General features: G+C 57.8%; 9 protein-coding genes, 1 long non-coding RNA gene and 2 other non-coding genes across 46 annotated transcripts in view; 4 read left to right on the forward strand and 8 right to left on the reverse strand.

Moving 5' to 3' along the window:
* Positions 1-2,813, reverse strand: part of TBXA2R (thromboxane A2 receptor) — a 10,593-nt gene extending 7,780 nt beyond the window's left edge. For both annotated transcript variants that reach the window (XM_067734307.1, XM_067734306.1), the window contains exon 1: positions 2,264-2,813. The gene's annotated coding sequence lies outside the window, so the exon portion shown is untranslated. The remainder of the gene's footprint in view (positions 1-2,263) is intronic.
* Positions 2,814-7,566: 4,753 nt separating this feature from the next.
* On the reverse strand, positions 7,567-20,514 carry CACTIN (cactin, spliceosome C complex subunit). Its single transcript, XM_067734308.1, has 10 exons — positions 20,272-20,514; positions 17,452-17,938; positions 14,742-14,837; positions 14,138-14,283; positions 13,202-13,364; positions 13,001-13,115; positions 9,700-9,892; positions 9,065-9,187; positions 8,694-8,974; positions 7,567-8,193 (listed from the first exon to the last, which is right to left on the reverse strand). The coding sequence occupies exons 1-10, from the start codon at positions 20,442-20,444 to the stop codon at positions 7,703-7,705; spliced, it is 2,268 nt and encodes a 755-aa protein (XP_067590409.1). The 5' UTR covers positions 20,445-20,514; the 3' UTR covers positions 7,567-7,702.
* Positions 20,515-22,077: 1,563 nt separating this feature from the next.
* PIP5K1C (phosphatidylinositol-4-phosphate 5-kinase type 1 gamma) lies at positions 22,078-82,251 on the reverse strand. 7 transcript variants are annotated; one of them, XM_067734313.1, is made up of 19 exons: positions 82,045-82,250; positions 53,445-53,476; positions 51,927-52,019; positions 49,942-50,072; positions 48,990-49,107; positions 43,699-43,851; positions 42,097-42,396; positions 41,152-41,357; positions 39,362-39,445; positions 38,076-38,124; positions 36,117-36,201; positions 34,300-34,461; positions 33,358-33,496; positions 33,235-33,267; positions 31,976-32,080; positions 29,373-29,472; positions 27,876-27,953; positions 25,239-25,322; positions 22,078-24,943 (listed from the first exon to the last, which is right to left on the reverse strand). In XM_067734313.1, the coding sequence occupies exons 1-19, from the start codon at positions 82,136-82,138 to the stop codon at positions 24,941-24,943; spliced, it is 2,049 nt and encodes a 682-aa protein (XP_067590414.1). In that variant the 5' UTR covers positions 82,139-82,250; the 3' UTR covers positions 22,078-24,940. The 7 variants fall into 7 exon arrangements, with proteins under 7 accessions (XP_067590414.1, XP_067590415.1, XP_067590416.1 ...); XM_067734314.1 differs by lacking the exon at positions 27,876-27,953; XM_067734315.1 differs by lacking the exons at positions 25,239-25,322; positions 27,876-27,953.
* Positions 82,252-86,166: 3,915 nt separating this feature from the next.
* Positions 86,167-115,604, forward strand: TJP3 (tight junction protein 3). Its single transcript, XM_067734317.1, has 21 exons — positions 86,167-86,356; positions 98,625-98,681; positions 98,798-98,907; positions 99,640-99,742; positions 99,975-100,323; positions 102,024-102,127; positions 103,183-103,342; positions 103,620-103,728; positions 106,148-106,206; positions 106,443-106,509; positions 106,658-106,814; positions 107,652-107,760; positions 107,904-108,141; positions 108,734-108,945; positions 110,068-110,163; positions 112,474-112,544; positions 112,965-113,175; positions 113,263-113,363; positions 113,701-113,988; positions 114,951-114,997; positions 115,376-115,604. Exons 2-21 carry the CDS (start codon positions 98,634-98,636, stop codon positions 115,476-115,478), a joined length of 2,742 nt encoding a protein of 913 aa, XP_067590418.1. The 5' UTR covers positions 86,167-86,356; positions 98,625-98,633; the 3' UTR covers positions 115,479-115,604.
* TRNAG-UCC (transfer RNA glycine (anticodon UCC)) lies at positions 114,281-114,353 on the reverse strand. Its single transcript has one exon. It is a non-coding gene; the product is annotated as a tRNA-Gly (tRNA).
* Positions 115,605-115,692: 88 nt separating the features above from the next.
* Positions 115,693-122,939, reverse strand: APBA3 (amyloid beta precursor protein binding family A member 3). 5 transcript variants are annotated; one of them, XM_067734318.1, is made up of 11 exons: positions 122,780-122,939; positions 121,525-122,127; positions 121,397-121,436; positions 118,355-118,500; positions 118,137-118,223; positions 117,879-118,040; positions 117,343-117,522; positions 117,011-117,223; positions 116,238-116,357; positions 116,004-116,144; positions 115,693-115,915 (listed from the first exon to the last, which is right to left on the reverse strand). In XM_067734318.1, exons 2-11 carry the CDS (start codon positions 122,098-122,100, stop codon positions 115,844-115,846), a joined length of 1,737 nt encoding a protein of 578 aa, XP_067590419.1. In that variant the 5' UTR covers positions 122,101-122,127; positions 122,780-122,939; the 3' UTR covers positions 115,693-115,843. The 5 variants fall into 5 exon arrangements, 4 of the variants coding, with proteins under 4 accessions (XP_067590419.1, XP_067590420.1, XP_067590421.1 ...); XM_067734319.1 differs by having other exon boundaries at positions 122,753-122,899; XM_067734320.1 differs by lacking the exon at positions 118,137-118,223.
* Positions 122,940-123,687: 748 nt separating this feature from the next.
* On the forward strand, positions 123,688-126,707 carry MRPL54 (mitochondrial ribosomal protein L54). 2 transcript variants are annotated; one of them, XR_010942557.1, is made up of 4 exons: positions 123,688-123,849; positions 124,494-124,650; positions 125,231-125,414; positions 126,158-126,707. XR_010942557.1 is itself a non-coding variant. In XM_067734329.1 (3 exons), exons 1-3 carry the CDS (start codon positions 123,732-123,734, stop codon positions 125,361-125,363), a joined length of 408 nt encoding a protein of 135 aa, XP_067590430.1. In that variant the 5' UTR covers positions 123,689-123,731; the 3' UTR covers positions 125,364-125,587. The 2 variants fall into 2 exon arrangements, 1 of the variants encoding a protein (XP_067590430.1); XM_067734329.1 differs by lacking the exon at positions 126,158-126,707 and having other exon boundaries at positions 123,689-123,849; positions 125,231-125,587.
* Positions 126,708-129,314: 2,607 nt separating this feature from the next.
* On the reverse strand, positions 129,315-140,680 carry MBD3 (methyl-CpG binding domain protein 3). 5 transcript variants are annotated; one of them, XM_067734324.1, is made up of 6 exons: positions 140,359-140,670; positions 134,502-134,661; positions 133,809-133,907; positions 132,854-132,944; positions 132,217-132,394; positions 129,315-131,073 (listed from the first exon to the last, which is right to left on the reverse strand). In XM_067734324.1, the coding sequence occupies exons 1-6, from the start codon at positions 140,466-140,468 to the stop codon at positions 130,881-130,883; spliced, it is 831 nt and encodes a 276-aa protein (XP_067590425.1). In that variant the 5' UTR covers positions 140,469-140,670; the 3' UTR covers positions 129,315-130,880. The 5 variants fall into 5 exon arrangements, with proteins under 5 accessions (XP_067590425.1, XP_067590424.1, XP_067590426.1 ...); XM_067734323.1 differs by having other exon boundaries at positions 133,809-133,946; positions 140,359-140,664; XM_067734325.1 differs by having other exon boundaries at positions 133,809-133,946; positions 140,455-140,661.
* Positions 140,681-148,573: 7,893 nt separating this feature from the next.
* On the reverse strand, positions 148,574-152,478 carry UQCR11 (ubiquinol-cytochrome c reductase, complex III subunit XI). The gene is made up of 3 exons (XM_067734349.1): positions 152,321-152,478; positions 149,232-149,380; positions 148,574-148,732 (listed from the first exon to the last, which is right to left on the reverse strand). Exons 1-2 carry the CDS (start codon positions 152,368-152,370, stop codon positions 149,260-149,262), a joined length of 171 nt encoding a protein of 56 aa, XP_067590450.1. The 5' UTR covers positions 152,371-152,478; the 3' UTR covers positions 148,574-148,732; positions 149,232-149,259.
* Positions 152,479-152,614: 136 nt separating this feature from the next.
* Positions 152,615-170,231, forward strand: LOC137222702 (uncharacterized). Of its 3 annotated transcripts, none has more exons than XR_010942559.1 (3): positions 152,615-152,738; positions 169,598-169,790; positions 170,048-170,231. It is a non-coding gene; the product is annotated as an uncharacterized lncRNA (long non-coding RNA). The 3 variants fall into 3 exon arrangements; XR_010942560.1 differs by having other exon boundaries at positions 169,598-169,784; XR_010942558.1 differs by having other exon boundaries at positions 169,598-169,775.
* On the reverse strand, positions 157,232-193,068 carry TCF3 (transcription factor 3). 17 transcript variants are annotated; one of them, XM_067734331.1, is made up of 19 exons: positions 192,793-193,068; positions 190,741-190,872; positions 187,481-187,553; positions 174,159-174,232; positions 173,921-173,999; positions 171,134-171,201; positions 169,745-169,874; positions 169,024-169,073; positions 167,706-167,808; positions 167,454-167,623; positions 167,231-167,363; positions 166,763-166,821; positions 166,583-166,661; positions 165,730-165,803; positions 165,212-165,373; positions 165,035-165,137; positions 162,337-162,466; positions 161,917-162,152; positions 157,232-159,636 (listed from the first exon to the last, which is right to left on the reverse strand). In XM_067734331.1, the coding sequence occupies exons 2-19, from the start codon at positions 190,810-190,812 to the stop codon at positions 159,494-159,496; spliced, it is 1,938 nt and encodes a 645-aa protein (XP_067590432.1). In that variant the 5' UTR covers positions 190,813-190,872; positions 192,793-193,068; the 3' UTR covers positions 157,232-159,493. The 17 variants fall into 17 exon arrangements, with proteins under 17 accessions (XP_067590432.1, XP_067590434.1, XP_067590431.1 ...); XM_067734333.1 differs by lacking the exon at positions 192,793-193,068 and adding an exon at positions 192,403-192,520; XM_067734330.1 differs by lacking the exon at positions 192,793-193,068 and adding an exon at positions 192,403-192,417 and having other exon boundaries at positions 190,741-192,154.
* An 18,397-nt stretch (positions 193,069-211,465) lies between these two features.
* LOC137222911 (U6 spliceosomal RNA) lies at positions 211,466-211,572 on the forward strand. The gene has a single exon (XR_010942676.1). It is a non-coding gene; the product is annotated as a U6 spliceosomal RNA (small nuclear RNA).
* The last annotated feature ends 59,468 nt before the right edge of the window (positions 211,573-271,040 follow it).

The following is a 271,040-nucleotide window of genomic DNA, read 5'->3' on the forward strand; positions in this document are numbered from 1 at the left end:
CCTGCACTTGGATTCCCCCTGGGGCGGGGCGCTTGCTCCCTCCCTCCCTGGAGAGCTGGCAATGCGCTGTTTCTAAACATTCCTGGGGACTCAGGGCTGTGCCTGCAGTCACTGCCCCTGCCTCAGCCCTGAGTGACCGCCAGCTCCTCCCAGGTCTCATGGTCTCCTGGTTCCCCACCCTTGCGCGGGAGCTTATGCACCGGGGACACACACCCCGTGTCTGCCTCGTCTCCCATGTCTGGGAACAAGCCTGTGGCCCAGGGCCTTTGGCCTGGGGGAGGCTGGAAACTGGCACCACTCCCTCTGGCCCCAGCCGGCGGTTTCCAGTCCCCCCGAGGGGTTCAGGTGAGAGCGGGCAGCTCAAGTTCCCCAGGCAAGCGGGCCAGAGGGGCACCTGGCGAGGCCTCCCTTCCCCTCCCACATTGGCCGGGAGGGCTGGCAGGGCCCCCACCCTGCAGGGGACCGTGCTCTTCTCAGTCCGAGGGCCATAAGCACCACGGTGTGGCCCTTGGGGGAAGTGCTCTCCCTCTCTGTGCCTCAAAAGAAACATGGACCCCAGATTTGCTGGACAAACCCAGGATTCCATGGCCCGAGAGTGGGGAGGTTTGGACTTTGAAGGTCCCGGGTTCTGGAATTCTAACGAGTTCCCAGTTCTGGAAGCTGAAGGCCCCAAGAATCTAGAATTTCAAGGGGCTGAGGTTCCAGAACTTTGACGGGAATTTGGTTGGGTCCTGGGTTCCAGAAATCTCTCTCGGGTCCTGGCTCCTCTCTGGAGGATGGACTTTCAGTGCTCCCTCAGCCTCCCTCGGTGAGGCTGGGAGGGATCCATCCACCGCTGTCCCACAGGCCTGTGCGCTGGGTTGGGCTCGGGCACCAGGCTGGTCCTCCCTCCGCCCACCATGGTGGCCCCGATGGAATGTGGTCTTTGGTTCCCAAGGGCCAGGCCCCTCCTCTGCCTGAAGGTCCGTCATCACCTCTGCCTCATTCTTCTCCTGCTTCTGTGATCCATCCGTCTTTCAACAAGTCCCTCTTCCTCTTGACACACCACCACCTGGCCTGCCCGGCCTGCCTGTCCTCACGCCATGGACCCACCCAGCCTCCCCCAAGGGTGACGGTGACCTCAGACAAACTCGGACTGGAGCCCGCAATCTGCCACTGCCCAGCTGGGGGCTCGACCTTGCTGAGTCTCAGTTTCCCCCTCTGTGAAATGGGGATAACAAGGACACCGACTCGCCTGCTGGCATTCTGGCTGGTCTTCCCAGGCCTGACCTGCTCCTGCCACTGAGACTTTGCCCCCTCTGTGCCCCCCATCCCCACCCCGCCTGGTGCACCCTTCCTGCTTCCTGGCTGTGCTCACAGCTCATCTCCTGGCTGCGTGCATGGGGCAGCCAGGTGGGAGCCCTGATGCTCTGTGTGACCTTGGCCCACTTCCACGTTTCCTAAGTCCTTTAATGCTGCCCAGGTGACAAACGACGATGTCCTCTGGCATGAAAGTGCAGGGACCAGGCCAATCTCTGCATCAGTTCCTGCCCTTACCCGATGCAGACCTGCACGCCTGAGGGTGTGGACGCCCTCCACGCCCTTGTGCAGCCACAGACGCCCACACAGACACAAACGCTTACATGCAGGGCCACTGTCAGTCCCCAGGCCCACCCCTGCCTTCCCCCACCACAAGACTCAATTTCCGGGAACTTTTCCTGTTTGTGACAGCAGCCAAGCCCCCACCCCAGAGGCATCACAGTCAGCCTGCCTGGGTTGGAGCTGAGCCTTGGCCCGGACTCACACGGTCCCTCCCTGTGAGCCTCAGTTTCCTTATCTGTCCAGTGGGTGTCCCCAAGCACCAGCGGGGGACGGATGGGTGATGAAGGGACAGGACCCAAGCCAGGCGGCCAGTGGTTAATGATGGGCACAACTCCGAGTGTGCACACAGACACACAACCAACCAGACGTGTGCTCACACTCACAGCCACAGCCAGCACCCTGGCTCCCTCCCCGGCTGTAGTGGCACCACAGGACACGGAATGGCCGGGCACAGACCCAGGGAAACCCACACACAAAGTACATCCTCCGCCACACTGGCCACAGAGGCACACACAGGTGCCCAGGGCCGGTAGCACTCCAGGCACGGGACCCAAGCTCACCAATGCCCCGGAACACCCAGCACCTGGCAATTGTCACCGCCCACGGTGAAACACCCACAGCAGGGCGGGTCACCGCAGGATACACCCAAGGCACACCTGCCCACTCACGCCCCGCCCCTAACCTGATGACCAATTGTCCTCAGCAGGCGATGGTCGATGGGGCGTACAGGGGTAGCCAGCCGCGCAGCCGCGTCCCGGCGGACCTGCGGGTGCCGGGCTGGAGGGGGGCGTGCGGAAGCGGAAGCAGGGCGGCTTCCGGGGCCCCTGAGGAAACTGAGTCACAGCGGGAGAACCACGCCGAGGACCCCGGCACTGCCACGTCGCGGCGGGACACAGATAGAGGGTGGGGCGGGGCGGGGTCCCGAGCCGCGGGAGGGGCGGCGAGGTCCCCTCCCGGCCTGGAGGGGGTTCGGCGGGGACTAAAAATAGCCCGGGGCTGGGGCTCCGTTCTGCGGCCGGCGCCCGTCTCTGCTAGTGTCTGTCTCCCATCAGCCCCTCCAGTCCCGCGCTGGCCACGCCCCTCCCGCCCGGGCCTGGCTGATGAGGGTCAGTGGGCGCGCCCTAGCCCAGCGGGGAAACCGCGAGGCCTCCTGGGGGAGGGGGCGCCCATGGGACCCCAGGGCCGTAGGGGCAGGGGCGGTGGCCGGGGTGGCCGGCGCCCTCTCCGGAGCCTCCGCCCGCTCCCCTCCCCCAAGCCCGCCCCAGCCAGGTCCCCTCCCGGCGCTCCGGCCGCCAAGCCCAGTGTTATTCACCGTCCGGGCTGCACCCGAGGATGAGAGGGGGCGGGGCGGGGGCGGGCCCGGCGGGCCCCGCTCCCCAGGGCGCCAGACCCCGACCCAGGGACCCAGGGCTCAGAGCTGGTGAACCCGGTGGGGTAGGGCCTGGAACACAGTAGGTGCCTCATCAATGTAGGGTCTGTCTGAGGCCCCTGCCCGGGCTGGGGGTAGAGGTGCAGGGACGTTTAGAGGGGAGAGGCGAGCACACTCTCCACCCAGGAGCTTCGTGGGCAGCCTGCTGAGACAGGCTTCTCGAGCAGGTGATCTGGGAGGGCTGTGGGTGGTGGCATTCTAGGGGGAGGGTCCTGTGAGGACACAGGCTGGCATTGGGGCCAGAGGAGGCAAAGCCCCCTGCAGAGCCGCCTGCGGTCCGGGTGGGGAGGTGTGCTTTCCCTCAGCCCCCGCAGTGCAGGGTGGGGAAGGATGCCCAGAGCCCGGCACTGCAGGCGTGATTGAGGATGAGCAGCGGGCTGGAAGCAGGGCTGGGGAATGTCTCCCCAGGAAGGATTGGCTTCCTTGGAAGCCCCCAGACTCACTCAGGGCTGTGGGCCAGGGTCTGATCAGCCCAAAGCCATGAAAGCAGAGGATGACCACCTGGGTACGGCTAGAGCAAAGGCATGGAGGCTGGACCGTGATGCAGGAAAGTGAGAAGCTCCTTAAAGGTCCTTCCTGCCCACAGTCCTTGGGCCTCAGGTGGGTGAAGGGGGTCCACGGGCCTGGGGCTGGCCTTCGAAGATGTGTGGAGGGCAGGGCTTGGGCATGGAGGGGTGGCCTTGGGCCTCCTTGGCGCTCAGTTAAGGCCTGGAGTGAGCCGGGGCTCTCTGGCTTGGCCTTGACCTCACCCTACCCAGTCCTCGGGGGCCTGGGAGGGGCACAGAGTATAGGCTCTGAGTGAGAAAGATGGACTCCTGCCCTGGCCCTGCTCTCCCCTCCATTGGGTCTACCCACTATCCTTCCGGCCTCTGCATCCCTCCAGATGGCACCTCCTCTGTTCCATCCCACTTAACCGTAACTTCTCTTCCTTGACAAGGAATCTCCCCAACTCCTATGCATCTGGCAGAGCCCTGGCTCCGAGGCCCTCTCCTCTGTAAAGCCTAGTTGTTCCAGGCAGTCTTGCCTCCCCCACCCCCTCCTTAAGGGCAACTCTGTGGCAGCCCATGTGGTAGAACAGGTAGACTAAACCTGACCTGCCCTCAAAGATCCCCCAGGCTGGAGAGAGAGAAAGCTGGATACAGACAGTCCCACTCTCCTGCGCTCAGGGCTGGGCCCAAGGAAGTGACAGGGCTTAGGTAGGAGCCCAGGAGGTGAGCCAGGAAGGCATCCTGGGGTGGGGGTAAGGGAGAAGGGACTGAGAACTGGGGCTTTGTGGAATGCGTAGGAGTTCCACAGGTCCAAGAGACGTGGCAGAAATTACACGTGCAAAACTTTGGAGGCAAGAGAGAACATGAGGCTTCGGGGAACTGTAAGGAGGGCAGACTTGGTGGGAAGAGGATGTGGGGCTGGGACTTCAGATGGAGTGGTGGGTGAGATGAAAGGGGACTGTTCCGGTCTCACTTCCTCTGGCCTGAGATAAGAAGGACAGTGCTCCTTCTGGAAAGTAGCCAGGGCAGGGGTCAGAGAAGCGCGCTTGACCTGCAATTAGCCTGGGTCTCACCACGACCCTGCAAGGCGGGGGGTAAAAATGCTCATTTTATAGATGGGGAAACTGAGGCCTGGAGGGCAGATAGGACGTGTCAAAGGCCACGTGTGGGTGGGATCTGAATATGAGTACTGGGCTTCCCCCACCTCCTGGGCTGGTGGCTGGGGGTCTCCTGGCCTCCGTTTCCCACCCCCCCCCACCCCCCACCCTGCTCATAGGGCACACGGGAGTCGTGGGAGGGGTTGAGATGGCCTGGGGCTCCAGATGGTGGGAACAGAGACCAGGTTCAGGACGTGCCCCCCCACCCCCCCCACCCCGGGCCATGGCTGTGGTTTCCTGTGGGAGCCAGGCAGAGAGCATCTATTCTTAGCTTCACTCACAGCCCAGGGCAGGAAGAGGCTGGGGTGGGGGTTGGGGACAATCTGAGGGACACTGGGTGGATGCTGGGCTGGGGCTGTGTCATGGGGCAGCTGGGTGGGGTGATGTGCCTCCAGTCTGCCTGAGGGGTCTTCCTGACACTCAACTTGTGCCCTGCCCAGCTTACTCACCCTCTATGGCTCCCCAGTGCCCTGGGAAAGAGTACAGCAGCTGGACTTGCATTCGGCCCTGCCCTGGGCGCACCTGTTGCCTTTTCCTCTGCAAGGCAGGCCCCACCCTCCTTCTCTGCCCGGCAGCCCCGTCCTCCCAGGCCCAGAACGGGCATCCCTCCCCTCCTCCAGGGAGCCTTCAGTGTCCCTTCTGGGGCCCCCCAGACTCAGTGCCTCCCCTGCCCTACCCTGACTCCTTGCCTGGAGGGCGACTGAGCCCAGCTCTCCTCCCTCTGGGCGGGGGCTCCTGGCTAAACACGTGCCCAGCGAGTCGGGGTCACAGCCACCTTGTTCCCCCTGCTCAGAGCCACCACCTCCCTTGGGTAGACTCCCTGCCTGGATTGCAGGAGGGGCGTAAGGAGGAACCAGGATGCTGGGGCTGGGAGGACTCCTCGGGGGGCAGGTGGGGAAACAGGCTGGGAATGGGAGGTTGGAGAAACTCGGGTTCTAACCCTGACTGCTGCTTTCTAGGCTTGAAAACATGTGCCTCTGTGAGCCTGTTTCCTCAAATGGACACAAGCGCTGTCATGCAGGGCTGGCGTGAGGTCCACAAAACACAGGCTAAAGGCCAGGCTATTGCAGCCACACAGAGCCTGTGCTCTGAGAACAGAACAAGGCCCGACCCATCTGGTGACCAAGCACCCTGCTAGGCGCGAAAGTGCCTCCCGGCTCTGCCCCCGACTCAACCCTGCTCCCTGCTCCCGGGGCCTGTCCCACACTTGATGACAGTGGAGCAGGCCAGGGATTAATTGGTAGCGGCTGCCCAGAGGATTCTAAGAGTGCTCTGGCAATCAGCAATTGATTACTAATGTCTGTGGAGGGTTCCAAAGGGGATGGATATGGTCTGTGTTCTGCTCTAAAGGGTAGTCTTCATTCTGGACCAGGCTGGCTGGGTGGGACAGGGTCTGCAGTGGGGATTGGGCGTCCCATGACCAGATGCACTTCCCTGCCGAGTCCCCAAGCCCTGCTGTCTAGAACATGTTTACGGATGTATGAGCATGTGTGGGGTGGGGCAGGGCAGTGGAGGCCAGAGCTGAGCCAGAGGCTCCTGGGACATTGTTAAGTCGGGGTTGGTAGATGACCAGTGGCCTGGGGAGTGTCAGCCTCAGCGCTGGGGACACAGGGGCAGATTACTCTCTGTGGGGGGCCATCGTGGGCCCTGTGAGGTGTGGAACAGCATCCCTGGCCCCCACGCCGCGATGTCAGGAGCCCCCCAGATCATGACCAGCACAGATGTCCCCAGACGCCAATGAGCATTGTCCCCTGGCCTAGGTGAGCAGCTGCGCACCTCCTGGAGCGTTCAGAAGTACAGTCTCCTTCTGGGAGCTGAGGCCGGGGGTGGGGGACAAAGCGGGAGGAAGCCCTCAGACTGCGAGGGGCTCCCTGAGGAACTGTCACTGACTATCTTTAGGTGTGGTGGTGGTTTTCAAAAGGTCTTCTTGGCTGTTTAGTGCCTTAGTTGTGACAGATGTGCTGTGGTTACGTAAGGCGTTAACAATGGGGACAGCTGAGTGTGGGGTGCGGGAACACTAGACTATCTCTGCGGCATTTCTGAAAACCTAAACTTATTCCAAAATAAAATGTTTATTGAAAAGAAACATGCAATCTCACAAGTAGACCAATTAAATGAAAATAAACAAGATTCCCCCCCACCCCCCCACCTAAAAAAATCATTTTAGAGAAACAGCCTGAAACAGAAATGTTTCCAGATGAAATAGGGTATTTGGGCGAGGCTGTCTGAGGAGCTGGCAGCGGCCCTTCAGGCTTCTGACCACTTGAGGTTGGAAATGTCTCCGTAAGAAAATGCTAAAAGCAATCTGTTTCTGGGGTGGGCCCGCCTGGGGCACCGTTGACAGTCTATGACTGGGTGAGATATCGTACCTGCCAGGCCCTTGACTGCCCGTGTCTGAGACTTGCCAACAAGGAGGGCAGCCCTGTGGTGGCTGGGAAGTGGCTCTAGGAGCGCAGCCTTGAGGGACGCGCAGAGGCCCAGAGGCCCGATGGGGCGCCACGGCCGCACCCTGGGGGCTCCTGTGCTCGGTGGCTGTGGAAGGATGTTCCCAGACCTGATGGCGGGCGGTGACGCATCCTCCGTGCCCACTGGGCGGAGGCTGACCCCAGCCAGCACCAGGGGCGAGCTGGGGGACCACAGACGTCCCCGGATGGCCTCTCCGGGAACATGCACTCAAGGGCCTGGAGCCTGGGTCCTGAAGCCGCTGGCCATGTCCAGGGGCTGAGCAACGCCCTGCAAGCCCCCCAGAGCCCCGGTGATGCAGGGCCTGTTTCTTGGGTGGGGCTCAGCGTCAATCCAAGGACTGAGGTCTGGAGACGCCTGCTTGGTTCCCTGGGCTCTGAAAATCCCATCAGCAGCCCCTCCTGTGCGTCAATGCCCCAGGCCCGCCTGGTGGTGGGTCTCCTCAGCTCTCTGAGGCAGGCTCCGCAGCGACTCCTGTTCACACCAGGAGGTGAGGCCCCGCAAGGAGGAGGCCCAGCCAGGGGAGGCTGCTGGCTTCCCACACCCCTGGTCAGTTCGCAGGGGTCCGGGAGGGGGCCCGCCGGTCACCGGCGGTAGCGGTAGCGCTTGAAGTGGAACCAGAGCTGGAAGATGCCGTTGGCGAACTGGCAGCGGAAGCCGTGGCGGTGCGAGTACTCCCACTCGCGGTTGACGATCTTGAAGGCGATGTCCTCGTAGGGCGGCCCGGCGTGGAAGCGGAGCGTGGCGAAATCCTTGTTGTCGGCGCAGGCCTCCAGGAAGTACTCGGGCGTGGAGCGCTTGTCGATGAGGTCGGGGTAGAAGATGTTGAACTTGTAGCCCTGCACGATCTTGGGCGGCGGGTTGTCGAAGTCGTAGTGCGTCTGGTTGTACTTGTTCCACTCGAAGCCCGTGTGCACGCGGTTGAAGAAGCGCGGCTTGCGCGGCCGGTACTTGTCCGCCCACAGGTAGGCCTTGCCCGTCAGCGGCATCTCCACGCTGAACTGCGCCTCGTCCTGGCCCATGCCCTCCTTAGCGCGTCGGAAGAAGATGTCCTCCGCGCTCTCGGTGGCGTCGCCTGCGGGCGGGGCGCGTTAACCGGGACCCCGGCACCGCAGCCTCCCTTTCCCGGTCACATGCCCCGACCCGGGCCCGCCTGCCCGGTGCCCCCCGCCCTCCCGGGTGGGCACCAAACACCACGTGTCCCCTGCCGGGTTGGCCGAAGAGCCTGGTGGTCAGAAGCCCGCAGTGGGACCCCCGGACCGGGGCCTTTCCGAGGCCGTTTCTCCACTGTTCCGGGACGATGGCTGCCCAGGAAGGCCAAGGCCCGGGCAAGCAGGCAGTATAAGGAGCTCAGAGCAGAGCTGGGCACGGGAAGTAAAGACCACCACCCCTGTGTCCTTGGGACCAGCCAGCCGGTCACGCCCAGAACGAACAAACGAGCGAGCGAGCAGGTGAATGAACGGACACTCTCAAGAGAGTAGGCGGCGGAGCGCGGAGCAGGATCGAGAGCGGGTTCACCACCAACACCCCCTTCACCAAGGGGAGGCTCCGCCCCCTGCTGGCCCCGCCCCGCACCTGTGACCTGGAGCTGCTGCCTGGACAGCTGCAGGCGCTGCAGGTCCTCGTCCGGCTCCAGCACGTGGGCGTCCAGCGGCAGCTCGTGGGCCGTGAGCAGCCGCGGGCTGTACTTGCCGGCGTCGTAGTCGTCCAGGCTCTGTTGGATCAGATCCTCCTCCATGAGCACCGCCTCCCCGTCCGCCTCGCCCTCCGCCGGTGCGGCGGCTTCCGCCTCGGGCTCAGTAGCGCCACCCTCCGAGGGCCCGGGCGGGGTGGGGGCCGGGTCCTCAGTCTCCAGGCTGCGAGAGAGGGCTGGACTGAGCGGGGCGGGCAGTGGGCGGGGCTTCTAGTCCCGCCGCCCGGCAGGGGACGTCCAGAGCCAGGCCTACCTGTGGCCCGGAGACTGCGGCTCCTGCTTGAGGATGGGGAACAGGGGCTCGCTCTCCACCCCCTGCTCCTGCTTCAGCTTGTACAGCTTCTGCCGCAGCACGTCCTGGTGCCGCTCGCGGAGCCTGGAACGCAGGCCGGGTGGTCACCCTGACACTCCAAGGGGGAAGGCCCCCCCCCAAGGACTTCTCATGACCCCCCCATTTTGCTGCAAGGACCCGGAGTTTGAGGGCAGCAAGTGGCCACGACACAGGCGGACACCGGGAGGGGGCAGGTCCCTGTACTGGGGTGTTCACATGCAGGCGTGACCTAAGGGCCAAGCTGGGCTGGAAAAGGATGGGGGACAGGCGAGGAAGAGGATAAATTTAGAAGTGACTGCACTTAGCGGCAGACAGGGGCCGTGTTTACATGACAGCGCCAAGCACGAGGAGAATTCATACACAGAGGGTATGGGGCCTGTGGAAGGCGGGGGACAGCAGCCTTGAGGGCTTCCTGGGATGTCCGCTGACCCGGGGAAAACAAAGACCAGGTGCTAAGTAGAGGCCGGAAGGAAGGCGGGCAGGCTGCTGGGGGCTGGGCGGGGGCCTTCCAGCTGGGGCCCCAGCTTGTGGCTCCCAGGGAGGCCCCACCAGCTCACCTGGCACGGGCCATGTGGGCACGCAGCTGCTGCAGCAGGCTCTCCCAGTAGCCCATGTCTAGGTTGGGGCCCCCGGCCCGTATCTTGCCCTCGATGCCCTGGAAGATGACCTGCAGCTGGCTGTACGTCTTCCCCTTGAAGACCGACTGCACGTCGGAACTGACCGAGGCGTTGACCCCCTCTCGCCGCTCACCTGCAGTGGGGTGAGGGCTGCTCGGCATGGGGCTGGGCCCAGGTCCTAACCCTCTAGACTGAGAGGCCCCTGAGGGTGAGGCCAATGCTGCCTGACGCCAGCTCTCCCTCACAATGGCTGGCTTCCTTGTTTGTGGCTCATCAGACAGCACGCTGTGCCCTTCCGACCCCTGCCCTGCCCCAAGGCCCCTGCACATGCGGTGGGTGCTTCCCACCAGCAATAAGTTCTTCCACATCGAGTCCGCCTCCTAGATCCCAGCCATCCTCAGTCCTCAGCAAGAGCATCCTTTCTACTGGGAAGCCTGCGTCAACTACCAGACTGCTCCCTTGGCCTGGATGCCTGATTCCCGGCTTTCCAAGGGCAGGGAGCTCCGTACGCAGCTGCTGGGTGAACGTGGGGGCAGGCAACCGGCTCGTGTTCCCTGCTCCAAAGCCGGCTTCTCCAAGCCCAGATGATCAGACAGGGTCAAGAACCCGAGTCCCCTCCAGCCAACCAACCTGGGACCCTGGAATCAGCACCTGGGCTCCCAAGCAGCCCTGGCCTCAGCGGCAGACCCACAGGGCCGGCAGCCCGGCCTCGGTCTGTAGCAGGTGCAGACACATCACGGGACCAAAACCCAATTCGGCGACACCCTTCACACCTGGCGAAGCAGAACTGCATCCTGCACAGACCTCAAACAGAAGCCAGGCCTCTGCTCGCTCAGACAGACGGAGCCACCGGTGCTAACTTACAACCCAAACAGACAGCCCCAGTGGGCGCCACTCCCACAGAAGCCCCGGGTGCTGAGCCACTGCTTAAAGGAAGCCAGGTCCTGGGTTTGGATGCCACCCAAGGGTCCACCAACAGGCCTGGCTGGAGAGTGCCGGCTGAGTGCCCTCTGGGACACCATTTCAGGAGGGGGGGTGGCACCGTTTGGGTGGAGGGAAGGCTTCTCCTCAGAGATGCTCCCTGGGAGGACCCACAGGGATTGTAAGGGGACCCACTTCCTACTGCACGCTCTATTGTACAGTTAGGATTTCCCAGCTGCAAAGAGAAGAAAAGGAGGGGGGGGGAAAAAAAGAAAGAAAAGGGGAAAAGCGAAAGGAAAGGGAAGGGCCAACTTAATTTAAAATGAAGGCCGCCTCTGAGGGGCTCCAGGAGTGGTGGAGACAAGAAGTTCCCCCTCTTTTCTCAGAAATCAGGCCAAAAGAAGACAAACACAAACACTCTCTTTGAGGACACCTGGGACCCTAACCGTAACACGCGAGAAGGGAAAGGGGACAGAGGGGTGACTGACGTGGCAGGGAGGGGGAGAGGGAAGGGAAGTGCCACAGGAGGGACCGTGGGCAAGGCATGCGGGGGGCCCTGGAAACGGAAGGGACCCAGCACAACGTCCCCCTGCCCCGCGGCCACCAGCCAAGGGGAGAGAAGACATTTCCTGACACGTGGGACGCCAACAATTTCCTGCCTCTCTCTACAAGTTACTGGAGGATGCGAGGGCACAAACCACAGGAAAGAGAGATGTGGGGTCCCAGAAAGGGGCTCCTCCTCTGGGGCGAGTGCAGGAAGCTGCAGGAGGGTGGCAGCAGACAACCCACCCGCGGTGGAAGAGGGAGTGGGGAGAAAGGGCCCAGGGGCGGGGCAGGGGGCCTGGTGGGAGCCTCCCAGGTGTCCGACCCCCTGGGGAAGGTGGGGTCGGTGGTGCAGAATCCCCCACCCACGGTCCTTGCGCTGAGGCGCTGGCATCCTAAGAGCGGGCGCTGTTTTGAATGCTTGACGGCCATGTACTCACTCCTCTTCACGCAATCCTCCCGGAGGTGTTTTCTCAACCCCGTGCGGTGCAAGGAACAACCAAGCTCTGGGGAGGTCACCGATCGGCCCCAGGTGGCCAAGCTGCTGGGAGGCCCGGGTGTGCACCCAGAGCCACACCTGTAACTGTCATTCTGTCCAAGGGCCCTGCAGCACCCTCCCAACCAGCACCACTGCCACCAAAGCAGATGTTTCTGGACATGCATTTATTTTTCGTCATTGTCGTTGTTGTTTTTGGCCGTGCCACGTGGCTTGCGGGATCTTAGTTCCCGACCAGGGATTGAACCTGGGCCCTCGGCAGTGAAAACACAGAGTCCTAACCACTGGACTTCCAGGGAATTCCCCTGGACACCCATTTCTGATAGCAAAGAGTCCTTTCCTTTCTCTGGAAATTACTACAAGATGTGCCCCGCTACGGGAGAAATAAAACTCCACTTACAAAGATAAAGGATGCTCCTCCTCTTCCTAAGAGGAAGGAAACCTCCCCGACCACCCCCAACTGAGCAGAGAACAGCACTTACACAGGCTCAGGAAAGGGAGGGCATTCGTCCTCAGCCACCATGGGTGGGCACTGACATGGAGCTGAGCTTAGTGACACAGGCTCAAGGCCCCCAGGAGCTAGATGTCATTAAAGCCGGTGGCTTCGGGGGGCGGGAGGGGTGGGACTGCAGTGGTTGCCAACGAGCTTTTAGAACAGTGCCTCTCAACTGGAGTTGAATCTGCCTCCCGCCAGGGGACACTGGGCCATGTCAGGGGACATCTGTGGTTGTCACAACCAGGGGCTCCTGCCACTGAGTGGGTGGGGCAGGGAGGCTGCTCCACACCCCACAGGGCCCAGGACGGCCCCACAGAGAACGGTCTGGGCCCAAATGTCAGCAGTGTTGGGGGGAGAAACCCTGCTTTAAAGCTTGTCTCCCTTGCAATTATGTGCAGGCAATCATTCTGAGGAAAAGAAAAGTTGATTAAAGAAGCACGCCACGCTGCACGGGTTCCCGCCAAGTGCAGTCAGGTCCTGTTCTCAAACGGACAACGCCGCTCCCGGGGGAAGCCCAGTGCTAAGCAGCTGTTTAAAGGAAGCCACTGGTGCTGCTTGGATGAGCCCACACGCCAGCGGGAGAGCGCCTCGCTCAGGACCCGCTGCCCCCGCTGCCCAGTGCTGCCCCCTGGTGGCTCGCAGACAGGCCCTGGCAGGGAGACCCCCAGAGAGGAAGCCGAGGCCTCTTCTGTGGAGCCACCCGGCCCAAGCAGCTCCCACCAGACCCAGAGGTGCCTCCCCGAGGGCACAGCCCGGTGTGTCTCCGGTGGCCCGGCCCGCATTACCTGGCCCCTTGCCCGAGGCCTCCAGCTTGCGAAGCTTGGCGATCTCATCCTCCGTGATGATGGTCATGTCCCGCCAGAAGTCCGCGTTCTTGCCCTGCTCGAGCTCCATGTACACCTGGAGGCGGAGGTGCAGATGGTGGGTGAAGGCACGCCCGGGGCTGGGGTGGCAGCAGCAGTGCCAGGCGCACAGCAGGGCCGTACCTGGATGTCCTCCAGCAGGTCTTCCATGTCGGCCACCGTGAGGCCGTTGAGGAAGGTGTAGGGCTCGTGCATCTCCACAGCCAGGTCGTCGTCCTCAGCGCTGATGTACTTGGCCAGGAGGTCGATGGGCTTGGCCCGCCCGTCCCGGATGCGGATCTTGGAGCTGCCGGGGAGCGGGGGGCAGTGTCAAAGCTGGGGCTGTGTCCACCCTCCTAAAGACCTCGCCCGCGGGGGTTGACTGGAGCCAGGGGAGGAGCCCGTGTGGGTGGTGGTCAGGGAAGGCTTCCTGGAAGAGGAGGCGTCAGGCAGAGGAGCAAGACAGGTCAGCTGGAAGGCACAGGCCCTGAAAGGGGCAGAGACGGGAGCAAGGGGTCTGAAGAGCAGCGGGCGGGCGGGGACACAGGGTCAGAGAGGCCCACCCGGGGTGAAAGATCTGGAGCCTCAGTGCTGTGTGTGGGAAAACGCATCAGAGGCTGACCCTGGTCCAACCCCAGGGAGCCCTGGGACCAGGCAGGTCTGAGCCCCTGGGGGCTGGCGCGGCTGGTGAGCAGCAAGGTGAGAAGGGGCCGGGCCTGGAGCTCACACACCCCGTGTGAGCTCGGGCAACTCTCGACACCCCAGGAGCCTCACTTTTCTTGACTCTAGACGAGGCTGCTGAGTGAACCACCCTGTGGCCTGGGGATGGCGGGGCACCCGGCACCCTCTGCTCAGCAGCACATTCGTGTGACCCCTTGGCACCCGGCCCCTGGGGAGACAGGCGCGATGAAGGAAGCGACGGGAAGCAGCGCCCGAAAGAGGGTCAGGAGGGACCCCGAGGAGGAGGAGGAGGTGGAAAGCCGAGGGCCCAGGGGCAACACGGGGGGGTGGCGAGGCGCGCTCCCTGCACCCGGGGGCGGGGGCGGGCGGAGGGCGGCGGGCGGAGGGTGGCGCACGCACCGCAGCTTCGCCTGCTGCAGGTGGAAGTGGTCCTCCTGCTCCTCCCACGTCTTGAAGTGCTCCGCCTCCTTCTCGCGCTGCAGCAGCTCCAGCTCCTGCTCCCGCATGGCCTTCTCCCGCTCGCGCTCCAGCCGCAGCTGCTTTACCTGTGGGCACACGAGGACATGAGCGGCCAGCGTACGATGGGGGTCTTGTGGGTCTGCCTTCATCCTGTCAGGCTGGGGGGCTCCCTAGGGACGGGTGGGACCACACCCATGGCCTGGCCCCGGACACAGGAATCGGTCCGGGGACGCCTGAAACGCTGGACACACCCTGCGGCAGAAGGAGCCCTCCTTTTGCTAGAGACACAGCAGCCTTCAGCAGCCAGGGCCACTTTGGCCACCCAGCAGGGAGCGTCTTAGAATAGATCCCAGAGGCCAGCAGAGCCGAGCTGGAGGGAAACAGCTCTCTGGAGTCACTGCCCGAGCCCCTGGATCCAGCCGTGCCTGAAGCCAATGTCCCCTGGACTCTCCACGTAAGCCAATCAGGTCCCCCTTGACGTAAGCCAGGGTGAGCCAGCCTGGGAGCCCTCAGGAGGGAAGGAGGGTGGCCCGGGGCGCCCCACCTTCTGCAGCTCCAGCCGATTGTCCTCCTGGATCCTCTTGTTCCGCTCCTTCAGCTCCTTCTCCTCCAGGTGGCTGATCCCCTTCTTCTCCAGGGCCTGGAAGGGCCAACGACACGCCCGCTGAGCAGCGATGCCCCCTCCTGCCACCCGTCCCAGGACCCCCTGCTGCTCTACGAGGCGGGCATCCACCAGACCGAAGCACCCGCTCTGCTGATGAGGAGCACGAGTCTGAGGGAGAAGTGACCTGCCCGCGGCCACACCCCGACTTCCAGCGGAAGAATCGGTTCAGTACACTCCAGCATCGTGGGGCGCCCTCTGCCCCGAGCCGTGTGCTGAGACACAGGGAGAGGCAGCCCCGCCCCTGCAGAACGCGACCAGGTCACACACGGGACAGTCTTACTTGGGGCTGCTGACTCTTGTTTTACACGCAAGCCTGGCTGCACCGGCTGGGTGGTGTCTGGCTCTCAGCAGCTCAGACCCCCAGCAGCCACGCGGAGGGGCAGAACCAGTGGCTGAGCAAGAGGGGGACTCTGAAAGCACACTCGCCGGGGTCCTGGCTCACGGACCCCTCGGGGCACCCCGAGCACGGAGAGCGGCTCCTCCCTGTCTGTGCCCTCACCTGATGGAGGGGCCCGGGCACAGGCTCCCGGAGACTCCCCGCCCCTCCCAAGTCATCTCACAACTGTTGTGGGTGGCACGTGCCAAGACCCGTGCCTCCTGTCACCTCCGCCGGCTCCGAGGGTCGTTCCAGGAGCCCCTGTGCACAGAAAAGCGTGCCCCCAGGGTGACATGGCGTGGCCCGGCCCGGGGCCACCGCCACACAGTGACAATGACCGCACTTCGTCTCTACGGCCACACACAACAGCCGCAGAGGGCCCGGACGGGGAGAGCCCGCACTCAGACACTGAGCCCTCGACCAATGCCCAGCCCGGAGAGGCATGTTCGTGGCCAACACCATGCCTGCCCACTCTGCCAGCCCAGCGCCCCGAGGACACCGGGACAAGATGCGTGACACCGCTCACACAGTTGGGCCGTCTAGTGCCCTCCCCCGACTACAGAGGCCTCAGAGGCTGGGCCGGGGCTTCTCAGACGCCCCGAGGCCCGCTCACCCATTCGACATTTACTGAGGGCCGACTGCGTGCCAGTGCCTGGGACAGAGCCTGCCCCGTTGAGCTCACAGTCCACAGGAATTACACGCCATAAAGTGGGACATGTGTTTAGATGTCACCTTTGCAACGAGACCTCTCTGGACCCGTGCGTTTCAACTGCAGCCTCCTCGCCCACCCCTGCCTGCCTTCGTTCCTTCCTCTGCGGACTCAGCTAAATGAGTTATTTACAGCCAGCCTCCCCTGAGACTGATGGCCGCACAAGGACAGGCGTCTCTCTCTGTCGCTCACTGACGCATGTGCAGGGCCCACCCGGTACCCAGCACCCGGCAGGCGCATGATTCACGTCTGCTAGTAAAGCACTAGGAAGGGAGAAGCAGTGCCTTGATAAAGGACGCAGGGGACCTGGGGGACCAAGGGGGCCAGGGAGGCCTCTCAGAAGAGGGACACATCAGCTGAGATCTGAAGGTTGAGGAAGAAACAGCCATGGGGAGGGCTCGGGAGTGCTCCAGGTAGAGGAATGGTGAGTGCAAAGGCCCTGAGGTGCTGTGAGCTCAGAGTGCATGTAGACAGCGGTAGATACGGTGGCTTCCGCCTGTGTCCACCGGCTCTCACCCTCCCCACAGCTGTGTCGGGTCGAATTTGTCCTCCACATAGGTATGTCCACGTCCCAACCCGGGAATCCGGGAACATGACCTTATTTGGAAACAGGGTCTCTGCGGATGTGATTAGTTGATGTCGTGCCGGACTAGGCTGGGCCTTAGTCCAGTGACTGGTGTCCTTATAAGATGAGGGAACTTGGGACTCAGAGACACAGAGAGGAGAACATCACGTGAGGACACAGACACTGAGGGAAGACAGCCACGTGACGACAGAAGCAGAGACTGGAGTGATGCAGCTACAAGCCAAGGGTGGCGAGCAGCCACCAGAAGCTGGAAGAGGCGAGAAAGGATCCTCCCCTAGAACCTCCAGAGGGAACGTGGCTCTGCTGACACCTTGACTTTGTACTTCTGGCCTCCAGGACTGCGAGGGAAATTGTGTTGCTTGACTCCAAGTGCCCAAGGCCCCGGCCGGTGGGTAAGGGATTGGTGTGTAGTTTTGTGGGGTTTTTTAGTCTTTTATTTATCTGTTTTGGCCGCACCGCGCAGAATGCGGGATCTTAGTTCCCAGACCAGAGGTCAAACCCACGCCCCCTGCAGTGGAAGCACAGAGTCTTAACCACTGGACCGCAGGAGAAGTCCTGGTGTGTAGTGTTCATCTCAAGGATGAGGTGACAGCTCTGAGGTGAAATCCCACCCTGGGCATGTGACGCTGAGAAGCTGTCTTGAGGTTAGGCTGGTTCTGTGGGCAGAGTGCCTGAGACTGTACACCGCACGAGACAGCGTGGGAAAAGCTGGCGGAGCCAGTGTGTGCACACGTGTGGGTAAAAATACATTCTCGATGGCCAGGTACGACCTGGGCACATGTGCTGAGAATGCTAAGCAACGTCTTTGAAAATAAGTTGTAAACAGTTCATGAAGCAAAAAGCGGCAGGAGGACAGGAAGACCTGGCGAGCAACACAAGCAGAAGTAAGGGCTGTGGCCGGTGGCCACCTCGGGCTCACCTTGTTCCAGATGAAGGTGCCCAGCAGGTTGTTGTCCCCGAAGGGGTTGTCGGTGTTGGTGTAGCCCATGTACTCCTCGCCCCAGCCCATCTTCTCGCGCTGCTTCCTCTCCTTGGCCTCCTTCTTGGCCAGCCGCCGCGCCCGCTTCTCCTCGGGCGTCTCGAAGGCCTTCATCAACTCCTCCTGCTGCTTCCGCTCCTCGCGCAGGCGCAGCCGCTCCTGCAGGCTCTGCCGCTGGCTCAGGACCGCCGCCGCCACCCGAGGGCTCTGGGAGTGGCCCGGGGACGCGGAGCTGGATGCGGAGGAGCTGGGGGACCAGCAGTGTGGCCGCTGCTGCCACTGGCGGGCCCATCGGCCCCGCTGCCGCTGCCGCTCGTCACCCGAGTCGGACTGAGAGGAGCGGTCCTGGGAGCGCCGGTGGGCTGGCGGGGGGCTCCGGCTCTGCCTGCCTCGCCGCTGCTGCCACTGCTTCTCATCCGAATCCAACCTGCGGAGGGAACCCGTGAAGCTCTGCTCGCTGCCTGCTGGCCAGCCATCTATCCCACCGCCCTTTACTGGGCGCCTGCTGGGTGCCAGGAGCTGTTCTAGGTTCTGGGGACACGGCAGTGACCAAAACATTGATGGCCCCTGCCTGCACATCAACAAACACACAGTGTGACACTAGATGGTACCATGAGCTACCAAGACAGTGATGCAGCATTGGGTGTGGAGAGGTCAGAGAGGATCTCTCTGAGGAAGTAACGCTGGAGCAAGTGGGGGAGGGAGCTAGGCGGACATCTGGAGAAACAGTGATCCAGGGAGAGGGCACAGCAAGAGCAAAGGCCCTGGGGCAGGAATTTACTTGGCTTATTCAAGAAGCAGCAGGCAGGCCTGTGTGTCTGGAGCAGAGTGAGTGAGAGGGAGAGAGGGAGGAGGGGAAGGCAGGGAGGCAGGCTTGGGGCCAGATGGTGCAGGAGCTACAAGCGCTGTCCAAGGTGTCCAGGGAGGGCTTACAGGAGAAGATGGTGTTTATCTGGTCCTATAGGACGGGCAGTAGTGAACTGGAGTAAGACTGTAGGGAATACAGAGCCTTGGAAGGGCACTACGAGCAGGGAAGGCAACATACGAATCCTGGGGATAGATTCTTTAATGTTGGGGGCCTCTGAGCAACTAAATCTGTCTTTAGTTTGCCAAATGCTCCACTTACTAAGTTCACATCAAAGAATCTACACCATGAAAATCAATTATTTGATTTTCAAGTACGTAAATACAGACTGCAAATCTAATCAAATCTTCATAAATGACATTGACTCTAATTACATTTCTAGGGTGGCTGATTCTTGTGAATAACTAAAATCTTAGAAACCCCTAGCTGATAATAACAAGATTCACAACTACATGTGAACCAATGCTAAAACATCAAGGCCAGGAGCTGAAACCAGAGTTAGCAAACTTTTTCTGTTAAGAGCCAGAGCGTCTATGGCACAACTACTCAACCCTGCAGTCACAGTGCAAAAGCAGCCACAGACAGTACATGAATAAATAGGCATACATTTGTTCAATAAAATTTTACTTCTGGACACCAAAACCTGAATTTCATATACTGGGTTGGCCAAAAAGTTTGTTTGGGTTTTTCTGTAACATCTTGTGGAAAAACCCGAATGAACTTTTCGGCCAACCCAAATAATCTTCACGTGTCATGAAATACTATTCTTTTGGTTTTTTTTTTCTCCTCACCGTTTAAGCACGTAAAAACTATGCTTGGTCCACAGGCTGTAATTTGCCAAGCCCTGGTTTAAACCATCTCTTTACTATTCCCTCTGCTTATATCTTCCTGGAATTCCTAGGTGACAATGATCTTATGAGACTCAAAAGGAAAAGCCACCTTCTCAAACCTAGAAGGTGATCAGCTATGTCTGACAACAGTCACTCTGGCTGTGGTGTGGAAAACAGGCTGGAGGGATGGGAGACAGCGCACGCCTGGAGAAGCCCCGTGGAGATCCTGAGGGCACAGATGAGGAAATCTGGGGGACAGTGGGGCAGGTACTGGCCTGAGTGTCACAGTCAGTTATGGGCTGAGCCAGCACTAGGACGCAGGTCTGCGAGTCAGTCCCTATCACGGTGCTGGTTCCTTTGTGCTGGAGCAGACTCAAGCCAAGTCTGGCCAGGTGCCCCATCTCCAGAAGAAAAGGGCTGCGGGCTGAGGGGTGGCTGAGCACCAAGTCTCAGGAGTCAGTTGAGTCCTGCCACCTTCCATCAACAGTTCTTCCCTCTCACACCCCACCTCCACTGGCAAGTGCTGTCACCTCTACTTCGGAAATCCCTCTCAAATCTCCCCATTTTCCCACTGTACCTCCCCACAGCCTCCCTCTCCTGAAGGCCATCATCATCTGTTGCCTGGACAGCTGCACTATCTTCCTCCTCCCTGGTGTCACTCCTGCCGACACGCTCAGTCCCTTCTCCACGCGAAAACCAGCAGGAGTTCTGCAAAGTAATCCAGACCACATCGCTCCCTGGTTCAAAATCCTCCACAGCTCCCTACTCCCCTCCAAATAACAGTCAAACCCTTCACCACGGTACACAAGACCGCACGATCTGGTCTCCCGCTTCCTCTCCGACCTCATCGACTCCCCTCCGCCTCGCTCACGGCGCCTCCTGCTGTACTTCCAACCAGCAGGCGCCCTGCCTGGAACGCCTCTCGCTTTCCTTTCGCTGCCTGGTTAACCCCGACGTGCTCAGACGTCCCCTTCTTCCGGAAGCCCTCCCTGACTAACTCGGGGGTCTCCCAGCTCCCCGAGGGCTGGAGCCGGACCCCCAGCGCGGCTCACACAGCGACCCTACCTGCGCTCCCGGCTCCTCCGCCTGCGCCGCCTCTCGTCGTCTCGGCGACGTCGGTTTCGCCGCCCATGGCTCCCGCTACAACTTCGGCTCCGACTCCGACTCCCACTCCGCCTCCGCTGCCTTCGGCCCCTGCGACCAGCCGACCGCGAGCGAGAGCGTGTATCGCGACCCATCGGCTGGGACGGTGGCGTCGGCGCGGACACAAATATCCGGGACCTGCGCCGGGGGCCTTCCTCGATCGCGGCGCGTGCCTGGCTGCCCCACCCACGCCTGAGCAGGGAGATAGGAACCCATCTCGCGGCTCATCCTTCGGGGATTCCTACCCTCCCATAACCTCCCCACCGTCCTCAAACGTGGCCTGCGTAATGAACTCCTGCCGGACTGTTGTCGCTGGGGCTGGGGATTCGTTCTTCAGGCAGTACTGGGGGCAGGCCCAGGTGGGTCCTCGAGCCTTAGGGAGCCAGGGGAGCAGTGGGCGGAGCAAGGACGAACCAGGAACTGTGAGGGGGCGGAGCTTGGGAGGCGGGACCAAGAAGCAGGTCCAGAGAGGAACTGGAGCCGGCGTGGGCGGGGCCTAGGAGGCGGGATCAAGAGAAGGCGGGGTCTCGGGGCGTAGCCAAGGGAGGCGTGTCCGCGAGACCTCGCCCCCTGTGGAGGCGGGGAAGCCTCACCGTAGGTGAGAGTTCAGGTTGCCCAAGGAGGTGAGGGGTGGGAGCTGGGACGGAGATGGAAAAGCCTTAGATGCTGGGCTGACTCTCTGTGAGAATCACCATCATGCTTCACCACCCGCCAATAATACCTATGTGTTTCAGGGGTTAAGGTAAAAAAACAAAACATAACTTGGATAACTCAAGTTCCCCATTAACCCATTTTATAGGGGGGGAAACTGAGGCTCAGAGAGTGAAAGTCACTGTAACACTCCCGCTCTCAATGAGGCAGTGCAGAGCTGGGATTTGAACTTGGTGGTCCAGCTTTGTCCTCTGGGTGCTGGCGAACCGTAAGAGGGCTTTGAGCAGGGAGGGATGAAAGGGGTCGTTAGGTGGGGTCCCTTCAGGGCAGGCAGGCAGGGGCAAGACTGGAGGGGCAAGAATGGAAGCCCGGAGATCTGAAGGACCCCGAAGTCCCGAAGTCCTGCCCTGAGCTCTCCCAGCCCACCCCAGAGAATGGCACTTAATACTTTAAATGTTTATCCTATAACACAACTTCCTAACACCACCCTAGATGCTAGCTTTGTATGCTCTGCTTGGTGCCGAGGTGGCGGTGGTGGCGCAAAGGGAACCCTTGATGACTGCCTGTCATGGGATGTGGGTTGTCCTGGTGATTTTCCCGATGCAGATGCATCCTTGAGCTTATCTGGATACTCATCTCTGAATGTAAGGTGAGCACATTCTCGATCGCCTAGTCTTGTGTATAAACAAGCCGAGCCGTCTGCGTCTGGGATTAAAACTGGGTTTTCCAAGGGCTTGTTTACAGACAGGATCTTATTTTCAATGCAGTGTTTCTCAAATTGGGAGTCCGGGAGAAATATTTTCCCCTTAAAAGGGGTCCACGCATTACTCAACTTGAGAGACTCTGGCAGAACAAATACAAACTCCGGGGAGTGTTTGTTCCTTCCAGCTGGGTTGCACTGATGTGAGCTTTTAAGTTTATCCGAGCTGAACTGGAACTCACTACTATTAAGGCATTCGGGTCCGTTGTTATTTAATTATTTTGATTCTTACTAAGGTTTCTTTGTGCTCTCCTTCAAAGTCAGTCCTTAAACTCCCCCTCAGACCATCGGAACGCACAGAGAGACAAAGAGGTGGCTAATGCTTATTACCCGATTTATTAGAGAGATCTCTTCCAAGTAAAAAGGGGGGGGGGATGGCGGGGCTGGGGGGTGGGGTCCCGGGGCTGCATATGAGTGTTACAGGGCCAGCAGTGGCTGCGGTTACAGAGGCGCCCATGGCTCTGGGTTTGAGCGGGATGGCGTCCTGTGCCCGAGGAGGCTGTGCCCCGGATTGTCACACACCAGACCATGGGGGCTGAGCACACGGAACCCCCGGTGAGAATTAAGACACACAAGGTTTGCAGTTTCGTTGTGTTTGGAAATCAGTTCGGCCATAAAAACGGGGTTGGGATGGGGACAGGCGATGCAACTGAACCACCAGAGAAGGTGGCCAAGGGTGCTCGTCCCGGAGTGGGGACCGAGGGGCTGCAGCGACAGTACCATGGCAGGGGGCCCCAGTGGGACGGGAGTATTGCACTGAGCCAGGTGGTGGAGGGAGAGGGCGAGAGGAGGCAGAGGCCAGAGGCCAGCAGGGGACACACCGGAGGTTCCACCTTGTCAGTCTCAGAACACGCCTTTCATTTGTACACTCGTGCCCACGTTCGCAGTGACAGCAGCCGTCAGGGACGAGCTGCGACAGAACCAGGACATCGCCACAAAGGAGTCGACAGACTTCCATCCTGGGGCGGGGTGAGGGCGACAGCTGGCTGGGTCCAGGGCCCTCCTTGCTGGGGGTCTGGGGAAGGCCGCGAGTTCACTACACGTGATAAATAAGGTCCTGCCTTCCTACCCTTGCCCTGACCATAAGCACATGCCTCCCATCGGCCCAGTCCGCAGACCACTTTGTATCCGTGTGACAGTTCTCTGAAAAAGGGACAAAGAATGCAACTAACACAAAGGGGGTCTTCAAAGGGGTGTTCATGACTTAGCACAAAAATGAAAACGTCTTGATCACCAGAAGGTTTGCAAATTTCTCCAAGTCAGCATCGGACTGATGCATTTGTTCCGTGGTTCACTCAGGAAAGCCTGAGGGGCCCAGCTCCTGCAGCTCGAGGTGGCTAAGGGCACCCTGGACGTGGGGCCCGATGCTCTGGTGGTCCCCACGGGACACAGTGTCTCTGTGTGCGGCCTCTGGGGGCCTGGGCGGGGACTCCGGTCAGCTTTTGGGCGACTCAGCAGTCCCTGTTCGTCCCCTTCAGACCTCTGCCCACTCAGCCCGCCTCCCCCTGGGCAGGACGGGGCAGGCACTGAAGAGGGCGCCCGTGTGAAGTCCAGGCGAGGACGTTCTGGAGTCTGGACACACCTTCCGTGGACAGGAGGGGAGGACGCTGTTTTGCTTCTAGTCCAGGACACTGCAGGCTTGTTCGGACAGGTCCTCTTCCCAGAGCTGCTTCGTGCTGAAGTGTCCCTGGCGGCCCTGCGCGGGGAGAGCCCCCAGGGCGCAGCCCGGTTCTCCAGGGAGGAGAGGTGCAGCTAGACACCAGGTTCTGGCCAGGCGCACGAAGCAGGCTGTGCCGGGGAGGCGAGGAGGGGGCCCGCCGAGCACGAAGACAGCAGTGTACGCAGTTTGCAATGGACTCAAAAAATCAAATTCCTGGGTCGGTGGGTTCTCCAGCTGTCTCAAGGCTCCACCAGGGAGGCAAAGGTGGGGAGAAATTTTCCCAGAAGGTGCAACTTCCACTCCACGCTAGCTCCCAGCTCCTCCCATGCAGGGCAGGGCGGGCCAGGGGAAACCATCCCTGTTGTGTCCCTCTCCAGAGGCGGGAGAGACCCTGCAAAGCTGCCAGCTCCAGCAGCCTGCTGTGGACACAGCAGGGGCCCCTGGCGGCTGACCTGTGGGGCTCTGGGCCCAGCAGTGGTTGCCCTGCTGAAGATGACCATCCAAAAAAAAAAAAAATTTGTTTTTCACCAAGAATTTCTTCTCCTGTCCTTCAATCGGCACAGGTGCCCCCACCATTAAAAAGAAAGAGGATGCCCACGTCAGTCCTCTTACTCAAGGGGGTCTGGTCCTCTAGGCCGGGCACCTGACTGTGGGGCTCTGCTCCAGGACACGGCTCTCGGGAAGTCCCGTGGGCTGAGGGCCCGGCCGCCTCCTCCCAGCTTGGTCCGTCTTCTGGAGGAGAGGTAAGCCCACGGCCCTGAGTTCCATTGAGAGGGGGCGGCCGTGCGTCCACATGGAGGTTCTAATCACGCCTGGTGATTCCTGCTCAAGGTCACCGGGGAGGTGGGAAACAGATGCTGAGAGATGGCAGGGGTGACAGGGTGGAGAGCGCCCCCAGCCACCGCCCGGCCACCCTCAAGGACTGTGTCCGGCTCTTGGCCCAAAACCCTGAGCCAAGAGCACCTGGCAGGCGCGATGGGAGGCCTCCAGAGGCACCCTGGGGACCCGGCGGCCCTTCCATCCCAGGGGCCCGTCCATCCTGGCCAGGACTTGGAATGGATTCCACTGGGGTACAGGTCCCCAGAGCCTAGGGCCTGGTTCCCTCAGCAAGACACATGCAAGCACAGCAAAGAACCAGAAGTGCAGTGGAATGGAGTTTTTTCTTTTCCATTGTGTGGTGGTTTTGTGTTTTTTTTGGCCTTTTTCTTTTTCTAAAAAAACACACATGTGTGCTGCCATGTCTGTGCAAAGAATAAGGGCCCCAAATAAATACATGATCGGAAACTCAGGAGGGTTCACAGTATCAGGCATAGGGAGCTGACAGGGAGCCGGGGCCAGGTGAGTCGCCTGGATTGGGATCGCTGCAGCCCGAGCGTCCGCGCCGTCGAGGGGAGGGCGAGGGTGAGGGCCGGCGGCCAGGCGGGCGTCTCCCGAGCTCTGGGCTGAGCAGGTGGGCAGCACCTCCAGGGAGCAGCCGGGGCAGCAGCAGACACTCGGCTCCATCAGTGCCTGCATAGGAATTACTGAAGAGGCAGGGGGCGGGTGAGGCCATGTTGGGCCGGGGCCAGACCCACACCCGCCGGGCCTCCCCTGGCCGGGTCGGGCCCCACAGCTGATGCCGAGGGCCAGGGACCCCAGGAGCCATGAGGGCTGGACACAGGCCCCCGCACGGTAGAGCCCGGCTGCTCCTCCCACCCTGGGCCTCAGTTTCCCTGTCAGTCCCGGGGTGCCTGGAGGCCAGGCTCTCAGGCCCTCCTTGGCCAAGGCCACAGGCCTGAGCCCCGAGTGGGCCCGGCTGGCCAGCCGCGGCGCACTTACTGTGTCGCTCTCGCCGTCGGAGGCGGGGTGGGCCTGCGTGCTATAGTGAAGCGGGGAGTACACCCAGCTCCTCTCATCGGTGGGCTGGAGGGCAGGCGGGCAGCACGTGCGGGAAGGGCGCAGAAGAAGAGCAAGGTGCGAGGAGGTGCGACAGAGGCGACAGGAAGGAAGGAAGAAACAGAAATAAAAGAGGGGGCCCCCGAGGCGGCACGGGTGGGCGGCTCAGCCCCCGCTGCCCTCTCCCTGACGGGGACCTGCCCCAACCCGGATGGCCCTCGGGCTCGGCGGGGCGGGGGGCCGGGCCTCTGGGGCTGAGTGGCCAGAGCGCGGTGGGGCGGGCAGCAGGAAGCGGTGAGTGGTGGGGGGGTGTCAAGGCAGGGCCGGCACAGCAGGAGGCGGGGAGGGTGGGCGGGGCTTGGTTTGCTCTGCTGTCCACCCCCACCCCCCCACCCCCCGCCATGGCACCCTGACCTCCAGCCTAGCCCGGCAGCACCCTGGAGACCCTCTGCTGGGGGCCCTGAGTGGTGGCGACGGGGGCGGCCCACTTCCTGACCCGGGAAGCCTTTCAGCACCGGCACACACAGGTTTGCTCAGGAGAGACCCAGGCAGGCGCCACCCAGAGAGCAAGCAGCAGAGGCCTCCCTGCCCCGCTCCAAGAGCCCGGGGTCACCTTCCTGGGGAGGGGGCGCAGCGGAGCCCAAGTTCCGGCCTGGGGACAGGCAGAGCGGGGACTGGCCGCCGAGGGGCCACAGGATGGTCTTCCTCCAGCTGCGTCTGGGGTGGGGTCCCAGTCCGGGTCCCACTGCGGGGAGGACATACATTCCTCCGGCCCCCTCGTCCCTCCCAGGTCTGCTCTCACCACCAGAACATTCTTGGGGCTCCCGCGGCCGCCTTCTGTTCTCTCTTCCTTCAACGTCCCCCACAGCCTGTGACCTCCACCCCTGCCGCCAGAGAACACACCTGTCCTGGCCGCGTCCCCCTGGGCGTCCCACGGCCCCTAAGCCCACGATGGCACCCCAAGACACACCCCTCCTCGGCGGGGTTGGGGCACCACCAGCAACCAGCTTCTGCCCTGCTGCCCTCGGGGCCCGCCGGCCGCCTCTCCACCCCACCACCCCACCATCCCCGCAGCTCACAGGCCGTCCCGGTACCCGTGTGGGCCCAGGCCGTGCACCCACGAGAACCGTGTCCACCTATGGAGGGGTTCGCACAAAGCATCTGGGGCAGCAGGGCGAGACCCCAGCTCGGGCCCCACTCATTCCTTCAGGGGGTCACAAAGCAATAACCCCCCTGGCCCCCTGCCCACCTGGGAGCCCCGGGGCGGGGCCGGGCCCGTCTGGGGCCACAGCAGGTCCTGACACTGGGGTGGCTGCCCTGCTGGGCTCAGAGTGGGGTGACACAGGGGTCCCGCAGGGAACCCCGTGAAGAGCCGGCCCTGGGTGACCCACGGAAGTTGGGCCAAGGGCACGCCTGCCCCGCACGGCGGGTCTCGGGGTCCAGCCTTCCTCTTGCCGCTTCCTCTCTTCCCGTCGGCCTCCAGGCTCCTGCCTCTTCGGTGCTCCAGCCAAGACCGCCCTTCCTCTTCTGCCTCCCCACACCCTACGCGCTTCTCAAAAGTCTGTGTCAACCCCCCTCCAGGCAGCCTCTGCCACAGCACCCCACCCCATGGCCCTTGCACGCCACGTGTCCCCGACTCTGGGACTATCTCTGGGGAGCGGCATCCCTGGCTGGACCGAGCATGGTGGGAGGGCTGTGGAAGCAGTCTCCCTTTTTCAGGCTCGCCCGGCAGCGCCCGACACCCAGTGACGCTCAGAGGGGCTGCTGACGGGGCTGGAGTGTGGTCTCCAAGAGGCCTCATCTTGAGAACACAAAGTCTCGCTTTAGGCCTTTGCCTTGTCCTGCCCGTTTGAGTGCTGTGTGCCTCTAGGAGGTTACTTGGCCTCTCTGGGCCCCCATTTATTGCTCACAATGACAATAACAAGTACTAACGATGCCACCGCTACACAATATCCCCATAGCATTCCAGGCACGCTGGGTGGATAAGCGTTTATTAGACACACAGGTGCCTGAAGCTTGGGATCCAGATTGTGTCTACCCTGTACTCTCAGGGGCTCCCTGGAGAGCCAGGGACTCGGTGTCTCCATCTGTGAAATGGGTATGGAGGCACCAGCTCCTTTCTCCTGCAATTAAGGGCTTGGCTTTGCAGTCCCGCTGCTGACTCATGACGCTACCCCCTTCAGGGGACAGACACCCCGTGGGAGCCGTCAGCAGCGAGGTCTGAACAAGTGGGAGCAGGGCACCTGGCACGTCCCTGACCCGGGAGGGTGGGAAAAGGGGCAAGGGCGGCCAGGGGATGGGGGTCAGATGCAGACCCTGCCACAGCCAGGCCAGCCCCTGGAGCCCCAGCTGTGTGCCCGCAGGCCCAGTGATGCCCACCTCAGAGGGGAGTAAGCAACGTCCCCATGGGATGCCTGCAGCACAGAGCCCCACACGGGCCAGCGCGGCTGACCTCAGCCACAGTGACATTTTCCCCAAGTCCCTTCTCAGAGGAAGAGGAACAGCCAGGACCTGTGGCTCCCTGTTGCCCACGGCGCGGGGCGGGGCTGGGCTCCCTGGAGGCCTGCCACGGTCACTTACAGTCCCTGAGGAGCTCAGCGTCACGGCCCGCAGTCGGCGATGCCGGGGAGAGTAAATCCAGTACCTCCCATCGGTGAACTGGGCGGGCCGGGCGGGCGGGGGAGGAAGCAAACAGAGGACAGGATGAAGTGACAGGATGAGGCCACAGGGATCTGGCAGGTGGTCAGGCAGGGAGGGCGCCGGGAGGGGCAGGTGAGCCGCTGGCCAAGCAGGAGGTGCGGGCAGGGGTCCCACTGGCTTCCTTCTCTGCTGCGCGGGGCCCGGCCGCCCACTCGGGGATTTCGGAACCCTGACGCACACGACAGGACACGGCCCCAGGGGCCACCTCCCCCAGATCCAGAGAGCGGGAAGCAACCAGCCCCGGCGGGAGCTGACGGCAGGTGGGGGGACACACAGGGTGCACTTGGTACCCTCCAGGCCAGGCAGGGCCGTGCCCTGGCAGCACTGGCTCGGGGAGCGAGAGCAGGGAGGCCGGTGTTAGTTACGAAGCAGCGATGCCAGCGGAAGGGCCAAGCTCACCCAAACAGGCCCCAAGGCCCAGCGCCGGGCAGGGGGCAGGCCCCGGCTCATTTTCCTGGGGCAGGGTCAGGGGTCAGAAGTGAAAATGAAGGTCCGGGAAGAGGATGGGCGGCTGGGCGCGTGTCTGGCCCTCTCTTTTGTAACTGGGACCATGTGATCCCTGAGCAGGGCCACCCAAGGGAGATGGCTCCAGGACCCACTATCGGGGGCTCCCTGGCCCCCGGGCACCCACTTCACCCAGGCTCCTGGTTCAGTTCCCTGCCCGCCCATGGGAGGTGTGTGGGGAAGGAGACCCCCAGCTCTGGAGAGAGGTCCCGGGTCCCCGGGGCAGGGCCCCTTCCTACTCTGACGGACGCCACCTCGTCCAGGAGCAGCTGTGCATCCTCATCCTGTGAAGTCGGCAGTGTGGAGCCCACCTGCCCCTCTCGGCAGGGCCCTGGCCTCCCTGAGCACAGAGCCCACCCTCCGCACCCACCACCCAGAGAGAGAAGGTGCGCGTCATGCCAGCCCACCACGGCCAGCCTGGGCTGCCCCGGGACCCAGGGCCTGGGCCTCCCCTCAGGCCAGCGGGGCCGAGCACTTGAGGACTCCAGATGTTTCCCGGGGCACCGCTGAAGACAGGGCCTTGGCTCGTGACCAGATGTGGTCATGAGGCCTGGGCCGGAGGGCCTGGGCTGGATGGTGAGGGACGGGGGTGCTCCCCAACACCTGAGTGTGAGCGTGCTGGCTGGGCACGTGGCCCTGAGTGTTGAAAGGTGAGCACACACGTGTGCCTGAGTGTGAGTGCACGTGCAGGTGGGCACAGGCGCCTTGAGTGTGCGACGTGTCAGCACGAGCCTGTGAGGGAGCAGTGTGCGCGTGTGTGAACGGGTGTGGGTGTAAGCACACGTGGGTTCGTACAGGCACGTGCGTGTGTGTGCACGTGTGAGCACAAGTGGTGGAGGGTCCGGCGACGGGAGGGATCCCGGGAGGACTTACAAAGTAGATGTCTGTGGCGGGCGCGTCCTCCTCGTCTGAGGCCTGGCTGGCAGTTTCCACTTCGACGGCAGCAGAGGCACAGGCCGGGGATGACCCCTCCCTGGGGACACGGGGAAGACACGGGAGTCCTGGCTGGGGGTGCTCTGGACAGCCCGCGCCTTCTCCAGCCCACACCCCAGGACCCTCCCTGCTCCGCACCATCCTTGACGCAGGGAGTCCAACTGCAGGGATGCATCCTGTCTGACACGTTCTAGTTCCCGCACAAAACAAACAGAACACCCCCAAGCACTGCTGCAGCCCAGGGAACAATGTGCCCACCCCCGAGCAGGCGGGCCCTTCCCCCTCTATTTGCTCAGCTTCACGCCTGTGGGCAGATCCCCGCCTCACCACTCACTTGCTGGGCAGCCATGAGGACCACGTTCTTTCTCGGAACCTCAGTTTCCTCATCTGTAAAGTGGGGACACATGGCACCTACCCCCGAGGGGCCAGAACCTCTTTCTCCTCTTTTCTGAGCACTTACTAGGTGCCAGGCCTGTCTGAGGGCCTTGTGTGAATGAACCCACCAAACTTCCACTCGGGAAGGGGGGATGCTGCTGCTGTCCTGTGTTACAGATGAGGAAACTGAGGCTCAGAGTGAAGGTGAGGAACATGCCCGAGGCCTTGGCTGGCGGCCATGTGACTGGTGACTAAATTTCACCTCCTGGATGAAATGACGAGTTCTGAGAAGAAAGAGCACCTGTAACCGTGCAGAACTGGTTCTCCAGTCACGTTTGAGGGCAACTTGTTTTGTAGGGCAAAGACTGAATGACATTTCCCACCGCGACACTTCAGTTAATGGCAAAAAAGCTGACAGTGGCAGGAACTGGTGCGTGTGTGTGAAATAATAGCGAAGTGCACCTGGGAACGTGTGCTGGGAGTGCTAAGTAAAGTCTCTAGAAATAGAACAGAAATTCTAAAAAGTATATAAAGCAAAAATTATGGGAAAGGCAAGAAGAACTGGATAAGGCAATTATAGAATTAAACAGCCCAAGCAGATAAGAGGCAAGTAAGGACATAAAGGAACCGATGACACCAATCAAGACACTGGACAGAAAAGGCTTGTAGAGAACTTTCCATCTTTTCACAGAGAAGACACTTTTCTCCCAAGTGTCCACGGACACTTAAAAAGGGAATTTTGGGGACTTCCCTGGTGGTGCAGTGGTGAAGAATCTGCCTGCCAATGCAGGGGACACGGGTTCGAGCCCTAGTCCAGGAATATTCCACATGCCGTGGAGCAACTAAGCCCGTACGCCGCAACTACTAGGCCTGCTCTCTACAGCCCGAGAGCCACAACTACTGAGCCCGCCTGCCACAACTACTGAAGCCTGCATGCCTAGAGCCCGTGCTCCGCAACAAAGAGAAGCCACTGCAATGAGAAGCCCGCACACCACAACGAAGAGTAGCCCCCGCTCACTGCAATTAGAGACAGCCCGCGCTCAGCAACAAAGACCCAACCCAGCCAAAAAAAAAAAAAAAAAAATAGCGTAATTTTTTGGCTGCATTGAGCGGCATGCGGGATCTCAGTTCCCCGACCAGGGATCGAACCCCTGCCCCCTGTAGTGGAAGCGCAGAGTCTTAACCACCGGGGAATTCCCCAAAGCGTAGACTTTTTTAGGCCATTTTCTTCAGCTTGAAACCTAATAAAGTTAGAAGTACCAAAAAGGTAAACAAAAAATCTTAAACACTTGAGAGACACCCCTAAAAAGCCTTAGTCCAGGGTCTCCCCCTCAGCACTGCTGACATCGGGCAGGTCATTCTCTGCTGGGGGCCATCCTGGGCGCTGTGGGGTGTGGAGCAGCGTCCCTGGCTCCCACCATGATGCTAAGAGTACCCCCGGTCATGACCACCAAAGATGTTCCCAGACACTGCCCACTCTCCCCTGAGGGCAAAATCACTCTCAAGTGGTTGAAAGCCACTATCTTAATTCAAAGAGGAAATAAGAAAAAAATCACTAACCATGCACATGTGAGTCAGTATAAAAGAACTGCTTCACGTCAAAACCCACGGGACACCGCAAAAGCAGTACTCAGAGAAAACTACATAGCCTTAAGGGCCTCATTATTAAAGAAAAAAAGGAATTTAAGCACTGGAAGAAAGAAACAAGTGAGAAAACAAACCAGAAGCAGCTAGAAAGAAGTCATTACTAGTGAGTTACAGTGAATGAAATAAAAACAAAACACAACAGGGGAAAAGGTAACTAAGTCCCCAACTGGTTCTTTGACAAGTTTGTAAGTTGCTGTCTCGCAAGCCCCAGCAAAGCTAAGAGGGCGAAGAGAGGAAGGGTGGGAGGGAAAGTAACCTCAGATGACAGGGCGGCTCTGAGCCCTGGAGGAGGCGACCCTTCCCTAAGTGCAAGACCCCCGCTGCTCCCGGCTTCACGCGCTCCCTTCCTCCCCATGCCCCACGCCCCGGAAGCCCCATTCCCGCCCCCAGCTTGCGGACTACTTTTCCCAGCCTGCCCAGCGGACAGCTGGCCACGTGACCACGCTCGACCAATGGGGCCAGAGCAGAACTGGAATGCAGGAACCAGGTAACGGGACCGCAGGGACTCGAGGGCCACTCACCCCGCATCTTCCTCTTTGGGGACCACGATTTCCACGCTGCACGGGGGCTCCACCTGCACCGTGATCTGCTGCAGGTCCTCCTCCACATGCGCCTCCTCCTGGGGCCTGGAGGCAATGGGAAGCCGCGCCTCAGTTTCCCTCCTCACCCCCCCCCACACCCCCAGGAGCACCAGCCGAGCTCCAGGCCGGTGCCAATTCCCAGTCCCGGTAACAAGCTGGTAGCCTCCACGAAGTGCTGTCTCCACGCACCATCAGACCAGGGCCCTGAGCCAGCCCAGCTCGCACCTGGTCCCTCTGGCTGTCATGCCCACCTGGGGGCTGCAAGAGTCCACCTGGGGCTATCCTGTGACTCTGGCACCAGCAGAGGCATAATGAGTGAATGGTGGCCTGCATCCCGCCCACCCCCTGGGGGCAGCTAGGCACCTGCCTGGGGCCTGGACTAGGGGGTGAGGTAGTTCTGGGGTTCCAGGCTGAGACCCGTGGTGCAGGTGGGTCAGAACATTGCAGCATCCAGACGTGCAGAATCTCTGGATGGCAACACCAGGGAGCAAAATGGTGGCTGGCATCAGAGCAGGTAGCTGGACAGAGGGGGATGCACTTTGCACCAAAGATGTTTTGTACCATGACTTTTTTTTCAACTGGCAGGAATTATCCCAAAAAAACTAATTACAGAAATGCCCTCTTCACTGCAGTCCTGTTACAAGATGAAACAACTGGGAACAACCCAAGTGTCCATGGCCCATTAGAGGGACGGCAACCAGCACATGCTCCACCTGCTCAGACAGGTGACCTTCTGCTGGTAGGTGACAGAGTAAGGGGCAGTGTGCCGCCCAGAGTGCACGCTGGTCAAAATGTGAGGAGAGACAGGCCCGAACGTGTGTCTGCTTGTATATTCACAAATATCTCCGGAAAGAGACAAAAACTCCGTCCGGGGGTTGCTCCCAGAAAGGGGAGCAGGCATGGGGCAGGGGGAAACATCTTAACTATTTTCCTTTTTGTATCTCTTAGAATAAAAATATTAATAAAAAGAGAAAGAAGAACCAACAGGCACGTGTGGGAGCAGGGTCCTCTGGGCAGCCAGGTGGGAGACAGACACAGAATCACCTGAGATATCATGCGGTCTAGAGCCTGACTTGAATCTGTGCCCGGAAAGCAGTGGTCACAGACGAAGGGCTCCGGGTGGGGAAAGCGGGGGATGGACTGGGGCGGGCGGGCGGGCGGGGGAGAGAAAGAGGGAGAGGGCTGGGGTCTCAGCTCACCGGCCATCCTGTCCGGAGGACTGCGTGCGCCGCCTGCAGAGAGACCACAAGGAGGTGGGAGAAGTGGGGCGAGGCCCTGCCCACGCACAGCCCCCCGCGGAGGGACACGTTTGGTCTGCTCACCTGTACCGTGGCTGCTCTGATGTCTCCGAGGGGGACCGCTCTGGGATGGAGAGGGACGTGGAGGACAGGGTCGTGGCGATGGAGGCGGTGGTGGCCTCCTCGAAAGAAGGCGGTGTGCAGGGCAGGAGGTCTGGCCGGCCTGTGGCGAGGAGTGGGTGGGCACTTGCGGGGGCCTGGGAGGCCTCTGGGCTCCACCTACAACTCGGCTCACCCTCTACCACCCATGCCCCCTACTCCCACCTGCCACCCCACACTGTCGTCCCTGCCAGCTTTAAGCGGGCAGATGTGCTCCAATTTCCCCCTGGCATAAGACCTTCCAGTAGCTTCCCACTGCTCTCAAACTGAAATCCGAACCCCTCCCTTCGGCCCCCAGGGGGTCCTGCTCCACAGGCCTCACCTGCCCTCTCCCCCCTCCCGCTCTGCTCCAGACATACAGGCTCCTTGCTGTGCCTCCCACACAACAGGCTAGGCCAGGTCACACCCCAGGGCCTCTTGCACAGGCAGCTTCTCCCTTCCTTGATGCTCTTCCACCAGCCCCTCCCTGCCTGGAATCTCTGACCCAGGGGACGGGAGGGACCTTCCAGAACATCAGGCCCAACCCCATCAAGTACTTCATCCCTCCAGGTCTCTGTGCACCTCTGATGTGAAGGGAGCCTGTCACCTCTGGGGCGTGGGTTGCGGGGGGTGGGGGTGGGGGTGGGCGGGGAGGCAAAGTCTATGCTCAACCTTCACTGTGGCTCTTCCGGGGGCCCCGTCCCAGCTGCTCCCCACTTCCCAGCTGGGTTCCAGTCACCGCCCCTTCCCATCCAGGCTAGGCCCAGCTGCAGGGGCTGCTTCCTCCTGTTGGACTGCTGCTGTTGCTCCCTGAACCCCTCCCTTCCCAGCCCCCCAGGGACGACGCCTTGGCCCAGGGGCCCCCTTATCTCCCAACCGCCTGCTCACCTTCATCCTCCAGCGTGGGGTAGCTGCGGGCCCCCCGCAGGTCGTACTGCGCGTCCTCCCGCTCGCTGGGGATCTGGCTGGCCGAGAAGGCGGCAGTGGGCCCCAGGGGCTTGACGGCCAGCAAGGCACCGCGGCCCTTCTTGGACGGCGAGGACTTGAGGGCTGCAGAGGAAGGGCGGTTGGTGCTTGGGTGGCAGCACCGAGGCCGGGCCCTGCAGCCCCCTGTGCCTCCGTTGTACAAAAGCCTGGCTGCCACCCCCCCACCCCGCCCCACCTCCAGCCTGTCCCCCAGTGCTCTTCACTCTTGGTGGAGAAAGCCTGCCCTGCTTTCCACCCGGCTTGCCTCGGGAGGTGCCAGGAGCCCCAGGTACCTGTCCTGCCCGTCAAGAGAGATGGGACGAGCCCCCGGGGATCCAGCACTCCCACCCCGGCCCCCAGAAACAGCAGCAGACCAGCAGCTACCAACATCTGCCACGCACTCTGGGGCCTCACCCACTGTGTCGCAGCCCACCCGGCCACGGCCCCGCCGCTGACATGGAAGTCAAGGCCTGGGACAGTGGGGCTCAGCACCAAGGGTCTGGCTCCCATGCAGGCTGCAATGGCCTGGGGAACGCAGCTCAGCTCTCGGGGCCCCCAAGTCCTTGTCTGCAACATCAGGGTCAGGGGAGGCGGGTAAACCCCGAGACGCCCTCTGCGCCCCGTCAGGACCTGTCACCACCCTCTCCCAGCGGGCCCTGTGACCTCTGCCCCCAGCATGGCAAGCTTAGCTCCCGCATACAGTAGGCGCTCGGTTTGCCTTAGGTACAGCCATCCAGTCCCTGGAGGCCGGCACTCCCTGGACCACAGCACCCTGAGAAGGTTCCAGGAAGAGATGTACTGGTAAAGGTTAACAACCGGCTCTCTGGGGACAGAGGCTGGGTTTGTGGTATTTGCCGATTTCCATGGTGTAAACGGTCCCTCCACAGTCAACCTCAGCGTACAACTAGATGTCACAGAACGTGGAGCTGTGCCAAGAGCCAGCTGCAGGTGACCGGCACTGGCTCATGGCCCGCACACATCTGGCCCAGGCAGTGAGAGCAGCCCCCCAGCTGAGAGCCAGACACTGGGCCTGCCCCTTCCCACTGCCTGCGTGGAGCCCCCATGGAGTGCAAGGCCTAGACAGTAAGGCGCACACCAAGACCACCCCCACGCCCACAGACGCTTACTGAGCACCTACTGTGTGCCAGGCCCCGAGCTGGACGCTGGGGACGTGGAGTGACCAGAGTGAACAAGCACCCTGCCTTTTGGGGGTAAGTGAGGGGTTGGGGGGGGCCGACGACAGACACGTAGGGAGAAAGACCCCTTCAGGCCCCATGTGGGGTCCGGCCTGGGGTGCACCAGGGTCTGTGACTCTGGAGGCCCAGCACGGACATGGGACCTCCAGAGGCCACCATGGGCCATGGCCACCACGATTGCCCTGCGCCCTCCCCGACGACGCCCAGTTGGGCTGATGACTGGCCGGCTTCCGTGTGGCAAGGTCCCGTTTCCTTGGCAACGGTGCTTCCCCACTGATCGCGTGCGTAAACAAACCTCCCCCTCCTGGCTCTGTACAGATGGGGAAACTGAGGTGCGGAGGGGGCATCACTTGCTCAAGGCTGCGCGGGAAGGAGAGGACTGGGACTGGGCGGGCGCCACTCCCACTGCCCTGTGCCCTGGACCAGGTCCCCGCCTGAGGCCCAAGGCTGGCTGAACACAGGACCAGCGCTCCAGGTTTACCCTGCCCTTGATCTTCCGCCCTCTTCCCTCCACGCCCCCACCCAGAGGGCCTGGGCACTCACAGGAGTTCTTCCGGAAGACCGTGTTGCTCATGAACTTGAAGAAGCGCTCGGCGTAGAAGCTGGGTCGGTGCACAGAGATGGTGTCCTGGGAAGGGAAGTAGGGGCCCGAGGGCAGGCAGGTGTGAGCGCTGTGGCCCCATGGAGGCTCCCGTGTCAGGGGCGGGATGTAGCCTCTGTGGGGAGGGGACCCAAGGAGCAGGTAGGGACAGGGAAGCAGGAAGGTGGTTTCCTAATAATCGCATCTGTAATTTTAACTTTTTGAACCATGTTTCAAAGAGGTAAACAGGTAAGTATCAAAATCAAGAAACCGGAAAGAATCTCTAAAGCAAGGGTAGGGGAGAGCACGGCCCGTGCCTGCTTCGAAAGCTGGGTTGCAGGCCTGTCCCTGTGGCTGAGGGAGGCTGGTGTCCTCGGGGCAGGCAGGCCCGGCGTCCTGCACTCAGGTGGGGGCGGCCCTGGCCACGCACTGCTCCTCATCTGTGCCACGCGGAGACTGGAGGCTGCCGGCCTCGTCAGGATGTAGGGACGTGAGGCAGGGAGCCCGGCACACGGTCGGGGCGCGATACGGGCTGGGCCCCTGGACGGACACCCTTGCTGTCCTTGGGATCCAGTCTCCTCACCCGCTATGGCACGGTCTCCCTAGCACTGCTGACAGCAGGCCGGTCGTTCTCTGGGGGCCGTCCTGGGCACTATGGGGTGTGGAGCAGCATCCCCGGTCCCCACCCACTCGATGCCAGGAGCCCCCCAGTGTGACCGCCACAGATGTCCCCTGACACCGCCCGGTGTCCTCCCCCGGCTGTAACATAACAGAACCCATTTGGACATGTGGCCTCCCACAATGAACGCTGCACTCTATCCTTGCCTGCGTGGAGGCGTGGCCACATGGCCACATGACCACGTTCTGGCCGATGGCTGGCGAGCTGAGATGAGCTGAGATAACGGAAGAGTCTCTCCGCCCTGAGAGGAAGGGCGCCCCTCCCTCCGGCTGGGGCCAGGGGCTGAGGACAACGCCTGGGGGTGTGCAGCAACACACAGGAAGAACCTGGCCCCCAACACTGAGGGCCATCCTACTGGCCCCAGGATGCTCACACCTGGACGGTTACTTCCATCAACATTTGAGGCTCCTGGGGAGTCGACCCAAATCCTCTGATGGGGGTTGCGGCCGCCCAGCTGTAACCTGGACCTTCTCAGCGCTTATTCCGGAAGGTCCCCCAGACCCTCCAAACGCTGAGTGGTGGGCGGGCTAGTTAGGAGGCTGGATTTTACAGACTGCAGGCACACACACAGCCCTTAGCACTGAGTGAGAGCTGGCCTGCGGGGGGCGGGGGGGCCCATGGGAGGAGAGGCCTCCGCCTGAGGGTCCACAGCTGGACCAGGGGTGCGCAGGCTGCCTCGGGCCCACAGGCAGGCTCTGTTTAGCCCCAACTCTTGGTCCTCACAGTCTTTTACATTCTGAAGTAATTCACTGCAAGTGTTCACGGGTTGGCTGCGCTCACAGGAAAACATGAATTTCAAGCTTTTCTCAAATAACTGAGCCGGTCCATCTAAGCAGGCCCCACCCCCATGGGGCAGCAGGGGTCAGAGTTGTGCAGTATTGCCCCCAGGGTGCAGCTGGGGCCCAAGACGCCCTCCACATCACACGTTCCCAGAATGCTCTCTGCCTGGCCGGCCCCTGACTCTCCGGGTCAGCCTGTCCTTGGGAATCCTTCCCACTCAGCTCGGGGCCCCCCGACCCGCTCCAGGAAGCCTTCGTGTACCACTCACGGATGGCTCGGACCCCTCGTTGAGGATCCTGCAGCTGCCTTGCTTCCTCATCTCAGCCCTGACCCCTTGGCCCATGACTGTGGCTCCAGAAAGGGGGACGCATCTCTCAGCTCTTTAGCACCTGTGCCTGGCCCAGGGAGACGGTCAGTGCGTTTGTGGACGGATGGACGGAATGAACGAACAAATGATGCTCACCCCATCATGGACGAGAGCCTTCCAGGTGTGTTCCAGCTTCTTGATGAACCTGCAGAGAAGAAAACGCCCAGAACGTCAGCCAAACCTTCAGGTCCAGGGGTTCTCTTCTGGGCAAGCCCATTCCAGTGGACACTGTTGATATCTAGGGACGTTTGTGGTTAGCACGGGTGGGAGTGTTCCTGGCATCAAGGGGGTAGAGGAGTCCTGGTCTAGAGCAATGAGGCCACCTGTTGCATCAGCCAGAGGCCACCTCCCCTTTCCTGCCCCCTTGACCGCCCCCCCCCCCACCTGCTGGCTGCTCCCACCACATTCTCTGGGGGTGGCAGTGGAAAGGTCGTGGTACATAGCCCCCCGTGCGGGACAGAGCCCACCCTTCCTCTCTCCCACGGGCCAGGCTGAGCCCGGCCCCTCGCTGCTGGAGTGAGCGCCCTGCACCATGACCCCCAGCTAGGCCCCGCCTGACACCGGGGCTGGGGAGAATGTTGCCTCCTCCAGGCAGCCTTCCTGGACACCTCTAGGCTGCAGGGGGAAGGAGCCCCTCCCTTGGCACACACCTCCGCCTCAGGGTGAGCTCCCCTCGCCCCACCCGGGGCCTCTGCAGAAACCCTGGAGCTGCCTGCTCCTGCTCCAAACGGGAGGGAGACGCCTGCAGGGGGTGGGGTCAGCCCTCAGGAGAGGAAACAGGCTGCAAACATCAGCCGTCTGATGGGCAAGAGGTGACCAGCAGGCAGAGGAGTCACCCAACGCCAAGTGGAGTTCCCGGCATGGGGTGGGGTGTGGACGGGAAAGGGGGACCGCCACGGCCACAACCTGCCTGTCACGCCTGGACTGTGTGTAACTCCTTTGATAAAAAACTAACAAGAGACGCTCACTGCTGTAAGCGTGCAAAGCACAAGGCACGGGTAACGGAGCTGCCCGTCACCCAAGAGCATCTGGTTCCTTCGGCTACACCACGCTCGTGTCCACACTCGAGACCACACAGCACACGGCATCGGCTGTGAGCATTTATTTCTGGAAGTGTAGGAACCTTCCAGAGATGTTGCGCTTCCCAGCCACAGGGTGTTTCCGTCTTGCTCTGTTCCGCCCAGCACTTGGCACACGGCAGGGCCCACAGTCAGTCAGCTGGCGACACCTCACCCACCACCCAGCCCTGCACTGGCCCTGACCGGGCTCTCACTGGGGAGTGGGGAGACAGGGTGGGGGCAGGCACCCACCCGTGGGACCGCAGGCTGGAGGGGGCACGGGCTCCCACCTGGAGGACCACAGGATGGGGGGCGGGCACCCACCTGTAGGACTGCAGGATGTCGATGATACCAATGTGTAGCAGAAGCCGCTCCCCGCGGCCGTTCACAGCGGGGATCCCGCCCATCCTGGGGAAAGGGGTCGAGAGTATCAGCACCTGCAGAGCTGCCTCAGGGGCAGGCCTGCCTGTCAGGGGCACAGGTTGGAGGTGGCCTGGAGCCCCGAGCCTGGGGCCCTGGGCCTGGTCTGGGACTTGCAGGGACAGAGATGGAGGGAGACGCAGGCAGGACTGATGGGGCCTGGGGCTTGAGGATCCACACGCTCCCTGTAGATGGCAGCCTGGCTGGACCCTCAGAGGGGGTCCAGGCACCTGGGAACCCCACCCTGGTGAGGGGTCGAGCAGCTCTTCTGGCCAGCTCACCAAGTCAAAGCTGGAGGCCACAGGGTGCAGAGGAGTCCCGGCCATGAGACCCAGATGTGCGCACACCCACACGTGCACATGCGGAACTTGCACACACACGTAGGCACACGCACACATGCCCGCATGTGCACGTGCAGGCTCCCGGGCAGGACCAGGCTTCCAGGTACAACCTGGAGAGTTAATGGCCTCATGCAGCCCCAGGCTGAGCCTGCCCCGCGCACTTAGCGAGGTTGCACGATGCAGCAGCTGTCCTGCAGTCATTAGGGCCCCAGAGGCTCTGCCAGCCACACTCCACACCCGAGCTCACCTGCACGCCCTGCCATCTCGCCTGGCCTGGCACCAACCCTACGAACGCCACACGGCTGAGCTCCGGGCCAGCTCGTGTCCTCCCAGCCTCAGCCCAGTCAGGGCCCTTCAGCTGGCGGCCCAGTGTGGTGGCCAGGCCGGGGTCAAGCCTCGGCCCGTCCCCCAGCTGGCTGTTGCACCCTGACGGCTAGCCCCACCTCTGAGCCTCCTTTTCCCAGCTGAAGACATGGGGATGCCACCCTCCTCCTCCAGGGCCCCCTACCCCCCAAGGACTGAACAGGGTCCGGAAATGGAGGGTGCCGCCAGTTCCCGGCATGGTCAATGCCTGGTGATGAGGGGACAATCGTGACACCTGTCCACAGCAGCCGTTTCCATCTGGGGCGACTCTGTCCTCAGGGGACAGTGATGCTGTCTGGGGACATGTGTGGTTGTCACGACTGGAGGGCAGGGATGCTGCTCCACCCACCACAGTGCTCAGGACGCCCCAGAGAAAGTGACCCGACCCTGAACGTGAGAAGCACAGGGTGGGTGGTAGGGATACTCTGTGAGTATGTCAGCGACCGCGCCCAAGCCCCCAGGGCAGGACCAGGTCGGCCAGGTGGTGGGTGGGGTCAGGGGACGCACTCCTCTCTGGACCCGGTCACCCCTCACTGCCGCCTGGCATCGCCAGGGAAGGACCGTTCTCAGCCCTGCCCCCGGTGGGTCCCGGGTTTGGTATCTTCCACCTTCTCCGGGGCCGTCTTTCAACACTTTTCCAGCTTTGCTGCCTACGGTGGCGCTTTAACCCACCCTGGGGCCCAGCGGGAGGGAAGGGGATCTGTGCTTCCCACAGGGATGGCCAATGACCTCCATCTACTGACTGACTGATCTGGACGCCCTGGTCAGAACACCTGGCCGCAGCTGTGTGTCTGCCGTCCACCCCTCGGGGCACGGGGGGCTGGGGGATGGGTAGGCGCTGCTGTCCGCTTGACAAACCAGGAACAGGCCAGACCCTGGACTCGGTCGTATCCCTCTCACCTTCCTCACGACTCCCCCCGCCCGCTTCTCGCCTGGCAAGGGGGCCGGGGCAGAGATGAGAACGGGAAGCCCCCGAGCCCCGCCACCTACGTGTCGTCCGTCTCGATGGCCTCCCCGCGCGCGGCCCCGCCCTGGATGGACTCCATGGCCGTGGAGTAGAGCGCCTTCTGGCCCAGCGGCCGCTTCTCGTCAGCGGTGCTCTGGGCGCCCTCGGCCTGCCGCTCACGCTCCTGCTGGTCGATGTTGTGCACGCCCAGGAGCAGGCTGTAGTCCATGATCTTGAAGCTCTCCAGCACCTGTGGGGCCGGGGGTCAGGGGGAGGCGCCAGCTGCCCCCCAACCCCCACACCCCACCCCCATCTGGGTCTGTGTCCACTCAGTCCCCACAGCCAGGTGGGAGGCCCCATCCTCATCCCACTGGGGACCCCAGCGGTGGGCCTGGGGCACAGCTTCTGACTCGAGGCCAGGCCGCCCTGGCCCTGGTTCAGGAGCCCGGTTCTCTGGTCACCACTCCTGCTGCAGGCCCCAAGATGCAGCCCAGGACGGGGACACCCAGGCCCTGGGGGTGGGCTCTTGAAAGCCGTGGGGCCCTGAGGTGTCTGGTGGTTTTCTGGGGAGGGGTCTGGGAGCCAGGGTGCAGAGGGGACCCTGGAGGACCCAGGCCTGGCCTGAGCCCTGCCAGGCCTCCGTATCCTCGCCTCTGAGGCCGAAGGGGGCGCGGGCAGACTGCAGTTGCAAGGCCTGCTAAGGGCCTGGCGGGTTTTCTTTTTTCCTAAGAAGCACCTGCCCATGGAGGGCAGCTTGGAGCCCGCACAAGCCTGATCTGAGGTGCGCTGTAAGGTGAGGGCCCTCCCTGAAAACACCAGGCTGCTCCTGGGGCTTTGTTTCGGCAGCAGGAACGCAGCCTGAGGTGGGGCTGGGGCAGGGAGGGAGCGCGTATCTCGAGCTCACACTGCGTCCCCACTTTACAGGTGGGAAAACCGGGTCTCAGAGATGGAGGCCCCGTAATCACGGCCCCGGCCAGGCCCCTCCTCACCAGGCAGTCGCGCTGCAGCGTCTTGACGAGCGCGGAGAAGGTGTCGGCGTCGAGCATGAGCCCCTCAGGCATGTCCTGGATGAAGTCCAGGTCTTTGTAGGTGGGGATGCTCTTTTCCTTCTCCTTCTTGCTGGCCCGCCGCTTGTACGTGGAGCCCTTGAGGTCGAACTTGAGGTGCATCCTGACCACGCGCGGCAGCACGTTGTTCATCACCACCACGCGTATGTTCTTCCCGCCCGACTGCACACAGTACAGTCCGTAGAACTTGGGCAGCAGCGTCCGTGGGTTCTGGTTGAGGTTCTGGGGAGGAGAGGGTCACTGGAGATGACGCCGGGAGCTGTGCCCGCAGCCTGCACGGCACCCTGTCTGCCCCACAGATCTCAGGCCAGAGGCCACCTCCTCAGGAAGCCCACCCTGACCACCTCTCCCAGGCTCGTCCCTCTCTCCACGCCCCCAGCACCCTGACTGTACAGCCAGCCAGATGAGTTCGCCATCACCCCACCTGGAAGAGCCAGGAGGATCTGTTTCTACAGAGTCAGGCCCAGCGAGAGACAGCCTTTCCATAAAGGGCCCCAGGGGATGCTGCCGAGGTGTCTGGGCCTGGCTTCCCACCAGGTCAGACCCAGGTGTCCCACCTCCCCAGCCCAAACTGGGGGGATGGCGGGCATGGCCTCCAGGCGTGTCCAGGGCAGGGGTCAGCAAACTCCGGCCCGAGGGCCAAATCCAGGCCACTTGTCTTTGTACAGTCGGGAGCTAAGAATGGTTTTACATTGTTAAAAAAATAAAAGAAAAACAGCGTCCTGTGACATGTGAACATTACGTAAAGTGCTCACGTCAGTGTCCAGAAGAGAAGCTTTACTGGCACTCGGCCATGGCTACTGGCTCTCGCCTCGTCTGTGGCAGCTCTCTCGCTGCCACGGCAGAGCTGAGCCGTGGAGACAGAGGCTGTCACTCACAAAGCTGAAAATGTTTACTGTCTGGCCCTTTATAGAAGAAGTTTGCTGACCCCGTGAGCTAGGGGAGCCGGGGGTCTCACCCAAGATCATGCACGGCTGGGGTGGGTGGTGCACCCCACAGGGAGAGATGGGTCACGACCTGTGCAGAGCTGCCCGGGGCCTCTGCCCCTGCCCACATCTGTGTGTGTATCAGGACCCCCGCTACTGCAGGCCAGCAAGTCTGAGGCTCCTGCTCCCACCCCCGCCCAGCGGCCCAAATGCCAGCTGGCAGCCAGGCCCACCTCCCCAGCGCCTCTCTGAGTCACCGGCTGTTGAGACACGAGGCGCGAAGCCATGATTTCTAGGACCCGTGACTCAGGGCAGTGGGCTGGGGGGATGGCCAACAGGGCCCAGATGGCTGTTCCTGCCTGCCACGTGAGGGGGTCCTGCGGGTGGGGCTCAGTGACCCAGGACGGCCTGCCTGGAGGGGATGGTGCCCAGGGTGGGTGGTGCCGGGGTGTGTGTGCGGGGGGGAGGGAGATGCCGGTGCCCGGGGGTGGGGGGTAGTGCTGGTGTGGGGGGACTAGTGCCCACGGCTCCTCGGGCAGAGGGAGGAGGAGGGTGTGAGGTCGGGGGCGCTGGGGCTGGAGGGGCACGGCGCTCCCACCATGTAGTAGCCGGGCAGCAGCTTCTGCAGGAACTCGGCCTCCTTGTGCATCACCGTCTTGATGATGAACTCATCGTCGCTGGTGACGTAGAACAGGGAGCCGCTGGCACCAGGGTTGGACAGCTCGATGAGCGGCTCATTACACAACGAGTACTGAAAAGGGGGGCAGCGAGTGGGCGAGGTGCTCACCAATCCCCACCCCCCCAGGGGCCCAGGGGCTGGCAGGCAACCCCGAAACTGGTCACCGTCAGCTCCATTTTACAGACAAGGCCACTGAGGCTTGGAGAGGGGGACGGTCTCGCCCAAGGCCACACAGCAAGGATTTGAGCCCGGGCTAAGCCTGCAGCCTCAGTGCTGACCCACTAGAGTGTGTTCCCTCTCCTGTGAGGGACAGACACCTGGCCATATGGGGAGCCGACACACCTGGCCACGACTTGCCTCCCAGCCTCCCTGCAGCTACGACGGTCAGCTCTGACCCGTGAGCCGTAAGCACAGGCTGCCGCGTGGGACTTGGGAGAGGCTCTCTAAACGGGTGGCAGGAGCTGGCGCACCTCCTGTCTGAACCCCTCTCTCCTCCCCACCTGGAACCCCGCAGCCGCACTGGACCACGTGGTGACCTTGGGGGTGGAAGCCCAGCACCGGGAACGGCAAAAACAGAAGCTGCGTGCCTGGTGAGCAGCCCCACCCCGGCCCCCCGGACACCCTGGCCCCTCCCACCTCTCTTCCCCACCTCCTAGTCCCTGACACCCACGTTCCACCTCCGCGATCACTGCCCATCGTCCCCGCGCACCCCCTCCGCACCATTAGATGGTAAGTTCTAGGGAGACAAGGATATCTACATGATTTGTTCACATAACAAAAGGGGTTCCCAGCACATACTTCAGTGCCTGGCACAGAGTAGATGCTCACTTGTTAAGCAAATGAATGAAAAGCAAGGCCTGCAGGCCTTTTCAGCTGAGTCAATGAAGTACTTTTTAGAGTTGAGGCTGTCTGGGTCAGGTTTTCTGTCTCTTGCACCCCCCAAATCCTAACTGAGTACCGCTGGTATACACAGCGTGGAGGACGGGCCCCCTTTCCTATCCACAGAGAAAAGCAGGGAGACAGACACAGGACCCCACTGCCCTAGGCCCAGCTCCTGGATACAACTACACCTGACGCCACAGCTGCCCCTGGATGTTCAGGCCCCTAAGCCAAAGGCTACCCTGTGTCCACAAGCACTAGGTGTGGGGGTGCTCACAGTCGGAGCCCACTGACAGTCAACCCTGGATCCCACCCGCCATCACCCCTTCCGAGCACGGAGCAGGACTGCACTGCCTGGCTTCTCTGGGGTGGGGTGACGCTGTCTGACAAGCACTGGCCAGTGAGCTGTGAGCACAAGTGGTGGGTCATCCCCAGGTTGGAAGATGTAAATGCTGCTGTGTGCCTTCCAGAACTCTCCCTCTGCCTCGGAGGCCAGACGTTTGGGGTGGGAGCTGCTTCATCAGCCTAGTGTGCCAGTGATGAGCACAGCCCCTAGTCAACCCAGGGCGGACACAGAGTGTGAGCAAAAAACACACCACTGTCATTTTAGGCCACACGGATGCAGGGGTCTGTTTCTTACCCGGCATAATCTGCTCCGTGCTGACTGATACATGCTGTTCCCAGTGCTCCTGTTTCTCACGTATTACTGACTCTCAGGAGCACCAGCAGAGGCAGACTCAGGTCCAAAGGAGGAGAGGGGCCTTCCTCAGTCCCTTGACCAAAAGCCAACTGCCACTTTCTCAGTACTACCTGACACCCAAGCATATTTCCATGCACCCCCTGGTCTGCTGGTGCCTGACCTCAGCCTTGAGGGGTAGGAGCCGGCAGTTTTATTGCCCCCACTCAGTGTGATGGAGGCAGAAGCCAGCTCATACGGCAGTCAGCACAGTCAGGATATGCCAGCTAACAAGCAGCCCCCAGACAGCACTCACAGTGCATCTGCTGTGGGTCAGCTGGGGCTGTGTTCTTCGCTGTCACTCAGGGGCCCAGGCGGGGGCCACCCCAAGTGAGGCACTAACACTTCCGGCATCTCTCCTGGAGTGGTGGGGGGACAGTCAGTCCAGCCCAGTCTTAGCACCGGGGACACAGCAGTAAACAAAACAGTCCAAATCCTTGGCTCCTGGAGCTGACATTCTTTTTTTTTTTTTTAATTTATTTTATTTTTAGTTTTGGCTGTGTTGGGTCTTCATTGCTGTGCACGGGCTTTCTCTAGTTGTGGTGAGCGGGGGCTACTCTTCACCGTGGTGCGCGGGCTTCTCATTGCGGTGGCTTCTCTTGTTGTGGAGCAGGGGCTCTAGGCTCGCGGGCTCAGTAATTGTGGCGTGTGGGCTTCAGTACTTGTGGCTCACAGGCTCTAGAGCACAGGCTCAGTAGTTGTGGCACACGGGCTTAGTTGCTCTGCAGCATGTGGGATCTTCCTGGCCCAGGGCTCTAACCCGTGTCCCCTGCATTGGCAGGCGGGTTCTTAACCACTGTGCCACCAGGGAAGCCCTGGAGCTGACATTCTAGTTGAAGCCAGACAGATAAATAAAGTAATACACAGTGTGTCAGATGGTGACAAAGGGCACAGAGAAACATCCCTCGGTTGAAAGGCAGACGTGCTGGAGGCAGTTACGGTGATCAGGTGGCCAGGAAAGGTGTGTCCCCTGAGGAGCCAACATCGAGCAAAAGAATGTGACTGAGCCTGTGCAAAGGCCCTGAGCGCGTGCAGATGGTGGAGGACAGCATAGGGAGGAGGCCGGGTGGCCAAGGGGATGGTGCAGCGGAGTTCGGTTGGGAAGGGAACCAAGGAGGCCAACCTTTATTCCGAGTGCGGGGACAGCTAGGGAGTGACATGGTGTGATCTGTGCCTTAAGAGGCCCCTCTGGACTTTGGGGGTGCGAGCCCGACGGGGTGCCCAGGTGGGCGGGGCGGGGGCTGGCCAGGGGCATCGGTGGAGGACGAGGAGTGGCCAGATTCCGATGCATCCGACAGCAGGGCTGGCCGTGGGAGCAAGAGCAGCTCAGGGAAGGCTCGGACGGGGGCAAGGGGCGTGCAGCTGCGGCCACAGCCATTGTCCATCCCCGCTCCGCCTGTAGCCACTAGCCACAAACATCCACAGCACAGAGGCCCCGCCCAGGTGCCCCGCCCTCCTTGCGCTCCGCCAGGCATGGGCCCGCAGCCACCGCCGGGCACCTCTGGGCACAGACTACAGTGAAGCACCCTGCAGGAGAGCAGGGACATCGAGCGGAAAAACCCAGCAGAAGGGAGTGTCCAGTTCTGTACAGGATAGATCTACGGGAGGAGAAAGTTCGGGAACCAGATGGCTGACAGCAGCTGCCCTGGTGAGCAGCTTGGTCGGGGCCGTCGGTCTTGGGCCTCACTAGGCGCCACTGCCGAGGGGCAGGCGGGTGACAAGCAGGGGCTCCTGAGCCAGGTAACCCACCATCAGGACGGGGTCATGGGCAGACGACCCCCGATTCAGGAAACAGCCCGCCACCCCACCCCACCCCCATGCCCTGCTGTCCTGAGCTGAGATTAAATGACATTTAACCCCAGGAGAGCACAGGGGTCTCACAAGGGGTGAGAGTGACTATGCACAAAAAAACTCGGGCCTGGTGCCTGCAGCTGGGGCGGGGGGCGGCAGCCAGGGGCCGAGGCCATGACCGTGGAGGAGAGGGGAACCCCGGGGGAGGCAGAGCCGGCGAGGGAGGCGGGGACAGTCCGGGCGCCCGGTCCATCCCTGCCCCGCCGCGCGGGCTTCACTCCTGCAGCTCGGAGCAACCCGGCCCACAGGCTGAGGGGCTCCACTTGCCCTCCGCACGGCACCCACTTCCTTGCCGTGTTTCCCAGCTTGCTCCCCGACGGCCGACCCCAGCAGGCTCCCCGAGGCCCTGTCTGCAGCACCCCCAACCCCTCAGGCCCAGGATGGACACGCCTTAGGTCTGAACCTTCCAGCGAGTTTCCAGCCCGCCAGGGCCCCGTGGCCCAGAACACCCAGGCCATCTCCGCCCTCCTGCTGCCATTCCAGGCTCACGCTCCCATTCCAGGCTCCCGCTCCCTCCGTGGCCTATGTTGGAGGCCGCAGGGCTGCTGCCTGCCTGTCCCTGGCGGTGTTGGTGCGAGTGGAGGTTAGGGAGAAACGAGAACACTCCCCGTCTGGGAGGAGCAGGGAGAATGAAGTTGAAGGTCGCCAAGGTGGGGCTGGGTGACCTCAGACGTCTGAGGTCCCTACACTTTACTTATCAAGTTCGAGATCAGGCCCCAGCCATCTCCGTGGCCCACCTCTGTGGACGTGGCAGTTCCACTGTCCACTCCCTGCTAATGGACACCGAGGCCATTTCTCCCCAACTGTGAACAAGGCCATAGGTCTCCCCTCCCGGTGACATGACAACACAGAGTCTGGGTAACCGGCGTCCTTTCTGCTGTAGAACCGCCAGGCTGCACACGAAATGCTCCTCCGCGCGCCGCGGGGCTCGCAGACGAGGGAAGCTCTTCCCAGGGCTGGGATGGGGGAGGTCGCGTGGGACTCGGTGACTTCTGGGCACTGACCGGGCAGAGCTGGGGAGCCCCAGGTCACACGTGTCCCCGGCCGGAGCAAACGCTGGGCCTCCAGAAGGACGTGGCCCCGGCTCAGGGCACAGCCTTCCCACAGATTAAGACCCGAACAGGAGCAATCGGAACACGGTCAAGGCCCCCCAAACCCACGGATCGGGCCTCCCCGGAGACGGCAGGTGCCAGGAGGTCAGACGTGGGCGTCTTTGCAGACGCCAAGGCCTCCACGTGCAAAGTCACAACGTGTGACCAGGCGGGCCTGGAACAGACCAGCCGGACCTTCTGAAGTGGAGACTCTGGCCGATGACCCAGACGCTGCTGCCGTGAAGCCCCATCTGGACGTGACCTTCAGGAGTCCTGACAGGGATGCGAGGTCAGAGGGTCTGGCCTAGGTTTTGTTTTTTCTAACTTGAGAGACTAAAACCACAGCGGAGCTGGGAGGACAGAGTCCAGGCTGGTGGCCAGGAGCACAAGCATGGCCGGTGACGGGACAGTCCCTCCAGGATGAGTGCACAGAAGACTGTAATGTCTGGAAGGAACAGACGGCCCGGCCAACAGCCAGCGAGAACCAAGTCCGGCCCGCCCCGACTACAAACTGAGCAGGGAGCCCGGCGACGCTGCACCCACGTTCCTGCCCCACAGAGACCAAGAGGCAACAAACAGGTGGTGATCTGAGCCGGCGAGCCTGGGCTGGAGCCGGGGGCTGGCGACGCAGCAGCAGCCGAGGACACACTCACCAAGTAGTCATCCGGCCGGATCCCAAAGAGCTCCCGGAAGTAGCGGAAGGCGACAGGCGCGTAGGTCTTGAACCTGAAGTCCTGGAAGTGATGGGCGGGGGTGAGGTTGCTGCCTTCACTGCAGAGGAAGCAGGGGGGAGGTCTGTGAGGGACCTGCCTGCCCAGGCCCAGGCTCAGCCCCAAGGTCCCCAAAGAGCCAATCCAAAAAGCAACACGGGGCTCCCGATGGGACAAAGGGCCATGGCCAGCCTCGGGCTGTCCCCCAACAACCACCCTCCCTTCATCAGCAACAGAGCCCAAAGCATTGGGTGTACACATGGCTGCCCAGAATAAGACCACTGCCAGCCTCTCCCACAGCCTGGTGTGGTCAGGGAGCTGTGCTCAGCCAATCCCCTGTGAGTGGAGGAGAAATGATGTGGGTCCTTTCCTGGTCATGCCCTTAAAGGGCAAGGGCATGTGCTCTCCTTCTCCTCCTTCCTGCTATTGGAATGTAGGTGTGATGGCAGGAGCCTAGGCAGCCCCCGGGGGCCACTGGTAAGTAAAGCAGCATATTGAAGATGCTGGAGAAACCAGAAGGAGTCCGGGCCCCCCAACATCACGGAGCCACCTGACCAGCCCTAGACTATCAGTGTGTGAGTGTGTCGCGCGCAAGCGCGCGCACACACAGGCACACACACACACACACACACACACACACACGAGAAGCAACAAACTTCTGTCTTTCCCTATTTTTAAAAGTCACCATTACATTGCGTCCCTGTGATTCAGCAGCAAACTAACATCCTGACACAGGGCTGGACCTCAAAACCAGGAGACCCCAGGAGGGACCAGTGCTATTTTTGGCAGAGAAAGGAGCTGAGAGAACGGGAAGACTATTTCCTAGCACCGCTGTCTGCGAGCAGGGCGAGCTGCTGAAGGCACGGGAGCTGCCCCAGCAGGCCGGGCCAGGTACCTGGGGAAGAAAATGCTCTCCACCACGTAGAAGTCCTGCATGAGCACGTCGCGCTCCGGCTTGGAGCTCAGGTTGCCCACGGTGTAGCCAATGCCCAGCTGGATGGCCCCCTTCAGGGTGGAGGACGTGGTCTGCGGAGAAACCCAGCCACATCAAGACCCCCGGGGCCGGTCCCTGGCCCAGCCCTCGGCCGCCAGGGTGAGAAGCAAGGTGGGAGGCCCCCTTGGGACAGGGGGGCGGCATCTGGCCTGTCGCTCAGCCTGCACAACCACACAGCAAGGAAGTGGCCTGGCTGAGACGCCAACACCACCTGGCGTGGCCCCAAGGCCTGTTTTCTATCCAGCTTCTAGAAGGTTCCTACATCTCAAAACTGCCCCAACACAGCAAGGGTCTTTGGGGGATTTTGCCAGGGTTTCCTTTGCGGGGAGGGCACAATACACAGCAGTGCCCAGGCTGCACTTCCGAGACCAGGGTTCCATCTGTCCACCTTCGAGGGGCTCTGCCTCTCTATTCCTCGGTCCCCACCCTGGTCGAGGATGGAGGTGACAGCGTCAGCCCTCCCGGGGCCACCCTCATGCCCGCCCACACTGGAGAAGCACCAGCTGCCTGTCCATCTGTCAGCACCGCCGCTCATGTTACTGTCACTGTGAGCCCTAAGCAACGTGCCCACCACTGAGGAAAGACACCTCGGCCCCCAAGCCACTGACTCTGGTCCCCAGCACCCCCACTGCAGGAGCAAGCCCTTCCCCAGCACCCGCCTCTCTTCCTGACACCCCCCGCGAGCCACTCCCTCAAGATGCTACTGACTGAACACAGTTCTCCAGAGAAGATATGCAGACAGTCCACAAGCACAGGAGAAGGTGCTGAACACCACCAGCCACCAGGAAGATGCAAATCAGGACACAGTGAGACGCGCTTCCCACGTGCTGGGAGGGACAGAACCAGATAGACAGACAACAAGCACCATGGAGGCCCAGAGAGTGGAATCCTTGTGCTCGGCTGCTGAGAATGGAAAAAAGGGCAGCCGCTGTGGACAGTCTGGCAGCTCCTCCACTGGGTTACATATGGCTCTCATGGGACTCAGCGGTTCCACTCCCAGGTGTGCAGCCCAGAGAGAGAAGCACAGTCCACACGAAAGTACACAAACCTTCACAGCAGCACTACTCACAACAGCCGAAAAGTGGAAACAACCCAAGTGTCCATCGATGGATGGTAGATACACAAAATGCTTCCCCCTCCACACACGCGATGAATGCTTCCCCCTTCATCACTCGGCCATGAAGAGGGGGGAAGCCCCGACACTCGCTACAGCGTGGACGGACCCTGAGAACACGATGCTCAGTGAGAGCAGCAGACGCAGAAGGACACACAGGGTGTGATTCCACTGACAGGAAACGTCCAGAACAGGCAGATCCACAGGGACAGAGAGTGGGTTCCTCATTGTCAGGGGCTGGGGAGGGGGTGGAGGAGGCGAAGGGGTACGGGGCTTCTCTTGGAGGTTAACAGAAATGTTTTACAGTTGACCGTGGCAATTGCTGTACAGCTCTGAATACTCTAGAAACCACCTAACTGAACACTTCAGAAGGGTGACTCATAGGCTGCATGCACTGGCTCCCAGCAAAGCTGGTATTTTAGGAGGCGCAGCAAGGCGGGGGGAGGGCGGGGACCAGAGGCAGCGGGGCCCAGGGTTGCCTCTCACATCCCTGGCCCGACCCCTCCTCTCCTCAGCCCCACTTTCAGAGGGAAGGGAGGGAGCTGTGATTTCCTCTTGCCCAACGTCACACCCAAGGCCACAGATGACTCAAGGAGCCCGGCAGGTGGTACAGCCTCAGAGCACCTGCCGGCAACCAGCAACCGAGAGCAACTGTCTCCAGCCACCTAGTCTCCAGCCACCTACGGCCGCGGCCCACACCCGACCTTCAGGGCCCGGTGCACCCACGAGGATCCCTCGTCCCACCCCCGCCGATGGAGGGCAGAGCAGGAACCTTCTTGTAGGTGGTTTCGCCGGATGCGTCCACACCCCGATGACCCAGCTTCTTCCCGTGGCCAGGGCCCGGCTGTCCAGTCATCAATGGGGCCTGGAGAAGAGGAAGCAGGAAGTGTTTAGAACTGGCAACGAGGTACTGCTGCAGGGGCCAGAGTGCTCTAGAAATCCTGCCGAGAAGGGGCTTCGTCGCCGCCCGGCCGGAGCCCAGGGCGGGGGCCGCTGGGGGCGGGATGCAGGGCACTCGGGCTCCACGCCCGGGGGGCCACCCCCAGACCAGGACTGCCGGCTCCTCTAGAAAGCAGGAAGGTCGGCAGCCCCGGCCCTCTGCAGGCGGGGGGAGAAGAGCCCCAATTTCAGGGTCTCCCCCAACCTGGCACTGCTGACTTGGGGCTGGTCACTCTGAAGGGGGCGTCCTGGGCGCTGTGGGGTGTGGAGCAGCATCCCTGGCCCCCCCCACTCGCTGCCAGGAGCCCCCCAGTTGTGACAACCACAGACGCCCCCAGACATGGCCAGGTGAGACCCTCTGGGCTGGAATGACTGCAAACAGCATCTCCTCCCTGAGGGAAGAAGTCCTGCTGGCCTGGGAGCAGGCTGGCTCCTGCCAGCTCCAGGGGACACATGTGGCATCCCAGCAAAGTCGTGTGGGAGCCGCTGGCCCCCGTGTGTGACATCACAGGGGGAGGATGGTGGATGGGGCAGTGGGGCCTGGAGGGACACAGGTGCCAGCTCAGGGCCGGGGCTCCACGAGTCACAGACATTTAAGAAGCACCTGCCGCCACCTGAAGGGCTCAGACCAGCCTGTTCTGCTGACCGCCAGGGGCCAGGCTCCGCTCAGGGAACGTTAGTTGCCAGCCCTGCTCCGCACCCATCTCTGGCTCCCCACTGCCTGCGGCCTGGACGCCCTCCGGGACCCCAGCAGGTGGACAAAGCTCACCTAAGAAGGACCTGAGTGCCCAGCTGCGTCCTGGGAGAGGAGCCTGGCTGGGAGGGAAGGCAGACACCCGGGCAGGGCGGGGGCTCCTGTGCACCTGGGTTGCCTCTAACCCGCTGTCTGCGGCTCCTTGGACAACAGGGCTCACAGACGCCCCTCGCAGGCGGCCTCCGGGAGTGACCGGAAACTGACCAGGGACTGGGCGCCAGGGGCTCACGCGAGCGGACAGGACTGGAGGGACCCGGACAGGTATGTGGGGCTGCTGGGGCGCCGTCCTGGAGGCGCGGCTGGCGGGCGATGGCACCACCCTCTCCAGGTCCCTTCCGCCTCCCCGCTCCCTGGACAGCCCAGGGTAGAATCCTCGGGGCCCTCCCGCCCGCCCCACGCCTCCCTGAAACTCAAGACGCTGGCGGGACAGACAGGTTTTCACCATCTGACGACAGTTGCTTATTTGCTTGGCCAGCATCTGGGGCCCAGAGAGGTGCAGGGAGATGCCCGAGGCCACGGAGCAGGATGCGGGCTGGGCCGGGCACTTCCGGTCCACCTTCGGGAGGCAGGCCAGGGTGGGGCCCATGGGACACTCACCTCCACTGGGGTCGTCTTCTTCGGGGCCGAACCTGAGGGGGAGAAGGGAGACTTCAGTCTGGTCATGGAGGTGCCACCATACACACACCCTGCGCCCCTGGCAAGGCTGTGAGGACCCCACATGGCCAACGGCCTGGGGACGTGATGCAGACGGGCTGGACGAGGGGCCCCGAGGTGGGAAAAGCTGCGGGAGCGACCACCACAACGTGGCCGCACAGACGGGGGGTGGGAGAGGGGAAACGGCACAGCCCACCGCCAGGAGGGCCCTGGGCGAGGGCAGGTGGTCGTCGCAGGGATGGGGCAGCAGCAGTAGGTGGCTGGGGCCCAGGCTGGAGTGACGGCGTGGCTCCCGAGGCAGCCGGGCCAGCCAAGGATGCTGCCTGGCTCCCAGCTGGGGTCTGGGGGGCCCAGGAGGCTCACGTGGGGAGGCCTCAGGCCCATCACTGACCCCTCTGACCTCGGTGTCCTCACCCAGAAAGCAGGCTTCTGCTGAGGATTATCTGTTCAGTGAGTGTGATCAGCAGATATCTGTCGCCCCAAGGATGTCCACATTCTGATCCCAGAATGGGCTTTAAAGGTGGGGTTAAGTTGAGGCCCCTGAGACGGGGATGACCCTGGATTCCCTGGGGGGCCCAGCGTCATCACAGAGTCCTTATAAGAGGGAGGCAGGAGGGTCAGAGGCAGAGAGAGACGGGAGATGCTGCGCTGCTGGCTGTGAGGATGCAGGAGGGGCCACGAGCCAGGGATGCGGCGCCTCTAGAAGCTGGAAAGGCGGGAACCGATGCTGCCCTGGAGCCTCTGGAGGAACCAGCCCTGCCCACGCCTGGATTTAGCCCCGTGAGGCCCGAGTCAGACTCCTGATCTCCAGGACTGTCAGAGAACCAATCTGTCTGGTTTCAGATCAAGTTTGTGGTGATTTGTCACAGCTGCAACAGGAAACTCAGACACTGGTATCTACCAGGTGTCAGCTTGGAGAGGGGAGGCAAGTGGTGACCAGGACAGTCCCGTCCCCCGCCTTCAAGGGCTCACAGCCCAGGGGGAGCAGAGAAGGGCCTGGACAGTGCAGCGAGTGCCAGCAGGATGACTTGGGGTGACAGGTGGGGGGTCAGATCAGCAAGGGAGGACTTGGGCTTTTACCCCAGGGAGGTGGGAGTCCTGCAGGACCGGGGGTGGGAAACACACCGGACCTGACTCAGGTGCCCTCTGGTGGCCGTGGGAGGACAGACAGGGTGAGGACAGAGCCGGGGACCAGTGGGGAGGGGACCGCGCTGGTCCAGGTGGGAGATGATGGGGTGGACCAGGGTGGCTGCTGTGGAGGGGTGAGTGAGAAGTGGGAGGATTCTGGTTAGCTCTGAAGTCAGGATAGACAGGCTGTGTGCACTGGGGGCGGAGTGAAGAAAAGTGAGGAGTCGGGAATGACTCAGGATCTTGGAGCGACTCACAGAAGGAGAGAGCTGCCTCGACCAAGATGGGGGACCCAGCAGGAGCAGGTTTGGGGGGTGGTTGGGTGCAGGGCGGCCATGCTGAGTGCGAGAGCCCTGTGAACCCCCTGCGTGAAGACATCAAGGGGCAGCTGGACCCTGAGTCAGGAGCTCAGGGAGGCCCAGGCTGGAGACAGGGCTGTAGGCAGCTGTCCGGGGGTAGATGGGGTTCGAGCCCCAGGAGCAGACAAGGCCATCCGGGGAAGGTAGGGTGGGGGAGGAGAGACGCCCACGGAGGGGGGTGGGGGGAACAAGGGCAGCCGGGGAGCAGCAGGCCCAGGTCAGGGGTCAGAACACCCACTCTACCCACCCGGCTTGGGCCAGGGCTGGGGGCTGGGGACTGACAGCGAACGGGCATTCGGCTTCCTCTGGGAGGACGAGAATGTTCTGGGATCAGTGGTAACGGCTGCACAACACTGTGCAAGAAACACTGAATTGTACACTTAATAGGGAATTTTATGGTATCTATGCATTATCTCTCAATGAAGAACATAAACCCAAGATGACACGGCCGTGGTACAGCCAGGCTGGACAGGGTAGGGACTCCCCGGAGTGCCCATCTCTGTGCGCGACCCCCAGAAGACAGGAAACTGAGGCCAGGTGGGCAGCCAGCTGGGCGCTTCGTGGCAGCATGGCCCACAGAAGGGAACCCCCACCCACACAGGACAAAGCCCACGGGCCCTGGAAGGCGCATACCACCACCACAACGGGAAACGCCAGCCACATGTGGGTCACAACAGTCACGCCCGCCGGCAACACGCGGGCCTCCCAGCCCGGGCTCCCTGGCCACAGGGACGAACCTGGGCTCAGCCCCTCCCGAGGCCCGGGGGGGTGGCGGAAGGTGCTGGAAAGCCGACATAATATTTTCGTTGGCTGTCCAACAGCAGAACAATGCATGGTTTTGTGTCTGGGGTGTGGGGGAAGGAAGAGAGAACAAGGCAGGAAGCGGCAGTGGACCACGCAGAACATTCCAGACTTCGTCTGACCCCAGGCAGCCCCTTCTCGGCCCACCTGGGGCACCTGAGCCCACAGCCCAACCCCTGTGCCCACCCGATCCTCTGCAGCTCCCGGCCCCTCATCCCGGGGTCCAGCTGGTCCAACACGGTGGTCCCGATTCCCCCCCAAGCCCCAGCCCACCACCGAGGCCTCTGCAGTCTCAGGCCTGTGGGAGCGGCCTGGCCAACCCCAGCATCGGACGCAAAGTCCCAGCCGGGTCCGCCCTGCCTGGGGACACTTGAGGGACTGACCTCAGGGTCTCCCCGCTTTGTGCCTGGATCTCACCCCCAGGCCCCCCTGCTTCTCCTGGCTGCTGAAGGGGGAGACCCACCCCACCCGGAATACCCCCAGGCGTGAGGCCAGGAGGGGCAGCAGGCAGGCTCCACGCTGGCCCAGGTCACAGGGCAGGGACAGAGCGAGGGGAGGACAGAGAATGGATGGAACACCGGGGACGGCGCCGCGCCCTCTGCCCGGACACTCTCCCCAACGTCCCCTCGGAGGGGCCTCCTCATGGCCTCCCCGGGTCCCGCCATCCACACGCTCTCACTCACTCTCTGCAATTCCCTTTTGGAACCTCGTCTGTCAGTCGCCCTCCTGACCAGGTGACCCTGTTGCCGGGGGCCATGCGGTTCCTGCACCCACTTCCACCAGCCAGGCCAGGGGCGGCAGGGACCAGCCAAGATGTCGAACTCCTCCCAGCCCAAGATGTAACCAATTATCTTTTGAATGAGCCACCCTGTTTTCAAGGAAATTAAGTTTTAAAAATAGCCGGGGGGAGGAGGAGAGTGTGAGGCGCTGCAGAGCTGAGACCTGGGGGAATCTGGGGGCATAGCTGTGCCTCGGGCCGGGCTCCCCGCAGACACCTCTGAAGCCCGCTGACGAGGGACCCACCCCCTCCTCAGCACACACAGGACTGCTTCTCTACATCTGATGTGGAAAATGAGGCAGAGAAAGCTCCCCAAGGACCCTGGGAGGGGCCTTAACATCTGTCCTTCAGCAAAACCACTAGGTTTCTTCTACCTTGACGTCTACCCAGAGTCCACCACTGTCCCCGGCTCCTCTCAGCCCCCATCCTCTCCCACCTGGACCAGCTCAGTCCCCTCCCCTCTGGTCTCCAGCTCCCACCCTCCCTCCAGCCTGTCCTCCCCACAGCAGCCACCAGGGGGCACCTGTGAGCACCTGAGTCAGGCCCCACCCCTCCTCTGCCCACAGCCCTCCAGGGTCCCACCTCCCTGGAGGTAAAAGCCCAAGTCCTCCCTGTGGCCCACAGGGACCTGCACAACCTGCCCCATCCCATCCCTGCCCTCCCCCCTCCCTCTCTCCCCCTCGCTGACTCTGCTCCAGACATACAGGCCTCCTTGCTGTTCCTCCAACATGCCAGGCCTGGTCCTGCCCCAGGGCCTTTGCACGGGCTATTCCCGCCACCTGAAATGACCTTCCCAAGACCCCTACAAGGTTTGCTCCCTTGCTTCATCCAAGACCTGGCTCAGACATCACCCCCTCAGAAAAGCCGTCCCCTGACCACCTCGCCCCAAACTGCCCCTCTGAGGCCACTCTCCCCACCTCTCGGCTTTCTCTCTTCCCACCACTTGGCACCACCTGGTGCTTGTGTGTTGCATCTTCCCCCAACTACAGGGGACCAGGTCTGCTTTGTCACCTGCCAACAGGCACCTGCAGAGCTCTCTGAGTGCTGAGAGGGAGAGGTCCCTCCAGAAAGGGGTGGCAGGGGACATGAGGCCTGTGGGGTCACTGCAGGGGCTGTGCCCCGAGCACTGCCCACCTGGTGCCCAGGAGAGGGCTGGCTCCCCGTGACTCAGCAAACAAGAAAGCACAAGGCCCAAGAAAGCAGGAAGCGGTGCCAGGGCCAGCACTCACTCACTTCCCCTATTAGCTGGAAAGGTCTGGCCACAGAAGCAGAGTCCTGCAGGGAGGCCGCGGGGAAGCCGGGCATCCCATGGGCATGGCAGGAAGCTGGGGCCCCCGGTCAGGCTGGGCTGCCCACAAGCCACACCGGGAAATCTGCTTGTAACCCATAAGGACGGACGGCTCTGTGGCCAGCAGCCGTGTGACTCACCCCGAGCTACAGAATTCGACAGAAGGGACTGTGTGATGTGAGGAAGGTGGGCAGCTTCTGGTTCCACCCTCGGGGTCCCTGCTGGGGCCCTGGGGGAGACCCCCGGGGGGGGCAGGCAGCCCCCTCCCCTGAGGCCTGTGAGCGCGGGAGCCTCCTAGACTTCATGCCGCCCGCTGAACCCAACCCAGATGGCAGAAGTGCAGGTAAGCGTGTGCAGTTTGCAGCCACGCAGTTCCAAGGTGGCTGTTACACATTAGTAGCTGACTGACGCAGGTACCACACCTCCACACCGAGAGCACTTCCGAGAGGAATATAAGGATCCAGTTCCAGGGACTCCTTTGGGAGAGGGATAAAGGACAGAGCACTTTACCTCCTCTGCCCAACTTGCATTCCTCACGCTCACAAAAGCGTTAAACGTGCCACACGACAGATCACTCATCCTTAAAAAGGCATGAAGCACTGATATTCGCTGCAACGTGGATAGACCCTGAGAACACGATGGTCAGCGAGAGAAGACAGACGCAGAAGGACACATAGTGGGTGATTCCATTCCATTGATGGGAAACGTGCAGGGCAGGCAGATCCACAGAGACAGAGAGTGGGTTCCTGACTGTCAGGGGCTGGGGGGAGGGGATGGGGACTGACTGCTCATGGGGACTGGTTTCTTTCTGGGGGGATGGAACGTTCTGGAATTATATTTTGGTGGTGGTGGCACAACAAATCGAACATAATAAAGACAACTGAATTGTGTATTTTAAAAGGGTGAATTTTATGGTATGTGAACTCTATCTCAAAAAAATTTTTTTTTTAAGGAATGAATCCCTTTAGTTGCACAAACACCACCCAGTGATGTGCGGCACCAGAGCCTTCTCCAGACCCTGCCCCTCTAGCAGTGATGCTGCAAAGCAAGAGTATGCAGGCCTCAGTCTCCCCACCTCTGACACAGGGTCATGCAACCAGATGGAGGTGTCTGAGCTCAGGAAGGGCAGCCTACCCTCCAGGCCACCGCACCCCCAACCTCCGGTGGAGAAGGACCAGTCTTTCCTTCTATTTCCAACCCATCCTGGGGCCAGACATCCATAAAACACAGTGAGAATCAGCTACTGGAGAAGTGAAGCAAAGACACGCAAGATCAGGCCCGAGGTTTTGCTCCTGATTCTGCGCGCACACAACTGCAGTCAAACCAGACAGAAGTCACTGCTGCGGACCCCCACCTCCTGCTCTCACCTCGTGGAGGACCCACTGTCGTGTCAGCTGTGACACTCTGTGCAGCCCGGCCTCGGCCTCTCCTCTCCCCTCTGCGGACAGTGTTGGGGGCTCCGGGTGCCCCCAAAGCCCACTCGCTGACCCAGCCCGCCCCCCAGCACTGCAGACACGAGGGCCGGGTCGCTCTCTGTGGAGCCGTCCTGGGCGCTGTGGGATGTGAAGCTGCAACCCTGCCCCCACACTGGATGCCAGGGGCCGCCCAGTCATGACAACTACAGGGGACAGGGTCGCCCAGGTGAGACCATCTGTCCTAGTCCCTGTGGTCGAAAGCCCTCGGACAAGACGTTTACCACGGCAGTGACAGCCAGCGTCACGCCCTGCCGCTGTGCGGGCCCTGTCCCACAGATCACCCGCCCCGCCCCACCACTCATCCCTAACGCCACACTGACTGGGTGACATGGGTACTGGCCTCCCCAGTCTGCATGGGGACCTGAGGCCAACGGTCCCCATGGGAAAGCCACAGGCAGAGGTGTGAACCCAGGCACCCCTGACTCCACAGTCCCGTGCTCGGCGAGTATATCCCTCGGTTACACCATCAGAAACCCCCTACCTGGGCTTTCTTTCTGGACGTACAGCGTTGATGTGAGTTGAGTCAACTTTCAAAATCACAATGTTTTGGAGATAAACCTGGGTTTCTTGAAAAGCGAGCAGATCTACATAGACAAGGCCAACATCCTCACTTGCCTGGATCGTTCCTGCCCTTCGTGGTCTGTTCCCTCCACGGTGGCCAGAGGACGCCGGTGAGTACCTGAGCCAGACACCACCTGATTTAATGACCACATTTCATTACCACCATTTTACAGAAGGGGATGCACGGGTTTGGAGAAATTTAGGAAGTTATCCCAAGTCAAAGGTGAAAAACCTTACGATCACACCTCAGAATAAGCCATGTCCAAAAAACTATTAAGAAACTACAGGAAAGGGGAAAAAAAAAAAAGCGGGGGTGGGTCGTGAGGCAGGAACAACCTTTACTTAAAAATAAGTAGGGGGCTTCCCTGGTGGCGCACAGTGGTTGAGAGTCCGCCTGCCAATGCAGTGGACACGGGTTCGTGCCCCGGTCCGGGAAGATCCCACATGCCGTGGAGCGGCTGGGCCTGTGAGCCATGGCCGCTGAGCCTGTGCGTCCGGAGCCTGTGCTCCTCAATGGGAGAGGCCACAACAGTGAGAGGCCCACATACCAAAAAAACAAAACAAAACAAAACAAAACAACAACAAAAAAATAAGTAGGGTGGGCTTCCCTGGTGGTGCAGTGGTTAAGAATCCGCCTGCTGGGCTTCCCTGGTGGCGCAGTGGTTAAGAATCTACCTGCCAATGCAGGGGACACGGGTTCCAGTCCTGGTCCGAGAAGATCCCACATGCCGCGGAGCAATTAAGCCCGTGCACCACAACTACTGAGCCTGCGCTCTAGAGCCCGTGAGCCACAACTACTGAGCCCACGCACAACTACTGAAGCCCATGAGCCTAGAGCCCATGCTCTGCAACAAGAAAAGCCACCGCGACGAGAAGCCCACACACCACAGTGAAGAGTAGCCCCCACTCGCCACAACTAGAGAAAGCCCACGTGCAGCAATAAAGACCCAACGCAGCCAAAAATAAATAAATAAAATAAATAAACTTATTAAAAAAAATAATAAACAAGTAGGGGAATTCCCTGGCAGTCTAGTGGTTAGGACTCTGCGCCTCCACTGCAGGGGGCACGGGTTCGATCCCTGGTTGCGGAACTAAGATCACACATGCCGAGCAGTATGGCCAAAACAAAAACAAAACAAACAAAAAAAACTACAAAGCAAACACAGTAAACATATTAATATCAACAACAAGACAAGGAGTTCAGCTGTGAGGGTTACCACTCCAGTGGGGGCACTGGCCAATGCAGTGAAAGGAATGAGTATTGAAAAGAAAAAAGACAAAATTTTAGAAAATCTAAGAGAACCAACTGACCAATCATTGAATTAAATGGAGCAGAGCAAGGTGGCCAGACAGATACCAGTGACTCACCTGAGGTCATATTGCAGACATGTCAGGAAGAAGTGGGATCTGGGAGTTTCTGCCCTTTGCACCCACCATCTGCTCTTATATGTCTGCCTATCCATGGTTTCACACTTGGGTTAATTTTAATCTGTCAAATGTAGACGACCTCTCTGATTAAAAGACATTAACAGGGCAGCTGCTAATCCTTCCTTCACCAAGGTCACACCTGGTGTGACACTGAATAGATGTGAATCTGTGGTCAACACCACACAGTGACAGAAATAAAGAACTTTCATATTTTTATATTACCTCAGACTTTTACCGCCAGCATTAATGACAGGGAAGGCTAAGAAGTCTAGAGTTAATAACTGATCAGAGTAGTTAACATCCCAAAGAACATGTTGAAAAATATCAAACTCTAGTTAGTGATACACATACGTAAGTGTTTCAGGTGGAGTGTGCTGATGTCTGCAACTCTGAAATGCATCCGTAAAATTAGATGGAGAGAAGGATGGAGGAGTGATGGGCAGGTGGATGGAGGGATGAAGTAAATACAGCAAAATGTTAATTGTAGGATCCAAGCGGTAATCAGTCAGTGTCCACTGTCCAATTCTTTCACCTTTTCAGTACGGTTGAAGATTTCCTTAATAAAATCTTTTTCCTCCGGATTAAAGGTGAATTTTCACCTTTGATGTCAGGTGTTTTTGAACTTTGGAGAAACACATTTTTGAGCAGATTCTGCCCAAAGAATGTGAGTGATCACAGGGGCAGTAGCGGACACTACTGAGCACCAGCGTGCCAAGCCCGAGGCACGGCGTAACAGGCGTTGCTCATCACACACTGGAGAAGGCACGTGCCTACCTCAGGGCCTTTGCACTTGCTGTGCCCTCTGCCTGGGACGCGCTATCCCTACACCTCCTCGTGGCTGGCTCCTGTCCTCCGCGCTCGGGTCTCAGCATGAATGTCTCGTCCTAGAGACCTTCCCCAACCACGCCGGCCCTTTCCCACCCCCAACCCCTTGCACCCTCTACCGCGCCCGTTTATTTCATGATACACATCACTGTCTGAAGCTAACTTCTTGATCGCCTTGCTCCTTCCTGGGAGAGCAGAGACCGGAGTGTCTCGTTCACAGCCTCTTCCCCAGACCTAGCCCGCCTGCTGCCACACAGTAGGAGCATAGTAACTACAGGTCCAATGAGCTGGGGCAGGGGAGGCTAGGATGGAGAGAAAGGGATGGACGGATCAGGGGGCAATCTCAGAGGAGGACGGCCAGGATGAGGAGACCCCGTCATGGGAGGAAGTGGGGCTGGGACCCCTATCACTGAGACAGGGGCCCGGGAGGGACATCCTGGAGGTGGCTGGACACGCAGGGCTGGGGACACGCGGGAGACGGCCTGTGGAGGTGACAGCTGATGCCTAGAGCAGCGCTCAGCGCACAGCAGGTGCTCGCTGAGTCAGCAAATGAATGGATGAAGACACGGACGCTGGGAAGCCCCGCCCGGCCCACAGCGGGGCTTGGCTGGGCCCACTGGAGGAATCCACACCCGAGGTCTGATTCCCTGTCACAGCCAGGTGGCTCCGAGTCCACAGCCACCAACCAGCTGGGGCTGTGGCGTAACGCGTGGGGCCTCACCGCGGGAGGACTCGGGCCATGGTCTGGAACTTCAGAACAGATGGCAGGTCTCCAAAAAATGTGTGGGGATTATTAATACAAGCTATTTCCTTCCTCTTGCATATGTTTTCTCTTATGATTTTGCATTTATCACTTTGCACCCCGGAACGGTGAATGGAACCAGGTGAGGAATGAAAAATTTTCCCCAGTAAGCGACTTCCCAGATGATATCCTGTCTGTTCACTCATTCCTTCATTCCTTCATTCCTTCACTCGTAACAACCTCAGTGAGCATCCCTTAGGTATAGGGTCCTGTTTTACAGATAAAATACTCCAGAGGAAACTGGTTCCTTGCCTAATGTTTAATAAGAAGAGAGTTTAAACACCCAGAAAAGCACACAATAAAATAAAAGACAACAATGTGTTACTATGCAGGTTAAATGAATCTTTTTTTGTTTATCCCTTAAGTCAGGGGTCAGCAAGCAGTTTCCGTGCAGAGTCAGAGGAGACCCAGCAGAGGCCACCCAGGCGTCCCGGTGAGGGGAGTGACCTAAAGGTGGTTCTCATCCATGGTGGCCTGCTCCCACGGGACACTGCACAATGTCTGAGGACATCTGTGGTCGTCACCACTAGGGGGCTCCTGGCATCCAGTGGGTGGTGGCAGGGATGCTGCTCCACAACCCACAGCTCCCAGGATACCCCCAGGGAATGACCCAGCCTGACATCAGCAGTGCCGGGGGGAGACCCGGAGCAAATATAAAGATGTGTGGTACGGGGGGGCAGAGCCTGTACATGGGGGTTCATTATACTATTCTCTGGGTGTTTAAAATATTTCATGATAAAAATATACTTACTCCTACTATCCTGTCTGCCTTGCATTCTGTTTGAGGTGCCCCGTAATAAAAGGCTATGGCACACACACAGCCCTCCCTGTACTGGGCTGGCGCCCCACTAGCTGAGTCTCCAACCCTCTCAACACCCCTGGGAGGTAATCACCGTTGGACCCACTTCATAGCCAGGGAGGCTGAGGTCCAGAGGTCCAGCGAGTTCAAAGGCTGCAACGTCACCATTCGCTGTACCAAGAGTCACATCACAGGCCTGAGGGGGAGGAAGGCTCTGGTGCCGTTTCCAGGTAAACCAGGGGTTGGAGCCACGGAGCTTGACCAAGGCTGCATGGCCAGCAAGCCCCGGGGCCTGAGTGGGGTTCTCAGCCTCTGAGATCGACCAGGCTCCAGGGCAAGCCCCTTCCCCACCCCGGGCTGCCCATCCAGCAGCTGGCGGAGAGATGCAGAGACCCACACAAGTGCACTGTGTGCAAACACACTCCAGGAGGCCAGGCCTTTGGAGAGCCAGCTGTGCTGCCACACAGCTCTGGGCCCGTTTACCCAACAGCGCGGGACTGGGGGCAGGGGGACAAATGGGGGCAGGGCCCCCTCTTAGCAAAGGTATCTCATCAACTCAAGCCGTCAAGACACACGAGGTCCTGGCACCAGGAAATAAGGCCTCTTTTCTCACCATGAAGCAGTTGCCAGTCCCATTTCCCTCCTCACTCTGGCTCCTAGAGAGCTCAGAGTCAGACTGGCAGCCTCGCCCCCCAGCTCCCTGTCCTTAGAGGCAGGACAGCACCAGCTCGCAAGGTGACACGGGGAACTCCCCTCCTAGCCTGGCAGTTCAGGGGCAAGTCCCAACCTCCTGAGCCTCAGTTTACCCCCTGCCAAACAGGTAAGAACAGTGCTGAGCTCCCAGGGTGTGGAGAGGAGTCTGAGGCACATAGAAAGCCGCCCCCAAACGCACCTTATTAGTTTTCCCATTGTCACCCTCCCCCACTTTCTTCCATTCATCACGCATGTTCACTTGGTGAGTCTGGTGGGGACGGTCATGGGGGCGCAGCCAGGACACGGTGGAAGCAGCACTGGACAGCTGGCACCACACGCTCCCCTGCTGACCCAGGTGTGCAGCCATGCGAGGTCTGAGCTCCCCCTAAGCGAACATGGCCCACTTCACACCCTCCCATCTGGTTCCTGGCCTCGTGTCCCTTCACACCAACATCTCCAGGGAGCCACACAACCCTCGCCCTTGGAATAACATCCCTGCATGCCTGGGTTCCTTTCCGGAGTCCTCTGTGTGGGGAGGGAGTTGTGGTTGCCCTCCAGGGCCACGGCCACCTCCCCTTCTCAGCAGACTCGATGGTTGCGGGGAGCCAGCTGGGCGGCCTGAGCCCCGGGCAGGGCAGGCATCAGGGGAGCCGACAGCAGCCTCCCGCCAGACAGTATATGCCAGGGCGCTGCAGGTCTGCTGGGGAATGTCCACCTGACACCCAGACAACCAGTTGCTGGGGACCCCTGCCTCACACCATACACAGAAATCAACCCTGGACAGGGAAAGACTTAAAAGCAAAAGATAAAAAAACTTTAAAAGGAAATCAAGGAGAAAGTCTTTCTGTTCTGGGGTGGGTGGGGATTAATGTCTCCCGTGCAAAGTGTGAGCTAAGTGGAGCTCCAGGGGGTCCCCAGGGCCCCGTGTGCAGCTGGGTCCCTGCAGACTCACTGAGCCCCCGAGGGCAACTCTCGGAGGTGCTCAGGCCACCAGGCCAAGCTGGGTTGGCCCGTCTGCACAGCAGCAACCAGAAGCTTCCTCCCGAACCCTTTCTGGGGCTTTCCCTGACCCTCCGGGTAGAGCTGTGCTGCCAACTGTGTCCTGAACCTGGCCTGGGGCCCTGCGGCCATCTGGTCACCTGTCCCCGCCTCCACTGGGCTCAAGGACAGAGTCGCTGCCAGGGCCGGCACCAGCCTGGCACGGAGCGCAAGCTCACCTCACGCTGGATGACCGACTTTCGCTCTGCCCCGGGGCACAGATGTGCCTGGCCGTGCGCAGCCTTCCACCGGGCCCACACTATCACCGCACCTCCTCCTCTGCGGATTTGGGTGCTGGGGTGAGGGAAGCCGCATCTGGTTCACACCCAGGTGGAGCTCGCCTTCCCCATGCCCGTCCTAGGACCTCGGCAGTCCCGGCTCTACCCTCTCCTGGAGGCCTGGGTCTCTCCCTCTGGCACGACACACTGTGACCCCACCTTTGGTGCTCTCCTGACTCCACTGAGAGCTCCACGGCGCAGGCTTCCCCTCTCCAGCCCCCTCAGTGTACCCGCACCAGCCCAGAGCTGGGCATGGAGTAGACCTCAGTGAGTATCGGCTGAGCGAGAAACCCTGGATGGCTGCATGGAGGAGGCTGAGGAAAAGCACCACCAAGAGCCTCAGAGATGAGCAGTGGGGACGCAGCCCTCACGAGTCTCAGACACGTTCCCTCAAGCTGGACATCAGACAAAGGGCTGAAGGCCCAGAATGGCCACGGCCCGTGGTGCTTCCGGCCCAGCCTGTCCTGAGTGATGCCCTACTCGTCTCTCCTATTAAGTGGGGGAAACTGGGCTCAGAGAAGGGGTATTTGGGTGTTTTGAGTCGAGACAGAAACCCAATTCACGCTGCTTGGAGAAAAAAGATGTGTGAGGGGGGGAATATTTGTTAATGTAAGTCAAGGGCCGGCAAACTGCCCTGGGGACTCAACCCCCACTGCAATTGTTATAAATAAAGTTTTATTGGCACACGGCCCCACCCACTCATTCACAATCATGGCAGCATCAGCTCCCACAGAGACCATCCAACCCCTCACAGAGAAAGCTTGCAACCTACCAAGACCAAGGAGGCTGGGCGATGGGCTTCAAGCCTCACTGGGCTGGGGGCCCCGAGGACTCAGTCTCCCCATCTCAGCTCTGCTGCTGCCCCCCCCGGTAGGCACGTGGGTGTGGGGTGGACCAGCCCCTCCATCCTCTTGTCCCACATGAAGTCCCAGAGCAGTGAGGCTCTGATGCAGCCAGGCCTGGTCCCACTCACCCAGGGCCGAGGCGCCCTGCCTGTGGGTTGGACAGGGGCTCCCCAGGGGAAACCAGGTCGCCAGCGTCAGTGCTCGGGAAGGGGCCGGCAGACAGGAGCCAGGTCGGAGGACAGTGGCCAGAGCGCGGTGGGGACAGTGCTTCCCCCACCCTGAAGGTGCCTGGCAGAGGGTCACGCGCTATCTCAGGACTGATGCTCGAGGTTTCTTGGCCCAGTTTGCCTCCCAGATGTATTTTATTCTCCAGCAGCCCAGGCTGGGTGGCACACACCGCACTGGATTCCAGCAGACCGAGGGCACTGAGGGAGGCGGGGCTGTGGCCGGAGGCCCCCTGGTTGCTCACGGGGTGGTACTGCCGGTTGCGGGGTGCTGCTCTCACAGTCCAGTTCTGGGCCCCATTTCCCAGGGGCCCCCAGACCCTAGGCCAGACCAGGAGCCAGGCCCCTGACGGTCAGCTGGGCCCTGGGGGTGTCACAGGGGCTCCTGCACTTCGAGGCCCCTCTGAGCCAGGCATGGTGGAGCTGACTGCCCAGCTGCACCCAGTAAGACAAGGGCTACAAGTGCCCCATTTTACAGATGAGAAAACAGAGGCTCCAAGGCCAAACAAGCTGCCTGATCCCACAGCCACAGCAGGGGCCCATCCTGGGGGCGGCTCCTCCAGCCTAGCCCACAGCCTCACTGCAACCTCGTGAGAGATGGAGCCGCGAGGTTTGGGGCTAAGCCACCCTAAGATTCCTGACCCACAGAAAGTGTGAGATGATAAATGTTTATTACTATTTTAAGCCACGAAGTTCTGGGGTAATTTGTTACAAGGCAATAACTAACCGATGCTACCTGGGTCTCAACATGGCCCCTGAGGCACAAACGAGAAGAGTGGATGGAGATGGGAGAGCTGTCCAGATGGAGGGCCCTCCCGGCCCGCACCTCCTCCTCCTCCCCCCCCCCACTGTGTTCCCCCTATGTGGCCCCCTCACTGCTCCTCACACACGCCAGGCACAGTCCTGCCCCAGGGCCTTTGCACGTGTTTCTCCTCTGCGTGAACGCTCTTCCCCAGCTCACCATTCAGGCCTGGATCAAACGCCACCCTCTCAGAGAGACCCTCCCTGACCACCGGCTGCAGCTGGCTCCCAACCCCACTCTCCGCCACTTATAAGTCTGCTTGGTTTAAACCTTCTTTTTTATAGTTTTGCTCCTCCGGTGGCTGCTCCCTTAGTAGCCATGAGCCCCGTGCGGGCAGCAATCACAGCCTCCTGCACATCAACAGCCCAGGGTGCCTGGCACTTGGCAGGATCGTGGGCACTAGCACCCACCCCCTTCTCCCTGGTGATGGCCCCAGGAGTCATGACGAGGTCCGGGGCCAGGGAGCCAGGGCTTGGCTCAGAGGGCACACAGGGGGCAGGAGCCCCAGGGCACAGGCTGCTTTGTGCGAGCCACCAGCTCCAACCCTCCAGTCACTCCAGGGACCAGCCAGGGCAGCAGGGACAAAGAGTTAACGCTGACCGAGTCTGTACCATGAGGGCAGGGCTGTTAATTTGTTTAATCTGCCCAACGGACCTGTAAGGCAGGTATTACGATTACCTCCACGTGACAGATGTGGAAGTTGAGGCTCAGAGAGACCAGGTCACTCGCCTGAGGTCACCCAGGATCGAGAGGGGATGGATGGACTTGATTCCAGACGGCAGGCTTCGGCCTGAGCAACGACTGTATCCAGGAAAGGAGACAGGAAAGAGCCAGCTGAGAGCCAGCACAGCCTCCTAGGCAGTGGGAAGAGCCGGTGCAAAGGTCCTGGGGCAGGACCGTGCCTGCAGAGCTGGAGGGGGGGCAGGGGGTGGGGGGCAGTCGGCAAGAGGCTGTGATGCCAGAGCAGAGTCAGTGACAAGAGGTGAGGGCAGGGAGGGGACAGGCCTGACACCACTGTCACCACTGGACCCACGTGTGGCTGGTGATTACGGTCCATCTCGCGCTTCCCAGACTGGGGGCTTCCTTGGAGGCAGGGCCAGGGTCTGTCTTGGCCCCCGCTATGACCAGAGGCCAGGCCACAAGGGCACCCAGACAACTGGACGGGGGAAACACTGGGGTCCCGCCCACAGCAACACAAGTAACTCAAAACGCACCACAAACCTACACGAACGCAAGAGCTGAGACCATAAAACCCTTAGAAGAAAACAGGTAAATCCTCACGACCTTGGGTCAGGTAGGAATTTCTTCACTACAACAACCAAGGCACAGCAGCCAAAGAAAAAAAAAAAACAGAAGCTGGTCAAAACTGACACCACTGGGCTTCCCTGGTGGCGCAGTGGTTGAGAGTCCGCCTGCCGATGCAGGGGACATGGGTTCGTGCCCTGGTCTGGGAAGATCCCACATGCCGCGGAGCGGCTGGGTCCGTGAGCCATGGCCGCTGAGCCGGCGCGTCCGGAGCCTGTGCTCCTCAACGGGAGAGGCCACAAGAGTGAGAGGCCGCGTACTGCAAAAAAACCAAAAAACAAAAAACTGACACCACTAAGAAGATGAAAAGACAACCCACAGAATGGGAGGGAATACTGTGGATCATCCACCAGAAGAGGGGCTCGTGTCTAGAACACAGAAAGAACGCCTACAATTCAGTAATGAAAGGAAAACTAACCCAACTGGAAAACGAGCAAAGGACTTAATAGACGTTTCTCCAAAGAGGCCACACAAACGTCCAACACGCACACGAAGCGATGCTCACCATCACTAACCGTCAGGGAAATGCACACCAAAACCACGGTGAGCCCCCCACCCCCTGGTGAGGAAGGGGGAGGGGAAGGGGCACAGCCGCCGTGGGAGCGGAGCAGCAGCTCCTCAGAAGGTTAAATGGAGTTTCCATCTGACGCAGCATCACCACAGCGGGGTGTCCACCCAAGAGAAATGAGGACACGTGTCCACACAAAGGTTGTACATGAATGTTCTCAGCAGCACGAGTCACAGCAGCCATAAGGTGCAAACACCCCAAATGTCCATTGACGGACGATGGATAAACACACGTGTCCTTCCACACACGGGAGCATCACTCAGCCATGAAAAGGGGTGAAGCCCCGACACTCGCTACAACGTGGATGGACCCCGAGAACACGACGCTCAGTGAGAGAAGCCAGGCACAGAAGGACCCACAGGGTGTGATTCCATTGATGGGAAACGTCCAGAACAGGCAGATCCACAGACACAGGCAGTGGATTCGTGGTTGTCAGGGGCTGAGGAGGGGGATGGGGGTGACTGCTCAAGAGGACGGGGCTTCCTTTTGGAGTGATGAGAATGTTCTAAAATCGATTGTGGTGATGGTCACATAACTCTGTGAATATAGTTGCACACTTTAAATAGGTAAAACCATGTGGCATGTGAATTATCTCTCAACAAAGCTGTTACTCAAAAAAAGCGTTTAGAGGGCTTCCCTCGTGGCGCAGTGGTTGAGAGTCTGCCTGCCGATGCAAGGGACACGGGTTCGTGCCCTGGTCTGGGAAGATCCCACACGCCGCGGAGCGGCTGGGCCCGTGAGCCATGGCCGCTGAGCCTGCGCGTCCGGAGCCTGTGCTCTGCAACGGGAGAGGCCACAACAGTGAGAGGCCCGCGTAACGCCAAAAAAAAAAAAAAAAGTGTTTAGAAAAAAGTCTAAGAGTAGAATGAGGTCTGCAGGCCAACCTCGCTTTACTGCACTGAGCAGATACTGAGTTTTTGACAAAATGAAGGTCTGTGGAAGTCTATCGGCGCCATTTTCCCAACAGCATTTGCTCCCTTCGTGTCTCTGAGTCACACTGTGTTATATCTCACAACATTTCAAACTCTGTCTCTATTATTACGTTGTTATGCTGATCTGTGGTCAGTGATATTTTATGTTACTATCAAAAAAAAGATTACTACTTTCTGAAGGCTCAGGTGACCGTTAGCGTTTTTTTAGCAATAAAGTCTTTTTAAATTAAGGTATGTGCATTGTTTTTTAGACATAATGCTACTGTACACTTAATAATACTACAGTATAGTGTAAAGATAACTTTTTTTTCTGGTCGTACGCGGCTTGTGGGATCTTAGTTCCCCAACCAGGGATCAAACTTGTGCCCCCGGCACTGGAAGCGCAGAGTCCTAACCACTGGGCCACCAGGGAATTCCCAAAGATAACTTTTATATCTGCTGGGAAACCAAAAATTCATGTGACCTGCCTTACTAAGGTATTTGCTTTATCTCAGGCGTCTGGAACCAAACCTGCAGCGTCCCCGAGGCCTGCTTGCATTTTACAAACACAACGGTAGGGGGTGTGTGACCAGGGCAGGCGTGCACAGCGAGTGCCTCCCAAGGGGCTGGCAACAGAGGTGCCTCAGGTGGGTATGAGGGTGGGGCCAGGCCTGTATTTCGTGCCAGAAACACACGGCAGCTTTCCAAAGGAGGGAAAAGAAAAATCCCGAGAAAGCTGAATTCTGGGGGGGGGGGGGCACATGCAAAGGCCCTGTGGTGACAGGACATTCTCCAGGAACAGCAAAGAAAGGGTCTGTTGTGGCTGGAGGGGAGGGTGCAGCTGGGGGCCAAGCCCTGACCAGCAGCCCATACTGCCCCCCCACCATTTCACTGCACAGAGCAAGTGTTTCCACAGTGGTAAACAGGAAACCTTGCAAAGGACAGGGCCAGGGGTGGGGGTGGGGGGCAAGGTGTTAATCCAGAACTCACAGGCCCTAAGAGAAAGAAGGTTCCAGAACCTTCACAACTCATGCCACAGACACAGCCTAACACCTGTCTGGGCTGAGCACCGGCCTGCCGCCAAAGTTCAGAGCCCGAGGCTCTGGGCAGAGACGGCCCTCAGGTCAGCAGACAATCACCACATGGAAGATCTAAGGGGGGCGGACTCAGTCATGGAAATCGGGTGGGCTTCCTGGAGGAGCAGGCAGAGGACGGACTGTACAGTGGGGAGGAGGAACGAGGCAAGGAGGGTAGCTCCGGGGGTCACCAGGCACATTCTCAGTGGCTCCGCAGGTGGAAGGGTTCAGGCGGCTGGGTCAGGGTCACAGAGGGACTGTCAGCCCAGGAAGGAGGCTTGTCCAGTCTCGGGCCCTTGGAGGGCCCCGCCGATCTCACGTCTCCAAATGCCATGTGGATCCTGGACTGAATCCGGGAGAGGGAAAAAAAGTTACCATAAGGGAAGGTTTGGGTTAATTCACAAAACTGTGAATCCTGACTGCGGGCTGCGCCGATGTTCCATTTCCTCCACGTGACCCCTGCACTCAGCTCAGAGAGCGTCTTTGTTTATCGGATGTACAGCCCGTCCTCCGTCCTCCTTACTTACAGATTCCACGTCTGCAAGTCCACCTACCGGCTGGAATTTATCTGTAACCCACACGCAGGGGGCTGCCACGCTCGTTCTCAGGCACACGCAGGGCAGCGAGGTCTCGGGTGTCCCACACACGTGCCCAGCGAGCCCGAGCCAGGTGACGCCCTGCCTGCTCGGTTCAGCTCTCAGACCACAGACAAGTGTACTTTCCGTAGTCTCTTTAGTGCCATGTTTTCTGCATTTTTGTGTTTTTGGTGAGTGATTCTGCATCTAAAACGGCCCTCCAGCGTAGAGCTGAAGTGCTTGCTGGCCGGTGTCCCACGTGCAGGAGGACGGTGACGTGCTCATGGGGACAGTACGTGTGTCAGATGAGCTTAGTTCAGGCAAGGGTTACATCCCCGCCGTGAATGAATCAACAACTGATATCAGACAAGGCGTCTTTAAACAGAAACGTACATCACACGAGGCTGCTGCATGGGGATCAGTTGTGATGATGGGGTGACAGAGGTGGAGCCTGGCCCCGCGTGTCCTCCCTCCCTTGGCAGAGGGCGTGTGGGTGTCGCCAGAGTGTCCCTGCAACTTTCCACAGGCTTCAAAATAAAACGTTAAAAAAAAATAATATATATGGAGACAGGTAAACATCCGGAATAACGGTCATTACCTCCGTAGAAACGGAGGGTCAAGACAAATAAATGCTCACTTTCCACTGACTGCAGGTCTGGGCTGCTGCTTTTTTCCAGTAAGCATGTTATTATTTGTAGCTGAAGGCGTGCCTTTTGCACGAAGACAGAGGCAGACAAGGGGAACCGAACAGAAAGCCCAGAAATAGACCAGCTACACGCAAGAATCTGGTCTGTAATCAAGGTGGCACCTGAAATCCGTGAGGAAAGCAGATTACCCAGGAAGCGGGGGTGGGCTGACCCTTGAGCCACCTGGGAAGACTTGGCTCAATTAAACCCTTGTACATCTCATGCCAGGATAAATGCCAAATAAAGCAAGAATTTAAATGTAAAGAAAAAATAAGTAAAATTATAGAAGTACTAGAAGAATTTAACTGTAACCTCGGAACAGAGGACACATTTCCATCATGACGCCAAACTGGGAAACCATAAAAAGAGACTGATAGGGACTTCCCTGGTGGTGCAGTGGTTAAGAATCCACCTGCTGGGCTTCCCTGGTGGCGCAGTGGTTGAGAGTCCACCTGCTGATGCAGGGGACATGGGTTCGTGCCCTGGTCTGGGAAGATCCCACATGCCACGGAGCGGCTGGGCCCGTGAGCCATGGCCGCTGAGCCTGCGCGTCCGGAGCCTGTGCTCCGCATTGGGAGAGGCCACAACGGTGAGAGGCCCGCGTACCGCAAAAAAAAAAAAAAAAAGAATCCACCTGCCGAAGCAAGGGACCCAGGTTCGAGCCTTGGTCCAGGAAGATCCCACATGCCGCGGAGCAGCTAAGCCCATGTGCCATAACTACTGAGCCTGTGCTCTAGAGCCCGAGAGCCACAACTACTGAGCCCACGCACCACAACTACTGAAGCCCACGTGCCTAGAGTGCGTGCTCTGCAACAAGAGATGCCACTATAATGAGAAGCCTGCACACCACAACGAAGAGTAGCCCCCGTTTGCTACAACTAGAGAAAGCCCACACATAGCAATGAAGACCCAACACAGCCAAAAATAAATAAATAAATAGAAGATACTATCTAAAAAAAAAAAGAGAGAGAGGCTGATAAATGGGACCACATGAAAACAAAAACACCGGCCTGACACTGATAATCATCTTCAGAGAAGATGGGGAAAAGCCACTTAAACTTACTTGTATCATGGATTTAAAAAAAAAAAAAATCTTCCATAATATATAAAGAGCTCCCACAGATCAATAAGAAAAAGACTGGTAAATAATTTGAAAATGGGAAAGATACAATCAGTATACAGTTCCCAGAAAATGAATAAGAGTCCTGAGATGTGTACGATTAAATGCAGGAGTGGGGTGAGTGGTGAAAAGGGGTCTGTGAGTGTGGAATCAAGACAAGACAGAGTGGAGACATGAATGCTTGTGGGGGCAAAGGCACCAAGGACTCCCTGGTGGCCGATGCTCCATTTTCCAGCTCTGACAAAGTGCAGGATGCTGTCAAGGTGAGGCAGTCCAGTGCCACTGGACTGCCGTGTGACCTGGGCGGGCAAGTCTCTGCTCCCTTTGCTGGGATACATTTTTAATAAAACAAAGATGAAACATTAAAAGGAAAAAATACGTGAAGACATTTCCTTCTGATTCACATTTCCCTCTGATTCACGTTTCCCTCTGATTCACGTTATGATAAATACCCAGACCTCCCTTTGTGCCATAAGTTTGGCAAAGATGGAAGAAATGGGCGAGGCACGGAGCTCTCACCCTTGCTGGAGGGAACTTGGAACGGTTCACCTTGGGTTCATCACGTGCATCTTATGATGCTCTGACATCTCGGGGACCTTGCAGACCTGGGGACTGTCCCTCCTGGAGTCAGCCAGCCCCTAGATCACAAACCATCTGCCTGTGAGCACATCTCTGCTGTGCCAACCAAGCCACTATGGGCCACACCCTCAGCACTCCTCATCCTGCTCACACGCAAGCCCAGGGGCACCGCCTCAACCGCCCCCAGCCAGAGCCCATGCCAGCCCACAGCCGCCGCCATCGAACGAGCCAATCCCAAGCTGGCTCAGGGTGCCAACGCTGCCCGTCCCTCCCATCCTGCAGAAACCCCAGTAAGGACCCGTGCTTTCTCCGCGTCCGAACTGGCTTGCAGAGACAGGGCCTCCATTTCCCACAAGCTGGGCCCCGTCCTGGACGGTTCGCATGCGCTGGCTCATCTAATCCTCATGGGATCCCCGAGAGGAAGGCGTGCCTGGATGCTGCTTCACCAATGAGCTTCCCGTGGCTGCTGGGACCCTACATCCTGACTCTTCTCCACCTGTGCTCGGCCCCTCGGTCACCTCCCCTCGTCACACGCTGTAAAGGCCATGTCCTGCCAGGGGCTCTACGACGTGTCCCCCACAGACACATCAGCTGCCCAGTCATCGCTCTGCACGAGGAGGCCCTTTCCCTGCCTCGTCCCCACCTCCTCGCCCCATGGCCGTCTGCCCAAAAACCCCCTGGGCTCCAAACTTGGTCCTCTGCCCCCCACGTCTCCATGTCTCATATTCACACTGCGCCCGACCGTCCCCCATCTCAGCTGAGGCAGCTTGCCCTTCCAGGGGCTCAGATCCCAACCTGGGAGTCACCCTCTACTCCTCTCCCCTCCCCCGCCACACTCACCCCTTCAGTAAGTTCGGTCAACTCGGCTTCTAAAATCTGCTCTGCATCACTCCTTCCTCCTGCCTCCACCCAAGCCCAAGTCCCAGCATCACCACCTGGACCAGCACAGTCCCCTCCACCGTGGTCCCGGGCTCCCACACTCCCTCCCCACAGTCTTTCCCCCACAGTGGCCAGAAGTAGCCCGTGAGCACCTAAGTCAGGCCCCGCCCCTAATCTGCCCACAGCCCTCCAGGGATCCCTCCTCCCTGGGGGTAAAAGCCCAAGTCCTCCCCGTGGCCCACAAGGTCCTGCCCAACCTGCCCCGTCCCCTCCCTGTCCTCCCCTCCTCCCTCTCTCCCCCTCACTCACTCTGCTCCATCCACATGGGCCTCCTTACTGTTCCTGCAACAACCCAGGCACAGTCCTGCCCCAGGGCCTTTGCACGGGCTGTGCCCTCTGCCTGGGAGCCTCTCCCCACACCCCCTCAGTGCACATCCCCTCCTTCCTGTATATCTCTGCTCAGATGTTGCCCGTCGCCCCTGCTGAGTACCTGGCCTCCATCACTCCCCCCACGCCCGTTTTTCTCTCCCCTTCTCCGCTCTGCTCTTCCCCACGGCACTCGCTTCCCCTGCCGTGTTACACCTCTCTCTCCTTGCGTCACTTACTGTTTGCACACACCCCACCCGCACCCCCGGCACGCACACAAGGACCGTGCCCGTCTCATTCGGGCCTCCCCAGCACCCGGCCCAAGCAGTCTTCAGCAGCATCTGCTCACGAACACCTGACCTGCACCCCACAGCCCCAAACCTTCAACGGCAACCCCATGCCCCCAGGATAACGGCCCATGTGTGTGCATGACACGTGCATGATCGAGAGAGAATAGCAACTGGGGCAGATGCTGGGGTCTCTTTCCTTGGTCAGAGCCAGAGGCCAGGTCTCCAAATGCCTTCCCACTGGCTCAGGCACTTGAGGCCCCTCAGGCTGGACCCCTAACCCCTCCATGGGGCCTGGTGGCACCTAGTACAGGGGCGCCAAGGCTAATCCCCAGGTCAGTAATCCCCCCACGTGCGCAGTCCCCACTGTCCAGCTGGCAGCAGTCAGAAAATCCCCAGCGGGATCCCGACCTGCCCTGTCACACGTGGTGCCACGCAGCTCAGTGTGGGCAGCGGGAACAGGAGGGCCCGGGGCCTGGTCACCAGGCTGGTAAATGCCCGGGCCACACGGCTGTCACTTAACGAGCACCGCCAGGGGTGCGGGGCTCACCTCTCCATGCCCCGCCGAATCCCTGGGACCCCTGCCCTCATTCTGAGAGGTGGAGGCAGGCACACTGTCCTCAGCCCAGGCAGGGCTGAGCCCAGTCAAGCCCCAGGCCACGCTGCCCAGGATCCCGTGGGAATCCACCAGCCTTGGGGGCCCCGAGCAGCCCCCCAGACCTGCTCCTCATCCATCAGCACAAGCCTGCCAGGGCCTGGACCCCCAGACCTGCTCCTCCTTGGGCCCTCACCAACCGCCCTCCCCCCACCAACTCCAGGGTGCAGGCCTCCCTACCCACCCTCCCTGCCACAAGACCACGGTCCAGGCCCCCAGCCCCACTCACCTGGATGCCCACCCCCGCAGCCCCTCCCCACCAGGCAGGCAGAGGGCTCTCGCTCTGTAAAACATGACTCTCTGCCCTGCTTAAACCCACCAGCACCACCGACTGGACTCAGACCAGAACTCGAGCAGGGCCAGGCCCCCCACCCCTTCCCTTCTGAGGAACAAATCACGCTCATTCCTGCCTCAGGCCCTTTGCACTGCTGATCCCTCTGCCTGAATGCTCAACCGCAGCTGCTTGGGTCACCTGCTCCCCTGACCACCTGGTAGCAGCAGGCCCTGGTCACCCCCTGGGGCCACGGCGCCCATTTCACTGCTCTGGCAGCTCCCCATGGGCTGGCGTGGTCTGACTCAGGTCAACAAGCGTTCTCCGTAGAGGACCAGCGAGTGAGTGTCTCCAACTTTGCAGGCCACGGGTCTCTGTCTCAACTCTCAGCTCTGCCGCTGTAGCTAGACAGCCCCGTGGACCACAGGCGAATGACAGGGCGTGGCGAAGCGTCAGGAAGACGTGACAGACAAAAACCGGTGGGCGGGATGGACCCAGGGCCCCAGTCTGCAACCGCGGGCCTCACCTGTTTACTAGCTCGCCATCGCATCCTAACCCCTACCAATCTGAAGGTGAGGGAGCCCAGGTGCCGGACCCCTGCCCCCCCAGCAGGTGCTCCATAATGTCCAACAGGCCCTGCCCAAGGGCAAAGCAAGAGGTGACCGCACGTCCCCGTGAGCCGAGTCAGACGGCGGCCCCGCCCACCCAGGCTCTGGGGGAAGCGGTCCCTCGAGCTGGCACCCACGTGGGGCCAGCCAGGGCAGCACCCTTCCAGGGCTCTACAAGCCAATCGACCTGATCCAGCTCCACGAGAAAGGCACAGTCATCACGCCCATTTCACAGATGGAGACACCGAGGCAGAGGACCCCCTGGCTGGCAAAGGCGGTCCGGCTCCTGAGGGCTCTCCACGGAGAGGACCAGGCTGCCGGGCCAAGCGCCGGACACGGCCTCACTAGAAAGTGGCCAGGGCGGGATTAGAACCGGGAGCCTTCTGCCTCCAAAGGCCATTGTTGACTACCAATGAGCAGAGGAGGGACGCTGCTGCCGGCGGTTACAATCCGCCCACAGCTACAGAGGAGGCCCCTGGTGATGAGGCCCCACCCCCAGCCATGCTGGCCGGACGCTGCTTTTCGAGCACATGAGGCCTTTTGCTTGGGCCCTGCTGGCTTCCTGCGCCTCCTTCAGGCCTCCCTCAAATGTCACGGGAAGCCTCGTTGAGAGGACACAGTAGAGCAAAAACTTGAAAGAACTAAGGAAGCAAATGACAGGGATATGGAGGATGAGCATGCCAGGCAGAGGGCACAGTGGGGCAGCACCAGGCCTGGCGAGCTGGAGGAACCGCGAGGAGGCCCGTGTGTCTGGAGCAGAGTGAGCGAGGGGTAGAGAGGGAGGAGGGGAGGGCAGGGAGGGGACGGGGCAGGTCGTGCAGGGCCTTGTGGGCCGCAGGGAGGACTTGGGCAGACCCCTTTTCACCACTCACCCCATTCCTGCATTTAATCCTACACATCTCAGGACTCTTATTCATTTTCTGGGAACTGTATACTGATTGTATCTTTCCCATTTTCAAATTATTTACCAGTCTTTTTCTTATTGATCTGTGGGAGCTCTTTATATATTATGGAAGATTTTTTTTTTAAATCCATGATACAAGTAAGTTTAAGTAGCTTTTCCCATCTTCTCTTAAGATGATTATCAATGCCAGGCAGGTGTTTTTGTTTTCATGTGGTCCCATTTATCAGCCTCTCTCTCTTTTTTTTTTTAGATAGTATCTGCTATTTATTTATTTATTTTATTTATTTTTGGCTGTGTTGGGTCTTCGTTGCTATGTGCGGGCTTTCTCTAGTTGTAGCGAACGGGGGCTACTCTTCGTTGTGGTGCGCAGGTCCCAGGGAGGTGGGACCCTGGAGGGCTGTGGGCAGAGGAGGGGCGGGGCCTGAGTCAGCTTTTAGTGGGAGCCTTCTGGAGTGAGCGGGAGGGAGCACAGGAAGAGACAGGGGGGCAGGCCAGCCATGGATGATGGGGCTGAATTCACATGGATGAACCAGGTGGTGGCAGGGAGTGGGGGGCAAATGGGTGGATTTTCGGTCCACTTTGAAGACAAAGCCGACATAATTTGCCACCAGGTTAGACGTGGGAGGGGCCAGGGGTCAGAGGGGAACACAGCTGACTATTCTGAGACATCACGGAAACAGGAAGGACAGGAGGGAAACTGCTCAGAAACACCAGGCCACAGCTCAGGCCAAAGCCCACAGGCAGCTCGTGGACACCCACAGGAGCCCCGTGAATGTGCCCAAGAGCCCAGCCTTCCTGAGATCCTCCACAGAACCAGGCACTCCACAGAGTCCCCAAAAGCCAGCAGAGAACACCATCGGGTCTTCCCTGGTCCGGGCCTCGGGAGCCCAGGAGTTTAAAGTAACCGGATTCTAAAACACCACCGATACATTTCACCTCCCATCAGATTGGCCAAAATGGCCGAGGCCGATAACATCCGGAGCTGGCAATGCTGCGAGGAGATAGTCTCTCTTGGCTCCTGCCGGACCTTTCCAGAAAGCCAGCGGGCATCAATCTGGTTGCGCCTGACCCAGCCGTTCCAAGGCGGGGACTCCAACCACTAGAACTGAAAGTACCACGGCTACAAGCCCACGTTCAAAGATGTCTACTGCAGCATCGCTTGTGACAGCAAAAGGCGGCTCCAGAAACCACTGGATCGTCCCTCAGCAGGAAGCTCATGCCTAAAGGGGGTGGGCTGTCACTAAAGTTCACCAAGCGCCCTCCACCTGCTGATGCACTAACTCAGGTAAAGCTGGCAGTGTGGCCCCATTTTACAGATGGGGACACTGAGGCTCAGAGAGATCAAGGCCCTGTGAGGTCACAGAGAAATTGAGTGGAACCCAGGCAGGATAAGGGGTTTCCACCTTCTCAATCACAGCACCATATTCTCTCTCTCTGAAGAAAAGAATTGATACCAACGTGGGGAAAAAATGCCGTATTATGGATAAAAAGCAAGCAAGTTACAGAATGATGGGTGAAGGTGAAGTACGGCAGCCCTCACCCCGGATGACTGTGTCTTCAGGGGACACTGGGCGATGTCCAGGGACACCTGTGGTTGTCAGGACTGGGGGGGCTCCTGGCATCAAGTGAGTGGGGGCAGGGATGCTGCTGGACCCCACAGTGCCCAGGACGGCACCCACAACAAAGAACTTTCCAGCCCCAAACTAGCGCAGAGGCATCGAGACTCTGGCATCGTACGAACCCCCTGGTGAGCAAACAGACCCATCTGTGTGTTTATGCATCTGTTCGAGCAGCAGGAAAGGCATGGACAGTTGTTCCCCAAACTTAAGAGAAACGGGTTCGGCGGAGGACAGACAGCTATTAACCCTAAAGTGAGTGAAGTAAGTGATCAGCTGTGGGAACCGGATTTCTGCGGGTTTGGGGACAGGAGCGGGGACGGCCCCTTATGGGCCAGGTCCCTGTGCTCAGACCCAACCACAGCCGGGGCCTGGGACTTTATCTGCCCCCATCAGATCACCTAGCCCCTGATAAGACAAATATATGCTGTGTGGCTTTCCTGTGGGCACTGCATCCTAGTCTATTGTGTCTCTGCCCAGCACAGGGCAGAGGGCTGCTGGCGAAGGTCAGGGGGCTGACAAAGGACTTCAGCCGGGTCCCTCTGCCATGTCTGGGGCTGGCCAGGCAGGGCATCGCCGCCAGCAAAGAACGGGAGCCAGAGGGCCGGATTGTTGGAGCTGAACCAGGGTAACCCACCAAGCAGCTCCAGATGGCAGCAGGAAAGGAAGCGGTGGGAGTCCTCTGGAGCCCGGGGGAGCTCGCTCGCTCTGGCTCCTTCTCCAGACATTTCTCCCAACTCCCAGGCAGCAGAGCATCTCCCTGCCTGCCAAGGAAGCTTCGGGAGGCCCGGGGGAGAAGGAGGATGGATGCCCCTGTGGGTGTCTACAGGGGACTCGCCAGAGAGGGCTGCCTGGAACAGAGAACTCTGCGGATCCAGAAACTTCCTATTTGGGAGCCTGCAACCTTGACCAAGAAGGAACCAGGCAGTGGCTGGGCTCTGCACACCGCCCCAGGGAAAGGCAGACCGCGGGCCCACAGGGCAGGGCGAGGCTGCCTCCTTCCCCAAACCTGCTCTGCTAGAGGGCCAGGGAGGCATGCCAAGGAGAGGGGCTCAAGAAAGCACTGCCCCAACAGAGCTACGGCAGCCCCCCAACATCCAGGGAAAAGGCTGCAGGGGGCCTTCTCCTCCCCCACCTGCTGGCAAGCCCTGGCACTGAAGGTGCCTGGAGATGTCATCCCCCTACCTACCTCCGGTTATAGGAGGTAAACTGAGACCCAGAAAGGGAAGGAATGGCCAGTGGACTAGAAACCAGGTCTGGTGAATTCCACAAAAATGAGGTAGTCAGGAGGCTGACCCATCTGGCCTCCGAGACCCCCCACTTCCGCCACAGCAGCCCCTGCCCTTAACGACCAGTAAGATGTGCCCACAGGGTGACGACTTGCAGGGAAACGGGTGAGGCCCGGAAGCTGATACCAGCAAAGTGGGCGGCCCCGAGTAGTGGGTCCAGACGGTCGGGGCGGGGGGAAACATGTGGGACAGCGTCACCCCTTGGAGGCAAGGTCCCCCATCGGAACGGGGGTACTCCACTATCCCACATGCAGAGCAGCCCCCTGACAACACTGGGTGGGACGTCGTTCCCAAGCGCCCTCAGCAGGAGGCAGTGCACCCACCCACCACGCGTCCTAAATAGAGGTCGCACCCCTCCCAGAGGTGAGGACCCATCTTCCCCGCATGTCTCCAACGGGGTCTGCTCCACCCACAGCCTCCCAGAATGGGGCCCTGCGCCAACCCCCGCTCCCAGACAGCCGGCTCCCCCAAGAACCCCGGGAATGGGCGGCGCCACCCCGACCCCCAGGGCGGGGCGTCTCGGGCCCCGCGGCGCGTCCCCCAGCCCCGGAGTGGGGCGTTCCGTCCCCCCCGCGAGCGCCCCCGAGTGGAACGTCCCGGCCTCCCCGCTGCGGGTCCCGACGCCCCTCCGGCGCTCGGACGGGTCCACTGGGCCCCGGCAGGGGGGGCAGGGCGGGTCCATTCGGGGAGCGGGGAGAGAAGGAGGAAGGTCCGGAACCGTTACCTGCTGCCGCACTGCTCTCTGCCGCCCAGGCCGCCTCTGAGGTCACGGCCCCCGCCTCGGCGCTCTCCGCCTCGTCCGGCACCTCCAGCTCCATGGCCGCGCGCGGACCTGCCGGCGGGCGGGCGGCCGGCCGGCCGGAGGCTGCGACCCGAGATGCGGCCGCAGCCGCCGCTGAACAACAACCGCCACCGGCTGGAGAGCTGAGGGAAGGGGCCGGGCTCAGGGAGTGAGGGGCGGGCCAGGGGCGGGGCCAGGCGCTGCGCCATCGCGCACCGCGCGCACCGCCAATCGGGGCTCGGAGGCGGGGCCTGCGTGCGCCCCGGGCCCCAGGAGCGGCGCGAGCGCCCTCACGTGCCCAGGGGTGGAAGGGCAGCGCCATTCCTGTCAATATTACTGTAGTACGTAAGAGCGTTATTATACATAACGAGCATAAATAATAATTACAATTAAAAATTATCACCATATTAAAAATAAAATTTATATTACATGTGCTTATGTTTGATATAACTAATAGTTACGTAATAATAAGAAACAGATTTTTATCATTATGCACAATATACAAATTGTATGTCATATTGTCATGATACATTAACGTGACTATTAAACAAACAGTAATATGGTATTATAATAAGTAATGTTAATATGTAACGTAAAAATATTATTTATGATATATAACGTAGTAAAATTTAGTTATATGTAACAATAACATCCTTAAATGCCAAGCTTAGTGCTAAAGCCTTTATATGCAATATCTCCATAAGTTAGGGACCTGCTTTTTGTTTCCTTTTTTTTTAACTACTACCATATTCCCAATACCTAACACAGAACATTACACCTAGAAGACAATTTGATCAACCAGATGAGAACTATTATCATCCCCATTTTACACATGACAAAACAGGAGCCCAGAGAGCTGAAGCCACATATTTGGAATCACACAAAGAACCGTGTTGTGAAGCATCCCCTTTACTTATTGTATTAAGAATAATAATATTATTTAAGTCTAATGGTGAACTCACCAACGATATGGTTAGGCAGTCATTCATTCTGAGGTCATGGTTTGGGGAGTAATAAATGTTGCTATTAGTAGTTTTATTCATTATTAATGATTTCTGCTGGGAGGCAGGTGGGGGAGTCCAGACACTCTGCTGGTGTGGGTGAAGCTGGGCTGTTTTCACCCAGGCCTGTCCGACTCCAGACACGTGATCCCTCTTCATTGTCAGGGTGCTGGTGAGGTCAGCGGGAGGCCGACAAGGTTGGGCTTAGGGGTGCTTGGTGATGGGACAATGGGGAATCAGCAAGAGGGAGCAGGCCTCGGTCCGACCCAGGGCTTAGAAAGATGGTCCTGAAATGTTCTCCATCAAAACAAGGAGACAAATCAAGAAAAAGGAAGACACAGAGAACAGGACCCAGGATGAGGTGGAGGGATCCTCTAGGTTAGCTGTGTGCTGTTAGAATTGAGCCTACCCAGAGAGGAGGAGTCAAACAGCTCCAGGGAATCAACAGATGATGGATAAACACAATGTGGTCCATTCATACAATGGGATATGATCCCGCCTTAAAAAGAAGGGAATTCTGACACACGCTGCAACGTACGTGAACCTGGAGGACGTGATGCTCAGTGAGAGAATCCAGACACAGAAGGACAAGTACTGTCTGATCCCACTCACATGAGGTCCCTAGAGGACTCAAATCCATAGAGACAGGAAGTAGATGGTGGGGACCACGGGGTGGGGGAGGGGCTGGAGAGTCTGTTTCCTGGGGACGGAGCTTCAGTTTGGGAAGATGAGAAAGTTCTGGAGATGGGTGGAGAGGATAGATGCACGACAATGAGAATGTGCTTAATGCCACTGAGCTGTGCACTTAAATACGGTTAAGACGGTAAATTTTATGTTATGTGTATTTTGCCACCGTTTTTTAAAAAGGCTCCAGAAGTTCTCTGGACACGCGCCATGGATAGAACTCCTGATTCATTTTGAATCTGTCTCCAGAGAAGATCTACATCAGTGATCCTCAAAGCGAGGTGCCTGGACTTGCCCCCATCAGCATCAACCAGGAGCTTGTTAGAAATGTAGGTTCTCGGGCCCCAGCCCAGCCCTCCTGCATCAGAAACTCTGGGGGCGGGGACCCACAGTCTGTCTTTCAATGAGCCTCCCAAGGCAATTCGGATGCCTGATAGAGTTTGAGAACCACTGGCTCAGACAACTGGGAATGGAGAGGAGGGGCCGGGATCCCGTGGGGCAGCGGCTTTTGCGCCTCTTGCTTCATCCCCCCAAGTGCCTGCTCAATATTCCCATTTTGCAGGATGGAAAACTGAGGCTGCCCAGCTGGGGTTGGTTGCCTGGTTTCGGGCGCCCCCTCGTGGCTATTGCTGTCAGCACTGGGTCCTGCAGGTAAGAGGACCTTACCTGCAGGTCCTCTTCCACCCCCTCCCCATATTCCATTAATTCATTCCACAAATATTTATTGGGCACCTACTGTATACCAGACACTGTTCTAGGCCAGGAGGATACACGAATAAGCAGGACCAAATCCCCGACCTCAGTGAAGAAACATCTAGGGAATTCCCTGGTGATCCCGTGGTTAGGACTCCACGTTCTCACTGCCGAGGGCCCGATCCCTGGTTGGGAACTAAAATCCCACAAGCTGGGCTTCCCTGGTGGCGCAGTGGTTGAGAGTCCGGCTGCCGATGCAGGGGACGCGGGTTCGTGCTCCAGTCTGGGAAGATCCTATATGCCGCAGAGCGGCTGGGCCCGTGAGCCATGGCCGCTGAGCCTGCGCGTCTGGAGCCTGCGCTCCGCAACGGGAGAGGCCACAACAGTGAAAGGCCCGCGTACCGCAAAATAAATAAATAAATAAAATAAAATAAAATCCCACAAGCTGCATGGCGTGGCCAAAAAAAAAGAGAGAGAGAGAGACATCTAGAAGACAAATAAACAAGCAAACAAGACACAAGGCGTTTCAGCTGCTAACAAATACTTTGAAACTAATACAGATGTGATACAATGGCAACAGAATGTGACTGCAAAAGGCTCCACAGCTAATACGTATTAAGCTCCTATTCCAGTGTTTTCTGCTAGAACTACAAGGCAAGCCCATTTCAGTTTAACTTTTTAAATGTCATTTAAAATTTTCTAGCAACCACATTTGAAAAAATTAAAAAACCAAAAGCAGGCGAGATAACTTGTAACACTATATTTCATTGAACGCAATACATTCAAAACTATTATCATTTCTACAGGGAATCGATAGGTAAAACCAATGAGCTATTTTACATGCTTTTCTGCACAGCTGCTCTTCCAAATCCGATGTGTATTTTACCTGCATGTCATTCATTCAGACCAGCCACCTGTGGGTCGCAGCTGGAAGGTGCAACTCTACTGTGTGCCCAGCAGAGTTCTCAGCACTTTCTGGACAGACATTCATTCACTTTACTCTAGGAAACAACCCTAGGAGCAGATGCCAGTGTTGTTCCCGTTTTTAAATTTTATTTTAGTTTTCATTTTATTATTATTATTATTTTCATATATTTTTTGGGCCACGCCGCACAGCATGTGGAATCTTAGTTCCCCAACCAGGGATCGAACCTGTGACCCCAACACTGGAAGCGAGGAGTCTTAACCACCGGACCGCCAGGGACGTCCCCGTTGTTCCCATTTTTTTAGGTAAGGAAACTGGGGGGCCGGTGACTTGCCCAAAGCTGCCCAGCTGGGAAGTGATAGAAAATTCTCAGTGTAGGAATCCGGCCGGTCACTTGGTGGCACAGAAGCAGAATTTGAGCTCAGATCTGTGGGGATGGAAGGAGCAGCCCTGCCACAAGTGGTGGGATGCTGTGCCAGCTGGAAGGCAAGGGGAGCAGTGAGGGGATGGGGGGGCAGGAATGCGCCATTCATTCATTCATCCTTGAATTTTTCCACAAATGTCTCCCAAGGACCTGCCACATGAGCCAGTCCCTTGCTGATGCCAAGGGCTCAGCGGTGGCCAGTGCAAGCAGGGCGGGACTGGGCGTCCCTGGCCTCTGGGCCGGCAGGGGTTAAGGTCAGCTGCTCCCACGTGAGAGCACCTTGCAACAGAGCCACACACCCAACCAGGTCTCTCTCACTCTCGCTGGTTTGCCTGCGCCTGTCGCCCTGCTGGTTCCACCTGGCACGGGACCGGCTAGCCTGTGGCCACCACAGGGAGGCAAAGTTGGGCAAACAGGTGGGAAGACCAGAGCTCAAGCCTCGGGTCCCCTCCCCGCCCCTGATGCCAGGCGGAAGCCCAGGCCCTAGCTCCTGTCGCCTGCCCAGAGGCCACCCAGCCTCCTAGACAGGTGAGTCCACCACCCCGATCTGCCCACCATCCCGAAGCAACTGTCCAGACTGGGTTCCCCACTGTGGGGTCCTGGGCCCCCTGTCACCTCCCCCCCACCACCACCAGGCTCCCCGGAAAGCAGGAAACTGACACTGCTGTGTGGGCATTTGACATAGTTTCTAAGGGATTATCTGGCCGGCAGTTACTGCCCCTGGCAGCCTGCCCAGGATGCCATAGCCACAGACTTCAGAGGGTCATTGTTGGCCCCGGCTGTTGCAGGGGGGCTGAGGGGGCGCAGACTGGTCTCTGATCCCCCAAACTGAGGAGGGGAGGCTGGCGGGGAGATGGCAGGTGAGGCAGCCTGGCACCTGCTTGGTATCTGGGCCTCCTGGTACTTCTTAAGAGGCCCCCAAGTTTTCAGACAATTGCATCTCATCTCCGTCCCCTCTCCAGGTGCTGGAGCGGGAGGAACGGGGTGTTCTGGGGAGGTTTATCTTGCTTATCTTGATTTCTTCTCTGGGTGAAATCTCCCAGCGGAGAAGTGCAGGAAGGGGCAGACGGATGGTTGTCACAACAGTCTGCAGAGCTGACTGCGGGCAAGGAGCCAGGATGGTCTCCGGGCAAAGGAAGCTTAGACCCAGGAGAAGACAGGGATCCAGTGGCAAGAGCTTTTTCTGGGTCATTTGCTCCCAAAAAGTGCAGGACAAAGAGAACTTCCCAGCCAGCCAAGTGTCTGATTGCACCTCAAGGCCTCAAGGCTCTTTGTCTGAGCCCAAGAGGGCCCTCTGGGGCTCCGGAGGCATGAGCGTCCCAGTTGCAGGGTATAGAGCCGGCCTGGCATTTGGGGTCACTCCCGGGAAGCAGAGCTGCTTAAGATCTGGGTTCTGTGGGGTTGGGAGGGGGGACATCTCGACTGTCAGATCCCACCCTGCCTGGGTTTGGAGAGAAAGACCCATGGAGTCAAATAGAGCTGGCTTCAGTTTTCCACTCTGTAAACTGGGTATAATGAGTCACCACGTCGCAGGGCTGCTGAGAACAGCATATGATAGAGCAAGTAATAGATTCCCAGTCATGCAGGGGTCAAGGTAAACTGTCCCACCCCAAATCAGAACTCAGAATGCCAAGCCAGTGGCAATGTCCCATCGCCTTCCTGTTTTGCGGAGGTTGAACCCGGGCTCAGAGAGGGGTAGCCACTTGCCCTGGGCTGCAGAGTAAAGTAGGGCTGTCAGCCTGATAGGAGTCAAATTGCAGAGAGTGGGGAGGTCTGCCCCCAGCCAATACCCCAGTTTCAGCACCTGTAAGAGTCCTGCCTCCCCGGCTCAGGGCTTCTGTGTGGCCCCAGTTCTGGGGAAAGTCCACCTCGGGAGTCTGGGTTCCTGTTCTTCCACCTCAAGTCTGGCCTGGCGCCAGGGGAGCTGTGTTTGCTCAGGGTGGAGCCTGACACCCTTTGGAATGGGCTGAGGTTAGTGGGCAACATGACTGGGGGGGGCGGGGGTGCCCAGGGAATGAACCTGCATTTATGAAGCACCTACTGTGTGCCGAGTGCTGTTCTGGGGCTTGAGGATTCAGGGGTGATCAAGAGAAACAAAGATCCCTGCTCTTGTGGGGCTTGTGGTTTGGTGGAGGAAGGCAGGCAAGAAACAAGAGACACAATAAGGAAGTAAATTGTATCCTAAATTGTATCCTGGGTTAGAGGATGGTCAGCCTTACAGGAAAAAAAAAAGTGAAAGACGTACAGGGATAGGAGTAAAACAGGCAGGGGGGTGTTTTACAGTCTTAAGTAGAAAGATTAGGGGAGAATTCATTGAGAAGGCGACATCTGAACAAAGACTTGAAAGAAGTGAGTAGCTGGGGGAGGGGCATTGCAGGCAGAGCACACAGCCCGTGCAAAGGCCCTGGGGCAGTACCATGCCTGGCGAGCTGGAGGAACCGCTAAGAGGCCTGTGTGTCTGGAGCAGAGTGAGTGCGGGGGAGAGAGGGAGGAGGCGAGGGCAGGGAGGGGACGGGGCAGGTCGTGCAGTCTGGAGGGCTGTGGGCAGAGGGGCCTGACTCAGGTGCTCACAGGCGTCCTCTGGTGGCTGCTTCGGGGAGGACAGACTGTGGGCGATGAGGGCGTAACCAGGGACCTGGATGGAGGGGACTGAGCTGGTCCAGGTGGGAGAGGATGCGGTGGACCAGGTGGGGGCTCAGAAGTGAGGAGAAGTGGGCGGATTCTGGACAGATTTGGGGAGAACCAACAGCTTTTGCTGACTACGAAAGACAGAGTTCAGGTTGATTAGGAAGAAAAGTGGAAAGAATGCTCTGGGACTTGAAGATGGTAACAGGTAAGATGGAGTAGTTGGGAATCTCCTCAGGGAGGAGCCTTGGATGCTAGAGTGAAGGCTTTAGGTGTAATGGAGTTAAGGGATCTTTTTTTTTTTTTCAAAAATGTAAAGCATGACTCTATACCAATATAAAACAAACAGGTGCTTTATGAGTTTACTTAACTCATTAATTAATATGAGAACCAGCAAGATTTTACAGATTGTTTAAAGGAGAGAATATTGGGACTTCCCTGGTGGCGCAGCGGTTAAGAATCCGCTTGCCAATGCAGGGGACACAGGTTCGAGCTCTGGTCCCTGGCCCGAGAAGATCCCAAATGCCGCGGAGCAACTAAGCCCGTGCGCCACAACTACTGAGCCCAAGTGCCACAACTACTGAAGCACGCGCGCCTAGAGCCCGTGCTCCGCAGCAAGAGAAGCCACCGCAATGAGAAGCCCTCACACCGCAACAAAGAGTAACCCCCGCTCGCCGCAACTAGAGAAAGCCCACGCTCAGCAACGAGGACCCAACGCAGCGAAAAATAAATAAATAAATTTTTTTAAAAAGGAGAGAATATTAAGAAAGAACACACACACAGGCAATCAATGCTGAAATGAATTTACAAATAGTTGTAAAGGTGGTCAATAGCCACAGAGAAATAATCAGTGGTCTCCACGGGACAAAATTCATTTGTATTTCTATGGACAAGAATCCTTTGAGATACCACCAGTTTCTTATCATTTACAGAGTTGTAAAATAGTTCGAAGACCATAAGAAGCACGGATAACTAAAGAGGATACCCAGAGCCTGGCATTGATCAGATGCTCAATAAATATCCTTGACCGAATGCTAGGGAGCTATGGAGTGTTCTTGAGCTAAGACCACAGCTTGTTAACTACGCGCCCATTGCTGAGACTGTTTACGTTTTGGTTTTGGGATCTTATTCCCTGACCAGGAATGGAAGCCACGCCCCCTGCCGTGGAAGCGCGGAGTCTTAACCACTGGACCGCCGGGAAAGTCCCGACTTGTTTGTTGAATGTCTGCTCTCCAAGCTGGTCTGTGAGCTCTACCTCTCCAGTGACCTAGGCTCCCAGAACAGTGCCTGGTATGCAGTTGGCACTCCATAAATGAATTAATAGCTCATGGGGAACCACCTAAGATTCTGAACAGAATAGAAAGACCAGTGCTGTGTGCTTTGGCAGGACAGATTCCCGCTGTGGCAGGCCCAGCCTCAAGGCAGGTAAGGGTGGGGTCTCAGGGGACCTTTCATGGGGTGTGGTGGGGGGAGCTGGTGTGGGTACAGGTGCAGAGGCCAGACTGAAACCAGGGATGGTGAGGAAGGTGTCAGGGGCCTGGGTTCTTCCCCCAGCCATTGCATACAACGATGGAAGCTCGAAATAGACAATTTTGCAGGCGGTCCCCATTCAGCTCTGAAGAACACCATAACTCCCTTTCATTTTTTCCCAGTGGGGGCTTGTCTCCCTCCTTCTGGCCTGAGTGGAGGAACTTCAAGGCACCCAGGCAAACCTTTCTGTGCACCTGCTACGTGCCAGCTGCTTTAATTTGTGAACCTTCGTGATCGTAGCGCTCAGAGTCAGAACTAGTTCCCATTATACAGATGAGGAAACTGAGGCAGGAAGCAGAGGGGCTGGGATTCTCACCAGGCACTGCTCTGCCCCCTGCCGTGGAGCTTCCTTCTAGGGCTTCCTCCCACCTAGGGGGTGGGGGGGTGGGTGACACCCTCTGTGAGCCCCCTCCAGCCGCCCCCAGAAGGGTCTTCCCCCCTCCTCGCTTTCCCCTCCCTCCAACATCAAAGTACTCGCCCTAAGGTGCCCCGGGACCCGCATGGTGCCTACCGCTGGGCCATTCCTCAGTGCTGTGCTCATCAGCAAGCCCACCCCACCCAGAAACTGCCCTTCCTCCTGCGCCCTCTGGCTGAACCCATAACTCCAGTCCAGGCATGAGGAAGGCATCAGACAAACCCCAAACGAGGGGCATCGTAGAAAATCCCTGACCCGTCTCCTCCAGACGGAAAAGGTCAGGGAACCGGGGGAGCGGAGCCCGAGAAGACGTGATCACACAGACGTGAACACACTGTGGGATACTGGATGGGCTCCTGGCGCAGATTTCACACTAGTAAAACCTGAATACAGCGTGGAGTTTAGTTTATAGTGAGGATGTTTAGTTAATAGCGAGGGTGTGGCTTCTTAGTTTTGGCAAATATACCGTGGTGGTCACGTAAGACGTTAATGTTGAGAGAAACTGTGTGAGAAACATAGGCGGACTCTCTAAATTATGTCTACCACTTATCTGTCAATTTAAAACTAGTCCAAAATAAAATGTTTCTTTTGTTTTTTGGCCACGCTGTGTGGCTTGTGGGATCTAAGTTCCCCGACCACGAATTGAACCTGGGCCCCCTGCAGTGGAAGTTCAGAGTCCTAACCACTGGACCGCCAGGGAAGTCCTCAAAATAAAATGTTTATTTAAAACATTTTTTTTTTCAGGGCCTCTGGGTTTGGAGTCTCTGCTCCCCCAGCTCCCGCCTACAGCCCCCAGTCTGTCCTCTCGACAGTGGCCACCAGAGTGCGCCTGTGAGCACCGAGTCAGGCCCCGCCCCTCCTCTGCCCACAGCCCTCCAGGGTCCGGCCTCCCTGGAGGTAAAAACCCAAGTCCTCCCGGCAGCCCACAGGGACCTGCACGACCTGCCCCGTCCCCTCCCTGCCCTCCCCTCCTCCCTCTCTCCCCCTCGCTCACTCTGCTCCAGACACACGGGCCTCCTCGTTGTTCCTCCTACACGCCAGGCATGGTCCTGCCCCAGGACCTTTGCACCAGCTCTCCCATGGCGCCTCCCTTACCTCCTTCAGGTCTAGCTGTTACTTCTGCCCAGATACCTCTCACTTAGGTCACTCCTATTAATCTCAGTACCACCTCCTCAGAGAAGCCCTCCCAGAGCCCCCAGCCCAGGTTGTGCCTCTGTACCTATGCTCTCAGAAATCTAGGTCGGACTTGTTTTTTCTGTTACGTGATGATCTGATTATTGTCTATCTCCCCGGAGGACCCTTGGCTTCCTTTAGGGCAGGGACTGGGTCTGCATCAGTGCTGGGTATACACAGTAGGCGATCAGTAAACCTCGAGTGAATGAGCCAGCGCCCAGCCAGGCTGCAGAGCTGCTTCATTCTTGGGCTCTGGTCAGACCTGTTAGGCCACAGATAAGACCTCAGCCGCCTGCAGCCCCGCAAAGCAGCCTACCCCAGGGAGACCCCAAGCTCCCAGCGTGAACGAACCCCCCAGGCTCCCACCCCTCCTGGCGGCCACGACCCACACTGGGAGACCTCAACCCAGTCCCTACCCCCTTTGGGCCTCAGTTTCCCTGTAGGTGCTCAGAGGGGGCAGAGGAGGATCATCCCACAGGTTTCTCTGAATCCTCCCTTCCCCCACCCCTTCCGGCCATGCGCACACTGCTCCCTCCTGGTTGTAGTTGGCACTGCAATTTCAGACGGGAATTCCGTCCCCCATCACTTCTCCTTTCTGTACTTGGCGCATAGCAGGGGCTTGCAATATTTTTGTTGAGTGAATGACTGAATAGGTGGGAAAATGAATGCATGAATGACACCGCCTCTGGCCTGTGAGGCAGCAGTGGACGCACCCTTCTCCAAAGCCCTGCATTTGAGCACAGCGTCATCCGATGGGTACTAGGGAGACACTGAGTGTTCTTTTTTTGAAATTTATTTATTTACTTATTTTTGGCCGCGTTGGGTCTTCGTTGCTGCCCGGGGGCTTTCTCTAGTTGCAGTGAACGGGGGCTTCTCTTGCTGTGGAGCACGTGCTCTAGGCGTGCAGGCTTCAGTAGTTGAAGCACGCAGGCTTCAGTAGTTGTGGCTCCCTGGCTCTAGAGCGCAGGCTCAGTAGTTGTGGCACTCGGGCTTAGTTGCTCCGAGGCATGTGGGATCTTCCTGGTCCAGGGATCAAACCCATGTCCCCTGCATTAGCAGGAGGATTCTTAACCACTGTGACACCAGGGAAGTCCCAGTGAGTGTTCCTGAGCAGGGCATGAATATGTGAGGTGGCTGGAGGAAGACCATGTGTCTTGTGGTGGTTGACCCCCTTCTTAGAGGGGTTTAAAGTGGGGTTTCTCTACCTCAGCACTATTGGCTTTTGGGGCCCAACCGTTCCCTGGGGTGTCAGGCTGGGGGATGGGGGGCAAATTACGCTACAGTGAGAAGCACGGGTATAGACTGAGCGGTGTGGGGTCAAAGAGAGCCAAGTCCAGGGCCAAATCCAGCTCTCCTAGTTGGGCTTGCCACTCGACCCATCTGGCCTCAGTTTTCTCAGCTGCAAAATGGTCACGTGGATATCCGTGTAACAGTGGCTGGAGCAAAGCAAATACTCTATAAGCATGAGCCAACTTATTTTGCCAGACCTACATCCAATCAGTAACTCCTCCCCAGTCCTCCCCAGTAATCGCAGCCACGAACCCCTGCATGCACGTGGCAGTGGGGAACCTATTTATGTTTTGTCCTATGAGTCAGTAAAGCAAATACACATCTATTTAGAAAATATTTGACTTTCTTCTACCTAAAATCATGTTGTGTGCCACCTGCTGGTGACCCAAGGTCATGTCGGGAAAGACTGAGCTTTCCCCTTTAGCCATGAGGTTCCAAGCAGGTCCTTAGAAGGGGACTTCTGCAAATATTTATTGCCTTGGGGGCCTTTGGGGACTCTTGAGGGGTTGATTCTGGCTAACTGGGGTCTCCAGACTAGGTTTTGGGGGATAACTGCAGTGGGGAGTGGTGAGAAATCAACTTTGGGGGCCTCAAAGGTTTTGATTATATTCTCTGTCTTGTACACTTGGCAAACTCTTATCCAACCCTAAAAACCCTAGTGGCAATACCCCCTCCTCCAGGAACACTTCCCTGATCCTCCATTTTCCCCTCTGCCTCCCCCCTTCCCACAGTCTGGAGTTCCTCTCTGCCCAGTCTTGACTGGATGAGGCTGGGAAGTGGTGTCTATGCCCAGATTTGCCCCTTCAACCTTGGCCTGAGATGGGGCACAGGAACAGCTGGGCCTCAAGGTCTATTTTTTTTAAGCACAAAGGAATGTGTGGGTGGGGCCGATGGTGGCTCCACCCATCCAGGTGACTTCCTCCCTCCCTCACCCCCAGGTAGAGGGTTTCCTGCTCTCGTCCTGTAGTTCCTAGATGGCTCCTGAGGGTGAGGCTGGGTGGGGAGAAAGAAGCCTGACCTTAACTCAGAGGAACCTAAAGAATTTCCTCCGCCCTCGCCGCCCCGCCCTCCCCAGCTGGGGACCCAGCCAGGTGCTAGGTGTGAAGACAGGCGGGTACCACTGGATTCGGGGCAGGCCCAGAGGCGGCCGCTGTGCGCCTTCAGAGAGTCCATGCCCCTGGCCTCCCTGGGCCTCCGTTTTCTCTCTCTAAAATAGGGTAAACCTCCCGAAGATGGGGGTGACCCGAGAAAGACCAGCCCTATGCTCCTGAGGTCTCTGACCCTTGACTAGCTCCTAATCCAAGAGATCTCCCTACTGAATTTCAACATGTAGAGTTTTTCTCGGATGTTAAACTTTCCGAAGCGCAGGCTCCGTTCCGAACGCGGCTGTAATCCCTTCCGGGTCTTCCTTGCAGCCTTGCCTGGCTGGTCTCCAGCCCCGCCGCTGGCTAGTGCTCAGCTGGGCGGAAAACCCAGCCTGGAATTCCCACCCCTGGGCCTGGATCCTGTACTGGGAGGGGAAGGGGGACGAAGGCTGCCTCGGCGGCGTCCCGAAGGCGTGTCGGGGCGGGGGCGGAGCCGGTAGGGGCCACGGAGGAGGAAGAGGTGCAGGTGCAGCCCCAGCGGCGGAGCGGGCTGGAGGAGGGCGAGAGCCGGGGACCTGCTTCGTCGCGACCCTCCCCAGCCTCCTCCCTCACGCCAGGGTGGGGGCCCATTGTTTCTAGGACCCCCTGGGGCAGAGGCACTGGACGGCCCCCGGGTGGACTATGGCGGTGAGATTCCAGGCGAGTAGCCCGCCGAGGGCGGGAGGGAGAGGGGACCGAGCTGGGGTCAGGGCTGGGACCTGGATCCAGGACCCCAGATCACCCTCTGCCTAGGTAACAGATGGGGAAACTGAGGCCCAGAGGAATGTGGTGGCTAGCCCGAGGCTGCACGGGCAGAGGCGTCCGCGCCCACTGGCCTCCAGAGCGGCCTCCGGGAGCTTCCTCTGTCCTGGGTCTGCCTTCGCAGGTAGACCTGAGTTCAAATCCCATTTTTTTCTCCGTAACTTTGGGCCGCTGAATCCATACGTCTCCGAACCTCATCTATAAAGTGGACGGTGGTCACTTTATAGAAGGGTGTAGGAAGGATTCCAGGACAAAAGTGTGTTGCAAAGCGCCTGGCACGTAGTAGGTGCCCGGTTTCCCGGGAGATCAGCGGAGTTAAGCTTGAGCACTAAGGGCGGAACCGTGGGCAGGGACTTCATATGTGGGCGGGAGCGGCTTTGGCGAATGCGGCTAGGCTGCGGACGAGGGGATCCCCATTTATTGGGTGCCTACTGTATACAGAGCCGTTCACTTGGGCGACCTGGTAGACATGGGCGTCGAGAGCCCCGTTTTGCACCGAGCAAGCCGACCGGGGCTGCAAGAGGGAATCCCTGTGGCTCTGTCTTGGGGGACTTCGCTCTCCAGGGCTGAAACTTGAATCGACTTTGTCACACCCACCCCGCTCGGTCTCAGGTCGGGCCCCAGAGGGGTAAACAGGCCTAGGCTGTTTACCTGGCTCGCCCCGGGCCGGACCGCCCGAGGCTCTAGGGCCGGGCAGTTCTGGTTCCCGCCGCCTCCTTCCCGGCAGCAAGGAACCGCTCCCAGAATCCAGTCCCCAGCTCGAGTATTTGTGACCCCCCCTTCCCCTCCCCCTCCCCACCCCCGCCGTTGTTCCCAGAGGTTGGAGTGGGGAGGGGGAGAGCGGACTGCAGCCTGGTAGCCAAGTGCCCGGGGCGGTGTGCCTTGGTAAGACCTGTCCCTCTGGAGGCGTCTCCTCTCCGGTGTTTCTGTCCCGCGCGTGGCAGGGGGCGAGGACGAAGGCCCGGGCCCCGCCCCCTCGGAGCGCACCTCGACGGAGGAGGGGCTGAGGAGGCTAGGAACTCAGGACGTACCTGGTTGAGTTCCTGGCGGAATCAGCCTTTTATTCCACCATTCACGCATTCCTCAAACTCCCGCGTGCCTGGCCTTGTGGGGACAATGCTGGGGTCCCAGGGCCCCCAGCCCTGCCCACTAGGAATCCCCTGACTAGAGGGATGTAGGGGAGACAGGTGGACTGGGACATCCCAGGCCCCAGTAATCAGAGACATAAAATGTGTGTGGGGGGCGGGGGGCTTTGAGGACTCATTTCCTGGAGGAAGAGACAATGGCACTGGGGCTGTGAAGGATGAATAAGAGTTTGCCAGGGAGCGCAGCATGTGCAAAAGCCTGGAAAGGAGCTGATTGGAGGGCCCATCACCAACGTACCCAGAGAGACAGCCCTGCCCAACCTTCACAGACCAAGAGGAAAGACCAGAAACTCACTAACTGATGATTAAACAGGATAATTTAAGATGGTTTTGGATATCATGAATAAAACCTCATAAATTAAGTAGGGAGGGGTGGTAGGGTGCCAGGGAAGATTGGCTAGTCTAGTAGGGTCCCCTGGGGAGGTTGCGTTTGAGCTGAGACCTGAGTGTCCGGGGCAGCTGTGTGCATCCTGGGAGGGTAACCAGGCACAGGGCACTGCCAGGGAAATGTTTGGAACTAAGTTGAGGTGGGATGTGACGTTAGGCGTGACCCCATGGGTCATGGAGAGTCCTGCAGTATCCATGGAGGCAAATCTACACAAGCTGGGACAAGCCCCAGCCACCTGTGCCTGCCCCCTTAGGGGCCCTGACTCCCTGTGGGCTGTTTCTTAAAATAAGGCCAAGAAATCAAAATTCTGGGAGGCCGTTTAATGACACTAAGCATAAAATCAGAGCAAGTGAAAAGATTCTGTTCTGAAAAATAAGTTCAGAAAGAAAAAAAAAAAAAACAGAAGGATACTGTAGCCTGGTGGTTAAGTTTAAAGGTATGGGATGGGCTGCCAAGGTTTGCGGCGCGCTGTGTGAGCTCCAGCAAGTTACTGAACCTCTCTGGGCTTCCCTTTCCTTCCCTGTAAGGCAGGAAGGCAGGAATAGGAGAAGTGCCATTTCTGAGGTCACTCAGGAGTAAATGAATGGGTACATGCAATGCGCTCGCTGGCAGCGCACGGAATAGTGTTGCTTAGTAGTATTATGCAGAGGAAGAAGGTCATTATTATTACTTCTCACAACAGCACTGTCATCTCTCCTAGAGGCTCCTTCTGCTATTCGTGCATGACTCCACGCCCGCTTCCCACACCTCAGCGCTGAAAGACGGGGCGGTGGGGGTGAGGGAGGTACCCATTTCACAGATGGGGAAGATGAGGCTGGGAGAGGCACCACCACAGCCAGCAAAGGGCAGACTGCAGAATTTGAGGCTCAGTTGAGAGAGCAGACCTGGCTCCCAGGGGTGTCCGTGAGGCCCTGCCCTTGTCTTTGTTTCCCTCTTCTCTGCCCCCTTCCTACCTCGGGGGAGCTTGGAATGCTGCTCTCCCGGGAACCTCTAAGAAAAGGCACCAGAACACATCACACCAGCGGAGGGCTCACAGGGAGTCCCCCGCCCTTGCAGTGCTGAGCTGGGCAACCAGGCTGGGGAGGGAGGGAGCATCATTTCTACAAGGCCCCCAGGTAGTGGGACAGCCCGGCGGAAGGTAAGGGATGGGTGGGGGCTGGCTTCCCGGAGGGTTCCACATCCCCCGCTTCTGCCAGCATCTCCCGGCTGAGTGACCTCTACTCCCCGAGCCTGTGATCTCATCTGTACCTTGGGCTTGAAAATAACAGAATTCACGCCCCACAGCCCCACCCTCCAGCCCCACCCTCAACTGCTCTGTTGTCTTGGCAAGTGACTTCCCCTCTCTGTGCCTGGCTTTCCTCTTCTGTGACGGGGCATCATAGAATGCCCCTTAGTGAGCAGATTAAATGAGATCTTACCTGTGAAGTGCTTGGCGCAAAGGAAGCACTTCATTCATTCATTCATTTCTTAGATAGTTAGAATCTCTCCTATGATCCAGGCACTCAGGATCAGCTTTGAATGAGGCAGATAAAAATCTCTGACCTCTGAAGCCAATATTCTAGAGGCAGAAGGGCAGTGACCAGATTTTAAAAACCTAGAGAGTGTCAAGGGATCACAAGTTCTGTGAACCAGGAATCAGGGAAAGGAGGATAAACTGGTCTGTTGTGGGATGGCAAGCATTCCAGTTCCAGACAGGGTGGTTGGGAGAAGGAGGTGAGGGAGCGGGCCAGGTGCAGATCTGGGGGAAGAGAGATCCAAGCAGAGGAGATGGCTCGTGCAAAGGTCCTGGGGCAGGACCAGGCTTGGTGTGTGGGAGGAACATCGAGGAGCCCTGAGTGTCTGGAGCAGAGTGAGACCCTTGTGTCTGCAGGCCTTGCTAGATCCCCACCACCACCACCACAGGGACTGAGCCAGACCTTCCAGAGGGACAGTGACAAGGACTAACATTTCCTCTGCTCCCACCACAGTATGGCACTATTAACATTTGGAGATGGGTCATTGTTTGTGGTGGGGTCTGACTGTGCACTACATGTAGGGGTTTGAGCAGCACCCCTGGCCCCCACCCCCTCGATGCCAGGAGCACCCCCCAATCATAACAACCACAGATGTCCCCAGATACCACCCAGTGCCCTCTGGGAGAGGGGGTAGAATGGTCCTGGATTGAGAACCACTGATTTAAGTCCATTTTGCAGATGAGAAAACTGAGATCTCAGGAGAGGTAGCAACTAACTCACAGACTTGGGCCATGAGAGTGTCAGAGCCAGGCTCCACACCCACCCAGGTATGGGGAGCCCTGATTGCTCTGATAGACCTCATGTCCACCTTCCCTGTCACCTCCCACCAGGTGCTGGACATGGAGGAGCTGACCATCTGGGAACAGCACACAGTCACGATCAGCAAGGTGAGGCCTCCCTCCCTCCGCGTGGGTGCTGATGGGAATGGTGGGTTGGTTCCTGCAGGACAGCCTTTGTCCCAGTGAGAAGCAAAATCACGTTCTGTCTCTCATCCCCCCCTCAGGACCCCCGCCGAGGCTTCGGCATTGCAATATCTGGTGGCCGAGACCGGCCCGGTGGATCAGTGGTTGTGTCCGATGTGGTGCCCGGAGGACCAGCTGAGGGCCGGCTACAGTGAGTGTCAAGGCAGCTGGGTTCCGGCGGGTGTGGGGGTGGGGGGGACACATCAAGAGGAGGGAACTGTGTGGGCCCAAACCAGGAGGCTGGAAAGTGCCTGGCGCCTTCCAGCTCTGTCAGTACAGGACTTGGGGCTGGCAGAAGGACAGACAGTGACTAGCCCCCACTCTCCTCAAGGCACTGGTCCTCTGATGAGTTCTGGGGGTCATAGTGGCCCCAGGATGCTCCCAGAGCAAATATCCTGGAAACCTCTTTTTGGCTGGAGGGAGAGAGACCCAGTGTCCTGAGCTCTTGGGGATAGAAGGCTCCTGAGAGTTATGTTGGGAAAATGGTTCTGGGACCCAAGAGGCTGACGGGTGATATGGCTCAGCTCAGAATCAGCGACCAGCTTCAGAGAGAGAGAGTACAAAACGGACAGGGAGAGAAGGGGAGAAAAGCAGGAAGAGAGGGCCCGAGAGAAAGAAGTGAGGGGGTACAGGGACACCAGGTGTAATTGCAGCTTATGTTCGATGATTGCATTTCACTATGTGGGTTCTGCGATCAGCCCCATTTTACAGATGAGGAAACTGAGGCCCAGAAGGATAAATGTCTTCATGAGACTGGGGACACCAGTAAATCAGAAGCAGGCTTTGTACACATGGGGGTACCTTCCAGGGGCCCTCAGGGCAGGCCTGGGGAGAGAGGCTTCTGGGTGATGTCTCCTCCCTGAGATCCGGCCTCCTCCCTCAGGACAGGGGACCACATCGTCATGGTGAATGGGGTCTCCATGGAGAGTGTCACCTCCACCTTCGCCATTCAGATACTCAAGACCTGCACAAAAGTGGCCAACATTGTGAGTGGGGGCTCGGTGGGAGAGGCAGCCCCTGGCTGACCCCACTTCTCCTGGTCTTGTTGCCCATGGGCAGTATGAGTATAAGCTTCCCCAAGCAAGTGGAATCTTGTTTCCATTCACAGCTTGGATGTTAAGGCCCAGAGAGACCAGAGTCCCCCAGGGTCCGCCATGGGATGGGGCAAAGCCTTGAGCTGCCCCCTGCCACCCCGACCATTTCTGCCTGCCCTAACAGACAGTGAAGCGTCCCCGGAAAGTCCAGCTGCCCGCCACCAAGGCCACCTCTGGCCTGGGACACCAGGACTCAGATGAGGAAGATGGGCCGCGGCGCCTGGACGAGGCTGACCACGGCCAGGGCTATGAGGGTGACACGTCCAGCGGCTCTGGCCACTCCTGGGGCGAGCGCTCCCGCCGGCCAAGGACAGGTCGCCGGAGCCAGGCCAGCAGCCATGGGCGCAGGAGCCCGAGCGGCGGCTCCGAGGCCAACGGGCTGGCCCTGGTGTCTGGCTTCAAGCGGCTGCCGCGGCAGGACATGCGCATGCGGCCCGTGAAGTCCGTGCTGGTGCGGAGGAGAGACAGCGACGGTGAGCGTGGGGGCCACGTTGTCGGCAGTGGGGCTTGGCATCCCCGGGAACAGGCAGCACTGCTGCCCCAAAATCTGATCACATGTGGTGTGTGGTCAGCAGAATAATGGCCTCCAAAGATACCCACATCCCGGTCCCAGGACCTGCAGATGTGTCACCTCATAGGGCAGAGGGGACTTTGCAGGTGGGGTTAAATTAAGGCGCCTGAGATGGGGGTGACCCTGCATTCCCCCGGGGCTCCTAGTGTCATCACAGGGTCCTTATAAGAGGGAGGCGGCAGGGTCAGAGGCAGAGAGAGACGGGAGATGCTGCGCTGCTGGCTGTGAGGATGCAGGAGGGGCCGCGAGCCAGGGATGCGGCGCCTCTAGAAGCTGGAAAAGGCAGGAACCGATGCTGCCCTGGAGCCTCCGGAAGGACCAGCCCTGCCCACGCCTGGATTCAGCCCCGTGAGGCCCATTTCAGACTATTCGATAAATTCGTGTTCTATTATAGCCATTACGTTTGTGGCGGTTTGGTACAGCAACGGGAAACTCACACATCATGACATCAGTAGACTGTCGAGGGATTAGTAGGTATAGAACAGTAGGGACGTGATCTCTCATTCCTGTCTTGAGTCAATGGCAGTATTGTGACCTTGGAATTTTGGTCATGATGTGACAAATGACACTGGGATATCTACCCCACATTGTAATTTTAATAATCCTGAAAACGCTCATCGTGATGTCACTGAGTATTGGGGTTGTGACCCCTAAGCCGCTTTGGTGATGTCATCAGGGTGTTGGGAAGGGACAACCTGGGCTCTGCTCCGTCTCAGGTGCCTGCTGCTGACTGCTGCGCAATGATATCAGAATCCCTGCCCCAGGGCCTTTGCACGGGCTGTTCCCACCACCTGAAATGACCTTCCCAAGACTCCTGCAGGGTTTGCTCCCTTGCTTCATCCAAGACCCAGCTCAGACGTCACCCCCTGAGAGAGGCCATCCCCCAACACCTGTCCCCAAACTGCCCCTCCGTGGCCACTCTCCCCACCCCTGGCTTACGCTCTCTCTCTTTTTTTCTTTTAATACTTTTTATTTTTTAATTATTTATTTATTTATTTAAAAATTTTATTTATTTATTTTTGGCTGCGTTGGGTCTTCATTACTGTGCGTGGGCTTTCTCTAGTTGAGGCGAGTAGGGGCTACTCTTCCGTGTGGTGCACGGGCTTCTCATTGCAGTGGCTTCTCTTGTTGCAGAGCACAGGCTCTAGGTGCGTGGGCTTCAGTAGTTGTGGCTCGCGGGCTCTAGAGCGCAGGCTCAGTAGTTGTGGCACACGGGCTTAGTTGCCCCGCAGCATGTGGGATCTTCCCAGACCAGGGTTCGAACTTGTGTCCCCTGCATTGGCAGGTAGATTCTTAACCACTGCACCACCAGGGAAGTCTCCCAGCTTTCTCTCTTCCCAGCGCTCAGCATCACCGGGTGCTTGTGTGTTCCACCTCCCCCAACTACAGGGGACCAGGTCTGCTTTGTCACCCGCCGACAGGCACCTTCAGGGGGAGAGTGCCCGCTGGAAAGGGGCAGCAGGCTGAAGCCTGCCCCCTCCCTGCACGACAGCAGCCTGGAAGGTGGGATGGTTGAGGGCAGGCGAGAAGGCTGAGGTCTGAGAGCCCCTGGCAGCCCAGAACCCAGGCCCTGCCTCAGTTTTCCTCCTCTTCCACCCACAGATTTCGGGGTCAAACTGGGCAGTCAGATCTTCATCAAGCACATCACAGAATCGGGCCTGGCTGCCCAGAACAGCAGGCTCCAGGAAGGAGACCTCATCCTACAGGTGAGCCCCTTCTTCCTGTCAGGGGGCAGGGAGACCGGGGCCAGAGGGTAACAGTGTTACCAAGGCATATGGCACAGTCAGCAAAGCTGGTTCTGAACCACTTGCCTCCTGCATTGTGGCCTGTTTCACAAAGGTTGGAGATGGCTACGCAGGATTTTCCCCCCTTCCCCGCATCTGCTGCAAATCCATTGCCAAATGTCGGTTTCTAGCACCCCCTTTGGGTTGTCTGTTTCTAGTATCCCCAGAATCACATGACGTGCTGGCTACAGCACTGATTCACGGGCCTGCCTTAGGTGCCTGGATGCTAATGGTCCAGAGACCAGGCTTTGAGGAGCAGCTCTGCCTTAAGAGCTTGGTTTCCTTCTAGACTCCTCCCCTGAAAATCTGTTTTTAGTGATTCCTAGTGTTTGATATACAAATCATTTCTGGTTGATTGTTTCTAGAGCTTCCTCAGAGTAATCTGTTTCTAGTGACCCTGAAGAATTGTCTGTTTCTAGTAGTTTGGGGCTGACACTTGAAACAGAGCTTGGAGGTGGGGCTGGGGGCTAGAAGGGTTACTGAAAACAGACATTCCCAAGAGAAAATGTTAGCAATGGATTCCTGGTGAGCGGAGATGACACTAAATCCCTCCTAGGAATTGTATGTTTCTAATCAACTTCTAGATGTCTGTTTCCAGACCTCCCAGAAATTGTCTGTTTCTGGTATCCACATATTTACTCCCTCTCCCCCAATTAGAGTTGTTTCTAATATCTGTTCCCAGTGTCTCCTGAGAAATTTCCCCCTCTGGGGAAATGAGAGTCAATCCATTTTTAATTTTTCCCTAGCGCCCCTCCACCCCTCTTAGAAAATTGTCTGTTTCTAGAAATCTTCTGGAGGTCAGTTATTGGCATAGTCTCCTCTCACAGCAGGAATGCAATTCTATCATTTTCTGTTGAGAATGTCTGTTTTTAGTAACCCCTGAGGGTTGTGTGTTTCTAGTCCCCCTCACCAAGGTATCTGTTTCTAGTATCCCCTATCTCTCATGAACTTGCTTCCTCCTTCCTGATCCCTTTTAGATCAACGGGGTGTCCAGTGAGAATCTGTCACTGAGTGACACACGGCAACTGATCGAGAAGTCGGAAGGGAAACTGACTCTGCTGGTGCTCAGGGACCGAGGCCAGTTCCTGGTGAATATCCCTCCAGCCGTCAGCGACAGCGACAGCTCCCTTCTGGAGGGTGAGGGGCCAAAAGGCCAGCCCTGGGAGGTTCAAATGGAGGGCCAGGGAGGCAGGCTGTGCCAGGCAGGACCAAGCAGGAGTTGGGAAGCCTGGTCCTGAGAGGCTCAGAGAGGGACAGAAACTTGCCCAAGGCCACACAGCAAGTTAGGGCTGGAGGCCCTCAGCTGAGCCTGACTCTGGTCTGGGCCCCTTTGCTTAGAGGGGCCTGATGTGCCCCTCTGTGAAATGGCAGCCTGGAAGGCGTGCCCATGGCTGAGACACGCTTTCCCCCGCAGACATCTCAGACCTCGGGTCAGAACTGTCTCAGGCGCCACCATCCCATGTACCACCACCACCCCAGCATGGGCAGCGGAGTCCGGACGCCAGCCGAACCAGCTCCCCCATGTATGTAACCTCATCGGCTAGAATGGCCAAGTGGGATGGGAACATGGGCCTATCTTTTCCAACATGGGGTAGCCTTGAGGGTGCAGTCATGGCGGCCTGCCTGGAAGAGGCCTCTCCTTCCACACACAGTCCTTCTTGCCTCCTTATTGTGGCTCAGGGTTCCCGGTCCTGGGAGAACCAGATATGGACGGACTTAAAGAAGAAGGGATAACAGAATTTTACAACAAGCCCTAGAAGACTTCAAAATGCATAAGCCCTGTCACCGAGCAAGGCTTTTAGAGAGTTCTCTTGGGAGTGAAATAGCCACAGCTCTGTGCAGGGATTAGAGGATGCTTATTCGTTATGATGATGTTTATAAAAGGGACAGAGTGGCAGTTACTTTGTTAGTCTCCTGGGGCTGCAGTAACCAAGTGCCACAAACTGGTCGGCTTAGAACCACAGAAATTTATGGTCTCAAAGCCCTGGAGACTGAAGACTCAAGTCACGGTGTCAGGGCCACACTGCCTCTCAAGGCTCTTAGGGGGAAATCTGTTCCAGGCCTTTCTCCTAGCTTCTGGTAGCCTCCGGCATTCCTTGGCTTCCAGGTGGCCGTCTCCCCGCTGTGTGTCTTCACGTCATCTTCCCCCATGTATGTGTCTCTGTGTCCAGATGTCCCCTTTTTATAAGGACACCAGTCAGACTGGATTAGCCACCGCCCCCACCCCAGTCTGACCTCAAGTTCACTAATCACATCGTGATGACCCTGTTCCCAAATGAGGTCCCATTCTGAGATCCTGGGGGTTAGGACTACAACAGGTGAATTTTGAGGGTACACAATTCAATGCCTTAAAAAACATGATTGCACAACACTTGGGGATTAGGTAACAGGCACCTCATTTAAGCCTGCAGTTCCCTGTGAAGTAGGGAGTTGTATCTGTTATCTACAGCCGCATAACAAATGACCCCCAAACCTGGCCGCTTGAGACAATGGTAAACATGTATTACCTCACTGTTGCTGAGAGTCAGGAATTGGGGACAGCTTAGCTGGGTGGTTCTGGTTCATGGTCTCATGAGATTACAATCAAAACGTAGTGTAGGGCTGTGGGCTTTTGGGAGTGGATGATCCCCTTCTAAGCTCCCTCACATGGCTGTTAGCGGGAGGACCAGGAGGTGGGGGTCATTGTGGTCCATTTTAGAGGCCAGAGGAGGGCCCACGCCAAGGCCCCAGATCTTACTCCACCACTAATTAGGGCACTAACTAGCGGTGACACAAGGAGACGGTGTGTGTGTGCTTGACCCGTAGTGAATGCTCTTTGTTACGATCGTTATAATATAATCCTTGCTTGGGAATATTAGACAGCCATGAAACAGGATGTCTCCGAGAGTATATTGAAAAGGCCTTGGGAAAACGCACTTGGCATTGTGTATGGTGAATGAACCGGATTGCAGAGTGACACAGGGCAGCATCTCAAAGGGTTTGGGGGACTCTTGTGTGATCTTCCCAGGGATTCCATGGGCACACAGAAGGATCTGTGGACAGACGGCTCCAAGTAACTTGATGTGTTTCTCCGATGCAGACCCTGTACTCTTTGAACCTGCCCCGTGAGACCTGGGCTGGGGGTACATCATTCTCAAGTGTCTTTCCCCACCCCCAGTCACTCAGCACTGGGGGTTCACAGGCTGTATGTCGGAAATGCCAACATATGGCCTGATCTTGATTTTCTTTCAGAAGTATATATTTCCTCACCGTTTCTTTGAAAGCATCTGAAAGATCTGGAAAGTAACTCTTCTGTGCTAACAGTGGGTTGATTTTTCAGGGAACTTTCTTTCCGTCCTGTGGTTTAACTGTGTGTTAGTCTGCTCAGGCTGTTAACAAAACACCATAGGCGGGAAGCCGGAAGTCCATGGCCAGGGTGCTGGCATGGCCGGTTCCTAGTGAACGCTTCTTCCTGGCCCATGGACGGCCTCCTTCCTGCTGTGTGTTCCCACGGTGGAGAGAGTGATCTCTGGTGTCTTTTATAAGGACACTAATCCCGTCATGGGGGCCCCACCCTCATGACCTCATTTAAACCTGGTCACTTCCAAAGGCCCGCCTCCTAAGACCATCCCACTGGGGGGTTAGGACTTCAGCATATGAATTTGGGGGGACACAGACATTGGGTCAAGAGCACCTTCTATAACTTTTCACTAATATTAAAACAGTAAACATGACTGTTTGTCACAGGCTCATGTCATTTTGAGGCTTTGACTCGACTCAGCCATCCCAGGGCTCGGAGGAGGAAACGGGCTCAGAGAGGGGAAGCAGAGGGCCGGAGGTCACACAGCTGCAGAGGGGCAGGACCAGGATTAGAACCTGAGTGCCAATAAATCAAAATTCTTCTAAAAATTGCTGCTCAACATCCCCCTACCCCCACCTCACCCCAAATCTGTTCCCCACCAGGGAGAGCCCCCAGCTTCGGCAGGAAGGTTCAGTGGATTCTAGGACTGCGTCAGAACCAGGTGAGCAGAGGGTGGTGACTCTGAGCACCCCTCCTCTGATTTTTCTGATCGCAGCCAATGAGGCTCTACCGAGCAGAGTGGGGAAGGCGGGCACAGACCTAAGAGGCCAGGGACAGTTCCCTGGGAAGAAGCGCGGGGCTGGGGGCTGCATTCCAAGGGGCAGGGACACCCCCCAGCAAAGGTTTGGCGGCTGGACCAATCAGTGTGCTCGGGAAAAACTGGCTGTTCCCTTTCAGACTCCCCGAGGCAAAGGAGCTGTGACATGCACAGCGTGCCTAGTGGTCAGAGCGTGGAGGACCATGGGTATGTGCTCCAGGACAGAGCCCCCCAGCTGAGAACCCGCACACCCGGGCTGCCTCCTGCTTCCCATCACCTGCCTTCTCGCACCAGCATGGGGGTGGGGCTCTCCCATCCTCGGCCTGATGCCGACTGTCTCTGCCTCACTGCTCAGGTACAGCCCCGCCTCGCGGGTGGTCCGCTTCCTCAAGGGCGCAAACATTGGGCTGCGGCTCGCCGGAGGCAATGACGTGGGCATCTTCGTGTCCGGGGTGCAGGCGGGCAGCCCGGCAGATGGGCAGGGCATCCAGGAGGGAGATGAGATTCTGCAGGTGAGCGGGGGAAGCTGGGGGTGGGCCTGCTGGGTGGTACCCGAGTCTGTAACTGCTTGTGTGTCCACCCCCGGGGACCCCCTGGGGACCGGCAAGACCCCCAGAGACATTCAAACATTTTAAGGGCTTCCCAGCCTGGGGCATGACCTTGATGATTGGGTCATGACCTTGTGCATGTCACATCCTTGTTGTCAATGTCATGACCTCGATGTCCAGCTCACGACCTTTCCCAGGTCACTGCCTCGTTATCAATGTCACAGTCTCCTTGTTTGTGTCACTGAGTTGACCGTGTCCTGACCATGTTGCCTGGGCCACACCCTTGATCCCTGCGTCCATCCACAGTCCCTTTCTGTGCCACCTCCAGTCTCCCGTGTCCGGGTCGTGGCCTTATCCAGGTCGCGCCTTCATTGTGTGTCTTTACCTCCATGATAATCAGTGTCTGTGACCTGCTGTCCGGGTCTGTATATTGTGTCCCTGTCACGACTGCATGTCTGTCTTGACTCTTTCAAGTATCACAAAATTCTCACCAGTGTCCTGGTCCTGTCACAGCTGTGGCCCCTCGTTCTCATGTCTCGATGTTGACAACACGCAGAGCCTCGGTTATGCCTGTACCGATTGCATTCCCTGTATCCTGGTTTCTGGGCCAGACCTTCACGTGTGTGTGTGTGTGTGTGTGATGCCCAGGCTGCCACAGGGCAGTGCCCCTTTCAGAAAGCCGTCCCCCAATCTCTGGGGCTCTTGACAGCAGCTCTGGAAGGAGCTGGGTGGAGGGCTTTGTCTGGAGGAAGAGCTGGGATCTTGTGCCCTTGTCCCACCCCTGCACCCACTTCCCGGCAGGTGAATGATACTCCATTCCGGAACCTGACCCGGGAGGAGGCTGTGCAGTTCCTGCTGGAGCTGCCCCCGGGCGAGGAGGTGGAACTGGTGACGCAGAGGAAGCAGGACAGTGAGTGTGTGTGAGTGTATGTGCGTGAGTGTGTGAGAGCGCGTGTGTATGTGAGCGTGGAGCTGGGATCCACGGCCAGGCCCTGGGGAGGGGTCGGGTCTGGGCTGTGGCCCTGCTAGCTCAGGAAGCCTCCCTGTCCACAGTCTTCCGGAAGATGGTGCAGTCCGGCGTGGGCGACTCCTTCTACATCCGCATGCACTTTGAGATGGAGCCCAGCCCGCCGTCTGGCCTGGGCTTCACCCGCGGAGACGTCTTCCACGTGCTGGACACACTGTACCCCGGCCCTGGACAGAGCCACGCCCGCGGAGGCCACTGGCTGGCGGTGCGCATGGGGCGTGACCTCCGGGAAAAAGAGCGGGGCATCATCCCTAGCCAGAGCAGGTGCGGACCGCCCACTGGGACAGGGCACAGCATCACTACTTAGCATCCTTGGTGATTCCCTCCGGGGAGCCATGCAGAAGGCTCAGGGCTGACCAGTCAGCGCTTGTATGAGTTTCCTGCAGGTGCTGTAACAAATTACCACAAACCTAGGGGCTTCGAACAACACACTTTTATCCTCTCATGTTCTAGGGTCAGAAATGAGTCTGATGGGGCTACATTCAGGCGTGGGCAGGGCTGGTTCCTCCAGAGGCTCCAGGGCAGCATTGGTTCCCGCCTTTTCCAGCTTCTAGAGGCGCCGCACCCCTGGCTTGCGTCCCCTTCTGCATCCTCACAGCCAGCAGTGCAGCATCTCCCGTCTCTCTCTGCCTCTGACCCTCCCGCCTCCCTCTTATAAGGACCCTGTGATGACACTAGGACCCCCGGGAAATCCAGGGTCATCCCCATCTCAGGGGCCTTAACCCCACCTGCAAAGTCCCCTTTGCCGTGAGAGGTGACATAGTCACAGTTCCCGGGATTCGGCCTTGGACATCTTTGGGGCTGTGATCCTGGACCCCGGACCCCGGTGCTCACTCATCTCCTCTCTTCTCTCCAGGGCAGAGCAGCTGGCCAGTCTGGAGGCTGCCCAGAGGGCCGTGGGGGTCGGGCCTGGAGCCTCGGCGGGCTCCAGCACACGGGCCGAGTTCTGGCGGCTGAGGGGTCTTCGTCGGGGAGCCAAGAAGACCACCCATCGGAGTCGTGAGGATCTGTCGGCTCTGACCAGAGAGGGTCATTACCCGCCATATGAACGCGTGGTGCTGCGAGAAGGTGGGCCAGGGTGGGAGGGGCCGAGGGGGGCCCTCAAGTAAGAGTGTTCAGAAGCCACAATCCTCACCTCTCTCCTTCCACCCAAAATACCCCCTTTTGGTTACTTTAGGATGAAAATACACACGCACAAAACCAGCACATAGATCCTTTCCCTACCCGAGAACCAGGGGTAAAAATACACCTCATTCAGATTTCAGGAAGGGAAGAGATTAAGCGCTTGCCCACAGCCTCAGGGCAGAAGGATTAAAACCAGGTGCTGAGGCTTTTTAAAGAAAATGGCGGGAGGGTGGAAATAGCAGGTGAACCAGGACGGGAAAGGGCTGAGCAGCTGCTGGTCCATCGTCCAGACAAAAAAGACTCAAACATAAAAGGCTACGTACTTAATTTCTACCCCCAGCCAACGAAAGTTTAGAAATCTGAACATATCAAGTTTTTAAGAGCAAGAGAGAAGGAGAGGAGAAAAAGAGAAGGGTCAGGTGTAAAGAGTGGTCTGCTTACTCGCTTTTCTCTGGCCAAGATGCCTTCTGCACCCACTTCCTCACTGGTAAAAGGGAGTATTGGTGAGGCCAGGGGTCAAACAAGCTCTTCCTGCAAAGGGCGAGACAGTATTTTAGGCTTTACAGGCCAGATGGTTTCTGTCCAAATGACTCAACTCTGCAGGAAGGCAGGAGAGAGGGGACATGCTGGATGTGGCTTTGTGCCAATAAAACTTTATTTACAAAAACAGGCAGTGGATCAGATGTGGCCTGAGGGTTGTAATGGTGGTTGCCAATCACTGAGTTAGCTGGGTTCAGCTGCTCTGACAGACCCCAAACTGTATAAACAAGAAGTTTCCTTTTCAAGTAACAGTCCCAGTATAAGAAGGCCAAGAGGTCTCACACCTTCCCTTGAAGGATACAACCCAGATTTCACACATCATTCTGCTTGCATCCCATTGGCCGGGATGTAGTCACATGGCCATCCTTAGCTTCAAGGGAGGCTGGGAGTTGTAGTCTTTAGCTGGGCAGCTGTGGGCCTGGCTAGATCTACTATGGAGAAAGTGGAGAGGCAGTTGCACAAGAAGCTAGCAGCCTTTGCCCCACATGGGATCCTGATTCTTGTCATTGATTCTCTGCCCTGCAGCCAGTTTCAAGCGCCCGGTGGTGATCCTGGGACCTGTGGCTGACATTGCTATGCAGAAGTTGACTGCTGAGATGCCTGATGAGTTTGAAATTGCAGGTGAGAAACCAGGTCCCATAGCAACCTTATTGGTGAATCATTTCATAACCCTTTCCCAGGTTGAGGCAGCTTGATAAGGGGGCTGCTAATGATGCTGTTTGGGGGACAGAGTAAGAACAACCATGCCAACCATGAGGCAGATCAGCCGCCAGCAGCCCCTCCAACCCCTGGGCCAGACATCCTCAAACAATCTTGCCACCCTTTACCTGGATAGAGCCTCAGAATCCTTCTTAACGCAGTTCACCAAGCAGCCATTGCCAATGGAGCCAATTGGACAATTGCCAGTTGTCTGTTTGTTCAAGAAATTTGTCTATTGAGCTATAGACACAGCATCGAACGAATACACAGGGTCTCCTGAGGAGACCAAAAATGAACAACTGCAGGAACAATTAAGCTAGAGTAGGGAATCAACAAATTACAGCTCTCCTGGGCCAAATATGGCTGTTTTTATTCAGCCTGCTAATTAAGAATGGTATTCAGAGACTTCCCTGGTGGTGCAGTGGTTAAGAATCCACCTGCCAATGCAGGGGACACGGGTTCGAGCCCTGGTCTGGGAAGTCCCACATGCCACGGAGCAACTAAGCCTGTGCGCCACAACTACTGAGCCTGAGCTCTAGTGCCCGCGAGCCTCAGCTACTGAGCCCACGTGCTGCAACTACTGAAGCCCGTGCGCCTAGAGCCTGTGCTCTGCAACAAGAGAAGCCACCACAATGAGAGAAGCACATGCACCGCAATGGAGAGTAGCCCCCCGCTCACCGCAACTAGAGAAAGCCCGTGTGCCACAACGAAGACCCAATGGCAGCCAACAATAAATAAATTAAGAAAAAAAAGAATGGCATTGATATATATTTTTATTTTATTTTATTTTTGAAATAGGTGTGGCTCTTTTATTTATTTATTGTTGGCTGCATTGGGTCTTCGTTGCTGCGCGTGGGCTTTTCTCTAGTCGCGGTGAGTGGGGGCTACTCTTTGTTGAGGTGCGTGGGCTTCTCAGTCCAGTGGCTTCTCTTCTTGTGGAGCATGGGCTCTAGGCGCACAGGCTTCAGTAGTTGTGGCACACGGGCTCAGTAGTTGTGGCGCACGGGCTTAGTTGCTTCGTGGCGTGTGGGATCTTCCTGGACTAGGGCTCGAACCCGTGTCTCCTGCATTGGCAGGCGGATTCTTAACCACTGCACCAGCAGGGAAGCCCAAGAATGGTACTGATATATTTTAAATGGTTAAAAAGAAGTTAAAACTTTTTTTTGTGACATGTGAAAAGAACTGAAAGCTGCAACTTGAACAGATACTTGTACATGAAGATTCATCATGATTCACGGCAGCCAAAAGATGGACACAACCCAAGTGTCCATCGACAGGTGATGGATAAATAAAACGTGCTCCATGCACACCGTGGAATATTATTCAGCCTTAAGAAAGGAAGGAAATTCTGACACTCACTACAACATGGATGAACATTGAAGACATGGTGCTCAGTGAAATAAGTCAGATACAAAAAGACAAACACTGTCTGATTCCACTCACAGGAGGTCCCTAGAGGGGTCACATCCACAGAGACAGGAAGTAGATGGTGGGGGCCAGGGGGATGGGGAGTCAGTGTTTCATGGGGACAGAGTTTCAGTTTGGGAAGATGAGAAAGTTCTGGAGACAGATGGTGGGGATGGTTGCACCACAGTGTGAATGCACTTAATGCCACTGATCCGTGCGCTTAAAAATGGTTAAGGTGGTTGGTACATGTTATGTTACACACGTTTTACCACAACAAAGAGAAAAAAGGCAAGTATGCGTCCCCCTCCTTTTAGGCCCCAGCGTGCCTTCTCCCTCAGCTGCCATGCTATCTAGGAGGGCTTCCTAGAGGAAGCAGTACTCCATCTCATGTCCTAGAGGACACATAGGGGATGGGAGAGTAGCTTCTTTCGGGTCACAGCCCAAGCAAAGGCCCAGAGTCGGGACCGAGCCTGAGAAAGTGAGTGTGTGGAGCACAGACCATGCATCCGTCTCCCCATCATGCCAGTCGTTGGCTCAGTGACTCTGAGCTGGTGACCGTATGTCCCTGGCTCAGTTTCCCCATCTGCCAGTAACAGCCACTCCTGTTCAGGAGGAGGAGGTGAGGGTCGTGGTCAGGAGGGGACCCAGTGTGGTGTCAGGAGCGGGGCCAGCAGGAGCTGCTGCTGCTGCTGCTGGCGTTAGGATTTCTCTCAAGGGCCATGGGGAGCCGTGGTGGGTTCTTGAGCAGGGGAGGGGCAGGGAGACGAATTTGAAGGGCCAGTGGACTGCCCTCCCGAAGCTGCCAGTCGCCTCTCCCCTCCACAGAGAGCATGTCAAGGACCGACAGCCCCTCCAAGATCATCAAACTGGACACCGTGCGGGTGATTGCAGAGAAAGTAAGCAAGGCTCTGCTGTGGGTCCCATTTCACGGATGGGGAAACCGAGGCCCAGGTCTCCAATCTGTTCTGGCCCCACACCCCGCAAGTGTGGTTTTCCCCCTCTTGGAGGCTTTGTGATGTGGGGGACTTGAGGGAGACAGAGCCTGCCCAGAGTCACACAGCAGCAAGTCCTGGGAAGAGGCAGAGACTCGAACTGGGGCTCTGGTGCTCAAGACACTGTGGCCTGGGCTATCACCAAGCCCCACCCCAACATGCTGGCCTGCAGATGTGAGAGGCTGGGGTCCACTCTGACCTCAGACTCTTCATCTCTGTCTCTCTGATTCTTCACCTGTCTCTGATGCTCTGTCTCTGGGTGTTTTTCCCTCCACTGTCTCTCTGTCTCCCTCCCCCACGGCCCCCAACATTGGCCCGGCCCAGGACAAACACGCACTCCTGGACGTGACACCCTCAGCCATTGAGCGCCTTAACTACGTGCAGTACTACCCAATCGTGGTCTTCTGTGTCCCCGAGAGCCGGACAGCCCTCAAGGCACTGCGCCAGTGGCTGGCCCCCGCCTCCCGCCGCAGCTCCCGCCGCCTCTACGTTCAGGCCCAGAAGCTGAGGAAGCACAGTGACCACCTCTTCACAGGTGGGGTGGGAGCTTAGGGTCTGGGGTGGGCGGTGGGTCCTGGCCTGAGTCTCCAGCCATGCTGATGCCCCTCCCCACCACCCGCAGCCACCATCCCCCTGCAGGGCACAAGCGACTCCTGGTACAAAGAGCTCAAGGCTGTCATCCGCGAGCAGCAGACGCGGCCCATCTGGACGGCCGAGGACCAGGTACCTGTGAGGGTTTGGGAACAGTCGCAGTTAGGGCTGGGTTAGGGGCCATGGCCAAGGCCCAGATTTGACCTGAGCTAGGATCTGGACCTGGTTCCTGGGGTGAGATGGGATTGGGGTCTTCTCCTGACGCTGGAGTCAGGGTTGGGGCTCAGCTCAGATTTGGGGTCTCAGTCTGGACCAAGGTCAATGGTCAGAACTCACCTTGGGGTCAAGGGTTAAGGCTCAATTTGAGGTTGAGGACTGGAGTTTGGAAGGTGGTGTCCCGGGTCCGGGGTTTTCTCTTAAGATCAGGGAGGGCCGGGGCTCGGCTCAGCCAGGCCATGTGCACCCGCAGCTGGACAGTTCCTCAGAGGACAACCTGGACCTCCCTTACCGCAGCCTGGCTGACAGCTCCGCGGATCTGAGCTGCGACAGCCGGCTCAACAGCGACTATGAGACAGACGGCGAGGGCGGCGTCTACACGGACGGCGAGGGCTACACGGATGGCGAGGGTGGGCCCCACATGGACGTGGACGAGGGGCCCCCGGCGCCAGCCCTGGCCCGGTCCTCGGAGCCCGTGCTGGAGGATGAGCCTCGGATCCTGCAAGATCACGGGAGATCCTCGGGTCACCAGGGGACCCAGGTGAGCAGAGCACCAGGCTGGCCCCAGCAAGGGTCTTGGGATGGGGCTGAGACACCTAGGGAGCCTATTTTCTGCCAGGATGTCGAGGAACAGATACTTCCCCGACCAGATCAGTAGCTTGGACCTTGATCTAGGGTACTTGAACCACTGAGTCACTTAAAGCAAATATTTAACCTCTGCATGAGTTTCCTTATCTGAGATACAGGGATTGATGGTAAAGTCTTGACGTCACAAGCTTGTTATTTTGTTGTTGTTGTTTTGTTTTTTGGCCACGCAGCTTGTGGGATCTTAGTTTCCTGACCAGGGATCGAACCTGGGCCCCCTGAAGTGGAAGCTCAGAGTCCTAACCACTGGACCACCAGGGAATTCCCACAAGCTTGTTGTTTAAACAGAATACACTTAGTCCAAGTCGCGGCCCATGGGAGTCGGGTGTTTAACAATAACAAATATTGACTTAGCACTTATTCTCTGTGCGGCTGCCTCAGCCTCCAAGGTGCCTTTCTGTGAATTTGACAAATTCCTCCAGACCCTCTCTAGGGAAATGTAAAAATGTACGAGTCTATGATGTCTCTGGTAGAATGGTGCTCCGTGGGGTTGCGCAGTACCCGACCTGCTCAACTGTCCATGGCATCCTGATTATGGGGCAGGCTCTCCTCTAAGCACTTGACATATACGAATTCATTTATGAACTCCTGACAACAGCCCTCTGAGGAAAGTCACAGATGGGAAACCCCGCTGCCCCTTTGCTGACAGACTGGGAGATCACAGCCAAGGCCTTCCCCTGTCCCAGGCTGTTTTCTCATTTAAAATTGGGGATGAGCTCCAGACTTCTGTGGGGGCAAGGAGAAAGCCTGTGGGTAGCACTGTCGGGGGCAAAGGTGGGGAGGTGGGATGGAGTGGTTACTCATCCCAGTTTATCATACTTGGGGGATAAGTGTTAACCTTCTTTCTCCCTCTGCAAGGTGGATGGCCACCACCCACAGGGTCAACGGCGACAGGACAGCATGCGGTAAGAGCCCCTGTACTCCACATTGGGGGACCTCAACCCTCCCCCTGGGACTCAGGGTATGGGGTGGAGAAGAGACCTAGAACCAAGCTATGCCTTCGTGGTGTTGGGAGCCTACTGAGTGAGACAGAGCCAGACAGAGCTATTCCAAGTCCCATATAGTCAGGGCCATGGGAGTAGGAATCCTTTTCCTGGGAGGATTGGGAGGGCTCCCTGAAAGAGGGGAATTTGGAGCAGGCTTTGAAGGATGTGTAGGAGTTTGTCAAGTCTTGCTCATCTCTGACTGCACCCACTGTGCCTAGCCCAGAGTCAACTCAGATAATGGTAGGTAAGTCCACACCCTCCCCACCCACAGCCTCTGTTCTATTTTCTGATCCCCAGGACATATGAGCGGGATGCTCTGAGGAAAAAGTTTACACGAGCTCGAGATGTGGAGTCCTCTGACGAAGATGGCTATGACTGGGGACCGGCCACTGACCTGTGACCCCTCCCAGGTGGCCGGCTGGCCTGTCCTCCCTTTTTCTCCCTGAAGCTGAGACTCAGCTTCCCACACAGAACCTGGAAACCTGCCTCCCTCTGCCCGGTCTTTAATAAATGGAGTATTTTCACAGCACTGGCTTCTAGTGACTTCCAGGGACAAGGGGCCAGAGTAGCGTGCTGTCTTTCCTCCCTCAACCCCACAGACCCAGATCTGAGACTTTGCCCATTCAATAAGCTTTTAATTTTTTACATAAGAAAATAATATAGAACCAAGAAACTTTTGGGGCCCTGGCCAGCCGAGGAGGGTCCGCGGACGGAGTTCCGGGGCCGGCGGGGGCTAAGGCACAGTGGTGGGGGGAAGGTGGCCGGTCACAGGTACACCGGCTGCTCCTGGCCTGTGAGCAGGCGGTAGGTGGCAGCAGGCATCATCTTGATGTGGACCTAGGGGCGGAGAGGAGGCGGCAGCTGGAGGCGGCCTCCTCCCACTCAGACCCCGCCCACCCCACCCCCCCACCCCCGCGCAGCGCACCTCAATGTGGGCCTCCGTGAGCAGCTCAATGATGCGGGCGTGGGGCGTGGCCACCACACTCTGCCCGTTGATCTCAATGATGCGGTGCCCCACGCGGACGCCCCCGCGCTCGGCAATGCCACCCCGGAGGAGGCTGCAGATCTGGGGGGACAGGAAGGGCCACGCTGCCCAGGGGGCCACGACTGGGGCTGCCCACCCCCCACCCCCCACCGGGTCCGCGGGCTGGGGACTCACTATGCCGTCCTCCACGCAGAAGCCCAGCTGCTCGCGGACGTGGGGCCGGCGGATGATGGCCGTGGTGACCGGCGGGCAGTGGACGATGCTCAGGGTCACCAGCGTCTGAGACTTCACCTCCTGTACAGGATGGGGGCTGTTGGCCTGGCTGGGCCTCCGGGGGGGCTGCCAAACTTCCTGCTGGGCTGCAGCCCCTCCTGGGCCTGTTTACCCACTCATAAAATGGAACCTATAGATTCTACAAGACCCCTTGAGAAGTGGTTAAGAATGCAGGCCAGAGCTGGGTGGTCTTGGAGTCAGAGCTGTGCCACCTCTCACCTCCCTGGGCCTCAGTTTCCTCATGGTCAAAAGCAAGGTTCTAGCAGTGCCCACAAGGCAGGGTTACAAGCACTCAGTAACACACTGCGTGAACCGCGTCAGACTTGCCCTTCTGGCCTGGCCAGGCCCCTCCCCATCTCTGGACCTCAGTCTCCCCGTCTGGGCAACGAGGGTCAAGACTCAAGAATACACTTGCTGCCTCATGGCACAGAGGACAGGCCTTGTGTTCCAATCCTGCTCCCGCACCAGAGTGGTGTCCCTGGACTTACCCTCTCTGAGCCTCGGTTTCCCAGAGTGCACGGGTGCGGGTAGGACTTGAAGCTCTACTTGCCCCTTCTGGACTGAGACACAGAGACCTGGCCTCGGGCTCACTTTCCCGGCCGTGTGGGGAGGGGGGGACTGCCATCTGGGGGGCCCTCGCAGGCCCTCTGCCCCGGCCACCCCGGAGGACTCACGCGGACGGCAGCCTGGCAGGCGGCCAGGGGCAGCCCCACCAGGCTGGTCCCGTTGATGGCGGTGATGCGGTCTCCAATGCTGAGGGCCCCTGAGCGCTCGGCGGGGCCCCCGTGCAGCAGGTTGGCGATGACGGCCGTGGGCAGCAAGGAACCCCAGCCCGACTCCACCAGGGCTACGCCCAGACCCTCACCCCGGCGTTTCTCGATGCACACCTGGGGGGTCACAGGTGGCGCTTGAGGGCTGCTTGGAGGAGGCAGGAGGAGGTGGGTGGGGGGCGCGGGAGGCCTTCAGGGCCACTTGGTGGGCCGGGGTGGGGGACCCACTTGCTCACCTCCCTGCAGTTCTCGCTATTGGAGAAGTGGTCGAGGTCCCCGTTGTGGAGGTGGCCGGGGCCCGTGGCACCCTGGCTCTGCTGGGAGCCCACCTGGCTGGGGTTGATCCCACTTTCCCGCAGGAACTGACTGTAGGCCACGGCGAAGGCCTGGCCGATGGCCTGGGCGATGAGCTGGGCCTGTGGGGTGAGCGGCACCTCTCTGGGGGTCCCACCCACCTCCTTCAGGTCCCCCCCAGCCACTGACATCCCTACTACCAGCCCATCCACCCCCAAGTGGGACTGACCTGCCAGCTGCTGGCCGAGCATCTAGGGGGAGGGGAAGGGAGACAGGCCTGGGGCAGGGAGGGTTTGGGGAGACAGCTGCCAGTCTGAGGCTCTTACAGGAAGGCCTGGAATATATGGCTCAGGGCCTTCAGGAGGGTGAGGACGGAAGGACGCTGGGGTGACAGTGCGACCAGGTGGGGCTTTGGTGGAGAGCAGGGGCCACTGTGAGTTCCCCCTCGCCCTCAGGACACCCGGAGCCCGCTGCTCACGTCCTCTGAGTGGAAAACATGGCAGATCATCTTGTAGAGCCGGCGGCTGTGGGGCTGGGGTGCCGGCCGCCGGGCCAGCCGCCGCCGGGCCATGAGCACCAGGATGCTGCCGATGTCAGCGATGTAGGAGATGGTCTGCAGGGCGTGGTCCATCAGGGCCTCCTGGAGGGGGTGGGGAAACCAGGCTGGGTGGGCTGCGGGGGCCTCGCTCGGCAGTGGAGGCGCCCACGCCCCAGAGGCCAGGCCTGGGCCCCGTACCTGGGAGTCAGCCGTCAGAACCTTGACCCTCTTGGTGGAGACGAAGAGGTCTACCTCTGTCATTGGCTGGGTCTCCCCATCGGGGGCCTGTGGGGGGCGGGGTGGGACGTGGAAGCCCCCAAAGACCCAGACTCTGACCCGCCAGGCTCAGAGGGCCTCGGGGGACCCGGCCTGCAGCCCACCTACCCGCCCACCCACCTGCCGGCCCCTGGCTTCACCTTGACGCGGTCCATGGCCTCCTGGGCCTGCGCCATGCGCGTGCTGGGGGGCGGGTTTCGCTCAGACACCAGCTGGGTGGAGCCCAGGTATTTGGCCCCGAATATGACACCATCTAGGAGGTCTTCGTGGTCACAGGGGCCGGACGCTGAGGGCGACAGCAGAGACGGGTCAGCCCCCTAGAACCTCTGCCAGGCTCGTCCACCCCTGTGGGCTCTGCCCAGAGCCCTGAATGGTCTGGAAGCACAGAGAGTTCTGCCCCGCGGCTTGGCACTTGGAGCCACACACGCCTGCCCACGGCCCCAGAGCCACCCCATCAGCCAGAGCCACAGGTCAGTGGCTCGGCCCTCATGGATGTAGAGCCCTCCGTCAGTCTAGAGCTGGCTCTGCCCACAGCTCAAGGACTCCCGGGCAGAGGACGCGGTTTCAGGAGCAGGCTCTGTATCCAGAACCAGAGCCAGAAGCAGCTCTTGTGCCCACACCCAGCGCCGCCCTGTGTGGCTAGAATTCCAGGAGTCAGGCTAAAACCAGACAGTCCCACTCCTATTTCTAAAACCCTTGACATTATAGAACCATAGTCAACTCTGCTGGATGGTTCTGGAAGCCCAATCAATCTAGAGCCAGTCAGCTCTGCCCACTGCTCTAGGATTCTCTATCGGCCCAGGACCACAGACAACTCTACCCCGTGGTCATAGAACTGCCCAGACAGAGTAGAAAGGGGCAACTGTCCACATACCTCAGACTCTCCTACTGTCCAGAAACCCAGGTGGTTCCTGATCTGTGATTCTAGAACACCCTGACACGTCTCAAACCACAGAATTCTGCCTGGGATTTTAGAAACCAACACTGCTCCAGAATCACACTTTTCCACTACGTGATTCCAGAACGTCTTGATCAATGCAGCATTGGGAAGCTCCTCCTGTGGTTCCAGAACCCCCTCAATAAGTCACAACTGCAGATGCACGGGGCAATTCCAAGAATGATCTGAACAATCCAACTCTGCTCATGGTTCTAGAATCCCCCCAACCCAGCCCAGAACCACAAAAAGCTTCGCCCCCATGGCTCTAGAATTCCCTGAGCAACCTAGAGCCAGACAGCAGTGCCAGTGATTCTAGAATATTCTAATCAATAGCTATTGCTTTTTGGAGAACCACAGGCCACAGGGAATGAAACCACATTCCAGTGAACTTAAAGGATAGCCAGTTCTGCCCACTGTCCTTCATGATCTAAGCATTCCAGAACAACAGATAACTCTGCTCTGGGTTCTAGAACTGCACCATCCAATATGGTAGCCACCAGGCACATGTGGGTATTGTGCACTTGAAATGTGGCTGGTCTGGACTTAGATGTGCTGTAAGTGGAAGATGCATGCCGGATTTAGAAACCCTCATAAAAAAAATGTAAAATTATAAACTGTTGATTGTATGTTGAAATAACATTTTAAATATATGGGCTTAATTTAAATGTTATTAAAGATAAAGATAAAAATGTTATAAAGATAATTTAAAAAGTGTTTGCTTTTTTAATGTGGATAACTAAAAAATTTCAAGTGACATGTGCCTCGAATTCTATTTCTGTTGTATAGCTGTAGAACTGTCTTGAATTGGACAGTTCTGCCCAGTTCTAGTACAGCTCCTAAAGGTCTAGAACCAGAGATAAATTCCATTCACTCCATGGTTCTAGAACTCCCCAGTCTAAGTAGAACCTGACAGCTCTGTTCATCATTCCAGAACACCCTCATCAGCTGAGGTCACTTTAATCTAGAACCACAGGCAAAATGCTAGGTCTGGAACTCTCTAGGTGAATCACAGCTCCACCCATGACTCTAGAACCTTCTTGGAACTACAAGTTCAAACCAGCTTCCTTTCCCACAACCACAGAACTTGTTCTTTGACCTAGAGCCTCAGATAGTGTGGGGGAGAATGTTCTAGAACATTCCAGGTGGCCAGAACAGGTACTTCTCATGCCTTGAGAGCAGATTGGCAAACTTTTCTGCAAAGGCCCAAACAGTAAATATTTTTTATTTTGTGGGCCAGATGGTCTCCATTGCAACTACTCAGTCTGGCCATTGTAATATGAAAGCTGCCACCGACAACACGCTAATGAACGGGCGTGACTCTGTCCCGATAAAACTTTATTTGCGGACACTGAAATCTGAATTGCCTATCGTTTTCACCTGTCAAGAAATGTTCTTCTTTCAAGTTTTTTCAACCATTTAAAAATGCATGGGGGCTTCCCTGGTGGCCCAGTGGTTAAGAATCTGCCTGGCAATACAGGGGACACAGGTTCGAGCCCTGGTCTGGGAAGATCCCACATGCCATGAAGCAACTAAGCGCGTGCACCACAACTACTGAGCCTGTGCTCTAGAGCCAGCGAGCCACAACTACTGAGCCCACATGCCACAACTACTGAAGCCTGCGCGCCTAGAGCCCGTGCTCTGCAACAAGAGAAGCCACTGCAATGAGAAGCCCGCGCACCGCAATGAAGAGCAGCCCCTGCTCACCGCAACTAGAGGAAGCCCATGAGCAGCAATGAACACCCAACACAACCAAAAATAAATTTAAAAAAAATAATAAAATAAAATAAAAATAAAAATGCATGGGACTTCTCTGGCGGTCCAGTGGTTAGGACTCGCACTTCCACTGCAGGGGGGGCGCAGGTTCGAACCCTGGTTGGGGAACTAAGATCCCACATGCTGCACGGCATGGCAAAAAATAATTAATTAAAAAATAAATAAATAAAATGCAGAAGCCGTCTTAGCTCACAAAACATACCAGAAAGTCCACGGATGGTAATTTACCAACCCTTGCTCTAGAATCAAGTGCTACAATTTGCCAAGTCTGCCCTAACGCTCCCTATTCATTCTAGAACATTCTCAGGACTGTCTCTCTTCTTTCAGTTGTCTGGAATCTACTCGAACCCAACCTCAGAGTCTCTCTAGAAGCAACTCGTTACTGGCAAACTTTGTGCCAGGTTCTGGGAGCTTGAGTCGGGCTGTTCTGAAACCCCGAAGTCCCTGGGGCCAGGGTGGGCGGGACACTCACCCTCCTGGAGGGCAGGGTAGGAAGCCAGGGTCTCAGGGCTCTGGAAGAAGACAGAAGAGGGGTAGGCCTGAGTCCTCCTGTTTGGCTCCCAGCAGTGGAGCGGTCTGGGGGGGCGGGGTGGGTTCTACCTGGGCACTGGCAGGTGGCTCTTCAGAAGTGACCAGAGGTACTGTCTCCAGCCAGAGTTCTGGGGAGCTGCTTGAGCTCCTGCCCTCGTCCTGCTCGACAGAGGCTCCTTCTGCCCACTCCTGGGGGGCCATATCCCCCTCTGGGTCATCAGGGGGCTGCAACAGGCGAGGAGCAGGGTCCGGAGGTTCCTGAGGACCTGACTGGGAAGGAGGGCGTTCGTCTTGCTGCAAGAGGCTCAGCAAGTCTTCCCGGCCAGCCTCGGCGGACAAGAGCCCATGGGCATCGGTGATGTCCTGAGAGGCCAGGCCATGGCCAGTGGCAATGTGCAAGGGGCACGGGGGTCCGTCTGGGGACAGGCCCCCCAGATCACTTGGCAGAGCTTCAAACTGTTGCAGCAGGTCCTGAATATTTAGCCCGTCAAGTTCCATCTGACTCAGGCTGCCGGGGCCTCCTGGTGCCGGGTCCCACGGGCAATCAGGGGTGAGGTCCTGAGAGGGTGAAAGTGTGTCCCTGGGCTCCTCCAAGTCCATGGCTGGAGGTCCTGGAGGGGGTTGGGAGGTTGTCAGGAATTCCATGCCTGGACCCTGGGCTCAAGCCAGCATCTGAAAGAGAGAATCAAAGATGAGATTTCCTGGCTTCCAATTTGGTACCAGGCTCTCACCTGGTATGTATTCATACAGAACACATAATTTAATCCCTATCATACCCCACAAGGAAGGTTCTGCTATGATCCTCATTTTACAGACGAGGAAACTGAGGTGCAGAATGAGCAGCTGCAAGGCTGTGGCTTCCCAGGCTCCAAACCCCGGGGGATTCCCCTGTACCCGTTGCTCCAGACCTCTCCCCATCCGTGGACCCTGTTCACCCCAGTCCTGGTTCTTCCAAGTCTTCCTCCCCGGAGATGTGGAGGCTGGAGACATACTCTGACTATATAGACCCGACCGGTGTAGGTCGCCGAGACGCAGAACTCAAGACCTCAGTCCAAGACTTGAGACTCAGAATTCCAGACTTAATACTACAGTTCCAAGATGCCAGAAAACGGACTCTCATCTCAAAACCTCCAATGCCACCCTCAAGATCGACCCCAGACTCAGACCCCAGACTGAGGTCCACTCAGACGCAACCTGAAGACACAACTCGAGCCTAAAGCTGAGTTAAGACCCCAGTCCTCTAGCGGACCCCAGACTCAAGACTTCAGACCCGTGACCTCAGGCGCTGGCTCCAGACCCCGCTCTGCTCCGCCGGCACACTCACTTCCCAAACCGAGGTGGCCTCAACCCGCGCGGCCCCCAGAACCCCGCTCCCTGGCTTGTCCGGTCCTGCCAGTCGCCGCCGCTCGCCAATTCCCGGACTGGGCGCTGGCAGATCTGTCCGCGCAGCACTCCTGGACCACTGGGCATGCGCACGCCCGCGGGGCTTGCTGGGAAATGTAGTTCTCTCAGCCAGCCTGGCCGCGCGGGGGCGTTAGATGTTGGGACCGTGAGTTCGAGTCTGGAGCCTTCATTTACGCACAGTGAAAGCTCGGGCTGGCTTCTGAGCCTGTTTCCTGAACTGCAAAGTGCGGTTTAGAGCCACTGCTTGACTGCTACGGCTTTGCTCATTATTCCAAGGGATGGCAGATGGGAAGAAATAGGACTGGAAAATACTAAAGGAGCGTGAAAGGCGGACTCTTTCGACTCCAGGGACACCGGAAGCGACGAGGGGACCATATTGTAGACAGACCTCCGGTGTGGCACTCAGTAGGGCGGCCGCATGGCTCGCCTGGCTTAACTTTACCTCCCTAAACTTCCGGCTTCCTCAGTTGTAAACTGGGTATAATAATAGCACCTACCTCCTAATTAAACGAAATCGAGCTGGTTACAGATTTAGCAATAGATTTAGAAAATAATGAGCCTAATAATGGTGTTAACTTTTATTAGTTTTAGGTTTTCAGTAATTGCTCATTGACTAGAATCAAGGATGTATAAGTTGTGATACTTAAAGTAAGTGATAAGTAACTGAAGGGCAAGAAGTCAGACATCCTTTGGAAGTCGCCTCGTGCAGTACCTGGGGATATCTACAAAAGTTTAAAGAAATCACAATTAACATATGCTTACGGCCGGAATAATACATTTCCCATAAATCTTTAGGAGCCTACAACTCCCAAGCACCCCTCGGCCGCAGACGTCCTCCGGAAACGTGAACGTGCACGCGGCCGGGATACGTCATGGCGGCCAGGCGCCTCTTAGGTGCTACGTGGAGCTCGGCCGGCTGGCGGGTTCGGGAGCTCCCGGACCCCGCCGCTTCTGTAAGACTCCATGTACGAGATTATGCCAAGAGACCGGGTGAGCTGGGTTAGGAGGGACCAAGATGAGAATGATAGGGACATTGGGGAGTTGGTGGTGCGCAAGCGCTGGTTGGGGAGGCACGTCCTAGAGTCAGCGCGCAAGCGTAGAGGCTAAGCTGTTTGCGCAGGCGCAGTTTGAGGTACCTAGGGCGCGATTGGACTCAGTGCGCAGGCCCAAGTTTTTTTTTGTTTTTTTGTTTTTAATGTCGGGGCGGGGGTAGGAGTAGGTCATGGACTTGGGTCCCTGTGACGTTTCTGCTTCCAAATTAGTCACCTTTGGCAGGTTATCACCAGAAATTGGGGCCCATCTAAGTATTAAAACCAAAACAAGGTTATTTAAATTCTCTCTGGATACAGCCTTGCCCAATCTCCTTTGTTGTAAGGAGGGATTTGGCAGACGTGAGGTTTTAAAGACACAGAGCAGCCAGCGGAGGCTCTTTTTTCGTGAGATAAAGAGAAGGAATGAAAATGGGATTGAAGAGGAATGACTTGGTTTCTCTGAATATCAGTGTCATTTAATGCACTATCCGTGTCCCAGTTAAAATCATTTTGAGTGCAGCAGACAGGGTCCAGCCAGGGCAGAAAGGGACGACTGGCCTCCCGAGGGTGGAGCTGGGCTGAAATGATTCTCCCCCACCGTAGTCATTAAGGGGGGCAAAGGTGCTGTGGTCGGTGAGGCCCTGAAGGACCCAGAGGTGTGTACAGACCCCATCCGGCTCACCACGCACGCCATGGGTGTCAACATCTACAAGGAGGGCCAGGATGTGGTCCTGAAGCCGGATTCCGAGTACCCAGAGTGGTGAGTGTGCCAGGACTGGGTAAGGAGGGCCTGGCTAACCGAATCTGAGGATCCGGGAGGGCTTCCCTGGGGAGGTGGTGTGTGAGTCGACCTGAGTGGGTGGACAGAGCGTTAGAGGTGGGCAGGAACAGCCAGTGCACAGGCTCCAGGCAGAACTGCACCTGGTTTCTTAGTGGACCCCGGGAGGCAAGATGGAGAGTAGGGCGAGACAGGGCAGGAACTTGATGGAGCCCAGCTTTCAGGGGGCTGCAGGGGGAATTTTTGCTCTTGGCCCTGAGAGCAGTGGCAGGATGCGGAAGCTGTTGCCACGTGCCAATCCTTCAAGCTGGGGAAGGTTTAGAAAGGTTGAGCGAGTGGGTGGGGAGGCCTTACAGGTGGGCAGGCGGCACGGACAAAGGCCAGGAGGCAGAAGGTTTGGCGTGCGCCCACCTCAGATCCCAGCACCCTTGGGATAGGGGTGCTCCCTTGTTCCATGTCCTCAGGGTGGGGAGGGACTGCCCTGAGGTCAGGGGGTCTGGGGTGGGGGAGCCGCGGGGAAGGGGGCTGCTCTGCAACCCCGACTCTGCCCACTCCCCGTCAGGCTGTTCCAGATGAACGTGGGTCCCCCTAAGAATCTGGAGGAGCTGGACCCTGAGACCCGGGAGTACTGGCGGCTGCTGCGGAAACACAACATCTGGCGCCACAACCGGCTGAGCAAGAACCAGAAGTTCTAGCGGGAGAGGGACCAGAGCACCCTGACCCTCCAGTGACCTGGAGGAGATGCGGTGGGTCGGTGGGGGGGTACCTCCCCCAGCCCACCCCCTGGACTTTTTATTTTCTGGAAAAACAGACTTCTTCGAGAACAGAGGAGACTACCACCCTCATTGGGGTTACTGGGTGGCCCCTGCATTGAAGCTGAATCAGGGCCCTGGGGGCCAATAAAGACTTCTTGGGGCAATTGCTGGCAGGCTCCAGATGCCTCTGGGTGTTGTCGTATGTCAGGGCCAGGAGGGACTTGGGGGAGGCAGTGGGGAGGTGGGCACTTCAGACCCAGTGGTCCCATGGCCCAGCCTCCACCCTCAATGATTGCTGGGCGTCTGCAGGTCCATCTTCCCCTCCCGGCCTCACTGAGCTGCTCACCCTCATTCCTGGAATTCCTAGTGTTGCCCAAGAGGCCCCAACCTCCATCCTCGAGGGGGAGGGTTTTCTAGCCAAGCCGCTCTGGGTTGCACTGGACTCACACCTGAATCAAGTCATCCGGAGCAGAAGAGAGTCTTTGTGAGCTTCAGGAACTGAAATGTCCAGGGGTACGGTCTGACTTCAGGCACGGCTAGATCCAGGTGCTTCAGTATTCAGCTGTGGCTCTCCATCTCTGGGTCCTTTTAACTCCAGTGGGTAGTTCCCTCGGGGAGGAGTGGCTCCAGGGCTTCTAGCTGACACCCCCTATCCAGTTCACCAAGCCCAGCCAGAAGGAAGGGACTTCTCATTCCTTTCTGCCAGGGTCACAGGGGTTATCTTCATTTGCCAGTCACTTGAGCTGAGGGACCTGGGCCTACTCATCATTCTCCTTTCCATCCACCACCACTGGTGCCCACCAGATTGAAGGAAGCTGGAGGACACACACAGTGCCAGGACCACACTGCTTGGGGGGCTGGATCAGGGCCCTCTCGCCCTCCAGGCTCCTCCAGAGCTGGACAGGTAGGGCAGGGCAGGGTCCCCGAGGCTAATTCTGTCTGGTCCCAGGAAAATGAGGGCCCTCATCCTCTTAGGAGGACTCTGCCAGGCAGATTACCCCACACCTGCCCTCGCTGGTGGCCTGTTCTGGGCAGGCGGATCGTCCCAACCCTCCCATGGTTCCCCATGGCTCTCAGTAAAAACAGAAGTTGTCATGGCCACGGGCCTCCTCACTGTTCATCCAACGTGCCAAGCATGGTGCTGCCCCTGGGCCCTCTGCCTGCGCCGCTCTTCCCCCGGATGTTCTCAAGGCTCCCTCTTTCACCTCCAGGCCTTTGCTCTGATGTTGCCTTCTCATTGACGCCTCCCCTGACTACCCTATTAAATTGCAACCCTGCCACACATTCCTGATCGCCCTTCCTGGTTTTATTTTTCTCCCAAGCATTTACCACCAGCAGGTGTTCCATGTTCTACTTATTTTTAAAATCGTAGTTCTTGTCTCTCTCCCACTGGAGTGGCAGCTCCACTAGGGCAGAGGCCTTTCTCTGCTTTGTTCAGTCGTGTCCTTATCGTAAGTTGGATGGGTGGACGGATGACTGGATGGATGGCTGGCCTGGCTGCTGCAGTGTAGACAGCACACAGGCCATCGGGTTCACCTGAGGTTGGAGGTTGGAGGTTGGAGGTGAGCAGGCCAGCTGAGAGCCCCAGTGGGCAGGCGATCTGGGTGTGAGGACCTAGAAGTGAAATTCCTGGAATGTCCTGGTACCTGTGGTAGCTTCCTGGACAGAGCCTGGAGCGACTGGGGTGCTGCCCCCGACCAGAACACGGCACTCTCCTGTTCTGACCCTGGCTGCCCCATCCCTTAAGGAGGTGCCCTGTCACGTGGGCACTGGGCCAGCTCCAGGCAGCAGCGACATCCCATTCCTTGCCAGCTCCCCCCTCCCCCCAACCTGGAGTGCAGCTCAGCCCCGGGAAGGGTGGCCATGACGCCTTCGTGAGCAGGACCAACACCCCCCCATCCGAGCAGGTGGAGCCCCAGGACGGTCCTTGGAGGCTCCCGGGGGGGCGGTGTTTTCCACCAAGCCAGGCCTCGGCTGTGGCGCATCTCAGGTGGGGTCAGCAGGGACGTGGTCAAGGAGAGACTCGGGGCTGCAGGTGACAAATGTCTGCTCAAACTGACTTAAGCAGAAGAGGGAATCCACCGGCTCAAAGTGCAAAGTGTGGGCGGGGATGGGGTCCTGGGGAGGCCCCCCTTGTGGCTTGGGTTCCTCTGTGCTGAGCAGCCTCACTCTTCTGAGCAGATCCGTTTGCCCAGCGGCTCGCACTCTCCCAATTCCAAGTCCCGGGAGAAACAGAATTTCTTTTCCCAAATGGTTTCAACAAAAAGTCGTGGGCCTGACAGCACCCGTGTCCCCTGCAACGGCAGACGGATTCTTAACCACTGCGCCACCAGGGAAGCCCTGTGTGGTCAGTTTTTGACAAGACTTACTGATCTTACAGGTGTCACCCACCCCGCCCCCGCCAAGGCTCAGAACCCGTGTTCTAGATGGTGTGGATGGAGATGTTACCTGTTGCTCTGTGCAGTCATGGCCCCCAGCCCCATGTGGCCAGAACAGCTGAGGAGCGCAACATGTAATTTGTTGTCACCAGTTTGAACTTCCGAGCCACATGTGGCTGGTGGGGGGTCCCGGTGGACTGTTCCAGAAATCCGAGCTGGCCCCTCTGCTCCAGCCGGTCTCGCTGCCTCTTCTCTGACCGGGAAACTCCCAACTTGTCACCAAGCATCGTTGCCTCCGGTCACCTCTAGCTCCCTTGCTCTGCAAACCCGATACATCCCGAGCTTGGCCAGTCCTAGGGCTTCTGTAGCAGCTGTTCATTCCCCTTGAGGGGACAGTGGGGACAAAGCCCAAGCGGCTGGAATGAGCTGGGGATGAAAGAAGAGATGGTGGAAGCTGAGGCCATGTGGCCAGGGGCGGCCTCGGCAAGACAGGAAAACTTGTCTTCAGGCTAATGTACCCCAAAGTCACCCTGGGACCTGTGGAAGTGTCACCTCACGGGGCAGAGGAGACTTTGCAGGTGGGGTTAAGGCCCCTGAGACAGGGATGACCCTGGATTCCCCGAGGGGCCCAGTGTCATCACAGGGTCCTTATAAGAGGGAGGCGGGAGGGTCACAGAGAGACGGGAGATGATGCGCTGCTGGCTGTGAGGATGCAGGAGGGGCCCCGAGCCAGGGATGCGGCGCCTCTAGAAGCTGAAGGCGGGAACCAATGCTCCCCTGGAGGCTCCGGAAGGACCCGCCCTGCCCACACCTGTGAGACCCACACGGTAGGGGTGAGGAGGGGGTCCAGGCAGCTGGGGAGGGACCCTGCTCCCCCTGGGCAAGGCAGACCCTCTGCTGCCTGCAAAAAACAGTCTGGGGTGCCTGGGCAGGTGAGGGGCCAGGGTTCTCCCAGCTCCCGTGCCCTGGCTTTGGGTCGGAAGAAAAGCCAGCAATGACCACCCGACCAGGGGTGGCAGGGCAGCTGAAAAGGGGACCGGTGTGGCCGATGTCCTAGCACCGCCCTCCCCAGCCACCTGTCGGCACTGGCCCGGGCCTACAAGGTCAGCTCAGCCACACCCTCTCCCTTGCCCCTGCGCCGGGCCACGAGGAGCCCCCGCTGAGCTCCCGGCGTGGACCCCACTGACAGGTCCTCATCTCTCCCAGGAAGGACATGGGCGCACCTGGCATCAGCCCCGCCCCCACCCGCAGAGTCGGCAGGGGCCTCCAAGGGAGCTGCGGGGACTGCGCTGAAGGTACCCAAGTGTGCTGGCTTTCAGGAAGCCTCCACACCCAGCTCTCACGCCAACACTGCCGGGGCCCAAGTGTCAGGAGGCCCCACTTGGGGCCATGGGAAGCCCACCCTGCCTGGGAGAGGCCAAGGGTCTGCCATCCCCTCCCATCCCCCAACCCAGGGCAGGATGATGAACTTCAGCACAGGCAGGCTCCCAGCGCTGCGACACAAAACCTGGGATTCTGATAAACCAAGGCCCCAGACCACGCTGGCCCGACACGCTTTATTCAACCCCACCCACAGGAGCCTCCCTCGGGGCCGCAGCCTCTGTGGAGGGGCCTTCCTGGGGCCCGTGATGGCCTGGCCCCCGGCAGTGTCACTGCGGCCTCCGCAGTGCAGCGGCCGCAGTCCTCAGGGCTTTGTGCTTTGACTGGACTAGGAAGGATGCAGTCAGCCCAACCTCCTGGGCCAGAGTCCTTGGAGGGAGTGGGCAGCGAGTCCCAGCCCCGAGGGGCTCCCACTGCCACTGTCACCCCGCCGGGCAGGCCACGGCAGCCCACGGTGTCTGGCCCGATGAGGCAGCGACCCAGGCTCCCCCGCCCCCCCGACAGTAACGGCCGCGCGTGTGGCAGGGCTGGGACAGGACTGGCGGGCCCTGGGGCTGCACCGGCCCGGGGTTCGTGTCTCCAGGCGATGGAGGGGCTGGGGGCCACCCCAAGGGCATTCCTGGGGCTGAGGGAAGGGGGCTGGCCCGGGGTCCACTCAGGGTAGCAGAAGCTCCCCTGGCCAGGGGCACTTGCTGCAGGGGGGGACAGCGTGACTCTGACCGCCTCCAAACCCCATGCTCCACAGAGGCCGCTGCCCAGGACTGGCCAGGAAACGCGCCTGGGATGGGGATGCAGAAGCCCCAGGTGGTGGGAGGCCCCACACCTGCCAGATCAGCGCCACTGTCCCTGTTCTATGAGGTGAGACTGAGGCCTGGAGGTCAGCCGATGGCGGCGCTGGCCTGGAGCCTGGCCCGAGTCCGGCCGTGAGCAGTTAGTTCTCTGTCCGCGGCGCTGACCATCAGGCTGGGCCGGGCTGCAGACAGTGAGGTCTTCAGGCGCTGAGGCCTGAGTTCCCATCCGTGTGCAACAGACAGAAGGTTAAGCAGCTACGTGGACATCGGCCTCACCTCTACCATGAGTTTTACTGAAGGAAAATGTCCGGGTTGTGCCATTTGCTCTTGGGAGCGCTGTGCCCGCCGGGTGGGCCCTGGGGAGCCATCCTGCATCCCCTTCTGGAAGGGCTGATGGGCGGTCCGGGATACCGTCCCTCATGTGTGCAGGTCGGGAGGGGAGACAGTTCCACAAATGTTTCTCCAGCCCCGCGGGGAGCCTCGCAGGCGGCCCAGTGGCAGCTGTCCTGTGCGAGAGGTCCAGGGCAGCAGCCACGGGGACCAGGCTGGCCCGAGTTCAGTGTGGAGCCATGACCCCGAGGAGGGGCAGACATGGGGGGTCCATCAGGCGAGAGGCCGTGCTTCAGCCATGTCCCCGTGGCCCAGGGGAGGGGACACGCCTGGGCAGGGTGAGGGCCGAGTCTGCAGGTGGCCCCATGCGGGAGGGCAGGCGGGTGGGGCCCGTGCAGGGACAGAGAGGGCACCATCCGTGCCTGGCAGGCCGTCCTCCTTGAAGACAGGTGCTCTCGGGAGGCGCCCGGCCCAGCACTGCTGCCACTGGCACAAGGCAGGCCCCAGGGACCCGGACCACCCCTCACCCGTGGTCGCTGCCCGCGCGAGCTGGAGCTGGGACCCGGCCAGTGCCTGCTCTACACGTGCTCCATCTCCTGGTCCTGGTCGGGCCCCTCCTCCTGGTCCCCGTCGTCCTCATCCCCGTCAGCGCCCGCCCTGCCCAGTGGCGCCTCGCCGTCCCGGGCCAGCTCCTCCACGTGAGCCAGCATGTCGGCCATCAGCGCCTCCTCCAGCCGCTTGCGGACCTGCTGCACCAGTTCCTCCTGCCTCCTGCGGACACAGGAAGACCTGCTGGCCAGGGCACGTCCATCTCTGGGGAGACGGGGGCGCTGCAAGCGCCCCGTCCAGACAGACGCCCCCGCTCCCGCCCCCGGCCCCAGCACAGCCCCCAGGCCCTCCCCAAATCAGCGCCGCTGAGAGGGCAGCTGCCGGCCCGGGCCAAGGACCCCTGTCCCCTCCCTGCCGCCTCTAAGGTGCCCCCCTCAGCACGTGGACCTGACTCTGTGCCTGTCGCTCCCCTCCACCGGCCACGAGTCCCTCCTCCCAGCAGGACCACAGCCACTGCCACTGCTGGACCTGACACCTACGGTTCCCACCTCACTGACTTTCTATTTCTGCAAGTTGTGCTTTAAAGATCTGCTTGGACTTTTCAGACAGTCGTGCTCTTTTCCTGCCCTTTCCCTAGGGATGAGCCCTGTGCATACACGTATGTGAACATGCACGCGTGTATGTGTGCATGTACGTGTACATGCATATGTGTACGTGTTTGTGCATACGTGCAGTGTATGTACACACGTGTGTACCTCTGTGTGTGTGTGTGTGTACACATGTGTGTGGTCTCACCGCCGTGTCCTCGCCTCTCTCGGGGCACAGGGCTGCCCTCTCGCACCCACCTGGCTTTTACCTGCAGTGCCAAGACTGCCCCCCACAGCACTCCAGGTGCAGCTGCTCTGCCATCCAGCCCCTCCGCCTTCTCCCAACCTCAGCTGTGCACTGATGTTTCAAAGCTGAACACCACGCATGTTCTACCCTCTCAGCACCTCTAGATGTTTCCTGCCCAGGAGCTACTTCCAACCACCTTCCAGGAGGCCCTCCCAGACAGCTCTACCCACACCTGGACACCACCCACAGGGTCCTGGCCAAGCACAGGCCCAGCATCCAGGGCCCGGGACGTGCTCTGCTTCCCCTCAGCCCACCCTGCCCGGTCCTGCATGTGCCAGCGCCCCCTGACCCAGGGCCTCACAGCCCACGTGCAGTCCTGCTCAGGGGAGCCATCGCAGGGCCAAGAGCCCTGTCCTCTCCCGCCCCTGCAGGCTGCCCCACCCCCCAGGCGCCCGCCTGTCTGAACTGAGCCCTCCCCCAGCCACTTCCACATCACACCTGGATACTGGCGTGGGGGGGGTGGGACGCTACCTGATGTCCTCATCGGTCACCATGAAGGCCTTGCAGAGCGGCTGGGCTGTGTTGAGCCACACCCCGGGGTTCTTCTCCACGGCGGCTGAGAGCTGCCCGGTGATGGGCATGGTGCTGGTGTGCAGGGCGCTGGCAATGGCCGAGAGCAGCGTCTCATCCGTGCAGCCGGGACCCACGCCTGCCGGGCAAGGGAGGGTGGTCGCTGCGGGCACCAGCCTTGCCCCCTCAGCCCCGATTTCATTCTGAACCTCCCTTTACAGCAGGCCCTGCCCGGTCCTGCGTGTGCCAGGGCCTCACAGCCCACGGGCAGTCCCACTCAGGGGAGCCGTCGCAGGGCCAGGAGCCCTGTTCCCCCAGACGTCTTCCTGTCTGAATCGAGCCCTCCCTGGCCATTTCCATGTCACACCCGGACGCTGGAAGGGGGCGGTCACTCCACGACATACAGGGAGACAACTACCCTCTCAGGGACAACAGGGATGCTTTTATGGCGCGGCAGGGAAACCAGACCCCCGAGTGTTTTCAGGACCCCGTGACCAGACGCGGCCCCAGCGTCAGGTGCAGCCCGGCTGGCCCCAGGTTGGGGGAGCACGGGCCTCATCCCTCCTCCATCTCCCCCTTGCCCCCTGCAGGGGGTCACCTTGCAAGCCCTTGGGGAGGTCCATGGTCTTCACGAGCTCCTCCGCGATGTCAAAGGCATTCAAGCCGCTCAGCTTCTTCTCCCAGAAGAGCTGCCGCCACACAGACAGACGTCAGGCCGACGGGACGGCCAGGCCACCTGCTCCCACAGCAGGCGACCCTAGGCGGCCAGGATGGGGGTCTCAGTGTGACCTCTGACCCCCACACTTGCTGGGGCTGCTCGCGCCCCGGGGTCCTCACAGGGCAGAGAAACCCCAAGCCCTGCTTCCGGCAGGACGAAGACCCAGGACGTCAGATGCGCCATCGGACAGTCTGTGGCTCCCCTTCACCCTGGAGTTGGGGGTTGGGAGGTCCAACCTCCACCCCGGGCTGAGCCACAGGCCCAGGGCAACAGCCCTGGCCGACCCCTGTCACAGCCCGAACAAGCGCTGTCCGTGGGCACCGCCTGGTGCAGACAGGGGACCCAGGAGCCCCCGGACGGGCAACAAGCTCACACCCTCAAGTGCACCTCCAGACTCTGGGGAGGGGGGCGACAGGCAGCCCCACAGGTTTCTGACCTCTTACCTAGAGGGCTCCAACCCAAATGGAACAGCACCCAGGGCGGCTGGCCATGGCGGGGCCCATGTCCTGCAGGGTCCCTGAGCGTCTCCCCCTCTGACGGCCATGGCCCCCTGCCCTGGCCTAGCACCTCCACACCCCGCTATCTACCGGGCGTTTGTAAAGATGCGTGAAAACGCGGCTAAGGCTCAGTTTTTGGAAAACAGATCACAAAACTGCATTTGTGGGATCTTTTCAATCTGTTCAAGACAGCAGCCGGCCCGAGGAGGCCCCGCATACGCGTGTCGGGTGCTGGTGCCCGCGGGACCGTGCCCTGGGGTGACGGCTCCTGACCGCGGCGCTGGGGCCCCGGGCCCGCGGACTCAGCTCTAAAGAGTGGACCAAGTGCTGGAGCTCACCTGCCGGGGCTGCTCCACGGCCTTCTGGGGGTCGCTCTTCACCTTGTTGCTGGGGTGGTTGGTGATCTTGGTCACTGGCTGCTTGAAGATGGATGCCGTCTGCCTGACCGGGAGGGCCGTGTTCAGGTCGGGCTTGCCCTGCAGGGTCGGGCAGGGTCCTCAGCGGGCTTTCCCCGTCAGCGAGAAAGCCGTGCCCCACAAGGGGCTTCGGGGAACAGGCCCCAGTCACCAACACACCCCGTGGCACCCACGGATCCAGAGGCAACGCCAAGCCCAGGCCCAGCCGCTTCGCTGCCCTCGGTGCGGCCGCAGCGGGGACTCCGCACACACACCTGCTCTCTCTCATCCCCCCACCCCGCCCTTCTCACCTCCCGCGCCTCGTTCTCCGCAGAGAACGGGACTGGGGGCGCCCTGGCCACCTCTGTTCTGCAGTCGGGGCAGGGAACAAAGTCCCCCGAACATGAGTCCATCAAAGACCCACAGACACACTGGTCACCAGGCACCCAAGTGTGGACCAGAGTTGAGCCGCCTCCCATGCCCCGTGCCCGAGCCTCTCCTGGGGACAGATGATGGGCGGTTTCCTGTCTTCTTTCTGCTTTTCCACAGCTGCTGAGCTCCCCACAGTGAGTAGCTAGGCCTCTAACTCCAGGACGGTGGGTGAGCCCTACCCAGCAGCGGTCAGCGTGGGCTCACCTTGACCTGGCTCGGGGAGTCATAGCGCACCCGCTGCCGGCTCTTGTTCATCTTGCCCATCAGCATCTTGCCCGTGCGGAAGTCGAAGGTGCTCAGGTCCATGGAGCCGCCCAGGTAGCGCGCCAGCTGGGGCTTGCTCCGGAACTTCTTCCCGCTCGGGCTGCAGACACAGCGCGGTCAGCGGAGGGGGGAGCCGGGAGGGGGGCGCCAGGCCAAGCCGGTCCACCCTCTCCCCAGCGCAGCAGATGCTGAGGCCGAGAGCAGGGATGGACGCCCCGACCTTCGGAAGGATGGGGCCCAGCCCTGGGAGCCTGGCTGGAGTTTCTGGAACATTCCAGAAGCAGAATCTGGCCATGTTCTCGAGAAAAGACCCAAGGATAGCAGGTCCATTACAGCATTATGGACCTGTCCTTGGGGGGCTGGGCTGTAAAACCTCAGTTTTGGGGCTCTTTGGGCACCAAAGAGCTGCCCAGGCGAGACCTGCTGGGAAAGCCTGAAACCTGGCTGTGAAGCTCTGCCATCCTGCTCACCCCACGGACCAGCTCAGCGGACTCGCCTTTCTAGAAAAAGCTAACGCCAACCTCTAGCTGCAGTGCAGACTCAGAGCTCATGCTACAGGTGACCAGAACGGGACCCAGTGAGCACTAATAATGACACGTCCCTGGGCACGGGGACTCCTGCAGCCACTTTGGGAAACAGTCTGGTAGCTCCTCTAATGGTTAAACAGCAATTCCACCCCTAAGTATCCAAGAGAAATCAAAACACATGTCGACATAATAACTTACACCTAATTACTCACAGCAGCATGACTCTCTGGGCAGAGTGAAAACAGCCCAGATGTCCCTCCACACATGGGAGCATCACTCAGCCACAAAAAGGAGAGAAGCCCTGACACTCGCTACAACGTGGACAGACCTTGAGAACATGATGCTCAGTGAGAGAAGCCAGACACAGAAGGACACACAGTGTGTGATTCCACTGATGGGAAACGTCCAGAACAGGCAAATCCAGAGACAGAGAGTGGGTTCCTGGCTGTCAGGGACTGGGGCTTCTCTTTGGGGTTATGGAATGTTCTGGAATTAGTGGTGATGGTTGCACAGCCCTGAATGTACTAGAAACCAGTGAGCGGCACACATGATCCTCCAGCAGGCCTGGCACCCGTCTAGGACGTCCCTGTCACTCTCCATCTGAGGCTAACGAGGGCCTGCACTTTGCTGATCTCCCCTGAGAGCCTCTAGGCTGAGCCTGAATTCAAGCCAGCACACGCCCGCCCCCTCCAGGTGTCCCTGGGCACTGCGGACAAGTGGCAAAAGTGTGAAGAGTGGAACCCCTTCCAGCCCCACCAGGGCCTCACCTGGGTCAGGGCCAGCCCCACCACCTTGGGTTCTGAGACCCCCGTGGACTCTTCTGGAAGATCCATTTTTCCGTTATGCTCTGTGCTGGCTGACGTGAACAGGGTCCACGTGCCTGGAGCAGCGGAAAGGACCCTGAGTCCCGACTCTGGCTCCAACTATGGCCACAAAGAGGGCCAGGACCCTGACAAGCACTCGCCAGCACTTCTTGGCCTCCAGTCACCCCACCTGCTGCTGTTCTGCTTTAAAAAATGCATGAGGACAGGGAAACAGAAACGCAGAACTGTAGACTAGGGGCTGGGGAGCAGGGCTAAGGGCAGAGATAGTTAAAGGTCTAGGGCTCTTCTGGGGGGAGGAAAAGGCTCTAACTTTGACCGTGGTGGTGGGTGCTGCTACCTGTGAATTGTACGCTTTACACGGGTGAACAGTATGGCATGTGACTCCTACCTCAATGAAGCTGTCACAAAAGTGAACGCAAGACAGAGAGTGGATGGGGGCTACGAGGAGCTGGGGAGTTAATGGACACAGGGCTCATTTTGGGGTGATGAGAACGTTCCGGAACTAGAGAGTGGTGATGGGTGCATGAAAACTGCTGAACTGGACACTTTTAAAGACTGAATCGTATGGAATGTGAACTATATCTCAATTTTAAAAACAGGTTTTGCAGATCTGTATTGGGACAGAAAAATGAGCTGTTTTATCCAATAAAAGAAAAAAACTTCTGCAGTAAAACCACAGGTTTAGAACAAAAACGAGCACTGCGGTCTTTCTAGGGAAACAGGCCTACCCGGTGGAGTAGACAGGTAGCCAGAAGCCTGGTGGCCCTCGGCTGAGTCGGTTAGGACCCTGAAGCATTGGGGCCGTCATGGGGATGGAGCCAGCACCAAGCGCGGAGCCCAGGGCCTGGGCCGGATGCAGGGCTGTATGAGCCGTGATGAGTGAGTGTTGACCCCAGGCCTATAAGGAGGCTTGTAACCCGAGATGCCCAGTGAGGCCCAAACAGCAAGATGAAGCTGGTTCTGGCCAAGCTGAGCCCGCTGCCCAAGGAAGGGGGGTCAACCTGCCGAGCACTTCCTGCTTTCCTGAGTATTTGCACCTTTAAAATGACCTCTGGGGTCTTCCCTGGTGGCGCAGTGATTAAGAGTCTGCCTGCCAATGCAGGGGACACGGGCTCGAGCCCTGGTCCGGGAAGATCCCACATGCCACGGAGCAACTAAGCCCATGCGCCACAACTACAGAGCCTGCGCTGTAGAGCCCACGAGCCACAACTACTGGGCCCGCGTGCCACAACTACTGAAGCCCACACACCTACAGCCCATGCTCCACAACGAGAAGCCAATGCAATGAGAAGCCCACACACAGCAACGAAGAGTAGCCCCGCTCGACGCAACTAAAGAAACCCCGCGTGCAGCAACGAAGACCCAATGCAGCCAAAAATAAATAAATAAATAAATTTATTTATTTAAAAAAAAAAAAAGAGCTCTGGGACTTCCCTGGTGGTCCAGTGGTTTAAGCCTCCACGCTCCCAAGGCAGGAGGCGTGAGTTCTATCCCTTGTCAGGGAACTAGGATCCTGCATGCTGCAATGGTGCAGCCAAAAAAAAAAAAAAGCTCTGGAAAGTCCTCTCTATTCCACACACCCCAAAGAATGACGCTAACTTCCAAGTCCTCAACTTCTTGCCTGGATTGTAAATGTCAGGCAGGGAGATGATTTTTCCAAAGAAAATGCTCGGCTGTAACCAGATGCTCCACCGCCATCTCCCAGTCCTGAGGGCCAGGTCACCAAGCTGGAGGGGTGTGTGGGTGAGTCCTACAGAACTGTCTGTGAGGTCGCTCCACCTCTCCTGCAAAGAACACACTGGCTCTCTCCCACTCTCTGGACTAGCAAACCAAGGTTCCACATCCCTAGGGGCAGGGCTAAGATCCAAGGACAGGTCTGTCCGACTCAACAGCACCGGAGATCTGCTTTCCCTCTGCATTAAGGAACCAGGAAGGGACTTCCCTAGTGGTCCAGCGGTTAAGACTCTGCGCTCCGGGCTTCCCTGGTGGCGCAGTGGTTGAGAGTCCGCCTGACGATGCAGGGGACGCAGGTTCGTGCCCCGGTCCGGGAAGATCCCACATGCCGCGGAGCGGCTAGGCCCGTGAGCCATGGCCGCTGAGCCTGTGCGTCCGGAGCCTGTGCTCCGCAACGGGAGAGGCCACAACAGTGAGAGGCCCGCGCACCGGGGGAAAAAAAAAAAAAACTCCGCGCTCCCAATGCAGGGGGTCCAGGTTCAATCCCTGCTCAGGGAACTAGATACTTATCCCTCAAGTAGAAGATCCCACATGCCACAACTACAGATCGCGCAAGCAGCAACGAAGATTCCATGTGCCGCAACTAAGACCTGGCGCAGCCAAATAAATAAATATTAAAAAAAAAAAAAAAAAAAAGAGAGAGAGAGAACCAGGGAAATCCATCTGTGCTCCCTGCCTAGACACCTGGCTCGGCATCAGGTGGTGAGAAGGCCAAGGGCCCACATTCCAGAAAAGATATCACATCCCCCCCAGACCTCCGACCTGATGGGACAGGGTAGGTCATCCACACCAGAGACCTGGGAGTGGCACTGGACCCCGCACCCTGCATCCTGTCTCAGGCCCTCACCTCTCATTGGAGCCGTGGGAAAACTGAAATTCCATCTGTCCAGCCCCAGTTTGGAGCTGTTCCCTACCACCAGACCCCTATGCTCGGGGGCGGGGCCTTGGAGCGGGGTCCCACTTGATGGAAGCCCGGAGAGGTTCCCAGGCAGGTGGGGACAAGAGGTGAGGCGATGACAGGCTGAGGCCCTCTAGCCACGCTGGCCCCGGTTCAGCTCCTGAGCCTCCTCACAGGCTGCTGGCGCTGCCTGGACCCTCCTCCTGGCCCCACTGCCAGGGCTCACCTCTGTGCTGCCTCCCCAGACAAGCCCTCACTGACCCGCACCCAGCTCGACCAGGCACTCCCATCAATCTGCCCCTCACAGACCCCCACATCTCTCTGCATATGTCATCACCTGTTAACTATGAAAGCAACGGGGTGATGGCTGGGGCACCAGCTGTCACCCAGGAGGGGAGGGCCCAGGTCTCACTCCCAGCTGAATGGCCAGGACACCCAGCATGTGCTGCAGAGGCATCTGTTAAATTAACAAAGGACTAGAGGAACAGAGACCTGCCTCATTCTTCAGACCTAAAAGGAAGAAGTGAGAACACCAGTGCGCTCAGAATTAAATGAGGGGCGGTGGTGAGAGGCCTCTTCACGCACCCAGAAGGAAGCTTCTCTAAACAGCCAGCGAGGGAGTGACGTCACAGACAGCCGCAGTGAGGGGGAATACACACGTTTCCCTAAAAGATGATCATAACCCCACTATTTCATGCTTGACATTACGAGAGGGGCAGCCAATTACAGTACACACTGGAGGGCCACCAGCACTCTTTGGACACTAGAACCTGAGCTTGTCCTGGATGAGCTGCCATCCTTACCCTGCTCACTTCCTTCACTCCTCCCAAAGCGAGGACAGCAAAGGCCCAGGACCTGCTGCACACCCCCCAACACCTGGCAGGCATTCAACACGTGGCAGGTGTCCCGCCTGCTTTTCTTTTGTCAGGGTCCTAAAGCAAAGGGGAGGGAGCCATCAAGCCTGGCTCAGAAACAAAAGCATCTTCCACCAATCAAGAGGAAAAAAAAAAAAAAAAAAAGGAAGGAAAAGGCAAACAGCAGGTGGTTGACGGTCTGAGGCTGGGCTTCCAGCCGCCTACTGATTCTGTTTCACTGGGGGTGGGGGGGTCCCTGCCACCTTTCTCGGGCCAAGGGCAGCCCTCCCTCCAGTTTGGGTGAGAGAAGCTCACAAAGGCCGCGTCCCCGGTCTGGCGACTGGAGAGGCCACTACCCACGGTGCCCAAGGATGGGGGAGGGGCGGCTCTTAAAAGACACGCAGCTCCAGGACCAGGCCACCCTGTGAAGGGCCCAGAAACCTGCATCTCTAGGCAGCCCTCCCTGGTCCCCCAGAGGGAACCCTGCTCCCTGAAACCCAGGATCCCCACCCGACCCAGACTGCGCGCGGCCCCAGGAGCGCCCCACGAGAACCAAAGGGACAGCCCAGCCCCCACCCCCGCCTCCCAGCGGCATCTGGCCCGTGCCGGGGTGCCCCTTGCCCAGCCGGCCGCTTCGCCGCGGCCGCCGAACAAAGGCCGCCGCCAACCCGGGGCCGGTCCCAGGACCATGCGGCAGCGGGGGGGAGCGCAAGCACACTGAGCGAAGGCTTCGCCGGGCACGCACGCGCACTGGGCTCGGGCCCGCCGGGCACGCACGCGCACTGGGCCAAGCGCCCGCCGCGCGCCGGCACGCACGCACGCATGCACGCACGCACAACGCACGCACGCACAACGCACGCGCGGGGCCCAGGCCGCGGCCCGGGTCGGGGCGCCCAGGCCGCCGCAGAGGCCGCTGGGAGACGCCCGTTGGGGCCCTGCCCGGCCGGCACGTTCATTCACCTATAGTAAAAGACATCCCTGTGGCCGGCCGACAGCCCCGACCTTCTGGGCACTTCTTCCCTCTCCCAGCCCTGCGGGAGCGCCGGGCACTCCCACCTCTTCCGCTCCATCGCGCCCGGCTCCTCGACCCGCCGCCGCCGCTGCCGCCCGGACCCCCGCTCGCCGCCGCCGCCTCAGCTGCCTCCACCGCTGCCGCCGCCACTTGCCGCGGCTGTTCCGGCCCGTGGGCCTCCGCCCTCCGCCCCAAGCCGGGCGCGCGCCGGCTTTGCCGCCCTTTCGGCCCCCTCCCCGCGCTCGCCAGCCCCCGCTCGGGGGGCCCGCTCCGCCCACCCGCCCGCGCGCGGGGGCCCCGTGCTGCGCAGGCGCCGCACAGGTCCCGCCCCGCCCGTGGCCTCAGGCCCCGCCCCTCGGCGGCGGCGCCAATCAGCGCGCGGCCTGAAGGTGGGGCCTGCGGCGGCGCGCGGCTCCTCCGCTCCGCGCCTGCGCCCTGGCCCGCCCGCAAGTGGCTGGTGGCCCCTGCTTGCCGCTGCGCTGTCCGCCTTGGTCTCTCCCGCGTCTCCTCCGAGGCCTGTGTCCCGGGATGCCCGTTCAGTGCCGCACCGCCATCCCGCCGCTTCCCTGGTCTCGTCACTGGCATCCGCGTTTAGGGTCATTGTCGGTGACCACCCACCTCCACACCCCAAGGCCCACCCGACGCTTTAATGACATCTCAGAATCGGCCCCCCTTTTCCTGCCTCCTCCTTAGTCCAGCCGCTTTCTGTCTCCTGGGGCTCCAGGCCCTTACTTGGGAATCTCCCGCCCCACCTTGTGTCCCCTCTCCCTCCCGCAGGCCCTCTCCTGCCTACCCTGCTCCCCCAGGGCAGAGCCTGGCCGGCCCAGGTCAAGTACTTAAGAAAAGACTGCTGAGTGAGTGGCCTTAGCTGTGGGCAGTGCCAGGTGCGGGCTGGGCCTCCCGACGGGCCTGTCCTGGCGTCGGGTCCCTGGGGGAGGGGGAGGCTGCGGGTGGGAAGGCCCTGGGCTCCCCCGAGGGCAGCAGGCCTGGGCCGCGCACCTGGAGCTCCCTGCAGGTGTCTTCGCAGCCTTGGGGCCCCCCAGGTCCCTGCTCTAGTTGGAGGCGGGGCTTGGGCGGGACGCCGAAGACCATGGCCCGCAGGTGTCACTTGTTTATTTATATTAAGTCCCCGGGTAAGTGTAACTTCTCAATTCCTTAACGTCCCTTTCCCTCCTGCGTTCCCCAAGGGGTAGCTGGGCTGCTCTCCCACAGACAAAGGGCATAGTGGCCGGGAGGCACCCTGATCGGCGAGCGGTCACCCCATTACAAAGCTGGTTCGGGGCACTGTATGCCTGTGTGCAGGTCAGGCCCAAACCCAGTGCTCCAGGACCTGGCCTTCCACAGAGAGCAGTACTGGTCGCTGTTGTGTTTTCTCCCAGTGTGTGCGATTTCGTTTTAATTTAAAAATCAAAGTTGCAAAGATAGACGCGTGCATTGTAATCAGTGAAAGCACGTGAAGACTCTTAAAGGAAAAAGTTGTCAGCCTTCCTGTGACAGGAGACCCCAGCACCACTCCAGCCCTGCTTTTACTTCTCTTGGGTGCACACCCAGAGCTGGAATCACTGGCGATCCTACATTTTAATTTTTTGTTTTTGTTCATTTTTTGAGAAGGGCAAAACATTAATATATTTTTTGTAACTTTTATACAGTTTTCAAAGTGTGCTTTCCATTTACAGTTATTACCAAATATTGGCAATATTGCTCATGTCCTACAGTACATCCCTGAGCCAATCTTACACCCAACAGTTTGTACCTCCCACCCCCAACCCCTATCTTGCCCCTCTCCCCCTCCGCTGGTAACCACTAGTTTGTTCTCTATATCTGTGAGTCTGCTTCTTTTTTGTTGCTGTATTTTTTAGATTCCATAGATGACCAGGATCATACAGTATTTATCTTTGTCTGACTTATTTCACTTAGTGTAATACCTTCCAAATCCCTCCATGTTGATGCAAATGGAAAAATTTCCTTTTTTATAGGTAATATTCTATTATATATATGTACCACATCTTTATCCATTCATCTGTTACTGGACACTTAGGTTGCTTCCGTGTCTTTGCTATTGTAAATAGTGCTGCTCTGAACACTGGGGTGCATGTACCTTTTTGAATTAGTGTTTTTGCTTCTTTTGGATATATACCCAGGAGTGGAATTGCTGGGTCATATGGTACTTCTATTTTTAGTTTTTGCAGAAACGTCCTTATCGTTCTCCATAGTGGCTGCACCAATTTACAGTCCCACCAACAGTGTAGGAGGGTTCCCTTTTCTCCACAACATTCTCACCAACATTTTTTATTTGTAGACTTTTAGATAATAGTCATTCTGACAGGTGTGAGGTGATACCTTATTGTGATTCTGACTGGCATTTTTCTGGTGATTAGTGATGCTGAGCATCTTTTCATATGCCTGTTGCCCTGTGTTTAATTTTTTGAGGAACTGCCAGACTGTTGTCCACTGTGGCTGCCCCATTTCCCATTCCCAGTAGCAGCGAACAAAGGCTCTGATTTCTCCACATCCTCCATTGTTATTTCCTGGGTTTTGACAGCCGTATACCCATGGACGTGTGGTGTTGGATTTGACCTCATGGTTGGATGATGGAAAAGCAACGCCTCCACCTCAAGAACCAGCCCCGCCGGTCTCACTTGCTTCTCAGGGAATCTGAACCCCTCGGGTCCAGGCTGACCCCAGAGCATAGACAGTGGGACTCTGGGAGTTACTTGGCCCGAGCCAAGGACTGTCCTCAAGGGACTGGTCCAGAGGCCTGACCGGGAGGGTGGCTGTGACCCAGGGTGCTGGCGGCAGACGCAGAGACGAGAGGCCAGGAGGCCTGGATGGGAGGGACGGGGGCTGCCCAGCTCCTCTCCCGTTGGGCTGGGCGCTGCTCCTTTGAAATAAACTCTTTGCCCAGGCCTGCTGGCCCAGTCCCCAAGCAGACGCCTTCTCCTGCCCGTCTCCACAAGGTGAAAAATAGAAATTAAACCAGGAGGGGCCATGTGAGGACCTTGAAAAGACTTTCGGAGGCAGGGTCTCTCTGCCCTGCAACTGCTGCTATCGGGGCCAGTGCATTCTCTGTGGGGTCATCCTGGGCACTGCGGGGTGTAGAGCAGCATCCCTGGCCCCGCCCACTCATGCCGGGAGACCCCCCCCCCCGAGTCGTGACAACCACAGATGTCCCCAGCCAAGCATTCCTGCAAGCTAATATGAGGCATTCATGGCACTTACCTTGGGCAGAAAATTTAGTGGGCGCCAAAAACTTCAAGATTAATGGCAGTTAATGCAATATTTTAACAATCCAAAATGAATGCAAACAATCCATGATGAACAAAATGTCAGAAAAATTTTAAATTTTATTGAAGTATAGTTGATTTACAATGTTGTGTTTAATTTCCGCTATACAGCAAAGTGACTCAGTCATACATTCATATTTTTTTCATGTTCTTTTCCATTATGGTTTATCACAGGATATTGAATGTATTTCCCTGTGCTATATAGTAGGAACTTGCTATTTATCCATTCTACATATAATAGTTTGCATCTGCTAATCCCAAACTCCCACTCCATCCCTCCCCACCCTTGGCAATCACAAGTTTTTTCCTCTGTATCTGTTTTTCTTTTGTAGATATGTTCATTTGTGTTGTATTTTAGATTCCACATATAAGTGGTATCATATGGTGTTTTTCTTTCTCTTTCTGACTTACGTAGTATGACAGTCTCTAGTTGCATCCCTGTTGGCTGCAAATGGCATTATTCTTTTTGATGGCTGAGTAGTATTCCATTGTATATGTACCACAATTTCTTTACCCATTCATCTGTCGATGGACATTTATGTTGCTTCCATGTCTTGGCAATTGTATATAATGCTGCTATGAACATTGGGGTGCCTGTAACTTTTCAAATGATAGTTTTGCCTGGTATATGCCCAGGAGTGGGATTGCTGGATCATATGACAATTCTATTTTTTGTTTTTGTTTGGCCACACCATGCGGCTTGTGGGATCTTAGGTCCCCGACCAGGGATTGAACCGGGGCCCTCGGCAGTAAAAGCACGGAGTCCTAACCACTGGGCTGCCAGGAAGGTCCCTATTTTTAGTTTTTAAAGGAACCTCCATACTGTTCTCCATAGTGGCTGCACCAATTTACATTCACACCAACAGTGTAGGAGGGTTCCCTTTTCTCCACACCCTCCCCAGCATTTATTATTTGTAGACTTTTTAATGATGGCCATTCTGACTGGTGTGAGGTGGTAACTCACTGTGGTTTTGATTTTCATTTCTCTAATAATTAGCAATGTTAAGCATCTTTTGGTGTGCCTATTGGCCATCTTTGGAGAAATATCTATTTAGGTCTTCTGCCCATTTTTCGATTGGATTTTTTTTTTTTTGTTATTGAATTGTAGGAGCTATTTGTATACAAAATGTAAAAAATTTAAATACAGATTGAACAGTACTGTGCCATTTTAAAGAGACAAAATGAGGAAGATATGCGCTTTATACATTTTTAACGCAATATTTACTGAACACCAACCTAGTACAAGACATTGTAGGAAGATTTTTTTTTTGGAAGATATTTTTATTTTATTTATTTAGTTATTTTTTAATTTAATTTAATTTAATTTTAATTTATTTTATTTTTTGGCCGCTCAGCGTAGCATGTGGGATCTTAGTTCCCCGACCAGGGATCGAACCCACACCCCCGGCATTGGAAGCACAGAGTCTTAACCACTGGACCACCAGGGAAGTCCCCCTTTATACAATATGTTTTTATGTAGTTTTTTTTTTTTTAATAAGTTTATTTATTTATTTATTTTTGGCTGCGTTGGGTCTTTGTTGCTTCGTGCGGGCTTTCTCTAGTTGCAGTGAGCAGGGGCTACTCTTCGTTGCGGTGTGCAGGCTTCTCATTGCGGTGGCTTCTCTTGTTGCAGAGCACGGGCTCTAGGCACGCGGGCTTCAGTAGTTGTGGCTCGCGGGCTCTAGAGCACAGGCTCGGTAGTTGTGGCGCATGGGCTTAGCTGCTCCGCGTCATGTGGGATCTTCCCGGGCCAGGGCTCGAACCCGTGTCCCCTGCATTGGCAGGTGGATTCTTAAGCACTGCGCCACCAGGGAAGTCCTTTGTGTAGTTTTTGATGGTTAACTTTCCCCTCCCTGAACACTGAAGTGGTTGAAAAAGTATTGAAATGTTGAAAAGGAGTTGTATGAAAACTCACAGAAGTTTAAGCCTAAATATTGTACTTAATCTGAACCTGAAGTTATTAAAATTTTACTTTTGGCTTTCACAGAAGCAAACTGAGATATTTTCATTAAAACCATTAGCCATTACAAAAATACATAAAAACTCGTGTATAGGGGCTCACATTTCCTTTTGTTTCAGGCTTTGATGGGGGGCTGTGGGACTCTCCACATCTGCATGAGTTAGAAATTTAAAAAAAAAAAATCGAGTAACTTATCTCAGAATCCGTCACTTATAGGTATTTAAGTGGCATCTATTCATTTATGTCTGAAATAACCTCACTCCACAGATATTGTTATAATGGCAAATGACAGGAAATGAATGTCCTTTGCTAATAGACTGGTTAGTAAATGTTGGTACTAGTCAGCCGTTTAAAAACTGAGGATGCTGTGTGTTTTTTTTTTAAAAATTGAATTGCAGATTTATAATGTGTTAGTTTCAGGTGTACAGCAAAGTGATTCAGTTATACACATGTACGTATATTTTTTCATATTTTTTTATTATGGTTTATTATATTGACTATAGTTCCCTGTGCTATAGAGTAGCTTCTTGTTGTTTATCTGTTTCATTTATAGCAATGTACGTTAATCCCAAACTCCTAATTTATCCCTCCCTTCCCCCCTTTCCCCTTTGGTAACCATAAGTTTGTTTTCTGTCTGTGAGCCTATTTGTTTTGTAAATAAGTTCATTTGTATCATCTTTTTAGATTCCACATATAAGTGATATCATATGATATTTGTCTTTGTCTGGCTTATATCACTTAGTATGATAATCTCTAGGTCCATCCATGTTCCTGCAAATGGCAATACTTCATCCTTTTTTTATGGCTGAGTAATAGTCCACTGTGTACATGCACCACATTATCCATTCCTCTGTCAATGGACATTTAGGTTGCTTCCATGCCTTGGCTATTGTAACTAGTGCTGCTATGAACATTGGGGTCCATGTATCTTTTTTTTTCTTTTAATAAATGTATTTATTTATTTTTGGCTGCATCGGGTCTTTGTTGCTGCGCGTGGGCTTTCTCTAGTTGCAGGAAGTGGGGGCTACTCTGTTGCGATGCGCGGGCTTCTCATTGTGGTGGCTTCTCTTGTTGCGGAGCACGGGCTCTAGGCACGCGGGCTTCAGTAGTTGTGGCGCACGGGCTCTAGAGCGCAGGCTCAGTAGTTGTGGCGCACGGGCTCTAGAGCGCAGGCTCAGTAGTCGTGGCGCACGGGCTTAGTTGCTTTGCGACATGTGGGATCTCCCCGGACCAGAGCTCAAACCCGTGTCCCCTGCTTTGGCAGGCGGATTCTTAACCACTGTGCCACCAGGGAAGCCCTCCACGTATCTTTTTGAATTAGAGTTTTCATCTTTTCCAGATATATGCCTAAGAGTGGAATCACTGTATCATATGGTAATTCTATTTTTAGTTTTTAAAGGACCCTCCAAACTGTTCTCCACAGTGTCTGCACCAGTTTACATTCCTACCAATAGTGTTAGGAGGGTTCCCTTTTCTCCACACCCTCTCCAGCATTTGTTTGCAGACTTTTAAAAAATATTTATTTGGCTGCTTTGGGTCTTAGTTGTGGCACGCAGGATCTTTCGTTGCAGGCTTCTGGTTGGGGCACACAGGCTCACAGGCTTAGTTGTCCCACAGCATGTGGGATCTTAGTTCCCCGAACTAAGATCGAACCTGCAACCCCTGCACTGCAAGGTGGATTTTAACCACTGGACCACCAGGGAAATCCCTTATTTGTAGACTTTTTCATGATGCTTTGTGCTTTCCAAAGTGGCATGGCTTCCAGGAAATAAGCAATAGGTGTAAAATGTTTGTGCAGAAAAGTGTGTAGAACATGCCACTACTTGTGTTAAAATATACAAAGCTGCTGTGGACTGAAAGTGTCTCCCTGAAATGTATATGCTGACACCCTAACCCCCAATGTGGCTGTATGTGGAGATGCCCCCCCCCGAAACAATTAAGGTTAAATGAGGTCAGAAGGGTGTGGCCCTGGTCCCCTAGAATTAGCATGTCCTCAGAGTCCCTGGAGAGCTCACTTGCTCACGTCAAGGAGAGGCCACGTGAGGATGCAGTGAGAAGGGGGCTGTCTGCAGGCCAGGAGGCGGGCCCTCGCCAGGAACCAACCCTGCCAGAACTGAGCTCAGACTTCCAGCCTCCAGAACTGTGAGACACTCATTCTGTAGCTTAAGCTGCCTGGCCTGTGTTTTGTTGTGGCAGCCCAAACAGACTAATAAAATAGCTCTTCTTCACAAATAGAACGTTTCTAGAATTTTCCGGAACTTGGCAGGAGTTGGAGGGAACTGCCTGTATGCAGTATATCCTCGTGTACCCGCTCATTTTTGTATCCCCGGTGATGGTTTAACACGTCTACAGGTTCTGATGTTCCTCCTTCAAGGCACAGAGCCTAATTCTCCTCCCGAATCAGGTGTGGAGCAGGAGATGGCCTGAGAGTCCCGAGTAGGTCATACAAGGCACAGAGGCTCTTCCCTGCCTGCTCTCGGGCCGCTGTGTAGTAGAGAGGCTCAAGCAGCGTCTGGGAGGCCCACGTGGGGAGGAGCCACGTGAGGGGGCCGCCGGGAAGCCCCGACTCCCCACCCCACCCCGGTGCCACCCTTCATCATGCAGCCGATGCCACCACTGCAACCTCATGAGGGACCCTCAGCCAAGACCCCCCCAGACAGATCACTCCCAAATTCTCGCTGAGAGATAATGAATGTTCGTCTGGAGCCACTAGGTCAAGGGTAACTTTTTAAGGCAGCAATCGATAAAAACCCCGTGCAGGTATTATCCACTAAACATCTGAAGTAATCAAACCATGTCTGCCAGCCGCTGGGAAACTGCAGATTTGCAGTTTTGGAGTTGAAAGGCTCCCCGGGTCATCTGGGCCCCTGGGCCTGCAGTCAACATAACCAAGCCCCAGCATGAGCACGTGCAGGCCAGCAGGTTTCAGAGTGAGGTTTAATGCCATGTGTGTTCACACACCAAAGTTATTTCCACCAACGTAGGAAACCTAACTCGCGCCGTGTATTTCCTCGAGGTCAATCCCAAGAGCCTGGGCCGTTCCAGATGCAGATGGAAGGGGGCAGCACCACCAGACACCTGGAGGGGGAATGAAGCAGGGTGAGCAGCAGATGCTGAGCGCCCAGTAAGAGCACAGACGCCGCCAACAGGCTCTAACACCAGATCTGGCTGTGCCACTTAGGAGTCTGTGAAATGGGGATGCGCGTGCACTCTGGGCTGTCAGGTGGGCAGCACAGCGCCAGGCTCGTCAGTGCTCATAGCAGCCCGCCCAGGGAGGCCAGCCTCCACTTTCCTGTCTGTAAAACGGGGCATCCCTCCGCCCCACCCAGGGTGCAGGCTCAGCCTCCAGGACTGAGCCCCGAGGGGCAGCGCCCACTCCCCAGCCCCACAAACCGAGGCTGCTGGCTGGCAGCTCTGCGCCACCAGGCAGGAGGCTAGTGCAGGGCTCCGCCCTCAGGCAGGGTTCTCCAGGTGTGCCCCCAACACCTGCTGGTCCAGCCCTGGACCTGCGGGGAACACTGCTCCTCTGCTGCTCAGGAATCCCGGGCTACACCAGCCGACAGCTGCTGAAACTTACCGGAGGGGTCCGAGGGGGATGGGTTTAATTAATCGTCCTTCTTGAACTTGCCGTTGATGTAGGGCACCCAGTCCAGAATCAGCCGCCAGTCAGTGGCCCACACCAGCCCCAGGGCTCCCACGGTGCCCCACATGCCCACTGTGGGTAACCTGCAAGAACAGGGGTCAGGCCTCACCCTCCCGGTAGCGTGGCCGGATCCCCCCCATCCCAAGCTGCCATTTATCAGGTGCCCACACCACCCCCACACACCGGGCCCTGCCCAGCTTTGTGGACACATCCTGCTGATGACCCCGAGGAGGGCAGGCACCAGGCAAGTGACCCTGAGGCAACTCCATTCCCATCTGCTTTCATATGAGGATATGCATGAGGGGTTTTTTTGTTGTTTTTTTAGTAAATTTATTTATTTATTTTTGGCTGCACTGGGTCTTCGTTGCTGCACACGGGCTTCCTCTAGTTGCGGTGCACGGGCTTCTCATTGCGGTGGCTTCTCTTGTTGCGGTGGCTTCTCGTTGCGGAGCACGGGCTGTGAGCGTGCGGGCTTCAGTAGTTGTATCACGTGGGCTTGGTAGTTGTGGCTCGCGGGCTCTAGAGCGCAGGCCCAGTAGTTGTGGCACACGGGCTTCGTTGCTCCGTGGCATGTGGGATCTTCCCGGACCAGGGCTCGAACCCGTGGTCCCCTGCACTGGGAGGCAGACGCTTTTTTTTTTGTTTGTTTTGGGAGGCAGACTCTTAACCACTGCGCCACCAGGGAAGTCCCTGATTAAGGTTTTATTTGAGGAATTCCACTAAAAAAAAAAAAAAAAAGCCCAAGCTTGTAAAGCATAAGGATATCTAAACTTTGCAGGTAGGCACGTTAATGTGGTTTGCAGCAGCTCGATCCCTGAGACAGCCGATGGACTGAGGGAGGTGTGAGTTATCAGGGTCCCTGTCTCACAGATAAGACCAAGGCACAGAGAGGGCAAGCCATGCCCCCGAGACACACAGCCCACCGGGTGCAGAGCCGAGGCAGGGACTCCAAGACCACCACACTCCACATTTACGTCCATTGATGGGCAGGGTCCAGGACGGCCCCAATAGTCCCACCTCCTGGTGTTCACACCCCTGTACAGCCCCTCCCCTTGAGGTCGGCAGGATCCAGTCACTCGCCTCTGATAAATCAAATATGAGAGATGATGGGCTGTCACTTCTTTCGTTTTGGTTTGGTTTTCTTTGGCCGCACCACACGGCTTACGGGATCTTAGTTACCCGACCAGGGATTGAACCCAGGCCCCGGCAGTGAAGGCGCCGAGTCCTAACCACTGGACCGGACCGCGAGGGAATGTCACTTTTGAGATGGACTTTTAGGGACTGGCTCCGTCAGGGCGTGCTCGTTTGCTCTTACCCTCTCTGCGGGGAGCCAGCTGCTAGTTTGTGAGCTGCCCTGTAGAGGGGCCCCTGTGGCAGAGGATTGAGGGTGGCCCCCTGCTGCAACCACAGGTGTGACCTGGAAACACATCCTCCAGTAAAGCCTTCAGATGAGACACTGAGCAGGGGACTCAGCTGTGTTCCAATTCCTGACCCACAGTAACTGACAATGAATGTCTGCAAAGCTGCTGCATTTGGTGGGCTCTTTGTTATGCAGCGACAGAGAACTCTCACAGGCTCCATCGCTGGTCTGTGCAGGGGCAGAATTTGTGCATGGGTGCCCACTTCACCGGATCGCCATAACCCATGGGCCTGGGGTGTTGGGGTGGAGAGATGGAAGCAGCAACACCCCCTCCCCAACCTGCCTCACCAACGACACCCCCTGCTCCCTGGGGAGACCCTGGGGAGAGGCCCGTACAACTCAACTTTGCGCCTTGGTGGGGTCCCGGGTTATTGCTGCTTTTGGAACAGGCTCTGGGGCAGGTGTCACGAACAGAGAGGGAATCTTTCCTCTCACTGCCCAACAGCTTTGAGGGGTGCTGAGGTCAGAGGAGCCTGCCCTCAGGGAGGCCTCCACCGCCCGCCCCCCTCCGCCCCGCCCCGCCATCATCCTGGCCGCTCCCCTTGGGGCCCGGTGCAGCTCACAGAGAGGGAGGTGGCCACACGCCTGACCTCCACGGGGCACCGAAGGTGATGATGCTGCTGACAGTCCCTCGTGGGACTTCTTTACACCCTCACCACCTCTCCTCCCCCTCCTCACAGGAAGACGCCCGGAGGAGCTGAGTGCAGAGTACCCCGCTGGTGAGCGCGGATGCTCCGAGACTGAGACCCCACAACTCCATAGTGTCTCCTGGGGGTGAGTCCCGCTTCCTGGCCTCAGGAAGCCAGTGTGGGTGGGACAGGACTGCACCCACCCCCTTTATTACTTTACATCAACCTCATGCCGTGGATCACATCGGTTTAATTTTTTTCTGGTCCACGACCTAGAGCGTCAGCCAGGAAAGTTCCGTTTATCGCTGTGTCTCCGGCACCCGACTCAGTAGTAAGTGCGAGCACACATCAGTTGCTCAGTGGGTGCTGCTGCCGACTGAACGAAACCCTGGATGAGGGGGTCGCTGCTCTGACCACGCGCAGATAGGGACGGACCGACAGCGCCCGGAGGCTCGAGCCGCCCGCGGTAGGGGCTGCAGGGGCCGCTGGCGGTCCCACCCGACGCCAGGGACGGACTTTCGTCCTGAGCCTGGGTCGCCCCAGCTGTAAAGCGCCACTGTCACTGTCCACCCGAAGGTCCCTGCCGGGGCTCAGGGACACGACTGCGGAGTACAGGCCCGCTGTTTCTCAGCGCCTCACGTCGTGTGCTCCCCAATCCCGGCTGCCACGTGGGGTCACCCCCAACGCACCCGCCTCCCACGGGGGTCAGTCAAGGACAGGCGCAGCCCTCGGCTTCACAACAACGTCAAACAAAAGCAAAGCCAGGAGCGCATAGGGTCAGTTTCCAGCCCCAGGAGCTGAGCCGGGGATGCTGGGCGCGGACTGGGTGGGCACCATCGCGGCCCCCAGGCAAAGCGCCTCAGGGTTGGGGGCCAGCCACTCGCGGGGCAGACCGCGCCGCCGCTCTGTGCCTCAGTTTCCCCATTTGGGACCTGGGAGGACAAGGGGTCCGGGGGCGGTAGCCGCATCCTCACCAGTTTCTGGCCAGCTGGCGGTAGCGCGGGCCCACGAACCGTTCCAACATAGCGCCGCCGTCTCAGCTCAGGGTGACCCTGACCCCTCCGGCTCGGGCGCACTGCGCAGGCGCGGCCCCAGCAGCGCGCAGGCCCGCAGGGAGGCCCCGCCCCGCCCTGCCCGGCCCAGCCCAGCCCAGGCGGGCTGACCGCTCGAGATCCGGGGACCGCCGCCGCTGCGCGCGCAGACTCGGAAAATATTTGCACTCACTTCCGGGGAGGGTCTGAAGAACGCAGACTAGAGTGGGCGGGCCAGGGAGGCGGGGCTTTCTGACCACGTGACGTGAGTACGCGGGGTCTGCCTCTCCGCTCCGGCGGTCAGAGTGGCCCCAAGCTGCGCAACGTCCAGCGAATAAGTGTGGCCCGCGACATTTGACTGGTGAGTTTGTGTCCTTATTACGTGCCAGAACTTTATTTACAGTTAAAGAAACAGGCCAAACAGGGAAGGGTTAAGCCCAGAGTCGCACAGAGGGGAAGGGTGGGATTTGAACTCCCTTTTGGAGGAATTAGGCGTTGTCACTGGACTCGCTGTGTGTGGGACCTTGGCCAGATGACAGCGCTTCCCCGAGCCTCGGTTTGCTGGCATTTTGTTGTCTGTTGCTCAGAGGCTCGGTGGCAAATTGTTTGCACGTTTCGATTGGGAGTGATTCCTCATTCCGGCAGCAGAGGGAGGCCTGGTTCCTCGCGCTGTCAACATTCAGGATGCCACCTGTTAGCTGCTGGACCCAGGACAGGTGGGTCCTCCTCCCTCGGCTTTCCGCCGCCCCAGGCTCGCTCGGGCTCGCCTTCTCCTTTCACCGCCTCCGGGGTCCCAGCGTCGAATGCAGGCTTGGAGATGCGGACTGGACACTGTGGGGTTTGTCTGCCCAGCCCAGCCCATCCTGCTGGGATCGGCCCCTCGGCACCCTCCAAGACTGCGGTTCCCAGAGGGCTGCAGGTTCTCACCTAGCCCTGGCCTCCGACCATGGGGTTGGTTGGAGACCATGGTCTGGGCAGGAGGGGTGCTCGTTGCTATTGAGTTGGACATTGTTTCTCCGCCTTTCCAGTTGCCCTGGGATTTTTGAGCTTGGGATCAGAGAGGACCTGAATTAAGTCTCTGTCCTCGATGGAAACTTAAAAAGTGGGATGTAGGGGCCACCCTGGAGATTGTAGAATCTGAGACAGAGATTAGAAATCATGAGACAGAGACTAGACCTGCGTGAAAAGATGAGCAGAGGTGGGCATAGAGGCCTTGGGGCTGCAGGTCCTGGATCCAGCAGTTTCTGAAGCTCTGCCGCATTGTTCCTTCTGCTTAATGCACTTCAGCTCACGAGGCAGAATGCTTTTCATTTCAAGTGATAAACGAAGAACAAAAACTGGCTTAAGAGAACAGAAGGAAGTTCTGTGGCATGTTAGATGGCTTCAGGCACAGCTGCATCCAGGAGTCTAGCAATATGATTATGAATCTTCTCTCTATCTCTCAGCTCTTCTTTCCTCTGTGTTGCCCTTACTCTGTGGTGAACTCTGAGCAGAGGCACCCAGAAACTCTTGGTTGACATTACAGCAACCCTTGCAGGAAGATGGCACCTCTTTCCCAATAATCACAGAAAATGCCCCCAAGCTGCTTCTCATTCGCGTGCTGTGGAAACAGGGCAGAGTTGGCCCCTCTCATTTGAGGATGTGGGCTGAAATTGGAGGAGAATCCCCAAAAGAAAATACCAGGATTCTGTGACCAGAAGAGATGGTGGATAAGCAAGAACGGTTGGCCCCGCTCGCACCCTGCTGGCCCTCTGCCCTGGCCTCCTGGGTACCATGCAGGATCCCTATCTGGCCCTCAGGAAACGGAAGGACTTTTCTTGTCTTCATCAATGTGAAATTCACATAACATACAATTAACCATTGTAAAGTGTAGAATTCAGTGGTCTTTAGTACATTCACAAGGTTGTGCGACCACCACCTCCATCTAATTCCAGAACATTCCATCACCCCAATAGAAGCCCCGTCCTCATCAGCAGTCACCCCACCCCCCACCCCCTTCCCAGCCCTTGACAACCAGGAATTCACTCTCTGTCTATGCATCTGCTTGTTCTGGACGTTTCCCATCAATGGAATCATACCCTGTGTGTCCTTCTGTGTCTGGCTTCTCTCACTTCCCTCGTGTTCTCAAGGTCCATCCACACTGTAGCGAGTGTCAGGGCTTCACCCCTTTTCATGGCTGAGTGACGTTCCCCTGTGTGGAGGGACCACATGGTGTTTATCCGTTCATCTGTTGGATTCTTTTCTTTTACAATTTTTACAACTTTACTGATGTATACTTGACCTACAAAAATGCACGTATTTAAAACATACAATTTGGTATTTTGACATATGTGCACACCCATGAAACCATCACAGTGTGGAGATAATGAACACCTCCCCCTCGTCCCCTGGAAGTTTCCTCCTGCCCCTTTGGGACCCCACCCACTCCCCCCTCCAGCCCCTACAACCACGCTACTGTGAATTAGTCTGCATTTTCTAGACTTTTCTACCGAGAATCATAGAGTATGTTCTGTTTGGTGTCTGACTTTGTCCACGCAGCGTAGCTATTTTGAATCATCCAAGCCATTGTTTCCGTCAGAGTTTCATTCTTTCCACTGCTGAGTCGTGGACCATGGAGTGGGTGGACCCTTGTGTTTACCCACTGACCTGTTGAAGGACATTTGGGTGGTTTCCACGTTTTGGCGATGGGAAAGGAATCTGCAATGAGCAGTTGCATCCAGGTCTTTGTGTGGACATGTGTCTTTGTGTCTCTTGGGTGGATGACTGGGGTGGACTGGCTGCTGGCTGACTTGTAGGGGAGGCTTATGTTTAACTGTAGAAGAAACTGCCACAGGCTTTTATTATTGTTGAGGTGTAATTGATGTGTAACATGTTAGTTTCAGGTGCACCGCCAAAGTCTTTTCCAAAGTCCTTGTATCTGTTTGTGTTCCGGCCAGCGAGGTATGAAGAGTCCCTGTTGCGTTTGGATGTTTTGCCGTTTTAAAAAAGGGCACAGATGCTATTAATTTCCTGTGGCTGCGTGACAAATGACCACAAGCTGGGTGGCTTAAAGCAACAGGGGTTTATCCTCTTCCAGTTCTGGAGACCATATGTCTGAGATCAAGGTGTCACAGGGCTGTGGTCCCTCCGGAGGCTCCAAGGGAGGGTCCTTTCTGCCTCTTCCAGCTTCTGTCCCCTGCCACCCCGCCCCCACCCCACCCCGGCATCCCTTGGCTTGTGGCTGCATCCCTCCAGCCTGTTGTCACGTGGCTTCTCGTCTGTGTCTCTTGTCTTCTGTCTCTTATAAGGACACTTGTCATTGATTTGGGGGTCACCCTAATCCAGGATGATCTTGAGATCCTTAACTTGATTACATCTGCAAAGACCCTTTTTCAAAATAGGGTGCCCTTCACAGGTCAGGACGTGGGCCTTTCTTTTGTGGTTCCCATCACCCTGCTGCAGCCCGGCACCATCTGTCTCAGTCAGGCATGTCCCTTCCCTCCCTGGCCTGTGGGTGTCAGGGCTGTTCCAGGACCGGGCTCTGCGCGTTCTCTGTCAGCCCTGGAGGGCCCGGTGGGCATCCAGCAGATGGGGAGCCGCAGGCTTTGAAAGGCTTGGACTCAGGAACACACCTGCGACACCACTGGCACTGTCAAGCCACACACACATCCACCGCCCCAGTTTCCCTGTGCCCAACCCCCTGCCACCAGATTTCTCTGACCTGAGTCAAGCAGATGCTCCTTCAAGAAATTTTCATGGAGCCAACCCCTGCTGGGACAGAGAGGTGACGCCTCCCTGGATAAGGATTTTGGCACCTTTAAGATATTTTTAGACACCTGTATTGAGATATAATCCACACACCATACAATTCACCCATTCAGTGTGCATCAATCATTCAGTGGGTTTTGGTGTATTACATTATTTATTTTAAAATATTTTATTTTATTTTAATTTATTTGGCCGCGCCAGGTCTTAGTTGAGGCATGTGGGATCTAGTTCGCTAACCAGGGATAGAACCTGGGCCCCCTGCATTGGGATCCAATAAAGATGTTAAAATACATACATACATACATACATACTAACTCAGGGAGTGGCCTTCTGCCAGGAGCCAGTCAGCTTCCACATCCCGGGAGCCCTTATTCCAAGTGCAGTTCCCTGGCTTTGCCCGAGGAACTTTGCTTCTAGAACAAGGAATCACCGTGGCCACCTTTCCCAGTGTCTGCGGCCTTGCTCACCACCACCCCATCAAACCCCGGTTGAGGGCTGAACTGTGTCCTCCCAAGAGGACATGTTCAAGTCTTGACCACCCCCCACCCCTGCTACCTGTGAACGGGACCTTATTTGGAAATAAGGTCTTTGCAGATGTGATTGGTTAAGATGAGGTCATGCTAGAGATTTTGCGGCCCTAAGGCAATGACAGGTGTGTGTGTAGGAGGGACACCTGGACACAAGACACACAGGGAGAGGCCACCTGAAGATCGAGGTGGAGATCAGGGTGATGCGGCTGCAAACCGAGGCACACCTGAGGCCCCCAGAAGCTGGAAGAGGCAGGCAGGAAGGACTCTCCTGGGGGGGGGTGGTCAGGAGGGAACGCGGCCCTACCACACCTGGACCTGGGACATTTGGCCTGCAGAATGTGTAAGAACAGATTCCTGTGGTTTCCAAGCCCCCTGCCCGCCCGCCGAGCTGTTTTAGCTGTCCAGATGTGCAGTGCGGATAAGTCCACAACACCCCGGGCCATCCTTGGTGGGATGTACTCAGGCCACCTAGTGAGCGCCTACGCCGACACCGACACCGACACCGGGGGCACCACCTTCCCAGTCCCTCTTTTCATCTGTAAGCACACAGCAGCTGAAAGATCCAGGGACAGCAGAGTATTGTCATAAAATGTCACATTTATTGCTACAGTGCTGTTATGTACAGGTCTCCAAATCGACTTTAGAGGATCGTTATTAAAAATCCCAAAGAATTCAGCCAGCTGTGTTGACACTTATATAAAATTATTCTACTTAAAAAACTTTTTTTTTGTTGTTTTTAAAAAAATCAGTTATCCTGAGGCACTCAGAGCACAATTTTCCCTGTAATTGTAGTTCTTCCCCTCCCCCAAGGCTACTTTTTCCCGTGCTGGGTTAATCTCATTATATATATATAAAATATATAAAACTTAAATTATATATGTAATACACAGTTCAAAAGTTTGTGGGCCTCGGGGGGGCCGCAGAGGCTCCTCAGCCCCTGCCCATCTGGGTCTGTGGGTTAGGCCCGAGGCAGAGGGAAACTGAGGCAGGTTCCCCAAAGAGAGACAAGACCCACAGACCAGGGGAGTCACCAAGGAGAGTCCCCTGATCGGTCTTAGGGGCAGACCCCAGGGGATCCCAGGGACCTGGAGGTGGCCCCGGCCCCAAGCTGGGATGTCCCGCTCCTGCTGGCCTTGGGGTTCCCTCAAGCTTCCCGTGGGGCACCCGGCCCCCAGCCGTGGGGAGTTCCAGTCTTGAGGAGTCAGGCCGCCCCAGTGCTCGGGGAGTGAGAGGGTTTGGGGGGAAGACACCTGGGATGCTGGTAGGGTGGGGTGCACGCAGCCAGCCTGGGGGTACGTAAGGCCTCTCTGCAGGGGGTAGAGGGAGGGCAGGTGAGACCCCAGCAGGCCTGACCCCACACCCAGGTGACACGTAAGGTGACCAACTGCCCTGGACTTTGTTTAAACCTGGGACAGCCCAGGCCGAGTGGGTTCCCCTGAACATACGGGAGAGAGGGCTACTTGGGGAGGCCTGGGAGCTGGCACCCAGGGCCTGAGAGCGGCTCAGCCTCCTGGTTTGCAGTGGGGCGTCAACCCTGACAGACACACAGCCTGGGGGCCTTTCTGGGCAGGGGGATCCTGTAACTTCCCCAGTCCACACCAGGAAGGCCACTCGGGGAGCAGGGGGTTTCTGTGCCAGAGTTCAGAGAATGAAGAACGGGGTGTTTAGGGAGGCCCCCCAGCACCACGCTCAGCAACGCAGGCCCCGGGCCCAGGAATGCTGCTCCTCACAAAGTCCCGTCTGAGAGAGGTCCCAGAATTTGGAGGGATGTGGGGCTGGCAGGCCGCAGGCAGGGGCCTGGGGGACCCGAGCTGCTTGCGGGCAGGAACCTCAGCTGTGTGACAGGGGAGCGTCCCTGCCTCCTTGGAGGTGCCCCAGCAGGGTGTCCCCCTTCCTGAGGGAGGGGAGCAGATCTGGCAGGGGAGGCCCCCACCAAGCAAGGGCCCACCTGCTACTTCGCAGGGAGCAAAACCACAAGAGCAAGCCCCCCACACTAGAACCTGAACTGGACGGCACCTGCCACCCCTGGTCCAGTGGCTCCCGGGGCGGGGGCACCTCAAGTTTACACGGGATCTTTTTAAAGTTTTTTGGCCACGCCACGTGGCACGAGGGATCTCAGCTCCCCGACCAGGGATTGAACCCGTACCCCCTGCATTGGGAGCGTGGAATCTTAACCACTGGACCACCAGGGAAGTCCTGGGGTCTTTTTAATACAACTTTTAATAACCTTGTTGATCATGAAATGCAATGCTCATTTCTAGAAACAGCAGCAAAAATAGCAAGACACACGAGACTTTTATACAAAAAAATTTGTTGCTTAGAAAACATACGCAAAAAAAGCTAAAAAAAAAAAGAGACCAAAGGCATCATTCTTACTAATTTTCTTCTACATTAAAAAAAAAAAAAACTCTCATAACTAAGTTTCCTTTTATTTTCCTTAAAAAAAAAAAAAAAAAAAAAAAACAACCTCTCAGGCGTAGGCACAAGTTGCTGGTTGGTGGCTGCCGACCAAGCTGGCTCCGCACAGCATTTCCCTCCTGTGAACGGTATGTTTGAGTCTTCACGTTTTATACTTAAGGCATTCATTTTCTTGTCTGACAACACGTATATACCAAAAACAAAAACAATGCTCCTTGCCGCCCAGGCCTGGGCAGCAGGGCCGAGACGCAGTTTCAGGATCCATCAAGCCAAAGGCCTGGCGGTGGTGTTGCCTCCGGAGCGCCCAGGGCGGTGTTGGCTCAAGGCTGACCACGGGCTGCGTGGGGTGGGGACCAGGCGCCTGGCGTTGACTGTCCCAGGTTAGACCAAGGTGGGGTCACTCGTCTGGGCAGCGTTCCTGTCACATGTGCCCGGCAGGGTTGTGGGCCTCGCCCAGGCCTGGGTGGGCGGCCGACAGCACCATCTGGGCATCTCCGACCACGCCGGACACCTTCTCCTCTTCTCGGCGCTTCAAGCAGGCCGCTTTGGGGTTCAGGTTACGCTCTGGGGGGAGGGGGAGAGCACTGTGGGAGAGGGTCCCCGGGGGGAGGAAGAACTGGGGGGGGGGCCCGCACGGCTGCTCCATCTCTTGACCTGTCCCCGTCCCCGAGAAGGCCATACGGGCCGGGGGTCTACAGAGCAGGATGAGCGTCGGGGGGCGCCGGCGGCTCAGGTCCCCGGTGGGCGGGAGGGCGGGGCGGGGCCGGCCCGGGCGCCTACCTCGCACCTGCTGCTCCAGGCCCAGGATGACCTGCACGGCCTGCTGCAGGATGAGCAGCTTGGTCTGCGCCTTGTCCGACTTGAGGTGCAGCTGGCACATGCGCCCCAGCTCCCGGAAGGCCTCGTTAATGTCCCGCACGCGCACCCGCTCCCGCGCGTTATTGGCCATGCGCCTCTCCCGATCCCTCAGGTCTTTCTCCTCCAGGGACAGCACCTCCTCCGTACTGCTGGGTCACAGCACCGGGGCCCCGTTAGTCCCGAGCGGGGGTCGTGGGGAGGGCACCCGCTGGCTGCGAGTGCGCATGCCGTGTGCCTGGCAGGAGGTGGGGCCTTGACCCCCACCCGCGCATGTGCATGGAGCTGGGCGCAGCCCTTGCCCCCGCCCGCTCGCCGTGCCCAGGACTGGCCAGGAAACAGGGAGGCCCCATGCCCCCCACCCCCAGGATGACGACCTTCCCCGTTCAGAGCAGCTGCTTGCTGGGTGAAGGAGAGCTAGGCCTGGGGCTCCCAGAGCTCAGGACACTGAGTCCACAGAAGCAAACCAGCTCACAGCCTGGAGACCCCTCATGCCTGGGCGCCACAGGACTGCACCTGCCCCACGTTGGACCCTGGCTGCCTGAGAGCTGGGCCTGGAGTGGCCGCCCTGAGCCCTGCCTGGAAGACCCTGAGGCCTGGCACTTGTGCTCTAACCGCTGGGTGGCGGGCACGGTGTTGAGTCCCCCCAACGAGTCTGGAACAGGGGCTCAGAGAGCTGACCACGGGGTCCACACCCCAGCTCAGGCCCCCCAGGGGCGCAGCGTGGGGCTCTGCACGAACAACCTCTCCATCTGCCTGTTTCCCTGGGAGCCCGTCCTGCCCGCCCACCCTGCCCTCGGGCCTGAGCGACCCCTGCGGGTGGCGGCGGCGGCCGGAGCTCAGGACAAGCGTGCAGACCAAACTGACAGACAGGCCTCGGGGCCCCTTTCTTCCCTCAAGTCCCGATGGGGGCCGTGGAGGAGGAAAGGCCCGGGTCGCAGCCCTGCCGTTTCAGCGCTTGGGCGCAAGTGCGAGGTAAGGAGGGCAGCCGGTGGGAATGAGGAGGTGGGCGGCCAGGGTGGGGGAGCACGGGGGGCAGAGAGCAGAGAGGCGGGCGGACGCGGCGTGACGCCCATGCCGCCGTGGGGACGCGGAAACCCCAGAGCTCAGGGGACAGTGGGCGGCAGGCCAGGGCCCTAGCTCCGGTCCAAGCGACAGCGCTGCAGGAGAGAAAGGGTTAATGGGGCAGCGGGGGTGGGGTGGGGGTCGTTAAGGAATCAGCTGGAGGGAGTCACACAGCCTCCCTGACCCTCACTCAGCCTTGGGGATGGGGGGTGAACCCCACCTGCAAGTGGGGACCGATGGGCTCAGGCGCCCCACGAAGTGTCTGCTCAGAGCTAGAGCGACAGTGACATTCTCTGGGAGCCAGGGGACACGAGTCCCTGCCAGCCGGACTCTGGGCTTCCTCAGAAGGAAGGGCTGGGCAGGTGGAGTCTTTGGGGTCTGAGGAGACAGTTCTGTGCCAAAGTGCCCAGGGCTACAGGGCTAGGAGTCGAGAGTCTGTTCCTCTCACTTGAGGAGACAATGGGATGGGACTTCGCTGGCGGTCCAGTGGTTAACACTTCCCCCGCTTCACTGCAGGGGGTGCGGGTTCAATCCCTGGTTGGGGAACTAGGATCCCGCCTGCCAACGCAGCGCGGCCAAAAAACCCACTGGAGACAGCAATGGGGCCTGGCTAGGCACAGGGCCCACGGTCAGGAGGGAGATGGTCACTGAGGAGGGAACGGCCACTGCAGAGGAGGATGGTCACTGGGGGGATAGTCACAGCAGGGAAATGGAAAACGGTCGCTGAAGGGGGGCTGGTCACTGTAGGAGGCGGAAAGTCAGCAGAGGAGGTCACTGCAGGGGTGATGTCACTGCAGGGAAAAGGTCACAGGGCAAGGGAGAAAGGTCACAGCGGGGGATGTCACGCAGGGGAGGTGGGCTCCAGGAAGGGAGGAGGGGAGAGCGAGGGCAGCAGTGGGGGAGGGGAGCGGCGCCCCCACTGACCTCGCACCTGCTGCTCCAGGTTCAGGATGACCGACACGGCCTGGTGCAGGATGAGCAGTTTGGTCTGGGGCTTCTCACTGTTGAGGTGCAGCTGGCACATGCGCCCCAGCTCCTTAAAAGCCTCATTGATGTCTCGGACCCGCAGCCGCTCCCGCGCGTTATTGGCCACCCGGCGCTCCTTCTCCCGCTCAGCCTTCTGCTCTGGGGGGAGAAGGTCGTCCTCGTCCTCGTCCGGGCTACGGGGCCAGGGGCCAGAGGGAGACAGTGAGGCAGGGCCGGGCAAGGGCCTGCCGCGGCCTCGGGAGCCGGCGCCCCGTGCGTGTGCACGGGCGCCCTGAGAGGCCCCCGTGTGCATGCGCAGCCGGCGCCCTCACGGGGCACGCGTGCGCAGCCGGCCTGTGGGGGTGGGGGGGGCGGCACCTGGTCCTGGTGCGCGGGGCCTTGAGGTCCTTCTTCTCGTCCTCGGCGGTGTCGGCCGCCACGTTCTCTCCGTCCTCCTGCTCCTCCCGCTTGATGTCGCCGGGCCCTGGGGCGGCGCCGCGCCCGAGATCTGCAACGGGCCGGAGTCAGGGGCCTCCGTGCGCAACGGCAAGCCACCCAGAAGCCCACCAAGAGCGGGACACCGGCCTCACGCCACACGCGGGCACCCGTTCCAGACCCCACGGACCGAAAGGCCTTCAGAAGAAAGTGCGCCGAAATGTCGTGGCCACTCAGGGGCGGAAAACTGTTTCCTAAAACGCTAAGGAGCTGTCCTCAAAAGAAACAGAAATCGATAAACTTGAATATATCAAAATAGAGAACTTCTCATCACCAAGAAAATAAGCGGCTACGCCACTGGACAGAAGACGCCGTCACGTACAAGCCAACAAAGGGCAGGTCCCCACGATCCCAAAGAACTGCTACAAGTCAGTGCGGACGTGATGGAGAAGCCCGAGGGGGGCAGGGAGGGCCCCCGGGAGCCTGCAATCTGCGTCATCGCTTCAGGAAATGCTGAAATGCTGCGGGTCTGAGTATCGCTTATGGGTGTGACCGCTTTGGAAAACACTTTTTCCGCCTTATCTGGAAAAGGCGGGCACGTGTGTGCCCAGCAACCCTCCAACCCAGAATCACACCCGCCACCAGGAGACACGCTCGGAAGGTTCGGAAGAGCGCCCACGCGTGGGCCCAGGTTGGGGCGGGACCTAGTGTCCCGTGAGGCCAGGGCTGGTCCTTGCATGGCAGCTGAGCAAGCAGTCGGGTGGGAAAGCCACCCAGTAGGACAATGACCCACAAAACCCCAGGCCCAGGCCACATAAAGAGACCCGCGGCCGAGGGCACACAGCTGCTTGAAACCACCACGTGGCCGCGGGACTGGCCTGGGCTCTCCCGCAGCTGAACCGCACGACGCGGGCAGTGCTTAGAAGACCAGCTCGGGGGCTCCGTCAGAACTGCTGCCACCAGGCCGGGGCATCCTGGGCCCTGTGGGGGCTGAGCGTCATCCCTGCCCCTGCAGCAGCCAAAGATGTCCCCAGACGCCACCCAGGTGTGCAGTGACAAAACCTGGACGCCCAGTCAAGAGTCAGGCTGGCCCTGGGGCTGCAGGGCCCTCAGGCGGGCCTGAGCGCTGTGTGGTGGGCTCGGGGGGCCTTGCGGCCAAATGCGCGCGGCACGCGGCACAGCGCATTTTTCACCAGGTCGACGGGGGCGGGCTGGGTGTAGGCCTGGGTCCTCCCCAGGCCTGGGCCTCACCGGCTGTGGCAGGGTCAGCATTAACTGACCCTGGGACGGGACCCTGCGACACCCAGGGCCCCAAACCCCAGTGGGCATGCGCAAGCCTGCCCGTTACCCCATTCTATAGCTAACCTCATGCCAAGTGACTTTGCCCCTCTCGCTACTGCTGATTTCTCTGCTTCCCCAGACAATTAACAACCCAGAACTCCACCAACGCCGCCCCACTTGCCCTGACGGGGCCCTCAACTCAGCATCCAATGTAGTGCACCCTCCTCCAGGCCCCTCAATGCCCGCCCCCCCGATCTGCCCGGGACCCTGGCCCCGCCTAAGACCCTGCCCCACCTGGGACCTGCCCAGGCTCCCCACCATCAACTCCACTGTGTGCCAAGGACCCCGAGACCCCACCTACAGACTGGAACCGTACCTCCTCCTCCACATCTGCAAATCCTTCAAAGCACCTGGAAATCGCACACCACTGCCCCCTCTTCGGCCCCTCACAGGCCAGTCCACAGCATCCACCCACACCATTCCTCCTGGACCAGCAGTCCCCCTCTGCCCTGTTTCCCACTTCCAACCCAAGCCCCCCACCCAGTCTGTCCTTCCAGTAGCAGCCACCAGAGGACGTCTATGAGCACCTGAGCAAGGCCCTGCCCCTCTTCTACCCACAGCCCTCCAGGGCCCTCACCTCCCTGGGGTAAAAGCCCAAGTCCTCCCCAAGGCCCTGCACGACCTGCCCCATCCCCTACCCCGTCCCTTCCCGTCCCTGCCCTCCTCCCTCTCTCCCCCTCGCTCACTCTGCTCCACACACACGGGCCTCCTTGCTGTTCCTCCAACACACAAGGCACAGCTCTGCCCCAGGGCCTTTGCACGCGTGCACCCACACACACACAACTCTCTCCCCAGCACTCATCCTGACACGCTTCCTTCACCTTCCAGTTTCCGCACAAGTCACCCCCTTTCTCTGCCTGATCTGTTTTGTTCCCTGGTGCCGAGAAAAGTGCCAGACACACGATGGACACTAAACATATGCCTTTTGGGACTCTTCCGATTGACCGGGCGAACAGAGAGAGAGGTAGCAACCCACCCTGGAAGCAGCAGGGCCCCTCCCAACCCCTGTGGGATCCTGGCACCAAGCCAGGTAGGGCTTTGGTGATGTGGCAGGGGGCATCTCCCCCTCTCCGCACCAGTGCCCAGTTAGTTACCCTGGACCTCAGTTTCCTCAACTGGAGATGCGGGTGGACAGTCCCGGGCCCATAGGCCACTGGGAAGGTTGGCGGGTGGCTCTCAGTCCCCATTTTCCAGAGGAGGAATGTGGCTCCAAGGAGGAGTGACACCTACTGGCGGGCCCACGGTGTGGGCCACCCTGGGGTGCAGCCACCTCTGCACAGGGGACGTAACAGGGACTTACCGCTGTAGGAGTCAGGCGGCCGGGAGAGGTCGGGGAGGGCCACGTGGTTGTGCACGAGGCCGCCACTGCTGGAGAGGCCGTCCTCCGAGTGGCTGCCGCCCACCTGTGGACGAGGGGGGTTATCAGTGCTGGCCTGGCCCCAACCGACCCCCCGGCCTGCCCTTGCCCAGCACTCACCAGGCCAGCATGCCGCCCGCCCAGTGGCATGACAGCGCCAGCAAAGCCTGAGGCCAGCGGCCCGTGGCCGGGCAGCAGTCCGTGCACGTCCCCCGCTGTGCCCACAGCGTGGCTGCGGAGGACGTGGATGGCCTCGTCCAGGTGGTCCTCCATCTTGCTCTGCTGTGGGGTGGACAGGGGTGAGGGGCCTGGGCCACCGGGACCCCATACAGCTGCCAACAGCATAGCTGCCCATCGCGGGCCACAGGCTACAGCCACAGCTTTGGCCACCCACCAGCTTTGGACCCTATTCCCAACAAATTAGCTGAGAAGTTTAACCTGGTCAAGGGGCACCTGTCCTGTCGCACATTCTGCTGTTTCCACGACACCTGAGACCTCTTACAGGATGTGGCTCTGTGGCCATGGCAGACATGCGAAGCCACCCCCCACCCCAAACGGGTGTCCCTGTGTGTTCACAAGCACCTCTGCTCCCTGTGCTCCCACGAGGGTGCACCCTCCCCAGCCCCCAGGACACTCACCAGGCCGTGGAGACCCCCATCGTAGCTGGGCGATAAGGCACCGGGGGCTCCTGCTCGAGGCCACTGTGACGTCCCTGGAAGGGGCAGATGCGCGTGAGTGGGGGGGGTGGTCGGTGCAGCCTGACCCAGGGAAGGAGAAAGGCTGGGCTGGGAGTCTGCGGCTGTGATGCCCAGACTGGCCACACAGGGGCTCCCACGCCCACAGAGCAGTCTAAGGGACCCACGTCTAAATCTCAGCCCAGCTGGCCCGACAGCTCTGCCAGGCTGGGGTGTGAACCCAGTGGGCAGGTCACATCTTTGAGCCTCAGTTTCTCCAACTGCAAAACCCACGGGGCAGGCGGCCCCTCCCAGTCCCGCCCCACCGGAGCCCCAGAGGCACCGTGCAGGCCTGTGTGCCCTCTGGAGACCGTGGCCCTCACTTCTCCACGGCCCCTCGCTGAGCCCCGGGTGCAACCTCTTAGGGACAGGGGACCCGGCCCCCTTGGCAAAGCCAAACATGAGGCATACAGTAGGTGCCTAACAGCTTCTGGGGTGAATTAATGCCAACATGCCCATGTCCTGGAGTCCAGGCGGGAGCCTCGGGCCGGCTGCTCTGCTTCTTGGGCATCCCAAGCCCCCCCGCTGGATCCCACATGCCCCTCACGCTCACAACGCATGGCCTGCCGCGTCGCACCTCCTGACCTTTGCCTCTGCTGTGACCTAGGAGCATTGGCTTAGAAGCCCCCCATCCTCTAGGGAGCCCTCCTCGATGGCCAAGGGAACGTGAGCTCTGAGGCATGTGGTCTGTCCAGCTCCCCGCCCACCCGGGGCTAGTCAGCAGACCCAGTCCCCTCCCCCAGCATGCTGCACAGACCTGCTAGGCCCTGTGGGGAGCCCACGGGGGTGGAGGGGCTGGATGAGAAGTTATTGCTTGACTGGTCTGGGGAGTAGATCTGTGACGGGGACAGGGAGAGAGAAAGGGCCACCACGTGGCTGGTCAGGAGTCAGCCTCCTGGGTCACCGACCCAGCCACCCACCACGTGCCGAGTCTCACCGAGGCCAGCGCCTTCCCAAGGGCGTCCCCAGAGCTGCCGGCCGTGGTTCCACGGGAGCCTGTGGGTGGAGAGAGGTGAGGCCCAGCCTCTGGGATGCAGCAGCCCCAGCACCTGGGCTGGGCTTGCTCGCCCCGGCTGACGGGGAGCTCCCTTCTGCACGCATCTGCCTGCACGGATGCCACAGCCTGGCCCTGGGCAGCCCCGGTCTCTGTCGGGTGTCTCCTCACGCCTCACCACGTACTTCCACAGTGCTCTGGGGACAGGCAGGCTGCGGGGCTCGGGGTGAGCAGCCCCCTCGCTGCGCCTCAGTTTCCCCAAATGAACAGTGGGACCTACTCATCGAGGAACCACTTTGAAACGTCTGAGGGAGCCCGAGGAGCCCGAGCCAGGCAAGGGGGATGCGGTTAATGATGATACCCAGGGCTGGATCCTGAGCCCACCGGAGGTGTGGGGTGAGGGGGCCGTACCCAGGAGGCTGTCGGCCCCGCTGACAGGGGGTGTGTGGCTGGAGACGCTGCTGTAGGCGCCCGTGGGGGCCGAGGAAAAGGTGGACACAGCCGGGAGCCCGCCGTTCACCTCTGCTCCGTGCAGCTGGTAGCCCTGTGTGCAGGGGACGGGGTAGGAGGGGTCAGACGGGGCACTGCCCACCCACCTCCCCCGCCCCGGCCACGGCCACCCCACGGGGCCTACCATGCGCTCGTGCTGGTGCAGGCCGCCAAACCCACCGCTGCCACTGCCACCTACGGAGCTGCCGCCACCTGCCGGGAGGGGCAGGGGGGATGAGCCCCCGCCCAGCATGGGCCCGAAGCCCACCTGGCCTGGGGGGCTCCAGAGCTCGGCCGAGGGGTGCAGGCTGCCGTCTGCGGAGAGGGGAATGGTGAGGTGGGCGGGCAGAGGGAGCCCGGGCCCCGCCCCAGGCAACCCAGGCGAGCCCTCAAGTACCTGCCATGTAGAAGGAGGCAGGGTAGGTGCCGCTGGGGGTCTTGGTGGGTGGGTAGGCGGTGGTGTCCCTGCTGTAATCATCACCTGAGCTGGGTGGGTACACCTGTGCTGGGCCAGCGGGCATGGTGAGGCAGGAGGGGCCGGGGGGGGTGGGGACCGGCCAGCCCCCGCCTCGCAGCTCCCCCTGCTGGGTCTCCCCCTCCACCTGGAGGGCTGTCCACCCCACCACCCACTTCCCTGTGCTTCTCCAAACCTTCCCTCTAGAACCGCACCTCAGCCCCGCGTCTGAGGCTCTGCTCGCGTTACCACCTCTCTCTGCTGTTCCTCCTTCACCCCCACCTGCTGCCCTCCCCACAGTCCCAGCCTTGCGCCTGAGGCCTCTGTAGACTGGACCCCCAGCCCAGACTGCCTTTTCCCTCCTTAATCCAGTAAACTCCTATTGATCCAGCAGAGCCCAGCTGTGCCGCCCCCAGCACTGGAACCTGCCTTAACCCCAGCCCTGATCACACAAGACCTGGGGGCCTCAGAGGCAGGGCCCTGGGTGAATATTCTGCCCCAGTTGCCCCAGAGCAGTAAGACAGCAAAGGCTTTCAAGGATCAGCGCCGACCCTGATCGGCTGGGCACTGCAGGGAAGTGCTGGGGTCAACTGGCCACGTCTGCCCCGGCACTGGAGCAGAAAGCGGGGTTCAAGTGCCGAGAGATGGTAGGACAAAGTGGGCTCAGGGGCCTCTCAGCTCTGATGTTCCAGGACGTGACATCACGAGCTGAGTCTTAAAACAGCCTCTGGGCCTACGGCCTGGTACGGGCCACATCAGCCTCCGGGGCTCAGCACAGAAGGCAAGCAGAGAGAGTGGTGGCCGAGCCGGGGAGTCCAGCAAAGTGCCTTTTCTCCCAACGTGATTAAGTCTCGGGAGCACGGGGCTGGGAGCCGCTGACGGCTCAGCACCATCTGCTGGGCCTGGCAGCCCGCCAGCCACCAGGCATGGGGTGAGGACAGAGGGCAGCTCCAAGCAGGGCGGATGGGGCGGGAAACCCTCTAACTGGCTGCCAGGATGCCCACCCACTCCCGCTTCCAGGACCCCGTTCACACCCTTTCTGAGGCGCCTCGGCCAGAGGAAACCACCTTCTCTTAAAGCAGGAGGGACCCAGGCTAGACCCAAGGAAGGACTTCCCGACTACCTCAGGGCTGGGGCCTCAGGGAAGAAGTCCAGCTGAGCCCATGGGGCTTTTGTCAGACCCCACGCAGGGCCAGCCCACCCTCGGGAGGGGGTCACGAGAGGCACTTGGCCTGTGGGGCCCGTTTGTCCCACAACTCACCGAGGATGGGAGACCCGGTGGCACTTTCCGGACTTTCTTGGGCTGCGTGTCTGTTGGGACAAGAGGAGTGAGCACCCCCGGCCAGGCTCCCGCCCTCACCACTGGGGCCCTTCCCGCTTGGACACTCCTGTCACTAGGGGGTGGGAGACAGTCCCACCCTGCAGCTCGGAGAAGAGACCCCCAAGCTCCCCTACTAAGAGAATGACTTAAACCAGCCTCAGGCCCACATGGCGAACTCAGGGGGCGGGTGTGTGCCGAGAGCCGGGTCGCAGGGTTCGTGGACACGGGAGCCGGTGCCCGCTCCGCGAGCCCCAGCTCCTGGCAGTTGCCCGGTCGCCGAGTCCCGGACCTGCAAGCTCCCCCTCGCCGAAACTGCTAAGCCCCAACCCTGGCTTGGGCGCCTCCATGGTTGCCAGGTGCCGCTGGCCTTCCGGCTCCAGTGCGGCCCGGACGGGAAGCTGGGATCCCGGTCCCACTCGCTGTGGGCCTGCGTTGGCACCTGTGTACTTCTGGGTGGGTGACTTTAGCATCACTAAATCAAAGCAACCTCGCTAAACGAAGCGTCTTTCGACAGAACCGGACGGTGCGCAGGGTGTGTATGGCTGGGGAAGCGACCAAGGGCTGTGGAACCCTCGCCGCGCCAATTCAGCACTGCCCGACCTCACAGGACGCGACCGCCAGGACCCACAGGGACCGCCGTCCCCACCACCGCCCCACTCACCCAGGCCGCCATCTGCAGCTCTCCGCCGAGAGTGACCGGAGTAGGAGTAATAGTGGGACCCGCCTTTGACGACCGAGGGCGACAGCGGCCCCGGGCTGCTGAGGGCCAGCTCGCTGGGCAGGAAGCTGGCCTGAGGGAGGGGGAGGGTTAGCAGCCGGTCCCCTGCCCAGCCCCCAGGCCATTCTGGTTTAAAACAACAAAGGCAAGAGCAAGGGCCCAGGCCAATGGCAGGGTCCTGGGGTGACAGTGACCTGGGGCATAGGTCCCTCCCTGCTGACACCACTGGCGTTTCTCTTATCTAAGATACCACCGATTCATTTTCATGAAGGAAAAAGATGAGGAGAGAAACACCGTCAAGCCTGAAGATGTGTTGCTGTCTGGGCGCTAAACGGGCACAACTATGCTTCAGGTGTCAAGGGAATCTGTGTGTTTTACTTTGTACGTATCCCCCCCCCCTTTTTTTTAAGGTAAACGGTTTAATCTCGCAGACATGCGTTTGAAATAGACTCTGTTCCCAGGAAAGCAACAATGACTGGGGTTCGAGGCGCAGTGCTGCAGCCTTGGCTCTGCTGTCTGTGCAATGGGCATGTCAGACGTTCCACGGCTCAGGGGCGTCGTGGGGACAGATGGGGCCATGCACGTTCTGCCCCTGGCCGACGACCTGGGGCCCCACGGGCATTCAGTGGCTGTGACCTGGCTGAGGCCCAGTGTGCACACAGGCGGTGCTGCCTGCAGCAGGGCCTAGCTGCACCCTGAGGTTCCAGGACTGCAGGCAGGGAATAAAGCCCTCGGGCGTGGGGCGGGAGAGAGACCAGGTGGGGCAGGACAGGAGGCCACAAGGGACCACTGTGCCAGGCAACTGGCCCGTCAGCATCCCAGTGGGGTGGCCAAGGGTGACAATCTCGCCCAGGCCGGGGACTGTGCCGAGGTTGGACCACAAGGCTGGGAGCACGGAGCGAGGGTCAGGCCTCGTCTACCTGGCTGGCCTCGGTTTCCCTGTCTGCCACTTGGGGGCAGGCGGGCGGGCAGGTGTCTCCTGGAACCCCTTCAGCTGTGCACAGGGCCCCACAGGCTGGACCCCAGCCTCCCCTTTCCCCATCGACAACCCACCCGGCCTGACCCAGGGACCGGGCCTGTTTCAGCGGCTGCTGGAGAGTGACCAGCACTTGGCTGAGCCTTCCCAGATCAGGAGGCAATTTGGGACGAATTCGTTTCAAATTAAAACTAGGGAATACAAGGTGGGGTGAGAAGTCAAGCGGTGACTGTGGCCCCCACTGGGAACCTCCCATCCCTAACCACCTGGAGACGGGGGCTCTCCAGGCTCCAAGGGCCACTGGGGGCCGACGGGACCCACGCCCTCCCCTGCCCACCCTGCAGACGCAGCCTCACCTGAGTCAGGCTGCCGACCCCTGCGTCTCTCCCAAAGGGGGTGTACGCGCCCCGCTCGCCGCCCTTGCCTGTGGAAGAGGAAGGAGGGTCACCCGGAGCTGACCCAGAGGCCGGCACACGCCCGCATACAGCAGGCTCTCCACAAGTTCACGACACTGAAAACCGTGGTGGCACACTGGTCTCCCCATCAAGTGGCGAGGGGCTGAGGGGCAAGTGGGGCTCCAGCCAGACGCTATCCCCAGATGACCCGCAGAGGATTCTGCAAACCCGCCAGGGCCCCCCCGTGCCCCATCCCCAGAGCGGGACAGCACCGACTCGGCTCCCCACCCCTGCCCTTCTCGAGCTTTGGTTTCCTCTGTTCAAGGTCATGAGGTGTCAACTCCCCAGGGTGCTGGGTTCCCAGGGGACAGGTCGAGGTCCCTGGTATCTTGCAAGTTTCAGCACCCAGGCCCTGGGCTCCTTCCCCAGCTCCTGGACAGGGTCAGCTCATGAACAAGCATGTGGCATCGCTGGGGATGCTGATTCAAGCCACTCAGTGCGAAGGAGCCCTTCCTCTGTGTGGGTGGGCAAGACCGAGCTGTGGGGGGACAGCCTGCCCGAGAGAGCAGCTGGTATGAACAGACTCCTGCAGCTACACAAACACCTGGATCCAGCCTCGCCTGAAGCAGGTCCCTGGATCCATCAGTACCTGAACAATTTCAGTTTGTTTCTGGCTTCAGCTGGGCACCTGTCCTGACTGAGGGCGGACCTTAACCAGCCTTACCGTGAGCAAGAAATCAGAATGCTTGACTAATTTGGTTTATTCTCAAACTGGGCAGGGGGTGTGGGGGAATTCTCCCCTTTATCCATTTATTTTTTGAATATTTTTACTCATTTTTTGGCCACGCTGCGCAGCTTGTGGGACCTCAGTTCCTCGACCAGGGATCAAACCTGTGCCCCTCGGCTGTGAAAGTGCCGAGTCCTAACCACTGGACCACCAGGAAATTCCCTCTCCCCTTGATTTTAAAAGGACAATTTCAAGTGGACTCTTGGAGCAAATGCTGTTTAGGGGACAGGGAGAAGGACCACACTCCTACCAACACAGCAGATGCCCCACAGGCCACGCCCACCAGCTCAAGCTCAGGGCAGGCGACACGGGGCCCATTTAGGGATGAACAAACCACAGCTTGGAGGCCAGAGGGACTCGCCCCCAGTCCAGAGGGTGCACTCCTCCCTCCCTTCCCAGGGTGGACGTGGGAAGCAAAGCTGGCCAGCCCAGCCGGGGCTCTGGGCTCCCCACTGCAGGGTGGGGCTGCTGTGGTTTGACCCTGCGTACAGCAGGCACCAAGCAGGGGCATCCTGAAAGGAAGGCTGAGGGAGGCAAGGAGAGAAAACAGAGGTTCTGGGAGGGGACCTGCGAGATCCACGAGCCCTGTGGGTATACAGCGGGTGCCCAAGCCATGCACCGGGCCCGGGCATCAGAGTATGAGAGGGGGAAGGAGGACAGACACCAAGAGCAGACCCACCAGGTCTCATCGAGGAGCTGGACCAGGTTGGGGGGCCCATGGGAACAGAGCGACCCTCGCCCCCTGGGCCTGGCACTCACCGCCCGCTGCCCCACCATGGCTATCGCCAGCCCCAGTCCACAGGCAAGAAAACCAGGGCCCAGGGAGGCCGAAACTGCGCCCACCTTCCCACTGTCTCGCTGGGCCTGGCCTGGGCTCCCTGCTGCACTCTCTGAGCTCCTCGGCCACTGGGGCGTGTGGCGGGTGTGTGGCACAGCTGGGCTCTGGGCCCTGCTGACCAGGCCCGGCCGTGGGAACTGCCCGTGCCAGGAAGAAGCCGGAGGAAGGAACAGCAGAGGGGAACCGGTGTCGTGGTAGGTGCAGAGGCCACCCGGCCAGCCCTCACATCCCGGTCTGGGAGATGCACACAGACTCCCGCTAGACACAGTGGGTGCCGGACACTGTGCTCCCCCTTCCTGCCTGGGACTGCACCCAGGCCACGCTCGCCCGTCTGGCTCCTTCCATGCGCCAGTCCACAAGGGCTGGACCCCAGGCCCTCCGGCCTTGGCTGCCCCACTGGTTGGTTGGGCCCGGCAACGAGAGTTCACCCACCTCCCCCAGCAGCCACCAACCCTGCCGCCATGCACCTCGGCCTGGGAACCGCTGGGGACGGTGCCAAAGGAGCCTACCTCACCCGGCTGTCATGTGCAAGGACCTCGTGTCTCAGGAGCACCAGGAGTGCGCAGCCCAGGCCCTGAGGCGGGAGCTGACTCACCCCCCGGCCCCTTTCAACCTCCAGAGATGCCAGCTTGGCAGTCACCCCGACACTCCCTCAGAACAGGGAGGGCCCAGGCTCAGCAGGGCCAGCGCTCGGACACCCAACCAGGGCCTAAGGGTCCCAGAGGCCGGGTCCCTTCTCGCTGAGCCTCAGTCTGCTCATCTGCGAGATGGGGGTGGGCCTTCGGGCCTAGGGAGCCAGGTGAGTCCTTACCACTGGCTACGCAGAAGGCTCTGAGAATCCCCATCCCCGCAGGTCGGGAAACTGGGGCTAGAGAGGGGACCCTCACCCAGGTCCCGATGCTGATTCTCACGGTCAGGATGCCGGTGCTCTGGGGAGAGCAGGCGAGGGGGCCGGCCTCAGACTCGGCCTCCCCAGGTTGTCAGGACTCCGGAGTCCACTTCCCGGCAGGCACCTGGCTGGTCCCCACCTGTGTCCTCTGCTCTGGGTGGCCATCCCGGAAGCCCTGGTGCTCAAGGACCGAGCGGGCACGGGGGTGGGGGCAGGGACCACGTGGACACTCACCTCCGAGCCCAGGTCCCAGGAATGTGGACGAAGCGAGGGTGCCGTGGGACTCACTGAAGTGGGCGCCATCACCGTAGGTCTGTAGAGGGGACGGGCAGGGATGAGGGAGGCTCAGGGACGCCTCTGGGTCAGGATGTGACCGCGCCACAGAGCCCAAAGCACCTGCAGGCCAGGCCGGGGTTCTCCTCGCGCTCGCCCACCCCCACCCCAGGGTCTCAGGCCTCCAGGGGCTCCTCACCCGGCTGGGGTCGAAGGAGGAACTGTTCTGCTCGCCGGTGCCCCACGAGCCCGAACTGGGCCGGTCCTCGAGACCTGTAGGGCAGGAAGGCAGGGTTAGGGGCCCGGCCCTTGGCCGCTCCACACCAGCCGCATCGCCTCGGGGAGCCCTCACTCGACCTGGGAAGCTTTCCAGGCCCCTCCCGACCCAGCCTGGAGCTGGAGCCCGTCCAGATGCACCCACCCTAGCACTACCCATGGTGACACCACTGCCAGCGGCAAGCACCCCGGACACACCGGCACTAAGCAGACCTCTGGGTCCACGGCCCAAGAAACAATTCCACCACCAGCTGCTGGCAAACTTGCCATTGCTGCTGGCACACTTCTACCCACCCGTGCAGCTCCCAGCCCACCCTGGACGGAGCCCTCACTTGCACTCTGGGCTTCCCTCCCCAGGCCCAAGTCCCTCCCTCTGGCCCAGGCTCATGAAGGCGTCAGGGAATGGGAATGAAGGATATCTCTCATCTGAGAGTGGGAGCCTCCCCCTTCCCATCTCTGGCAATTCGAGAGGCGGGGCTGTCCCTTTGTTGAAGTAACAGCGCCAGGCACAGGCTGGCGGCAGGGAAGGAGAAATCCAATCCGGTAAGATAGGCGGGGCCCGGGAGGCCCAGGTGTGGCAGGGTTAGCCACCGTGGGGACAAGGACCTTCGATGGAGGGTGGGCAGGGCAGGGCCCTTATCTCCCTGAACACTAGCCCAGGGGCCCAGCCCAGGACCCGGATCTTCCCAGCAGGCAGGCACACGGGCCTGCACCCTTCCCGGTTGCGTGAGCTCCAACACCGTCCATCAAGGGCCACGGGGCTCAGGGCCTGCACAAGCAGAACGGGAGCAGTCCCCGGGCCCCTCCCACCTGTGCCTCAGTTTCCCTGCTCTTCAGATGGGGTCACAAACACGCCCTACTTTGCAGGGCTGGGGGTGTCCACGTACGAGTCTGAGTCAAAGCTGCCCAGGCCAGGCTGAGCCAGAGAGGCCGTGCCCAGCCCTGCCATCTGTGCCAGGGGACGTACCCCACCCCACCCCCGACCCCACGTGGTGGACATCCCAAACACCCCAGCCGGAATCCTTCACCCCGCCCTCCTCTGCGCATCTGTACCAGAAATTTCTTTCAAATTGCATCCTTCTCTTTTGGTGCCTCTGAGTTAATCATTCCCCTGGGGAGTTGGTGTTTAATTGCTGTCTGATTTACATAACTATGCATATTAATCTCCCAGTCTGATAAATATTCATATACCTCGGTTAGATTCTGTTTTCTAATCAAAAATTTCCAATGTGATTACAATGCGGAGCTGGGGGCTGCTTTGGCGGGCAGGGGGTCAGACGGAGCTCCCATGGTCTCCACAAATCCATCTAACATGTGCTGCCAGGTTTGGGGTGTCTGCACCCCAAGGTCCTGAGTCCCCACTTGGGCTTTGGGGCCGAGAGCAGCTGGTGAAGGGGGGGTGACCCTGGTAGAAGGCCCAGCATCCGAGCCCCCGTTTCCCTCCACGGCCACTTACTTGTCATCCCCTCGCTCTCCGGTGCCCGCCCACGAGCTCGTTCGGCTCTGGGTCCCCCACCCCCATGGGCATCCACCACGGGCCCCAGAGTCGCCAGGACCCTTGAGCAAGAGAGCAGGAGGCCAGGTCCAAGGCCAAAGCCAGGCCTTCCCACCCCCCTACCCCACCACCGAGGGCTGGCAGGGTGACGGGCGCTCCTGAGGCCGACACCCAGGGACCCCTCCAACTTGGGCCCCACAAGCTTCAGGTAGAGGCAACCAGGCCCTGCTCTGCCCTTTCTGGTAAAACCCCCCTCACCCAGCCCCAGCCTCCCCGCTGCTGGAGACCAGACGACAGAAAGAGGGATGGGCCCTCCCCCACCGCTGCCATTAATAGTTATTAACCCCCCACTGGTTAATTATGCATTTTAAATAACCCAATCATGAATATTCATAACATCTCTTATTCACGTTCTAATTAAAATGTACTAATAGAATGAAACGTTGCTGTCGCAATATAATTTCTTTTTTTTGAAGTGCTGGAGGTGAAGTGGTGGCAGGGCAGCCCCCGGAAAGGTCATCTCTCTGCTCAGACCCAGCCCTGCCCCCAGGAAGAGGTGGGAGATGGACAAGCAGAGGGCTGGGTGCGCCCAAGGGCACCACCCGCCCCTCGGAGTTTCAGATCTGATCCGAGACAGCCTGGGTGACAGAACTGCCCACCGTGAGGGCTGCCACCAGGATGACCAGTGTGGCACAGCTGGACGCGCCCAGCCCGGGCTCCAGCCGGTGTCGGACACCCCCTTGGCTGGATGACATGGGGGGGCAGGCCCCTCTGAGGGGCCTCCGTCCCGGCTCATTCCTCCAGGGCAGGTGTGCCAACTGTGACTGGACCAAGTATGGCCCTTGCCTACTTTTGTCAGTAAAGTTTTATTGGCGCATGGCCACGGACGTTTGTTCCCTGTATATAGCGGTGTTGGTTACAACACAGAGATCAGTTGCGATAGAAGCTGTCTGGCCCTTCACAGGGAAGGTCTGCTGACCCAGGCACGGAGAAGATTCCAGGAGCAAGTCCCTCCGTATGAAGTAGCCAGACTACCAGACTTCAGCACCTGGAGTGTGGAGAAGACGTGGTCACAGGGCCTAGGCATGGCCCTGCACCGTCCCCACCACAAACCTGTCACGTAGCCATGGTCGTCAGGGGCTTCGTGCTGCAGCCCCAGCTCTGTCAGCACCCCCCCACCCGGGTGCCCGGGCTAAATCCCAGGAGCCGTGCTCTCCCCTTCCCTCACTCCACTGCCCCCTACCCATGGTCTCGGATCAGAGCCTGGCTCGGCCTTGTGTCCCCTGGGTCAAGCCCCATCCGTACAGCAGTGTCCCCCCCACCCCAGGTTCCCTGCCCACACTCCACCCCAAGCAGCCTGATGGGAGCTTCTGGAAGCAAAACCTGCCTCTCCTCCCTCCCTCTAGACTCTCCCATGGCTCCCCACTGCTCTCAGGGTAAAGACTAGACCCCTCCCTGACCGCCCTTCGCCCCCAGCTCACTCCTCCCTGCCCAACAAGTGAGCAGATCCCCAACCCCGACCCAAGCTCTGCCCCAGTGGTCCCCACACCTTCATCGCCCGTCAGGGAGGTTGCCTTGCTGGCCCCCTGTCCCCAGCATTGCCTGAACAGGGCTGGCCCCCAAACAACCTCGACAAGTATCTGTTTTTGGCCTCTTCATTGCTCTGATAACTATCCAACCAATCACAATGTCCTCCGGCAGTGCCATCCTCCTGCGGTCACAGGCAGCTACCACGGGACTGGCGGAAAGAGCTCCCCACTCGACGAGATGTTAATTAACGCACGAGTAGATGACCCTGTGTGGCTAAGCGGCTGCTGTGCTGGACGTGTGGCCCCCTAGGTAAAGACTAAAGTAGCAACGGCAATAAAAATAACCACCATGCACCATGATCACAGCTGAGAAAAAATTAACAGCACCTGAGGGCAGCCGTCTGCTGGTCCTCACGTAAGTGTTTCCTTCCCGCCACTATCAGCTCCCCAAGGCCGTCAGCTCCCCCTCTGGCTTTTTCCCCTTAGAATTAAAATCCCCGAGAAACGGGATGGTGGCCTGTTCAGCAGCACCTGGGGTCTCATGAGGGGCAAGCCCAACACAGGTGTGAGTCAGGAGAAAGTCCTTCCTCAAGTGGGCCGGGGCCTCCCTGCACGGGCCAGTGGGGTCCTCACCTCTCTTCCTGTGATGTTTGGGGCAACTTCTGAACTCTTACATCACTTCAGACTTGAAGGAAAGCTGCGGGGAGATGCACGACATGCCCCAGACCCTCTCATGCCTTATATGCGCCCCCTTTTTCATTCGCCCCTCCGTGTTCACAAGCAGCTACGCTTGTCTCTGGCCTTCAGAGTTTCAAAAGTTGCTAGGAATTCCAGGGCGCCAGGGAGCTCCCGCCAGAGGGAGCAGGTTCCAAGTGGCTGGAGGAAAAGTGCCGGAGCGGCTCACAGCCCTTGCCGTTCCTGCCCCTGAAAGTGGGGGTGGGGAGACAGGGGACCTGGAGCTGCGCCCAAGCAAGCGGATCTGAGGCTGGAGAGGAAGTGAGTGGAGGGCACAGCCCACCATTTCCAAGAGCAGATGGTCCCCCAAACCAGGGCTTGGGTCCAACCCAACCTCTCCTGAACCCCCGGAGCTGCAACCCCCCAACCCCAGAGGCTTCCCCAATGGGCAGAGCTGGTCCTCAGGTGGGGGGCCCACAGATGCGTGGTAATTCAGAGGAACGGGGTCCCCCAGCTGCAGAAACTGCCCTGCCCCCTCCCTCCTGTGAATTTCAGATTCGTGACCAAAGCAACAGCAGAAAGACCCCATCCTGCTTCAGTCTCAAGGGGGACCCCTCTGTCCAACGGCGAGGTTGGGAGGATCTCGCCCACCCCACCGCTCAGCCAAGTATGAGCTCAGAATCCCAGCTGGGACCTCCCTGCAAGAAACAGGCCCAGGGCTAAACAAGCGCGGAACACAGAAGATGGACATTCACAGATTTAGGATTTATCCCAGAAGCATATCTAAGACCACCACCACGCGCCCTCAAGGCAACTGCAGAGCTTGTGGGTGCCGTAGAATAGATGGAAGATAAGGCTTCAGGGAGAGAGTAAGAGCCAAAGCAGGAAAAACTAAGAAGTTTCTGCTGCCAATTCACAAGAGATTTTAAAAGCAGCGTCAGGGGCTTCCCAGGTGGCGCAGTGGTTGAGAGTCCGCCTGCCGATGCAGGGGACGCGGGTTCGTGCCCCGGTCCGGGAGGATCCCACATGCCGCAGAGCGGCTGGGCCCGTGAGCCATGGCCGCTGAGCCTGCACGTCCGGAGCCTGTGCTCCGCAACGGGAGAGGCCGCGGCAGTGAGAGGCCTGCGTACTGCAAAAAAAAAAAAAGGAGCGTCAGAGGCGGCGAGGCAGAAGTGACAATGCAGAAGAGGTGATTGAACAGAAGGGTGGGTTCTGGAGACGCCTCCAAACACCAGGGAAGGGGGGATTCTGAGACAACAGACACGAGGGCCTAACACGAGCCCAGACACCGGAGCCGGCATCCCGGGAGGAACAGGAAAAACACCCAAACCTGGAGTTAGAGAAAAACCCGGAAAAACCCGAGCACGCTCCCTGGAGGCTGTGCGCGCACGATGACACACCCATGGGGCTGGAGCTGAGAGAAGGAAGGCGAGGGCCCAGGAATTCCACCCCCAACCCACTGCCCCTCACAAGAGGCAGGAGCCAGGTGCACATCCAGAGCCGCACCCCTCCCTGGAGAACAACCCCAAGGGAGGGGAGTCCCAGCACAGACCCTGCGAGTCTGGAGGACGCAATGGTGCAGGGATGCTGAGCACATCTGGGCCACGCGTTAAGTTAAACTAAGTGGAATTTCGACGCCATCCCAAGAACGGGCACCAGAGCCCGCAGGTGTCGTGCTGCTTCAGGCACTTCCTGTGGTTTATCCCACTGAACCCTTAAGTGGCCGCCATCAACCTCACTTCCCAGATGAGGAGACTGAAGCCTCGTAAGTGGCAGAATGAACACAGTAAGGACACGTGTTTCTCAGCCGGACACAAACATTGCGAACAAAGAGAAACAACATTTCTAAAGAGTGGCAACGTGTTTATACCAAACAGGAGGGTTGGGGAGGAACGCTTTCCTGCAGGACAACAAGATGTGACTTCACTCCTGAGGCGGAAGGAGCCAGACTCGGGGGGCTTCAGCACATTCCCTAAAACCATTAGAACCACCAGCAGCACAGCCTTCCAAACCCAACCCAAGAAAAAACACCAGGCACGACTGCAAGGAAAAAGTATAAAGACGGGAAAACCTAAAATAAAAGCATGGAAAGTGTAAGACAAATGCAGACTCAATTGTTTTGAGAGCTGAGAACACAGCACCTACAGAAAACAGTTCTGGAACGAGTGACTCAGGAAGACAATCCGACGCACATGGATATACCAAGCCTGTGCTCCGCAACGGGAGAGGCCACAGCAGTGAGAGGCCCGCGTACCGCAAAAAAAAAAAAAAAAAAAAAAAAAAATTACCAAGAATCTATAAAAAAATAAATAACGAAAATACGCATTATTGAAACCAACAGGATATGGCCAAAGTGGTCCTCGGAGGGAAATCTATAACCCTCAACATGATTACTGGGCGAGAGAACAGTGATAAACAAACGGGCCTTCTATTCAAAAGTCAAAAGAGAAAAAAGAAAAGAAAAACTAAAAAAACGGGAGGAATTAAAACAGAAGTAGTGGGGAATTCCCTGGTGGTCCAGAGGTTAGGACTCCACGCTTTCACTGCCAGGGCCCGGGTTCGATCCCTGGTTGGAGAACTAGGATACCACAAGCCACATGGCATGGCAAAAAAAAGGATAAATTAACTAAATTAAATAGAAGTAATGAAGAGAAAAGCAGTTAATTGATAAAGATCGATTCGTCAATGAAGCAGATTCTTTGGGAAAAAAGTCAATACAGACACGAGACAGCTGGGTCCAGGACAAGGGAACAAAAAGAATAAGTAGATTCAGGACTGAGACATGGATTCATAGGCTCCGGACACGCAGGCTCAGCGGCCATGGCTCACGGGCCTAGCCGCTCCGCGGCATGTGGGATCCTCCCAGACCGGGGCACGAACCTGTGTCCCCTGCATCGGCAGGCGGACTCTCGACCACTGCACCACCAGGGAAGCCCGGATTCCTATATTATTAAAGAATGCAACATGAACCATTTTTAAATGTGCCTGAAACGGATGATTTTTTCCCCCAACAAAATGCTAGAATTTACAAGAGGAGTGGACAAAATCGCAACAGGCCAATCGCCGCAGCAGAAATAAAGCAGTTGGGGAAGGTGTCACATGCAAACAGGGTGGCAGTCTGCTCCCCAGTGCCCAGAGAATGGGGGGCCCCACTTGCTGGAGACTGTTCCAGAGAAACTGGTGCAGAAACATGGCAGGGAGCCACAAGAAGCCTCAGTGCCACACGACATGGGAACGCAGGCAAAATGCAAAACGGATGCTGGCAGATCTGGTCTGGCAGCTAAACAAGGATATGGACCAAACCCAAAATTCAGGGAATAGCTGGGTGAGAAAAACCATTAATGGACAGCGTCAGGACGTGGGGAAGGAGGAAACCAGGGGCTGCCCTGAGGCACCCAACACACCACAGTGATGCCAATCACTCGCGTGGATGGTCACATAGGACCAGAAGGAAACGCCCTGAACATGATAAACACAGACAGTCAGAGAGATCTATCTTGAATCAACAGCCAGGATCAGGCCCGGTCCTGCTGACAAGAAGCCGAACAGCACACACCCAATGTGGTTCTACGAACACTTGCTGATGTGAAAAGGCACATGGCCTCCGCACCAGGATGGAAGAGACCTGAGGATGATTTACCTGGAAAACCAAGCCAAGGGAAGAATGCAAATAATTAGGGGATGTCAGGAGGCAACCAGGTAGAAAATATGGTAAAAAAGATCCCCAAACCACAGCATGGAAAATCCTAAAACACCTAGAAACAACCCTCACTGCAAAAGTATGTGAGCAAATTAAGGAAGAAAACTATAAAATGGCTAAGTGCCTTATGCTTTCATTTTCAAAGTTTATCTTAAAAACTTAATATTAAGGGTCAAAACTTAAGGAAGAAAACACCAAGTTCTTAAAATATGAAAATGCACTACTATAAACACAAACAGTTCTTCCGAAATTTACCTATGAATTTAACATAACATCAAAATCCCAACAGGTAGGCTTGTTTGTTTTGGAGGGATGTGGGAGGAGACATAACAGTTATTCTAAAGATCATGAAGAAGAATCAGCATGTCTGAATATGGGGTGGGGGTGGGGGACCCTGAAAAACAACAATTGAAGACTATAAAAACACCACAAAGCTAAAGTAACTAGGGGACTTCCCTGGTGGTCCAGTGGCTAAGACTCCACACTCCCAATTCAGGGGGCCTGGGGTTTGATCCCTGGAGAGGGGCCTATATCCTACATGCCACAACTAAAGACCCCACATGCCACAACTAAAGATTCTGCATGCTGCAACTAAAGACCCCACATGCCACAAATGAAGATCCCACACGCCACAACTAAAGATCCCACATGTGGCAACGAAGATCCCACACGCTGCAACTAAGACCCCGCACAGCCAAATAAAAGAAAAGAAAAAGAAAAAAGAAAAATTTAGTAATAATTCTAAAAAGCTACGGTAACTGACACCAGGTAGTACTAAAGTAACAGGAAGGTAAAAAGATGAGACAAAAATTCATGGGTAAATGGCAATTTAGGAAATGCTTTAAGGTATTTCGAACCACCAAGAAAGGTTTTCTTGAGTTTATTCTGTTGTCCTAGAACTTCCTAAATTAAATGCTTACTCCATTTCTTTTCATTGTATCTGAAGACTGTCAAAGGCTATGATTCTTCCCTAAATACAGCTTTAGCTGCACCTTGTAGCTTCAGTGTGTTTAGATTATTGCTGATTTCCGTCTAGCCTGTTTTAATTTCCTCTTTAACCCAAGAGGTAAACAAAAAAGAATTTTGTTATTTCCAAGTCATTAAGCTTTTTACTTATTTCTACGCTTTTTGGTCTTTCACTTCCAGTTTTACCACATTGTTCTCAAAGAATATGGCTTATACTTTGGTCACTTTTTTTTTTTGGTCACTTTCTTTATGTTACAGGTTTTTTTCTGTGCACGGTATGTGACCAATTTTTATAAGAACGGTATGATCTCTTTTACAAGGCATGGCCTTTAAAGGTAAGGGCTTCTAACTGGAGGTGCCCCTCAGAATTGCCTGGAAACTCTTACAGGCCCCATCCCAGGCTTTTTATCAGTGTCTCTGGGTCCAGGGCCCAGGGGTGTGTGTTCTGAGCACTCCCACGGGTGAGCTGGATGTGTGCCCTTGGCCAGGAACTGCTGCATAAGCTCAACCTTGATCACTTCACTGTTGAGGTTCTCTACCTCCCACTTATTTTTCACTTTTTTGCTCTGCCAAGAACTGCAAAGGCATGCTTTGCTGCCCTCCAGCATCTTTTCCCGTATATTCCTCAACTTGATGGAATGAGGTACAGGCACATTCATGACTGTCACATCTGCAATGCAGAATGGACTGTGTCATCTAATTCTCAAGGATTTTGCAGAAATGGCACCAAAGCTAGAACAACATAGAAGACTTGACAACATAAAACTGAAACCTGTAAAGCACTGAGGAAAATTAAAAGTCTCCATCATCAACAACAGTTATAAGTGAAAACTTAGGGAAAAGGCTGCAGATCACAAAAGACTAACATCCTTCCTCTATAAAAAGCTATTACAAATCAGTAAGTGCAGCACAGTGCAGCAGTACAAGACACTACAGGGAAACAACACTGGGTGGCTAGCTGAGATGGTTAATAAACTCTGAATTTCAGCTTCATCGTAAGTAAAATGGGGATGACAATCGCCCTTATTTCACCAACCTGTGAGGAGTGAGGACTCAGAATAAACTATCCAGGCTCAGTGCCTGGCATACAGCGCTCAACAAATGTTGACTTAAGTTGCTGTTGATAAGTGTTACTGTTGCTGTTGTTTTAAAAAGTTCACCAGATACCAATAAAAAGGAACAAGCTGTTGATCCAGCCAACAACTTGGAGGGATTTCCAAGGAACTGTGCTCAGCAGAAAAAGCCAATCTCAGAAGGTTCCATGCTGTATGGTTCCATGTATGTAACATTCTCGACACAACAAAGTTGGGAAGATGGAAAAGAGTAAATCAGGGGTCGTTAGGGTGAGGGGTGGTGGGTGGTGGGTGACAGCAGGTGGGAGGTCATGAGGCGATAGAACAATTCTGAACAGACCACGGTGGTGGCTTCATGGCACTACACACGGGATAAAACCAAGCAGAACTACACACACACAAATGTGGGCACGCAGATCTTGTGAATAAACTACAGTATCCAAATAAACTCTTGTAGATCGTACCAAGGTCAGCCTCCCGAGTTGGTGTCATGTGAGGAACTTGCAGGATTGACAGCTGGGGAGGCTGGGGAGGGGCGTGTGGGGCCGCCCCGCACATTTCTTTGCAACTTCCTGTGAATATATCACTATTTCAAAATAAAAAGTTCACCAAATCCAAGAAAAAAAGGGGGTAGTGATCAGAAATTCATCAAAAAATAACTCATCTGGCCAATCTGCTTTTGGAAAGATAATCGCCCATGATTAACATGTAAATGCCCATTGAAACGGCACATTTGGAAGAGGTTGGAAACAGCCAGCACTGGGACGCCAGAGGGACATTCTTACTGTGGAAGCAAGTCCACGGCTGGCAGTTCTAGCCGGGAACTTACTCTGAGGCCATAACCGCACAGCTGTGCTGAACCAGGGTAGATGCCGCCTTGCCTACCTGTTAGGTTTGTACCCAAGGGCACGTTACCTTTAGAGTCACACAGACCAGGAAAGCTGTGAGACAGGAAAACAGGGAAGACGTCGTCTCCTCCGGTGTCAGCAGGTGTTTCCCCATATCTCGTGGGGCCTCGGACCCTGTAGGTTGTGGCAGAGGACGTGCTGCCACTGAGAGATCTGTGCCTTGGGGTTTCCCAAAAGGGAGGGAGTGGAAAAATTATCCCCGTTCTGCAGTCTTCTGCTCTAGATGATGAGGAGAAATCCTCTGGCCTCAGGGACGGCGCAAGCAGCCCGCACACCCCACACGCTCAGCTCCTCTTCCCGAGACCTTCAGAGACCCCTCCTCAGAGACCTGTCCCCGCTGGCCTGGGTTGCTCCTCTCCTAACATGAAGTGCCCTTTCGAAGTGAATCTAAAAGAAGCAAGTTGACTCAAAGGAATTCTAAGTAGAGAGACACTAGGCCAAGACTTGCAAGGAGGGTGAAGGGGAGAATGTGGCTGAGCGTGACCTACTAGCATTCAGAAACTCTTGTCCCCTTAAAACGACACTGCCCGTCTGCAGGGCGGTGACCCATCTTACAGATGAAAAAAGCTGAGGCTCAGAAAGGGGTGACTTCCCCAAGCCCTATCCCGCTGTTGGACCACCAACCTTTCCACCCCCCCCACCTTCCCCTGGAGTCTCCAGCTCCACCAACAAGGGAGTAGGGAAATGAGCTCAGAGCTGGGAGAGCCCCCCAAAGGGACCAGTGTCAGTTCCTGTGGCTCCCGGGTCTGGAGCTGCGAACCCCTGCACCCCCTCAAGGCAGACACCGAGATGCGCCCCACGCCTCAGTTTATAAGGCACTTTCACGCCCAAGGACTCGCTGAACCCTCTGCCGATGGGGAGACTCCCATTTTACAGACTAGGAAACTGAGGCTTGCAGTCACACCACCTGTGTCAGGTGACACGGCCTGCCTTGTGCCTGAAGTGGCAGCAAGGAGGGAACCTCTAAGCTCAGGTCTTAGGGCTCCCGGTCCTGTGCCCCCTCCCCCGCCCCAGACAGCACTAACTGCTCAAATGAATTGGGGAAAGGGGTCCCCAGCTGTGTGTCCAGAACTGGAGACCTCCTGGGCTGGACCAACCACACCACAACCCTCGTGGGGAAGAAGAAAACTCAGCCCGATGTGCAGCAGGACAAGGCTGGACCCTCCCCACCTGAAGTGGCCAGGGCAGGGCCCTTGAGCGGGCTGCGGCTGCAGAAACCACACAAAATCAACCTGCAAAATTCACACGGGTCCCAGTCAGGCTGGGCCAGGCATGGGGTGTCCTGGATGGGCCCCTTCCTTGGGGGTTACTGGCCCCAAGTGGACACTGGGCAACAGGAGAGAGCAGGGGGATGACCTGGGGGAAGATGAGGGAGGGACTGTGCCACCACCTCCAGGAAGCCTGCCGGGGCCTGACCCTCTGCCTGAGGCAGGGGAGCAGCAGCACCCCCTGCTCCCCAGGGCTGTTTTGGGAATGGGGAGGCAGGGTGGCCTGTGGGGATTTCCACACTTCAGGGAGGACTCTGGCCAGCCCTGAGGCCACTTCCTCAGGCGGACAGGAAGGCCAGCGTGGGGCAGTGGGGTCAGCAACACGATGTCCCTCCTTTTGCAGGGGGGGGGTGGGGGGAGTACAAACCACCCTTGAAACCCCCTCCTCCTCCAGCCAGAGCCCACTAGACACCCTGATAGAATCTGGAAAAGACAGACCCTTCCATCTTGGACCCCAGAGATGTGGGGGGACACGGCCCCCATCCCAAGACCCCAAAAAGATACTGAAGTCCGTGCAGAGCTCTGGCCTGCCCAAGGGGTCCCCTATATCCTCCCGACAGCCAGAGCGGGCTCCTCCCCATGCATGTGGCTCCTCTCAAAAGCCCGAGTTCACAAGGCCCTGCACGGCCTGCCCTCCCCCCCTCCTCTCCCCACCCCTCCTCCCTCTCCCCCTCCCTCACTCTGCTCCATCCACACAGGCCTCCTCACTGTTCCTCCAACTCGCCAGGCATGGTGCTGCCCCAGGGCCTTTGAGCCCCCACGCCTCTGCTCAAACATCCAAACACCTCTGTGGAGACAGCCCCTACTGCCCTCCCCACCACTCTGCAACCTGACCCCTGCTCTATGCTCCTTGAGGCCATGCCATTTGTCCTCCCTGGGCCATGTCCTCTGCACTCAGTACCAGGCAGAGTGACCAGCTCATCCAGGTGTGCCTGGGATGACCCCAGTTGGAACGTTCAAAGTCCCAGATCCCAGGAACACCCCCCCCGACCTCGAACAAACCAGGCCAGGTGATCACGCTAGTGCCAGGTCTCATCAACGATCAGCACCTAATACATACTTGAATGAAAACAGCCAGGATCAGATCAGGATTTGGAGAAAGCTGGGGTTCCATATCACACTCCTCCTGGGCCTCAGGTTCCCTCCCTGGGGAGGGACTGGACACCCAGAACCCCACTGGGGCCAAGGAGACCCTGGAGGCTCAAGTGCCCAGCTCACCCAGGCCCTCGTGAGTCACCGAGTCCCCCACACCCGGACCAGGGGCCAGGCTCTCGGGGCAGGGTGGACGGTGACACCATGCTGACCACGGGGCTCCCTCCCTTAGCCCCAAGGCAAGTCACACAAGCACAGGGGCAGCCGCCTCCTGGGGTTCCCTTAGGCTCACCATCCCCCCACCGCACGCCCACATGGGCACCTGGACCTCCGCCCCAGGCCCCTCACCCCCACTCCACCTGGCGGGCCTGAGCGCTGCCCCCAAACACCTCTCCCCTTAGTGCCTAGTCCACAAGGCTGCGCCCGGCAGCCAGCCCCACCCCACGGTCGCCCCCCCTCACCCTCCATGGGCCCACCCTTCACACGCGGTGATCTCCTCAAGCAAACAAGAAGCCCCCAGGCAGCCAGCGGGGTCCTACCTGAGCTTCCAAACTGGGCCCCGGCCAGGGAGGTGGGCCGGCTCTTCCCATTGGCCACCGGCAGGGGGAACATCTGCGGGGAGAAAGAGGGGGTGAGGGGGGGGTGCACAGCCCAGGGCCACAGCTCTGCCGGGGTCCTGTCCCCCGGGAGGCCCGAGGCGCCCCGAGGGCCCTGGTGGGAAGAGGCTCCCCGGTGCCCCTCCGGAGCAGGGAAAACTCCCCTGTTTACCTCTGTATTTGTTTTACGGGAATGAAATAACATGAAGGCATTTGATACAATGTATCCGCTTAAAAGTGATCCAAAGTTTTCTTCAAGTTTTGGCTTTATAAAAAATGAGATCACTTACACTCCCAGGTGGATCGCTTGTCCCACCCGTGTCCCAGCCGCGGACCCCGACCTTCACCCTAGGAGCCCGGCATCCACCTCCCCACGAGCCCCTGACCCCGAGCGGTGGGAGTGCAGGGAAGACAGCCAGGCCCCACCACTGGGATGGTGAGCGGGGAGGCCCCCACGAGCCGGGCTCCGGGCTCAGAGCTGCACCCTTCCCGGCCAACGACAGTGCAGTTCTCCCGGGTGGGCGGGCACCGAGTGTGAGTGCATGGCCACGACCCCCCCCCAACTCGCTCACCCAAACCCAGTGTTAAGTCCCTCAAGATTAAACAGCTTAGCAGCATTAACTGGGAAAACCCAACATCAACAAACCCTCGTGCTGCAGAAGAAACAAACCATGACCCTGCCCTGCCCCAATGGCCTGAGTTTCAGAGGTTCTTTTGGGGACCAAGCAATTTAGAGTGGCCGCAATCAGCATTAAGGCTCTGTGGAGAGCGGCTGACATGGGGGTGTGCGTTCTGTGGGCATGACTTGGGGCAGCATCACAAGCCCTGGGAGTGACCCAGGAAAGGGGGTCCTGCCCCCACACCCTGTTCTCCAGAAGGGGAAACTGAGGCCACAGGCTGAGCTGGCAGGGCGAGTGCAGACTCGGGGCAGGTGTGCACCCAGGCACACCCAGGACTCGGGTTCTCACGGGGTCTGTAGTCCTCTCCGGGGGCAGGGCTGTGCTCACCGCACCCAGGGCCTTGGCTTCAAGGCGGGCCCCTTTCCTGCTGGGGACACTGAGGCTTGCGCTGGGGGAGGGGCAGGCCTGGGGCAGGCCCTGAGGGGGGTGGTGCTCAATTCTGTTTCTGTTTCGCCCTCCAGGGTGCCAGGGGCCGCTGACGTGGCACTTGCCACGGGGTGGGTGGGGTGGGTGGAGGGAACTGGTCTGTGTCCTGCGGGCACTGAAGGTCTGTGATCAGCCCAGCCAGGCCCCCACACCCCCCTCGGAGCCTCAGTATTCCCTTCTGTGAAATGGACGCAGCGTTCGCACCGTGCAGGCTGTTATGAAACCCAAACGCACGTGGGCATCGTGGGCACGTAAGGGCCTCTGCACGCGCAAAGCTCAGAGGAGCACGGTCGGGCCACCAGGCAAGCCCACAGCACCCTCCCCGGCCCCTCGCCCTTCACGGCTGTCGTCAGACCCAGGGACCACCTGAGGCCCACACCCCCTCGGAGCCACCAGCTTAGCAGGCGAAGCTCAGGGCTGGGGCAGAGGTGCAGTTTTACCAGCTAGGAGGAGCCGCTTTTCCTGGCACTGAACTGGCAGTTGCCTCGTTGACTTTAGAGGGACCTACCCCAAGGAAGCGCTTTCCCTTCAAAATCTTTTCAGTCGAAAATTTGTTTCAAAAAAACAAATTAACTCAGTGTCTCTGGGGCAGGTGGGAAGAAAAGGGTGTGAGCCTCCTGTGATGGGGGGCTGCCTCAGGGCCTCTCTCCTCACGGGAACAAGGAGGTCGAACAAAAATCCAGTTCTGGGTTTTCCCAGAGGACACACACTGGGCACCTCGCACGCTCAGCTTCACCTTCCTCATCTGTGAAATGGGTCTGAGCTGGGGGCGGGGGAGTTTGGACCCCCTGGACAGCAGGGGGTGGTGGGCAAGTGGTTGAGGCTGTGGGTGTGGGGGGGGGCGAGATCAGAACCTGTACCACCCCCTCCCCTGACCCCCAAGCCGGTCTGTTCTGGCCCAGTGGTCTGTGACTTGTCAGTTTAACAAAAAAACAACTGAGCAGCACCCCTGATTCCTCAGCTGGGACGCAAAAATAAAACGGGGCTTAAAAATACCGGCATGGCCCTTCCGGAGCCGCGGCCGCTCCGTCCCGTGGGCTGTGTTTTTCCGCAGGGCGGATGATGTCGTTTCAGTTTGGGGACTTTTGTTTCGACAGACCTCAGTGGCCTGGGCCTCATACCGGCAGAGAATTAAATTCAGACCGAAAGCATCCTCCCTGAACCCATTTCAAACCAAAATAGTGCTCGCTGGGGGAGGGGTGGGGGCAGGATTTAGGGAGTCCACACACAGCTCCTGGGTTTGTGAGGAAACGCAGACCACCCCCCCTCCCCCCGACACAGGTGGCCCACTGCACAGACAGGCAAACCAAGGCCCCCAGCCCTCCAAGGGACGGTCCAGCTCCCAGCATCCCTGGGCCCGCCTGAGCTGCGTGACCTCTGGAAGGCAGTACCCTCTCTGAACCTCCATCGGCCTGGCTGGGGAACGGGCTGTGTCAAATGGAGCACACCGCCTGGGAAGTGTGAGGACATCCCCCTGCCCCCCCCCACCCCGTAGACCCACGGCACTGGCTCTCGTGTCAATAAACTGAGGAATCACACGTCCACTGCCTGTGACCTCTCCTCATTTACAGAAGGTCTCCACAGAGGACACCTAGACTATGGGCTCCCACCATCTTTGGCACCCACGAGAGCATGAATAACCCCGATCACACAGTTTTACAGGTCCCAAGGCAAGGTCACTGCATGCCCAGAGCCAAGCTGGGGCCTCACAGCCGAGCCTCCCCAGAGAAAAGCTAAAGGCCATGGGCAGTCCCTCCCTCGCTCCGGACCTCAGTTTCCCCCACTGAAAAGTGGTGGGTTGGACCCACTCTGTGCCTGGGCAAACAGCTGGATGACGACGGGTGCCTCTGGAAGCCGACAAGGGCCCCAAAGCTGCACCCCGCCGCGGAGGCGTCAACCCATCCATCCGAGGGCGCCCCAATTCCCCTAGCCCCACCTGGGGCTCTTTAACCCATAGGAGCTTGAGGTCCAGATGCTGGCAGTGTTTTTGGCACAAGCTTCTTTCCCAATGTCTGGGGGGTGCAGGAGTGTGGACAGCTGGGCATGCGGGGGGCAGGGGGGAGACGACGGGGGGGGGGGACGGAGAGGGCCGCTCACCATGCTGAAGTCTAGGAGATCACTGAGCTCCTTGTCCGTGCCCACGGGCGCCATCCTCTGTGGCTGGTTCATTCTCCAGCGGCAACGGGGAGCCAGGGGCCGGGGATGGGCTCCTCAGGCCTAGAGACAGCCCTGCAGGGTGCCCGCAACGGATGCAAGGAGAGGTGAGGGGTGGAGAAAAGAAGAGCTATGAGTGACAGTGGCCGAGGTGAGCAGATGGGGGAGAGCTCTTTAAGAGCCCCTCTAACTGCTCTGGATCTGGGTCTTCCAAGGCTGCGTCCCTCCCAGACTCTGAGACATGGGGGTGGGACAGCCAGAATTCAGGGACTGGGGCCCCTAGAGACCCCTCCCCAGAGCCCTCAGGGAGTTTGAACAATGTGGGGGGAGCGCAGAGTACATTCCCTGAACTCCCTCTGCGACCACCAAGGAATCAAGTTGCAAATTTTAAACTGGATGCGGGGTGGAGTGGTCCCTTCCCAGCTTAGCCAGAACCCGCCCCTCTCCCCGCCACCTCTCCCATTTCCACCCACCCTCAGGCTTTCCACTGGCCCCACCCCAGGAAGGGGGAGGGGCGACCCGGCCCCGCCCCAAGGGAAATTTGGTGACACCCCCCCAGCAGCTGTCAGAGCACGTTGAAGGCCCGGTCACCCCCAAATTCAAAGCAAAAGAAATCCACAAGACGGCGAAACCCCCTTCCTGCTCCACAACTAAATAGGGGGGACGCCCCGCGCAGGGACCTACCCGCAAAGCTTCCCACTACACTTAACCTCCTCCCCCCCATAAAAAACAACCAAATTCTGGAAAAAAAAAAAAAAACAACACCCTAGATTGTTTTATTGTCACGATGTATCCGGGAATTATTCTTAAGCAACTTTGAAAACATCCCTTGCGGGGGTGGGGGTCCCAAGACCAGGGTTTCCCCCCACCCCGCATGGTCCCTAGGGGCTCCATTCTAGCATGGGGGGGATCCACCTGCCGGGTCCCATCCCACACCCTGGAAAGAGAGGAAGACAGGGTCTCCGTCCCACAGTCAGACAGTGAAGTCCCTCCAGCTTCTCTTCCCCGAGCCCCAGGTGCGGGCGGGGGTCGCGAGCGAAAGGGGGTTCCGAGATCGAGGGAGACCCGACCTCAGAAGCGGAGAAACCCCCGCTTTGTTTGCCAACTGGAGACGAGTGTGAAACGGATGCCCCAGCGCAACCCCTCCCCCGCGAAGCTTTTTCTTTTTTGGAAAGCGTGTGAAACTGACTTTTTTTGAAGAGTACGAAACCGCACTTTTTCGTGGGGTGGCTGAAACCGATTTTAAGGCAGATCTGGGGGGGCTAAACAGGCTTCTCTAGAAGAGCTGAAACACTTCTGGGGTGTCACGAGAACTTTTGGGGGCTCGAAGGGGACTCGAAGGACGTGTGAAGCCACCCTGGGAGCAGAGAAGCAGAAACGTCTTCCTTTGGGGGGGGAGGGGTGGGAGGAGGCCCGGGAAACCAATCCCCACCCCACCCCCCGCAGCCGGTGCGGGCGGCGCAGCCCGGGAACCCTCTGAAGCTCGGGGCGCAGCCGCTGCCACCGCGCTGCTCGCCCCGAAGCTGCCGCCCGTGCCCGCGGAGCGCGGAACAGATGGGGCCCCCGGCCCGGCCCCCGGCCCGAGCCCGCAGGCGCGCGGCGCACCTTCCCCGCAGACAAAAGGACGCTCCCTCTCCCTCACTCGCTCCCCTCCAAACTCCGCCGCCGGCCGGGCCCCCGGGGGAAGGGGCGCTCGCGGCCTCTGCGCCGCTGCCCCGCCGCGAAGTTGGGCGGCCCCGCGGCGCCCCCCGCGCCCCCGCCCGGCTCCACAAACTTTCCCGAAGTGCCGGCAGGCGGGGGCGCGCGGGCCCGAGCGCGCACTCCACGTCGCCGGCCCCCTCCAGCGCGCAAAGTTGGAGAACAATGACTCCGGCCGCGCCGCCCCCCGCCCCCCGCCCGCCCCCGCCCCGCGTCCCCGGGTGCCCGCGTCCCGCCGCCGTGCGGGAAGGCCCGGCCCGCCGGACACCAAGCGGCGGACGGTCCCGGCGCGCTCACCTGCTCGGCGTGGCCCGGCCCGCAGCGCACGGGGGGCGGCGGCATGAACGGCCCCCCCGGACAAAGGGGCGTCGCGGCCCCGAAGGGCGCGCGTGGGCGGCGGCGCGTGGCCCGGCTCCCCGCGTGTCCGCCCCGCGGGCCCTACGCGGCCAAGGCGCTGGCGGAGGCGGCGTGCGAGGAGCCCGCGGTGCCCGCCGGCCGCGTCGTTGGGCTCGGTCCGGCCCGCTACGCCCGCGGCCGCCGCCGCTGCCTCATCTTCCTGCGGCGGGAGACATGTTCCGCCCCCCACCCCGCGCCGCGCCCCGCCCCGCCTCCCGCCCCTGCCAGGCCCCGCCCCCCGCGCGCCCCGCCCCGCCGCCGTCCGCGGATCCCTCCGCCGTTGCCCGCTCGCCCGGCCGCCGCCGCCCGCCCCACGCTTCCGCTGAACGCGGCTGAGGTCCCGCGGAGTCAGGAGCCTGGACCGGGCGCGCTGGGGTTCCGTCGGCCAACGACCGGGGTCGAGGGCAGGGACTATCTTCCAGCGCGGAGGCGCACGTGGTCTCAGTGCACTGCCTGACGCAAGCGGGTAAGGCAGTGAGATGGAAAGATAAGGCAGAGCGACCGGGGCCAATCGGAGAGTGCGAAAGCCTGATTGGCGGGGCCCTCGGCCTTTCGTAACTAGGCCCCGCCTCCACCCCGCCCCCTTCGCTCGTCCCAATGAAGGAAGAGGCAGGACTCTCTGAGCTAGAGGCCGCGAGAAGCGGTAGGGGGTGGGGCTTGCAGTTTTATTTTCAGGTTTGCGTGGCCGCCCGCACGGCCGTTTTGGCTCGGTCGTATCTGAGTTCCTAATGCTGGACCCCGGTGCTGGGTGTGGCGAGCGTTTCAGACCCCCCGAGAACGATTCAGACTAATCTTACCTGCCAGGCCACCGATGCCAGCTCTGTTTTAGGGTCAGACAGCCCCACGTGTAACCCGCTCTGTGCTTCTGACTTGCTGGTTGCCTTTGCCTGCCTGAGACTCAGTTTATTGATCCATAAAATGGGATCTGGACCTGAGTTTGGGCAGTACTAAGGCCGGACCAGGGCTTCTGACTCTCAGTGGTCTGAGAGTCCACTTAGATCCCAAGGCCCCACACACACAGCCAGGGGCTCTTCAGCTTTTGGGACCCATAGACCCTACAGAATAAAAATAATAATTAGTATAAATTAAAATAACACAATCTTTCGTGGCCCCCTGTGTCCTCAGAGAGAAAGCTACACTCCCTTGCAGGCTGGGAAGAGGCCACGGGTACCCCTGGCCCACTGGGCTCCGGCCTCAGCGGCCTCCTCCTCCTCCTCACTATTCCAGAACCTGCCACGCTCATTCTCATCTCTGGGCCATTGCCCTGGCTGTGCCCTCTGCCTGGAAGGCTCTTCCACCCCATCTGCAGCCCTGAGTTCCCACAGTTCAGGGCAGCCCTCGGTCCAGGGAGCAGGGCTGAAAGGAAGGAAGAAAAGTGGGGGTCCTGGGGGGAGGGGGGTGGAGAAGACCCCAGGGGCAGGTGGGGAGCTCATGGGGCTCCTTTAATAAAGCCTCTTCCTGCTACATGCAAACTGGGCTGACCTTCACCCTGACCCCGTCTGGGCCAGAGCGCCTCCATGTGCCACAGGTCTGGGGAGAGGACTGAGGGTCTTGGGGTCGGGGTTCAAATCCCTCATCCCTCCCAGCATCACTGTGACCTCGGCCAAGTTCTTGCCACTCTCTTGGCCTCAGTTTCCCCATCAGGAGAATGGAAGGGTGATGGGCACAGAGTAGGTGCTGATGGGCACAGAGTAGGTGCTGAGGACATGTGTGTTCATCCTGCGGCCTCTCCCCACTGTAAGACCTAGGTGTCCGAAATGAGGGTCCCCTCAGCCCACAGTCTTTCCCTGGGCCAACCATGACCGCACAAGTCCATGGTCTGCTCTGGCTTCCTCCTAGCCTGAGGGGTTTCTCAAGGACCAGGCTGAGGCTGAGGCCCCTCCGGGACCCCAGCCTCACTCAGGTCGGGCCAGCACCCTCTCCCCCGACAATGCTAAGGTTCTAACCCGCATGGGGCCAGTGTTCCTGGAGTTGACACACCCACCGAAGCAGGGGAATGATCCATTCATGGGCCATGCAAATACTGAGCACAGATAGTGTGCCAAGCTTGGTGCTGGACACTGGCACACATTGGTGACTGTGACCTGTCCAGTCCCCATCCTCCAAGGCAAGATGAGCCATCAAAGGCTTCCCCCCCAGGGCATCCCCCCAGGGCATCCCCCCAGGGCTTCCCCCCCCAGGGCTTCCCCCCCCCAGGGCTTCCCCCCCCCCAGGGCTTCCCTGGTGGTGCAGTGGTTAAGAATCCGCCTGCCAATGCAGGGGACACAGGTTCGATCCCTGGGCCAGGAAGATCCCACATACCGCGGAGCAACTAAGCCTGTGCACCACAACTACCGAGCCTGCACTCTAGACCCCAAGAGCCGCAACTACTGAGCCCGCGTGCCACAACTACTGAAGCCCACATACCTAGAGCCCGTGCACCGCAACAAAGAGTAGCCCCCGCTCACCGCAATTAGAGAAAGCCCGTGCGCAGCAACAAATTCCTAGCACAGCCAAAAATAAATTAATTAATTAATTTTTTTAAAAGGCTCCTCCCTTTAGTCCCAAATGTGCTCTTTCCATCCATATGTTTGGCTGTCAGGTCCTCACGCCTGAGTGATTAAACCCATTGTACAGATGAGGAAAATGAGGTTTAGAAATCTCCTCCCTGGGGCCCAGTCCACCCTGGGGCTCACACCTGCCAGAAGGCCCTCCCGGAACCCACAGGCCACCGTTGTCTTCCTTGGGGAGACCCAGCTTGGGGCTGAGTCATCGGGAGGAGCAGCCCGTGGGGGCCCCACTCGGCCACAAGCTCTGCCCAGCCCCGAGGCCCGGGTGTGCCCTACAGGGCCCTGGCATGGGGACAGGCAGCCAGCAGCTGGTGCCAGGGGCCCCTCGAGGCCAGCCACAGCCCGCCCCCCCCCCTCCTGACTGCGGCCTTTGTTCTCCTTTGGGTGCCAGCCGGGCAGGCAGGCTGGAGCCAGGGACCTGCCTCCCCACCTGGGGCTGCCTTCCCTCCCCCCAAGCCAAACCTACTGTGCGCTGCCGGGGTTAGGGACCCAGAGGAGGAGGAGGACCCCATTCCTGGTTGAGCAAACTCATGCCAAGGACAGATTCCCACCAGTGAGTGGGGCAGCTGGGGACAGAACATGGGGATGGTGGTGGAAACTTCCAGAAGACAGTAGTTGTGCAGGCCATGGTTGAGCACGGAGAGAAAGCAGTTGGACTTAGGACTTGGGGGCCACCCTGCTGACATCGTGCTTATTTGTCTCCAGAGTGGGCACCTTCTCCTGGGCTGTGAACAAGCCCACCCCCAACACTCTCCCACCCCCACCCAGCCCCTCCCTGCTTTTCTGAAGCCCGGGAGGAAGGGAGGGGCCCTTATCAGTCGAGCCAGACCCCACACACAAACCTAGGTTCAGGGTCCCGAGGGAAGCAGGGGGCGGCACTGCCTCTGGTGCTGGGGGCTTGGTAAGCCACCCCTGTGGAGGGGCCTGGCCCCGATTTGTCCACGCTCACCATGACCCCCACCCCAGACATCATCGGGGCTCATTCATTCATTCATTCATTCATTCTCCCTGGATTCTGGGAGAGAGGTCTCTGCAGGGCCTGTTGCTCGGGTCTGGGGCCAAGGGCTCTCGCTGGATACAGGGTGGGGGGCTTCTTACCCTATGCAGAGGAGGGAGGAGGTGCTGGCCGTGGGGGGCATAAAGTGGACGATGAAGCAGCACTGCTGGCCACTCCCCAAGCCTGCCTCCCCTGGCGCTCACAGCCGTGGGCATAAGGAGGGGACCCCGTCCCTCCACCTGAGCTTGTCCTAGGGAGCCAGAGGGCCAGGAGGGCTGGGCAGGGTGGGTGCCTGGAGCCCCAGCCTCGTCCTCCCCATTGCCGGGGCACGAGGAGGGGCTCTAAACTTACCTTCTCTGCGGTGGGTTCCCTGGGGCAGCGACACTTGGATGTGACCAGAAAGATGAATGATATCAGTGGGTGAAGAATAGGAAGCACTGGGAGTGGGGGCACTGCACAGGTTACGTCAGGAAGCCATGAGGCTGGAGCCCAGACAATTGGAGGGAAGATGAGCGAAGGTCAGGGGCACTGGGTCTCCATGGTGGGGTCACTATGGAGCCTCGTGGGGATCTGAGCAGGAGAGAGAAGCGGTCCCAGTGGTGCCATTTGGAGGCTGCAAGTTCAAAGGGGAGGAGGAAGGATGATCTTTAGGGGAGAGAGGGGCTGGCCGTGGGGTGGTGAGCTGGGTGGGCTGGGGGTACGTTTGAGGGGTAACAGAAGGCTTGCCTGGGGTGTGGGTGAGGAGGCAGCCACCTATGGGCACTGGGTGTGAGGCCTGGGACCTCACTGCCTCAGTAGTGGTGCCCTCCTCTGAGCAGGGCCGTCTCAGGGCCAGTGACAGGGATGAATGGGGCACAGGAAGCCCGCGTCCCAGTCCCAGCCCTGCCAAGGCCCCAGGGGACAGAGCCCCAGGGGGCAGAGCCAGGGCTTGGCCACGAGGGGCTGCACGAATGAATGAATGAGCACCGCCCCAAGCTGAGCCCCAATTCTGCTCTGAGCCCCTACCCTGGATCAAACCCTGAGACCAAGCTGAGCCCCTGGCCCTGGCCCAAGCCCGACCGCACTGAGCCTCTCCCACCCGGGCCCCCCACCTGCCCCCTCCCCCTGCCCTGTGCCCATCCGCCCCGGGGGGGCTGGTGCCACCTGTCGAGGGCTGCCCTTCCTCCTCCTGGCCCGGTGCCCACAGCTCCTGACTCAGGGGCCCTGGGGGCCTGTCCCACCACATTCCGGGGCGGCCTGTGTCAACACTGGGCGCCTCCCCCTGGACTGGCCCCCAGGCATTGTTCGGCCCAGTTCTGGGGCGGGGGTGGGGGTGGGCGAGGGGGGCAGGGCAGGGGACCTACTGCTGCCCATGGCCCCACCCACAGGGTGGCCCCACTGACTTCTGCCTGCGGCGGCATGGGGGTGCTCCTAGCTACCCAGGGCACAGACACCCTTCTCCCCAGTGCCCTGCAGCTCCCCTGAGCTTCATGCGGTGGGAACCACTCATTGCTCAGATGGGCAAACTAAAGCTCTGGCCCCTGCCTAAGGCAGGCCAGCCTCCTATACCTGGTTCACCTGTCCGCCCAAGCTCCTTCACCTGTTCCCTGGTGCCTTCCAGGAACAGGGGGACATCCTGGCTGCCAGCACCTTGCCACACTAAGGGGTGTGGGTTTTACTCAAGGGTGCTGGGGAAAGCCAGGAGGGCAACGTGGTTTCCTTGGGGACACAGGAGCTGAGACTGAAAGGTTGAGGGAGGGTGATCAGGAAGAGGGCACAGCTGGGGCCAGGGCCGGGTGTGGCCTGGGGGATCAAAATTGTTCCCTGGTGTGCACTGAGGGCCCTGGAGAGCCCTGGCACCGACCCTGGTCCCGGCCACCCTGTCTGGAGCTGGGACCCCTTGCCTGCCCCTCCTCAGCCCCCCGTGAGTTTCCAGGCCTTTGTCCTGGCTGTGCCCTCCTCCCGGGTCACCCTTCCTCTTGCTGTGCCTGACTCTCTCCTCCTCATCCTTCGGCCCTCAGCTTGGGTGCCACCTCCTCCAGAAAGCCTTCCCAGCCAGCAGGGCAGGCCAGGCCCCCTGCCTGTCTTATAACTCCTGTCACCATTCATCCGTCTTTTTGCCGTTTCTGTCACCCCGTCACTCGCGCCAGATTAAGGGCTCCCGGGTGGCGGCCCAAGCTTCCTTGCTCACTGTCACGCCACAAGGCATGGGGCATACCAGGTGCTGTGGAGGCCTGGAGGGTGGCAGTGAGGCAGCCGAGGTCCAGCAGGGCTCCTGGTTCCTAGGGACAGGTTTGGGGCCAGACAGGTGGGTGTCCCGGGGAGGACCCGGAGCGTGAGGACTCTTCCCAGCCCCTCAGCCCTGCTCCCCAACAGGTTTGAGTTCAAGTCCCACCCCCACCCCACCCCGAGTCTTGGCTGTATGACCCTGGGCAGGGCTGGACTGGGTCATCTCCGGACCCCAGGAACTGCTGAGTGGCACTTTCCCTGCAGGTATCATCTCACTGAATCTCACCTCAGCCCTGTGAGGCAGTGACCATACGGCGTCCGTGTTGTACATGGTAAAACTGATGCCCAGAGGAATGCAGCCACATGACCAAAGCCACCTGACCAGGCGGCGAACTCAGCAGGGCTCCATGCTCAGGACCATCTGAGGGCAGGGTCCCTGGGTAGGTGCTTACAAGGGGCAAGTCAATGGTGTCACCCATCAACATGATGCAGTTTTTCTGCCCAGCATCTCCTGCAATCTTTCCACCTGGCCCCTACTTGTCCTGTGCAGCCAGCAGGGAGCGTGTGTGGGATGGGATCTGTTGACTCAGCTGAGCTCCCTGTGCTCCCAGGATTGGAGGAAACTCTGAAAAGGCTGGCCTCCCATCTCCCCCCACCTCCTTACCTTCTTTGGGGGTGGAAAAGGCAGAAAAGCCAGAGGTATAAAGGGACAAACATCTTCAAATGTGACTCCATAAATATGCTTCTGAGTTGTAACAAACCGACAGGTGAGGTTAGATGAGGTGGGACATCTGGGGAGAAAATATTTTCCACACGGTAAGAAAATAAGGATTTGGGTCCTTCGTATACAAAGAGTTCCTACAAATCAATAAGAAAACAACCAAACTGAAAACTGTGCAAAGAAAGGAACAATTCATTCACACATGAAGACACACAAATGGCCACTGGAGAGACAGAGAAAAAGAAGCTTAGTCACTCATGACTGAAAAAAGTGTAAACAAATACGCAAATAAGAAACCACTTTGGGCTTCCCTGGTGGCGCAGTGGTTGAGAGTCCGCCTGCCGATGCAGGGGACGCGGGTTCGTGCCCCGGTCCGGGAAGATCCCACATGCCGCGGAGTGGCTGGGCCTGTGAGCCATGGCCGCTGAGCCTGCGCGTCTGGAGCCTGTGCTCCGCAACGGGAGAGGCCACAACAGTGAGAGACCCGCCCGCGTACCGCAAAACAAAACAAAACAAAACAGAAGCTCTGAATCCCTTTGAACTCCCTCCAATTCCAGCCCTAACACTCAGGAATCTAATAAAAATGAGGGTGTTCATTAGAACAAGGTTTGTGGCAGCTAATACTCAGAAACAACCCAACAACCCGTGCGGGCAACCGGGGATGCGTGAGAAAATTCCAATGTGACTGAACAAGGAAAACCATCCTGCCTGACAGCAGAGGGAGTTTGCACACCGGTCCTGAGCCAGAAGGACATCCGAGGTGGACTGTTCAGACAAAATACAAGTTCGAGACCCATGGTGCCATTTTGAGAGTAAAGTTTTTTGCGACGCAAAAAAGTGTGTATTGAAGAAATACAGGCGGAGGAAATGCCCCAAGGGTTCCGCGGTTCCTCTGGGTGCGGGGTGGAGGGGGAACTTTCAGTTCTTACTTTATATTTATATTCAAGAGGTGGGATGAGCTGAGAGGTTGGATTGTATTTCTGTGTGAGTGTGTGTGTTCTGGTATTTTTTAACTTAAAAGAAAGTTTCATTTTCAACTCATGGCTGAAGTTGGGTCTCTGAAGAGCCATGGGATGGGGTGGGGTGGTGTGGGTTTCCACTTGGGGGATCCCTGACCCCCTCGGGGACCAGGCTCACTGGGCATTCCCTGGAAGGAGCAGGCTTCCAGCTGCCCCGGGGTCCTTGGGGGGGAAAGCCAGGGAGGTGCCCCAGGGAGGCCCCCCAACAAAGGGCGACCCTGAGACTACGCCAAGTACAGGGAGCACTGAGGAGAGAGTCCAGCGTGGGGTACTTCCCTACTCGGGGCCCAAGTTCTCACCAGGTAAAGCGGACTTGTGAGCACGCCACCCACCAGGGGCGAGGCTGGGCTGCCTGGTCTCCGGGCAGGTGCTAGGGGAGCGCAGAGGGAGGGCCCCCTTCCCCGAGGGCAGGGACGGCCCCAAGCACTGCCCAGAGGAACTGGGTAATGCGGGGTGACGGAGCATCCCTTCTGAAGGTCCCTGTCTCAGTTTCCCCCTTTGCATGGAGCCTGGAGAGTGGAGGTCCTTCCTCAGACCCTCGGAACCACCCAGCTCTTGGTTTCTCTGGCTTGACCTCCCCATCACCCTGCTGTCTGGGTGAGGCCTGGCCCCTCACTGCTTCTTGGCTTCCTCCCACCCCCAGCTGGCCCCAGGCGGCCCGTGACTTCTCTGTGCCTCACTTATAAGGTCTGCAGAATGGGCACAGAGAAGAACGAGAAATTCACCCACCAGACCAACCAGCTCCGAATTCCTTCCCTGCCTGGGGCCTGGCTGTGTCAGGCTGGACAATGACACCTCCCAGCCAGGGCTGGGGTCCCGGCAGGCCTCAGTGGGGGGCGATCCGGAGAAGGAGCAAACTGGGGGCAGAAGCACCGACTGTGCCCTCTGACCTGGCCTCCCTCCAGCCCCTGCAGCAACACTGGCTTCCTCTTCCCTGCTCCTTGGACACCACGCCTCATTCTGACCTCAGGGCCCTTGCACGGCTGGGCCCTTGCACGGCTGGGCCCTTGGCCGGGAGCACCTCTCTCCCTCACTCTCCAGCCTATTATGCTGGCTTTTCACCTCGCCCCTCGCCCCACCAATGCCCAGGACTGTCTGATTTGCTTGCTCAGTGCCCCCACCCCAGTTCCTGCAGGGCAGCCCCCAGGCCTGGGCCTGGCACACGGTGGGCACCCACTGGGTGGAGAGGCTGAGGAGGATGGTGGTCCCCATTTCACAGGTGACAAAACCAAGGCTCAGAGGGAGAGGCCTGAGGTCAGGCAGAGAGAGGCACTTAGAAGCCCCCGGCACAGGCAAAGGCATTTCCTCCCTCTCAGGGGGCTGCGGGGTCCTGGGGCAGCTGGTGGGGCGCCTAACGGGCCTGCTTGTGTGGCAGCAGCAGCTGGGGCTCTTGGGGCCCAACCCCCACCCGGAGTGCAGGAGGGAGGGCGGGAGGGGGAGGGGGAGGGGAAGGCAGCAGCTGGTGGCTGGCCCTGCGCCAGCTTGGGGCTCTGCGGGGAGGGGCTGCACGGGGACTGTGTCTCTCTCTCTCTCTCTCTCTCTCTCTCTCTCTCTCTCTCTCTCTCTCTCTCTCTCTCTCTCTCTCGCTCTCTCTCTTTCGGTCTCTGTTTCTCTTTATCTCTCTCTCTGCCCGTCCCCCTCTGTCTCTCTGGGTCTCTGTTTCTTTGTCTCTGTCTCTGTCTCCCCTCTCTCGCTCTCTGCCTCCTCCGTCGGGGCTGGGGGCGGGGCTGGCCCCATTTCAGAGCATTAGACTCCCCCCTTCACTTAGACCCGCCTGCATGACTCCATGAACTGAAGGACACCCGGACCTCTGTACCCTCACTGTGGTCCCTATCCCTCCCCAGATGGGGAGCCTGGGACACACCTCTCATGCGCTAGGGGACCCCGAGCAAGTCTCCCACCTGTAGAGTGTTTGTGGGCACCCTCTCTGGGCCAGGGCACGGGGGTGGGGGTGGGGGTGGGTCACAGCCAGCCTGGGAAGAAACAGTCACCAAGGAGCCACGTTATAGGCATCTAAACCTGTCGGGGGTCCGAGCTGGGTGGCCCGAGAGGGCCCCGGGGAGAGGATACAGAGGCCAGGAGCGATCCTGGTGGGGGCCCCAGCCTATGCAAAAGCTGTGAGGCCTGGGGCCACCCTCAGCCAAGTTCCTGGGTCCCCACCCCCAGGTCTCACAGCAAGCTGAGCTGGCTGACCCTGCCCACTGTGTCCGTACCCACCCCCCCGGCCCCCCAGGGTGTGCAAGCAGCAAGGAGGACGCTGCAGAGGCAGGGAGCTGGGTGACCCTCCCCCCCAGGACCCTTACCACCCAGGCCACATCCCCCCACCTCTGCCAGCACCTCCCTGACAATAGAATCCATCCAGGCAGAAATATCCTCTGGGGGCTGTGGCTTAATCACCCCCTGATTTGCATTTTTGCATATTAATGCAGGCAGAGCTGCTAATTTTGCCGCATTATGTTAAAGGTGCAGAAACTCTGGAACTGCTGAGGGGTGAGGAAGGGGCAGTCCTCACTGGGCAGGGGTGGGGGGGGCTGGGTCTCTGGGGACAGGATCCCTGACCCTCGGGTCACAGGGACCATGTCCCCGAGGGGTCTCCAGGTCTCTGCTCCTGAAACTGGGGCATCAACCCTGGCGGGAATGGGGATTCTGGAATTTTCTGCAGGCGGCTCCATCCTGAGCATCCCATAATGGGAAAGTTGAGAATTTAGGATCAGACTGCCTTAAAACCTGCGGATTCTCTCATAGACCCTGGATGCAGCAGTCATCCCCACTTCCTGCGTTCAGGCCAGAAGCCCCGCCCCCACCCCCACTCCCTGCAGCCCCCGTGGTGGGTGCGGTGCGCCCCACAGTTGGCCCCAGGCTCTCTCAACCCAGGCTCAGGACGCCTTCCAGCTCCCACTTGCCCACCTCGGGTTCTTAGCACATGCAGCCCCCTCCCTCCCCGCGCCGGGTGTGCTCCTCCTTTCCCTACAAGGTCACCTCTTGAGCGGTCCTCTGAGCCACCCTGCCCAAGCATGTGTCCAGCCCTGTCACCTCCAGGTCCCCATCACGAAGCTGGGAAACCGAGGCATAGAGCGACGAGGCCGCGTGCTCGGGGTCACACAGGGTCCTCCCAAGACCGCTCCCCTCCCAGGGGCCGCGGGGGCGGGGGCTGGACCCTGGGGATTCGGGGTCCTGGGGTTCAGGCCCGAGGTGAGCACTTGGGCGCGTGCTGCCACCTGGTGGCGCCCCGAGGTGGGGCTGCCGGTTTTCCTCCGGCATCGGAGCCCTCACCCTATGGAGACCACCGCGCGCTGGGGGACCCCGGGAAGCCCCCGGGTGCGGGGATACCGAGCCGGGCCAGACTCCCCGGACCCGGGCGCTTGGACGCCAATGGGCGGGATGGAGAGGCTTCAATGGTGAGAAAAGAAATGGGGGCCCGACCCGGCTGCCCTGTCCTGACCCTGTCCAGACCCCTCCCGCCCTGCTTCTCCAAACCTTCCCGTCCCATTCTCACCCTAAGCTGACCACTTTACGCTCACGCTGACTCCCGGCCTGACCCGGTGGCGCTGGGGTCTGGGGTCTTCCGGTCTGGACCCTCCTCTGCGCTACCCGGGACAAACGCGCAGCTGGGCCCGGGCCGCGGCCATTTTCCACTAGGGGGCGCCCGCCGCCCAGAAACCCGCGGGGCGCCTGCTGTGAGCGGCCACCATCTGCGCACGAGCGTGCCCTGTGCCCGTGGGTTCTGAGTGCTGGCGGCGTTGCGACTCGCGCAGGTAAGTCCACGCGTGCCCGGGCGGGTCCTCGCACGTGCGAGTACAATGTGCTCGCGTGTACGCAGCTCTCAGCTGTGCTCACGCGCTCGGTCCTGCTTGCACGCTGGCGTGTCTACGTTGACGTGGGTGCCCACACGGGCTGCAACAGCTCGTTTGGGTATAGAGTGCTCAGCTGTGTTCACATCTGTACGTGTGTCCTGGCGTGTCCATGCACATGCACGCAATTTGTGTTTGCACCCGTGAGGCGTGTTTATGTTTTTTCATGCGTGTGCACACGTGCTGGCCATTCCCAGACGTCCACCTTTCCTTTGTGCCTTGATCTGTTCGCCTGCCCTCCGGCATGGTCACACGTGTAAGTCTCCACGTGCTGCCTGGCATATCCGCATGTCCTGGCAAACACGTGTCCACATATTCTGGCATGTTTATTGCGTGTTCGCACATGTGCACTGTGATGGGGCACTCACACATGTGCACTGTGATGGGGCACATGAACGTGTGCTCAGGCATGCTCATGTGTATATCTGTGTACACACCTGTGCTCACTCAAAGCCACAGCCCACACTTGGGCCCCCTCCTCGGAGACCCTGGTCCCAGCAGGACCCCCTCCTACCAATTCAGCTGCCTGCCTACCCGTGAAGCCGTCCTCGTCCTCCCCGAGGTCCTGACGCCCATCCCGCTCCCTCCCTGCTCTCTCTATGGCCTACCCTCAATCTCCTCCCATCGGTGGCCACAGGCTCCATGTCACCTGCTCCAAACTCCCAGCTCCTGCACAGGGAGCTTCTGGCCGAGTTGACATCTAGGCCTTTGCTGTGGCTTTTGGCCCAGACCTCCCCAGGACTCTGCTGGAATGTCCCCCGCTTGGCGTCACCTCTGGCCAGCACTGGCCCCCACAAGGTCCCCCACCCCATTTCTTTCCTTTGTTGCCCAGGTCTCGGTGTCGACTGTTGCCTCTCCCCCATGATGACCTGTGCTCTGTGAAGTCACCCCTCATGTCCAGCACCCCATGGGCACCTACCTGAGAAAGCTCAGAGGCCCGACTGTCTGAAGGACATGCCCAGCAGTCCCCATGATTATGGGAAATCTATGCCCGGCTCTGACAACCAGCCACAGTCCGCCAGCCTCGGAGAAGTGCCACCATCAGGGAGCCTGCCTGATACCCCAGCATCCCACCCCTTCCTCTCCACTCATGCCACTCATCCTTACTGTTCCCTCTCCACCCCTCAAACTCCTATTCATCCTGTGGGGCCCTGTGCCATTGGCCCCTCTTCTAGGATGCCTCGCCTGGTCTCCTGGGCGTGCACGGATGAGAGGCCACCATGGAGGCAGGCTGACCCCGGGTGGTCCAAGCCCAGTGTGCACACAGAAGGCCATCAGTGGTGCATCAAAGGTGGACTACAGGGAGGGTGAATGCCGGTTCCCGGGCCACCCCGCAGCTGTTGGTAGAGCTGACATGCTGCCCAGGAGGCTCTGATGTGCGCCCCTCCCTCCGTGCCTCTGTCCTTCCCTCTGTCTGTCCATCCCCTCCCTCTATCCCTACCTCCCTCTCCTCCCTCTCTCTGTCCCTCTGTCACCCCCGGCCTGGCCACCCCCGCCCAGCCCCCAGGGGCCATCTCCTTGGCAACGGTGGCCATGGGGTCAGGGGCTCCATCAGTCTCCTCTCACCCCGGCAGCCCCGACCCTGGACCTGGACAGTGACAAGGAAGTGGGGTCAGGCCTGGAGCGTGGCGTGGGGGGATGCTGCAGGGTTAGGACAGGGGTCCCTCAGCCAGGGTGGGGGTGGCAAGGTGTGGAGGGGGAGAGAGGGTCCCTGGGGGTAGGGTCAGCAGGGTCAGAGATCAAGCAAGCCCTGGGCACACAGTGACTCCAAGTCAGGTCCAGGCCTGTTCTTCCGAGCACTCACGACATGTGACCTGCTCCTCAGCCCAATTTACGGCTGACAACAAGGCCGCCTGGCCGGGCACTGGTCAGAGCTGGCCCTGGAAACCAGGGCTGTGTCCACAGCACGCCAGGCAAGTCCACATTCCAGCTCCTGAGCCGGCTGCCATCACCGCTTCTGGAAGATTCCACTGTCAGCGCTTCTAGATTATTCCACCATCACTGCTTCTAGAATATTCCATTACTGCTACTGCAGGCCACCATTACTGCTTCTAGAATATTCCCCATCACCACTTCTAGAAGATTCCACTGTCACCGCTGCTAGACTATTCCACCATCACTGCTTCTAGAATATTCTTCCATCACTGCTTCTGAAGAGTTTACCCCCAGGGGCCTTTAGGTTTTTCCCTTTCCGGGCAGGGGAAGGTCCCCAAACACACCAGGAGGAATTGGCTGTCTCCCTTCCTCAGCTGTGGGGGGCACAGCTCCGCAGAGCAGGACAGAGGGGTTGGGGCCACAGGGGGCCCGGTGGCAGGTCGATGAGCCTGGCCTGTGAGGACATTGATTGCTAAGTGCGTTTGTATAGATCCTGAGACAGGTAGCCCTGGCCCGAGGGGATGGGAGGCAGGGCCATGGGAGCCTCGGGGGATCTTGGGGGGGCTGAGTGGGGACACTGTGGCTGGGGGCGCAGCAGAGCACAGAAGATACCTCAGCCTCACTTTCCCCATCGGGGAGGTGCAGATGTGGAGGCGGTTTGCAGTGGGCCTCCCGGGCCGCCTTTTCCAGAGGATGCACCTCCAGCTCAGAGAGGTCAGGCTGCTGGCCCAGGACCACACAGCCTGGGGGTGGGGGCCCGCAACGCGCTGTGCTGACGCAAAAGCCTTTCTTTACCCAGGGCCTTCCCACCCTGCGGCAGGTACCGGGGGGCAGCTGGGGACCCCCTCCCCGCCTGCCGGGCGGGGCCACTGGCCCTTTAAGAGCCTCGTTTTGGCGCGGCCTCGGGTTATCGATCGCAACCTTGGAAACACTATTAGATTATATGGGCTGGGAACAGCAGCCTGGCGGGGGGCCGCCCCGGGACTGCAGGCTTCTTGTAAACGGCTCCCCGAAGGGCACTGGGGCTGGGTCTCGGGCCCGGACGCTGGGGGCTTCCCGGGTGCGGGAGGCCCTGTGTTCCCGGGAGGGACGAAGGGGTGGATGACCGGTGCCCCCATCTTGTATGTTTGGAAACTGGGGCGCACAGAGGGGTGTGCCGTTGTCCAGCCACGTATATTGAGCGCCTCATGTGAGGGGAGCGTGAATCCAATAGTCACTATATAGAAAAACATAATCAATTGGTATTATTACCATCAATAATAACTGCGGCTTGTGCTGTCCCGCTGTCCTGCGAAGGCTTTACACGCGGCCTCTCGCATCACTGCAACAATTGGTGTGGGTTGGGGGAGCCCATGATCGCATTTTACAGACGGAGAAACCGAGGCCTGAGCTCTCGCAAGCCCGAGGGGCTGAGCCAGAACGCGCAGCCCCCGGCTCATTCCTGGGGCGCGTCCCCGGCGGGTCACTTGGAAAGGGTCGGGAAGGGACCGGTTTGGGGGACAAGCCCTTCCACCAACCCTACCCCGCTCTGCACCTGCAAAGGCCTCTGGTTGGTGCTTGAGCGTGGCGGGCAGGACTGAAGGCAGACTCACCCCCCACTGTGGGCGGAGGAGGCGGCCAGTGGGGAGGACAGCGTGGGGAGGACTAACGGGCCTCCGCGCCTGTGCGGGGCTGGGGCGCCCCCTCCACCACCAACTTCTGAAGCTTGGGGAGAAAGCTTCACTCACCCGAGGCCTGCCCACGCGCGTGGACCGGGCCGCGCAGGCAGCGCGCAGGACCCGCCTGGCTCACACACTCCTCCGTGGGTTGGGGAGTGGGTGGGAGGGGCACACCAGAGCACATGCGGACTTCCTTGACCACCTACTGTGTGCGCATGCGGGACCCTGCTGGCCCTCACGTGAGCACACCTGCCAGGATAGGCAGCGAGAGCTGATTCCTACGTCCACCCACGCTCACCCCGGAGGCTCCCTGAGGCCCACTTCCAAATGCTCCAACAGTGAACGTTTGTCGATTGGCTAAACAATAGTGCTTAGCAGTAATGGTAATAGCAATAAATTAAATCCAAAAGGCTTAGGCTGGATGTCGCCTCTTGCTTACCCTCCCAGCCTCATCATCCCGCAAACCTCTATCATCCAATCATTCCCAACATCTATTGAGTGCAGACTGTATGCTCCAGCTACCGCCTTCGTCCCCTCAACAGCCCTGTGAGGCAGGAAATATGACCCATCTGGTCTACAAAGGAGGAAACAGGGTCGGGGAGGTGGTGGGGCTTTATTGCAGAGCCCAGAAGATGAGTTCTAAACCCAGATCCATCTCTGCCTGACCCTCGGGTGATCTCTGAGGAAAGGGGCTTGATCGTGTATTTCTGAGGTTCTGAATGTGGGGAAACTGAGGCCCAGAGCCAGGGAGGCAGTTTAGACAAAAGTGGGGACCAGCCAGGTTTGGGCCCAAACCACACAGTGTGACCTTGAGAGCTTCACCAGGGACGGCACACAGGGAAGCGGCCTGGCCATTGGAGGGGGGTCTGAGTAGAGGGAGGTCCCGGGAGGGGAGCACGCCCACAGGCGATCGCAGACCAGCCAGCCAGAAGGGCCCTACACACAACAGGAGCTTAATAGATGCACCTGTGAAGGCCCAGAGGGGACCATGGGAGGGGCTGCCTGGGGGCTGGGCAACGGGAGGGCTGGGGAGGAGGGATCCACCCATGTCCTCCCAGAGTCTTCCCTGCACACCCCAGCACAGGGCTCCCCCAGGGGCCCGCCGTGTGCCCTTTTATAGCCCTCCATCTCTCTACATCCCTCTGTCTCTCCCTGTCCCTCTGTCTCCCTGTCTCTCTGTCTCTGTGACCCTCTGTCTCTCCCTATCTCTCTGTCTCTGTCCACCCCTCTCTCTCCATCTCTGTCTCTGGGCTCTGCTGCAGTCACATGTCTCCCCACCTCTTAGCTCTGGCTCACCCCCTCCCAGAAGCCACTGGCCATGGCCTTGCTGGGTGCCCCAGCCCTGAGCCCCCAGCCATCAAGAGCCTTGTGGGGGAGGCGGGAGAGGCTGGCCCAGGAGCTCAGGGCCGCGAAGACTTGAGAAGCTCCACGGACGCCCCCGCCCCTCCTAGAGCAGAGTCTGAGGCCACTGGGCTGTGTGGCCTTGGCAGGGCCCCTGCCCTTTCTGGACAATGTTACCCCACTGTAGACCCCCAAAGGGCTGGGTCTCCAGGCAGTTGAGAGGAGACACGCAGGGCCCCATCCCTCCCCCTGGCTCAGCCCTCAGCTTTACGCAGGCTGGGAGAATCTGTTTTGGGCTCTGTCCCTGAGCCTGGGGCCCCCGAAGGGCCAGGCGCCCGTGGTGAGCGGACACTGGGTGGAGGGAGAGGAGAGAAGAAATGAACCCAGCAGTCCTTCAGATCTGACCCCCTCCCGCAGGGACCTCCCCTCACATCCTGCTAGGGAAACGGAGGCAGCAGCAGGACAAGGGTGTCAAAGGAGGGCCGATGCCCCAGATGCTGGGCGTCCGTCCCCCTTGCTGCCTCCAGGCCTGGCTTTGGAGCATCCCCACCCCATAGATCCGTCTAGATCCACCCCGAGGGGCTGCAGGCTGAGGTGAGCAGGGTGGCCCGGGCCCAGAGGGGAGACAGCCTTCCAGGCAGAGGGAACAGCAGGATGCAGGAGGTTCTGTGGGCCATGGGGAGGTCTGGGGTCTTTTTCTGGAGTGCACTGGGGAGCCGCAGGAGGCATTAGAGTGATACGCGGATGAGGAAAGAGTCATGCTTTGAACCAGGCCTCCTGGCCGCTGGGAGGGAAGGGACGTTGGGGGCAGGCGGGGAGGCTGGGTCGAGGCTGCTGCAAGGACACGTGGACACCTGAGCGAGGGCAGGGATGGGGCGACGGGCCAGGTTTGCCTTCCTGCCCAGCCCCAGAGACACAGAGAGAAGCAGGGTGACCAGGGAGGGGCCCAGGGCCAGGAAGGGGTGCAGGGCAGTGGCCGTGGCCCTGCAGGTCCCTCCGAAGCAGTAATTAAGGGCTCCCGGCATCCCCGCGGCGTGATGTATGTGTGCCTTAACTAATCATTTATTAGGTCACTGATGGTTCGTCAATATTAATTCATTTATTTAAACAACTCGGCTCCGTAATGAAGATGTTGCCTGAGAGGGGACGCCAGTGGGCGGCAGGGCCAGGGTTGCAGACAAGGGGCTCAGGCCCAGGTCTGGGGGTCTCCAGGGCACCAGGAGCCAATGTCCGGGTGAAACAACCCAGCGGATCAGGGTTACACCAACACTCCTGGGCCAACGGGGAGACTGAGGCCAGAGCAGGAAGTGAGATCCCTGGAGGCCCCAGAGCAATCGGGGAGGGTGGTGAGAACTCAGACTGACCCCTCTGGACACTCCACTGCTCACCAGCCCTCTTCCTGCTGCCTTGCTTCTGGAAAGCAAACACCAGCCCAGCCAGCTGGCCACGGGCTAAAATGCTCAAGCGTGGCTTTCTCCTTACGCATGCTGTGCCCGCTGCCTGGTGCATCCTTCCCAGACTCCCTGCCTGCTGGCGGACTTAGACTTGTCAGGGGAACATTCAAGGACAAAAATCAGATCACATCCCTCCTCTGTGCAAGAGCCATCTGTGGCTCCCCAGTGCCCTGTGGAGAAAATCCAAACTCATCTGTCCCTGCTGACCTCCCTGACCCTCCCCACCCCAAGGGGCCTCCTTCACATCTCTAACACCCGTGACTCTGTCCTGGTGATTTGGTTACCTGTTTGTCCTCTGTTTTCCCTGCCAGCCTCACCTGGCTGAGGGAAGGGACCCTGTCTGTCCCAGAGTGTGGGTGACACTCAGCAAATGCCCCCCCAACAGCAGACACTTTGGGGGCCAGAGTCTTGGCCCCGTGGCCCCTGTAATTTCAGCATAGCTGCAGCTGCCTCTTCCCAGCGAGACTGAGGCCTCCTATGTGCTTCTGGAGGGACTGGAGGCGAGGGGCAATATCCCTCCATGACCTGATGGATAAGTGCCCGTCATTTGTCCTTGACAGTGACCATTCTGGGGTGTGTCCTTCGAGATCTTTCCTGCGTGGGCTCCTGGATAACCACCCTCACTCAGCCCTGGTCTTGGGCTCAGCTTTTGGGGAACCCATGACTGGAGTTTCTGAGGTCCAGGAACAGAAAATACACATCGTGAAGCTCTCCCACTTCCTTACTCCAGATTCTGCCTTTTTTTTTTTTTTTTTCTTTCTGGCTGCGCCATGCAGCTTATGATATCTTAGTTCCCCGACCAGGGATTGAACCCGGGCCCTAGGCAGTGAGAGCGTGAAGCCCTAACCACTGGACAGCCAGAGAAGTCCCCAGATTCTGCCATTAAAAAAAAAAAAATCTAGTGCTCGCCTCGGCAGCACATATACTAAAATTGGAACGATACAGAGAAGATTAGCATGGCCCCTGCGCAAGGATGACACGCAAATTCGTGAAGCGTTCCATATTTTTTCCTTCTCAAACTCTTCCGAAATATAGCAAAGGGAGGAACACTCCCAAACTCATTCTACGAGGCCACCATCCCCCTGATACCAAAACCAGACAAGGATGTCACAAAGAAAGAAAACTGCAGGCCAATATCACTGATGAACATAGATGCAAAAATCCTCAACAAAATACTAGCAAACAGAATCCAACAGCACATTAAAAGGATCATACACCATGATCAAGTGGGGTTTATTCCAGGAATGCAAGGATTCTTCAATATACGCAAATCAATCAATGTGATACACCATATTAACAAATTGAAGGAGAAAAACCATATGGTCATCTCAATAGATGCAGAGAAAGCTTTCGACAAAATTCAACACCCATTTATGATAAAAACCCTGCAGAAAGTAGGCATAGAGGGAACTTTCCTCAACATAATAAAGACCATATATGACAAACTCACAGCCAACATCGTCCTCAATGGTGAAAAACTGAAAGCATTTCCAGTAAGATCAGGAACAAGACAAGGTTGCCCACTCTCACCACTCTTATTCAACATAGTTTTGGAAGTTTTAGCCACAGCAATCAGAGAAGAAAAGGAAATAAAAGGAATCCAAATCGGAAAAGAAGAAGTAAAGCTGTCACTGTTTGCAGATGACATGATACTATACATACAGAACCCTAAAGATGCTACCAGAAAACTGCTAGAGCTAATCAATGAATTTGGTAAAGTAGCAGGATACAAAATTAATGCACAGAAATCTCTGGCATTCCTATACACTAATGATGAAAAATCTGAAAGTGAAATCGAGAAAACACTCCCATTTACCATTGCAACAAAAAGAATAAAATATCTAGGAATAAACCTACCTAAGGAGACAAAAGACCTGTATGCAGAAAATTATAAGACACTGCTGAAAGAAATTAAAGATGATACAAATAGATGGAGAGATATACCATGTTCTTGGATTGGAAGAATCAACACTGTGAAAATGACTCTACTACCCAAAGCAATCTACAGATTCAATGCAATCCCTATCAAACTACCACTGGCATTTTTCAGAGAACTAGAACAAAAAATTTCACAATTTGTATGGAAACACAAAAGACCCTGAATAGCCAAAGCAATCTTGAGAATGAGCTGGAGGAATCAGGTTCCCTGACTTCAGACTATACTACAAAGCTACAGTAATCAAGACAGTATGGTACTGGCACAAAAAGAGAAACATAGATCAATGGAACAGGGTAGAAAGCCCAGAGATAAACCCACGCACATATGGTCACCTTATCTTTGATAAAGGAGGCAGGAATATACAGTGGAGAAAGGACAGCCTCTTCAATAAGTGGTGCTGGGAAAACTGGACAGGTACATGGAAAAGTACGAGATTAGATCACTCCCTAACACCATACACAAAAATAAGCTCAAAATGGATTAAAAACCTAAATGTAAGGCCAGAAACTATGAAACTCTTAGAAGAAAACATAGGCAGAACACTGTATGACATAAATCACAGCAAAATCCTTTTTGACCCACCTCCTAGAGAAATGGAAATAAAAATAAACAAATGGGACCTAATGAAACTTCAAAGCTTTTGCACAGCAAAGGAAACCATAAACAAGACCAAAAGACAACCCTCAGAATGGGAGAAAATATTCGCAAATGAAGCAACTGACAAAGGATTCATCTCCAAAATTTACAAGCAGCTCATGCAGCTTAATAACAAAAAAACAAAAAACCCAATCCAAAAATGGGCAGAAGACCTAAATAGACATTTCTCCAAAGAAGATATACAGACTGCCAACAAACACATGAAAGAATGCTCAACATCATTAATCGTTAGAGAAATGCAAATCAAAACTACAGTGAGATATCATCTCACACCAGTCAGAATGGCCATCATCACAAAATCTAGAAACAATAAATGCTGGAGAGGGTGTGGAGAAAAGGGAACACTCTTGCACTGCTGGTGGGAATGTGAATTGGTACAGCCACTATGGAGAACAGTATGGAGGTTCCTTAAAAAACTACAAATAGAACTACCATATGACCCAGCAATCCCACTACTGGGCATATACCCTGAGAAAACCATAATTCAAGAAGAGTCATGTACCAAAATGTTCATTGCAGCTCTATTTACAATAGCCCGGAGGTGGAAACAACCTAAGTGTCCATCATCGGATGAATGGATAAAGAAGATGTGGCACATATATACAATGGAATATTACTCAGCCATAAAAAGAAACGAAACTGAGCTATTGTAATGAGGTGGATGGACCTAGAGTCTGTCATACAGAGTGAAGTAAGTCAGAAAGAGAAAGACAAATACCATATGCTAACACATATATATGGAATTTAAGAAAAAAAAATGTCAAGAAGAACCTAGGGGTAAGACAGGAATAAAGACACAGACCTACTAGAGAATGGACTTGAGGATATGGGGAGGGGGAAGGGTAAGCTGTGACAAAGTGAGAGAGTGGCATGGACATATATACACTACCAAACGTAAAATAGATAGCTAGTGGGAAGCAGCCGCATAGCACAGGGAGATCAGCTCGGTGCTTTGTGTCCAACTAGAGGGGTGGGATAGGGAGCGTGGGAGGGAGGGAGACGCAAGAGGGAAGAGATATGGGAACATATGTATATGTATAACTGATTCACTTTGTTATAAAGCAGAAACTAACACACCATTGTAAAGCAATTATACTCCAATAAAGATGTAAAAAAGAAATCTAAATCAAGATAGATTTAAAACATTCATTTAGGGGGCTTCCCTAGTGGCACAGTGGTTGAGAGTCCGCCTGCCGATGCAGGGGACGCGGGTTCGTGCCCTGGTCCGGGAAGATCCCACATGCCACGGAGCGGCTGGGCCCGTGAGCCATGGCCGCTGAGCCTGCGCGTCCGGAGCCTGTGCTCCGCAACGGGAGAGGCCACAACAGTGAGAGGCCCGCGTACCACAAAAAAAAAAAACAAACCATAAAACAAACAAACAAAAAACATTCATTTAATAAATGAGCCTATGGACGCCACAGAGACTAAATTAGTCACATCACTGGATTCCACTGCTTCATCTGCCTCTGTGTTTTACTGAGGATCTAAGCTTAAACTTTGTTACGACTTGAATGCTTATACATTGTTTTAATATTTTCACCACTACTGACTATCCATAGATGTTATTACACCTGCCATTCTTCATTGCTCCGTTTGTTATTCAAAGAAGTGAAAGCTATTTTCCATCAAATTTCCACTGAAATGGGTTACTAATAAATGTAAGAAAAGTATGAACAAAAATAGGTGCACCAGAGTAAAACAAATGAAATAAGTTTTTATTTTTAAAAAAATCTAAAAATAAGGGTAGTAATTGAAATCTGCCTGGAGATGGCAGAGACGCAGGAATGAGGGTTGGAAGAAAGGTGTAAAGGGACACAAACTCCATGGCACCAGGGGTACCGCTCATCCTAGACGCTGGGATTCCGGGATATCGGAGTTCTGGGACATGGAGATTTGGGCATTTCAGGATGTCAGGATTCTGAGGTTTTCAGGGTTTGCTGCTTTATTCTCCTTCAGGGAGGCAAAGCGTCTACGGAGGGAGGTGGGCGCCTCTCCCCTGAGGAATGTCTAGGTCCCTGCTGGCCTGGGGCCAATTTTGTTCCCTCCTCCTCTCCCAAGACCCTTGCTGACTTCTTTGGCCAGCAGGTCCCAAGTCTGTCATGGACACAGTCATTGTCCCCCTTGTCCAGAAGGGGACACTGAGGCACCGTGTGGCTGCGTTACATGCAGGCAAATGTCAAAGCCAGGATTCAGACTCCTGGTCTCCATCTCTCCCACCCAAGACATTTCTTTCTTTTCTTTTCTTTCTCTGGCCACATGGCTTGTTTGATCCCACTGTTTGACCAGGGATCGAACTGGGCCCTCGGCGGTGAAAATGCCGAGTCCTAACCACTGGACCATCAGGGAAGTCCCTCACCCAAGCCATTTCTACCAGTCATCCAACCAGGGCCCTCTCCTGCTCTACAACCTGCCAGGGCTCCCCACTGCCCACTGCCCACTGCCCACAGGGTCATGGCCCCGGGGCCAGGGTCTCGAGGCCCATACTCTCCTTGCCTTGGTACTCACAGTCCCCCCTCTGCCTGTTGCTCACTCTGAAGGCTGAGCTCCGGCCCTCTCAGCCTGGGACTGTGTGAAGTTTCAGCTGGTCCCCTCAGTGGGCACGTCCAAGGGGCCCTGGGGAGGCCAGCTGGCAGTGTCTTCAGCTCTCCCAGCTGTGGCCTCTTGTCTTGGTTCTGGTCCAGCCTCTGAGGGCTGCAGTGCCCATTTTACAGATGGGGAAACTGAGGCTCCACAAATGCAGCAGGCCTGCCCAGCAGGCACGAATCACAACAATGACAACAATAATCTCTCACTGCAGGGTTGTTGTGAGAATTTGTCAGTTGTTCATTCATTCACTCGTGCCCCCAGGTGCACCTCTCTGTTCCCTGGGTGACCTGGAGCCCCAGCTGGTGAGTCCAGATGCAGTGGAGACAGAGCTGGGCACAGATATTTCCAACCCCCTGGAGGTCAGTGTGGGGTCAGAGAGAGAGATCCAGGGATGGGGCAGGGGGTCAGAGAGGGGCTGAGGGCCGGGCCTGGGGGAGGGCTTGAAGGATGCGAAAGTGGGTATTTTCTGAGTGAAGAGGGAAGGGAATTCCTGGCAGAGGGACCAGAGCTTGCAAAGGTTCAGAGGTGTGAAAGGGCATCCTTTCCTTAGAAATCCTGCCCGGCTGCAGCGTGAAGGGGAGGCTCAGACTGAGACCAAGGTTCCAGGGTCCATTGAGGACTCTGTGCTCTTGCAGGAGGGCACGGGGGTGGGGGCTCAAGTTGGGGAGGGCTGGGGCCCCGATCTGCCTCCCAGATTTGTTTATTTTTTTCTTATTTTTTTAAATTAATTTTTATCGGAATATAGTTGCTTTACAATTGTTGATAGTTTCTGCGCCTCCCAGATGTATAACTCAACACTGGGTGCAAGTGGGAGCGAGAAGCCCCACTGAGAATGGAGGATTAATTGAGCACCTACTCTGTACCAGCCTTTGTCCTCATGCTCAGAGGTACCAGCACACCAAGGCTGGAGTTGGCTCGCAGTGGCGGTGGTTTTGCCTGCATCACATCCTGACAGCAGGGCTAGCCTCCCGGGCCAGCCTGAGGCTTCAACCGTGCGACCCAGGAGGGCCTCCCATGCCTTTGTGCACAGCTGGAACAGCTGAATCTCGCAGGGCCGGGAGCCGGGTCTCAGTGGCCGGGTGGTATGTGGCAGGCCAGTGCTGGCTCCCTTCCAGACTCGGCACCGCTGGTCCACGTCTGGGGTCTCCCCGGCGCCCGCGGAAACTCCCGGCAGCTCTCACAGTGAGCAAGGCGGGTGGCCAAGGCATTAAAGTTAACGTCCTCTTAAACAGACTTAATTAGTGTTCTCCAGTCCCACATAAATTAATCGTGGCCGGCCACGGAGGCTGGAGCGCCCGATCGATGGGCAGCTGGACGGCGGCGAGGATTTCTCCAGCTCATCCGTCACGTCGCTCTGGCTGATAACGGCTCACGGCTTTATCTTTTCCAACCAGGCCCGGCGGCCAGAGGAGTCTGGGCAGGGGCAGCCCCTCTCTGGGCCTCAGTTTCCACATCTGTGAAGTGGGGCGTTGCTCAGATGAGCAAGGAGCCTGCTGAGGAAGGAGTAAGGTAATAACGTAACAATCCCCCAGCGGGTCATGGGACCAGCCTAGAGCTAAGTATTACTTAATTTTTTATTTTATTTTATTTTATTATTTTATTTTTTGGCCGCACCGCACAGCATGCGGGATCTTAGTTCCCCAACCAGGGATGGAACCCCGTGCCCCCTGCAGTGGAAGCGCAGAGTCTTAACGACTGAACTGCCAGGGAAGTCCCAAAGTATCACTTCATTTAATCCTGGCAAAGGGCTACAAAGCACCCGTTTCTAAATGTGTCAGCTGGGAGCAGAGGAAGTCATGTGAACCGGGCATCGAGCTCTAGGATGTAGTTTAAACACATCCCAAGGCGCCTCCTGCTCTGAGGGCTGGGACTTTGGGGGTGGTCACTGTGGCATTGATTGTGCACCTGCTGTATCAGAGCAGGGGCCAGGAGGGGGGTGGAGAATCCCCCAGGAGGCCCTGCACCCCAAACTCTGCCAGGGAAGAGGGCACCCCAAGTCTTCAGGGGTCAGTGGGCTTGAACAGGCTGGGGGGATCCTAGGGCGTGAAGGGTGCAGGCAGCTCCCAGGACACCCCTCTAGACAAGCCCAGCCTGGCAGACCTTTGCCCTCCCAAGGCCAACGGGCCAGGCAGGGGTCTTCAGGAACCCTCCAAGTGGGGACTGAGACCCCGCATTCCTGCATGTTTACATAAAGATATTGTGAATACCTCCTAAGTACTAACCCCCGGTCTGGGCACTGGGAACGTTGCAGTGAGGACATCGGAAGTGACCTTGTTCTGTGGTAGAGACAAACAAATGAAGGTCTAACTAGAAAACCGTGAAAGATTCAGGGAGGGCTTCCTGGAGGTGGGGGCATTGGACTGAGACCTGGAGGAGGAAGGGCTGAGGTGGAGGGTGGCCGGGGGCAAATCGATGCCACCAGGAAGGGGTGGAGAGTGGGGGAGGTATGAAGGGGCTCCCGAAAGCCCCCAAACGTGGAACCATTCTGGAGTCGCGGGGAGGGAAGCAGGATGGGGCATTTGGTCAGGAGCAGAGCTCTGGAGGGGCGGCTTGCAGCTTGCGTGGGGGTGGTGGCAAGCGCGCTGAATTTACGTGTGGACGTGATCAATATGGGGCGTGGCCTGGGCCTAGGCGAGTCAGGCAAGGTCTCCCCTCTTTGAGGGCAGGGCTCAGGTAGCAAATATTCCCCAACCCGGGAAGAATTTGGATTAAATTGAGACCAGAGAGGTCTCTGTCTCGAGGTGCCGGAGGCTGGTGGCAGACAGAACTGGACACGGACTGCTTCCAGGGCTGTGGGGCAGAGTGGGGTGCTAGGGAGGGATGGGGATGCGGGGTGGAGCCTAAGGGGTATTGGAGGCTCTGCTTGGGGGGGCAGGGAAGTCTCCCCAAGGAGAGGACTTTGAGTAAGGAGAAGGAGCTGCCTACATGACAAGAAGACCCGGATTGGATCTGCACGTGCAAAGGCCCTGAGGCAGGCAGAGTGAGGGATGGGGAGTGGAAGAGCCCCAAACCCCGGGTTGGAAAAGTGGGTGGGGTGGTCGGGGATTTGGATTTTACTGAGAAGGGAGGGAGCCATGGGGGGCTTCCAGAAGGTAGGGGGCAGGCAACAATGCAATTGTCTTTTGGAAATCCCTTCTGGTTCCCCACGGAGGCTGTCCCAGGCAGGAGGAAAGGAAGGAGGAGGTGGGGGATCAAGGTCCAGGCAGGAAACCAGGGGCGTCACGGACGGGAGCTACAGGGGTGGAGAGAAGTGGCCAGATTCAGATTTAATTTTTTTTTTTTTTTTTTTGCCTTGCTGCCAGGCGTGTGGGATCTTAGTTCCCTGACCAGGGATCGAACGGGCACCCCCTGGATTGGAAGCTCGGAGTCTTAACCACTGGACCACCAGGGAAGTCCCTAGCGTCCAATTTTAAGGGGAGGGCGTTGGAAAATCAGGGAGGACCCCTCCATCGGCCTGGGGAGAGGCACAGGTGGTAATGTGTCCCCACCCCTACCTTCATAGCTGCCTGAGCCCAGACAGAAGGCTTCGATCCTGATGGCTCAGGGCTGCCTGGAATTATGATTCATAAACATATTTCAGGCCCAGCCGCTGAGCTGGAATCCCAGCCCTGCACGTGTGCCGACAGTATCCGGCTGCTGTTGTGAGCTCGGCCAGGTCTAGAAGCAAACTGCTCCTGGCCCAGCATCAAACAGCCACCCAGGCGGGCGGCTCCCCCACCTGGCTGGTCTCAGTTTACCCATCTGTGCAGTGGGGCTTCCTGTGGATGGAAAAGAGGTTGCTAATAGGGGTCTGCAAGCAGGAGCAGCTGTGTGCGGTCCCTCTACGAGCTCTGCCATGGAGAGACGGTACACAAACTCCCCAGCCTGAGGGGTCAGGGCAGGGAGCCTCCTCCAGGCTTCAGATTCCCCATCTGGGTCTGGTTGAGCTCCAGGCGAACAATAACAACAACAACAACAATAATCGTAGCTGCCCAGGGCGGCTGAGAGGGGCTTCCCAGGTGCCCCTGTTCCTTGGGCCAACTGACCTTCCTCTCTGGACCTGGCGGGAAGGATGCTGGTGGTTAGAGAAAAACGACGACTTCGGAAAATGATGGTCAGGGAGCGGCTGAGTGGGGTCCTGTGCAGACTCGCCAGAGCAGCCAGTCCCACTGGCCCCTGGGGGCCTTGGGCCAGCCACTGGGCTCTCTGATTCTCAGTTTCCCCATCTGTAAAATGGGGGTGGTTTGTGCCTTGAGGAAGTCTTCTGACCTTGGAGCCTCAGACTGGTGCCAGAGATGAGGTTACCCATGTAAAATGAGCTCCACCCTCATTACAACTTCACCTCCTGCAGGGGAGGCTGGGCCCCCTGCCCCGGGTGTGTCCCCAGAGCCTGGATGTGTGGACGGCAGGCAGGCAGGGAGAGGTGAGGAGGGAGGGGCTGCCTCTTCCCCTTAGGGGCCCCGGCGTCCCTCTCAACTCCCGGGAACAGCCTGCAGCAGGTCTGCGTGTCTTTGAAACTCAGTTTTCCCAGCTCTGAAATGGCTGCCCCGACTGGTATGCCCTTGTCTGAGCCCAGCCCCATCTCCGACCGCTTCCACCCCCTGAGGGACAGGGAGCTCACATCTTCCCAGAGCCCGCAGGTGGTAGTTTGATGTGAGTCAGGCTGGGGCCCGGGGATGGGCCTGGAGGAGGTAGTTCTGAGAAGAGGTGGAGACAGTTCTGAGAAACCCCGAGACCCTGAGGGACTGCTTCTCCTTCTCAGAAACGCTCCCCCCGCCCGCAGAAAGGCGGCTGAGCCAGAGACGTGGCAGCTGCAGGCAGGGGGCTTGGACCACCACAGACACCAGCCTCTGACGGTACCCCTGCTTCCGGCTGCCCCCCATCTTCCCCCTCCAGCCACAGCCCCCCACCCAGGCCAGTGTCTCCCACCTCCTGCCTGTGTCCCCCATCCTTCCCCTCCAGGCCCTGGGCCCACCAGGCCCGTCCCCCACGTACCTGCTGGTTCTGAGCTGACGGCCTCCCCACCCTGCCCTGACCTGGGTCCACTTGTGGCTTTGGGCTGACAACCCCTTGAGCCCAGAATTCACACCCACTCAGCACAGATTGGGGGGCTGCTTCGGCCCTGCCTGCCCACTGTCCCCTCCCCACACTGGGGAGGGGGTGACGCGCTGACCTGCAGCCTCTCCTCCCCGACGGCTCCCCGGCCGCCCTGGCCCAAGGCCATGCTGGACACAGGAGCCCTGCACAGTGGGCCATCTCTGGGTCCCCTCGCTCAGGAAGCAGACTCAGCCCAGGGCACCCCCAGGGTGTCTTGGTTGGCAGCGCTGGGGCGGTGGGGCCACCCTGATGTCAGGCTGGGAACGGCTGCCACACGCTCCAGGCGGACCAGCCGCTCATTGTGTGTGGCTGGGGTCCCACCCAGGGCCTCCCAGGAGGCGAGATGCTGATCCTTGACCAAGTGCTCCCACCTGAGTCCTTACATGGCCCAGGCCACCCCGGTGTCCCAGAGGGAAGGTGGGGCTCTGGTGGACAGTAGCCGGGGTGCTGAGATGCAGGGAGGCCCCCAGCCCCAGTGCTGGGGAGGAGACACTGAGGAGAAAAGGAGGAACATCCCCTCACCTGGCTGCACCCAGAGCGGAGCCTCACCCTCCCAGTCTCCCCACCCCACCCCTGCCTGAAAACCAGGCAGTTCTCCCAGGAGCTGGAGCCTGGTGGGTGGGAGTTGGAGGGGTCGAAGCCCCCAGCCTCCAGTTTCTGCTATAAATATCAAAGGTTTCACATCCATCAGAACGGCTTTAAAACGCAGACAGGAAAAGAAATGAGAAGTTTTGGAGGTGGAGGAACTGGAATCCTAGGGCCTCGTGGGAGGGGCTGTGAGGTGGGGCAGCCGCAGGGGCCTCTTCCCTGGATCCCTCAGAAGTTGCATGGTCGCCGTGTGGCCTCGCGGTCCCACCCCCAGGGCAGCGATCGGCATGGGCAACGGCAGCCTCAGGTTGCAACCCTGGATTTTTAAACATGGAGGTAAAATTGACTTCATGTAGAGCTAACTATGTTACCGTGAACAGTTCAGCGATTTTCAGCACATTCACAGCTGTGAGCAAACATCACCTCTAGTTCCAGAGCATTCCGTCACCCCAAAGGAAGCCCCGTCCCCATCAGCAGTCGCCCCATCCCCCTCCCCAGCCCCTGATAACCAGGAACCGACTCTCTGTCTGTGGATCTGCCTGTTCTGGACGTTTCCCATCCATGGAATCACACCCTGTGGGTCCTTCTGTGTCTGGCTTCTCTCACTGAGCATCGTGTTCTCAGGGTCCATCCGCGTTGTAGCGAGTGTCAGGGTTTCTCTCCTTTGCGTGGCTAAGTGATGTACCACCGTAGAGACGGACCACATTGTGTTTATCCATCATCTGTTGATGGACATTTAGGTTGCTTCCTCCTTTAGGCTGTTTTGAATCATGCTGTTGTGAACATGGGTGTGCAGATGTCTATTTGAGTCCCTGCTTTCAATCCTTCTGGGTGTATACATGGGCGTGGAATTGCTGGATCATGTGATAATTCTACGTTTATCTTTTTTGAGGAGCCACCAAACTGTTTTCCACAGAGGCTGCCCCATTACACTCCTGAACGTGCACCTGAGAAAGTGGGGGTGTGAAACCAAGAGGTTTGAGGAGGTGGACGCTCAGCCCAGCTCAGTCAGACCATCGTTCAGACCCCCTGCTGCCCCCTTCTCCTCAGTTTCCCTGTCTGAGTGGTTGGCAGATGGGGTCAGACCGGGGCTTCAAATCTTTGCACGTAGTGGCAGAACCGCTTTTTTCAAAGAATCAATTTGCAGAAGACTAACGGTTCGGATGGATGAAACAGGGTTCCCTCCGCAGCGGGGAGGCGGGAAGCATGCAGGTTGGGGGTGTATGAGTTTCCTGTTGCTGCTGTAACAAACTCCACAAACTTAGGGCTTTAAACCACACATGTTCATTCTCTCTCAGTCCTCAAGTTCAGAACTCGGACGTGGGTCTCACAGGGCTAAATCCAGGCGTGGGCAGGGCTGGTCCTTCCGGAGGCTCCAGGGCAGCATCTGTTCCCGCCTTTTCCAGCTTCTAGAAGAGCCACATCCCTGGCTCGCGGCCCCGTCCTCCATCCTCACAGCCAACAGCGCAGCATCTCCATCTCTTTCCGCCTCTGACTCTCCCTCCTCCCTCTTATAAGAACCTTGTGATGACACTGCCCCCCCCAGGGAATCCAGGATCACCCCCCATCTCAGGGACCTTCAACTTAATCCCACCTGCAAAGTCCCCTCTGCCTCATGAGGTGACACATCCTCAGGGCCTGGGGATTAGGGATGGGTGTCTTTGGGGGCCACTATTCAGATCATCACAGAGGACACCCCCCGCAGTCAACCCCCCTCATCCCGATCTTACCTTGCAGCCGGGACACCATTCATAGCCTCTGAGGCTGCGGAAACTGTTTGTGCCCCTGGGGTTAGATGATCTCCAACTTCCATCACTCTCACAACAAGCATTTATTGAGCACCTGCTGTGTACTAGGCCTCTCTAGCGGGGCTGGCTTTGCAGGCAGGCGACCTATGTAGTCGCCGAGGGCTCTACCCTTGGTTTAACACCCTGCTGCCACCCTCTTGAGACTCTTAATCATTTGATCTCTGATCTTGTGTTTAGTAAGTGATGGCCACTGGGACCACAGAGCAGGATGTGAGCTCAGGACCCACGCACGAAATGCGAGCCCCCACGTTCCTGCTGCCCTGTCTGCGCCACCAGCGTCCACAGCATTGGCAGAATGTTCACATGTCCAGAAGTGAAGTGAAAACACCCAGGTTTGGGGCTGTGTCTCATCTGTTCTGATGAGAACAAAGCGCTTATGCCGGCGCAGCCTACAAAATCCAAACTGTGTTTTTGGCGATGCTGCGCATACGAGGTACGCGATCTTGCATCTGTTGGCGCGCACGACCTGAATTGCACAAAACAGGTGGTAATGTCCCTGCTGATCATTCAAACTTCTCATTTTTCGTTACTTAGAAAGACATGGAATCGCAAGTGTTAAAAAAACCATGGCAAGTGGAGAGACACACACCGAGGGAGAAAGGAAAAAGCTTTGTATTTTAGCACCTTGAACGACGCATCATTTCTTGCTCTCGGAACAGACGGTCCTGCATTTTCATTTTGCAGCGAAGCCCCACCCGTTATGCCTCGGTTCCTGCATCCTGGGGCCTGGAGACAGCTGTGAATAGACAGGCATTCTAGTGGGAGAGACACTCAAGGAATAGCTGAATATTTTGAATGTAAGGTAGACAAGATGGTGATATGAGCTGTGGAGGAAATTAGTAGGAGATTGGGGAGGAAAAGGGAGCTGTGGTTATGTATTTGTTCCGTCTATGAAACACCTACCCTGTGTTGGTGGTGATGGTAATTGATTTCAAGTTGTCTGCATGAAAGAGGGGCCCGATTCGTTCTCCCAGTCCAGCTGCCCTGCAAGAGTCCCCACGGTGCCAAGCACACAGCCTTCTGTTTTCTCAGTAAGGGAGGGAAGGATTCCTCCTTGCTGCCTCTGACTGAAAAACCCCAAGGAAGGGCTTTTATTGGCCAGTGTGGGTCACATGCTCATTTCTAGACCAATTAGCACAACCAGAGGGAGGAGGTACTACACAATTGGCTGGCTTGGGTAAAGCACTCCCATGGCCAAGACATGGTTTGGAAGAATCCCTGGGATTGGGAGGAGACAGGGCTGGACACAGATATTTTTAAGCCCAGGTGGCAAGGTTGGGTTGGGGGTAGAGCAGGGGAGAAGTTATGGTCAAAAGCCATGCTTGGGACCCAGGTGAGGATTCGCAGAGGAGGGGGCATTGGAGCTGGGGCTTTGAGGGATGAGTAGGAGTTTGCCTGGTGATAAAGGTGGATGACAGAGGAAACAGCATCAGTGAGAGAGAAAGCATGGCTGTAAACGGCAGCAGTGATGGCAGGCTAGGCCAAAGCCCTGAAGAGCCTTCCAAGCCAAGACAGGAGAGTGGGACCTTTGTCCCCCACCAATGAAGAGGCAGAGAAAAGGTTTAGCTCAGGGGAGGTATGCACCAGGTCTGAGAGTGAGAAAGACCCCCTGAGGTCAGTGTTGGGGGTGGTCTAGATCAAGAGTTAGCAAACTATGGCCTGAGGGCCAAATGTGGCCCTTGGCCTGTTTTTATCAATAAAGTTTATTGACACACAGCTACGCCCACTCACTTCTACATCACCTACGGTGCTTTCACTACAAGGGCAGAGCTGAGTTGTCCTCACAAAGACCGTCCGGCCCAGAAAGCTGAACTTATTTACTCTCTGGCCCTTTGCAGCCTGGTCCAAAGGAGTGAGAGCAGAGGTGCAGGCCCAGGAGGAGTCGAAGCCATAGGGAGGCTGCAGGGGCAGCCCCTTCCAGGGAGACTCAGAACGCAGGATGGAGATTGTTGGAAGGACTAACTGTGGGGGCCAGACGAGGGCCAGTGGACAGCGTCTCTAGCTGGGAGATGGGTGGCTTGCAGGGCCATCACTGATGGGGACACGGAAGGGCCCTGAGGCCAGTGAAGCTGGCCAAGTCGGGGGCCTGGGGCAATGGAGAGGGGCTGTCAGGAGAGGAATGCAGTGGCCTGTGGGCCTGGAACCTTCCACGGGGCCTGGTGGGCTTGGGCCAAGGCCCCCAGTGGGCCCCCAGGGCCCTGCTGGCTATCTTCAGAGTGGCCCCTGTGTTGCTGGAGGTCACCTGGTGACTCGTGGGGACAGAAGAAGGTCCCACAGCCGGAAACCCCGAGGGTCCGGAACTGCACCGCAGGCAAGGCAGACATCAGGTATGGAAGCTTTCCTGGTGGCCACCCGGCTGGTCCAGGGAGAGCTGCAGAGTCCAGAAAGCTTCCCCTACGAGGAAACCCGTGAGCCACTGTCTAGGGCTTGTCTAGAGTATGTGGAATCACTACAAGTGACCCGGGGAGAGTTGCCCACGCGGTGGGGGGCAAGGCTGGCCCGGGGGGGCTGGGTGCAGCTCGGGCAGAGCTTCAGATGGTGGCCAGAGGCATGGGGGCTTCATCCCACATGGAACAGGGACCGCTGGTCCTACAGAAAATGCCCATTGGCCCCGATGGTGCCCTGTACAGGCCCCCAGCTCGGGTGCTGAGCTGGCCCCGACGGCCCCCGCTGCCCCGGCCCCGAGCACCCCGCCTGGGCCCCTGCGGCCTCCCGCGCTCCCTGGGCCCCGCCTGGCACAGACCCTGGTGCTCCGAGGATCCCCGGAAGGATGGGCCGTGGGGAGGGCCGGGGGATCAATAGCTCCGTCAACCGCAGAGGGGGCGGGCGGAAGCCAGGCCCGGGCGGCTGCCTGCTGTCCCCCACCCCACCCTCCAGGAAGGCGGATAAGACTCAGGGACCCTCTTGAGCGAAGCCGGGCACCCGCCTGCCACCGGGCACCCCTATCTGCCGCGGAAGGACCCAGTTCCTGAATTGCTCGGATGGGCCGCATCGCAGGCCTCTGCCGAAGCCCTTAATAGCCTGGGCCTAATGTTTTATTGTTGGTTTTAAAAGTGTAATTAGTTCAAGTGTAAACAGAAAAAACCTGCTTAATTAAGAATTTTTAAACAGGGGCATAAAAGCGCTGGCGGAAACACTGCGAACCCCTAACTGCTTTCATAAAATCGATCGGGAAGAAGCTCGAGCGCAGGGCCGGGCGGGGCGGGGGCGCGGGGGGCTGCGGGCGAGCCTCCGGATGGATGCCATTCGCCGACCGGGCGCAGGCCCCAGGGACCTGCCGGTTTACGATCGGGGTCTCGGGACCCGTGCCTAATGATTTTTACGCATTGATGAAGAGGAGAGTTGGCTAGGACGACGAGACTGTTTAAGAAGCCCTTTTGGATGGCTTGGAGCTGAGTCCCGTGACCCCGGGGCTGCCTGGGTGGTGAGAACCCTACCCCTGCCAGGGAGGCCCTGGTCCTGACCCCTTCCTGGGCCGGTGGCCGGCCATCCTCTTGGTGTGGGCCACACACACAGTATCAGTTGACGGAAGCTCGGTGGTCCCTGGGTCACCTCCTTGCCGATCGGGCTTGTCCCCTGCGTGTGTTAGACGCCCTCCCTCCGTGTCAAGTGCATGAACTTCCCGCTGGGTGCTGGCAGCGCCTGCCTTCCACAGGGGTGTGTGGGGGGTGTCCACAGAGGCGCTCTGGGCTTGATAGGAGCCAGGGACCCCCTGAGAGATGGGCTGGACCCGGCTGCCGGGGAGGGGCGGGTGGGACTGTCACCCATCACCAGGAGGTCATGAAAGCCCCAGGTTGGGCCCCACCACTCGCAGACTCGGGGAGTTTGCCTGCTCCAAGCATCACGTTTAAGAAGCAGGAGAAAATTCCGGAGAGCCGTGTGGTTGATGGTACTGTGCCGGTGTAGACTGGAGCCTGTGGATGGAGGGTCCCGGGGCTCGGCGAACAAGCGAGGCAGGACGTAGAGCATGGGCTGTGGTCTGGCCCCAGCACCCTCGTCTGTGAAGGGGTCCCATCCGCCCTCACCCTCTCTCCAACAGCCAGTTTCTGAGAACGCGAATATGCGGCGTTTCCAAAGTGGTTGGCAGGTCCAGGCTGGGGTCTGGGACCCACTTTCGGTCTCAGAGCCTCTGGGGCTGAGAGGGGTTGGTGGTCTTCTTCACCTCCGTCCCCTGAAACCCTCCTCGGGTCCACTCAGCACGGCTCCCCAGGAATGGAGACCGGGCACAGGAGCCAGCCTGGGCCGAGGTCCTTGCTTGCCAGTAGCTGCAGTAGGATTCTGGGGTTACTGTCGCTGCATCCCACATGGCCAGGACGCTGCCCCACTGGACCGGCGTGGACACCCGGGCTGGCCCAACCCCGTGCGACCTGGGGTCAGATCTGGTTGTGCCTGGCTCCAAGGCCTGAGCTTCGATCCGCTGAGCCACGTGGAGACCACTGGAGAGGGCCCAGAAGGAGGAGACTCTCCCTTTCCAGAACAAAGAGGCTATCTGCAGGAGGTCCTGGGTGCCTGTGTCCCTGGCATCTGGGCAGGAAGGGGTCCTATGGACACCCCTCAGGTGATCAGAGAGGCTGGGATGGCCACCTGAGGCAGCCCAGTGGCTCGGGGTAGGGGGACCATGGATCTTGGGGTCTTTTCTTCCTACGGGACAGAGACAAGGTGGATCCCCTTTGGTCCTCTGCCCACCTGCCCACGGGTATTGGGGGTGTCTGGGCTGAGCCCCTCAGTCTAGGGGGTGCTCCCTGTGAATCATAATGATACTGATATATGGAGGGAGGCCCGGGGCTGGCATCCAGGCTGCCCCCCGGAGCCCCACCTGCTCCCAGCCACAGCCACGAAGGCAGATCAATAACCGGCGAGGCAGACAGACTGGGGATTTCTCTCTTCTAATTGGGAGGTGCTGGTGGGGGGAGAGGCGGGCTGGGTCAGATGTGCACGCACGACTGGCACCTCTGTGGCCAGACATCAGGCTCTCGGGCCCTGCTCTGCGGCTCCCATGTTTGTGGGTCTCTCTCTATCTCTGTCTGTCTCCATGTCTCTGTGTTTCTTTGTCTTCTGTGTCTTTGCATCTCTTTATCTCTCTTTTCTTGTTGGCCTCTGCTTCTCCAGTAAGTCTTTGTGGATCTCTGTCTCTCTTTTAAGCTCCATTTCTCTGTCCCTCTCTGTCTCTATCCCTCTCAGTGTCTCTCTGTCTCCCCCTCTGTCCCTGTCTCTCTCTGTCTCTCAGAGACCTTTCTCTCAAAGTCTGTACCTCTCTCTCTTTCTCCCTCTCAGAATCCAAGCTAGGACCTGACATCTCCCCCAGAAAGCACCCCCAGGAGCCCCCAGCCCAGGATGGGACCACGTCAGCCTCACCTCCCTGTGGACCCCACCCAGACCCTGGTTGAATGTCCTTTGTCAGCAGAGTGTTCAAGTTTGAACAAGTTTCCATCACAAAAGCCATGAGATTTCCATGGGAAAATCCTATGCTGGCCACTGGGCTGCCACAGCTGCCCTGGTCTGCATTCCTGGTGGGGTCCCAGCCCCCTGGCCCTGCCTGCTGCAGGCCTAGCACCCCATGCCTTATCCGTTTGGACCCTTGCCATCTGTGAGGTGGGGTCTGTGCTACAGATGAGCAGACCCAGCGACTCCCCATCCTTTCCCCACCCCGTGTTTGAATCTTCCTCTGAGGGCGGACCCTGGCTGACTTCTCAACCCCTTGGAGTCTCAGGGCTCTCATCTGCAAAGTGGGGGTGAGTTTCAGAAAACAACTCCAGTTCCCTGAGATAAGCAGGGCTCCCTTAGCAGGCAGATGCTTGTGGGTATGAGAAACAGGAAACTGGATTTCAGTGCCACCAATAATAGAACCGTGGAATGGACCTATGTGCTGAAGGCCAAAGGTAGCAGCTGCAGGTAAGGCTTGATCCAGCAGCACAGCCTGGTCACCAGAACCCCAAGATGATGGCTAGCAGCCTCTTCCCTCCTTTGAGCTCAGTGAGAGAGAGACAGAGAAAGAAGGAAGGAGAGAGAAGGAGAGGGAGAGAGGCACATCCCTCATTGTCCCCAAGCAATTCAAGGCCTGAGGTTTGCTCTGATTGGATCAACTAAGTCACAAGACCACCCTGACTTAATCCCCGGAGCCCCGGATGAGCCCCTCTGATTGGCTCTACCTCTGGCACGTAATTTTCTTGGGGATGGAAATCGGGGGCCGCTGGGAAGGGAGAGGGAGTTACGGATGTCAGCAGCCAGTACCTGTGCATGGGGTGCCTCCTTCCTAAGGGAGAGAGTGGGGGAGTCAAGGAAGGGGCAGCGATGCTTGTGCAGCTGGGGCTGACCAAGCCTGCAGGCCCTACCCACGGGTGGTCAACCCCAACTTCTTTCCACCCCCAGCTCCTATGCCTTCTCCTCCAGGCAGCCCTTCTTGACTGCTCCTCCCCATGAATTTCCCAGATTGAAATCCTCCTTCTGGCCTGGCCCGGGCCACACAGGGCTGCGCTTATCCAACTCTGTCCCTGCCCCTTAGGCTGTGGGTCTCAAGGCCTCTCTGCCCCTCCCCCCCCATTGTCTCCATGTCTTTCAAATAAATCCTGCTGTCCCTCTGCCCTGGCTGTGACCTGGGGTATGCCCCACCCCCAGCCTCCCAGCCTCAGTTTCTCCTCCTATAAAAGTATCTTGATCTGGGGAGTGCTCTCAGCCAGCATCTCAGCCAGAGGGAAAAAAACACAGGAAGCCGGATGAGATTCGAATTTCGTAGAAGCAGCAAATATGTTTCTAGCGCAAGTGCAAGTTTTAGCACTTCCTCCCGTCTGCACGTCTGTCCCGGCTGCGGGCGACCACAGGGGCTTTGAACCTAGCTCCCCACTCACTGGGGTGGGGGCGGGGCTTATGTGGGTGGGGGCGGGGCTTATATGGATGGGGGCTGGACCCCCACAGGCGCCACCAGTACGAGGACGAGCACCCGCACCCGCCCTCGGGACCCACTTGCACTAAATAGTCATTATTTTGCCGAACTCACGTGTAACTGGGCCTCGTGATTTTATCGGGCGACTCTGGGGGGAGGGGGAGGCAGGCTCTGCTCCGGAGCCTGCGGGAGCCCCTCTCACGGCCTAGGGCCTGGCCGACTTCCCGAACTCTTCCCCCCCGCCCCCCCACAACGGAGCATTTATTAAGCACCTACTGTGGGATCTAGACACTCCACCCCCGGAGGTGGGGGCGGGGTCAGGGGGCGCCTGGGGTCGCACAGAGGCCCCCGAAGGAGCTCCCCGGGGAGCGTGTGGCCGGACCTCCGGGAGCCTCCACCCCGGCCAGTCCGCGCATCCCTCCCAAGGCTGGAGCGTGCGGATCGATGGCTTCTCGGTGTTTCCAGGAGCCGAGAGCAGCCCAGATCGAAGCGGGAGGGGCGCAAGGGGCTGGGATGGGGGAATGGACGGCGCGGGTGCGCATGTGCATGGGTGCCCGCGGACATATGCCTGTCTGCCTGTGCACCTGTGCACACAGCCGTGTGGCAGCGATGCTCTGCATCGGTATCTGTGTGCCCGCCAGTGGCCTGTGTAGATGTCCGGGCAGCGTGTGCCCCAGTGTGGACGTCGGTGTGGTCTGTGCAGATGTGTGTGGACGTGTGTGAACATTTGTGTGTGTGGTGGACCCTCTGGCCTTGTCTTTTGTGCCTGGCGGCCTGGCCGTGTTGGAGAGGTCACCCTGGGCCATTGGTGGTGCCGCCAGGACAGCAGGGACCCTCAGGGAGCCACAGTCAAAGGGGTTGAGGGTGCCAGGCAGCTGGCTCTCCCAGGGCTCCCCGGCTGGGCTGCCCACATGTGGACACCAGGCTGGTGGTCCCAGGTGTCCACCTTCTCTTCCCAACTGGAGAGAACGGGGCAAGACCACCCAGGCCTCTGGGTGGACACTTGGCCAGCATCCCACCAAAGCCATTTCATCAACTCCCAGTATGGGAGGGGCGGTGGGCTGGGAGAATCCAGAGACAGAGAGACAGAAACAGAGAGAGGAGGGGCAGCAGGTGGAGGATAGAAAAGAACCTAGAGCCACAGCAGCAGCTCACACTGTCTCTGTTTCTGTCTGTCTCCCTCCCTCCCTGTCTGTCTGTCTGTCTCTGTCAGTTTTGACTCCACCAGGCCAGCAGGATAACACATCCTTACATAGAAACAGGAATAAATAAAGAAGCCCCCCAGGAGCAGGCATTCCTGGGGTGGTCTGAAGGACAGAGCTCTCTCCCTGCCTCAGAAGCCCTGGCCTGCGTAAAGGCCAGCAGAGTTGGGGGGTCAATCTCTCCACAGCTGTTGGGGAGGCCCCACATGTGCCCTGGCCAGCAGTTCCTGCCTACCGACACCCTTCTGGTCACAGCAGCTGGAGGGACTGAAATGCCAACTTGATGGTACCACTCTCCTGCTAAGACACTCGCTGGCTCCCTGTTGCTCTTAAGCTCAGATCAGACTCCTCACGGTGGCCACGTCAGGGGTGGGTCCTGCTGTCCATCCCGCTTTTAGAGAGAGAAACACTGAGGCTTGGAATGGAAAAAGGACTCAGCCTGAGTTCTGGCTCAGCTCAGAGGGTAACAGAAGCACTGGTCAGGCCTGAGATGGTAGGAGAGGGAGGTCAGATGTGACACAGGAGACCAAAGTGGGGAAGGACCTGCTAAGAGTCTCCAGGCACACAAACTCAGGGCCCACCACATCCCAACATGAACACACAGGCACCCTTATTCAAAGGAGAGAGACTCACTCAGGTCCTGGTGACTCTTAGGCTACAAACAAACATGACAAAGTTCAAGTTCTTGTTTCTAGGCTGCAAGTTCAAGGGGAGAGGGACCTGCATGTGCTGAGACGTGACAGTGAGGGGAGAGGCAAACAGGGTAGGCCCGAAGTCAACAAATTCTGTTCCATACTTGGGGGCTACTTAGTGGAGGGACCAAAAACACTACAAACCCCAGACATCGCTGCATCCCAGAAAACCGATCTTCATCTGGATCCCAATTTGCCCAGAAAAGTCACAATCCATTCCTCAGCTCTGTTTAAATAGAAGATCAAATCTGTGATCCTTCTCTCCCCCTCCCCCTCCCTCTCTCCCTCCCTCCCTCCCTCCCTTCCTTTTTGTTTTTTTCTTTTTTGGCTGCGTTGTGTGGCATGTGGGGGTTTCAGTTCCAGACCAGGAATTGAACCTGGGTCTTGGCAGTGAAAGTGCCGAATCCCAACCGCTAGACCACCAGGGAACTCCCTGTGATATAGTTTCATATATTAAAATCATGTGAGCTTTATTCACATTACAAAAGTAATTTGTTAACCTTATAGACATTTTAAAAAATCCTGATAAAAGCAGAGAAAATAAAAGAAAAATTACCCAGTCCATCTGTCATAGGTTGAATATAGCATCCCCCCAAAATTCATGTCCACCGGAGCCTCGGAATGGGGCCTTCTTTGGAAATAGGGTCTTTGCAGATGTAAGGAGTTAAGGGTCTTGAGATGTGAAATCATTCTGGATTTAGGGTGGAAGGAAAAGACAGAGAAACACACAAGGAATAAGGTGACATGAAGAAGGAAGCAGAGATTGGAGTGATGTGGCCACAACCCAAGGATTGCCGGCAACGCCAGAAGCTGGGGAGAGAAGCCTGGGATGGTTTTTCCTGTGGAACCTTCAAAAGGAACGAGCCCGCTGACACCTGGATTTCAGACGTCTGGCCTCCAGAGCTAGGAGAGAATAAATTCTGTTGCTTTAAACCACCCACTTTGTGCTACTTAGTTTCAGGCTCCCCAGAACACTAGTTCACTGTCCTACTATTGCAATATCTGCTCCGAAACATTTGTGTGTGGCCTTTCACTCTTTTTCCTATTCACGGGAATCTTTTCTTTCTGTCTGTAGGTTTATCCAAAACACTCCACTCTTGTCAATTTACAAGAGTATAATGTGAACATTTTCCCAAATAAATACTCAGCAGTCCTCACTTTCAATACCCGGACACAGATATGTCATCGTTTATTGAACAAATGGTCTTCTTTTGGACACTTAGGTCATTTCCAATTTCTTTCTGTTGGAGACAGGACAGCCGAGAGCATCCCTGAATATGGGCACTTGGACACTCTGCGGAGTTTCCTTCAGGACAACCTCAGCGTCAAGGAGACAGATATTAAGGCTTTGATGATACACTTCCTCAAATTACCTCCAAAGCACCTTTACAAAATACACATCCTTTAGTTGTGTCTCAGCATGTACGTTTGCCATCATCCAAGCCAGCCAGGGGAGTTGGCATTTTTTAACCTTTGAAACATCGAGGTGTACAATCCAGCAATTCCACTTCTAGATACGCACCCAAAAGAATTGGAAAGAGGTGTTGAAACAAGTACACGTGCACACATATTCTCAACAGCATGATTCCCTGCCGCCATAGGTGGAAACAACCCAAAGGTCCACTGACGGAGGGTGGATAAACACAGTGTGGTCCATCCAGACACTGGAATATGATTCAGCCTTAAAAAAGAAGGCGATTCTGACACCTGCTACCATGTGGATGAACCTTGAGGACATGATGCTCAGTGAAATAAGCCAGACACAGAAGGACAAATACTGTCTGATTCCATTCACAAGAGGTCCCTAGAGGAGTCGGATCCACAGAGACAGAAAATAGATGGTGGGGGGCAGGGGCTGGGGGAGGGTTGGGGAGTGAGTGTTTCATGGGCACAGAGCTTCAGTTTGGGAAGATGAGAAAGTTCTGGGGATGGGTGGTGGGGATGGCTGCAGGACAGTGTGAGTGTGCTTAGTGCCACTGAGCTGTGCGCTTAAACTGGTGCAGATGGTAAATGTTTATGTTATATAGATTTTACCACAGTACAAAAACGTTTTTAAAAGGGATAAAAACAAGGTAGAATTTACACACAGTGAAATGCACAGATCTTAGTCTATAGTTTGATGCGTTTTAACAAACGCACTGCTCCTTGTGTAAAAAGAATTCTACCAGATCGGAACGCTGCGGTTTTCATTCATGAATTCCGGTTTTTCGTGTGATTGGTTATTTGTGTTTCCTCTTCTGGGAATTTCCTCACTGTGGTTTTTGCCCACTGCAACACGGTGGGCTGTTGCCCAGAACCAGACTAAACCCGACTGGCCCTCAAACTCTGCCCATCCCTAAGTGCTCGCGTGGACCAGTGGTCCAGGGACAATTGCGAGGTTGGAGAGTGTCAAAAGAGACATGGGTGGATGACACACATGCTCGCACAAGCCCAGCCTGTGCCTGGAAGGAGATCCCAGACTCCACATAACGCACGTCCCTGGGGAGGGGGACTGAGATAGCAGTCTTTTTGCTCTGTTCTGTTTGCTGTGGCTGAAAATATTGTTTGCCACTGCACATAATAAAGTAAACATGCTTGTAATTTAAAATTCACTGCTGGCAGCATTGTCCCCTGAGAGCAGAGCTGCCTCCCCAGCCCAGGGCTCAGGACTCTTTCCCGGTTGAAATGTCCGCCTTTTCTCCCACACCCCGCTCCTGTCACTCAGATTCCGTCTCCCAGCCTTTGAGGCTTGTCCCTTCCCCTGGCAGAGGACTGAGGGTCCCTTCTAGGGACCAGCAGCTATAAGTCACCCCTGCCCTGAGGGGCCAGGTAAGTGTTGACTGGAAGATGGAGAGACAGACATATGGATGGGGACACAGGTGGACGGATAGACGGCTCGAAGGATGGAAGGGCGGGTGGAGGGTAGATGAGAGAAAACAGGTGAAGGTCTTAGAACAAGGCCTGGCACACAGTAAGCAATCAATTAAGTGTTACCTTTTGATGGGATGGGGGAGGGAGTTGAGGGGTAGACAGTGCAACCGATGAATGCCTAGGTGGTAGGAGGATGGCTGAATGAATGAATGAATGAATGAAGCCATGATGGGTAAGTGGATACGTAGGCAGACTAGGTGTGTAAATAAGTGCTCACATCCATATGTCAACAAGTGGTTGGGTGGATTGAGGAATGGACAGATGGAAGGATGGGTGAATGATGGATAAATCTATGGGTCTACGGATGGATGATGGGTGATGTATTAATAGATGAATGGACAGACGGACAGACAGATGGATGGATGAATAGAAGAACATATTATAGATGGTGGATGTAAGGATGGATGGATGGATGGATGAATGAATGAGTCATGGATGGATGATGGGTGATGTATTAATAGATGAATGGATGGATGGACAGACAGATGGATGGATGAATAGAGAAACATATTATAGATGGTGGATGTAAGGATGGATGGATGGATGGATGGATGAATGAGTCATGGATGGAGGATGGGTGATTTATTAATATATGAATGGATGGGTGGATGGGTCTATGGATGGGTGGATGTAAGGATGGACAGAGGGATTATGAATATACGAGTGGTGGATGGATGGATAGATGGATGCATGGACGGATGACCATGCACGTGGATGGATGAACAGACGGGTAGATGGATATGTGGACAATTGTCCCTGTGATTCCCACACCCAACAGGGCTGCAGGCCACCGCTTCCAAGGCCTGGTTGGCTCACGGGGGCTGCACCTCCAGGCTTGGATGCAGCCATCTGCTGCCCTCTGGGTCTCAGTCTCTCTCCACATTCTTGGGGGGACACGAGGGGGCCCAGAGTCTGCTACGCGGCCCCCTCTCGCACCACCCCCATTCCTCCTCCTCAGGAAGGGCCGGTCCAGGAGCAACGCACAAGGTGCAAGATGCAAAAAGGTAATTAATCTACGGTGGGGAGAGGAGTGTTAATACCTTGAAGACACAGGGGACACACTGTCAGCTCCCACCAATTAGTGGCCGAAACCCGTGTGGGTGCTTTTGGTGCTGCGGCCGAGTTGATTACTCTAATTAATTTTGCATCGACCCGCATGGATCTGCTGGGGAGCGCTGACTGGCCTGGGAGATGGATGCTACCAGCCGGCCTGTAGCCCCCCCCAGCCCCTGGCTCCCCACCCCGTAGCCACTCGGCCCCTCCTTCCCCGTCCAGTCTGCAAGGTCAAACGCCCACCCCCACCCCCCCGATCTCCTGCATCCAGCCCACTGCCCAGGACACACCTGAACCTACGGAACAGGGTGGAGGCACAGCCAGGAGCCTGTTTCCCTGCGACAGCGGTTGGAGAGGCGCTGAAGGCATCGTCCAGGGCTGACAGGGACCCCTCAGTGGGCCTGGATACGGTTCACGGCCACTGAGGGCTGCCTGATGGGAGAGCGTATGGGCTCAGCGTTTGCAGCTACCAAAGCTCCCTGCCTTGGCTTCCGGCGACAGCCAGACTCTCCTTCCCCCGTGCATGGGGGACCTCCCTCAAGCAGGGGGTTTTAGTTTCCCATTCCTGAGATAACAAATTGCCACAAAGATAGTGGCTTAAAAACAACACAGCCCTGGAGGTCAGAGGCCTCACGGGGCTGAATGCAGGCGTGGGCAGGGCTGGTCCTTCCGGAGGCTCCAGGGCAGCAGCGGTTCCCGCCTTTTCCAGCTTCTAGAGGCGCCGCACCCCTGGCTCACGGCCCCTCCTGCATCCTCACAGCCAGCAGCGCGGCATCTCCCATCTCTCTCTGCCTCTGACCCCCCTGCCTCCCTCTTATAAGGACCCTGGGATGACGCTGGGCCCCCTGGGGAATCCAGGGTCATCTCTGTCTCAGGGACCTTAACTTAATCCCGCCTGCAAAGTCCCCTCTGCCCCGTGAGGTGACAAGTCCACAGGTACCAGGACCAGGACGGGGACGTCTTTGTAGGGCTGTTATTCTGCCGAACCCAGGCAGGTGTCCCCATGCAGAGGCAGAGCAGTTCCCTAGATCTGGTCAGAAGCTGGATACAGCCATGCCTGAAGGGACTGTTTTAAGTTGTTGGGATGAAGAGAAAGCCAAGACGGGAGCTCACCAACATATCCAGAGAAAACAACGTGACTACTGACACCCTCCCCCAGTCTCCTCCCCCTTTCCCCATCGTGGGGCTGAATGGCAGCAATGCCAATGTTCGGTTTAGAATCACCAGAGAGGATTTTGTTGTTTACAGCTAGATGCATCTTTATATATAGATACACCTATGTAACCTTCATCCCAATGAAGAGCTACAGCGTCTCCATCCCCAGAACGCTCTGTCGTGCCCCCAACCAGTCTATATCCCCTGGAAGTCATCACTACCCTGGCCTCCATCACCAAGAATCAGTTTCACCTGTTCTCAAAATTCATATAAATGGAAGCAGATGGGGATATTTGGGTTTGATGGACATTGGATTATGTCCAGTTTGGAGCTCTCATGAACATATCTGTTATGAATGATCTCCAACAAGTCTGTTTTTGTGGACATGAGCCCTCATCTGTCTGGGGCATTCACTCAAGGGAAGAATTGCTGGGACATGGGATAAAGAGACATGCCCGGACTTCTATGTGGTGGGACCACCTTATGCCCGCACCAGCAGGAGGTGGGAGGTCTCACGCCTCTACTACAGAGAGGACGGACCAGCAGTCAGGAGACTCAGCGAGAAGACATGAACACTATTTTCTAGCAAATGGTAGTCGTCTCAGATCTGCCTTCACCTAAGGATGATTAAAAATACGGATAAGGGGCTTCCCTGGCGGCACAGTGGTTGAGAGTCCGCCTGCCGATGCAGGGGGCGCGGGTTCGTGCCCCGGTCCAGGAAGATCCCACATGCCGCGGAGCGGCTGGGCCCGTGAGCCATGGCTGCTGAGCCTGCGCGTCCAGAGCCTGTGCTCCGCAACGGGAGAGGCCACAACGGTGAGAGGCCCGCGTACCGCAAAAAAAAAAAAAAAAAAGAAAAAAAAAAAGCCAGCCACCTACTGAGCCCCAAAGAAATCCCAATCCATTCCTAAGAGTGGGAAGAACGCTGGCGATGTTTGTCAACCACAATGAATAAATCTAGAGATAAATACCAAAGTCTTAAAAAGAACTAATTCTCGGATCAAAACAATTCCGGAGTACTTGAAAAATTATGAGAATGAAACTCTTCTCCCCAAAATCTACGGGTGATGGCCAGGCACAAATCCATTGCCTTAAAACGCTTTTATGGCTGAAGGAAAAAACAGTGAATATAAATAAAGTCAGCATCTCAAGAAGACAACAACCCCAAAACAGAGCTAATGAAAGCAGAGGAACAAATTAATAAAGCTAAAAGCCAAAATTAACCAGTTAGAAAAGAGAAACACAGCAGAATTAATAAATAAATCCCACGGCTGCTTCTCTGAAAAAAAAGGAAAACACTCTAAAATAGATAAACCTGCTGGTGGAATCAAGAAAGAGAGAGAGAGAAGAAACACAAATGAGAATTAGGAATGAAAGACAGGCTATGAAACCATAAATACCGAGGACGTTTAGCTGCACAAAGATAAAACGATGGAGGATCCTATGCTAATGAACGTGAAAACTGGGACGAAATGGATGATTTTCTTGGAAAAACATAAATTCTCTAAATTGACCCCAAAAGCAGCAGAACACAAGGAAAAACATGAGAGAGCTTTGCCCTCAGGTGAAGCCATGGATCTCTACCCAAAATACTTGAAAAAAGATGTTCTAACAAATACTTGTTCATGAATGTTTACAGCAGCCTGATTCACAGCAGCCCAAACGAGTGCCCATCAACAGATGATAGATAAACACCACGTGGGCCCTCCACACACGGGACTGTCACTCAGCCGTGAAAAGGAGAGAAGCCCTGACACTCAATAACATGTGGACGGACCCTGAGAACACGATGCTCAGTGAGAGAAGCCAGACACAGAGGGACACACAGGGTGAGATTCCATGGATGGGAAACGTCCAGAACGGGCTGATCCACAGACACAGAGAGTGGGTTCCTGGTTGTCAGGGGCTGGGGGAGGGGCTGGGGGTGATGCTAATGAGGTAGGGGTTTTCCACTGGAGTGCTTTGATATTGAAATTAATAATAATAAATATATATTTGGCCTTTGTCCCTGTTCCTGATACAGAGCTCGTAAAACGCTGGAATTTCCTAAGTGACAAGAGAAATAGAGGGATCTTGTGGGAGTCACAATAAACCCCTTTCAACTAGCCTGAGTTTATGTTAATGAGGTGACTTTGGGACTGTCCCTAAGGACAGGGAACCAGTGATTAAAGGATGGGAACTTTCAGCTCCACCCCCCAGACCTCTGGAGAGGGGGCAGGGCCTGGAGGTTGAGTTCACCATCCCCAACAGCCAGTGATTTTATCAATCATGCAACAACGAAGCCTCCATAAAAACCCAAAAGGACGGGGTTCGGACAATTTCTGGGTTGTTGAACACATGGCAGGGGGCTCCCAGGAGGATGGTCCCCGGAACATGGGAGCTCCGAGCCCTTCTGACATACCTTGTTCTAGGCATCTCTTCCGTGTAGCTGTTCCTGAGTCGTATCCTTTTATAAGAAACAGGCCATCTAGTACGTAAACTGGTTTCCTGAATTCTGGAAGCCACTCTAGGAAATTAATCGAAGCTGAGGAGGGGGTCATGGGACCCTTGGGTTTATAACACAGGTGACAGCCCGGATTTTTCCATTGCCATCTGAAGTGGGGGCAGTCCTGTGGGACTGAGCCCTTACCTGTGGGATCTGACGTGGTCTTCAGGTAGATGGTATCAGAACTGAGTTAAGAGGCTTCCCTGGCGGTCCAGCGGTTAGGACTCCGTGCTCTCACTGCCGAGGGCTGGGGTTCAATCCCTGGTCAGGGAACTAAGATCCCACAAGCCTCATGGTGTGGTCAAAAAATTAAAAAAATAAAAATAAGAGTTCAACTATTAAAAAAAAAAAGAACTGAGTTAAATTTAGGACATTCAGCTGATGTCTCACAGTTTTTTGGTGTGGGGAAAAACCTCCACACCTTTGCTGGGAAAAAGTAAACTGGCCTGTGGATAGCATAGTACACTGTTTTTTTTGTTTTTTGGTTTTTTTTTGCGGTACGCGGGCCTCTCACTGCCGCGGCCTCTCCCGTTGCGGGGCACAGGCTCCGGACGCGCAGGCTCAGCGGCCATGGCTCACGGGTCCAGCCGCTCCGCGGCATGTGGGATCCTCCCGGATCGGGGCTCGAACCCGCGTCCCCTGCATCGGCAGGCGGACTCTCAACCACTGTGCCGCCAAGGAAGCCCCATACACTGGTTTTGAAACGAGAGAGCGCCAATGGTTGCCTGGCATTGTGAATGCACTAAACGCCACTGAATTGTACACTGTACAACGGCTAATTGTGCTGTGTGGACGTCACCTCAATTTTTAAACATACGAAACAAACAAACAAAAAAAGAGATGGTGCCTGACGGAGATGGTTTCACAGGTAAGTTCCTTCAAGGTTAAAGAAAGGAGAAGTCAACGTGATTCCATTTAACTATCCCAAAGCCTGGGAAAATGAGAAACACCCCTCAACGAGGTAACTAGTGTCCCGTGCCCCCTCCCCGGTCACGTCCCCTCGGAACCTCAGAATGTCACCTTATTTGGAAATAGGGTCTTTGCAGATGTAATTAGCTGAAAATGAGGTCGTACTTGGAGTAGGATGGGCCCTAAATCCAATTTGATAAGAAGTGCATGTGAAGTCAAAGGCAGAGATCTGAATTACGCTGCCAAACCCAAGGGACGCCAAGGATTACCAGAAGCCCCAGAAGCTTGCAGAAGGACAAGAAACAGACTCTCCCTCAGATACTTCCAGAAGCCACCAGCTCTGACGACACCTTGACCTCAGATTTCTGGTCCTCAGGCAGTGAGGGAATACGTTTCTGTCATATTAAGTCACCCCATTTGTGGTACTTTGTTACGGCTGCCCAGGAAATTCATATGGCCCCCATGATCTTAACAATATCAGCGGACCCCGATATTAAACCTGCCAAAGATAAAAGGAAAAATAAATCTGCAGACCACCTCCACCCATTAAAACTGCAAAAGGACAAAATAAATTAAAAGAAAAATTCATCTCATCCAGGTGAATCCAGAGATATTGGAAGAAAAAACACCCGACCGTCATCAATTAAAGCTGGTTCCAGGATGGCAGAAGCTAGTCAGTGTTAGAAAATCTATTCAAATAAAAATAGACTTCACCGTCTTAATAGATTGGAGGAAATGAACCAAGGGCTCCTCAGGAGATGCCACAAACACTTGCCAGAGGTTCTAGGTAAAACGGGAAAAGGAGACTACCTTTAACGTGATGAAGAAATGGACAGGTCTGCCGGCATTGGCATCGTTGTTAACCACACGAAATCTTCACAGAAGTCTCCGAGAGAGAGGTTCCCAATAGCGTCTTCTAGTTTTTTCACTGGGGACCCATATGTGTCTTGGGAACAGGGAGCTGGGCATGAGGTCCATTCTAAACCCCAGGACCTGCACCAGGTAACCCCAAATTCCTGAAGCCTGCACCTCAAGAGTGACGGCTGAATGGGATGGCAAGGTCCTTCTGATGGGCTCATGCCCCCTTCTGTTTTCCACGAAGCTTTCCGGTAAATCCCTGCAATGGAAGATAATTTGTCAACATCGTCAGGGTGGGTTGACTCCACCGTGGAAGTGCTAGCCAGCTCCATAGGGCAGGATAACAAAATAGCCCTCGTTAATAACGGAAGGGGCGGTAACACTTGAATCAATGCCCATGGGGGCTGTAAAATCAGGGTACAGCTGAAATAGGAAAGGAAATCACTCATTGCTATTTTGGGATGGTGTCATTGGATTGCGGAAACCCCAAGAGAGTTTATAAAGAGGCATCAAGGTGTTAACGATAATTACAGTGTAAATACGCAGAACCAACAGGAGCTTTGCGCGGACTGGCAACAACGGGATGACAAGCTGTGGAAGACAGTAAAATGGAGATAAATAAATCCCAGGTGGAATAAATTTCTAAACATAAGTAGTGAAAGCACAGATGTATCGGAAAGACAAAGAACAATCTGAGGATAGTCAGATGTATATCATTTGGTGGAGAGGAAGGCTTCCTTAGCAAGAGACCAAAGGCAGAAAGTATAAAGAGAGAAATTGGGCTAGAAATAAAACACCGGAAGCAAAAATAGAAAGCGGTTAACAAACCTAGAAGAATATGAAAACATGAATGGCAACGTTCGTGTCTTCCATCTGTAAAGAGATCTTACAACTTAAGAAAAAACTTAGGTACCCCCAACGGAAAATGAGCAAAACATCACAGAAGCAGTGACAAATGACCCAAATGAGATAAGATGATTAAAATAAGATGCTATGTCCTCCACATTAGGGCAGCAACACTAAAAAGAATAATGATACCCACCACTGGAACAGATGTGGGTGTCGACAGCCTTTCAGTGAGATGATTTGGTGACAATTCTGAGAAGGTTTCTTTTCAAATGAAAAGAAACCTTTAACTTGTCCTTTAACTTGTGAAACCATCAGAGAAGATGTGGTACAGATATTCATCACAGGATCGCTCTTAACAAGAGAAAATTATTATAAAGCCTTAAATGAGAGGTGGCTAATTAAATAAAATTGGATAGTCAGAAAGTTAACCATAGGGACTTCCCTGGTGGTGCAGTGGTGACGACTCCACGCTCCCAATGCAGGGGGCCTGGGTTCGATCCCTGGTCAGGGAACTAGATCCAACATGCATGCCGCAACTAAGGAGCCCGCCTGCCGCAACAAAGACCCAGCACAACCAAAATAAATAAATAAGTAAATAAATATTTTTTAAAATTTAACCATAGAATCACCATATGACTCAGCAATTCCACTCCTCGGGATGTACCCCAAAGAATTGAAAACAGGTGTTCAAACAAATATGTGACCACATGTGTTTTCAGCAGAATGATTCACATTTGCTAAAAGGTAGAAACGGCCCAAATACCCATCCGTGGTTTATGGATAAACAATGTGGTCCCTCCACACACGGGAATATCACTCAGTTGTGAAAAGGAGTGAAGCACGGACACTCGCTGCAGTGTGGACGGACCCTGAGAACACGATGCTCAGTGAGAGAAGCCAGACACAGAAGGACACACAGTGTGTGATTCCACTGATGGGAAACGTCCAGAACAGGCAGATGCGCAGACACAGAGAGTGGGTTCGTAGTTGCCAGGGACTGGGGGAGTGACTGCTCGTGGGGATGGGGTTTCTCTTCTGGAATTTGATAGTGAAGTTGGTTGCACGACTCTGAATATGCTAGAAACCATTGAATTGCACACTTTACAATGCTTAATTTTATGGTATGTGAATTTCATCTCGATCTTAAAAAAGAGGAAAAGGAAAGAAACTCAGTTATGTCAGCAAGCAAAATACTGTTAGCAAAAATTGTAGAAAAGATGGATATCTGCTGGCCTAAAAATATTCTCAATATTACATTAAGTGGGAAGAAAGACTGAAAAACATTTTGATTCCCTGTTTATAAAAATGGGTGTATTCGTATCCCTAAGCATATCTGCATGAAAAAAAGCCTGAACTATTATGGATCAAAAGAAGAGAGGTCTAGGGCTTCCCTGGTGGCGCAGTGGTTGAGAGTCCGCCTGCCGATGAAGGGGACACGGGTTCGCGCCCCGGTCCGGGAAGATCCCACGTACCGCGGAGCGGCTGGGCCCATGAGCCATGGCCGCTGAGCCTGCGCGTCCGGAGCCTGTGCTCCGCAACGGGAGAGGCCACAACAGTGAGAGGCCCGGGTACCGCAAAAGAAGAGAGGTCTAAATGTGATATGAAATACTGCATGAGATTCTGGAACAGAAAAAGGATATTACGAAAAACCTGGTGAAATACAGATCAAGTCTATAAGATATAAATGTGTTAATTTCTCGGTCGTAACACACACACATCAGTGACAAGATGTTTCCATAAGGGTAGGGGCTGGGGTGGGGTTCCCTGCCTTATCTCTGCAACTTTTCTGTATGTCTAAAATTATTCCAAAATACGAAAAAGCTTTTTTTTTTTTTTTTTTTTGGTGCCTAAACCTGAGAATTTTTTTTTTAAGGAAGAGAACTGCTGTTTCAGTTCTAAGGCATGAAATTACCAATGATTAGATTTTCTCCGTTCTTTTCAATATTTTCTAATTATTTCTGATCCTGGTGACATATTACTTTTTTAATCAGAAAGAGCTGCTAATCTTTTCGTGCAGATCACAGACAATGTATGAAGCCATTTTTGCAAACTTCTTTAATATTTAGGTACAATTATTTTCCACAAATGTACGTGGAAATCTTGAAAGTTCTCTCTCTGGAACGGTGGGGTGGATACTTTTGGTTGTAGGGGATGATGACCCTCATTTTAATACATTTTTGCCACCACAGACAGGTAGTGTTTGTGTAATAAAAAATAATAAAGGGATTTATTTTTCTACCCACGAATTTCCCCCATGGCCTCCTGTGAATTTTCCCAATGACCTTTCCCAATACCCACAGTAATTGATCCTTAATCAGATATTCAAATGTGTGCTTCGAGGGAAGACACAGTGATTCGGCAACTTTGATGATGAAGAATATTTCTTTGCCTTCCTCTCCCACCCTGCCTGCTGCTATTGCCTCCTAGCCCCCCTGCCCCCCAGCTTTCCCAGCCCAGCCCCCTTTGCCCCCTGCCCCACTGGAGTCTTGCAAATATCTTTTGGTTTTAAGAGTTCCCCAGGGAAGCCTTGTTCTAAATGAAGTGTAAAAATCTAAGCGGCACACACACACACACAAAATAGCGAGAGGCTGGAATCAATACCCTCTTCACAGCTGCATCGATTAACAACCATATTCTTCATTTATTAATTATGAAGGGGGATTTCAGAGCCGCCATCTCCTTCTTTTGCTGTGACATGGCGCCCCCCCATCCCTGCTTCCGGCGGCTGCCCCCCTCACCTGAGGCCACCCTGGGTCTGGGGCCCGTGGTACCCTGGCTCTGCATCCCCCAGGCCTGGGAGAAGAGGAGGGAGACAAACACCTGCCCCCACCTGCCAGTGCAGCCAGGAACAGAGAGCTTGGGAATCAGTCTTGCAGCAAATGATTCTAATTTCTTGGCTTCTTTGCTGTTTTATTCCCCCGGTCTTCTCCCTTAGGACAGAAGCTCCGTGAGGGGCCTCACCAGCTTTTTCCCTGCCGTGTTTCAATAAAGATCTGCTGAGTGATCCTGCAGGTGGAGTCCAAAGAGACAGGGTAGCCAGGGTGGGGGCAGTGAGTGTCAGCCCTTGTCTGGGCTGAACATGGTTGTTACACGAGAGCAAAATGTCCTTGGTCTGGGAACTCATGGGGCGGGGGCCAGCTCAGACTCACCTTTATCTCCACAGGGCAGCACCACCATGGCCCAGAAAGGACCACGGAAAATGCCTGTGGTGGATGAATGAATGGGTGAATTGATAAATAGATGGGTGGGTGGGTGGGTGGATGGGTAAGTGGATGGGCAGGTGGATGGAAGGGTGAATGAATCAGTGGACGGGTAGGAGGGTGGTTGGATGGGTGGGTGAGTAGAAGGGTTGATGAATGAATGGGTGTGTAAATGGATGGGTGGATAGATGGGCAGATGGATGTGTGTTTGGTTGGAAACTGGATGGTGGGAGGAAGGATGAGTGGATGGCTAAAAGGAGGGACGACTGGACGGATGAATAGGTAAGTGCATGGGGAGGCAGGTGAATGGCTTGGTGGACAGATGGATGGATGGATGGATAGAAGAATAAAGTGGATGGGTGAATGGGTGGAATAGGTGGGTGAATCACTAGGTGGATGGACGGGTCATTGGGTATGTTGGTGAATGCATGGATTGTTGACTGTACGGGTGGCTGGATAAAGGGATAAACAAATGGATGTATTTATGGATGGGTGAGTTGGTGAACGCATGCAAGATGGGTGAAAGGTTTGGTGAATGTATGGATGGGTGGATGGGTAGGTGGTTGAGTGGTTAGGTAGATGAGTGAATAGGAGCGTAATGTGTGGGAGAATGGATAGACAAATGGGTGTATGGGTGGATGGGTGGATGGGTGGATGGATGGTTGGGTGGGTAGATCAGTGGCTGGATGAATGGGTGGATAGAAGGATAGGTAAGTGGATGGATGAATGGGTGGATAGAAGGATAGATAAGTGGATGGATGAATGGGTGGAATAGGTGGGCGAATCACTAGGTGGATGGATGGATGGATGGATGAATGGATGGATGGATAGATGTGTGGATAGAAGGATAGATAAGAGGATGGATGAATGGGTGGAATAGACACGTGAATCACTAGGTGGATGGATGGATGGATGGATGAATGGATGGATGAATGGGTGGGTGGATGGACTGATGGGTGGATGGGTAGGTGGGTGAGTAGATGGCCAGATGAGTGAATAGGGGTGTAATGTGTGGGGGAATGAATAGACAAATGAGTGGATGGATGGATGGGTGGATGGATGGATGGGTGGCTAGAAGAACAGATAAATGGATGGATGAATGGGTAAGAGGATGGGTGGGTAAATCAATGGGTGAGTAGGCAGAAGCACTGATGGATGGATGGAAGGATGGAGGAGGCATTGGATGAACGGGTACGTTGGTGAATGTATGGCTTGTTGACTGGGTGGATGGGTGGGTGGATACTGGACGAGTGTCTTGGTGAAAAGGCAGATGGGTGGGTGGGTTGAGTGAATTGATGAGCAGGTGGATGGATGAATACTCTGATGGGCACGCTGGTGAATGTGTGGATGAGTGGGCACGTGGGTGGGTGAACAAAGGTGCTTAAGTGGGACTATTCTGCACCGGTTACTCTCTTTCCGAGTATTTACTGTACCTGTGCAGGTGCTGTGAGAGGAGAGCTCCTGCTGGCTCAGGAGCAGCAAGCGATTCTCAGAATAGGACGGCATGGGGGTGGGGGGGAGGGGAGCCCTACGGCAAAGAGTCGCAAGAAGCAGAAGCAGCCACTGGACTTGGAGCTGGCAGCAGGGCCAGGCCTGGGAGGGGAAGAAGAGGATTCCAGACAAGGAGAGATGCTCGCAGGGGTGGGAAGCCTGAGACCAGCCTCTGCTCTCCCAGCCCGCCCTCCTTCCCGAGGGACCCCCTGACACCGAGTTGGCCCCTCCCCGCCCCACACCTTCCAGGGCCCCACCCCCCGCCCCGGCTCTGTGCACACGGCACCTCCCCCCTTCCCTTGCCCTGTCTGTGCCCTCCAGCCCCCACCTTCTCCGGGACGATTGCTGGAGGAGAGGGGGCGGCCCTGCCCGGGGTGCTGGGGTGCAGAGCCTCGGGCAGCGGGAGCTGTCAGCGCCGGATCGTGGGGAGGGGCGCCTCCGCTCGAGGTCGATGGGAGCGGGGGGCCTGGGCTGTGGTTTACACTGAATCCACGAAAATCACCGAAGCTTGAAAAGTGCTCAATACTCCATCGATCGCTCTCTGCTGATCGGCGCGGCCGCCGCAGTGGGCTGGGGGCAGGGACCGGGCCAGCAGACCGGTCTCCCACCGCAGAGGCCCCACGCGCCCGCCCCCACCCACTCCGGACCTGGGGAGAGCATCCCCCGGTGCACGTGCAGACCCTCAAATCCTTCCCTGGCTGTTGTGGGTGATATGAAATTAAGACAGAAAACCTGGCTCATCCACTGCTGGGCTGTGTGACCTTAGTGCGTTTCTAACCTCTCTGGGCCTCAGTTGCTGCCTCTGTAAAATGGGTGTGGTAACCCGTACCCCAACGAGAATTCCTGACTTACTTGCTGTCTATGGCTTCTGCATTTCCTCCCATCTTTGGGGTGATTCCCCTCTCCTCAGCTGGGAGGAAGGGTTTCAGGCAGAGGGAACAGCATGTGCAAAGGCTTGGAGGCTGGATGCCACATGGGGCGTTCAGGACAAGCGACTGGGACCTGTCTTCGGAAGGAGGGTGCACGGTGTTTGTGGCAGCTTTAGCTTTTAATCCCGGGGGTAAAAGAGAGCCTCTGGAGGATTTGGAGTGACAAGTGGCTCAGCAACTTTCCCCCCAAAGCTATGCCTCGGTCCTGGCATGGCCTGGCCTCCCCTGCCCCACCCCCAGGGCACATTGGTCACCACTTCCTGCCCTAACCTCACATGGGCTCCCCCAGAGACCTTTCAAGGCCAGCTCTGAACTGGCCCCTCCCTTGCTCTAAGCCCTCCCATAGCTCCCCGACGCTGGTCCAGGCACCCTAGCTGGACAGCAGCCTGTGACATGCCCCACTGCACGTCTAGCCACACGCCAGCCAGCCAGCGGTGCTCCAGCTGCCCCAGCTGCTGTCACTCGTGCTCTCATCCCACCCGGACTTTGTCCTCCTGCTAGGAGTTCTGTCCCCACCCAGTGCACCTACTAAAGCCCTCCTCATCCTCCAAGCCCCACCCTGGGGCCTCCTTTGGGCTGTGTCTGATTCTGTGTCTCCCAGCCATGATGAAGGGGGTACTGGGGGGCATTTGTAGCAGACACTGGGGTGGGGGCTTTGGGGACACAAAGCCGGAATCTTCCTCCCACAGTCAGGGAAGCTGAGGCCCACCTGGGGGGGTCCTACCCCCCTCAGCTCCCTCTTGCCTTTGAACCCAGTCCCCAACCCACCACCAGTGTGACCCCACCTGACCGGTTCCCAAGAGGTAAACAGAAAAGAGAAAAAAAGAGAAGAGACAAGTGAAGGGGCTTCCCTTCCCCCACTCCTTTCACCAGACCACCCCCTTTCTGGTCTCTTCCATGAGTCCCCCCTCACCCACCCTGGAGTCTCAGCACCACTTCAGGACCCCCATCTGACCTCTGCTGGAACAGGGGCTGCCCTCTCCCCACCCCTGCGTCCTTCTCCTCAAAGGTCAGGCAGTTAATTTCATTCCTGTGTATCTCTCACACCTCGATGATTAATAATTGAAGAAAATGTATTTCTTTGGGGGCCCAGAATAAATCAGAAATAAGTCCAGCATTCACATGCTGCTTAAGGGCTGGGGATGCCTGGGGCGGGGGGAGGAAGAGGCAGGAGATGGGGGTGTGGGCTTCTGAGGGTCTAGCAGCCGTGAGGACACTCAACAATCATTTCAAAATCATCATCATAACAGCAACAGCAAGTTCACTGAAGACTTGCTCTGCATACAGAGGCACTGTGCTTGAAAGAAATGAGCTCGCTACCCCCATTTTACAGACAAGGAAACTGAGGCCCAAATCAGGAAACTGTCTTGCCCAAAGTCACACAGCTGGGATTCGAACTCAGGTGGGTCCTGTGCCGTACCTGGGGCTCTGTCCAGGACCCCTTCTGGTATATTCCCTTCACTTGGGGTCTTGAGGCCCATGTGGGGTTGGATAGAGGATGCTTGGCCCCATATGGGGTCTGTTTGCTGCCCCAGGACTTGCCACATGGAAGTTAATGAGGTCAAAAGTCACCAAGGTACACCCATGTTCACAGCGGCATTATTCACCATAACCCAAAGTTTTGGCGTTCATCAACGGATGACAGATAAACGAAATGTGGTCCATCCATACGATGGAATTGTTATGTACTACTCAGCCGTAATAAGAGTGAAGCACTGACACTTGCTACAACAAGGATAAACCTTGAGGACATGATGCTCAATGAAATAAACCAGACACAAAAAGACAAATACTGTCTGATCCCGCTCACAGGAGGTCCCTGGAGAGTCAGATCCACAGAGACAGGAAGTAGATGGTGGGGGCCAGGGTCTGTGGGAGGGGCTGGGGAGTCAGTGTTTCACGCGGACAGTTTCAGTTTTACAAGGTGAAAAGATTTCTGGAGACAGATGGTGGGGATGGTTGAACAACAATGTAAATGTACTGAATGCCACTGAACTATGCACTTAAAATGGTTAAAGTGGTAAATTCTGTTATGTATGTTTTACCACAATTTTTAAATTTTCTTAAAAAAAAGGAAAAAAGCACTGACACACACTATAACATGGATGAACCTTGAAATCATGAAGCTCAGAGAAAGAAACCAGACACAAAGGGCCACATAGTGTGTGACTCCATTTATATGAAAGGTCCACAATAGGGAAATTCAGAGACAGAAAGTGGATTAGTGGTTGCCAGGGGCTGGGGGAGGGGCGGCGGAGGAGTGGATGGTGGCGGGGTGATGGCTACTGGGGACAGGGTTTTAGTTTGGGGTGATGAAAATGTTTCAGAGCTACACAGTAGTAGTGATCGCACAACATTGTGTATGTACTAATTACCACTGAATTGTACACTTTAAAAGGGTCAGTTTTATGTTATATGAATTTCACCTCAACTACAAAGAACAATATACCATGTGGGCTGCCCATTCCCATCTCTGGGCATCTGTCTATGTTTTGGTGATACTGCCTCCCCTCCCCACCCCTGAGGTGGGGTAACAAACTTTAAATGCTTTTTATCCAGTTTCAGACATGCGGCAGTGGGGGGGGTCTTTATTTTCCATGTTCTGATCCCCAACTGTTCCACTTACCCTGTGCTATTTTGCTGTTTGCCAAAAGAACATGTGCTGGGGGATTTCCCTGGTGGCGCAGTGGTTAAGAATCCGCCTGCCAGTGTAGGGGACACAGGTTCCAGCCCAGGTCCAGGAAGATCCCACATGCCGCGGAGCAACTAAGCCCACGCGCCACAACTACTGAGACTGCGCTCTAGAGCCCTCAAGCCACAACCACTGAAGCCCGTGCTCCTAGAGCCCGTGCTCCACAACAAAGAAAAGCCACCGCAATGAGAAGCCCGCGCACCGCAACGAAGAGTAGCCCCCCTCTTGCCGCAACTAGAGAAAGCCCGCGCGCAGCAACGAAGACCCAATGCAGCCAAAAATAATAAATAAATAAATAAATTTACTTTTTTTTAAAAAAAAGAACATGTGCTGGGACTAGCCTTGCTTTCCAAGGGAAGGGGATTGATAAAGAGATGTCTCCTCCTTGCGGGTAATGCTGGGTGGGTATTAGAGGTGATGGAGGAGGAGAAATTTTAACGACATGGAAAGATACCCATGTGATAAAGTGAAAGACACTGACCACATGACAGCCGGAGGTCACATGAGCCCATTTTGGTGAAGCCTCTTGCCTCTGTCAGCATTTCCCTGGGATCCTAGCCCGGAGCCAGTTGTATGGAAAAATGTCCTGAGACCATGCAGAAGGCCACCACCATATCTGCCTCCCTCCATGCCCACCCAGTGAATCAAATAATGTCCTCCAGAAGTCATGTCCACTCGGAACCTCAGAATGTGGACTTATTTGGAAATTTGGAAATACAATCTTTGCCGTTGTAATTAGCTAAGATGAGGTCATCCTGAATTAGGGTGACTCTTAAATCCAGTGACCGGTGTCCTTATGAAAAGAGGAGAGACACACAGAGACAGAGAGAAGATGGCCCTGTGACAACAGAGGCAGAGTCTGCAGTGATGTGGTTACCAGCCAAGGGACGTCAGGATTGCTGACAACCACAGGCAGCTGGAAGAGGCAGTAAGGATCCCCCCCTAGAGCTTTACAAGGGAGCACGGCCCTGTGACACCTTGATCTCAGAAGGAGGGAGGGGCCTCGATCCTCCAGACATGCTTGCCTCATTTTTCCTGTTTCCTCATCTGTAAAATGGGGATACATTACCCAAATGCACAGGATTTTGAAGAACCTGTACTCTTGCACGTGCAAAGCACTTAGTGAAGTCTAGCTCTCTGTCAATGCTCAATAAATATTGTGAAAAAGATGAATCTGAGGCAGAAAGAAGCGAGGGGGAGGAGTGGGGACCGCCCTGAATTTGTCACAGGTGCAGTCTCCGAGCCAGTGACTTTTCCTCTCTGGGCCTCAGGGTCCCCATCTGAGAACAAAACATGGTTGATGCCAACTTAGAAACAAAGAGCTTAATGGGACACCTCGCAGACCCCAACCGGGCAGGTACTACTTTACCTCACGGTACAGGTGGGAACACTGAGGCCGGAGCCCCCCTGCCCCAGGCCACTCAGCCGGTGGGTGGTGGGGACAGGATGCTTCCCCGGGGTGGCCCCTGAATGCACCTCCGGGATGAAACTGGGCACCAACGGGCTCCTTTGGCTGGGATGTTGGGAGATTATAAGTGGATGGTCCAGCGCTGGATGAACGTGAGCTGCTGCTGCTGCTGCTGTTGTTGTAGTTATTATTATTGAAAGGAGCAGGAGGGGAGGAGGTGGCGGATGGCGGGGCACCACCCCCCCTTAAGCCCTTTTCCGAGCTTATTAAGAGCCTCGGGCCGCTGCGATCGATAGCCACTGGGCGCCGGCTGCAGCATCCCTCCCGGCCGCGGGCCGCGCACGCGCACGGGTGCCGGATTGATCGTGGCCGCCTCGGATCCATCGCGCGTCGGCCCGCCCCTCCTCCCGGCCCGCGTTGCCCAGCAACAGCAGCTCGGCGCGCTCCCATTGGCCGGCAGCGCGCGGGGCTCCCCGGCTGCGCGTGGTCAGTTGGTCAGCGCGGCCGCGGCGTGGCCGAGGGCCTGGCTCCGGGCGAGGGTCGATGTCGCCTCCCGTCTGACCTTTCCCGGCGTGGGGAGGGAGATGCAGGCGGGAAGGGGGCCTGGGGAGGATGGAGCAACCCGGCCCGTCTTGGAAAAAAGTTTATTGACCCGTGTCTTATCTCGGGGACGCACGGCTTCCTGAGGTGGGGGCGACTGAATAGCCAGGGTAGGGGGTGAGGAGGCGGGGCGAGGACCCCTCCCCAGCTCTCCCCTGGCCCCAGCATGCACGGGGCTGCATCTGCGAACCCTACCTGGCCATCTCCCTGGACTGGCTGGCCCCATTCCCTTGCTGGGAAAACCAAGACTAGTAAGAGCGCAGTGCCTTGCCTGGTTCACAGGTCATAGGATGAAGGTGGGCCTGCCACCCAGAAAGTGTGGCTCAGGGCCTTTGGATTCTTTCTGCCACATCTGTGTGACCACTAGTCACCCCCCTCCCCAAAGGAGATAGAAACATTTATCCAGTGCTTACTGGGTCCTACACACTGGCTGCCCCTGTAAGGAAGGACAATGATTTAAACTATAATATAATGTTGAAATTAAGGGCTCGGGGGTGCTGTGGGATCTTCCTGTTTAAAGGGCACCCCCCTTTCACAGAAGTTCAGGGAGGCCCAGACACAAGGGTACAGACTTCAGAAAAGACACTGGTTATTTTGAAGGGGGTGGGGGTATGTGTGCTGCCCTAAACCTTCCAGTTAAAAAAAAAATCCCAAAGCGCCCAACAGTCAATTGGGTTTATTAAAATGAACAGTTAGGGCTTCCCTGGTGGTGCAGTGGTTGAGAGTCCGCCTGCCGATGCAGGGGGCGCGGGTTCGTGCCCTGGTCCGGGAGGATCCCGCGTGCCGCGGGGCGGCTGGGCCCGTGAGCCATGGCCGCTGGGCCTGCGCGTCCAGAGCCTGTGCTCCGCAATGGGAGAGACCACAACAGTGAGAGGCCCGTGTACCGCAAAAAAAAAAAAAAAAAAAAAGAACAATTGGATTTTGTCAAAGGAAGCTTTTTTGTAAAACTAAAGATGCTGTTTATAATAAAATGATAGGGTTCCTGGCATGGGGCAAAAAATATTTCTTTGAGGGTGAGAAACAGGAATGAATTATTTGATGCAAATATGTGATTGTTAAAAAAAATTGAATGTACATAACAGTTTTAATATGTATCCTGTACCAAGTCCAGTGCTGAGAGATTTATTTAAATGATCTCAATTAATCCCCCCCACACACATATATCCACAGATCAGCGTTGTTTTGCAGAGGTAGAAACTCTAAATTCAGTTCTATAACCACTTTAAAAGGAATAGAAGAGGACACAACCATTGGCCACAGGCTCACGCACCTAAAATCAACTGTGGTCATTCTGCTCAGGCCTCCTCCCTGGCTTCTGTGCACAGTACAGACACGCTTTACAAAGCCGCCAGCCTCCCTGGGTTTTGCATTTATTTTATTTTATTTTTCGCATCATACTGCACCCAGTCTCCTTCCCTGGCCTTTGCCTTTCTAATTCTTAGCAGCTGAGGAAGCTTGCATTGACCGGTGGAGTGTGTGGGGTTATTTTTGAAAGCAGATGCTGGAATTCCATTTTTATTTTAACCTGGTTATTGAGTGGGGTGGGGGAGGGAGAGGCTGGCCAATTCGTGTGCAAGATGAAAAAGCTGGATTTTATCACAGGCTGAGCAATTTTGACAATGGCTGCTTGGGTGTGTGATGTGTGAATGGTTCCAAGGCAGTCCCGAATGCGTGTGTGTGAGTGTGCAAATGTGGGTGCATTTGAGCGTGTGAACGGAACGGGTGTGAGTGTGTGTATGTGTGTGCACTGTGTGAGGGGGCGGGGAGAGGGAGGGGGCAGAGGCTGGTCTGTGCACCTGACCGTGTATTCTTAGTGTGTGTGCATGGGTGTGCGAGGGAGAGTTGGTACGTGTGTGTGGTGTGGGTGCATGCATGCGTGTAGCTGTGTGTGTGCCTGTGAGTATGTGGATGATGTGCAGGAGTGTGTGGGAGGCATCGTGTGTGAGTGCATGCCTCTGCACGTGTGTGTGAGAACTGTGCGTGCCCGTGTGTGAGTGGTTACAGGTTAGATAGGCGTGCGTGTGCTTGGGATCACGTGCCTTGTTGGTGCACATGCGTGGGCGCGTGAGGCTGTGTGTCTGAGCCTCTGCCCCTCCTGCCTTCCTCGCTCCTGCAAGCTCAGCTCCCAGCTTCCCGAGACCGCTCTGCCCCTGCCTGGCCTCCCTGCCTTCTCTCTGATGCCCCTGCCGCAGGGACACGGGTCCGCACCTCTTCACTGCTGCCCTGCTCAGTCTCTCACGAGCCTCAGGTGCCCCACTCGGGACAATATGCTGAGATGCATTCATTCCATAAATGTTCACCTCCCCTGGGAGCTGTCTGAGGGCAGGGCCCCGCATCCAAAGCATGGCTCGGTCCTCAGTCCCCAGAGCCCAGGACAGGACGACCGGACGAGAGTACGACACCCGTAGATAAGAACAGTGGCCTGGACTGTAGGTACCGGCACACTGTGCCAAGGGCGGCCGTGGAAACCCCCTTGATGGATGGGGAAACTGAGGCCTAGACAAGAGGTCCCCCCACCCTGGGATGTGCCTCCCACCCCATCCAAGCACCGGCCCTGCTGGGTGTCAGCTGTCCTGGAACACTTTCCCTGTCGGACCTGGCCCGGCGCATGGATTTCCGCAGCCATCTCTCCATCTGGCAGCTTTATTAACCTGATTCGACTGATCGAGTGATTGACGTGTTTGCTTACGGGCTACTCCTGCCCCTCGAGGGACCCTGACTAGGAGCCCCCCACCTCCATCTCCATCAGCCCAGGAGGACAGGGGACACCAGGATCCTCTCACAGGCCCATCACACACACAAACAATTACTCACAATTAAACACTTGTGGTGATTGGGTCCATTTGAGTGGACCTTTCCAGAAGATGATGTGTCAACATCTAACAAAAAATTAAAACCCAAACTGAAAATGCGAGCTTGGCGAAGACAAGAACTTTTATCTGCCCCCTTCCTCCCTGGGTCCCGAGCCCCTTAAAACCATGCCAAGCACACAGTAGGTACTCAATAAATAGTAAATGAATTCCCCTGGCCTGTGTTCTTACTGCTAGAAATGTACCCCATCCCATGGGGGCATGCACAGTGGGTCAATATTTACATAAGAGTATGTTCCTAGAGGCATTCGTTGTTCCAGCAAAAATCTGGAAACAGCCTAAAAGCCAGGGATAAGATGCTCTTGAAATCAGTTACAGAGTGCCGGCAGCTCCGAGCACTACACAGCTGTTCCAAAGGCAAGTGCTGCCCAGGCAGCGGCACTGAATATTCCCAAGAGGTATTCAGTGCAAAGGCTAGTTGCCCCAAAGGGGCCAGCAACTTATGTCCGCACAAAAACCTGCACAGGGGTGTTGACGGCAGCTTTATTCCTAACTGCCCAAACCTGGACGTAACCGAGATGTCCTCTACTAGGTGGACGGATTGTCCAGAAGATGCAATGTTACTCCACACTAAGAAGAAAGCTAACAAGCCATGCATAGAAAGACACGCAGGAACCTTAAATGCACATGACTGAGAGGAAGAAGCCAGTCTGAAAGGGCTACACACTGTGATTCCAACTCTGGGACATTCTAGACAAGGCAGGACTCTGGAGATGAGAGTAGGATCAGTGATGCGGGCATTGGGGGAAGAGGGATGGATGGGCGGGGCCCAGAGGGTTTTTAGGGCTACAAAACCATTCTGTATGACGCTGTAATGCTGGATGAACAGTATTATGTCATGAGAGCCCATAGAACTTACAACACAAAGGGTGAGACTTAATGGAAGTTATGGACCTTAATGTGCCCTAACAAGGGACCTCAGACTGAGTGGCTTAAACAACAGAAATGATTCCCTCCCAGCTCTGGAGGCCAGAAGTCCAAGTTCAGGGCATGGGCAGGGCTGGTTCCTTCTGAGGGCTTGGGGGAGCATCTGTTCCAGACCTCTCTCCTGTTTCTGGGGATCGCTGGTGATCCTTGGTGACCTTGGCTTATAGAAGCACCACCCCGATCTCGGCCTTCATGTTCACATGGCCTTTTCCCTGTGTGTGTGCTTCTGTGTCCAGATGTTCCCTTCTTATAAGGACACCAGGCACGTTGGATTATGACCCACCCCAATGCCTATCTCAACTTGATCTGCAAAGACCCGATTACTAAATAAGGTCACATTCACAGGTGAACTTCAGTGTCTCTTGCAAGGGACAAAATTCAACCGATAACAATCACTTGTAATGTATTAAGGTCAGTTCATTAATTGTAGCTCGTGTACCACACCGATGGTAATAATAGAGGACGGTGTGTGTGTGTGTGTGTGTGTGTGTGTGTGTGTGTGGTGGGGGTGTATATAGGAATTTCCTACACAGTGTTCACTTTTCCTGTGAAACTGAAACTATTCTAAAAAGCAGAGTCTATTATTAAAAAAAAAAAAAAGCTAGGTACTAAACAGTGAGAACGATGCTCAAATTTGAGCAAAGCAACGGGGGCACATCTTTGTGTGGGGCTCGTACAGATACAGGACACTGAGGCTGCCAAGCTCGCCCTCCTCCTGCCACCAAGCCTTTGCATATGCTGTTCCCACTTCACTTAATTAACTCCTGCTCTACTTACAGCTCTCAAGGCAAATGGGCTCTTCTTGGGGAGCCCTCAGGCTGCCTGTCCAGCCCCCAGTCCCCCTTTCAGCCCCCCTTAGTCTGGGTCATGCTTTAAGGTCTGTCATCCACAGACTGAACTCCCCTGCTCCCCCTGCGCCCCGTCCAGTCCTGGCGCACAGTAGGTGCGGTAAAGATCCTTTGAGCGATTATAAGATTAAAATAAATGGAGACTCCACAGCCTCTTGTAGCAGGAACTCAGCAAATGGGATCACTGTTTGAAGGGTTATTAGCAGCCATCAGGAGCCCCCCCCCATGAACCCTCGCAAGCCCGAGGAGGGGGGGACAGAGGCCCCTTTAAGGGTCCACCGCCACCCGGCACCCACCCACCTGATGAGACTCAAGCAGCCCATTAAGCGATTTTTTTCCTCCACTTACAGCTAGCGGCATCGACAGGGATACTCAATATCTGAGGGGCCGCTGGCCTTGGAAGAGAGATTGCAGCCACCTCGATAAAACATTCCCTCTTGTCAGCGCCTCCCCCGCCCAGCCGAAGCTGCGTGTCTGATCCCCTCCCCTAATGAGCTCCGTTCTCTCCCCTCCGGGAGGATGAGATGCTGCCCCCTCCCAGGCTTTCAAGCTCAGCTCAAGGGTTGAGGGTGGTGGTGGAAGGAGAACCATTCCTACTTCCCATCTGTCCAGATTCTGGTGGGGTCACCTCCCCCAGGAAGTCCTCCAGGACCACCCGAGTCAGGCTCTGGATTCCTGCAGCCTTGCTTTGGGAGGTGGGAGGCTGGGGTACATAGAGGGACCGGGGACTGAGTGGGGTCACCCAGCAGTGTCCAGATGCCACCACTTTCAATTGTCCATTTGCTCAACAGAGAGGGAGGCAGAGCTGGGCTCTGGTACTCCCAGCCCTGTGGGGCTAACATGAGGGGCTGGGTAAGATGGGGTGGGGCGCTGGAGCTACAGAGCAGGGAGGGACCAGACAGGGTGCAGGGCTAGAGGGAGCCCCCTCAGGATGCGATGGCAGCAAACTGGAGGGCGGACAACCCGATGTGACTCGACTGGGCTTGTCCAGCCTGCCTGGGGAGGGGGGACATGGCCTCTGAACGCTGTGGCAGGGGAGGGAGCTCAGCTGGCCAGGTTGGGGGTGGGGAAGCCCTCTCCCCAGACTGAAGACCTCCGGTTCTAGCTTCAGCACCAAGAACAGCTCCCCAGTCCTCTCTCGATGGGAGGGGACCTCATTCGTCAGAACGCAGGACCTCTGAGAGACACCTCCCAGGACCTCCTTGGGTCTCAGTGTCCCCAGTAAGATGAGAAAAATGCCTCGCCCTTGTGGTGGGGGGGATGGGAGGCAGCAGAGTCAACGCCAGAGTGAATGAGTAAATAAATGATTCCAAAATTTCAAATCTGACTCAAACCCCTTGTTCAAAAACAGGGAAACTGAGACCTGAAGAGAGTGTGGCTCTACCCCTCCTCCACAGCCATATTCCAGAATCTTCTCTCCGGGCCTAAGGGTGAATGGGAAGGGGGAGGCAGGGAGGGAAGAGGGTTGAGGGAACTGCCACCTCCCAAAACGAGCCCTGTTCATTGTCCAGACACTGATCCACTGCGCTGGGAGATGCCAAAGTCCCAAGGGCCAGCTCTGGTCTGGATCTCAGGAAGCCCCCAGGCTGATGGGGAGATGGGCGGGGGGCACTGGGTGGGCCAGAGTGCGAGCCCCAGTGTTCAGGAGTCCCTGGAGCAGGGAAGTGAGGGTGCTGGAGTCGGGCAGCTGGGGAAGGGCAGCGAAGGTTCTATCTGGGAGGGGTGGGGAAGTTGTATAGAGTGGGGGCATTGGGACTGGGCTCTGCAGGTAGAATAGGAGTTTCCTAGAGTGAGCAGAGGGACAAGCAGAAACACAGGTGAGAGATCATGGCTCATTTGGGGAGGGTTGGGAGGAACTCAGATGAGGAGGACGCCCCCCGCCCCAGAGGGGAGAATGGGGGTGAATTGAGGGACCCCCTGGGGCCTCGGCCGGGACTAGGAGAAGGTGGGGGCTGAGGAGGCCTGCTCAGAGGGGCCCAGGCACCCACTGCGGGGACCAAAGCCTCACCTTATCCCCACTAGCCAGACATCAAACCCAACCTCCCCGTCTTTCAGGTTATTAATTTTTCAGAGAAGAAAATGCTTTTTGTATTTTTTCCAGGCAAAATATTGATAATGGTTTTAATGTGCCTTTCCTGCTTTTGTGTGTTGAGAGGACTTTTCCATCCTGGTTGCCGCAGAGGCTGCTATCCCCCCTACACACACATACACACACACCGCTGCAGCCCTCCATCAGCAGACCCGCGCTTGGCTGTGGAGGCCTGGGTGTCTGCAGAGATGGCTGGGAGTGGGGTGGGGGTGTTTTGATTGCTGCCGGGTGGGTTTTGATCGCAGCTCCCTACCGCCTCAAGCCCCCCACCTCTGCCTGCACAAAGCCAGATGCCCACCCGCCCCAAGGTGGGTCGATGCGCCCTGCCAGGGGAGCTGGTGTTTCCAGCAGCTCCAGGCTGAGATACATCTTCGGGTTGTTTGCAATATGCCTGCCTTATTTTCATGACGATCAAGAAGCAGGAAGGTAGGGAGGCCCATTCATTTGTTCATCCATCCATCCATCTACCCATCCCTCGTTCACTCACTCACTTGTACGGCAGCCGGTTACTAGGCACTTACCGTGCACCACGCAGGGCACTGGAGCCACAGCCACCACCAGGCGGCCCCTGACCCCTGCCCTTTTGGAGTTCACCGTCTGGTAGCAGAGAAGGGTACTAACCCAAAAATTCCAGGAAAAAAGATATCATTACAACGTGTGACATGACCGCTGTGAGAGACACATAGGTGTGTGAGACTGTGAAACAGGGAGGGGTCAGGGACTTCCTTAGGGCCGTGACACCAGCTGAGCCCCGATGAGCCAGGAGGAGCGGCCTCTGGGAAGAGGGACCTCCTCTGAAGGGAGCAGCCTGTGTGGGACCCCAAGGCACCGGAACCGACTCTCAGTGGTTCTGAAACATAAGCAGGTTTCACAGTCCCATGGAAGGCTCCCTGATGCCCAGCCAGCCCCCCACCTCTGGGGCACTGATTCAACAGGGGATCCTCTCTCTGAAGGCCACCGCACCAGGGGAAGCACCAGTGATTGGTGAGATCCAGACAAGGGCCATACCTCCAGGTACAGGCAAAGGGGGGGCCCTGGGGCCAGACACCCTCAAGGCCCGGCTTACCGTCTGCATGCTCTGGGGCAGGCTCACTTCAACCTTCAGGTGTCAGCTTCCCTGTAGGGAAAACAAGCATGGTGAACATCCCAATTTCCTGTGACAGGAGAAGGGACGAACCAAGATGACCCAGATCAAATACTTAGTGCAGAGCCTGGCACACGGTAGGTGCTCAATAAATGTGAGTGCCAATGATGATCAGGTGCATGACTGATTAAGGAGCAGGAACCCTCCCCTGAGCTGATGCCCAATCAAAATGCAGAAAGCAAGAGCACGTCACACCATGTATTAGTTAGCTACTGCTGCATAACAAAGCATCGCAAATTTACCAGCTTGGAACAGCACACATCTACGATCTGTCAGGCTCTGTGGGTCAGGAGTCAGGGCACTGGGTCCTCTGCTCTGGTCCCACAGGCCACAGTCAAGGTATCAGCCAGGCTGAGTTCTTTTCTAGAGTTCAAGTTCCTTTTCCAAGCCCACGTGGATGTTGACAGAATTCAATCCTTGTGGTTGTAGGACTGAAGTCCGGGTTGCTTTATTTTTTCTGGCTTTCAGTAATGAGTGTGCCAGCTGTTTCCCAACACATACTCCACTCCAGGGGCCCTTCACAATATGGTAGCACACCTCTTCAAGGCCAGCAGGAGAATCTCTGCTGGGATAGGGTCTTATATAACACAGTGTAATTATGGGTGGACACCCATCACCTTTGCCATATTCCACTGGTGGTACGCAAGCCCACACTCACGGAGAGGGGGTTATACAGGATGCAACACCTGTGGGTGCAGGTTCCGTGGCCATTAAAATTCTGCTGAGCACACCCTGCTCGGGCACACACTCGCATGCACACGTCCAGGACCAGGCTTAGCAATGGCCACAAAAGTATGCGTGGCCATAAGCATGAACATACCGGCAAGTGCTTCTCTTTTCGCATTGCCTGCTGGGGAGCTCAGAGCCAATACTGTGGCCCACCTGCTGGGTTTAGAACCACCTGCTGTGGGTTTTATGGACTAACTTCTCTTCCAGCTACAGCTTCTCTTGACCTCATTTCTAATTTATTTTCTCTGGCTGCCTTATCCCTCTGCAACCTCCTCCGTCCCAACTTTCTGGACCCAAAACAGGCTGATAAGGATAGCAGTTCCCATCTGCTCAGCAGATGAGCACTGTTCTAAGGGCTTGACATGAATTCTCTCATTTCATCCTCAGTAAAACCCCCTCTTGCAGATGAGGGAAATGTTGCACAGAGCGGGTGTGAGAACCAGCCCAGGGACACCAGCTAAGAAGTGGAATAGAGAATCTGGGTGAGAAGCTGGGCTCAATTCCAGGAGATTGGGTTTGAGATCTTGGGCTATAGGCACCCATCACGGACCTTCAGTGAAAACACGTACAGAGACTGATCTGCAAAGCAACCTCGGAGAGGGTTGAACCAGCAGGAAGGCTGCCCAGCCGTCACCTCCTCCCCGCTCCTGAACCCACAGCTGGACGGTGGGGCTGCCCCAGCATCAATAATCTTCTGCAAACGCACCTCCACCCACACATCGATCTGTGGGCAGGACGGAAAGCGCTGCTTCAGGGAAACAGTTGATCCAGCGAGCAACGTGAAGCCCCTGCACCAGCCTGCTGGGGACCCCCCTCCAACCCCCGGACAAAGGCCCGGCCCCATGCCCCTCCCAGAGCCCCCCCAAAGGGAAGATGAGGGGCCCAGGGCTGAGGCAGGATGCTTGCTCACACCATGTGTTTAGCTGTCCTCAGGGACTGCACAGGCCCCAGCCTACTGCTGAAGCACGATTGAACGGACCTTCCGGGCAGGTGTCCGTCCCTACTGAGCGGTCCTGGCCTGAGCGGGGCGATGGGGACACCAGGGCACCCCAAATCCTGTTTGTGCCTTCAGGGGATGCCCAGGCCTGGGAGAGAGACAGCAGGTAAGAGGCAGGGCAGCGTACACTCTGGGTGGAGAGCAGATGGAGCGAGACACGACGGGATCACAGTGGGGCCTCTCAGGGTGTGGTCCTCAGACCCTCCAGTCCCCTCTTCCAGAGCTGCCTCCGTGCAGCTTTGTGCAGCCCCGGGTTCCAAACACAGGCCTGAGTATGCATCCAGCCACCTTCATTAGAACAAAGGCCCTGCACTTCCCTTGAATCAATTCACAGTAACTCAACGTGATCCCCATTTCACAGATGGGGAAACCAAGGCACAACGAATTGGTTGTGTTACCCAGAGTCCACCAGCGGGGGCCTGAGCTCACACCCCAAGTCTGTGATCGTCAAGGTAGCGGGGGAGCTGGGGCCTCAGTCTCCTCACTCATAAAAGGGGGGTGACCACCCTGGCCTTGCCCACCTGCTGGGATCGGGGGCAGGAGGTGAGCTGAGGCCCACAGCTCAATGATGCCCAAGGATGCTGAAACCAGGGCCCTAGCCCTGCCCCTGCCCAGTCATTTCTGCCCCATTCAGAGAAACTGGGGGAAAAAATAGCCCTGGGAAGGTACAAGAAACAGAAAATCAGGGGCTTCGTACACAGGCAGACTGGGAATTCCAGAACCAACACACAAAACGAGGGCTGGCTAACCAGAGGCGCCTGAATCCACCACCAGGTGCCTGGCGCCGCCGCCCTGGAACCTCCTGTGAAGTGTGGCCGGGGTCCTGTGGGGCCTGCAGGGGAAAGGAGGAGCCCCCCTCGCCTCTGCCCGCCCCTCGCCCTTCTCTCCTGCCGCTTCCCAGGATCAATGTGCAGATCAATGCCAGGCTCTGTCCTCTTGGCCCTGCCTCGGGGGCCCTCTGACCCCCACCCGGTTCGCTCTCCCTCAGACACAGCTTGGTGGCCGCACCCGCACAAGCATTTCCTGGGCATCACCCAGGTGCTCTCGGGTTTGCGCCGTGTATGTGTTGTGTCCGTTCCACAGATGAGTACATTGGGGCGCTGAGAGGGTCCGTGAGGTGGGTAAGGGAGAACTGGGGTTCACATTCAGAACTCACCCTTGACTTTGGGGGGGTGAGGCCCTGGTACCAAGGACCCTGAGCCAAAGAGGCACCCACAGGGGATTGGCGCCCCAGGGGGCTGGGGTCAGGGGCTCCACGGAGCAGCCAGCACAAGGCTCAATCTTCCCATCTGTGAAATGGGCCGCCCCTCAGAGGGGTCGAATCAGCCATGGCGGCACTTAGCTGGCTTGACATGGGTCGTCCCCCTGCACCCTGTCCCCCGCTATGCTTCTGGGACCTTCAGAGGGCTTTTCCCGGGCAGCCGAGAGCTGCTCAGCACTCTGGGAGGCAGGAGCCTGGGTTCTGCCTCAGTTTCCTCACCCAGAAAACAAGCGAGGGGTCGACCAGATGACCCTCGGCCCTCCCCAACCCCTCCCCCTCCTGCCACTGCTATGGTCCTGGGGACCCCCCGCCCCCCAGGCCTAGCAGCCCACACGGGGACCCTCCTGATGGGAGCACATCCCTGATTTCTCGCTCCACCAGGGCCCTTGCCCTCCCGCCTACCTTCCCTCTATGTGGAGGGCAGGCGAGGAGGGGGCTGGAGGGTCTCTCCCTCCAAGTTCCCCTGGGAGACACAGCCAGTGGGAGCCTGGCTTCTTCCCTCCCGATGCACAGGGAGTTCGAGGTCGATAATAATAGAAATGTTATGTTGTGCATGCGTGCATGTGCGTGTGTGTGTGTGTGTGTGTGTGTGTATCTTAAGTAAAGAGGAGGAAGCTGGCTCCCTACCCAGCCAAAGTAAGGGATTTATTACAGAGGCAATTACACAGGGAGCCGGCAGGGACTGCTGGGGGCCAGGGTGCTTGTTAAGGAAGTGGGTTAACCAGCAGTTACAGCTGTTAGCAGCGGAGGGGAGGGGAGTGGAGAGAGGGAAGGAGGGGGAAGGGGAGGAGAGAAGTGGGGGAGGGAAGGAGGGGGAGGAATAGCTGGAGAAGGTGGGGGGAAGGGGAGGGATGGGGAGGGAAGAGGGAGGCATCAAGACCCCCCTCTCCTTCCTGGCAGACCCTCTCAGTCCCTCCGTGTTGGGGTGTCTGGGCCAGGCTCTGATCTCCCCACTCCCGGGGCTCCCCAGAAGTCAAGCTGGAGAGAGTTCGAGCGGGACTGCAGCGGCCTTTTCTGGAGGAGCCAGTTGACCCTACCTTTCCCCAGTTCCTTTAATGATTATCTGGCTGGGTGGGAGTCATGGGGGAGGAGGCAGGAGCCCCTCCAAACTTTAGCCCCCATGGCTCGGCTGCTGGTTCACAGGCCCTGAATAGGGGACGCCCTGAAAGTGCAGGCTGGAGTGTCCCTCTCAGTCTCCTTGTCATCACCCCTCCCCCGAGTCCCTGGGACTGTCCAAAGCGCTGGGTTGAAGGGAGGGACCGCAGGCAGGGATATTCTGTGTAGCTGGACCCCGTGCCCCACAGATTCGGCTGGGACTTCAGCGTTGCCGCCAAGACCAACTCTATCCCCAGCTGGACACACCGGTGTGTCCACAACACATGCAAACTGGGCGCACACTGGGACTCAGGCCTGGGGTCGGTCGGCTCACCGGTTGGGGGTCTGGGGCAAATCCCTGAACCTCCCAGGGCCTCAGTTTCCTCATCTGAAAAATGGGGATGATTAGCGTTGCTCCCCCAGAGTCTCACCTCCCCAAGCGCACAGCAAGCATTGCTGGGGTGGGGGGAGGGCAGGCAGGTAGAACCGGGTTCTGCTGGGCGCGTGACCCGCCAGGGTTCGGGGAACCCCCTCATGTACACACCTGGGGAGGGAGGAAGAAGGCGGTAGCTGATAGAAGGAAGGAGAAAACTGTTTCCTTCCTGCACACCTCGGTGACTCACCTGCTGGGTTCAGGAACAAACACCTCTCCCTCCCCCACTGTCACCGCCCTGGGGGGAGGGGGAGGCATTCAGCCCCCACCACATCCATGAGGATGCTTCTTTGTACAGACTGGGGCTGGAAGGAGTTGTTCTAGAGGCCACTGGGACCCCCTCCTGCTGGCATCCCAGCCCAGGAGAGAAAGCCCAGCCCCACTTAGCCTGGCGTTCAAGGCCTGGCTTTGACACCCACCCCCTCCCGTCAGGTCCCAGTTTTATCTCATTGACTCATTTAACAAATATTTCCTTGATGAAGGCCTGTGAGCTAACGCCACCTCCTGCCCCTGCTCCATTCCCTTCTGCCCCAAGTTAGAAGGGGTCTTTTCATCCGTGGACTCGCCTACCTGACTCAGACTCCTGCACGTTGTACAAAACCCAGCCTCGAGGTCCTCCCCTCCAGGAAGTTTGCTCCCTCCCCCCAGTCCTGCCCTCAGGGGCAAGAGTGTCTGTAATCTTTGTCTCCTCCTCCCCAGGTAGAGGAGCTACACCTGGAGGGCGGGGGCTGCAGCCTCAGCTCTGGGGTGGGGACTGCGCAGAGGGGTTTGTTAAACCAGGTGAACAGCCCAGCTCCGTTCCTCCGTCCTTGACGTGTAGATTCTGCCTGGCGGGGCGCGCACCCCGGTCCCATTCTCAACTTCTCAGTGTCCCTCAGACAAGTCTCCTAGATCCCCTCAGCCCCCAGGGGTGCAAGCAAAAGAGACCGACCTAGAGGGCAGCTAGGAGGTAGGGGGCGGGCAGCCTTGGGGATGGGGCCGGGAAGCCTCCTCTGCCTCCCCTCCCCCTTCCTGGCCCAGCGGAAAGGGCACGGGTGTGTTCAGATAAATGGCGCATTAATGGGGCGCCAGGCCAGGGCGAGGCTCCCCTGCCGGATGCCGCGGAGGGTAACCCACGGGGGCGGGGCGTCGGACCCTCCCCGAGTGGGGGGGGCAGAGTCCTCCGTCCCCGCTGGGCCTCCGTCTCCGTATCGGAAAAGTGGGCGCTCTCCCAGGCCTGTGCTGCCCACCCCCGCCTCTGTCGTCTCGTCCGGGGCTCTGGGGATCCAGGGTAGGACCCTCCCGGGGGTCGAAGCTGGCGTGCTCGGGCTCAGTAGAGCCCGCGCTGCGACCCGGGCCGAGGTAGCTCCTGGAGGTACCCCAGGGTCAGCCCCGCTGCAGTCCGGCCGGGATCACCCGGCCTGGCGCCTCCCCGAACCCATCCACCGCGCCCCGTCCCACCCCCAGCTCCAGATCCGCGGGCCGCCTTTCTGCAAGGACGAAAGCGTAGTGGATTAAATATATATATATTTACATCTTTACTTGTCAAAGGAGCGTCCCTTCCGGGAAGGGCAGAGGACGCTCAGGACCGCCCAGGGTGGGGGGACTCGCTTCACTCTCGGGGCCGGAGCTTGGCCGCGGGGATGGCCCGGCCTCTCCGGAGCGGGCGCCAGAAGCGGGTTTCGTTGCGCCGGGGAAGTCAGCGGCCTGCGATGCCCGGGCCGCGCGGTCAGCGGAGCTGGGTAGTGGGGCGCCCCCCTCTCCCATCCTCCGGGAGGCCGCAGCCCGCGCCCTGCCTGGCCTGGCCTCAATTTCCCCGACTGCACACCGCGGAACAAGGTCGAAGTTTCCTCACTTAGCAGGCGGCGGGGGGTGGGGGGGGGTGGGGACGACGGGTTGTGATCACGAAGGAGCCGAGAGACCAGGGGTTCGGGCCTGAGGGGGGCGTCTTCGTGTCCCCAGCCCGTCTGGCTGCGCCTCCAACTCGGCTTCTCCGTATTTACAAGGTCGGCGTCCTAGGCTCCAGGCCCCCAGCCCAGCTCCGGGACCTGCACGCGATCCCCGGCGCGCAGAGGGAGCGAAAGCAGGCGGAGCGGGCGGGAGGTGAGCGAGCAGATCTCCAGAGCCCTGGGGTCCCCTCGCCCCTGCGGGTCACTTTCCAGACCTGGCAGGAGGTGCGGGCCCAAGCTCCGCAATCCGGGCGCCCCGCGCTCCAGCCCGGGCTTGGCCGCGACCACCCACCCGGAGTCGTAGTGGTGGGGGTGGAATTCTCTCCGCTATCTGTGCCTGGAACTCCCGGGCCCGCGGAGGCCGAGCTGCTGGGGGAGAGGGACGAGGACGCGGGGCCCCAGGGAACCCCCCGCCGGCCGCGGGCTCCCGGTTCGGGTGCCCCGGCGCAAACAAGCTTGGTGTTTGCGGAGAGCGCGGCGGGAGGCTCGGCCCAGGAGCGATGAGGATTCGATGGAGCCGCGCGGCGTGGCGCGGGCAACGGAGCCAGGGCGGGCGCGGGGATCGATCGGGCGCAGCTGTCGCCGACACGCCCGCGGGAGCATCCACCCCGCGGGCCAGCGCGACCCGGCGCCCCGCGACCGCGGGCAGGAATTTCGGACGTTCTGCCCGCCAGCTGCGAAACTCCAACGTCGTGGCGCCCCAGGTTCGGCGCTGGGATGTCCGCACACCCAACGTCCGAGACTGGAACCTTCGGGCGCCGCGAGGGCAGCCGGGCCGGGACCCCCGGCCGGGCAGGAAAAGTCTAGCGCCCTCCCCCTACACCCCCAATCTAAATAAAGTCCTCCGACCCCGCCCGAACGAAGGTGCAGGAGTCTGGCGGAGCACGTGGGCCCAGCCAAGTGCGAGCCGGCCAGAAGTTGGGGCGTCTGCAGGTTTGGGGGACTGTACCTGGGGCTGACACGGATCTCGGGCTGGGCGGGACTGGAAGGGGGACATTAATCGTCACTATTTATTAAAACCTCGCTCTAAACAAAAAGGAAGGTGCGCAGCGGCTGGTGAGTTTCATTTCCGTGGGCGACAAATCGAATCACAGAATCAGCAGAGAACCGTGCAGGGGCCTAGCGGAGGCCCGGAAAGGGAAAACTTTGAGTATAACACCCCCCCCCCATATTTTTGGCTGCGATCTGGAGTCAAAACAACAAGGAATGTTGCCTGTCCAAGAAGAGAGGAGGTGGACGGTACTGATTCGAGTTGGGGCGGATTGGGGGTGTTGAACCGGAGGAGACGGCTGGGCCCCCCGGAGCGGGGAGGAGGCCCGAGCTCCAGCCAAGCCTCCCTGCCGCTTGCTGGACGCTGCAAGCCCCCGGGTAAGGGGGATGCGGTGTTGCACTTCCCGGCTTCTCCCAGGCCCGGCTGTGCACAGAGAGGGTGGGCATTGACAGAGGCAGCCCAGCGTGGGCCGAGGCACCCCCAGGCACAGACGCGGGCTCCAAGCGTCAAACTCCAATTTTCCTGGACGGGATACTGAGGCCAGAGAGCTTCCGCCACGTGGCCAAGGTCGGGGCAGGGGCGAGGATGCGTGTCGCCCTGCCCCCATCCAGCCCACCCTTCCCCCTGCCACAATTTGCCTAATGACCCAAGATCGATCAGGGCCTGAGCCACCGGCCCGTCCGTGGTCAGCTCAATTCTATTTTACTAATTACTAAAAGGCCACTGGTGGGGGAAGCCGGTTCCGGAGCTCCAGGGGGGCTCTCCGCTCACTCTCTGGAGGGTGGCAAATTTTTGCTCAATCTCCCAGGGGGACCATAGCCTCTGCGGGAGTGGGATCCCTGTCCCTGTGGGTGTCTGAATGTCCAGCCTAAAAGGGGTGCAGGACTGCGCACACCTGGATGAGCCTGGTTCCCCCGCCTGGCATCCCCTGCCTAGTGGAGGTGCTCAGGGTGTCCTGAGGCAGCAGAGGGGAGGGGGCTCCTTCATCTCAAAGCTGCTGGTCTCCCTCTTTCAAAATGGACGCTTTCCCCGTTAGAAAAGGCACACATGCTTCTTATAAAAGTGAAAGTGAGAAGCTGAAGGAAATATTTATATAAAGATGGAGGTAAAAGGCTGCATGGCCCTGACCCCCACAGAGCACCCCTTGGTTGACTTTGGGAGCACTTCCTTCCACCTTAGCTTTCCCACCCATAGAGACCCCCCCCCCCGCACCCGCCTGATCTGCGTTTGTTGGGCCTGGGATGCGATCATTTTATGAAGGCTGATTGATTTTTAGATCCCACGATTATTTTTAATTATCTGTGATTGTTGGCGAGTGAGATGGGGGGGCGGGGGGCTGGAGCCCCGCACAGCCAGAACCCAACCTCCCAGACTTGGAATCTGCATGGGGAGGGGGATATTCACTTGTCCAGACCTGCCCATCTCTGCCACCTCTGTTTTCCTACCTGGAATATGGGTGTACTGATCTATAACCTGAAATTGTATATAAGTCCTGAATTGAAAACGTCATGGACCTGGACCTGGGGGCAGTGTTGGCCCTTGGGAAGAATGCCGGAACAATCAGTGCCACAGTCTACCTTGGACCGGACGCAGAAGCAAAGCAGCCGTGCAACTTCCCCTTGGGGCTCGCTGAAGAGTGTGTGTGCCTGGTAAAGCGTAGGCAGCCGCTAAATGCTAAGTCCTGAGCACAAGGCACGAAGAGGGGTCCCTTGTAGCCCTATCCCACCCCAGGCCATTCTACTGTCCGATTCTCCAAAGCTGGGGGTCAGCTCATCCTGGTTCCCCAACTCCCTCACACTCAGAGACCCCCACCTCCCTCTCCCGCTATGATGGAAAACACAGATGTGCCCCAGGCTCTCAGCTGGGGCAGGCAGGAAGGCACCCTCCTCCCCGTCAGAGAAGGGGAAACAGACACAGAAAGGGCCCTGGCACAGGGTCCAAGCCCAGTGGCAGTTCAGAGAATCAAACCTCCAGTGCGTAGCCGCGTCTACAGGGGCGGGAATCCTGTTGAAGGTGGTGAGGGAGGGGCTGCCCCAATGGTCTGCGGCGGGGGAGGGGGGCTAGCTCGCTGATAGGGTCTTCCCCTCCCTCCGCCCACAGATTAGAGCCCTAGTCCTCCCCTCGAGGTGGGGGTTCCCGGGGTACCCTAGCAGAGGGCTTACTAGCTCTACCCTTCCCCTCCTCATTCTGGAAAAGGCAAAGTTTTCCCCCTGGGGCAGATGTATGGGGAAGGAAGAAGGGGTGGGGCCGGTTTGGCGAGTCCCTCCTCAGCCCACACTCTGGCCTTCAGACGGGGACACCCCTTGGGGTCTGGCTTGGCCACTCCAGACTCCCCTCCCTGATCTGCATCTTATTCCAATAGAGGGATCACCTTGGGGGGGTGTCTCTGAGTGTGGGAGGCCCCCTCATTTATCCCAGTTCCCAGAGATCCCTGGGCCTCACCTGTCTCCACGTGGTGAGGAAAAGGAGCACCCTTGCTCCCCCCTAAAAGCGGGGCTTCCCTGGTGGCGCAGTGGTTGAGAGTCCGCCTGCCGATGCAGGGGGCGCGGGTTCGTGACCCGGTCCGGGAAGATCCCACATGCCACGGAGCGGCTGGGCCCATGAGCCATGGCCGCTGAGCCTGCGCGTCTGGAGCCTGTGCTCCGCAACGGGAGAGGCCACAACAGTGAGAGGCCCGTGTACTGCAAAAAAAAAAAAAAAATAGGAGAAACCCCAGGGAGAGCGTGGAGCTGGACCCGGGGCTTTGTGGGAAGCTGGGAGGATGTGCCTTCAGCCTGCCTGATCTGGAGGGGGAGAGGGGTTCTTCAAGAGTCACCCCCAAGCCGCTCCCACGCTGGAGATGAAGGAAACTAGAAGGACCTGGAAGTGGGAGGTGCCTTGGGCACCCCTGAGGCCAGGCGCTCCATTATACAGCTGGGGAAACTGAGGCCCAGGTGCCCACACATGGGGGCAGATCCAGACACTTGGGAGGCACAGGCCGTGACCCAGCCTGAGGACCCCCTTTCAGCACACTCGCTCCAGAGAGACCTTTGTGGGGGGCTGTGACTCCCTACCTGTGTTGAGATAGAGGGAGGTGAGCGAGCAGAGGGACCACCTCCTGGGGGGTCTGTGTGGGTCGGGGGGCGCACGATCACAGACCTCCACTCAGCCACGCTCCTGCGCACTCCCTAAAGATGGACTCATGGGTGCCAGGTAGG

Source organism: Pseudorca crassidens, chromosome 3 (assembly GCF_039906515.1).
Source record: "Pseudorca crassidens isolate mPseCra1 chromosome 3, mPseCra1.hap1, whole genome shotgun sequence".
NCBI lineage: Eukaryota > Metazoa > Chordata > Mammalia > Artiodactyla > Delphinidae > Pseudorca > Pseudorca crassidens.

Bases quoted from the DNA above. Each gene is read 5' to 3' on its own strand.
- CACTIN (XM_067734308.1), bottom strand. From the start codon at position 20,444: ATGGGTCGCGATACACGCTCTCGCTCGCGGTCGGCTGGTCGCAGGGGC. The intron at 13,365-14,137 runs GTGCGTGCGCCA...GCTCCCCGGCAG, and splicing joins CTGCAGCAGGCGAAGCTGCG to CTCCAAGATCCGCATCCGGG. The intron at 8,194-8,693 runs GTGCGGGGCGGG...CCCCGCCCGCAG, and splicing joins GCAGCAGCTCCAGGTCACAG to GCGACGCCACCGAGAGCGCG.
- PIP5K1C (XM_067734309.1), bottom strand. From the start codon at position 82,138: ATGGAGCTGGAGGTGCCGGACGAGGCGGAGAGCGCCGAGGCGGGGGCC. The intron at 50,073-51,926 runs GTTCCTGCTCTG...GTTTCTCCGCAG, and splicing joins GCGAAACCACCTACAAGAAG to ACCACGTCCTCCACCCTGAA. The intron at 38,125-39,361 runs GTGGGTGCCCGC...TCTTCTCTGCAG, and splicing joins GACATCCTGCAGTCCTACAG to GTTCATCAAGAAGCTGGAAC.
- TJP3 (XM_067734317.1), top strand. From the start codon at position 98,634: ATGGAGGAGCTGACCATCTGGGAACAGCACACAGTCACGATCAGCAAG. The intron at 102,128-103,182 runs GTGAGCCCCTTC...GATCCCTTTTAG, and splicing joins AAGGAGACCTCATCCTACAG to ATCAACGGGGTGTCCAGTGA. The intron at 108,946-110,067 runs GTGGGCCAGGGT...TCTGCCCTGCAG, and splicing joins ACGCGTGGTGCTGCGAGAAG to CCAGTTTCAAGCGCCCGGTG.
- APBA3 (XM_067734318.1), bottom strand. From the start codon at position 122,100: ATGGAATTCCTGACAACCTCCCAACCCCCTCCAGGACCTCCAGCCATG. The intron at 117,224-117,342 runs GTGAGCAAGTGG...GTGACCCCCCAG, and splicing joins ATAGCGAGAACTGCAGGGAG to GTGTGCATCGAGAAACGCCG. The intron at 116,358-117,010 runs GTGAGTCCTCCG...CATCCTGTACAG, and splicing joins CCTGCCAGGCTGCCGTCCGC to GAGGTGAAGTCTCAGACGCT.
- MRPL54 (XM_067734329.1), top strand. From the start codon at position 123,732: ATGGCGGCCAGGCGCCTCTTAGGTGCTACGTGGAGCTCGGCCGGCTGG. The intron at 123,850-124,493 runs GTGAGCTGGGTT...CCCCCACCGTAG, and splicing joins AGATTATGCCAAGAGACCGG to TCATTAAGGGGGGCAAAGGT. The intron at 124,651-125,230 runs GTGAGTGTGCCA...ACTCCCCGTCAG, and splicing joins GATTCCGAGTACCCAGAGTG to GCTGTTCCAGATGAACGTGG.
- MBD3 (XM_067734323.1), bottom strand. From the start codon at position 140,468: ATGGAGCGGAAGAGGTGGGAGTGCCCGGCGCTCCCGCAGGGCTGGGAG. The intron at 134,662-140,358 runs GTGAATGAACGT...CTGTGTCTGCAG, and splicing joins AGGGATGTCTTTTACTATAG to CCCGAGCGGGAAGAAGTTCC. The intron at 132,395-132,853 runs GTGACCCCCTGC...CTTGCCCGGCAG, and splicing joins CCTCCCCAAGGGCTTGCAAG to GCGTGGGTCCCGGCTGCACG.
- UQCR11 (XM_067734349.1), bottom strand. From the start codon at position 152,370: ATGTTGGAACGGTTCGTGGGCCCGCGCTACCGCCAGCTGGCCAGAAAC. The intron at 149,381-152,320 runs GTGAGGATGCGG...CTGTTCTTGCAG, and splicing joins CGCCAGCTGGCCAGAAACTG to GTTACCCACAGTGGGCATGT.
- TCF3 (XM_067734331.1), bottom strand. From the start codon at position 190,812: ATGAACCAGCCACAGAGGATGGCGCCCGTGGGCACGGACAAGGAGCTC. The intron at 174,000-174,158 runs GTGAGGAGCCCC...TCCCCTCTACAG, and splicing joins CCTCCTTCGACCCCAGCCGG to ACCTACGGTGATGGCGCCCA. The intron at 167,364-167,453 runs GTAGGCCCCGTG...CCCTGCACACAG, and splicing joins TGCACCAGCACGAGCGCATG to GGCTACCAGCTGCACGGAGC.